The sequence below is a fragment of the Cyprinodon tularosa genome, unplaced genomic scaffold (genome assembly GCF_016077235.1).
Source record: "Cyprinodon tularosa strain WSP-4 unplaced genomic scaffold, ASM1607723v1 ctg525, whole genome shotgun sequence".
NCBI lineage: Eukaryota > Metazoa > Chordata > Actinopteri > Cyprinodontiformes > Cyprinodontidae > Cyprinodon > Cyprinodon tularosa.
The window spans coordinates 28,729-250,932 of NW_024039258.1; the positions used below are offsets into that span (position 1 = coordinate 28,729).

General features: G+C 42.9%; 3 protein-coding genes and 1 long non-coding RNA gene across 4 annotated transcripts; 1 reads left to right on the forward strand and 3 right to left on the reverse strand.

Annotated features, from left to right (window-relative positions):
* Nucleotides 1–23,590: 23,590 nt before the first annotated feature.
* Nucleotides 23,591–189,746, reverse strand: LOC119795836 (titin-like). The gene is given in 238 exon segments (XM_038304063.1): nucleotides 23,591–24,899; nucleotides 25,900–26,202; nucleotides 26,539–26,692; nucleotides 26,784–27,025; nucleotides 27,110–27,266; nucleotides 27,353–32,466; nucleotides 32,555–33,160; nucleotides 33,282–33,587; nucleotides 33,682–34,257; nucleotides 34,337–34,636; nucleotides 34,936–35,238; nucleotides 35,338–35,922; nucleotides 36,009–36,311; nucleotides 36,438–36,740; nucleotides 36,829–37,128; nucleotides 37,333–37,620; nucleotides 37,736–38,329; nucleotides 38,462–38,743; nucleotides 38,881–39,183; nucleotides 39,332–39,637; nucleotides 39,785–40,084; nucleotides 40,192–40,482; nucleotides 40,578–40,883; nucleotides 40,975–41,277; nucleotides 41,407–43,473; nucleotides 43,571–43,870; nucleotides 43,977–44,261; nucleotides 44,436–44,729; nucleotides 44,825–46,588; nucleotides 46,683–46,988; nucleotides 47,072–47,374; nucleotides 47,539–47,844; nucleotides 47,955–48,242; nucleotides 48,329–48,625; nucleotides 48,810–49,112; nucleotides 49,205–49,792; nucleotides 49,990–50,286; nucleotides 50,405–60,992; nucleotides 60,994–67,715; nucleotides 67,850–68,152; nucleotides 68,263–68,850; nucleotides 68,938–69,234; nucleotides 69,327–69,524; nucleotides 69,656–69,760; nucleotides 69,859–70,166; nucleotides 70,263–70,545; nucleotides 70,623–70,910; nucleotides 70,992–71,282; nucleotides 71,435–71,722; nucleotides 71,903–72,208; nucleotides 72,316–72,618; nucleotides 72,810–73,112; nucleotides 73,195–73,482; nucleotides 73,709–74,008; nucleotides 74,089–74,391; nucleotides 74,498–74,797; nucleotides 74,901–75,176; nucleotides 75,388–75,628; nucleotides 75,822–75,985; nucleotides 76,138–76,443; nucleotides 76,571–76,855; nucleotides 76,959–77,279; nucleotides 77,366–80,335; nucleotides 80,425–80,718; nucleotides 80,823–81,122; nucleotides 81,208–81,489; nucleotides 81,651–81,959; nucleotides 82,150–82,452; nucleotides 82,575–82,686; nucleotides 82,764–82,951; nucleotides 83,041–83,322; nucleotides 83,405–83,707; nucleotides 83,821–84,123; nucleotides 84,206–84,487; nucleotides 84,565–84,715; nucleotides 86,079–86,227; nucleotides 86,306–86,620; nucleotides 86,909–87,208; nucleotides 88,545–88,841; nucleotides 89,025–89,176; nucleotides 90,702–90,867; nucleotides 90,947–91,094; nucleotides 91,167–91,318; nucleotides 91,420–91,549; nucleotides 92,519–92,703; nucleotides 92,784–93,089; nucleotides 93,206–93,635; nucleotides 93,729–93,919; nucleotides 94,001–94,130; nucleotides 94,454–94,635; nucleotides 94,716–95,015; nucleotides 95,098–95,391; nucleotides 95,471–95,755; nucleotides 95,846–96,023; nucleotides 96,111–96,229; nucleotides 96,314–96,613; nucleotides 96,694–96,996; nucleotides 97,068–97,251; nucleotides 97,332–97,528; nucleotides 97,611–97,913; nucleotides 98,006–98,305; nucleotides 98,386–98,664; nucleotides 98,747–99,055; nucleotides 100,647–100,843; nucleotides 100,964–101,069; nucleotides 101,202–101,501; nucleotides 101,586–101,885; nucleotides 102,034–102,149; nucleotides 102,233–102,419; nucleotides 102,503–102,799; nucleotides 102,920–103,207; nucleotides 103,354–103,475; nucleotides 103,562–103,739; nucleotides 103,822–103,969; nucleotides 104,152–104,303; nucleotides 104,402–104,689; nucleotides 104,868–104,982; nucleotides 105,074–105,261; nucleotides 105,345–105,647; nucleotides 105,719–106,018; nucleotides 106,093–106,362; nucleotides 106,571–106,837; nucleotides 106,930–107,054; nucleotides 107,382–108,069; nucleotides 108,149–108,415; nucleotides 108,517–108,786; nucleotides 108,881–109,049; nucleotides 109,152–109,249; nucleotides 109,379–109,645; nucleotides 109,725–109,848; nucleotides 111,055–111,197; nucleotides 111,459–111,585; nucleotides 111,670–111,809; nucleotides 113,270–113,536; nucleotides 113,612–113,878; nucleotides 114,036–114,302; nucleotides 115,251–115,377; nucleotides 115,463–115,602; nucleotides 115,907–116,170; nucleotides 116,302–116,568; nucleotides 116,682–116,948; nucleotides 117,096–117,222; nucleotides 118,174–118,313; nucleotides 118,402–118,671; nucleotides 119,887–120,165; nucleotides 120,249–120,647; nucleotides 121,347–121,397; nucleotides 121,838–123,490; nucleotides 123,633–123,668; nucleotides 123,999–124,085; nucleotides 124,237–124,311; nucleotides 124,450–124,512; nucleotides 124,718–124,783; nucleotides 124,939–125,004; nucleotides 125,153–125,218; nucleotides 125,377–125,466; nucleotides 128,092–128,517; nucleotides 128,656–128,736; nucleotides 128,853–128,912; nucleotides 129,052–129,135; nucleotides 129,399–129,554; nucleotides 129,860–129,928; nucleotides 130,061–130,132; nucleotides 130,432–130,494; nucleotides 130,667–130,726; nucleotides 131,406–131,450; nucleotides 131,534–131,590; nucleotides 131,750–131,776; nucleotides 131,855–131,932; nucleotides 132,091–132,300; nucleotides 132,542–132,809; nucleotides 132,885–132,965; nucleotides 133,291–133,474; nucleotides 133,569–133,851; nucleotides 133,932–134,048; nucleotides 134,209–134,496; nucleotides 135,493–135,783; nucleotides 138,369–138,647; nucleotides 138,795–139,073; nucleotides 139,215–139,493; nucleotides 139,583–139,864; nucleotides 139,938–140,216; nucleotides 140,309–140,596; nucleotides 140,689–140,967; nucleotides 141,198–141,479; nucleotides 141,561–141,839; nucleotides 143,729–144,010; nucleotides 146,709–146,987; nucleotides 147,196–147,477; nucleotides 147,559–147,837; nucleotides 147,930–148,217; nucleotides 148,312–148,590; nucleotides 148,676–148,957; nucleotides 149,043–149,321; nucleotides 149,402–149,683; nucleotides 149,862–150,428; nucleotides 150,613–150,891; nucleotides 156,057–156,101; nucleotides 156,450–156,941; nucleotides 157,221–157,727; nucleotides 159,554–159,742; nucleotides 159,855–159,974; nucleotides 160,244–160,528; nucleotides 160,622–160,853; nucleotides 160,935–161,103; nucleotides 161,189–161,330; nucleotides 161,424–161,684; nucleotides 162,549–162,809; nucleotides 162,889–163,149; nucleotides 163,224–163,487; nucleotides 164,275–164,535; nucleotides 164,618–164,878; nucleotides 165,227–165,490; nucleotides 165,580–165,852; nucleotides 165,966–166,232; nucleotides 166,354–166,635; nucleotides 166,716–168,412; nucleotides 169,464–169,632; nucleotides 169,725–169,889; nucleotides 169,977–170,209; nucleotides 170,302–170,540; nucleotides 170,633–170,907; nucleotides 170,910–171,074; nucleotides 171,172–171,314; nucleotides 172,796–172,996; nucleotides 173,079–173,136; nucleotides 173,441–173,699; nucleotides 173,788–173,847; nucleotides 174,339–174,587; nucleotides 176,387–176,500; nucleotides 176,616–176,855; nucleotides 179,079–179,199; nucleotides 179,312–179,487; nucleotides 179,620–179,705; nucleotides 179,781–180,068; nucleotides 180,883–181,086; nucleotides 181,492–181,595; nucleotides 189,592–189,746. Coding segments are annotated over 237 exon segments (87,681 nt in total). The 5' UTR covers nucleotides 181,583–181,595; nucleotides 189,592–189,746; the 3' UTR covers nucleotides 23,591–24,606.
* Nucleotides 189,747–201,931: 12,185 nt separating this feature from the next.
* On the reverse strand, nucleotides 201,932–203,183 carry LOC119795853. Its single transcript, XM_038304085.1, has 6 exons — nucleotides 203,134–203,183; nucleotides 202,878–202,925; nucleotides 202,618–202,798; nucleotides 202,426–202,527; nucleotides 202,279–202,356; nucleotides 201,932–202,202 (listed from the first exon to the last, which is right to left on the reverse strand). The coding sequence occupies exons 1-6, from the start codon at nucleotides 203,157–203,159 to the stop codon at nucleotides 201,999–202,001; spliced, it is 639 nt and encodes a 212-aa protein (XP_038160013.1). The 5' UTR covers nucleotides 203,160–203,183; the 3' UTR covers nucleotides 201,932–201,998.
* A 129-nt stretch (nucleotides 203,184–203,312) lies between these two features.
* LOC119795834 lies at nucleotides 203,313–205,357 on the reverse strand. Its single transcript, XR_005282379.1, has 4 exons — nucleotides 205,308–205,357; nucleotides 205,018–205,062; nucleotides 204,170–204,220; nucleotides 203,313–203,387 (listed from the first exon to the last, which is right to left on the reverse strand). It is a non-coding gene; the product is annotated as an uncharacterized LOC119795834 (long non-coding RNA).
* Nucleotides 205,358–210,856: 5,499 nt separating this feature from the next.
* LOC119795831 (heat shock 70 kDa protein 12A-like) lies at nucleotides 210,857–218,691 on the forward strand. Its single transcript, XM_038304057.1, has 4 exons — nucleotides 210,857–211,197; nucleotides 216,900–217,124; nucleotides 217,223–217,394; nucleotides 217,487–218,691. The coding sequence occupies exons 1-4, from the start codon at nucleotides 210,916–210,918 to the stop codon at nucleotides 218,512–218,514; spliced, it is 1,707 nt and encodes a 568-aa protein (XP_038159985.1). The 5' UTR covers nucleotides 210,857–210,915; the 3' UTR covers nucleotides 218,515–218,691.
* The last annotated feature ends 3,513 nt before the right edge of the window (nucleotides 218,692–222,204 follow it).

A 222,204-nucleotide genomic window follows, 5' to 3' on the forward strand; every position in this document is an offset into this window, starting at 1 on the left:
GGTATCGGCTGTTGATCAAGTCCCAGTGCTGTATCTGGTGTTTGTCACAACGCGCTATTATCCAAGTCATCTTGAAAACATTCTTCTTCCAAATGTTGGCTACATATTACGGGTTTTTTTCTCTGGCCAGAAGTTCGATGGCAAATCCTCCCTCTTCAAGTTGGCGATCCAACGACCAACCCGTCCGTGGAGGATCAGGAATCAGAAAGGTGGAATAACTCTTTTTTTTTCACTTTTACCCGATGTATTCCAGCATCCAGCTGCCATGCACGTGGGCATTGTCAGTTTCACTATAGCTCTGGTGAATTTCAATGGTGAAGTCCTCTGGAAATCTTCAATAATTGTTGTTGATTGCAGATGTGTCTAGTAGTTCCCATTGATTTAGCTTGTAAAGCGGGGAGAATGGCGCTAGGCTTACCGCACCGTGACGTCACTGCTGGAAGATGGCAGGAGGGAAAATTATTGTTTTTATTTTTTACTGCTTAACACTAAATTCATTAAATTGCTGCGTACGTATTAGTTTTAGGTATAAATATTGATCCATTGATTATTCCTCACTGACCGGACTTTTCCTTTAAAGCATGTTTTCCTTCCACTAAACTTTCCATGGATCTACAGCTCCGAGCAGAGAACTGATCCCTCCTGCGGTTCTGATCCACACATTCTGAGAAGCTGAATTTTTATTCTCGCTGTAATAAAAGTTCTAACTTTAGAAAGTTAAATAGATCAGTGTGAGGAAGCCAAGCTTCACTTTGTTTATTCAGTTTCTGAAATAATTAAACTCTTTGATTATATTCTATGCTATTGAAAAACATTAATGGATCAAAGTAACATCTGGATGAAGTTTTTTTTTTATAACGTGTAAAAAAAAGATTTTAGTGCAGAAGTTTGTTTTTGCTATGAGCTGTTTGCTGCTGATTTTCCCTTTAAAGTTTCAGACTCTGTAGCTCATGTTTCTATTCAATCATTTATAGGAAGCATTCAGAGGGACATGATCCGCTCCGTCGCCTCGCATGAAGCATCAGCCCAGTCACCCACTCTGCTGTGGACCCAGTGGGTTTAAAGGGGGACGGTTCCTCTGATTGGTCGGGCGACCCGTGTTCATGATGGCTGTAACGTGTAGATAGACCCTGATGTGTCCTCGCTGTCCGTCCTCTGAAGGATGTTTCCTCTGTCCTTAAACGTGTTTCTGTGTTTTCTGTCCTCTGTTTCCCCTGGAGACCAGGTAGCTCTGCGCTAAACGGTTAGCCTTCCTCCCAGTAACCTGCTGTATGTGCTTCACTGCATGCTGCCCACCACGGTCCATCCCAGCATCTCATTACTTCATATAAAGATGAAAATAAAACGTTGGAGCTTTAAGAGTCTTTCTTTGGTTCTCTGAGGTGTTTCAGGTTCGTCCAGCTAGGAGCAGATCCAGGACCAGTTACAGACCAGCCCTGGAATCCAAACCAGTAGGCTGGACTGGTTATCATTCTCAGACTGGTGGGACCTTGAATCAACGATTTAATCAAACCTCTACATGTCTGAGATGATAAAAGCTGCTCTGATACGGGAAACTCTTCAACCTCAGACAGTCTGAGACGGAGCTTGTGTTGAATCATGGAGAAGATAAAGGCAATAGAGCACCCGGCCCTTTAAGAAGTTCCCATTAAAACCATCAATTACCAATTTATTTAATGTGTTTAATGCTCTCTTTCATTGTGATTGAAGCTTCTATTTCCCTTGTCCTCCATCCCATGAACAAAGCTCTGAATGTGGCTCTTATAGACCAATATCTATCTATCTATCTATCTATCTATCTATCTATCTATCTATCTATCTATCTATCTATCTATCTATCTATCTATCTATCTATCTCTGCGTCATTCATTAATAGATAGAGACACAATGTTGACACAGGGTGAAGCAGGTGATGCACATAAGATTTTTGTGGCTTTTTCAAGGTAACTGGCCAAGGATCTATTTAGGGCTCGACTCAATATAATTTAATGCCACACTAGGAAGCCACAAATGAAAACTTAAATCATTGTCCTTCATATGATGCACAACCAAATTTTGGGCAACAAATCAAATATCAGTAAAAGTCTAATGGATAGCGTAAGTTTTTACACAGGTTAAATAAATGTTTTCTGTCACATGAGTGCTGCCTATTGTAGAGATAGTTCTACTTATTGCAGCACTTAGACCACAGCGACTGAGGCACATCCTGATGGTACGTTGGTGTCATTCTTTATCAATGAAGGATGAAATGTTGTAGATTGTTGCTAAATGCTGTTTTCTCTGAAAATGAAACTGCTATTATCAATCCTTCATCAGAGATAAACTTTCATCTAAAGCTTTCTATCTATTGTTTGGACTTTCCTACCCTCCTGTACAGAATACTTGCCTTCCTTCATAGAAACATTTGCTCTGAGACTTTATTATCTGAATAAAAAATGTATGAAATTTATGTCCCCACAATGCATGAAACTGAACAATTAGCCCATTTTAACTGAAACATCACGTAAGAAAATAGAATCTGAACTCAGTTTTGGGGACTTACAGTATAAATGTGAATAGAAAAGAATCTCAAAAGTTAATATATTTTGAATATTGAAAGTAATAAAAAAGTAGAGGTAAACAATCTGATTATTTTCAATTTCAGGCCAACATTGTCTCCACTTGGTTTTCCTGTTTGCCATCATCCTATAAAAAGTGATGCACTATGTCTGCACTATTTCTATATCAGTCTTTAATAATTTATTATAAAATAATCAAATTAAATGTATAGTGAACTATAGGTGATATAACTATCAATCTATCTATCTGCGTCTTTCATTAATAGATATAAAATAAATAGACGCTATTCTGCCATTCTGAATATTCCAAAACTGGCTTTAAATTTTTAGGATTTAATTTTACAAAAGACATTCAGCAGCTTTCCATAAAAAATCTCTTTCTGCTTTTTGAAAAAAACTAAATCAGACCTAAAAACAAAAAAACAATAGAGACCTCTGAACCTCTCCTTAGCAGGAAAGTATTAAAATGAATTCCTTTGGTTATTCCAACGCTTTACTTCCCTAAATCATTCTAAAGACCAGAATATATTTAGAATTAACACAGAGGTCTAAACATCACAGATTTTCCAAATGTTTTACATTATAATAATAATAAGGCGGTGGCTCCATCGCTCTGATGCTGATTGGCGTCTCTAAAGCTCCATCTGCTCACTTCCAGCCCGCCCCAATTTGATAAGCACCTTTAATCCAATAGTCATAAATAACCTTCAGTAACTTTTCAAAATCATTTCTGTTTATTTCCCAAACACAATACACAGATTTACATCCTCGCCCCACAGAGATATGGAGGACCAACCCAGCCATAAGGAAAAATAAATACAGAAATAAATAAATGTTCCAAAAATAAATAAGCATACACTTAACTGCCCCCAGAAATACAATAAACAAATAAATGTAGGAAGAAATGAAATTATACAGTGACAATATATATATATATATATATATATATATATATATATATATATATATATATATATATATATATATATATTATATATATATATATTTTTTTTTTTTTTTTTTAATTAGCCTCTTTGTTTATTTGCATTTGTAATAATAACCTTATTTATTTATTTACCATTATATTCTTCAACTTTATTTATTACTTATTTCTAAGTATTTATTTATTTATTTATTTATTTATTTATTTATTGTTTACTGTGATTCAATCAAGAGGAGCATTTTGTCCTATGACCCAATCAATTGCCTTGTCAGAAGAACACTGTTCTGTAACCCAACCCATGTGTTATGATCTGCTAATAAAAGGCTTCTGCTGAGGAGACCCATGAGAGAGAGAGGGCAGATGTAGCTGAACGTGACTCTCTCCTCTTGCAGGAGCCAAAAAACCCTATTCTGTGTGGACTCAGTTTCCTTGTAATCATAAACCTACAATTTTGAACGCAACATTTTTGGTGCCGAAAACCCGGGAGTCAAGATCCAATTGTCCAGGACCGTGCAGGACCAAGGTCAAGAAACTGTCGACAGCCGTCCACCCTTTGCCGGACGGAGCCAATAGGTTGGTCCAGCCCTGCCCTGGACATCCTGGTGACGACTCAAGCTGAGGACTGATCTGCACAGAAAGGGTAGGCCTAAATCTTTTGATCAAAGCTTGGTCTGGGACCATGTAACAGCTGTAACTAGTTGTAGTCGCAAGAATATTTGACAAACAGGGTTTGTTGTGATAGATCTGGGATCTGTATCCTGTGCGTTTGGGTCTGGGACCCTCTGTGTTCAAGCTATAACTGGTTGTAGTTGCAAGAATATTTGATGAAACCAAGTTTTGTTTACAGATCTGGGATCTGGGTATTCTGTGCATTTGGGTCTGGGACCCTCTGTGTTCAAGCTATAACTGGTTGTAGTTGCAAGAATATTTGACGAAACCAAGTTTTGTTTACAGATCTGGGATCTGGGTATCCTGTGCATTTGGGTCTGGGACCCTCTGTATTGTAAAAAATAAAAAATATTAGGCCTTAGAATAGGTGTGTGTGACTGTGTGAAAGTGTGTGAGGAAACAATCGAACCGCTGTGTTCTGTTTTTTCATACTAAAACAGCAGGAATTAATACAGTATAACTATTGTGGATGCAGAGGCAAGAATTTCTCACCTGAAAAGGTAGAAGCAGAAATTACCACAACAGTGTTTGGTGGCTGTCCTGCTGAATAAACATCCAGTGCGTAGAATACCCTAGGTGTTTGTACTGGACTAAATTCTTTAAAAATGGGACAAGGTAGAAGTAAGAAGGAAATGCCAGGTGATGTTAGATGGATGGTGGCGTGTTGTGGTGACCCAAAGTTTGCCAGAAAGTGGTTTGAGAAGGAGGACTGGGATGGAAAGTTGAGAGTTGAGCCACTGACGAACATTCAGCAGAAGGTGGAGATGAAGTTGGTGTATAAATCAAAAAGAAAACAAGCTAAATACAGAAAAGAATTAGAAGAGTTAAATAAGTGGATTATGCAAGCAAAAAATAGGGAAAGCCAAATACAACAGAAGAAGGATAGAAAGAAAGCTACAATTGCTGCTGTAAAAGTTAAAGCTGATGAAGAAACTGTTGTATCCCGTATGCTTCCTCAATATCCTGACCCTAATCAAATTCAAGGGGGTGATGGGGTTCAAGCAGTGGCATCAGCTGTGCAGGAAGGTGGACATAAACCCCATCACGGTGAATATGAACACAGCCATGCCACTGTTCCTCCTCCAGTAGCCCCACCATCGTATAATGATATTGGAGGAGCAGGAGCAAGCCCCCTGTCCATATCGTCCTCTATGGATGGTATGGAACTCAGTGCCCCTGACCCTTGTGAGCATGAATTAAGAAAACAAGAACAGGACCAAGATCCCGGGGGTGGGGGGCGGGGGGGGGGGGGGGGGGGGGGGGGGGGTGTGCTTTTCCAATGTTAGAGGTGGCCAACCCTCTTTATGGTCAACGCACGGGACCCCAAGATAATGACCCACTAGATCATAGACCCACTATTCTTGTGTGTAGGCCAAGGACAGATGCAGAGATGCAGACTGCCTGTCAAGGTTTAACTCCAGCCAGACAGAACCCAGTTAAATGGTGCGAGGATGTTAAAAATAGATTGAGAAAATTCATGGCAGAAACAGGAAAGCCATGGCCAGAGTGTTTGCACTTGGTAAAATTACTCATGAGGATTATTCCAACATCTGATGGTTTGACCCCTTTTGAGATAGTGAATGGGAGACCTTTTGTTCTACCTCTATGGGAAGGACAGCCATGGGCAGAAAGAGAACAAGATGACATTGACCCGCTAACTAAGTGGATGCTGAAGCTTTTCAGCGACAAAGCTGTTCGGAAAACATGTAATCTGCCTAATGCTCCTTTTGTTTCCCCACAGGAAGGCCTGAAGCCTGGAGACCAAGTGCTGATTAAGATCATCAAAAGGAAAACTTGGAAAGCTCCGAGGTGGGAAGGACCCTACACAGTGCAACTAACAACCCCCACCGCCGTGAAAATCCAGGAAAGAAACACTTGGATCCACCAGAGTCATTGTAAGCTGATTAAAGATTTTCCCCAACAGAAAGTCCAGTCACCTGCACAGGAACCCCATAACTAAGGTACGGATCTGTGGTGTAGTCCAGCTTCAAAGGGGTTTGTTTTTTTTAGGACCACTCGTCTCAACGCTGGTGAAGAAAACAACCTAACCCAGTCCTTTAGAGTCCTAGTTAATGGTTGTTTCATTGGAAGAGCTGGTGAAGATGGGAAAACTAATGACGTTCTGCTGCCTGGTGGTGACCGTTGGACTGCTGTTCCCAGGGACTCAAACTGACTGTCTGAAACAAAGGAAGAGCAGGATGATTTTTGATGGATCCACAGAAAATCATCCAATATGTGGTGGCAACATGCAAAACATGTTGCTGAAGATTTGAACAAAACAGACTGTTATGTTTATACTAATATGCCTACTTCTATGAATACAATATGAATTGAAAGATGCTGATGTTTTTTATGTTTAACAGGGGGGAAATGTTAGAGTTATGATTATAAAATTATGCTACATGTGTGTGCAGTGACTCAATCAAGAGAGTTGTAGACTGTTGTGACCTGCATCCTGCTATCCTGTGATTCAATCATTAGGTCATGAGGCAAAGTCACATGGTTGCATCCTGCTGTGATTCAATCAAGAGGAGCATTTTGTCCTATGACCCAATCAATTGCCTTGTTAGAAGAACACTGTTCTGTAACCCAACCCATGTGTTATGATCTGCTAATAAAAGGCTTCTGCTGAGGAGACCCATGAGAGAGAGAGGGCAGATGTAGCTGAACGTGACTCTCTCCTCTCGCAGGAGCCAAAAAACCCTATTCTGTGTGGACTCAGTTTCCTTATAATCATAAATCTACAATTTTGAACGTAACAGCTACCTACCATGAAGCTGTCAGTGAGCTAAGTCATTTAGGAACTGTTTTTGAAAACAATCCTTTTTGGGGGGGGTTGGGATGCTGGGCCACTGACTGGACCAGACCGGGCATTCGAATCGAGCCATCAGCTCCTGGACCTGTTTTCAGAAACCCAAGCATTAGCATTGTTTTCAAAAACAGTTGCTAAATAATGCTGAGTGGTTCCTGTTGGGAGACAAAATAATTTGGCAGTAAACTTGCTTTTGACACTTCTTTTTCCTGCAATACTTTTCTCATATAGTCGGCTAAAGTTTCTTCTTCTGCTTTGTCTAGGTCTGCTTGGAATAGTGGGATTCTATAAGGTCTTCCATGAATGATTTCAAAACGAGTCACACCTTTTAGGTCTCATGTTGCCTTGTGGGTTATGTTTTATACATGTGATACATGCTTTACAAAAACTATTTGCATAAGAATGAAATCCATAGGTAGTTAAATGTTGTTGTATAACATTACACATCCCTGCTGTTGAAACATGGCATGGCCCATGGCTCAAAATAGCTGCAGTTCTGAACAAACTTTTTGGCAAGACAGGTTTGTCACAAACTTGGTAAATTCCACTGTCTGTTTTAGTAGCTCCTTGTTTGATCCAATAATTTTGTTCTGCTAGTGGGGCTTGCTCTTGTCTGCTCCTTAAAACGTCAGAATCAACGGGAGATTTATCATCCTCATCTTGTGAAACATATATATCAGACATACCAAACACCCCTGACGCTGCCTGTTTAGCGGTTTCATCTGCAAGTCTGTTACCACAGGAAACCGCATCCTTCCCTTTTTTGTGTGCTGCACATTTACACAAGGCTATGTTTTGCGGTAGTAATATAGCTTGGAGAAGCTGCTTCAGTAAACTGGCATGTATTATTGTTTTGCCTGTAGCAGTAATCATTCCTCTTCTGTCCCATTGTTCAGCAAAAAAGAAGATAGTGGAAAAGGCATACTGACTGTCTGTGTAGATGGTAACCTTTTGACTTTTAGCTAACGTACAAGCTCTAATCAGAGCAATAAGCTCAGCCGCCTGTGCTGAGTGAACAGACTGAATTTGGCTTGCTTCTATCACTTTACAAGGAGATTCAACAACAGCGTAACCAGTCAGGGTGTTACCCTTAACATCTTTGAAACAGGAGCCATCAACAAACCACACCTCTCCCTCAGTTAATGGGATATCTGAGATATCTGGTCTGGGTAACTGCAATTGTTCTGTTTTTTCCATGCAGCTTTGTGGTATTCCATCATGCTCAGTGGGTAAGAGTGTTGCAGGATTCAATGTTGTGCATCTCTTAATCTGGATGTGAGGTTGGGATAAGAGAATGGTTGTGTATGAGAGATGTCTAGCTGGTGACAGGAAATTCATCTTGTTCTTGCAATAACACAGAGGTCATAAAACCGTCTTTGCAGTCGATCATCTGATGGAAAGGTTTTTGGTAGTCAGGTAAAGACAAAACTGTAGATGACATAAGTTCCTTTTTAGGCTCCACAAACTTTTGCTCGGCCTCAAAGATCCATTGTATTTTGTCTGTTATTGCCATAGGGGAGGAGTAGATCAACTCTAGCAATGGCTGTGTTTTTTCAGCAAAGTGAGGGATCCAAGCTCGGCAATAATTACACAGCCTGAGAAAAGCCATCATCTGTTTTTTTATAACTGGTTTTGGATGATCAGCAATGGCCTTTTTTCTTGTTTCTTGAATACGTTTTCCATCAGCAGACAATGAATGACCTAAATAAAGAACTTCCTGTCTCACCCATTGCAACTTATCTTTAGAATCTTTATTTCCTGTTTGCAGAGGTGTTGCAGTAACTGGAGTGAGTCAGCTCTGCAACCATCCTCTGTTTCTGCTGCTACTAAAATGTCATCTACATAGACAAGAATATGGCTGTCACATTTGGGGACAAAATCATCCAGGCATGCCAGAATAGCTTGGGTAAAAATAGTAGGGCTGTCCGCAAAGCCTTGAGGAAGTCTGGTATATGTATACTTTCTACCCTCAAATGTAAATGCAAACCAATATTGAGAGTCAGGATGAATTGGTACTGAGAAAAAAGCATTACTTAAATCAGTAACTAAAAAATACTTGTTTTCAGGGCTTAAAGTGTTTAACAGAGTGTGCGGATCAGGAACATTAGGGGCTCTGGTCTGTACAGCTTGATTTACAGCTCACAGGTCCTGAATCATTCTCCAATCTTTTTTATTAGCCTTTTGGACTGGAAAGATGGGAGTATTGCATGGGGAATCAGGGCATGGTCTGATTATTCCTGCCATGAGTACATTTTTTACAACTGGTCTGATACCCTCATGTGCTTCCTTCTTTTGGGGGTTTCGGCTTTTTGCGATAGTTAAAATTTTAAAACCCCATGTGAATCTTTTAAAATTGGAAAATTTTGGGGGTGGGGGAAAAAAACTGTCCTCTTTTGGGCCCTTTCATGTTGCCCTTGGGGCTATGTTTTATACATGTGAAAACATGTTTTTCCCCAAAAAATTTCTTTCCCAAAAGAATGAAACCCATAGGTAGTAGAAAGGTTGTTTATAACTTTACACATCCCTGCTGTTGAAACAGGGCAGGGCCCCAGGGCCCTTAGAATGGGCTGAATTTTAAACCAAATTTTTTGGGAAAGACGGTTTTGTACAAATTTGGTAAATTCCACTGTCTTTTTATTGTGCTCCTTGTTTGATCCCAATAATTTTTTTTGGGGGTTAGGGGGGTTGCTTTTTGTCTGCCCAAAAAACGTCAAAATTTCAATGGGGGGGAATTTATTCTCATCTTGTGAACATATTTATCAGACTTTACCAAAAACCCCTGCGTGCCGGGTGTGGGGGTTTTAAATGGAAAAATTGTAAAAAAAATGGGGAAAAACCGCCAGTGATCTTCTGATTCCCCCAGGCGGGAAAGTTTGCATTTTTTTTTTAGATAAATATTAAATTTGCTGTCCTCAGTACCCTTTAAACAGGGGCCTTAAACCCCGAACGAATAACCCTGTTTTTTCTTTGAAATTTTTGACCCCTTTCCCAAATTCCCCAGAGCTTTTTATAGTCCCCTCCTGCCACTATGTGTATGCACTTGCCAAGGGGAATATTCCCGCATTTACGGGAAAATCCCGTGTGCGATTTGCGTAAAAGTCACTGCGACCCTAAAGGGAAAGGGGTTTTACTTGATTTCTCTCTTTTTCCCCAAACCCCTCAGGGCAGCCAGGAACCATGCTTTTAAATGGGCCCAAAAACTAAAATTTAAGTTCCGTAGCTAAGCCCAGTGTACCCCCCATGCAAAAAGTCTTTTAAAAGGGGCAAATACCCTGTTTCAATATTCCCCCCTGTAGTTCATTGCAGATGAAGTACTTTTTTTTTGTTGTTGCATGGTGTTTGTGTTATTTACGCGACAAAGTGCATTTCATGTGTGTAAAAATTTAAAATAAAAAACCCCAAATTTTAGTGAGACCGACACTGTGTGGGTGGGTGGGGAGTCGGTAAAATATAAAAAAAAAGAAAGTAAAAATGAGTGACTTTGTTAAAACCCCAAAAACTAAAGTGTAATAAAAAAAAAGTTAATTTTTACTAAACCTTCAAAAAAAGATCAAAATTTTTCCAAAGGCCCATGATTGATTAGTAGGGGGATCAAAAACCCCTTTTTCGCCCTGTGGGGCATTTTTCCTCTTTCATTTTATACTCATTTAAGGGGAAAAATTTTCCCATCGCCCCATGTTCCCCCCAAAAAACCCCAAGCTTCCCCCGGCGCGGCTGCAGCCACAAATCGCATCTTGCCATGTATCATGTGATCTGTAAAACCAAAAATGTTTGAAACCTTTTTCAACCCAATCTTGTTTTATTAATATGGAAGGATGACTATTCAAAACATTTAAAATTAACTAAAACTTTAGTTTAGTGTGTGTAGTTTTTAAAAGGTTTGGTAATTGAAAGAAAAAAAAAAAAATTTTTAATTTTGGGGTCGGGCAGTAGTAGTCTGAGTCCCCGTCCTTTTAAACACCCCCCCCATTTTTTTTTTTATGGTTTTTCCATGAAAAATTTTTGAAGACAGTTTTACATTTTTTTAATGCAAAATTTTTTTTGGGTTTTTTTTTAACGTTATTTTGCAGGAAAAAGGAAGGCAACACCTTGTTTTTCATCGGATTATTTTTCTGAATGAAAAAATGATTTATGCGGGGTGATTTTTCTTTTCTGTGAAATTTCAAAAATTTTGTTCTTTCATTTCCCGGGCCCTCGGTCCTTGGGCTTTTAAAGGCATGAAAAAAGGATCCCCGGTTCCCGCCTTTTTTTATTTTGCAGGTAAAAATTTTCGAAGGTTTGCTTTCTGATGCCTGGGGTCACCGGTCTCTACAACCCCTTCCCCTCAAAAGGGAGCAAGACAAAAAACCAAAATTTAGTGTTTTTCAGCAAATATAAAACAAAATTCATAGACAAAAATATCTTATTTTTCCCAATTTCCTATTGTAGTACGTAGTGTTTGACATCAAATTTCAAATGGGGGCCCCCTTTCCCCCCCTGTGATGCTTTCATAAACTTGGCCCTCTGGGTCACCCAATTGCGGGGTTTGGGCCCCCCTGTTGTTGCTTTCTTTCGACGTGCAGCTTAAGTTCGCTGGTCCCCCTTGTCCTTTCTTTACTCTTTGATTTTCCCCCCCTTTTAATTTTTGGGATTTAAAGGGTTCATTTTCTGCCCCTTTGGGTTTGTCGGGGGTCCCGGGGGGCCCCTCGCTATCGTTCAGGTGTCCAGGGCCCTTAGGGGGGATCCAGAGTGAGGGCGTCCTTGGTCCCGTGTCCCTTAAATCACCTATCAGATGTGATCCTGAGAGGAAAAAAAAAAAAAAAAAAAACTGAAAAGTTTCTTAAAAATAAATCTAGAGATGGAACACAAAAATGATTTTACTTTTCGAAATTTAATGTTCAATTTTTAAAAAAAGAAAAACCTTTTGATTGTTGCGAAAAGCCCCATTGTTTTGGGGGGGTTTTCCCCTCTCTTATTCCCTTTATTTTTTACCCAAATATTCCTACTAAACGGGGTTTTAAATTTCGGGTTTTTTAACCCCTTTCTGATTTTAAAAATAAATCTTGAAAAACGATTGTAGGACTTCAGATTGGACCTCAGGCCAAAACAAAAAAAAAAATTGTCTATCTTTTTTGGGAATTTCATCTTCCTTTTTAAAGAAAAATAAAATTTAAATTAAATTCATTTCCCTTTCCATAAGTTAACAAAAAACGGGGAAAAATTTTCTTTACTAAAAAGAAAATTTGGCTGTCCTATCCAAATGTGCAATGGGGTTGTTACAGCTTAAAAATCGCTCCCAATTATTTAAGGAAATTTGAAATTTTTAAAAAATTATTAACCCCCAAGCTAAGTGTGGGGTTTAAATAAAATTTGAAACTTCTTCCATTTTCTTTTCCCTCTGTAAGGTCCTTCTCATCCCCCGAGTTCCTGGGTCCTTTTCCTCAAAGTGAATAAATTTCCCCAATTATTGAAATTTTGACACAAGGAAAAAAAACAAAAAACATGAGTAAAAAAACATTTTTTGAATTTACAATGCGCCCCCTTAAAACGGGTTTCCTCTTACAGGGGAATTTTGATTATAAAAGGAAAGCCCAAGAATTAATATAGTAAAAACCGCTCTAAAGGGGGTTTTTAGGCCCCAAAAGCGTACCGAGGCCTCAGCCATTTTTTTCACAGGGTGGGGAAAGGAAATCATTGGGGGAAATTTGGTGCCCTTTTGTTTCAAAAAATTTTTTAAAAACAAAAAAAATATTGTTCCTTTTTATTTTTTGCCTTCTGTTCCAATTTTGTTAACCGGGTTTTCTTTGCACAAGATTTTAGTAAAAAAAGTATAAAGTTTTTAGCAGCCATAGAAATAATGAAAATTAAAACCCAAAAACCCTTTTTTTCCCTTTTTCAAAAGGCAAGTTGAGTCATCCACTTTATTTTAAATACAATTTGCATTCGGGCCCTTTCTGTGTTTTAAAACAAAAAATTTTTTAAAGACATTGGGAATCTAGGATTTTATTGGCAGTTTTTTTCATTGGATCACATAATCTCACATTTACATAATTTTCCAAATTAAAAATTTTTAAGGTGCTTTTCAGTTGAAAAACCCTGTTTTTATTCAGTATTTTTCTGTTAAAAATTGTGTTAAAAACATGTTGCAATTTTGGTTTGTATTGGGACAAAAATTTTGATTAATTTTTAAATTTTAATTTGTGTAAAGTCGGGTTTTTCTAAATTAAATAATCCTGATCTTGAAAACCCCTGCAGACTTTTTTTTTTTTTACTTTTACTTTTTTATAATTTTTTATTCTGTTAAAAAATTTTGGGTTGGCTGGGTTTGCGAAAACCCGGGAAATTGTAACCTTTTAAATTTTTGGTACGTTTCCCCTTGGGGATATCCATAAAAAAGTTAATGTGTCCACTTTAAACTTAATAAATTTTTGTAGTTCTATCCCAAGCTAGAAAAAAAAAAAAAGGTTTGTCTTGTCTTTGATTGAGTGTGTGCAGCACTGCACAAAATTTTTATTTTTTTAAGACGGGAATGCAAAGTAAATTTTTCCCTGTCTCTATGGAAAAAGAAAGAGGAGGCGGGACAAAAAAAAAAATTTTCTTTCGAAACACAAATTTATTTGAGAAAGGGTATTAACATATTTTATTTGTCTTTGAGATAGACTTTTTTTGTTTTTTTACCCTATAATACTTTTTAATTTTTTGGGGTCATCTGCATTTCCCGATTCTGATCTGTTTTTATATTAATCTTTAGTGAAGTAAAACATTTTTTATTTACGCTTCACGTGGGAAACCCATCTATTATAATCTAAAGCAAAAACAAACCTTTTAAAAATCTATTTTATCATGGGGTTCTTAAATTCTTGAACCAAAATCTGCTTTCTTTGTTTCTGCTTAAAGCGTTATTTGTTAGTTTCCTCAAAAGGTAACTTCCTCATTTTTGAAGTAAATAATGTTGCTTTTTACCTTTAGGATGAAAAGAGTTTTTTTTTAAAAACCCAAGTAACTTTTTTATACAAAAACTTTTCAAACATTATTCTCTATTTCGTTTCTTATTGAGTAAACAGTTTGCCCTAATGCTGGGGGAAGAGAAAACCCTTCACTTCAATAAATGTCCTGGATTTTTAAATTGGGGAACCCTAGTCTAAATGCTGATTTCAAAAGTTTTACTTATTTTTTTCAGAGGTACATCTAGTGCTTTATCAAAAGGATTCATAGAATCTTTAATTTAGGGAAAATTCATTGTTTTTAAAATCTGAAATAGGCCCCGGCTGATTTTATAATTTTATTTTTTATAACTATATTTACAGGAAAATATGTTAATTTTTTGTGTTTCTTTGTGCCTAGATATCACTGGGAAAGGTTTTTTGTTAAATGGTTTTCTTTTTAATTAATTTGAACCCCCTTGCCCTTTTTTAAAACATAGTCACAAAATTTTTCACTCGTCTCTATCTTCTGTTTTTGTTCTTTAAACTATGGGACTTTTTGTTTTAAATACTAAATTTTGGGAAAAAATTTCCCAAAAGTACAGAAAGCGGGAGCTCTATGTAAAAACCATTAATATTTTTCCCTTTCCTTCTATGTCATTTGGAAAAAACCGTGAGTTTTTCCTTCAGAAAAAGGTTTCAGGTTTAGCAGCGTCTGTAAAGAAAAATTTTTAAAAGCAGTTTTAATTTTAGTACGTTGTTAATGCAGAATGTGCGATTAAAACCCCGGGCCACATTGTGTCCTACATTAAGGAGGGGTGAGCCTTTGTACTTAAAATTAAAAAAAAGGTTTTGGGAAAAGTTTGATCTTTTCCCTTCAAACCTTTGATCAATTTTAAAAACCCTATATTTTTCCCAACCTTTAAAAAAAGAATATAAAAATTTAAAGTTGAAAACTGATTTGTAAAATTTGAAAAAAACCCTCTGTAGATTCAATGTTGGTGAATTCCCTTTTCAAATTTATAGCTGGTGGGGTTTTTTAACCCTTAAAATGTTCCAAAAAAAAACTTTTAAAAATAAAATAAGGTTCAAACAGCATCCCCTAGGATTCAGGGGTAAACCCTTGTAATGATTTAAAAATTTGGGCAATTTTTAACTTTTTCTGAACATTTTGAAGCTTTTTTAATTATGCTTTTTAAATTTTTCCCCCTTTCTAAATTTTTTCTTTGTAAAAAATAAAATCAGCAGGTTTTCACAGAATTTTCTGTGTGGTTCGTCCCCAAAGCTGGAAAACAAGCTTTTTAAGATGAACAGAAAAAAAAAAAAAGAAAAAAAAAAGGGGCAAAAACCCTTTTCTAAAATTTTTTTAACTTATCTAAATTTTCGTTGTTACTTTTTTTTTAAATGCTGAAAATGTTTAGCATGTTTTCTCTAAAATCCTAAACTTGTTCTGCTAAGTGTGTATGGGTTTCTTCCCCATGCTGGTTTAAGTCTATAATTTTGCTAAGCAAATTTCAAAATCACTCATATAAATGCTGACCATATTTTTTTTAAACGTTTGTTTTAAAAAAAGTATTTTGAACCGGAAAGTAATGCAAATTTTGTGTTACAAAAATAAATTTTGCTATAAAGGGAAAATCAGGGCATTCAAAAAGGGGGTTTTGGGAAGCAAGTTTTTTATTAAGATAAAAACAAAATGCTCTAAGGCGTTGGTTTTCAAATTTTGATTGTATTTTGTTTTTCAAAAGATGCTTTAGAATTGAAGTTCGTTTTAAACCCCTAGGTTGTTTTGTAAGGGCAGAATAGAAATTATTTTTTGACAAATAGTAAAAAGTTTTTCTGATCTTTCTGTTGGGACCTAAAAAAAACCATAATTCACTTACTCTGAGTAAGCCGTGTTTTTTTTGAAATTGATGTGGTTTTGCTTTTTGCAAGGGTTTTTTTCCGGGCCAGCATTCCCGCAAAAAGAAAAAATCTCCTATTTTGGGGGCTTTTAAATTTTAAATTTAAGGGTTTTTTTTATCTCACAGTGGCTGCCCTTTTTTGGGGCCCGAGAGCAAACGGGTTAAGGGTCTTGCTCAGAGCCCAGATTTGGCCCGTCTGTGGGAAAAGGGTTTCAAAAAACGGGAACCGGATTCCCAAGCTCTATGCCCCCAAACCCCAAGGCCGGGATTCCCTCCAAGCTTTTTTTTGTTTGCTGCGCACCTTTTTTAGTTCTGCCAGTGTTCTTTGTCGGAAACCGCTTTTGGCTAGGGGGAGTGATTCCTCCCCGTCTCCCCCTAATTCGGTCTCCCGGGGTGCACGGCTTCCAGTTCAAAACGGTCACCTCGGCATTTAGTGTAGTGGTCACAAAGCTGGAAGACCTCGTGCAGCTCCGACCCCCCTTTTGGGGTCAAGGCAACCCTATCCTTTTAAAAATTTTAGCCAAACCCCATTCAACTCCTAGGGCTGCATACCCCTTTTTTATTACTGTTAAATTTTTAATGGATGTTTTTATGACATTTTTTGTTTAAGACCAAAACCCCAAAACTGTTTTAGGTTTAATTAAATTTTCCATGTTAAAAAAATTTGCCTTGTTAATTGTTTTATAAAAGAACAATTAATAAAAACTTTAAATTTTCCCCCCTTGCAAAACCCTTTCCGCTTTTGCTTCAAAAGGGGTTTAAAAAGGGCTTCAAATTTTTTTTAATCTCTTTCCCCAAAAAATTGTTGGGGTTTTTTATTTTTTTCTATCAAGTTTCATCAAAAGTTAATTTCATTAAGAAATCTTAGCATAAATGTTTAAATTGCTCTTTTTGAAATTCACCTTTAAGTATTCTTAAATTTTGTGTTTACTTTTCACTTTGCTACAGTAAAATCAAAATAACTCAGGAGTAATCTAAAATTTTGTATTTATGTGCAAAGAAAAAGGGTTTGTCTAATAAAGTGGGGTTTTTCATAATTTAAAAATAAGCTGCCCAAAATTTGTCACTTTACCCTGGTTTCACAATTTTATTCTAGTGTAACAATCTGCTTTTTTTCGTTAAAAAAAGCTTTTAAATCCTCGGGCCCCTTTTTTTTTTGATCGGCCCCCGTGTGCACTCTGCTAACTTTGCTGTCCTCCCTTTTGCCCTTTAGCGAAAACAAGCAGCTGTGGGTGTTTCAGGCATAATGTTTTGTGTGTAGAAAAAGTGTGTGTTTGGTTTCCTTTGCCCCGGGGGCAGAAATTAAAAAACCATTTTTGGACCCTTTCGGGTTTGGGCGGGGGGTGGGAGGGGGGGGTTTACAAGGCCCTTTTTGTACAAATCGATTTTCTACCTTTAACATGTTAATTTTTAAGGCATGTAAGATGTTTTAAAAATATTAATCAAATATTTCTTATATAAATTTGACCCATAGTTTTTCCAATTTTTTTAAAAATTTGAAAAAAAGGATCCCAAAATTTGCCAAAAAATTTCAGCTCCTTCAAAGGTTTCACCTCCAGAAATTCCCGCAACAAACGATAGGATTTGCAAAAAAAAAAATAACAAATATAACTAAACCCAAACCCTTTATTTTAGAAGTTGTTAGACCAGAAACATATTTCTTTTGGGGACATTATTTTTATTTTCTTTTTCGGGAAAGTTTTTTTATTGTTTGTTTGTAGTATTTTCTGATGCTTTGGTCCCACTCATTACTGAATTTTTCAAAACGCATCCCCAAAAAAATGAAATCGTGCAGAAATTGACCCTTTTTTAGCAAAAAGGGTTTTTGGGATTTCCCTTTTTTTTATTTGTCCCGGCGTGGATGAAAAGGGGAGAATCCCGTTTTTTCATGGGATTTTATGTTTTTTTGCCATATTTAAAACTATGGGGGTTTTAAAATTACTGTAATTTAATTATCTGCTTTTTAATTCCTATTTATCTGTTTATACGAAACATAATTTGAATAAAATTTTTTTCACCCGAAAAACAGGTTGACATTGAAACCCAAAAAACTTTGAAAAGACAGACAGACAGAAAAAATAAAAAACAGACAGGAAAAAGACAGACACCCTTTCCGGGGGTTCTTAACATAGTTTTGTTTTTTTTTTAAATATTGTTTATTTAACAGATAAAAGTACATTTTTGGTTTTTTTTAAAATTTCCGCGTGTGTGTGGGGGTGTGTTTCAGCCCCACACCCCCGGGCAGGTCTTTGGGGGAGGGAGAAGAAAAGGGGGGGGTTTTGCTAAAAAAACTTGTTTTTAAGCTTTTAGATGTTGGGGCTTACAAATTTTTTAAAATTCCTTTTTTCCACTGTTTAGTAACAAATTTTTTCTGTAATAATTAACAACTTTTCGACCAAGTTTGTTTAAACGGGGGGCACAGTGAAAACCCCTTTTTTGTTAGAAAAAACAACGGGGCACCTTTTTTTTTTGCAGCTCTGCTATTGGAAAATGTGGGCGCAGGTTTCAATTAAAGTGAAAGCCCGACGTCTTTTACGAATAAAGTGAAAACACTTTTTTCTTTTGTTTAGTCTTTTATTTTTTTTAGACTTTTTTATATAAAATTTTTTGCCTTTTTTTGTTTTGTTTCCTTATTTTTGTTTTTTCCCCATTTTTTCCTCTTTTGGGGGTTGGGACATTAGGAGAGGTTATTAAACATCTTTTTACATTTTGTAGGGAAATAGGGTCTTACTTTACACTGTTTTCAGTCTGTTTTAAAAGGGGGGTTTAAGAGTTTGTTTTTCAGATTCTGGGGAGGTTTGGAAAATTTTTGGGGGAGGGTTTTTTGTGTTCACTTTGGATTTCAAACAAACCAAACATTTCAAATCACCCGGGCTGCAGAAAACAAAACGAGCCCCATGGGGGCCCGTTTCCCCCCTCCCATTTAATTTCCTTTGGAAAAAAATTATTTTTGCACATTTTTTCTTTAACTTCATAGACCCAAAAACAGCCAATAAAAAAATAATTTTTCATGCACTTTTAACTCTTTTTAACCCCCTTTTTTGGTTTTAAATTTATCAAAACAGAGCTTTAAGGGTCCCTGTTGCTTCTTTTTGGGGGGTTTAAAAAAAACAGAAAAATTCGTTGATCTCCCAAAACGCCCTCGGGTTAAAGGCCTATTTTTTAAACAACAACTCCCTTCAGGGGCCAAGTTGAAATTTCAAAACCCGGCGACTTTTTCAGGAATAATTTGATTTCCTTTTGAAAGTGTTTTTTGTTGAAATCCTTCCTTTGGTTCAATTATTTCCCGTGACCGCAGGGTTTCCCCTTTTTTTATAACGGGGTTTTGGGGCAATCTCGCTTTTAGAGATTTCTATTAATTTATCCAAAACAAAAAAAACCGAGCCCCGGTTTTGAAGCCCACTAATTTTTCCAAAAATGCCAAAATTTTTGCTGCAGCAAAAAAAACCCAGTGGCAAACGTAATTTTTCTTTATACGTTTAAATGTGGCCAGCTTCCAAAAAGACTTAAGGGATCTGTTTATTTCGTTCTTTAAAATAGGAGCCAAAAGGGTTTTTAAATTTACGCCGGTTTTTCCCGCGGGGGTTTTTTTCTCAGCAGGCCCTTTCATAAAAATTTTGGGGGGTTTTCAATGGTTTTAAAAGTCAAAAAAAATAAAGGGCACCGTCGTCGGTTTATCTGATTGCCCCCCGGCGGGGAAGAAGCATTTATTTTATAGTTTAAATTGCTTTCTGTCCCCAGGTCCCCGTAACACAGCGCTTAAAACACCTGAAAAAGAATATATCTGTCTTTTTCTCTTGCAAGTTCTGCTACCAAAACCCCTTTCCCGAGCCTTTTTTAGGGTTCCCCCTTGCATATGGGTTTGCACATGCCCAAAGGAAAATTGCGGGAAAATTTTCTGGAATTCCCCCGTGTGAAAATTTGCGTCCAAAGTCACTTTCGGGCCCCCAAAAGGAAAAAGTTTATTTCATGATTTTCTCTCTTTTTGCCCAAACCCCCCCCCTGCGCCCAGGAGAAAAGTGTTACTGAGACTCAAAACTGAACTTTAAGTTCCGTAGCTAAGACAGTGTACAGCCATGCAACAAGTCTATATAAGGCAAATAGCCTGCTTCAACACCTGCATCTCTTAATCTGAATGTGAGGTTGGGATAAGAGAATGGCTGTGTATGAGATATGTCTAGCTGGTGACAGGAATTTCATCTTAGCTTGTAATAGTAAAACATCCACTGCATGTGTGACATGTAATGTGAGCAGATGGTACAGGACAGCATCTGATGAGCATTCTACAGCTGTTGCAGCTGCAGACACAGCCTGTAGACATGCTGGGAGAGCTTGGGCTACAGGATCCAGCCGTTTAGAACAGAAAGCTATAGGCTTTTTCTTGCCACCTTGTTATTGCAATAACACAGAGGTCATAAAACCGTCTTTGCAGTCGATCATCTGATGGAAAGGTTTTTGGTAGTCAGGTAAAGACAAAACTGTAGATGACATAAGTTCCTTTTTAGGCTCCACAAACTTTTGCTTGGCCTCAAAGATCCATTGTATATTGTCTGTTATTGCCATAGGGGAGGAGTAGATCAAATCTAGCAATGGCTGTGTTTTTTCAGCAAAGTGAGGGATCCAAGCTCGGCAATAATTACACAGCCCGAGAAAAGCCATCATCTGTTTTTTTTATAACTGGTTTTGGATGATCAGCAATGGCCTTTTTTCTTGTTTCTTGAATACGTTTTCCATCAGCAGACAATGAATGACCTAAATAAAGAACTTCCTGTCTCACCCATTGCAACTTATCTTTAGAAACTTTATTTCCTGTTTGCAGAGTTGATGCAGTAACTGGAGTGAGTCAGCTCTGCAACCATCCTCTGTTTCTGCTGCTACTAAAATGTCATCTACATAGACAAGAATATGGCTGTCACATTTGGGGACAAAATCATCCAGGCATGCCAGAATAGCTTGGGTAAAAATAGCAGGGCTGTCCGCAAAGCCCTGAGGAAGTCTGGTATATGTATACTTTCTACCCTCAAATGTAAATGCAAACCAATATTGAGAGTCAGGATGAATTGGTACTGAGAAAAAAGCATTACTTAAATCAGTAACTGAAAAATACTTGTTTTCAGGGCTTAAAGTGTTTAACAGAGTGTCCGGATCAGGAACATTAGGGGCTCTTGTCTTTACAGCTTGATTTACAGCTCACAGGTCCTGAATCATTCTCCAATCTTTTTTATTAGCCTTTTGGACTGGAAAGATGGGAGTATTGCATGGGGAATCAGGGCATGGTCTGATTATTCCTGCCATGAGTAATTTTTTTACAACTGGTCTGATACCCTCACGTGCTTCCTTCTTTAGAGGGTACTGCTCTTGCGATAGTTCAATAAACTCCATATGCATCTTTTGAAATGGAAATTTGGGTGGAGGAAACTGTCCTCTTTTAGGTCTCAGGTCTCAAACTTTTTGGCAAGACAGGTTTGTCCCAAACTTGGTAAATTCCACTGTCTGTTTTATTAGCTCCTTGTTTGATCCAATAATTTTGTTCTGCTAGTGGGGCTTGCTCTTGTCTGCTCCTTAAATCTTCAGAATCAATGGGAGATTTATCATCCTCATCTTGTGAAACATATATATCAGACATACCAAACACCCCTGATGCTGCCTGTTTAGCGGTTTCATCTGCAAGTCTGTTACCACAGGAAACCGCATCCTTTACTTTTTTGTGTGCTGCACATTTACACAAGACCATGTTTTGTGGTAGTAATATAGCTTAGAGAAGCTGCTACAGTAAACTGGCATGTATTATTGTTTTACCTGTCTCATGGACATTTAGATTTAAAAGATAATTAATGGATAAATTTGGTATTGTGTGTAAACATTGGCAAGGGTTGCAAGTTAGTTTACAGTTTGACCTATTCAAGCAGAGATAATTATATTAACCTAGCTCCTATGGGGTGAAAGGGATACATTGTTAGTTTTATAAATTAAATTACATAAGTCCAGGACCTGGTACAGAGTATTTTTGTGGCTTTTGAGTTTTTGGGGTTTGGAAGGAGTGTTTTTCTTCGTTTTGATTTAGTCCAAAGGCTGACTTCTGGCTGTTAGCATGGCAACTTAAATCTGCACAAATCATTGCAGTGACCTTGCACAAACCTGCTACTGATTTTTATTTACTGCCATTGTTAGTGCTGAGCTAAGCCATGATGTTAAGAGCTGAAAGCTAGCCACTGGATTTACAGGCATAAAACCGAAATTTATCATGTTTTTCAATCATGTAAGCACATGTAAGCACATGTAATCAAGTGTTGTGCCTGAACGCGTTCAGGCACAACACTTGATTCAGGTCAGAGAGCTCCGCCTGTTTCAGGTCAGAGAGCTCCGCCTGTTTCAGATCAGAGAGCTCCGCCTGTTTCAGGTCAGAGAGCTCCGCCTGTTTCAGGTCAGAGAGCTCCGCCTGTTTCAGGTCAGAGAGCTCCGCCTGTTTCAGATCAGAGAGAGCTCCGCCTGATTCAGGTCAGAGAGCTCCGCCTGTTTCAGGTCAGAGAGCTCCGCCTGTTTCAGATCAGAGAGCTCCGCCTGTTTCAGGTCAGAGAGCTCCGCCTGTTTCAGATCAGAGAGCTCCGCCTGTTTCAGGTCAGAGAGCTCCGCCTGTTTCAGATCAGAGAGCTCCGCCTGTTTCAGGTCAGAGAGCTCCGCCTGTTTCAGATCAGAGAGCTCCGCCTGTTTCAGGTCAGAGAGCTCCGCCTGTTTCAGGTCAGAGAGCTCCGCCTGTTTCAGATCAGAGAGCTCCGCCTGTTTCAGGTCAGAGGGAGCTCCGCCTGTTTCAGGTCAGAGAGCTCCGCCTGTTTCAGGTCAGAGGAAGCTGGTGAACTCACCGATTTGCATGATTCAGGATTATCCTTCAAACTCCATCAGTGAAAACAATGCATTGTGGGGTTTTAGGAAACAGTCGCTCAGCAGAATTTTTTTGAAGCAGTCATGTTTTTTAATTCTCGATAGAATCTGATAAAGCGTTGAATGCTGGCTTCGTTTAATGAGCATCTGGGAGAACATTGCTTTCTCTGAGAATATTATTTCAAATCAATTTATTTCTCCTCAAAGTTGAGATTAATATTACAGTTTAGCTTCTTTTTTTTGCATGATTATTTATTATGAAACAGAGAAGTTTCCTAAATTATTCTATGTGATCAGATCATGAAGCATTTCAGCACCAGGGAAAGTGTCCCATCTCCACCTGTGGTGCTAACCATGCAGCACCGTATGGTCGATCATTTAGTGGCTAATTAACGTTTCTGTGATTGGCGGCCATCTTAGTGGTGGAAGTCGTGCTGCTTGAACCGTCTGACTCAGAGTTCTAACTTTCAGCTGTTTTGCTGCCGATTTTCAGATCTGAAATTCCACCTCAGAGTCCAAACCAAGCTTTTAACAGATTTAAACAGTGCCCCCTCCTGTTAACAATTCGTAATGGTTAAATAAAAAAAATGTGGTGGGGGCTAAGGTTTAAAGTCATATCTTTTAGAATATGATCCATGTTTACAATCAGTCTTTATAAATGATGCTCCTGCAGTAAAGGATCAAATGGAACAAACTTTTTAATATCTAGTAGCTTGACTATTTAATATCTAGTAGCTTGAGTGAAATGATTTAAAATATATGTTGAAATATCTCTGGAAATACCAAACGTCTGACAGGAGGGTGAAATTTCTTTTTACCATAACTACATTATTTTATTTTATTTTGCATCTTTGCTAAATCCTCTGTTCTCAATGCGATGGCTGGAAAACAAGTCAAAAAACACAGAAGAGGCAGAGACACTGTTTATAGTGCTGAAATCATGCTTTATTAAATCAGTAAAACTCAAGGAGGATGATATATAGGTTCTACATCAGCAGATCAATAAAGTCATCGTCCAGGGTAAAACCATAACCTCACCACAGATGAACTCAGGGATGCGGATAAAGGAAAATTAAAACCCTGACTACTGACAAGGCGAAACGACTACAAACTACAGACACTCACACTCAAAACAACAACACATCAGCTATGATCCTCCAAGAGGTGGCGCTGCTCCTGCACAGCAGGGCTGCTGTTGACTCCCCGTCTTCAGGCCAGGAGATGTTGCTTAGTGAAGCCAAACCAGCCGTCCTGTGCCAGAAGCAGCGCTCATGAACAAAATGAATCTAAATGCAGAGAGAGCAGGCCGCTCGCCCTCTCTGCCGCTCATCAAGTCGTGGTGGTGTGACACGTCCGTCTGAGCACAAGGCCGGTTCCTGCTGCTTACATGAGGGTGATGCAAACAGCACTCAGGGTCTTATGCTCATGGTACAACTCCCATAGAAGTGTAATATCACGCGCACAGATGCGTGTCCAAACCAGAAGTTTGTCTTTTTGTTTCTGCTTCTTAACATCAACAGGGAGCCTCTCTACCTGTTGAGGCAATCTTAAGACTTCAACTTATCGTTGAGGCACAGAGTTTAGTTTCCAGGTTTAACAGGGTATTCGTTCCAGCGGAGACTTTCTCCTGTTAACCAATTATAGCTTCTTTGAGTTTCAGTTAATATTATTGTCATAAATAACAATGCATACATTTCCCATAACCGGTAAACTCGGCTATATACATTATGTACATGTCACAGAAAAATGAAGTCAGAGTTATCCAATATGGCACATTTTACAACTTTAGACTTTAGTCTAGTTTGGCATAAATTAACGTCAAGTTTGGTACAAAAATAGTTCCTATTTACAAGAATATTCCAGATCTTTATCAAGTAAGATTATTGTAAATAAAAAGTTTAGGACTAGGGGAAGAGGGGAAATCATTTTTTTCTCTTTTTTACATGGACCGGACGTGAACGTTTACAGTTGCGGAATCAGAGCCAAGCTCGTTGGAGAGTCGGAGCGTGTATGCGCCGGCGTCGGCCTCCTTCACCGCAGAGATCATGAGGGTGGAGAGATCAGCCGCATTATCCACATGGAACCGCTGGTCTCCGTTGGGGAGGGTTCGACCTGAGCGGAGCCACTGGACCGAGGGAGCAGGATCCCCGGAGAACAGGCCGGCCACGGTCAGAGACTTCCCTGGCTCTGCGCTTACATCCTGTGGAAGCGCTTCGATCTTTGGTGGAGTGCCTGAAGACAGCAGCAGAACCAAATCAGTGAACATGTTTTAGACTTTTCACAACTTAGACTTTTACCTTCAAAATTTGAACTTTTGAGGCATTTTGAGGTTGTTTTTTTTTGCTGTTCCTTCATGCTGAGGTTGTAAATGAAACAAACATCCTTTAATTGATCTCTTTCACAGAAGCTGCACAGAAAAACACCCAAAGGTTTTTTCTTCAGCTGCTTGTAAATTTTGCACCAAATATCTCAAATATAACAAAGAGTGAGAAGAAATAAGTTTGGTTTGTCTTTACGCTCCCAACTTAGCAGAACAGAGGCATAGCAAGAAATTTTAATAGGGGTGGGCATAAGCAGATAGGCACCAGAACCTAAGGGTCAATCTACACTGTACAGACAGGAACGAGCACGACATCTATATAAAGACAAACTACACTTTCCTAGAGCCTTTGCTAACAAATAGACACATATATTTAAACATCCATGCTGTCTAAATAAAAGGTATAATGGTCAAAATTTCTGGGGTGAACACTACTTATCAAAAAATTGTTCTGCATAACATTATTTACATGTATTAAAATCTACATTAACTGGATTTTTAAATTATTATTAAAGTAGTTATTTATCTAAGATTTCACCCAAGACTCGTAATTAACTTGCAGAGACACATAACTTTCTCTTTACCCTATATAGCACAAAATTTAGCTCTGAAAAGAGCATAAATTCTGTATATATCAACTTTAATGTTAGTATTTTGATGTACATAATTAACCACAGTGTTTTAGTTGTCAACTAATTGTTAATATATGAAAAATTTAAATGTTTAATACTTTTAAATATTCCCCTTGAGAGTATTACTGCTCCCACCATCTGTATTGGAGGGAAAAATGGTAGGGGTGGCCAATCATTGGCTAAGGGTGGCCATGTCCACCTCTGGCCCCCCATCTAGCTCTGCCACTGGACGAGAAGGATGCCTAAACTTAGAGCAGGTCAGGAGAATGTAGGGTCTCACCTGTCTTAGGCCCAGCAGTGAGCGCCTTTACATGCGAGCGGGCAGACATTCCTACGCTTTGGCTGCTGGAGCTCATGGACACCACTGACTCGGTCGCCATGGCAGACATGCTGGCTGCAGACATGCTCTCAAAGGAAAACTGATCGACAGCAGAGTGGGAACTGCTGCTGTAGCTGCTGGCCTGCATCAAGGCAGCTTCCGTATAAACCGATGAGGCTAAGAAACTTTTCTGCATGCTCATAGCGGCCTCAGTAGAAGCTCTTTGCTCGACAGCGGCCATTTGTATTGGTTCCTCAACCAGAGCTGTAAAAATGCAAATAAGATGACAGTGACAGACTGTGTGCAGACTGCAAGCAAACATGCTGACATTCTTTGGGTTTCTGAGAACTAATTTATTCAGACAAACCAAAGCATAACAGGTCATCAACACACTTAAAAAAACAGTAAAAATAAATTATTTGTCATTCATATCTTGCAGGGGTGCTAAAAATCTCAGATTAAAAGCTTAAGTCTTAAACCTTGATATTTAAGTATTTTCAGGCATTGCATGAACATTTTAATGTCAATTTCGCATGCAGATAATTTAACCCTTTCAAACTCCAGTTAATTTGGTTTTGCTGAGTAAAAGAGGCGACCTACAGAAGACGTTGAGCGATGATGTCGCAGAGCACTGCCCAAACTGGTTCCTGGCTTTTATTGTGTATTTCCCGCTATCTGCAACCGTTGCCTCAGAAATCTCCAGAGTAAACTCGTTCTTAGAACGTCTTAGTTTGATATTTGGAGAGACGAATATCTGGAAAGACATGTTTGTTTTTACTTAAAATACAAACTTAAAAATGTTTTGTTGATTAGAAAGACTAATTTTGGAAAAGAAAACTACTCACCAATGCGTTGTCTTTCAACCACTCCACTTCAGGGGAAGGGTGGCCTGAAATTTCACAGGTAAACATAACGGTTTGTCCCTCATTCACGTTTTGGGACCTGGGTTGCAGCAGGAAGTAGGGCGCTTCTTCGACGGATTTCTGGATTTCTGAGGACTTCACCTCTGTTACAGAGGACGATGTTACCTCATGGATTCTTTCCTTTTTCAGGACTTCCTCCGATATTGTTTCAGAGCTCTTTAAATCTAAAAAAGGAAAAGCATTAATTGATTTATTGCAAAAAAAAAAAACATATCTGTAGATTGTTCAAACAGGTTGCCTCCACTTACCATGTACTGTAACTGTGCAGGTTGTTGACACTGCTCCAGAAGAGTTGGTGGCTGTGCACCTGTAGACCCCACTGTCAGAAACCTCTGACTTACAGATTTCTAGATGCGCTGAACATTGGTCCTCAAATAATTCATACTTTCCACCTTTAGATATTGTCTAAAAAAAAAAAAATCGTAAAATACTTAGAGTTGTTTAAAGTTCAGTGAAGACTTTTAAATCATTTGCTTATTTAAATCTGTTACCTGTCCATCCTTTGACCAAGAGACCGTAGGTTTAGGCTCTCCTTTCACCTTCACAGACAGCTTCACAATCGAGTCACAGGATGCAGTAACGTCACTGAGCCCCGCTGAAAAGACAGGCTTCTTTCCAAGAACTGGTGACAAGACTCTCTTAGGTGACTTGACTGGAGGAATTACTTGCTCCCTTTCAGAAGGAGGTGGGGACTTTGGAGTAGGAGACTTGGGAGTTGGTGACTTTGGAGTAGGAGACTTGGGAGTTGGCGACTTTGGTGAAACTGGAGACTTTACTCTTTGAGGTGATTTGAGTGGCTCGGGTGATTTGACTCTTTGGGGTGATTTGACTGGCTCGGGTGACTTTGGTAATGGAGATTTAGCCTCTGGAGAAGTGATTCTAGGAGAGGCGACTACTTTCTCCTTAGACTCAGACTTGTTGATCTTTAAAGTGAAATGGGCTTCCTGTTTTCCACCAGCATTCTCTACTAGCAATGTGTAGCTGCCTTCATCTGACATCTCGACAGCAGAAATTTCAAAGGTTGAGTTGTACTGAGTGGAAACAATGTGATGCCGGGCGCTGGGAGCAACAGTTATCCCTTCATGAAGCCAGGTGATTGAAGGTGATGGTTCACCATCCACATCACACTCAAATCTGGCGTTGTCTCCTTCCTCCACAGTCAAGGACTTTGGTTTGGTCAGGATTGTGGCAGGAACTCCAGGCTTCTCCCTTGGCTCCTCAATGACAGCAGAGGTCTCTTTTACGATTCCAGTGACAGTTTCCTCAACAGTTGTTTTGGAAGAAGAAACATGGTAGACCTCTGTTCGTGTCATCTCTGGCAGGTGGGCTGTTGGTGGCTCCTCCTCTTTGCGGAAAGATGAAAAAGCAGCATACTCTTCCCCTGCTACATCCAATGTAGCATAATCTGAGGTTTCTCCTTTAGCATTCTTGCAGATTACACGGTATGTCCCCGAATCTTCGGTCACGCAGTTGTTTATCTGGAGAGTTAAAACTCCACTGATGTTGGTCATGAAGTATTTGCTGCTCTGATGAATCTCCTTTCCATTGTGGAACCATTTGATCTCCGGTTCAGGTTTGGCTTGGATATTCAAAGTAAACTTTGTGTTTGAACCGTATGGCACACGATGAGATCGCATCCTGATGGTAATACGTGGGGCATGATCAAGGCTGAAGGGAGCCTGTGTTACAACTTCAACTGTCCTCTCAACAGACCTTCTCTCAGATCTAATTGCCTGTTTTCTCTCCTCATACCTAGACAAATAGTCCACTTTTGGATAAGTAGCATCTGTTTTTGAAGCTTTTTCTAAGGCAAAAGATTTTGCCACCTCTGGTTCAGGCAAGGGAACCTTTTTTATGGGTTTAGGAATATATTCTGTGGCAAAAGTTGTCAGATGCTCAGATTCAGTGGTCTCAGAGAAGGTTGAAACTGAAACAGCTTCCTTCTTAGAGGTCCGTGTCTTCTCCTCAAATTCCATGCGTTTAAGTTGACTTTTGTAAGAAGAAAGTCTCTCCGTGGTTGTATGTGGGCGTAGCAGTTCAAGATCTTCCCTCTCTTCGTACACTCGTTGCTTCTGTCTTGGAGGCCTGTGTGTGGCTTTGTCGTGACGCTGGCGAAGGTCAACAAAAGTAGGTCCGGCCTCATACTTAGAAGGAATTCTATAGCAATCATATCTTTTCACCTCTTCTCCTCCTTCCTCATCACTGTAGACTCTTCTGGGAGATGTTGGGCGCAAAGCAGACAGCTCAAATCGAACTGGGCTCAGGCTAGGTGGAGAAGCAGAATAACCAAGTTCCAGCTCTTCCTCTAAACGGAGTCTCTCTTCCTCTGTTCTTTTCATTGAGAGATATTCGCCTGCAGGTAGTAGCAGCTCCTCATCTGAGAGATCTCCCAGAGACCTCCTTCTGAGCCGGCGGTAGACCTCTGTCTCCGGAGAGGGAGTGCGATGCCTTGCGGGCCTCACTGTCTCTAAGTCATCCTGCGTCGTAGAGGAGATGCGCCACTTTGGCTTATAATCTTCCTTGATCCTGATGGGTACCTCATAGAACTGCTCCCACCGAGACAGACGGATACGTTTCATTCTCTTCTGTTTGATTTTATCCATTGGCTCAGGGAACTCATATTGATCCCGCAGCTTCTTGTACCATTTCATGTCAGAGAGGGGCTGGAAGTGTTTTATTTCTACATCCTCCTCTAGAACAGCTGGATTTATGACTCGAGGTGTAGGAACGACATAAGGCATGCGAAGCCTTTTCTCATCAGCACGCTTCTTCCTCTCCTCCTGTTCTTTCTTTATCTCAGCCTCAGTCTTCTCTCCTGTCTTGGTTTTGACAGCAGGTTTGAACATAGTAGCTGCCTCTCTGACAGCTTCTACTGCTGCAGGTGGGAGAGGTGTGACAACAGTGCCAGTCAATATCTGAGACAGCCTAACCTTTTTATCCAGTTCCACCTGTCCAGCTATCTTTTGCTTCTCCTTTTCGCTTGGCTCATACTCCTTCTTTACATGAGTTACTCTTTCCACTTTAAGAGTTGCCTGGCAGCTGGCAGATCCAGCAGAGTTCGTTGCAGTAACTCTGTATACTCCAGAGTCCTCAGGGAGTGTGTCTCTTACATGAAGGATGTAGTAATCCAAGCCCTCGTGAACAACTTCGATGGATGGTCCAAAGGCTAAGGGTGTGCCATCTTTCTCCCACTTCAGTGCTGGGTGGCCAGAAACTCTGATCTCAAATCGGATGTTTTGACCCTCTTTACACTCAATGTTTGCAAGCAACCGTTTAAACATGGGTCTCAAGGTGAGGTCTGCTGGTTTGGGGCGGGGAACAACAGTGAGGCGGGCCTTGCAGCTGTCATCACCATACCTGTTGCGGGCCACAACACTGTACTCAGCATCATCCTCTTTTTCTAAGTTGTGGATTATAAGCTGATACAAGCCTTTATCACTAATGAAGGTGTATTTTCTATCATCATGTCCAGGGATAAGTTTTTGTCCGGATTTGTGCCAGATGACACGAGGCTCAGGGTGAACGGTGATGGTTACGCCAAAGCGTATATCTTCACCAAGATAGGCTGTGCGGTTGACCAGGGGAAGAGTAAACTCTGGTGGCTTCTGAAGCATTCGGGCTGTGTCCACTCTTCGCTTTGTCCTTCTTATCACACGAGTAGTGAAGAAGTCACGGTAAGATCGAACCCCACTGACAAATAGCTCTGCATAAGCGCTATCCTCACCATACTCATTCACAACCTTGCATCTGTATGTACCGTCATCTGCTCTAACGATCTTGTTAATGGTTATTACAGCAACTCCGTCCTCATACTCAATTTCATACTTTTCTCCGGTCTCAAGTTGCCTCACACCACAATACCATGTAACTTCTGTGGTGCTGTCATAATTCTCAATGTTGCAGATGAACTTCACACTATCTCCTTCACTGACCATGGCATGGCTTAGCTGGCCCGCAACGGGGCCATGTTCAAATGGAGCAATGTTGACTTTAGACACAAAAACACCACGCTGGGGCCGGATGGAGCCACCGCTGGCAACACGGGCAGCAGAAACTACTGTGCTCCATTCCTTCTTGACAATTGCCTGGTAGTATCTCTTGTGTCTGCCTGTTGGAAGTGCCCTGGCACTGATCTCTTCTGCAGGTTTTGTCAGCCAAGGATGCACCAGAGCCTCAGCTGCAGTCATACGGTGCTTACGGTCCTTTGTCATCAGACGGTCAATGAAGTCTAAGGCTTCTACGCTGACTTGCTTGAAGGACTCATCATCATAGCCATAGGCTGCGTTTGAAATGTTATCAATCATTTGTTGGTTGGTTTCAGCTGTGAATGGATTAAGTCCACTTAGAAGCACATATGTAAGGACACCTACTGACCACATGTCAGTAACTGTGCTAACCATGTCACACTGGTGGATCTCGGGGGCAGCGTACTCTGCAGTAGTGTATTGAATTTTGATTTGTTCTCCTGGAGTCAGATGTCTAGACTGCCCCAATTCAATGATCTTGACAGTTGAGCTGGTTCTCGTTGTGTATACAATGTTCTCAGGTCTGATATCAAAGTGTCCATATCTCTCAGAATGCAGGTATTCCAGAGCTGAACAAATCTGCCTAATATAGTTAACAACCTCCCGTTCATTGAGCTCAAACTCTGCTGTATTAAGGTGCTCAAAGATGTCTTGGCCAGAGATGAAGTCATAGATCAGCACCAGCTCTTCTGGGCTTTCAAAGGACTCATGAAGGAGGAGGAAGTTAAAGTGCTTGGCCAAATTGATTGTTGCAATTTCTTTTTTAATTATTGCTTGATCAGCACCTCTAACTTTCACAAATTTGGCCATGTATGTCTTCTCAGAGCTGATGTCAACGCAGCGATGAACAATGCCAAATTGGCCTCTGCCCAGTTCCTCTGCAATGGAATATTTGTTGTGCAGATTCTTGGTGTCAGAGTGTGGGGCTTTGCCTTTGCGGACTCGGTCAGTGTCATCAACTTCCCTGTCATAAAGCAGAACTCTGGATTTGTCTTCTTTGGTCATAACGGGTCCACTGCTCTCAGATGGGGCACTCTGTCCAAACTTGTTCTCTGCAATAACTCTGAACTGATAGCTTGTACCACCAAACAAATTAATCACTGTGTAGTGGGTGTCACGGGACTGTGCAACACGTTCCCACCGCTCAGCAGTAGTTGGACATTTTTCAATGATATAACTTATAACCCTGCTGCCACCATCATTGGCTGGAGCCACCCAGTTGAGTGTGACAGAATCTCTTGACACATCACTGGCTTTGACACCACGAGGTGGATCGGGCACATCAGCAACATCCAACTCCACGGTTTGTTGATCAATGCCAAATCTGTTCTTGGCACAGACGATGTAAAAGCCAGCGTCTTTCTTTTCTACTCCATTGGCGAACACCAAAGAGGTGAAGGATCTAGTGACAATCACCTGGTAATGGCCATTGCTGTCAATAAGATCTTGTCCCTTTTGCCAAGTGATGACAGGATCTGGTTTACCACTGAAAGGAATCTTAATATTGACCACTTCCCCACGCAGAGCTGGGATTGCTTCCTTGTCCTTTAGGTTCTTTGGCAGATGAATCTTGGCAGGGACTAGAAATAAGAAAAAAAAAACGTTATATGATTTTAATGTTAAAATTCAATAGCCTTAATTGATCAAATGACATGTCTTTAAGCTTACTTTCAACATCTAGAGAGACTGTGGCACATATCGAGCCTCCTTGGTTGGTGGCTCTGATCTGATAAACAGTAGAGTCTTCCTCATCAGCCTCAGTGATAACCAGCTGGTGATATCCTCCCTTAAATTCCTGGATTTTGATCTTCTTGCCATCTGAATGGATCTCCTTTCCTCGTCTGAACCATTTAATTACAGGTTTAGGTTGTCCTGTGATCTTGCAGACCAGGGTAGCATTGCTCTTGTACTTGACACTCATGTTCCTCAGCTCCTCCTTGAAGGCAGGTGCGCGTACATCTACAGCAGTTGCTGGGATGATGGGAGCCGTCTCTTCGCTGTAGTCACTTTCTCCACCTAGGTTTTCACACTTGACACGGAAGACATATTCAACGCCTTCTGTCAGGCGCTTGACAGAGAACACTGTTTGTTTGATCTCATCTGTGGTAACTGGAGTCCAATCAGTCCATTCCTTTTTATCCTTCTTATGTTTCTTTTCAACACGGTAGCTTTTTATCTTAGATCCACCATCACTTACTGGAGGTTTCCAAGAAAGCACACATGAGTCCTTAGTGATACCAGACACGACTGGTGACAGTGGTGGTGATGGTTTCTCTGTGGATAAATAAAGAGAAAAAACTGTGAAGACTTTTGCATTGAAGCCTCGGTTGTACATTTTGCAATATTAAGCAAACCATATTTTCTAAAATAAATCCTGACATCATCTTCCCCTTACCCAGTTGGCTCTTAATCAAGATGGGGTTGGTGAGCTCTAGTGGCTCACTGTTGCCATATCGATTCTGAGCATAAACACGGAAAAAGTATCCAGCACTGTCAATCAGGTTGGGCACCCGACAGGATGTGCTGTTAATGGAGGAAGACACCAGTTCCCACTCGGTGCCCTCCTTGTCTTCTCTCTTTTCCACAATATAGTTGGTGATCATACAGCCTCCATCATCTTTGGGAGGTTTCCAGCTGATGATGACAGAATTCTTAAGGAGGGCCTCCAGGACAATGGGTCCCTGAGGTATATCAGGTTTGTCTGTGAAGAGAGGTATAGGATGTCATTGTATAAAAATCTGGCAATGCTTATCTTTCACTCACTGTATTAGGAAGAGTTAATTCAGTTAACTTACCATAAATTTCAACATTGAAGGCCGTGTCAGCCCTGCCAAAGTGGTTATGCAGTCTAATCCTATATTTGCCTCCATGGACTCTGCGCTGGACATTCTTTACAATCAGGTGTGTGTAATGCTCAGTGGTCTCAATGCTAATATCCTCTGTGTTTTCCAGCGTTTTAGCCCCAAGCAGCCACATAATCTTTGGCTGAGGACGGCCAATATAAACGGCATGGATGCGAAGAGTTGTTCCAAGTCCGGCATAATAGGTTTCTTTCAGTGGGTAATCTGGGTGGAAGGATGGAGCAGCCTCCAGCACTAGAACACCAGTAGTCTCAGCTTCTCCTGCTTCATTAATGGCCTTGCAGGTGTATTCCCCTTCGTCTTCCTGCTGGTCTGTCATGATAGACAGGGAGTGGTTGCGGCCATCAGAGCTCATCTCGTACTTGCGTGACTCTACGATCTCTTTGCCACAATGGTACCACTTTATATCAGGTACAGGTCGGCCAACAATCTGGCATTTCATAACAGCAGGCTGGCCAAGCTTGGTAGTGACCTCATCCATTTCCTTCCTGAGGCTTGGTTTACTTTCAGCTGTGGGTAAAAATTATAAATGTAATATATCTTATTAAATCCGTAGTATATAGTAAAAAATATATGAAGCTCGACTTACAGATCAGTTTAGTCTTGATGCATGTGGCAGTCCTACGAGGTCTACTCATTCCTGTCTCATTCTCAGCAAAGACTCTGAACTCGTATTCTGTGGCCTCAGCCAGTCCTGTCATGGTAAATTCCTGCTCCTTAATTCTCTGTTTATTGCACTTCTTCCAGGAACTCTCAATTGACTTTCTGTATTCCACCCAGTAGCCCAGGACTTCTTTCCCTCCGTCACATTCTGGAGGTTGCCAGCGAATGGTGATAAAATTGTTTGTCACATTTACTGTGTCGATCTCTCCTGGTTGGCTTGGTTTGTCTAAAATGAAATAAAACATTTAGGTCAGCTTTGTTTTCTCTTACATTGTGAAGTATAGATTCCTGTCAAATATTTAATGTAAAACTAAAGGTGGAACAACTTTTGCATTTACCGTTACTGAAGGTTATCTTTCTCAGGGAAAAAAGTTTAGTTTTAATCAGAAAAAATAACTATGAGTTAACACAAATAGTTAGATCTCAGTTCATTCATTCATTTACTTCAGTTACTGCAAACTTGTAGTAACTGCTGACTGCAAACATGTAGTATACCATATCATCTTCTCAGGACAGAATACTCACCAAATGGATCTTTGCAGGTGACGGGATCGGATGCTGATCCAGCCTCGCTTTCACCTATATCGTTGACTGCTACAATGCGGAATTGATAGTCTGTATCAGGGGTAAGTCCATGTAGCGTAAACATGGTGGAGCTGATCTTGGTCTCATGGCGGACCCAGGTCTCAGTGGACACCTCCTTTAACTCCACAAAATAGCCAGTGATTGCAGAACCTCCATCATCCTTTGGTCTGGACCAGGCCAGTGCCACTGAGCTTTTGGTGACATCCATGATCTCTGGAGGGACACTTGAAGGCTCAGGGGGACCTGGTTTTTTGACAAAAAAAGAATTCCAATCTATGCAGACACAAATGGATGACTTAATACTTTTCAGAGACAGCTGCTCAACAGAGATGTAAAACTTACAGAGAGGAGTCTTCGGTACCAGTGGTTGCTCAGATTTAAGAGATGCACTGATGCCAAAGGAGTTTTCAGCAGTGACTTTGAAGTGGTACTCTGTTCCCTCTTTTAAACCCTTAACGACCAGCTGAGTCTCTGTTACCCTAGAGTCCACCGTGTACCAGGCATTCCTGGCTGCTTCACGCCTCTCTACAATGTAACCAAGGATCTCTGAGCCACCATCATCGCTGGGTGGCTTCCAAGAGACCTTGACAGAATTGGCTTGGATTTCTTCAAACACCAATGGTCCCTCTGGAGCACTTGGGCGGCCAATGATCTTGACCTTAATTTGGGCTTTCTTCTTGCCTACTTTGTTCTCCAGCAGTAGCTCGTATAGACCAGAGTCACTCCTCTCTGCTCCCTTGATTACCAATTCACTGGAGTCCTCACTGGAGGCAATCATAGCCTTTGTGGAGATAGCTCCAGTATCCTTAGACCACTTGCAGGTTGGGAGGGGTTTGCCTTTTATCGGCACAGAGAGTCTAACCACTCCTCCATAACGGACAATGTACACATCTTTATATTTCAACTCCAGTTCATAGTCAGGAGATTCTGGAAAACATAATATTCGTAATTTTTAATTTTTTTAATCTCATAAACTTTGTTGTTGTGCAGACGCAGTAAAGTTTTCTTCTTACCAAGCCTTTCAGTCACTTTAACCGTTCCTGGTACTTCTGCAGGTTCTCCGGAACCTCCAGCGTTACAAGCCATTACACGGAACTTAAATTCCTCTCCTTGCGGCATGTTGGTCAGTGTGTACTCGCAGATCAGAGATGGAGTTGTGTTGCACTTGATCCAAGCGACAGAGCCGACCTTCTGCATCTCAATCAAATAACCATCCACCCTAGCATCTCCCTCCTCATCAGGTGGGCTCCAAGCAAGCGACACAGATGACTTGGTAGTGTCTGTGAGCCTTGGGTTTTGAGGACAGCCAGGAGGATCTGCATGAATAAAAAAATAGGCAAAATGTTGAAGATGCATCGTTACTCACTTTTACAAAGCTTTTCATGGAAATATTTGTAACTTTGCAGAGGTATATCCTCAGGCCTTGGTTTTATTACACTTACCAATGGGATCTGTTGCTACTGCTGGTTTAGATGGAAGACTAGGTTTGCTCAGGCCTCTTGCATTAATGGCTGTGACTCTATGTTCATACTCCAGGCCTTCAATCAGCCCAGTGGACCTGTACCTGGTCATAGTGACTGGGTTCTTATTTGCCCGCACCCACCGGTCAGCCCTGACCTCTTTGCGCTCAATGATGTAACCAGAAACCTCAAGACCACCATCTTCATCTGGTTGCTCCCAAGCCACAGTCATTCCATCACGAGACACATCAAAGGTGATTGGACGACCAGGAGGACCAGGCACATCTGTAAAGGAAGCAGATTTTAGCATTCTGCCTCTGTCATAATGCATGCATTGTATACAGAGTATAATCTATAAAAACAAAGATCTTACTCTTCAAGCTCTTGCAAGTGACAATCTCAGACTGCAGGAACTCCCCGGTTCCATAGCGATTAATGGCAGCTACGCGGAAGACGTACTCATCTCCTTCAATTAGGTTCTCAAACCTGAACAATGGTCTGCTTACAGAGTCAGAGACAGTCACCCAGCCTGGTCTGTGAGCATCACGCTGTTCTACTAAATAGCCACTGATAGGAGCTCCACCATCTCTGACTGGAGGCTCCCAGCTGCAGGTGACAGTGGTGGCATCAATCTCATCAAACCGTATGGGTCCATTTGGTTCATCGGGTTTGGCTGACAAAGCAGAGAAAGATACTCGGTTTTTATTTGTGCCCTCCAGATCATGATAATGCAAAAAGTACATTTAAATTCAAGTTGATCACATCATTATTCTGTTCATTAGCTACATCTTTAGAGATGGCTGGTTGGTATTGGTTTAAAAGTCTCTACAATAATAAGCGATTAATTAAAAATGAGGATTGTTAAACAGCTTCTTACAGAGAATGACGACCTTTATGACCTCTGTGACGACTCCAACAGCATTCTTGACTTCGAGTGTGTAGTCACCACTGTCATCAATTGTTGTGTTGGACACAGTCAGCTTGGAGAACTTGCCAGTGCTCTTGACCTTCACACGATCTGTTATCTTTATCTTGTTGTCCGCAAAATACCAGGAGGAGACAGGAGGAGGCCTGCCGATGATTGGAAGGTCCAGTTCCAACGTCTTACCCGCCAAAACATTGACAACTTTCTGGGGAATGCTGGACAAATCTACTTCAGGCATCACTGAGAGAAAAAAGGAAATCTTATATCACTATGACTAATGTTGCACTAAATCTTTAGGGTAAAATCAGTTTCTTATTAAAGTCAAAATACAGATAGCAGAGCTCTGTTTGGTTACCTCTTTGTTCCTGGACAGTGACCGCAGCAACAAGTTCTTGGGGCTCACTGGCTCCTCTGCTGTTGATAGCTTTAATCCTGAACAGGTATTGCTCTTTCTCATTTAACTTCTCTACGGTGTGCTCAAAGTCTGTTAGTTTCAGTGTTGCCACCTTCATCCATTTGTCAGTACCAAACTTGCAAGCTTCAATCATGTAACCAGTCAATCTGCTGCCACCATCGTGCTCCGGCTTCTCCCAGGACAGAGTGACTGTGCTCTTAGTGACGTCTATCACCTCGAATTTATGCGGTGGAAGAGGAACTTCACAGACCAGGATGACGTCTGGAGTCTCACAGGGCTCACCGATTCCATATATGTTTTCTGGGAGGACGCGGAAGTAGTAAAGCATGCCCTCCATGAGGTTATCAATCTTATAGGAGGTCTTACTGCACTTGGAGGTTACTGTTTTGTAGGCTCTCATGGAGGCTTCACGCCTCTCGATGATATAGTTATTAACAGGAGCACCACCATCAACAGATGGGGCCTCCCAGGAGATGATGGTGGAGTCTTTTGTGAGCTCATTGATCTTGATTGGCCCAGTTGGTCCAGGTGTATCTTAAAATATAAGAAATGCATTTTCATGTCAAATACAAAATAAAAGATCCCCTTTTCAAGCTTGTAAAATGAACATTAATTACAGTAGGCAGTTTAATTGTTGATCAGATACTCAGACAGTTTTTTACTCACCATAAACCTTGACAAGAATACTGACTTCCTGTTTTCCAGCAGAATTCTCAGCTACCAGTGTGTACTTCCCAGCATCATAGCGGTGCACCTTGTCAATGATGAGAGTGGTTGATTTTCTGGTGACTTCGATGAAGCCTCTGTTATGGAGGTCAACACCAGGTTTGCTCCATGTTACAGCTGGGGCAGGACGACCTGTTATGTTCACAAATAGACGAAGAGAGCCACCGGCACGCAGGCAGATTGTCTTTTTGAGGTCGTCGTGGAGCTCAAAATCAGGAGGTTCTATGAGAGACATAGATGATGTGATGCAAAATGTAGTAGAAGGGAATTTCATTAAATTCAGTAAAAAAAAAATATTTTTGGCTGAGAAAAATGAAAACAAATGAAAAAAAGTAATATAGGCCTTTAAAAGGTCTTACCAATTCGTTCCACAGGCTCAGTCTCAGCACATGGTTCACTGAAGTCTCCTGTTCCATTAATGTTGATTCCAGCCACTCTGAAAGAGTACTTCTTTCCTGAAGAAAGTCCGGTTACCACATGCTCTGTAGCATGCAGGGTCTTCTCATGGGCCTTTTTCCAGTCCTCTGCCCCAGCTTCTTGCATCTCTAGAATGTAGCCAATCACATCAGCGCCTCCATCCTCTACAGGTCTAGACCATGCCAGGCTGATGCTGTCAGCATGCGTGTCAGTGATTCGAGGAATGGAAGGCGGAGCAGGGGTACCTAAGAAGTAGGGATGCAAAAGTTAGTTTATCTCTGTCTTTAAATAGTTCACTGATAATAAATTGAATCACTCTTGTTATATTATTAATGAACAGAATATTCAAAGATTCTTATTGAATTGGACATTTAGGACTCTGATGCAACATACTTGTTGGAACTCTGCAGACGACGTAAAGAGAAACCTCGCTGGGCTCACTCTCTCCAGCTTTATTGATAGCCGTTACCCTGAACTGGTAGATGTTGCCTTCAGTCAAACCGGCCACCTTTAGCATGGTGTCCAGGTGAGCACCATCCCTGTTCACCTTTACCCAGCGGGCACTCTTCCTCTCACGTCTTTCCACCAGATAATGAGTTATCGGGCTGCCACCATCACTTTCTGGTTTTAGCCACTCAATTGTGGCAAAGTCCTTCCCTGATACAAGGATCTCTGGGGCCCCAGGAGGAGTGGGCACAGCTAAGGGACAGATAGGAAGATAAACAATCAGTTTAGTGAAATGGTGATTATGAAATAGAGCCTTGAGTAGGTCTCATTGGTATTTTTATATTTTCAACCCAAAGTTTTTCCATATTGATTCTCAAAGATTCCGCTTCTTGTACTTACTGAATGTGTTTCTGGCCACCATTGGCTCTGACTGGAGGTAAACCCCCGCACCATACTTGTTGACCCCCCGAACTCTGAACAAGTACTCTGTGTTCTTGAACAGACGGGTGATGTTGCATGTCAGGTCCTTGCACTCAGGATTCAAGATCACCCAGTTCAACCTGTTGGTGTCACGCCTCTCTACGATGTAGTGTGTGATGTTATCCCCACCATCCTCAAGAGGAGGCTTCCAGCTCAATGTGCATGACTCCTCTGTTATCTTGCTGATCTCAATGCTGCCTTCACATACTCCAGGTGTGTCTAGACAGGATCAAAACATACTTAAAGTAAATACCTTTGCAACAAATGCACTGAATATTGTCTGAGACTACAAGTGATTCAATTGGTGAAGAACAAAAGGCACTTACCAAGCACTTTGACATTGACCTCTGCAGTCTTGGTTCCACTCACATTTCTGGCAGTCAGGATGTATTTTCCAGTATCATCTCTGTCACAGAATTTGATAATTGCCATAGCTCTAGTGGGTGTGTACTGCAGGTGATATTTCTCACACATCTCCAATTCCCTGTTGCCTTTGGACCAGAAAGCCTTAGGATCAGGTCTACCCCCGACTGCAGCATCCAGAACCAGGTCTGAGCCGGCTCTGACCATTACAGTTTCAGAGAGCAGCTTGCTGTCCAAATGTGCTTTAGGAGGCTCTGTTCAGTGGATTAACAGATCTTAAAGTTAGGTCATGTCTTAAAACTTGCTACATATAGTATGGAAGATATTAGTGCAAGGAAAAAACTCTTACCAAAATCAGTCTTGCACTGCACTGAACCTGTGGATTCCGACGGTGTACTGAATACTTGGTTGGCATTTTTTGCAATCACCCTAAATTCATAGGCCTCTCCTTCTCCCAGGGCAGTGACGGTGTAGAAATTATCCGTCACGTTAGTGTAGTTGCACTTGAGCCAGCGGCCCTCACCCGTCAAAGTGTATGGCTTTCTTTCAATAATGTAGCCAACAATAGGACTGCCACCATCATTCAAAGGAGATGACCATTTCAAGGAGACAGTGCTTCTTGTGACATTGGTGACTTCTGGTTTACTTGGAGGATCTAAAGACAAGTCCCAAGATATTTTGTCAGATAAAAATTTCTAATTAAAAGAAACAGTATAGGTATTATGCAACTAAACAGCAAAACTTACCAACTGGGTTTTGAGCAACTGCTCCCTTAGAGGCCTCACTGGCTTTACTGAGCCCAGCACTGTTCATGGCATAAACCCTGAACTGGTATTCCAGGCCTTCAACCAGACCTTCTACCTTGTAGTAGCATTCAAAGCATGGGATATTATTCTCTCTAACCCATAATATATTGTTCCTCTCCTTCTTTTCAATCCAATAGCCTGTCACTTTGCTTCCACCATCGTGGTAGGGTTCCTCCCATTTCAGGGTCATTGTGTTTGCTGTGACGTTAAAGACTGAAGGTTTGGTTGGTGGGCCTGAAGGTGCTGTAATAAGAAATCAGGTTTGGTCATTAGATTTTATTTTAAAAAGACCATGCAATTAAGATGTTTTGATAATGTATTTAATGCATAATTTTAAAAGAAAGGAAAATATAACCTGAAGGTAACACTTACAGAAAGGATGTTCTGCAACAATCGTCTCGGATTCTGTGGGCTTGCTCACCCCAAATCTGTTCTCAGCTGAGACCCTGAATGTGTATTGCATATATTTGGTTAGGTGACTAACGTGAAGAGATGTTCGCTTCACACTGGAGTTGATCAGCTGCCAAGCTGTGGAGCCAGATTCACGCTTCTCTACGATGTAGTTGGTAATGTCAGTGCCACCATCATCCTCAGGTGGTTGCCAGTTAACAACACAGGACTCAGAGGTGATGGAAGAGATTTCAATTGGTCCAGTTGGAGGACTTGGTCTGCCAGTGACGTTAACTTCAACTGTAAATGTCTTCGTTGCTGTTACATTTTCAAGAGTGAGGTAGTATTTGCCTCCATCTCCTCTCATGGCCTCCTTGACTGAGATGCTGGCTCTGTCCTTTGTTACCTTGATGGTGACTCTGTCAGAGTTCTTCAGTCTCATTTCCTCCAACCTCCATGAGACTTTAGGAGCAGGTCTGCCACTAATAGGAACATCAATGGTGAAGGTGCTACCAGATCTGCATGTGACAAGTTGGTTGGGTATCTCACTCAGGTCAGCAGCAGGCTCAATATGAGGCTCTTTGACCAGCACAGGTGCTAGAGTTTTCTTTGGTTTGCTGTAGCCAGCCTCGTTTTTAGCCTTTACAAGGAAGTCATACTCATCACCCTTGTTAAGCTTTTCAATAACATAGGTAAGATTCTTGGTGCTTCCGACCACTACCCATTTGTCTCCACCTTTTGGTCTAGCTTCTATGACGTAACACTGAATGCGGCTGCCACCATCGTGGTCTGGCTTCAACCAGCCTAGTGACACAGAGGTATCCGTGGTATCAAGGACATCCAGCCTCTTTGGAGATGATGGCTCTGCTGTAGCAATAACCGGTTCAGTGAGCTCAAAGGCCTCCCCCAGACCATGTTGATTTTCAGCTGAGACTCTGAAGAAGTAAGGCACACCCTCGAGCAGGTCCTGGATCTTGAGGATACCCTGTGTGCATTTATCACCAGACTGCTGCCATGTGCGTCGACTAGCCTCACGCCTCTCAACAATATAGTGATGAATACGAGCACCTCCATCACTGACAGGTGGCTGCCAAACAAGTGTGACGGTGCCTCTGGAGACCTCCTTGAAAGCTACATTCTGTGGAGGCCCAGGTGTATCCAATACCTTTACTACAAAGGTAACAGCCTTACTACCGCTGGAATTCTCCAGGTTAACTGTGTATTTGCCTGTGTCATATCTAGAGCATTTTTCAATACTTAAAGAGCTGTAGCCATCAGTAGTAGTTATCTCTGACATCCCGCTCAAATCTCCTTCCTCTTTCACCCAGGTAGCAGCAGGGATGGGCTTTCCTCTGAAGTGAATGCCCAAACATACCGAGCCTCCAGCCTTGACAATGTGTGTTTGTTTAAATGTGGCATCAATGTCCACCTGTGGAGCCGTTAACCTCTCAACAGCCTGGGCAGGTTCTGGAAGTTCCTTGTCTTCACCTCTGCCTATATGATTAACAGCTGCAACACGGAACTTGTACTCAGCTCCTGTCTGCAGACCTGTCACCACATAGTTAGTTTCAGACACAAGTTCCTCATTTATCCTCTTCCACTCAGTTTCTTCTCCCTTCACCATTTCGATGATGTAGCCAAGGATATCCATGCCTCCATCATCAACTGGTTTTGTCCATTCCAAACTAATGGAGGTATTGGTAGAATCTGACACACAAACCACCGATGGAGCACATGGGATATCTCTAGGCTCAGAAGCCCTGATTGGTAAAGAGATGTTGCTTGGAGCCCCAACACCGGCATCATTAACAGCCATGACTCTGAACTCATATTCCACATCTTCTGCTAGGTTAAGCACCTTGTGAGCACATTCGATAATTGGCTTTTTGGTAATAACTTTATAGAACCGAGTAGTTTTCTTTTCTCGTTTCTCTAGAATGTAGTGCTGGATAGGGTTGCCTCCATCAGACGTTGGCGGGATCCAAGACAGTGTAATACTCTCCCCTGTCACCTCAGTGGCATCAGGGGTTCCTGGCGCATCAGGAGTTGCTAGGAGGAAACATTTTAATATTTTACAGCCAGTAACAACAAAGATCACAAACAATATATTCTTAAAAGCATTCTTTTTTATGACTTTTGCACTTACTGTATTGCAACTGTGCAATGATGGGACTGGATTCCAAAGGCCTGCCAACACCAAACTTGTTAACTGCAGACACTCTGAACTGGTACTCATTGGACTTGATGAGTTTGGTTGCATTAAATGTACACTCCTTGCATTCATCAGACACCAAAGCCCAAGATATCTTGGCTGTCTCCCGTTTCTCAATGATGTAATGTGAAATCTCAGAGCAGCCATCATTCTCTGGTGGGTTCCAAGACAGAGTGCACTTGCCCTCTGAAATATTTGTGAATGTGATCGGTCCTACCGGCTCCCCTGGTGTGTCTGCATTACAAAGATTCACATTAAAATAAATAAGTCACAGCTATCCAAAAATAAAAATACAAAAACAATACAATTGAAATGGAAAAAGAATGTCAGCAGTTCTTACCCTGGACTTGGATTATAATGCTCTCCTTTTTGGTTCCAGATCCATTGGTAGCTTCTACAGTATAGAGGCCACGATGTGAGCGGTCAGCATCTCGGACAAACAGGGTGCTGGATCCGGGAACATTAATAATGTCCATCAGCTTTTTGGTAATCTCCACATCATCTCTGTACCAGACAACTTTAGGAACTGGGCGTCCAGTGACGGTCACTTTTACTCGAATGTTATCTCCAGCCTTAACTGTCAAACCCTCGAAGTACTCCGGGCCAAACTCAATATTTGGAGCAGCTGTTTTAAGAAAGTTCATGTTAGTTTTATTGTTCATCAGTAAAAAAAAGGAAAGTTACATCCAGACTATTGGATCAATGGAAGTATTTCAGTGCCTGAATAACAGATTTTTAAAAATTTTATATCCATTAGCTTTAAACTGTAATATAAGATTCAAATTCTGTTGAAACTCACCATTTTCACTTCGTACAGCAATAAAGCCAGAGGAGTTGGATGGGGGACTGACAACACCAATAGCATTTCTGGCGATGACTCTAAACTCGTAACGTTCATTTGTCGTCAGTCCAGGGACAGTGTACTGACAGTCATGTACTTCAGTCAGATTGGCTTTGAACCAGCGACCATGTCCTTGACGCTTCTCGATGCTGTAGCTTGTAATCTTGCTACCGCCATCACGTTTTGGTGCATCCCATTTTAATGTGACTGAATCACTGGTCACATCAGTGTAATCAGGCTGGCCAGGGGGGTCTGAAAGAGAGGGAATTTAAAGAGGTAACATGGTAAACAAGTACTTCCCAAAACCTCAGATGTTTCAGAATGTTAACGTCTTAACTGGGACTTACCAACAGAGCTCACAGCCATTGTTGGCTTGCTTTCATCACTCATTCGGCTGAAGCCAGCATCATTCTGAGCGTAAACTCTAAAAGAGTACTCAAGACCTTCAATGAGCTCCAGAATCCTGTAGTCCAATTCTTTGATCAGGACTGTGTTCACCTTTTGCCACATGATGCTGTTCTTTTCCTTTTTCTCCACATGGTATCCCTGGATGGGGGTTCCACCATCATATATAGGTTTCTCCCACTGGATCGTCATGCCATCGTTAGTCACATTGTAAACAACTGGTTTTCCTGGTGGGCCTGGGGGCCTGAACTGGTGCTTGGCAATAACCATTTGTGAGATTAGAGGCTCACTGACACCATATCGATTTTCAGCACATACTCTAAACTGGTATTGAACGCCCTTGATCAAATTAGGGACCCGGAATTGTGTGTCTTCGACACGGGAGCAAGCCATCTTCCAGTTGGACTGGGTGGCATCACGTTTCTCCACTGTGTAGCAGGTAATTTCTCCTCCACCGTCATCATTTGGTTCATCCCAGGATATCATGATATTGTCAGCTCTGACTTCATCCAGGCGGATGGGTCCTACAGGCTTTGATGGTGGTCCAAGAGTATTGACAAAGATATGGAAGGACTTCCTGTTGACCTTGTTGTCAAGACTCAGAGTGTATTTACCCCCATTCTCCTTCTTCACATTCTTAATCATTAGAGTTGCCTTGCTTTGAGTTGTCTTGAAGCGAATTTGGTCACTCTCTTTCAGAGGCAGGCTGTCTTTTAACCACTGAACAGCAGGTCTTGGCTTGCCTTTGTATGGTAACTCAATATGTACATTATGACCAAGACGGATGTTAAGTCTACCACCTGGGTACTCTCTAAGGTCTGCCTCAGGAGTGATAATGTAGTCAATGACCTTAATAGGGCCATGCTCAACAAAGTCACCCTGCCCTTTCTCATTTCTGGCTGCAACTCTGAAGTACACATCTGAGTGCTCCTTGAGTTTCTTGACCTCAAATTCACACTGTCTGCTGACTCCTCCCAATGACCACTCCTCGTCCTTCAGCTTCTTCTCAATGATGTAGTCAGAGATGATGCTGCCTCCATCGTAATCAGGCTTAAGCCACTGGAGTGTCACAGAAGTCTTAGATGAATCTTTCATAGATATTTCTTTGACTGGTCCTGGAGTTTCTGTAGCCTTGACAGACTCATGTGTTTCACATGGATCACCAATACCATTCTCATTCTCTGCTAAGACACGGAAGGAGAAGGATGTTTTTTCTGACAGGTCTTCAATAGTGTATGTAGTGTCTACGCATTTGTTTGTTACTGCAGAGTAAGATCTCTTAGAGGAGTCCCTCTTCTCAACAATGTAATTTGTTATCTCAGCTCCACCATCAAGAAGTGGAGGATCCCAACAGAGTGTGACCTTTCCACGGGTAACTTCCTTGATGGCCAGGTTCCTGCACTGAGCTGGGGTGTCCTGTACCTTCACAGACAGAGTCAGCATTTTAGGTTCTCCAACACCATTCTCTATCTTGACTGTGTACTTTCCAGTGTCAAGTCGGGTCACTTCACGCATGATGAGCACTGTTGTTGTGTCTGAGTGGTGGAACTCATATTTGGGATTATGATCTATGCATTCTTCCCCTTTGCTCCAAGAAGCCATGGGAGCAGGTCTGCCCTTCAGTGGAACAGTCAGCTCAACGTCTTTTCCTGCCTTCAGAATGTAGTGAGTTCTCATGGCAACATCTGAGTCAATCTGGGCTTCCTCTGTAAAGGTTACAAACATTTTAAGGTTAAAAAGATTTAGATAAATCTACGTTAGATATATTTTTTGCCAATCTTAAATATATTTATATATTACCCAAAATATCTTTGGCCTGCACAGGCTCAGTCATCTCTAAAGGTTCTCCTCGGCCAGCACAGTTCAAAGCAGAAACTCTGAAAAAGTAGTTTGTATCTGGTTTTAGATCATGAACTGTGTACTCTGTAGTCTTAACCTCGCCCTTGGAAGTAATCATTGCCCAGTCTTCTTCGCCTTCAACAAGCTTCTCCAGCATATAGCTGGTAACCTCACTACCTCCATCCCATTCTGGTTTTGACCAACCCAGGGTGATTGATGTCTTTGTGGAGTCCACAACCTTTAGCTTGCAGGGCTCATCTGGTGGATCTGTGAATAAAAAAAGATGAGTTAGAGAAGTAGAGTAAAAAAATGGTTGGCATATAAATCTCAAAGTTTATCTTATCACGTACCAACTGGGTCAGCAGCCTTATAGTAGTCCGATACCTCAGAAAACGGCCCCTCACCAGCTTTGTTAATTGCACATACACGATACTGGTACTCATTTCCTTCTGTCAGGTGGTACACCATCTGTTTGGTGTCAGTGATGGGATCTTTATACACTCTAATCCAGCGTGAGCTCTTTTTATCACGTCTCTCTAAGTAGTAGCCAGTCACAGGGCTGCCACCATCCACTCCCGGTTTGTCCCATTCTACTAACATGGTGGACTTGGTAGTAGTGTTCACTTCTGGAGTCCGGGGTTGACCAGGAGTTACTTTGGAAAAAAAGGCAAAAATATATATTATTTTAGGGGAAACTATAAAAATATCAGTGTTTCGTAATAAAATGGTATAAGTAGTATAAAAAAACAAACAAAATCAAAATGAGTATTTAGTGTTACACAATAAGGAAATTATTAAACACTTAAAAACAACCTACCAAAGGCATTCTTAGCAATGACAGGGTCAGACTCAAGTGGCTCTCCAACTCCAAACTTGTTAACTCCCATTACTCGGAAGACATATTCATTTCCACGCACCAGCTTTGAAACTACAATGTGTGTTTTCTCATGTCTCTCTGAAACGGTTGACCAAACCACTCTGCTGGTCTCCCGCCTCTCGACAACATAGTGGGTAACTTTGGAACCTCCCTGGTCAGACTCTGGAACAGGCTCCCAGCTGAAGATTATCCGATCTGCTGTTATTGAGTTGAAATTAATCAGGCCAGCTGGGGGTCCAGGTTTGTCTTAAAGAGAAATGAAAGGCATGTGAACATTAAATATACACCCTTGTATTCATTTCTAATTTTATGAAATAGGATATGACATATAACAGAGAATTAAGTGCTTGAAGTACCAAGTATTTCAATCCTGATTGTAGAAGAGGCAGATCCCAGAGAATTTTTTATCTTAATCTCATATGAGCCAGTGTCAAAGCGAGTGGCATCCTTAATCAGAACAGCAGAAGAGTCTGTTGTACTTTCAACAGACACATTAGAAGAGGTTACCAGCTCCTTTCCATCCTTGAGCCACTCAATAGTTGGCAGAGGCTTCGCAATAATTCCTACGCTTAGTTTTACTGACACTCCGGCTTTATACTGGACCACGTCAAGGTACTCAGGAGGAAGATCAATTGCTGGGGCACCTGTGAGAAAAATATATTTTGAATATCAAACAAATAATAACAAAGCAAAGCATCATGAAAAAGATAAAAACAAATTCATAGCCTACCACATGCATCAACACAGGTGACTGGGCCAGCAATAAGAGATGGGTTACTGACAGACCCAACAGCATTTTTGGCATATACCCTGAACTCATAAGATTCATCTTGATTAAGTCCATATACAGTGAAGCCAAGCTCAATGATGTTTGTAAAGTTGGCCTTCACCCATCTGCCATTAGGGGCTTCCCTCCTCTCCACACTATAGCCAGTAATCTTGCTTCCTCCATCATATGGTGGGCGTTGCCAAGCAAGGGTGACAGAGCTCTTCGTGACTTCTGTGACACGAACATTTGCTGGGGGCTCTAGAGGATCAATGTGGAAAACATCCAAGTTAAGTGAAATAAAATAATTTGTTAAAAGGAGCTTTTCATATTGTATATATAATCAATCTTAAGGTAGTGATTTGAAATAAAAATATCAAAGATTAACATAGGTTTACATCAAACTATGCCTGTTTAGGGCAGTATTGTGAAATAAAAGACTTACCACAGGCATCAATAGCAAGCACTTCTTCAGATGTCTTGCTCATCTTTCCAATACCAGCAGCATTTTCAGCTGCTACCTTGAATTCGTAGATGAGACCCGGACAGATATTTGTAACCCGCCACTGGTTTATTGGTATGGCGGTTTTATTAACCTTCTGCCATAGGATGCTGCTTCTCTCTTTCATCTGGAGGTGATACCCAATTACAGGGCTTCCGCCATCACTGACTGGCTCATTCCAGCACACAGTCAGACTCTCTCTGGAAACAAAGCTAACCCACGGGGTGGACGGAGGACCCGGGATTACTGAAAGAGAACAGCATTTTGGAACAGTTGTTAAGAAAGGGCAATCAGTCATAAAACCACAGATAAAGAACATTTTTTTTAAAATGACTTACCGTAAGGCAGCTTGATCATGACTGGTTTAGTGTCTATGTGGCTGCTCACACCATAGCGATTCTCAGCCTTGATTCTGAACTGATACTCTTCTCCCTTGGTTAGCTTAGTCACCTTGATGGCACTTCTAGCAATGCTAGTTGACACCTCTACCCAAGCAGGAGTACTTGTTTCACGCTTTAGAACAATGTAGTTGGTAACAGGACTGCCACCATCATATTCTGGAGAATCCCACTTTAGACAAACAGAGGTCTCTCCGACCTCTCCTATCTGAACTGGACCAACTGGAGGTCCAGGTCTGTCCAGAACGATGAAAATAAGCGAGATCTTGGTTGTACCTCCTGCATTTGAGGCTGTGATTTCATATTTGCCTGCGTCACTTGAAACGCTTTCTTTTAGAGATACAATTAGGCTGTCAGGAGTTACTTCAGTCAGAAGTCTCTTGGATCCTTTGATGAGAACATTATTTTTGGACACTGTCACCTTTGGCAGGGGCTTGCCAGTGAGAGGAATCTCAAAAGTCAGGTCAGATCCCGCTTTTACATAAACTGTATTCTTGGGATAGTTCTTCAAGTCAAACTCTGGAGCCTCTGTTAAAGAAAATCAGGACAACAATATGAAACATGATCAAATACAACTTCAAATAAAATTTACAGCACACATAGTTGCTCAACTTTGAAAGTGTAGGCAATAATACATTTACCTTTAAGCTACATGCAGATCTGAAAGTTAAGTTATATTTTTATATTGAATAACAAAATCTTGTAGAAAATAAAATTAAAAATACCCTGTATTTCCTTGACGATAACTGGAACAATCATCTCCTTAGGTTCACTGAGTCCAGCATGGTTTTCAGCACGAACTCTGAAGAAGTACTCAGCTCCTTCCCTCAGATTCTTAATGGTATGAGTCAGGTTCCTTACAGTTGCACACTTCACCCACTTGGTCTGACCCTTTTCCACGGCATCGATCAGGTAACCAGTGATTCTGCTTCCACCATCATATTCTGGTCTTGTCCAGGCAAGTGTAACACTGTCTTTGGTAACATTTGCAACTCCAAGTTTCATGGGTGGACTTGGTACCTCTGAAACACACAGTTTTAATTTTTATTAGCTTATGCATGGACAAAGTCACACGTTTGTGATTGATTAATCTATCCTATATATGTATATACACCCATTTATATTTATATATATATATACCTGTAATCTTTGTTCCTCCCTTGGCCTCTTGAGGTACACCCACTCCATTTTCATTTTCTGCTATAACTCTGAAGTAATAGACAGCTCCCTCCTGCAAGTCTTCCACCTTGTAGGTCAAAGCATGACAGTTGCTGGTTACAGTCACCCAGGCCTTCTTACTTGCCTCACGTTTCTCAACATGGTAGGCTTTTACTGCATCACCACCATCGTTTTCTGGAGCCTCCCACATCAGTGTTGCAGAATCCCTGGTTACGGATGAAACTTTAACATTGACTGGGGGTCCAGGGGAGTCGAGCACTTTTACCACCATTGGCAAAGTTGCTTTACCCAGTGGTGATTCAATAGTGACACAGTACTCTCCAGAGTCATTCCTAGTTGACTTCTCAATAGTCAGTGATGTGCTGGATTCTGTTGATTCAATCATTCCTCTTGCTGTTAGATCTACACCTTCTCTGCTCCATTCAACCAATGGTGCTGGTTTCCCCTTGAATGGCACATTAAGGGTAAAAGATGTTCCGTGTTTTACTACAAGAACCTTACGCATCTCAATATCAGCATCGAAAGACGGTTCTGACGTTCTATCTGCTGCTGCAGCTGGATCTGAATAAGGGCTTCGCACACTGCTTCCAATTTTATTAATTGCCTTTACACAGAATTCATACTCTACATCTGTCTTTAGTCCCGTGACTGTGAATTCCAAGCTTTTGGTAAGAGGAATTGCCTCAACCCATCTGGCTAGTTCTTCAGGCGATTCAGGTGCCTCTTCCTCCTCATATTCCTCTTCATCTTCCTCCTCATCTTCTGGCTCTGGTTTAGGAATAAATTCTCTGTATTCCACACTATATCCTAAGATGGCTGTACCACCATCATTTGTTGGTGGTTTCCAAAGGATAGAGACAGTGTCTTTGGTTGAATCTATAATCTTTGGTTTGGTTGGACGAGAGGGAACAACCAGAGGATCTAGTGCTCTGAAGGTTGCAGATGGATCACTGGCAGGACTCAGGCCAGCTGCATTTTCAGCATAGACTCTGAAGTCATACTCACAACCCTTGCGAAGTTTTGTCACCACCAAGGTAACCTCCTCAACTAGAGCTCTGTTCACACGGACCCATCGCATGCCAGTCTTCTCACGCCGCTCAACTACATATCCAATGATGGGACTGCCTCCATCACTGGCTGGCTTACACCAGGTGAGGGTCATTGAATCTCCTGTTATGTAGGTCACATCAACACCAACTGGGGCAGCTGGAATTGTGTATGGATCAGTTATTTTTATAGCCTCACTTTCAAGAGCCTCGCCAACTCCATGCTTGTTAACCGCTAGAACTCTAAAGATATATTCATTGCCCTTAAGTAGACCTGTGACCTTAAAGTAGGTTTTTGTGACATCACCCTTAACTAATGTCCATGCCAAACGACTGGTCTCACGCTTCTCAACAACATAATGTGTGATATTAGCACCACCAGTTTCTTGAGAAGGACCCCATGACAAAGTGCACTCCTCAGCTGTAAGACCAGTGATCTGAAGAGGGCCTGCAGGGGGAGCTGGTTTATCAATTATCACACAGTTTATTGGCATAGTGACTATTCCACCAATGTTCTGTAGAGTTAGCAAATACTGTCCAGAATCTCTCCTGATACAGTCCTTTACAACGACAGAAGTGCTTGTATCTGTGGTAACAATCTGAATCCTTGCTCTTAACTCAATCTCTTTGCCATCTTTTGTCCAGCAGACGACAGGGGCAGGACGTCCAGCAAGGTCAGCATTGATCTTTAGAGTTTCTCCCGCCTTCACAAACACAGTCTCTCTAAACTTGACATCCATCATGATGCGTGGTGGATCTACGTCATCTTTAACAGTAATAGGGCCTGTGTTGTATGATGGCATACTGAACTGTCCAGCTGCATTCTTAGCAATGACACGGAAATCATATTGGCTGTTTTCTGTGAGGCCGGTAGCATTGTAGTGGGTCTCTGGCACATTGGTGAAGTTACACCTTGTCCATCTACCTTCAGGGAGGTCCCTTCGTTCAATAATGTATCCGGAAACCTTTGAGCCGCCATCATACTCTGGTTTTTCCCAAGACAAAGATACAGATGTTCTTGTAATAGCAGTAACCACGGGTGTGCCTGGAGGATCACAGGGATCTCTCGCTGCAACAGCCTCACAGGCCTTGCTGCATTTACCAATACCAGCAATATTTTCTGCATATACACGGTATTCATAGAGCATTCCCTCTTCAATACCATTGACTTTGTATTCTGTGTCTTTGATCATTCCTCTGTTCATCTTTGTCCAAAGAATGCTTGAACGTTCCTTCCTCTCCAAATGATAGCCTAGAACAGGACTTCCCCCATCAGTGACTGGCTCATTCCAGGTCACCAACATGTATGACTTGGTAGCCAGTTTTACAATAGGCGTTGAAGGAGGTCCAGGCTGTTTGAAGTTATATTGAGCAGTAATTCCAGGAGAATCAAGAGAGCTGCTCTTTCCATAACGGTTAACTGCATAGATGCGGAATTGATACTCTGCCCCTTGCGTTAGGCGACCAGCTTTGAATGATGTTCTAGCCACATTACTTGCTACCATTTGCCACTCTTGTGTGTTTGTATCTCTCTTCTCAACAATATAGTTGCTGATGGAGCAACCACCATCATATTCTGGTGGGGACCAGGATAGTGTAATACTATCTGAAGTAACGGCATCAACCTTAATACCTTTAGGTCGACCTGGCTTGTCTAGGACAACAACTCCAATACTAGCTGTTACAGTTCCAGCAGTGTTGGCCAAGGTGATTTCATATTTTCCAACATGTTCTTTGTTAGCTCCTTTAAAAATGATTTTAGATGAGGTTGCTGTATTAATGATTGTTACTGATGAAGTTTGCTTCAATGGAAGGGTATCCTTCTTCCATGATACAACAGGCTTTGGCCTGCCTCTTATGGGAACTTCAAGTGTGAGATCATCCCCAGCCTTGACACTATATGTTGTAAACAATAAATGTACTGATGGTTCTATTGCAATATCTTTTGCAACCACAGGCAGTCCAAGATCCTTTGGCTCACTTTTTCCCATCTCATTGATTGCAACAACTCTGAACAGATATGCTTCATTGGGATTCAGATTTGGAATAGTTGCTTCTGGTACTTTGACTGTGCATGCTGTGCCCCATTTGTCACCATGCTTAGGTTTGAATTCTACATTGTAGCACATGACTTTGCTTCCACCATCATGAGTAGGTTTCTCCCAGGCAAGGGATACACTGGTCTTTGTTACATCCACAAGAGAGATCTTGTTTGGTGGTTGAGGCACTTCAGATACTTTGATCTCTTTGGTTTCAACTGTCTGCCCCTGACCATACGCATTGACGGCACAGACTCTGAAGTAGAATTTTCCGCCCTCAGGCAGGTCTTCAATTTTGAATGAGTTTGCAATGCAGTTGCTAGTCACAGTTGTGTAGGCCTTCCTCACTGACTCCCTCTTTTCCACAATGTAATTTGTAATTTTTGCACCGCCATCGTTAACTGGTGTATCCCAGGCCAGAGTGACTGAATCCTTCTTGAGCTCCTTAACAGCAAAATTTTGTGGTGCACTTGGTGTGTCAAGCACTCGTACTGAAATGACAGCCGATTTTGTGCCACTGGTGTTCTCCAATGTTAACGAATATTTCCCACTGTCAAAGCGGTTTACATTGTCAATTACAAGCATGGTGTATGAAGAAGTAGTATCGATTGCAGCACGGTCTGTTAGAGTACTCTCAAGTTTCTCCCATTTCACAGATGGGTTAGGTCTCCCTCTAATGGGTACAAACAAACGTAGTGTTCCACCAGCCCGGACAGACACCACCTTTCTTAGGTCAGCATCCAACTCCATCTCTGGTGCATCTGCTCTGTCAGAGGTTACAACTGTGCCATAAACATTAGCTGCCTCCCCAACTCCTTCTGAGTTGATGGCACAGACACGGAACTGATATTCTCCACCCTCCTTAAGATCTGTGATGGTGATTTTAGTGACTTGTATACCTGTAGGTGGCGTACACATGGTCCATTCTTTTTCAACGGGTGCCTCTATTGCTGGTGCAACTTCTGCTTCCTCAGTTAATTCAGGTTGTGGTGTATACTCTCTCATTTCAACAATGTATCCCTTGATGTATGCTCCACCGTCAAAGTCAGGTTTTCCCCAGGAAAGACACACAGAAGACTTTGTGTAATCTGTCACTTTTGGGTGGCGTGGAGGTCCAGGCGGTGTTGTGGCATCACATGCTCTATAGAAAAGGGACAGTTCGCTCAGGTCCCCTATTCCAGTCTCATTCTCAGCAGCAACGCGGAACTCATAAAAGTGATCGGGCATAAGACCAGTGACCTTGAAGTGTGTGTCTTTCAAAATTTGCCTGTTGCATTTTGTCCATCTCACACTATCTTTGTCACGTTTTTCAAGGTGATAGCCTTGAATGTCAACTCCACCATTGTTTTCTGGAGCTGTCCAAGATAGAACCATGGAGTCCCTTGTGATTTGACTTGCTTCGGGGGTTCCAGGAGCACTTGGTGGTTTGTATGGATTGCGTGCAATAATAGGTTCACTCTGAAGATAATCACCAGCACCAAATTTGTTGACTGCCCTTACTCTGAAAATGTACTCATTTCCTGGAAGTAAATTTGTGACTTTATGGTACAGGCTTTTTACATTTTGTGCAGCTATGGTCCAGGACAACCTGCTCGTTTCTCTCTTCTCCAAAACATAGTGGCTGATACTAGCTCCACCATCCAGAGCTGGTTCAGACCAGGACAGAATGCATCTGTCAGCCATGACTCCAGTCACTTTAATGGGTCCAAAGGGTGGTCCTGGTTTGTCAAGGACTTTAACAGTGATGGGGAAGGTTTTTGTACCACCAAGATTTTTGAGAACAAGGTCATAATGACCACTATCCAGTTTAGTAACATCCTTTATGGTCATAGCCGAACGTTTCTGTGTAGTTTTAACTTCAATGCGCCTAGCTTTCTCCATTTCTTTGCCCTCTTTAAGCCAGACGACCTCAGGTTGTGGAGAGCCATAAATGTCTGCATCAAAAATCAAAGTCTCCCCAGCATTAACAACAATTATATCCTTGTATTTGGGGTCCATTGAGGCCCTTGGTGCTTCAATTTCATCAGTTACAGTTATAGGTCCAGAGCTGTCTGATGGTTCACTGAAGACTCCGGCAGCATTCCTTGCAATAACTCTGAATTCATACTGCGCATTCTCTGTCAGACCAGTAACTGTATACTCAGTCTCAATTATGTTAGTAAAGTTGGATCTTATCCAGCGATCCTCAGGTGAAGAGAGATCTTTAAACTCTACAATGTATCCATTAACTTTACTACCACCATCATACTGAGGTTTGGTCCACTGAATTTTTATTTGATTTTTACTAATAGATACAGCTTCTGGAGCACCAGGAGGATCACATGGATCACGGGCAACAAAGGACTCTGAGACCTTACTGCAGCGGCCAATACCAACAATATTTTCAGCATACACTCTGAATTCATAACCAATCCCCTCCTCAAGATTGCAGGTCTTGAACTGAGTATCTGTAATACGAGTCTTGTTTAGCTTGTTCCAGAGGATACTACTTCTCTCTTTACTTTCTAGATGGTAACCAATAATTGCACTTCCACCATCAGTGACTGGCTCATTCCATTCAATGATCATCATTTCCTTAGTTGCAGATTTAACACGTGGTGTTCCAGGAGGCCCTGGGGGTTTGTAAGGATACTGTACTACAATAGCCTTGGAGTCAAGTGCCGCACTCTTTCCATATCTGTTTTCAGCTATGATTCTAAACTGATATTCGGCACCAGTCTTTAACTTTGTTACCTTGAAAGCTGTTCTGGCTAGCTGTGTAACAACTGTCTGCCAGGTTTGGGTGGTGGTATCTCTCTTTTCCACAATATAGTTCTTAACTTGACAACCACCAGTGTAAACTGGGGGCTCCCATGACAGATGGACAAAAGTGTTGCTCACTTCCACCACTTTGACTGGACCCTTTGGTGGACCAGGCTTGTCCAGGATAATAATAGTTATATCTTCTGTGATGGTGCTGACAGTGCTTGTTGCAGTAAGAGAATATTTGCCAAAGTCATCTTTGCAGGCCTCCGTAATCTGAATTCCGGTTGTTAATGGAGTGTTAAAAACATTAACTCTTGATGTCACTTTTAAAGCCTGGCCATCCTTTGTCCAGCTGACTTTTGGTTTGGGCCTGCCGAGTACAGGGAACTCCAGTTTAAGATCTTTTCCAGCTAACACACTGTAAGTATTAAATTGCATCTTGATGCTTGGTTCTATGGTCATGTCATTTGCAATCACTGGAGCAGCAAGTGCCTTTGGCTCACTCTTTCCTTTCTCATTGTATGCAATGATCCTGAACAAGTATTCTGTTCCTGCCGTTAGGCCTACAACAGTTCCCTCACAAGTCTTTGGGTTTGCTGCAACTCCCCACTTATCTGTGCCTTTAGGCTGCATCTCAATGAGGTAGCCACCAATCCTGCTGCCACCATCATGTTCAGGTTTCTCCCAGGCCAGAGTGGCACTGTTTTTGGTGACATCTGTAAGGAAAACTTTTCCAACAGGGAGTGGTACTTCAGACGCCTTTGAAGCAGTTTTTGTTTCTACAGCCTGACCTATTCCATATTCATTCTCAGCCATGACTCTGAAGTAGTACATAGCTCCTTCAATTAAATTTTCAACCTTAAATGTTGTCTTGGTGCATTTTGTTGAAACATTTGCATATGCTTTCCTGGTCGATTCACGCTTATCAATGACATAATTCTTGATTTTTGAACCTCCATCAATCACTGGTGCGTCCCATACAAGAGTAACAGAATCCTTTCTGATATCTTTAACAACAAGGTTCTGTGGGGACCCAGGTGTGTCCAGCACTTTTACAGAAACAAATTCAGAGACACAGCCACTGCTATTGGTTAAGCTTAAGGTGTATTTTCCTGAGTCATGTCTGTCACAACAGTCAATAGAGAGTTGCGTGAAATTCACTGCTTTCTCAACCACAGCCTTCTCAGAAAGATCTCCATCATCCTTTGTCCATTTAATTTCTGGTATTGGCCTTCCCTTAAAAGGAACATAAATTCTTACAGATCCACCAGCTTTTATTGTGACGCCTTTTCTCAGCTCAGAATCAAGATGGATTTGTGGTGGATCTGTCCTTTCCTCTGGTTTCGCTGTTCCAGAAAGAACAACTGGTTCACCAACTCCCATTTTGTTCAATGCACAAACTTGAATTTTGTACTCCTGGCCCTCAGTAAGTTTGGGAATCTCATACTTGTTAACACGTAGGCCAGTAGGGGGGGTAACCATTGCCCATTCTTCCTTTTCAGCTTGGCATACTTCAACAATGTAGCCTTGAATGGCACTACCTCCATCAGTCAAAGGCTTTCCCCAAGAAACTGTAATGGAGGTTTTTGTGGAGTCAATTACATTAAGATATGTTGGAGCACCAGGTTTGTACTTCGGGTCAGATGCCTTGTAATATGAACTTGGAAGGCTTGGTTCTCCTATTCCTACAATATTTTCAGCAGATACCCTGAATTCGTACTCATGGCCTGTGGTTAGGCCTGTAACTCTGTATGATAGATCAGTAACTTTTTGTCTGTTACATCTGGTCCACTTGATTCCAGCTCTGTCCTTCTTTTCAATTATATAACTGATAATCTCACTGCCACCATCAGTTTCAGGAGCAGACCAAGTTATAGTCATGCCATCATGGGCAATGTTGGATACATCTTCAATGTGAGGTGAACCAGGTGGAATGAATGGATTCCTCATAGTAACTGCATCAGACTCAAGTGCCTCACTGACTCCATGATGGTTAACTGCCATTACCCGAAAGATATACTCATTGCTCTCCAGTAATTTGGTAACTTTGTAGCATGTGGTGTTACAAGTGTTAGAAACAAGAGTCCAAGCTAGACGACTTGTCTCTCTCCTCTCAATGATATAATGTGTAACAGCACTACCTCCATCATGTAATGGTGCCCGCCATGCCAGTGTGCATCTGTCCTCAGCTACTCCAGTGACATGGAGAGGTCCTTCACATGGACTAGGCTTATCCAGGACCAAAACCTTAAATGGAACAGTTTCACTGCCAGCTCCATTGGTCAGCAGAAGGGTGTAAGTTCCACCATCAACTCTAACACAGTCCTTGACCATGATCATTGAATGGTTTTCTGTGTTTTTGATCTCTAGCCTGATTGTATTCTCAATAGGCTTATCATCCTTAAACCACTGGATTGAAGGTAGTGGCTTACCATGGACATCTGCATCCAACTTGAATGTCTCTCCAGCATTTATTATAACAGTTTTGGTAAAGGCAGGATCGATTGAGTACTTAGGGGCCTCAACATTGTCACTTGCTATGATAGGTCCACTGTTGTATGATGGCTTGCTGACTGTCCCAACAGCATTTTTAGCAAAAACTCTAAAGTCATACTGTGCATTTTCAGTAAGACCAGTAGCAGTAAATTGGGTCTCTATCACATTTGTAAAGTTTGCCCTCACCCACCTGCCTTCTGGCAGATCTCGTTTTTCTATAAGGTAGCCGGTGATATTACTGCCTCCATCATATTCAGGTTTAGTCCACTGAATAACAATACTATCTTTGGTCACATGGATGGCCTCTGGTGTGCCAGGGGGATCACATGGGTCACGAGCAAAGCAGCCCTCTGAAATCTTACTGCTTCTGCCGATACCAACAATATTTTCAGCATAAACCCTATATTCATATTCGATACCCTCGTCCAAAGGATGACTCTTGAAAGTAGTTCCATGAATAAGTGTCTTGTTAATCTTGACCCAGAGAATACTATTTCTCTCCTTCCTTTCGAGATGGTAACCCAAAACAGGACTACCTCCATCTGTTATAGGCTCATGCCACTCAACAATTTGGTGGTCTCTGGAGAGAGAAGTGATAAAGGGAGTACCTGGTGGGCCTGGTTCTCTGTAAGGATATTGAGCCACTACTGCTGATGAATCTAGACCTTGACTCTTTCCATAGCGGTTCTGTGCAATAATCCTGAACTGGTACTCAGCTCCAGTCTTTAGTCTAGAAACTTTGATGGTTGTTCTAGCACAGTTACTGCTCACATTCTCCCATGTTGTTGCATTAGTATCTCTTTTTTGTACAATGTAGTTTGAGATTTTGCATCCACCAATGTATTTCGGTGGGTCCCATGAAATTGTTACACTTTGCGTTGTGATTTCATCAAATCTCACTGGACCAGATGGAGGACCAGGTTTGTCAAGTACAATTATTTCGATTGCACTTTCTTTCTTTCCTGCTGAGTTAGTGGCAGTTATGGTATACATACCAATATCATCACTTGCTGCCTCCTTAATGCTTAAAGTTGTATGTGTGGATGTATTGTGAATATTGACTCTGGTGGTAAACTTCAAAGGGGCTCCATCCTTGGTCCATACAATTGTTGGTTTAGGGCGTCCAAAGATGGGAATATCAATGTTCATGTCTTTACCAACATGAACACTGTAACTGCTGAATGCAGGACGGATATCTGGCTCAAAGACTAGATCCTTGGTCATCACTGGACCAGCAAGAACCCTTGGGTCACTCTTTCCTTTGTCGTTGATTGCAGTAACTTGAAAGAGATATTCATTTCCTGGGTTCAGTTTGGACACTGTAGTTTCCATTGTCTTAAATGTGTTTACAGCAGACCATTTATCCTGGCCCTTCAACTTTACTTCAAGCAGGTATTTTTGAACTCTGCTCCCACCATCATATTCTGGCCTCTCCCATGCCAAGGAGATGCTTGTTTTTGTCTGATCTGTAACAATCAAATTCCTTGGAGATTGGGGCACTTCTGAAACCTTAAGAGGGTCTACTGTTGATGCTGGTAGGCCAACACCAAAAGTATTTTCAGCAAGGACTCTGAAGTAGTAACTACAGCCTTCTTGGAGGGATTCAATCTTACAGGAAAGAGTATGACAATTTGTTACAGCAGCTGCATACGTTTTACGAGTGCTTTCTCTCTTTTCAATAATGTAATTCTTGATTTTGGACCCACCATCTAAAAGAGGTGGCTTCCATGCCAGTGTTACTGACTGGTTTGTAATCTCCTCTACTTTAAGATCAACAGGGGCACTGGGTGTATCTAGGACACGGACAACAACAAATGCAGACTTGGTTCCACTGGAGTTCTGAGCAGTAACTGTATATTTTCCACTGTCATTTCTGCTCATTTTATCAATAACAAGTGATGTATAACTGCTGGTTATTTCAACCTGAGCAGTCTCTTTGAGGGGTGCTTCATCTTTGTCCCACTTAATAGTAGGAGTGGGTCTTCCTTTAATGGGGATAAATAGTCTAAGGGAAGCACCAGCTTTGATGGTCACAATCTTTCTAAGTTCTGGGTCAATGTCAAGATCTGGTTCCTCTGTCCTATCCTGCGCAACCACAGCTCCAGAGACATCTGCATGTTCACCCACTCCTACCTTGTTTATGGCACACACTCTAAATTTGTATGCCTGGTTTTCCTTCAAATTTTTTACTTCAAATTTAGTTGTCTTTACACCTGTTGGGGGGAGTGCAAATTATCCATTCCTCAGCAGATACATCGGTGGCAGAGACTGATTCATCTGGGGCATCAGGTTGCACCACTGGCTCTGTAGCAATGCTACACTCAACAATGTATGACTGAATTTCACAGCCTCCATCACATACAGGCTTCCCCCATGACAGAAATACTGATGACTTTGTTGTGTCAGTGACCTTGGGGTTTTGTGGTGGGCCTGGTCGGAAGATGGGATCAAGAGCTTTGTAGAAAACAGTTGGGGTGCTTGGCTCACCAATGCCCACTGAATTTTCAGCAGCAACTCTGAATTCATAAATATGACTTTCCAAGAGTCCAGTTACTTTAAAAGTCAGATCTGTAACTGTTTGCCTGTTGCATCTTGTCCATCTCACTCCTTCTTTGTCATGCTTCTCAATTATGTATCCAGTAATTGGACATCCACCATCCTCAGAAGGAGCTTCCCAGCTGAGCACCATTGAATCCTTTTTAACATCTGAAACTTCCAGATTTTTTGGTGTTCCAGGTAGAACATATGGATCTTTAATTATAACAGGAGCAGACTCAAGTGGTGCACCCACTCCAAACTGATTAACGGCATGAACTCTGAAGATATATTCATCTCCTTCAAGAAGCTTATTTACTTTGAGACAAATATTTTGTACTTTTGGATCAACAACAGTCCAAACAAGCCGGCTTGTCTCTCTTCTCTCAACGATATAGTGAGATATTTTGCTACCACCATCTTGAATTGGTGGTTTCCATGCAAGAGAACAATGGTCTTTGGTTACTCCTGTAACAACAAGAGGCCCTTGTGGTTCCCCAGGTTTATCAAGAATGACAACATTGATTTGAGTAGCTTTCTCTCCTCCTGGATTTCTTAGCAACAGTGTGTATTGGCCTCCATCTGAAAGTTTAGATTCCTTTACAAACATGAAAGCTTTAGTCGGTGTGTTCTTAATTTCTCTATGAATAGTGTTGCTGAGTTCCTGTTCTCCCCTCAGCCAGTGAATAGAAGGCAACGGCTTTCCATGAACATCAGCATCAATTTTGAAGTTTTCTCCAGCATTAACCACAAGCGTCTGTGTGTATTCAGGATCAATGCTGATCCGTGGTGGTTCAATCTCATCCCTGGCGGTAATAGGGCCAGTGCTGTATGAAGGAAGACTAAAGACACCAGCCGCATTTCTGGCAATAACCCGAAACTCATATTCTTTATCCTGCACAAGTCCAGTTGCAACATATTCAGTCTCAATGACATTTGTGAAATTTGCCTTTAACCAACGACCCTCAGGAAGCTCCTTCTTTTCAACAATGTAACCAGTTACCTTTGCACCACCGTCATATTCAGGCTTTGTCCAAACAATGGTTATGGAGTCTTTAGTGATCTTTGTTGCTTCTGGAGTGCCTGGAGGATCACAAGGATCTCTTGCAATATGTCCTTCAGATACTTTGCTTGCTTTACCTATTCCTACAATGTTTTCAGCATAAACTCGGAATTCATACTCCATTCCTGGTTCCAGACCTGTGGTCTTGAAAGTTTGATCCGTTATGAGAGACTTGTTAAGTTTGACCCATAAGATGCTGTTTCTCTCTTTGCGTTCAAGATGGTAACCTAAGATATTACTTCCGCCATCATTTACAGGTTCATTCCAGATTACAACCATGCTGTCCTTAGAGCAGGCTGCAATTTTTGGTGTTCCTGGTGGTCCTGGGAGCTTGTACGGATACTGAGCAACAATACTTTCAGAGGAAAGAGCTGGGCTCTTTCCATACCTGTTTTCGGCAACAATCCTAAACTGATACTCAGAGCCAGTCTTCAACCTGCCAGCCTTAATTTGTGTTCTTGCAATGTTTTGAGATACTACCACCCAATTGGTTGTGGATGTGTCTCTTTTTTCCACAATGTAGTTTTTAATGGTACATCCACCGTCATACTCTGGTGGATTCCAGGAGATTGTAATACTATCAGAAGTGACCTCCTCCACTTTGACAGGCCCCCTTGGCTGGCCAGGTTTGTCCAGAACCACAATGCCAATATTTATTGTTGTCTCCCCTGCTGTATTGCTAAGAGTAATACTGTATCTGCCAACATCATCTTTAGCGGCCTCTTTAATGTTAAGGTTCAGCATTGTGTCTGTTGCCCCAAAGTTGACTCTGGTAGTTCTCTTCAGCCCCTGACCATCTTTCATCCAAGTAACGGCTGCTTTTGGACGTGCCACATATGGAACCTCCACTGTCAATTCTTCTCCTGCCAGCACACTGAATGTGTTGAACAGCATTTTAGCAACTGGTGCAATGATGAGATCTTTGACTATCACAGGGACACCTATTTGACGAGGTTCACTGGTTCCTTTCTCATTCTTCGCTGCTACACGGAACATATACTCTTCACCAGCATTAAGTCCACTGATAGTTGCTTCTGTGTCTTTAACTATCATAGCCTGTGTCCACTTATCCACACCTTTAGGCTGAATCTCAACAACATAACAGCCAATTCTGCTACCCCCATCATGTTCTGGCTTTTCCCAAGATAGGGTAACACTGTTTTTGGTGACATCTTTCAGTGTGATTTTACCAGGTGGCTGTGGCTTCTCTGACACTTTAACTGATTCAGTCATTTCAATTGGCAACCCAATACCATATTCATTTTCAGCCAGGACTCTAAAGTAATAATTGCACCCCTCTAGCAGCTGGTCAACTGTGAAGGAGGTAGTATGGCAGTTGGAGTTAACTGTGGCATATGCCTTTCTTGTTGACTCACGTTTTTCAACTATATAATTCTTAATCTTGACCCCTCCATCATTCACTGGGGGGTCCCATGTTAAAGAGACAGCTTCCTTTGTGACAGATGTAATTTTTAGATTCTGTGGGGCACTTGGTGTATCAAGAACCCTGACTTGAACTGTAACTGTTTTGGAGCCAGATGAGTTTTCAATGGTGAGGTTATATTTTCCACTGTCAAATCTATTGACATTTTCAATTACAAGTGATGTGTATGAAGATGTGCTGTCAATTGTTGCCCTCTCTACAGCTTCACCTTCACCTTTAGACCACATAGCCTGAGGTGCTGGTCTGCCTCTTATTGGGACAAACAGTCTAAGTGTGCAGCAAGCCCTCAGACTGACCACTTTGCGGAGCTCAGCATCTAAATCTATTTCAGGAGGTAGCAATCTGTCCTCAGCTTTGGGATTTCCTGGAACAGTTGCTGCCTCTCCAACTCCTTCACTATTAATGGCAGAAATATTAATCTTATATTCCTGGTTTTCTTTCAGATTAGTAATGGTAAATGAAGTTGCGAGGAGACCTTCCTTAGGTGTTGCTATGGTCCATTCCTCCTCTTCCTCTTTTTCAGATGGGATGCATGTCTCAACAATGTAACCAGTTATATCAGAGCCACCATTATATACGGGTTTGTTCCAGGCAACAGTAATTGAAGATTTGGTAGTATCCAAAATTCTGGGGTTGCATGGAGGGCCTGGCTTGTACAGCCCATCAGTAGCTCTGTAAAATAGAGTGGGCACACTTGCTATGCTCACTCCAGCAGCATTCTCAGCAAATATTCTAAATTCATATTCATGTCCTGGAGTAAGCCCAGTTGCCTTGAACTGCAGGTCTTTGACTTTTCTCATATTACATTTCACCCATCTGAGGCCAGCTCTGTCTTTCCTTTCAATACTGTAGTTGGTGATTGGAGTTCCACCATCACTCTTAGGTGCTTGCCACATTACAATCATTGAATCTTTAGTAATAGCTGTCACTTCAGGATTTTCTGGAGGGTCAGGTTTCACATATGGGTTGTCCGCAATAGTGGGTTCTGATTCCAGAGATTCCCCAAGGCCATATTTGTTTACAGCCATTACTCTAAATATGTATTCATTCCCTTTGAGAAGCTTGGTTACCTTGTGTTGTGTAACCTGCAGCCCTGAAATAACATTGGTCCAAACCAGTCTACTTGATTCACGTTTCTCAACTACATATCCTTCGATCTTTGCACCACCATCATCTGTTGGTGGGGCCCAGGTTAGTACACAGTTGTCTGCAGTTACATCAGACACTTTTAGGGGTCCAACTGGTGGTCCAGGTCTATCAAGCACTTTAACATTGAAGACATGTTTTGCAAATCCACCAACATTAGTGGCAGTCAAAACAAATTCACCTCCATCTGCTCTAACAGAGTCCTTGTTGGTCAGAACTGTTGCTAGTTCAGTAAACCTAACCTCTCGCTTCATTGTGTTCTCAACCTCCTTTCCATCCTTTGTCCAAGTCATAGATGGGATTGGCTGACCAGCAATATCAGCTTCAAGCTTAAAGGACTCTCCTGCCTTAAGAAGAACAGTGTCCTTGAAGATGGCATCAACCATAATGCGTGGCTCTATTATGTCATCTTTGCAAATAATTGAGTCAGATGGTTCAGATGGTATGCTTACTGCTCCTGCTGAGTTTCTAGCTATTACCCGGAACTCATATGAGGTGTCCTGAGTCAGTCCACTCACTGTGAATGCTGTCTCAATAATGTTGATAAAGTTTGCTCTCATCCAACGACCAGCAGGCAATTCTCTCTTTTCCACTGTGTAACCAGTAATCTTAAAGCCACCATCATAGGCAGGCTTTGTCCACTGAACAGTGATGGCATTGTTGTTCACAAAAATTGGAACAGGCTGACCTGGGGGATCCACAGGGTCCAAGGCCAGTATTGCCTCAGAGGCTTTACTGGGTTTACCAATTCCTGCCATGTTTTCAGCCAAGACACGGAATTCATAAGCAACTCCATCTTCAAGTCCTGTTGACTTAAAAACATTGCCTTTCACAAGACTATTGCTGATCTTATGCCATATTATGCTGCTCCTTTCCTTCCTTTCAACATGATATCCAATTATTTCATTTCCACCATCAGAGACAGGTTCATTCCAACCAATTGTTATTGAGTCTTTGGTGAATGCAACTACACTAGGAGTTCCTGGTGGTCCGGGTACTTTGAATGGATAGGCAGCCACTACAGCCTCTGATGTGATGGGAGGTCCAACACCATATCTGTTTTTAGCTTTTATTCTAAACTGGTACTCTGATCCAGTGGTTAACCTTATGGCTTTGAACACTGTACGAATGACAGTGGATGACAGTTCAGTCCATGTCTGGGAGGTGGTGTCTCTAATTTCAACAACATAGTTGGTAATTGGAATACCCCCATCATTATCAGGAGCTTCCCAAGAAAAGACACAATAGGTGCGAGCTATTTCCACAATCTTTACTGGTCCTTTTGGTGGTCCAGGTATATCGTGTACTTTGATGATTATGTTGTCTGTCGTAGTTCCAACAATATTCTTCCCTGTCATTGTGTAAACACCACTATCAGCTCTACTGCAGTCACTTATGCTGATGATAACAGTAGCTGGAGTAGATTCTACATTGATTCTCTGTGTGAGTTTTAGGGCTGCTCCATTCTTCTGCCAAGAAACTGTTGGCCTTGGACGTCCCATGACTGGGATTTCAACCTTAATGTCATCCCCTGCTTTTGCAATAACAGTTTTCTGACAAACACCACGTAAGTCAAACTCAGGTAGAGATGTTGAATCTTTGATAACAATGGGTTTGCTCTCACGAGGAGCACTTCTGCCAGATTGATTAACAGCCATGACATGGAAAATATACTCCTCATTTTCATTGAGATTCTTCACAGTGAAGTCCAAGGTTTTCACTGTTGAAACATGTGCCCACTGGTCTGTTCCCTTCTTTTTGGCTTCTAGAACATATCCAGAAATTCTGCTTCCACCATCATGTTTGGGTTTGGTCCATACTAGGCTTACTGAGTTCTTTGTGATGTCAGTAGAAATAATGCTTTCTGGAGGAGTAGGCGCTTGGGATGCACGAATTGGATCAGAGGTTTCAACTGCCTCCCCAATGCCAAACTCATTCTCAGCAGAAACTCTGAAGTAGTATTCGCAGCCCTCACCCAAGTCGCTAATTCTAACTGATGTTGTTGGGCACTTTGTAATTGCAGTAGCAAACGCCTTGCGTGTTGACTCCCTTTTCTCAATTATGTAATTTGTGATTTTGGCTCCTCCATCAATTAGAGGCATATCCCATTGAAGCGTGATACTGTCTTTGTCAATCTTTACTGGTTTGAGGTTAAGAGGAGGTCCAGGTGAATCCAAAACTCTAACATGAATATCAGCACTTTTCTTACCAGCTGAGTTTTCAAGGGTAATCTCATATTTGCCAGCATCGATTCGTGAACTCTCTGGAATAAGTAGCATTGAGAAAGATTCAGTGCTATCAATGACTGCACGTGGAACAGGGCCACCCTCTTTACTCCAATTGACTGTAGGAGCAGGACGACCCTTGATAGGCACAAAGAGACGAATCGAACAACCAGCTCTGACAACAAGGGTCCTTCTCAGCTCAACATCCAATTCTAGATCAGGTTCAGCAGCATGTTCTACAATTGCAACCAATTCCTGCGTTTCAGCGGGTTCACCTGATCCCTTGGCATTTACAGCACTAATTCTGAAATGGTACTTAGCACCAGTTTCCAAGCCCGGAACAACAAACTCTGTGATTCGGAGAGGAGACGACGGGGTATCCTTAATCCATTCTTCTATTCCATCCTTTCTGTGCTCAATTACATATCCAGTGACTTCAAGTCCACCATTGTCCAGAGGTTTCCCCCAGTTCAGCGTAGCAGTAGTTTTAGTTGTGTCGGTAACTCTTGGATTGACTGGCGGTCCTGGAACAACTAAAAGGAATATGATAAGCAGTTAGATTTCAGCAAGAAATACATATTTTTGTATAGATTAACATAATATTAAAAGCAACAATTATGCAGTTGTGCGTGCTCCAAAGACAAAATTGTTTGATTTCTTTACTTACAGGCTGCAACTATTGTTTTGATAGCCATAGATGCTTCACTTGGCTCTCCAAAACCAGCTTTGTTCTCAGCCAGAACACGAAACTCATACTCAACACCCTCAGTGAGACCCGTGACTTCATAACTGAGCTCTGCAATCGACTTCTTGGATGCTCTAACCCAACGCATCGCTTTCTTTTCCTTCTTCTCAATACTATAACCAATAATGTCACTTCCTCCATCTTCAGCTGGTCTTCTCCAGGTCAAAGTAACTGAATGTCCATCAACTTTCTCTACTTCTGGTCTAGATGGTGGACCAGGGGGACCTACAATAAAAACTTAGTTACTTCCAAATGCACGCAAAAGTATACATATAACCAGACAGTCCAGCTTGTTAATGGTATACTGCTTGGTTAGATAATCTAACTATACATACCAAATCTGTCGACCATCTTGACAGCTTCAGAGTGAGATGGCTCACTTGCACCGTACTGGTTTACGGCAGAGACTCTGAAGAAATACTCATTACCCTGGATGAGTTTGTTAGCCACATAGTGGCAGTCAATGACCTTCTCTTCGAGGACTGTCCAGAGCAAACGACTAGTTTCCCTCTTCTCCAGGGTGTAATATTTGATAGATGACCCTCCATCTTCAGCAGGGGCTGTCCAGGTAAGAGTCACCTTTTCAGAGGATACACCACTGCATTCAATGGGTCCAGGAGCACTAGGGACATCTAGAACTTTGACCTTGACGGTTTCCTCCTTTACACCAAATGGATTGGTGGCTGTGATGATATATTCTCCAGAATCCTTTCTGCTGGCATATTTTACAGACAAAGTTGATGATGTTTGAGTGGTTTCAATTTGAACAAGGTCAGAGGGTTTGAAGTATTTCCCTCCCTTTGACCAGCAGGATGTTGGTGCAGGTTTTCCTATAATGCTTGTTGCAGTGACAACAATCGTATCACCAGCCCTGACAGTCAGACCTTCCTTTACGTGAGCATCAATAGTAATGGTTGGTGCAGCTGTTGGATGAAATGAGAAACATTTAACCTACAATGACCTTATCTATAGCTCTTTATGTGTGGTGTGGTTATTCATTTTTAACTTACCATATTCGTCTGTACACAAAATGGTATCTGTCTGCTCAGATGGTGGACTGAGGGCACCAGCAGCATTTTTAGCCCTGATCCTGAACTCATACTTGCAGCCCTCTTGGAGATCAGCAACAGTAAATGCAGGTTCCACAACATTCACATTGTTGGCTTTTACCCAGATCTTTGAAGGCAAATCCCGTTTCTCTACAATGTATCCTGTCAACCTGTGTCCACCGTCAAATTGAGGTTCAGTCCATTGGAGGGTCACACTGCTCCTAGTAATGCTGATTACATCCGGTTTACCAGGTGCATCTGTTTACACATTGGGTAAAACAACAATGAATGCTTTGGTATAACTGTGTTTAGCGTTTACGTTATTGGTACTATGCTTCTTTTAAATTTACCTATGGGATCTAGGGCCACTTGCGGATCAGTTGGAGCACTCGGCCTGCCGATTCCAGCCAGGTTGATAGCCATTACTCTAAACTCATACTCCAATCCTTCAGTTAGTCCAGTGACCTTGTGTTCCTTCATCTTTAAGGCAGACGGACTTGCCCTTTTCCATAACATACTGTTCCTCTCCTTGAACTCAACATGGTAGCCTGAACATTGCATGAACGTTTTAGGAAAAACAGAGATTAAGATTTATGAAAAAATTTTTTTTTTCATTTTTAGATGATATACGAAGCTAACAGTTAAAAAGAATTCAGATTAAGTCCTACATGGACCGCACCTGTAATGGGAGATCCTCCTGTCTTTCTGGGGTCAGACCAGGCTAGATATGCAGAATCATGCCGCATACTCATGATCTGAGGAGGAGGTGGTGCATCAGGTACATCTGTAGAAAAAAAAATTCAAAGTGTCAAACAGTTAGCATAAGTTAAATGTTGGATATTATAACTTATAATTTTGTTTACATAAATAAAAAGCACTTACTGAAAGGATGTTTTGCAACCACAGGCTCAGACTTTAGTCCCTCTCCAACACCATATTTGTTCTCTGCACTGACTCTAAATATGTATTCCGTGCCCTCATGGAGGCCTGTCACTCTCATTGAATTGGTCTCCACTGTGGAAGAAACGTTCACCCACATGTTGGTGACGGAGTCCCTTTTTTCAAGGATGTAGTTGGTAATCTCTGAGCCACCATCATCCTTAGGAACACCCCACTTAAGTGTAGCACCATCAGCGGTAACATCTTTGAATTTTATTGGTCCAACAGGGATGCCAGGTTTACCAACCACCCTAAAACAACAAAGAATAATCATTTGCATCTTTATTATATGTAGCCAATGATTAATTATGACTAGAATCTCTACATGATTTAGGTTTTACTCTTACCTGATGAAGATCGTGGACTCTTTGGTGCCACCACTATTTCTCAAGGTGATGGTGTACTTGGAGGCATCCGTTCTCTGGCAGTCCCTGATTAGGAGGGTGGTGTTGACTGCAGATGACTCAGCACAGACTCTGCCAGTGTCTGTCAAATCTTCATCATCTCCCTTTTTCCAGGAGACCTTGGGAGTCGGCTTGCCACCTACTGGAATCTTCAGACGTACTGTGCTGCCTTCTTTGGCAATGTAGCACATGTTGGGTAACTCTCTTAAATCACAACTTGGAGGAACTTAAAAAAAAAGACAAGTATTTTAAAAGCCCAAATTCATTTTACAATAACGTTTTATTCTAAATATGGACACTTACTAATTTGGTCCTTAGCAATAACAGTGAGCTCCTTGGCAGAACTTTCTCCTGAATCATTGACTGCTTTGACCCGATATGTATACTCTCTACCCTCCACAAGGTCCTTGGCACTGTACTGCATGTTCTTGGACCTCATAAGCTCCTTGTATTTGTCATCGCCATTAAGAACCTCAAGTACATAGCAGATGATGCGACTGCCACCGTCAGTGAGGGGCTTTTTCCAGCTGAGAGTACACGAGTCTTTGGTCACCAGTAATGTTTTGAAGTCCATTACAGGTCCAGGCTCCTCTGAAGGAATACAAATAAAATACTGTTAAAATTTTGTCTTATAACTACTACAAAAAGTTCATCAATTAAGGTTCGACTCACCTGTTGCTCTGACAGCATCGGCTGTTTCACACGTTTCTCCGGTACCGAGCTGGTTGACGGCTGATACTCTGAAGCAGTAGGACCGCCCGGCATCCAGGTCTGGGACCTTAAAGGAAGTCTTGGTGCAGTTGTTGGAGACAACAGACCAGGCCTTTCTTTCAGTGTCCCGTTTCTCCACTATGTAGTGGGTAATATCAAAACCGCCATCAATGAGAGGGGCATCCCAGAGGATGTAAGCGCTGTCTTTGGATGTCTCTTTCACTATCAAGTTGACTGGTGGTCCGGGCGTATCTGAAAGAGGAAAAACCTTTTTTAAATTTGACCCAATTCTAAAAGATGACTCACATTGTATCTATGATGTTATAACAAAAGTATGTGCATAAGTATGTACTGTAAGTATGTATGAATGGATGGATGCATGCAGGAATAACTCCTGTACTGACCAAAAACTTTGACAACAATGGTGTACATCTTCATGCCAGCCAGGCTGTCTAGAGACAGAATGTATTTTCCAGCATCATATCTGTTGACCTTCTCCACCATAACCATTGTGTCAGTGCTGCTAGATTTAATGACGATGCCCTGACGGTCCTTAATGTTGGTGTTCATCTTTGCCCAGGTGACCTTGGGAGTAGGGCGGCCCTTGATGGTAGCATACAGCCTCATGTTTGTGCCAGCATTTAGCTCCAGGACCTCCTTCAGCTCAGCACTCAGCTCAGCTTCAGGAGCAACTGAATAAAAAAGCAAGTAAGAAATAACTGTAAGAAATATCATTTTATTAACTGACTTATGCTTTCTGTGTAATTAAAATCCTGTTAGCTAAATATGCTAGATTATTGTAAGGGTTCGGCATTTCCTTACGGCACTTCCTTCTATACCTAATTTGAAGAGTGACATAATAAAGTACATACCTATAATATCCTTTGCAACGTGTTTGCCTGGGATTTCTGCTGGCTCACCAAATCCTACTTTATTAACAGCAGTTATGCGACATTGGTATTCTGCTTTGTCAATAAGGTTCTGAATGATGTAGCTGGTGTCCTGCAGGTTCCTGGGGACATTGCAGCGGATCCAGTCAGAGGTGTTGCTTCTCTTGCATTCCACCAAGTATCCGATAATGGGACTTCCACCATCATTAGCTGGCGCAGACCAGGTTAGACTGATTGTGCTGTTGGAGGTATCTGTGACATTGGGGTTTATGACAGGTCCGGGAGGAGCTGGAGAGAACAAAGGTATTTAGTTTCATAAAGCTGGCAGAAGTTTGATTTTTGAGATAACCTAAAAATTGTTTATGTTATCATGTGTACGGACGTTTGGGACTTACTGATAGGGTTCTGTGCAGTGGTGCTTGCAGAGGGTTCACTTGGTTTCCCTAGCCCAGCTATGTTCACCGCAGTAACTCTGAAGTCATACTCAACACCCTCTGTCAGACCTGTTACTTCTAGAGTCCGCTCTGTTAGCGGTTTTCTGTTCACCTTGTTCCATTTCATCTCCTTAGTCTCCTTCTTTTCTAACACATAGCCCAGAATAGGGGACTTTCCATCATCCGCAGGTTCCTTCCAGCTCACAGTCATGCCGTCTTTGGTAACATTGGTGATCACAGGGGCTTCACATGGACCAGGCACATCTGAAAGTTAACAGCTTTCATTAGTCTAAACCTTTGCTAAGAGTCAATGATGAATTGTTCAATTTAAACCCAGCTTGTCAAGAAACTTGTGTTTGACAGATAGCTGAATGAATTCAGCATAAGGAAAACAAGACTCCCCATCTAATAAAAGACCAGAATATGAATCTGAAAGAAAGGAGATGATGACTCACTGAAAGGGTTCTTGGCAATGACTGGATTGGTGATAAATGGGTCTCCGACTCCCCACGCATTTTCACCGCGAATTCGGAACTGATATTCACGACCCTCAATTAATTTCTCCACAGTAAATTCCAGTATGTCCCCCTTTATCTTCGCTGAAACTTGGGCCCAGTTGGTTCTGCTAGTTTCACGCTTGTCCACGATGTAGTTGCTGATAGGAGAGCCGCCATCCTTTAGAGGAGGCTGCCAAGACAGCTTAATGCTGGAGGCTAACACCTCTTCATATTTAGCACAGGCAGGGGGCCCGGGCACGTCTGAAATAACACAAGTCATATTATGAGTAGAAAAAAACTTAATGTGAATTGAACCTTGAGTTAAGAAATAATAAATCCTTACCCAGTACATTGACCATGATCTCTGCAGTCTTAGAGCCACTTGCATTCTCTGCCAGCACTGTATAGGTTCCTGTGTGCTCTTTGGTGCAGTCAGGTATCTCTACCTGGAAGTGATGTCTCTGCTGTTTAATGACCTGGCCTTCCCCTGACTTCAGGGTATGATCACCTATTTTCCAAGTGACTCTTGGCATTGGTTTACCAAACACCTCTGCTTCCAACAGGATTGTGGCTCCAGCCTTGACCATTAGAGCTTTTTGCATCTTGGCATTAAGTTCAATCCTTGGTGGAACTGAAAGGTATTGAACATGTCATTAGTAATTAAATGGCTTAAAATCATCAAATTAGTTCAATTATATATTAGACCTAGAGTGTATAGAAAATGAAATTTTGTTTTGTACAGCTCTCATGACATTTCCATTTCTTAAAGTGCAGCAATGATCAACTGATCGAGCCATATACTGCATGTATCACTGTTTTATTAGCTTGGCTGTGTGTGTTGAGTAAAAATGTCTCACCATTCTCAGCACAGACCAGGATTGGGTCAGTAGGTTCTGAGGGCTTGCTCATGTTCACTGCAGTTTTAGCTGTGACTCTGAACTGGTACTGAAGGTCTCTTTCCAGTCCTGTCACGGTGTACTCCTCCCTGGGGACGTTCTGACTGCTGGTATTGCAACGTATCCAGGTGTCTCCTGGCACGCGCATAGCCTCAACATAATAACCTATGATCTTGCTTCCTCCATCATTTTTAGGACGGGTCCAAACCAAACTGACAGAGTTCTTGGTTACATCTAGTACTTCAGGTTTACCTGGAGTGTCTATGAGAGAGAAATAGACGATTAAAGTTATCTAGCTAACAAAAAATCCCTTTGTGTACAAGGATTGTCTATCAACTCACCAACGGGTGTTCTTGCAGTGACAAAGTCTGTCTTCTTGCTCGGTTTGCCCTGACCAGCACGGTTAATGGCTGAAACTCTGAAGGTATACTCCAGGCCTTCAATGAGACCCGCACAGGGGTATTCAGTGGTCCGGACCACCGTGTCATTTGCCTTCACCCAAAGAAGGCTGTTCCTCTCTTTACGTTCGATGTAGTACCCTGTGATGGGACTGCCCCCATCTGTCTCTGGTTTATCCCACGCAACAAACATACAGTCTTTGTTGGTCTTGTTAACACGACAGTTTAGTGGCTCGCTTGGTACATCTAGTAAAACCAAAAGAAATGTGTCAGTCCTTAGATGCATGTCTCAGTAATTTACTACTAAGTTCAATGAAACTTCAGCCTTGGAGCATGTTTCACTGACACTCACCAAAGGGGAACTTTGCAACCATCCTTTCTGACTGAAGAGGGTCTGACACACCGAACCGGTTTTCAGCACGGATGCGGAAAACAAATTCCTTTCCAGGAATAAGTTTCCCAAGTCTGCAACTAGTCTTAGCGCATGAGGAGAGCGCTGTCACCCAGTCGCCTCTGGTCACGTCACACTTCTCAATAACATAGTTTGTAATATTGCTGCCACCATCCTCGAGAGGTTTGTTCCAGGACAGGGAACAAGCATCAGAGTCAATGTCACTGATTTCCACAGGGCCTTCAGGAGGACCAGGGATGTCTGCAATGTAAAAGTTTACCAAGTAATTTTTACTCTCTTTTGCTCAGACAAAAGAAGTATCACCTTTTTATTTCAGATAGTTAAAAAAAAAAGTGTTACGCACCTCGAATTACAATCTTTATTCCTTGGGAAACTTGTCCAGTACTGTTTTCCGCAATAAGACTGTATTCTCCACTGTCATTCCTTGTAACATCTTTGATGATAAGGACGCATAGGTTGCCAGATTGGTGCACAGCTAAACGGCTGGATGGGACCACTGCTTTCTCACCACGTGTCCACTTGCATGTGGGAACAGGTTTTCCTGAAACTAGCGCCTCCACTCTGAGCTTGGCTCCAGCTCTAGCACTAGCGGTTTCTGGCATAACAATCTTTGGCTCCACTGTGGTTTGAAAAAAAAACAACAAAAAAACTGGTTGTTGATGATTTTGGTACATAGTTCATGTTAGTAAACAGATTTACAGATTTCAAACATTAACCCACAAAATCCTTTGCTGTTTAATATCTTATCTCAGTATAACCAGGTTGTAACACGCAGTGTTAAACAATAATAATACAAACAGTTTTTCTTCTTTTCATGCATTAAAACATACCCATCTGTTCCTTGATTTCAGTTGGCTCTCTTGTTTCAGTGAATGAACTCATGCCCATGATGTTCTTGGCAGCCACTCTGAACTTGTACCTCTTGCCCTCCTTCAGACCACTGATGCTGACTGTTAAACCTTTAACTGTGGTGTAAGCGTTCCAGACTTCTTTTTCACCTTCATCTTCCTCTTCTTCCTCCACAACTGGGGGTGGCGGAGGCAGTGGAAGAGCTTCCTCACCTTCGGCTAACTGTAGTAAAGTAATACAGATGTTATCTAAGCAGAAATGATTTTTAAATGTCTCAAAAGAAATCAAAACTCCAGCAACATCAATGAATGTTTATATGTGTAAAATATCAGCATAATTGGGTACGTTGGTCATGATTGCAATGTAATTGTTGTTTCGGTCCACTATAACTGAATGACGTGGTAGGAGGACGAACCTTAACAGGGGCTGGTGGCTCTGGTGGAGGTTTCACTTCAATATATTCAATAACATAACCATCAATTTTGGCTCCTCCATCTCTTTCAGGCTTCGTCCAGCCAATCATCGCACTGTTCTTGGTTATTTCTAACACTTCAATCTTCTGACAAGGGTCTGGCTTGCCTGAAAAATAATTCAATATTTGAATATGTTGTCATTTCGGCTAAAAACACCCAAAGCAGAACTAAAAAAAAAGAACTAAAAACAGCTCAACTTTGATTCTGGGATAAAACATCATCTGTATTTTGTTGTTCTGAGTAATTAGTGACACTTACTGACAGGATCAGATGCCAGGTAGGAAGTAGGCGTGACTTTAGGAACACCAGAGCCGTACTCATTGACAGCAGTGACTCTGAAGTAATATTCAGTGCCAGGTGTCAGACCGCTGACTTTGACAGGAATCTTATCCGGCTGAAGTTCAGTCTTAACAGTTGCCCATGTCTTGCGGTCGATCTCTCGCTTTTCAACGATGTAGTGTATCACCTCACTGCCGCCGTTGTTTTCTGGAGGATTCCAGGTTAACATGACTGAAGTCTGCTTAATGTCTGTAGCTTCAAGATTCATTACAGGTCCAGGGGTATCTGTAGGGGAAAATGGCATTACTATTTATTTATTCTTAAACTTGGGCTAATTTTTTTATGGAACTATAAAATATTGAGGTTTTTGTCAGTAAAAAAATCTTAACTGAATTTGAAAGTATGGGCTTACCTAGAACCCTGACGTTGACAAACACAGCCTTTTCTCCTGCAGGGCTCTGTAGAGTCAGGCAGTATTTTCCAGAGTCATCACGGGTGCTATCAGGAATGACCAGGAAGGTCATTGTGTCTATGATGTCCACTTTGCCCTTCCTAACCACATTATCGATACCCATTCTCCTCCAAGTGACTGTAGGATGTGGTCTGCCTCTAATAGTGGCACAAAGTCTAATGGGACAACCAGCGCGAACTGTCAGGCCCTGCTTCAGGTTGGCATCCAAGTCGATCTCTGGTGCCTCTGTTGGGTAAAGAAAATATTTATGTTGGCAATGAATCAAGAAAAACATATTTATTGATTTCCTTGTGTAAACTTGTTATATACAGTGAACATATTTAATCACCTAGAATCTCCCTTGGAATCACGGCGCCCTCTAGGTCACAGGGCAGGCTCATGCCCACCTGGTTTTGGGCTGACACTCTGAATTCATACACTAGATTATGATCAAGGCTTGTGACTGTAAACTCGCACACAATAAGTTGTGCCGCTACATTGCATCTCCTCCAGCCATCATCTCCTTTCTTTGCACTGCCCTGTGCTCTCATCTCCACAACATATCCAATGAGAGGAGCTCCCCCGTCAGACACAGGCTTGGTCCAACCCAGGGTAACTGTTGATTTTGTACTGTCCACAACCTTTAGGTTGGTAGGTGGTGCAGGAGGCTCTGTCAATAGATTACAAAATGTGAGGTGCCGGACTTAATTATGGTTAACGCATTAACTAGAAAACAAGCTGTTATAATAAACTCACCCACTGCATCCTTTGCAGTGATTGCACGAGAAGCCTTGCTCGGAGCACCAACGCCGATTTCATTGACAGCCTTAACTCTGTACTGGTAATCATGGAGAGGCAACAGTCCAGTGACTGTGAAACGAGTTGCAGGGATTGGATCTTTGTTGACAGGCGACCACCTAACAGCATGCTCTTCTCTCTTTTCCAAAAGATAACCCAAGATTGGTTTCCCACCATCCTTCTCAGGCTCTGACCATTGTACTGTCATCTCCTCTTTGCTGATCTTTGTTACTTCTGGTGATTCGGGGGCATCAGGGACATTGAACTGGGTGCCGGCAACTATAGACTCAGTTTGAACTGCTGGTCCAGGACCCATTTTATTCTCTGCACGAACCCTGAAGATGTACTCATTACCCTCAATTAGTCGGGTTACTTTCGCCTTATTGGTGATAACGGCATTAGAATGAACAGACCAGACCCCTCTCTTGGTCTCACATTTTTCAATAATGTAGTTGTATATATCACAACCACCATCATCTTCAGGAACATCCCAGTGTAGACTGCACCTGTCTGTTGTTATATCGGACGGTTTGAGGTTCCTTACGGGACCAGGCCTGTCCAGCACATTCACAGTGCCTGTAGCGGAGCTGGTTCCTGCACTATTGGAGGCAGTGATGATGTATTTGCCACTGTCTGTTCGTCTAGCACCTGTAATCAGCAATTTAGAAAAGTCTACACCAGTTTCGAGTTGAAGTCTTGGGCCTTTCTTGATTTCGTCTGTGCTTTCATCCTTCGTCCATTTGACATCCGGCTGAGGCTTGCCCTTCACTGCTGCTTCTATTGCAATTGAATCTCCTGCCCTCACAACAAGGGTTGCCTCGAGTTTAACCTTTACTTCCGGCTCTACCAGCTGTTCCTTAACAAGTACTTCTCCTGTGGTCACCCAATTACTTTCACCTCCCTCATTCTTAGTCTGGACTCTGAACTGGTAGATTTGATTTTCGATACACCTATCGGCCATAAAGTAGGTCTCCTTGATTGCACCCTTATGAATTCTCTCCCACTCTTCAGCTTCCTTTGGTTTCTTTTCAATATGATAACCTATATTTCGACTACCACCATCATAATCAGGTTTCTTCCATTTTAAGAAGCAGAAAGTCTTTCCAATCTCAGATATATGGAAATCAATGGGTTCCCCGGGTTTTTCAATAGGATCGACGGCCAAAACTGGTGACTTTGTCTCTATGGATGGCCCAACTCCTATCTTATTTTCAGCACTCACACGGAAGAAGTATTCGCACCCCTCAGTAAGAGGAGCTTTTATCAAACGCTTGGTCCAGTCATTGGAGACTACTGTCCACCCTCTTTGGCTTGGCTGACGGCATTCAACGGTATACTGAGTAATCTCAGTGCCTCCGTTGTCCTCAGGGTTTTCCCAGGAGACCATGCAAGATTTCTTTGTCACATATGCCACTTTTAAGTTTTGGCAAGGTCCTGGTGTGTCTAAGACATTGACCAAAATAGTAGCCTGAGCCTGTCCACTGCTGTTCTTGGCAACAATGGAATACTTTCCATAATCTGACCTGACTGAATCATTAATAATCAGCTCACAGACGGGGTGGATGCTATTGATTTCAGTGCGCTTATCTCGCGACACAGCTCTGGCATCCTTTGTCCACGTGATCTCGGGATCTGGTCTGCCTTTTACTCTAGTAATCAAACTGATTGTCTGGCCTGCTCTGACTGTCACAGAGTCACGGCAAGAGACATCAACCACAACTTCAGGAGGCACCAGGATGTCTTTTGCCAAAACGGCCTCAGGCAGTTCCCTGGGTTCACTGTCTCCCACTATGTTTGTAGCTCTGACACGTAGTCTGTACTCCATTCCTTCAACGAGACCAGGGACTCTGTAGGCACAGATCTTGATTAGGTCTTTGTTGATTCGATCCCACTGGGCAGATCCTGACTTCTGAGCCTCAACAACATAGCCTAGGATTGGGCTGCCTCCGTCTCTCGTGGGTTTGGTCCAGCAGATGTCTGCATAGGATTTACTCCAGTCTTTAAGTTTGGGGTTGCCGGGAGGACCGGGTTTGGTGATGGCACGTGTAGCTTTGACCGGGTCAGATGTAAGTGAAGGCTCACTGATACCAGCAACATTCTCAGCAAACACTCGGAATTCATAGCTGTTGCCTTCAAACAGACCAGAGACTCTGTATCGTAGGTCCAGCACAGGAGTTTTGTTGACACGAATCCATTTTCCTGTCATCTCTCTGCGTTCAATCACATACCCACTGATAGGGCTTCCTCCATCATAGTCAGGAAGGGCCCATTCCACTGTAACTGCATTTTCTGTGATATCAGAGCACTCGGGGAACCCTGGAGGACCAGGAGGGTTAAACAAGTGCTTTGCAATCGTTGGGGGACTTTCAAGCCCAGCTCCAATGCCAATCTTGTTTTCTGCTCGGACCCTGACGATGTACTCGCGGCCTTTCTCCAACCGTGTCACCTTGGCCTTTGTGCTGATGCCACTTGAGCTAACAACGGACCAGGGTTCCCATGGCTTCTTGACATCTTTCTTTTCAACCACATAATTGGTGATGGGTGTACCACCGTCGTCTTTAGGTGCCCGCCATTGTATCATCATGTGATCGGGGGTAACCTCCAAAATATTGATGGGTCCAACTGGTGGTCCTGGTAGATCCAACACAGTGACGTGTAGAGCAACGGTTTTACTGCCCGCAGAATTTGACACAGTGAGCATGTACTCTCCGGTGTCTCCTCTCTGGCTCTCTACGATACTGAGGGTGGTTGAAGTTTCAGCAGATTCAATTTTGAATCGACCTTCAGATGTCAACTCCTTGCCGTCACTGATCCACTTGGCTGTGGGAAGAGGGATTCCTGTCATCTTAGCTGGTAGAACAATGGTAGTGCCAGCTTTGACCACAAGACCCTCAATAAGTTTCACATCAACTTCTATAGTAGGTGGCACTACAAAAAGAAGAAAACAGCAATCATGAATGTTCAAGATCCAAACAAGCACATGAAACAGAGTAGTTATGAGAACTGGTATGCCTTACATGTCTTCTCCTGGCAAGTAATGGGGACACTGGTCTCAGGGCGGCTGATACCAATGGCATTCTGAGCCTTAACTCTAAAGCGGTAAGTCTTGCCTTCTTCCAGACCTGTCACATGACTGTGGTTGTTGGTCATGGTCTTAAAGGTAACCCAATCAGTTTGGCCCTCTTCTTGGTGTTCAACAATAAAACCGGTAATTTCACTGCCTCCATTGCGATCAGGCCACTCCCAGGCCAACCACACCTCTGTCTTGTCTGCATCGGTATGGTGGAGATTTTTGGGTGGGCCGGGAGGATCTTAAAGGTGTCAAAAGAGGGACAATAAGTATCATCTATATATTTAGATTAAATATATCCTACTGATCATATTATTAGACCGCAATAACATAAGGTTTACTTACATAGAGGATCTGTAGCCTTAATGGGTACCTTGGTCACAACAAAGTCACTCCTGCCAAACTGGTTCTCAGCAGCCACCCTGAATAGATACTGAATTCCCTCCATAAGGTACATGGCCATAAGACTAAGCTTCTTATTGGCTGGAGCAACCGGTACCCACTGGTCTGCAGCCACATCCTTCTTTTGCACAACATAATGAGAGATGACTGCACCACCATTGTCCTCTGGAGCCTTCCATGTTAGGTAGGCTGACTCGCTAGTCACCTCGGACACCACAAGATCTCTTGGAGGAGAAGGCTTATCTGAAGGAACCAACGTGTTAAGTAAGATAAACAATTATAATTTAAAAAAGTTCAACTTGTTCGTTTTGGTATCCATTTTACTCACTCAGCACAAGCACGGCAACGGTTGCTGATTTCTTTCCAGCAGCATTCTCAACCGTAATAGTATAGTTGCCTGAATCTGCACGGACACACTTGGGGATGAAGACTTTGCTGCCGCTGGCAGTAACAGCCACGGTGATGTGAGAAGGAACATCTCCATCATTTTTCTTCCAGGTAATTGTCGGCATTGGAACCCCCTTAACTTTGGCACTAAGAGTGATGTCGGTACCCAGCATTGCTAAGTGGTCACGTGCCATGTTGGCATCCAAGAGTAATTCTGGTTCCTCTGTGAAAACAGACGCGTAAAAAGATTAATCGCTTGTTTAGAAGAAAAATGTTAAAAGAGAATCAACAAATAACCATGCCTATATTGGGAATCCATTTTGGATTTTTAATTGAAAACATAATACAGGGTTTTATTTTTTTGTTCTTCAGTTATTCCCTTACCAAGCCTGTCATGGACTTTGATGGTCTGTTTAACGTAGGCAGGGTCAGATTTGCCGGCTGCATTGACAGTAAAGATCCTGAAGGTATACTCCTGTCCATCAGTCAGGCCTGTCACCACGTAGTGAAGGTCAGGACACTCCTCTGGAGTTTTGTTGGCCTGAGTCCACTCTACGGAACCAGGCTTCTGATATTCAACGAGGTAGCCAAAGATTCGTCCTTTTCCATCGTGGCGAGGCATCTGCCACTTCAGACTCACTGAATCTTTGGTCTTATCGTAAGCTTCTGGTGTTACCGGAGGACTGGGGCACACTGTGATGAGACAGTATTCAGTTTTAGCAGCAATAAGCCAGACACAGAAGACATTATCAGAAATATAAAAAGTTGGATTATTTAAACTTTAAAACCTAAATAGCAAAGAGAATTAATGAAAGAGCTCATTCTATTTCTGAATAACTGATGATATTTAAAATAGATATAAGGAAAGAAATGTTGCACTGACCAATGGGATCCTTGGCAAGGATCGGTTTGGATGGGGGACTGGGATCTCCAGTGCCCAACTCGTTCTCAGCCATCACCCTGAATTCATACTCGCAGCCCTCTATCAAGTCCTGGACTCGGTACTGGGTCGCTGGATATAGAGGGTCTCTGGTGACTCTGGACCACCTCTTCGCTCCAGGCTCCTTCTTCTCCAGGATGTAGTTGGTAATAGGTTTGCCTCCATCACGGGGACGGTTCCACAACACCAGGGCATTGGTAGCATAAACCTCTCTGACTGTTGGCATCTCTGGAGCTTCAGGGACTCCTTTAATTTGGAAATATCAGGACATGGATTAAGATAATTTGACAGTCGTTTTTAATCAAAGCATGCAAGTCAAGCTTAGAAAAGTTTGAAATGATCTATTGCATGTAACCGGAAGAACTTACTGAACAGATCTTTAGCCTTCATCTCCTCGGACTCCAGAGGGTCGCTGATACCATACATGTTCTCTGCAGATATCCTCATGATATACTCTCTGCCTTCAGTTAGCTTCGGGATCTGGAAAGAAGAGAACATATGAATCATTTCTAATCTCCAGAGATCTCCTCTTGCTGGAAAACGTGAACCAGATCTACCTTGCATGTGGTCTTTGTTGTTGCAGATGTTACTGTGGTCCAGATTTCTCTGTTGACATCTCGCTTCTCAATTATGTAGTTGGACACCTCAACACCTCCACTATCCAATGGAGGTTTCCAGGAGATCACCATAAATTCTCTGTGGACCTCGTCAAACACCACAGGACCAACAGGAGGAGTTGGACGATCTGAAGGAATAAATAAAATGACAGTCGGTCGCTATGCTGATTGTTTTTGATCGTATATCTTACGTTTTTTCCTCCACTTTTCACCATACCTACAACTGTGACGTTACAAACGCCCTTTCTGGACCCCGTGCTGTTTTCCACAACCACCACATATCTGCCACTGTGCTCACGCTTCGCCTTTACCAGGCCCAGAGACATCATGGTGGGTGTGCTCTTTAAAATGATGTGTTTATCAGCTTTTAGTTCTTCGTCATCTCGGTACCAGACGATAGATGGAGCTGGTTTGCCCGTGTAGCGTCCCTGAAGCAGACAGCTTTCTCCCACACGTATGATGATCTTATCACGGAAGTCCAGCTCGATGGTTGGGGGCTCTGTAAGGAGAGACATTTTTCTTTATGTTCTCCATGGACTTCATTCATTTGCAGCTGAATTAAAACTTGGAAAGTGACTCACCCAGTTCGTCCTTGCAAGTGATCGGTTTGGTGCAGAACGATGGTTTGCTCTGTCCGACTTCATTCACTGCGATCACCCTGAACTCGTAGGTGTCTCCTTCTCTCAGGCCATCATAGGTAAACTTTCTGTCCATCAACTTCTCTTTGGTAAGCCTGGTAAACTTGTCCTTTCCAATCATACGTGCTTCCAGAATGTACATGGTGATTTCAGACCCTCCATCAAACTTGGGGGCTTTCCAGGTGATGCCAATCAAATGTTTGGTAACCTTGGTGACCTCCAGATCTTCAGGACGGTCTGGTACACCTAAAAAAAAGTAAAAAAAAAGTCTCTTATGGAAAGTTTTGGTATTTACAGTAACTTTATTCACATCTACATATTTCTTTATTGTATGAAATCTTGAAAGAGACTGTACTCACTGATTGGCTCCTTGATTATAACTTCCGCTGCTGTCTCCACAAACGGTCCAATACCGATGGCATTCTCAGCAGCCACTCTGAAGAAGTAGGCCTTTCCAAGGGTCAGGCCGCGAGCGATCGCATTCTGTCTGCTGGCGCTGTAGGACACAGCTGTCCAGGCTTTGCGCTCAGCTTCTCGCTTTTCGATTATGTAGTTGCTGATGGGAGAGCCTCCGTCGTTCTCGGGGAAGAACCAGCTGAGCTTGCAGGAGTCTATGCTCAGGTTTTCAGCCACAAATGGAATGCCGACAGGTCCAGGAACATCTAATCAGACGGAAGGGATTTTAAAAAGATAGTGTAACGGGCCGTTTAGATAAACTACTCCGATCATTTAACTATCACTCACCCAGGACTTCCACCGTGACGTTCTTTGTCTTCTCCCCACTGGCGTTCTTGGCAGTCACAGTATAAACGCCGAGATGTTTTCTGGCACAGGGTTTGATGACCAGTGAGGAGCTGATGGCAGTGCTCTCTACTTTAGCCTCTGGGGGCAGTCCTGCACCGTCTCTGGTCCAGGTAACGTCGGGCGTCGGCTGGCCCGACACGTAGGCAATGAGACGGATCACGCCGCCGGCGTGGACCACCATCTTCTCCTTCATTGATGCATCCAGGTCCACCTCAGGAGCAACTGGAAAGAAGAACCTTTGTATTACTGTCGTTTCCAAACAGTTAAAAAAAAGTTAAGGTGAATAACATTTAACTTACTGCTTCTGTCGTTGACCTCCAGCACCTCTGGGACTTCACCTGGCTCGCCGTTACCCGCTGCATTAAAGGCAATCACCCTGAATCTGTACTGACCTCCTGTCTTTAGACCACTGAACACAAACCGTGTGCCTCGGATTTCAGTTTCCTTCGCCTTGGAAAAAAAAAATACAATTTTCACTATAATTTAATGGAGTAATTATTATTTTTTACAACTTTTTACTTCTAATCATTAAATTTTTCTGCAATTATCTCTACTTTCTGTTGTTTCATTTAAGCTAATTTTTGTTATGGCCTGTAAATATATATATAAAAAAATAAAAACCAACAAAATAATTAGCTTCATCCAGACAATTAATTTCTTCATGGTTGGACCTGGTGCTGCCCCCACTTGTTGTTCACCACATACCAAAATAAATAGTTTTTCAAAATGATGGAAGTTAAATTATTCACAGTTACAATTACTTATAAAACTAAGAAAATGTAAGGAAGCTATCCAGAATTTCAAAAAAATGTTCCATTAATTGGGTAGTGCAGTAAAGTCATATCCACCTGATGACCACAGATCTCAGCACACATCTTAGACTGTCTCTCTGACATCAAAATGGATGAAAGCCCATCACCTCCAACTGAATCTCTCAAAAACTGAACAGCCAAACCAACCATACACCACAATTTTCACATCCCGACTGGATCTCTGTCTCCGACTCCATCAAAGGCAGGAAGAAACTTGGGTGTCATGATTGATGACCAGCTGACGTTTAAAGATCATGTTACCTCTGTCTCTCGATCTTGTCGCTTAACTCTACTAAACATAAGAAAGATCCGGCCATACCCAACCCAACATGCAACGCAACTCCTGGTGCATTCTACAGTTATCTCTCGCCTTGAATATTATAAAGCACTCAACAGGTCTCCCAGCCTGTATGTTAAACCGCTAGCAACGATCCAGAACCCGGTGGCCCGTCCGGTCTTCAATCTGCCCAAAAAGTCTCACGTTAACCCTCTGTTGAAATTCACCGGTTACCCCTGGCTGCCCACATAAAATTGCTAGCCTAGGGAGTGCTTAAGGGTGTAGCTCCCGTCTACTTGGACCCTCTTGCAAAGGCAAATGTCACAACTCAGTCACTCCGGTCACCAATGGATTGTCATCTAGCAGTACCTATGCCATGCCTAAAATAATCCAGACAGTTTTTATGGGTTGTTCCAAGTCGTTGGACTTATTCATGATAACGGTAAAATAGTGTCTACTTTGTAAGTGCTTTGGATAAAAGCATCTGCTAAATGCATAAACATAAAGCCTCTGTCCTAAACGTTTTTCCTGCATTACTTTTACCCATACTTTAAGTAGTTTTAAAAATGGTACTTTTACACTTTGACTTGGGTAAAAAGCTTCAGTTGATCCTACAAAAGTGTTTTTAAACAGTAGGATTTACACTTCTACTGGAGTGATAAACATTAATACTTCAGACACATCTGCTAACACAGCAATTAGGCTCAGATAAGTGTTGTCCCACCTTCACCCAGGCCTCAGTGCCCTCCTCCTTGTATTCCACCCAGTAGCCGATGATCTTGGACCCTCCATCTTTCAGGGGCGGAATCCACTCCAGGTCAACCGTGGACCGTGTCCAGTCAGAGACCCTCGGGGTTGGAGGCGATGGGGGAGCTTGACAGGGCAACAGACGAGAGGTTAGTATCCGGCCCTGTGTGCTTCAAGTGTCTCATGAATATTAACGACACTTACTAATGGCGTCCCGAGCGAAGACCGGGTCTGTTGGAGGACTGGCGAGTCCTGGGCCTGCGGCGTTGATGGCAGAAACCCTGAATAAATACTCAGACCCCTCAATGAGTCCGGTCACTACAAAGGACTCGCCCAGGCCCATGGGACGGATGGGGTCCCTAGTGACACGAGCCCAGCGTTTTCCTGTGGTCTCCTTGCGCTCCAACCAGTAGCCAGTGATGGGAGTGCCGCCGTCATCCTCAGGCTCCTCCCAGTTGACCGTCATGGAATCCATGCTGACGTTGGTTACTGTTGGCTTCTCAACTTGCCCGGGAACAGCTGGAAAACAGCAGAAAAGGGGAAGCAAAATTATTATTAGTTTAAGTAACAGACAGCGGCAAAGACCGTATCTGTTCTTCCTCCAAAGGTCAAAAAATGCTTTTTGAATGAAGATAAGTCATCTTATTTCTTGTTAAATAATACTTAGGCTTTTTGTTTTTTAACTATGAAGTAGAAAAAGAAGTACCCAGTGAACAGATATATACCGGCATCCTCTGTCTGGTGAGCTAAAGCTAAATGTCTACCTATTTTTTTACGTTAAAATCTTTACCAGAAGTTGCAACTTACTGTAACGGTTCCGGGCGACCTCAGGCTCACTGTCCAGAGGCTCACCGACCCCATACTTGTTCTGCGCCATGATGCGGAACACGTATTCATGTCCCTCCATGAGATTCTCCACGGTCCAGATGCGGTCTTTGGGCTCGTTGGTGACCGGCACCCAGGTTTTTCTGTTGGCCACGCGTCTCCAGATCACATAGTTGGTGATTTTAGAGCCGCCGTCATCCTTTGGTGGAAGCCAAGACAGTGTGATCTTTTCAGCGCCGACTTCTTCAAACTTAATAGGAGCAGATGGGGGGCCAGGACGACCTGCAAAAAAACGGCAATTAACAATTTAAGTGGCTTTTTATGGCTACAGAAATCTGTCATCGAAAGCTTATTTAATTTCTAGATTTTTGTTTGGTATGAGTTATTTTAGCAATAACTCACTAAAGCTGGATAATGTAGACGTTAAATAATTATTCCTCCATTATAAAACGAAACAGAGGGGCCTCCAACACTGTTAGACAATCCTGTATCTCATTCTGTCCGTCACCCAATGAAGGATAGTGTTTTCCTGTCTCATGGTTATTTAATACACATACGTTATAAAGTGTACATTACGTAAAGAGTTCCCTCACTGGTTCGTTTCCTGAGAACAGATCACTCGTGACAAACTCTTTAAATAACACTCCATAATGTGTATGTCTTAAATAACTGCAACACATGAGGACAGATTTTGACAGAAATTGTTACTCAGACCAGAGAAGTTGCTTAGGGTTGGAAGAAGCTGGTGCTGAACTGGAGAGCTCCTTCAGTGACAGACTGCTGCATCCTAAATGCACCAGGGAGCGTTATCACAGATCCTTCCTCTCAGCAGCTGTTAGACTCTAGAACCACCACTGTTCCCAACAACCTGAATAAGTTGTTCCATTCATGCTGATTTTGCACAGTTTTTGTCCTAGTCATTTAAATAACATGCTGCTGTCATTTTGCACATCTCTGGTGTTGCTGCCATTTTCACATATCAACTGCTTTAAAAATGTCCACGGCTGTATATTTGGTTATTTACTCTCCAGGTGCACAGCATTTATATTGTAAAAACACTTTACAGTAAGGTACTTTATTTATTTTTTTAACTCTGCCACTTATTCCGATATTTTTTATACACTTTTAAGGAGTACATTGGTGTGACTACTCTTGCTGTTATGCTTTTTACTGCTGTAAAACCACAATTTTAGGTGAGGAGACAACCAGTTCAGATAATTGTTGAATATTTTTTATTGGGACAAAATCCTATCATTTACTTTTAATGAACTTTTCTAACTGAATGGAAATCATTAGAAGTTTCATTTCTAGCTTTAAAAAGGCTTTATGATGCCTTCTGCCGGTTCTGTTTATCTATTTTTGTAGTCATCAAAGTATCACTAGTTTCTTAATAAAAGTAATACGTTTATATTCTGTTACCTAAAAATGATTGTTTTATACTTTAGTTACTTTAGTTATTTAGCATTTACCAAGTTTTTTCATAAATTTTACTTTTTATTGTGGATTAAATTCAGGAAGGCAAATATTCCAAAATGAGTTTGAGCTTCTTTAGGTTTGTTTTAGATAACCGTTAATATTTTTTGCTCTCGGTTAACTAATTGATTGTTTCGAGGCGTACCGAGCACATTGAGCCTCATTTCCTTGGAGGCCTTGCCAAGGCTGTTGGAGGCCACCACAGTGTACAGGCCCGTGTCGTGACGTTTGCCCTGCTGGATGAGGAGCGTGCAGCTGTCGTCGGTCACCATCTTGTTGATGTGCTCATCGTACTGGACCTCTGCCTTGTCGTCAGACTTGTGGGGAGGCGCCTTGTACCAAGTGAGTGTGGGGAAGGGGCAGCCACGAAGCTTGGCCACAATGCTGATGTCGGCGCCCTGCTCCACCTCCATGAACTCCTCCAGCTCAATGGATGGAGCACCTGGAGCGAAATGGGAAGACTGTCACTCATTTACCTTCGCAGCATCGACTCAAACCCCAATAAAAAAAAAAAATGTGATAAATACAAAACCACAATTTGAATGGATAAACCTTCATATTTAAAATTGGTTATCTATTATAGAAACCAAAAATGGAAACCCCTGCATCAAAGCTGCGGGCTTACATGTCTGGTCCTGGATGATGACGGGTCCGGCGGTGGATGACGGTCTGCTGGGTCCGGCTTCATTGTAAGCCGTCACTCTGAACTCGTATTCGTCTCCTTCTGTCAGGTCCTCCACCTTAAAGCTGGTGGTGTCCACGTCTCTCCTGTTGCACCTGAGATTCAACAGTGACCCTTTAGCAGCCGCTAACAAAAGCATCACGCTAACGCACAGAGATCCAACCTTACAGAAGAGCTCATCCCACATCAATTCAAGTTACTTTCTGAAGACAAGTTTCATTTTAAAAAAACACTTTTTATTGTATTTTAAAGAGGGCTGAAACAATTAATGAGAATAATCAATTATTGAAATAAACGTCAATGTGACGGGGTTCTTTGTTCACCAAGAATTCATGCCTCAGTCAGGTTACCGGTGTTGGTGGTTTACTGTGCTCAAAAACTCAAAGCAGGGTGCAAAAGAAATTATACATTTACAAGATCCTCTGGGCCTCAGCCTCCCTCCAGTTACCATCAATGTAACAAAGAAACTGAAAAACAAAATGGCCGCTCTTCTTCCCACAGCCCTCAATAAATAGCTTAAGCCCCTCCCCTCAGGCTCTCATCTTTCTGATTGCCTCACATAAATCAGTTTTAATCCATATAGGCCTATTATTGCCTCAACAAACAATTAAAATTGATATACAAAAACAAAAAAATTGTACAATTTAATTCCTTTTAACAGATTCATGGACTTATTAAAATACACCCAACTTTTAAACAGGACCAGCCGAGAACCATCCAAGGTCCCATCAAGGAAAGTGGGGACATTTTAAATGGCTAATACTGTATGTTAGTTGGGAGAAGATACACAGTTGTTGGGCAGGTCATGTGACCTGGAAGAACGTATCGCTTCACGGCCACAGGCTCCTATATAGTCATGGAGCTAAGGCTTTAGCTGTACTATTTTTTTACGTACTCGGCTACTGGTCATGGCTGAGGCAAGGAAAAAGTTCAAAACATCTGAGGAGGCTAGAAACAGAAAACGTGAAAGGAATCGAGGGAAAACAAGTCAATCATGGAAAGTAGTTTATTCGTTGGCGCAGGCTGAAAGAAGCAGCCGGATATAAAACTGATTCGCTTTTCTCAACTTTATCATTAGACTGGTAAATTATCGACAGACTTATTTGCAAAATAATCGTTAGTTGCAGCCCTAATTTTAATTCTTTAGGCACCAAAACTCTGTAAACTAGAATCTCAAAGTTGGTGTCTGATCTTTGCTGGGTTGGGTTCACGCTGGGGCTGAAACAATTAATCGGATTAATTGATTTTTAAAATAATTGTCGAATTATTTATTAATCTATTTACCGTTAACTGGAGTATAGAGATTGTAAAATAAGCTTTTAGCTGACAGAGTGACACACTTAGAGCAGTAATTGTACCAAGAATGCAAAACAAATATAAACATTTTGCATTTAAGATAGAAAAAATGTTTTCATCTGTCAGTATTCTCTATCCAGAACTCCTAAAGTGGAAAAGTTTTAGTTTCCCCTGCTTTAATTTGGTAAGAAATCTTCTTTAAGGAACCGTTGGCAATCCGATTATTAATAAATTCATCAAAAGAATAATCAACAGATTCATCGATTTGCAGAAAAATGATTAGTTGCAGCGATTGTTCACATGGAGAGCCTCCAGAAGACTCACCTCCTCCAGGACTCTTTCTGGGCTCCACTGGAATCCCAGCACAGAAGGTCAACGCTGTAGTGGGTAACGGGTGACCCTCCGTCGTTCTTCGGAGCCTTCCAGGTCAGCGAGACTGTGCCCTTCCTGACGTTCTGGATCTTCAGCCGTGTTGGAGGATCCGGGGGATCTGCATACAGACGATTATCAGGTGAGCCATGAAAAAAAGCTCATACTGTGGAGGTTAACTAAAGTGAGTTCAGACGTACGGATTGGATCTCTGGCTTTGGTACTTTCAGTAGTCTCAACATATGGGCCAAACCCGAAGCTGTTCTCAGCTCGGACACGGAACAGGTACTCCTCACCCACAATGAGGTCTGGAACCACCAGAGACTGAGTGGCACAGGTTGGGTTCACCTGAAAGAGCAAGATCAGAGTGAAATCTTTGCCCACAGTGTTTGTTATGAGTCAGAGGTCAGAGGTCATTACCTTGGTCCAGGCTTTGCCTTCCACGGTTTTCTTCTCAATAAAGTAGCTCTTCACCCGCTCTCCTCCGTCGCTCTCTGGAGGTTTCCAGGAGAGTCTGCAGGTTCCTCTGGTCACATCACTCACCTTCAGATTCCTGACAGGTCCAGGCAGGTCTGCAGAGCCACAAAAAAAGGTCGCAGTTATCGCTGGACCTTATCCACCCTGACAGACAGCAGTTCTGTGTAAATTGTAATTGATAAATGCTTCTACGTACCGAGCACGTTGACCCTGACTTTGACGATTTTGTGTCCGGCCGGACTCTCTGCGTTGATGATATATCGACCCGTGTGACCGATCTTGCTCTCTGGGATCACCACCACGGAGATGGTGTCAGTAGAGTGGATCTAGAAGAAAAGAAAAAAATGAAGAACACCTCAAACTGATTCCAGTGCAGACCAGTTTCTCTGATTTACTCCAAGCAGGTTTGTGTTTTATGCAACGTTCACACCGCACGCAATTTCAGCAGCAAAAAAAGCTTCTGCTGCTTCATTTTTGTCCCCATTAAGGTCAGGCATCCAGTAAAGTGAGTCCAGATGCGTCTGATGCCTCTGCTGCTCCTATGTTCAATGCCATAGTGCGGCTTTGCTATATTTGCTGTAAACAGTTGGTAAAAGTAATTTTAATATATTTTTTAGTGAGAAAGTCCTCCTGAAAACACGGTCTGTGCAGTCAGTTCATCCAGATTACCATCCTGCCTTCAAAGATTATTTCTCTGTGGGAGCCGCTCAGACCCCCACATACCGGCGCTGCGCTGTCACTGGGATTCCCCAGCAGCAGCTGCCTCAGGCCCGGGAGCCTCTTGGGGGTTTTCCCCTCCTGTTGGTGGCGGCTGGAAGTAGATGTTAGCGTATTTCAGGTCTGTGCTACAAACTGCAGGCACCAGGATAATAAAAGCCAACATATTCTGCCGGCAGGTTTCTACCTTTGAAGTTAATTTAGGCGTTAATAAACTGTTTCAGAGGAGTGATCATAGTCTTTCTTCCTGCAAGCTCCCAGATCAGCTTCTCTGATTGGTTAATGTGCACGTCGCACAGCAAAACTTACATTTTTCCAACTCCAGCATCTCCTGCTATTTAAGCGTATCACGCACCTCAGATGTGTCAAGTTGCGCTGCTCCTTCTGATTGAGATGCGCTGCAGGACCTTTAGATGCACCTCGATGCGCATCAGACATAGACTTTGTATGTAAAGTTACTGCTGCTCAAATCGCGTTAGGTCTGAACGTAGCATTAGTTTCTGCCTATAATGTATTTTATTATGCAAAAGCGGTTTTCATTTAGAAAAGCAACAATGTGACTCCAGAACGTCCCTAACCTCGGAGTCGACGGGCAGCGTGTGAAGGTCGTTCTTCTTCTCCGTCTCAGCTGTCCCGTCCACAAAGGTCCAGGTGACTTTGGGAACGGGTCGTCCAGTTATGGTGGCAGGAATCCTTATGGTGGTTCCTGCTCTGCAGTACAGCAGGTCGTGAGCGTTCACGTCCAGAGACACAGCTGGTTCGACTGGAGAGCAGAACATTAGAAGATGTTACCAGAACAGAGAGATGCATCCTATCAGTGTGACCGCTGAGGTCTGCTCTTACTCAGGATGTCCTGGACCACGATGTCTCCGGTCCTAGCGGGCTCTGACTTCCCGGCGGCGTTCACTGCATAGATCCTGAACTTGCATTTCTTGCCCTCTTTTAGGTCAGGGACGGTGATTTCTGTGGAGGGGTGGAGCTTGTCGGCAGGGTTCACCCTCCTCCAGTCCGGGGAGCCCTCCTCGTGAACCTCAACGATGTAACCCTTGATCGGGCTGCCGCCGTCTCTCTCTGGAGGAGCCCAGGCGAGGGTGATGCTGCTCTTGGTCTTGTCTTTAACCTCGGGGGTTCCAGGTGGGCTTGGGGGGTCTGAGAAAGAAGAGCAGTGATAAAAAGATTGAATCAGTTTAATTACTTGTCTTCTAGACCTCCACGTCGGGTGTTTAGTGGAGCTCCAAATAAATTAGGATGTAAGAGAGACTCACTGCATGGGTCGGTGGCGAAGCGGCACTCCGTGGCCTCGCTGTGGGGGCCGACTCCTGCCGCATTGCAGGCTGCAATCCTGAACTGGTATTCTGTTCCTTCTATGAGCCTCAGCACCGTGTACTGCAGCCCCTTCACTGCTGGCTTGGTCACCGGCGCCCGGTTAACGCGGCCCCAGTAGACGGCACCGCGTTCCCTCTTCTCCAGCCAGTAGCCCTGGATGGTGGAGCCCCCGTTGTCCAGCGGAGGGTCCCAGGTCACCGTCATGGTGGTTGCAGTTGCAGCTATGATTTTGGGGTTACGTGGAGGTCCAGGAAGTCCGAACGGATCTCTCAGCTGGACTTTCTCTGAATCGCAGCCATCGCTGACTCCATACTTGTTCTCAGCTTTGATCCTGAACTGATAGACTCCATTCAGGTTCAGTTTGTAGACCTGAGGAATCAGATCATGACATAAAATAAATATAAGAACATATACTTAGAGAACTCTAAATGATGAATTTAAAAATTAGTGGCACAAGCGAACCCCATATCTTCTATCGATCAGGTTGATGGTCAGAACATCAAAGTCTGACTTCTTCTTGCTGGCATCTCTGCGCTCCACAATGTAGTTAGTGATTTCACTGCCTCCGTTGTCCTCCGGAGCGTCCCAGGTCAGGTAGCAGGAGTCCGCCTTGATGTCGGACACAGTGATGTTCCTCGGAGGAAGGGGGCGGTCTGAAAGAGCAAGGTCACATGAATTGGTAAGGAAACCAAAACCAGAGGCTTCCCCCACCAGGTGAAGGTTCTGGTCCTTACCCAGGACCTCCACTCGGACCACATGCTGAGCTTTGCCGTAGCAGTTCTCAGCAACAAGGTTGTAGTTTCCTTTGTCTTGTCGGACAGTTTCTGGGATAGAAATCTTCGTCCTCAGTGTTGTTCTGTTTACCTGGAAATAAGAACCAACAGCTTGATACAGCAGAGCCTCTTTAGAAATCAATCTGATTGCTCCATTTTAGCCAAACATTTGAGCTGCTGTAACTGTGGAATATCACATCTGAAAATAAGTTAGGTCCCTGAGTTTTGATTCAGTTTGATCTGGTTAACCAAAAAAAATAATAAAAAATAGACTTAGAATTAACAAAAAGTGATTATATTTTTTTATTTATTTTGGTTTGTTAATCCATTGGAAATTAGTAGATCTTTCCAACTCCCTGTTTAATTTTTACCATGAAGAGATAATAAAGACTTTAAGATAAAAGCTGGTCAAACCTCCTCTGTTTCTAAGGTCATCTTCTCCTCATCAGGCTTCTCCATCACCACATCGTCCTTTATCCACTGGAGTGTCGGCAGAGGAAGGCCAGTCACCTCTGCTGGGATGTCTATGGCGGCTCCTTTCCTCACAATGATGGCGTTGCTCTTGAAAAACTTCAGGATTGTGATAACTGGAGCGACTGCAGACGAAAAAAAGAAACTCATCAGAGGTCATCTGAATCAGAGTGTTTATCCATCGTCAGTAGGTTCTGCTGCGTACTTTGGTCGTCCTGGATCCTGGCGGTGATTGGTTTGGATGGTTCTCCGTCTCCAACCTCATTCACAGCTTTCACGCGAAACTTGTACTCCTGGTTCTCAGAGAGGTTCTCGATAGTTCCGCAGCACTCAGTGAAGATCTTCCTGTTGGCCACGTCAAACTCTGTGCTATCTGACCTCATCTTCTCCACGTAGTATCCTCTGATGGGGCTGCCGCCATCAGTGCGTGGGGGCTCCCAAGCCAGAGTGATGGTGGTCTTGCTTCGGTCTGTGTAGTGCAGCTTCTCTGGAGCAGATGGAGTACCTGGAACATTTTAAAGGACGTTACTCCAAACGTCTTTGAATGTGAGGTCAGACTTGCTGCAGGTCATCTTTAAGTATTCTACCTTTAGGATCCTCAGCCAGGATGGGGCCCAGGTCTGCTGGAGCTCCATCGCCGTACTTATTCCTGGCAATGACTCTGAAGTCGTACTCCTCCCCAGCTAGCAGGCCCTGAATGTCGCACCTGCAGGATGCCATCTCCATGGGCTGCCGGAACAGCCTCATCTTGGCGTCCTTCCTCAGCACCTCGTAGCCGATGATGTCGCTACCGCCGTTGTCCAGAGGATCTGACCAGGTCAGGACGATGTTCTTCTTTGTCACCAGGACAGTCTTCAGGTCCACCACTGGTCCAGGGACATCTTTAGGAAGAGAGCAGGGGTTAGTGTTACCTTCAGCCTGGCATTCAACGCTATCCTGACACACTTCTGAAAAACTGACCCATAACATCCACTTTGGTTTCTGCCGTCTTGGTGCCGCTGCTGTTGGTGCCGGTAATCTGGTATTTCCCGCTATCGGTCCTCACGGCCTTCTTGATGAACAGGCTGCTCCTCTTGCCCTCTGTCTCCACAATCATCCTCTCTTTGTCGATCTCTGCTTCGTCTTTGGCCCATTTCACCTCTGGCTGAGGTCTACCAGTCACCACAGCCGGAAGCCTCAGCGATTCGCCGGCTTTTATCATGACGCCATTCTTCACGGAGGCATCGAATTCCACGACAGGTGTTTCTGAGGGACACATTGGTCGGATGAAACAGCAATGTTTTTAACATCTTTAAAAGACGTTAACCACTATATTAATGAGGAAACTCTTCATACCTTGTGGCTCTTTGACCGTTACAGGTTCGGTGAGACCAGGAGCTCCAGGGCCGGCGTCATTAACAGCAAGGATCCGGAAATAGTAGTCTGCTCCTTCCGTGAGGCCGGTCACCGTGAACGTCAGCTCTTTACACCTGAACTCTGTGCAGCGGCTCCATTCCTTCTCTCCAGCCAACACCTGTAAAGCAGAGTACAGCCAGTAAGATCTTGGTGTTCCCTCCAGAACTGCAGATTTAGAATGTTTACATCATATTCTGTCCAGGACCTTTTCAATGTGGTATCCCAAAATGTCCCCTCCACCATTGTACAGCGGGGGCTTCCAGGCCAAGATGACAGAATCTTTGCCAGTATCCACGACCCTGGGGATGGGGGGTCCAGGAGGAACTGGGGGTAACACAGTTTAGATTCATACTTTGTTCATTAAACGATAATAATGAAGCGCATAAAATTCTCAAAAACTTAACTTACGAATTGCATCCATGGCTACGATGCGGTCAGTGGGCTCACTGAAGGGTCCAGGGCCCGCCAGATTCTCCGCACACACTCTGAAGATGTAGGTTAGGCCCTCCATTAGACCAGTGACCTTCACGTCCAGGGAGTTGAGGAGGGCCCGGTTCACTCTGGTCCAGTGTTTGCTGTTCACCTCCTTGCGCTCGATCCAGTAACCAAGGATGGGGCTGCCGTTGTCCTTTGGCTCATGCCAAGAGATGTGGGCTGAACTTGCTGTCACCTCATGAACTCTAGGGATGTTGGGAGCATCGGGGGGATCTGATTTGAAAGGAAGAGTTCAGTGATTTATTCTGAACAATATGTGGAAAGATTTAATCTGATTTTGCGGCTCTTCTCACTGAATTGATTTTTGGCCACGAGCGGCTCAGAGATGCACGGTGGACCACAGCCATATTTGTTCTCAGCTGTGACTCTGAAGATGTATTCCTTCCCCTCGATGAGTTTGATGACGGGTAAGCTGGTTCCCTTCAAGGTGGAGGTGATGGTGATCCAGCCAATCTCGTCGCTCTTGTTGTCTTTCTTCTCCAAGATGTAGTTTAAGATCTCGCTCCCACCGTCGTCCTCAGGAGGCTCCCAGTTACAGATGACCGAGGTGTTCCTGATCTCATCGAAGGTGAAGTTTATCGGGGGTCCAGGTTTATCTGCAGAATAATAGAATTAGACTCTTCTCTAACCTCCAGAGGCAAGAGGAAAAAAAAAAGCTCCTTCTTACCCAGAACATTGACGAAACAGGTGGCAGAAGCGACGCCGTGAGTGTTCTCCACCTTGATTGTGAAGGTCCCATGGTCGACCCTGACGGCGTCACGGATCATCAGGGCAGACTGGCCTTTTGTGGTCTTATCCAGACCAAGACGCTCCCTTAGAGGAGTCACAAACTCCTCCTCTGGTTCTGGAACCTGAACAAAGTAAAGTCCAGATTAATTTAACACTTTCAGGTCAAGCTTTTAACCAGCAAGGTTTCTGAGAGAAAACCAACATGGGCTTTGGTCTTCTTCTTCTTCAGCACTGGAATTATCTTTTTAGCGGGCTCTTTGGTCACATCCTCCTCGTTCCTCAGCCAGGTGACTTTGGGGTATGGAGAGCCAGAGATAAAAGCATCGATGCGGATCTCCTCGCCCTTCTTTACGCAGAGGCCGGACTGCACGCGTGCATGCAGGGTGACCTTTGGTTTCTCTGAAAGTAGAAGCACAGAGATCCAGTATTGATTAGAATCAGTTCTTCATGAATAAGAGCAGATTGCGGCAGACATACTCACCAACAGGATCGGCAGCCTTTATCAGCGGCGTGCTGCGCGACGGCTCGCTGACTCCGGCCGCGTTCTCTGCTCGGACTCTGAACTGATACTCCATGTCTTCTTTCAGATCCGTCACCACATAGGAGAAACCGGCAACCAGGCTGGGGGTGACCCTCTCATAGCGGTCGCCATCCTTCTCAATCTTCTCTATAATGTAGCCCTGGATGGGGCAACCACCATCGTAGTCTGGAGCCTTCCAGGTGACGGTGATGGACTTGGATGTGGGGTCATGGCCCTCGACCTGGATGGGAGGGTCTGGTTTTTCTGTGTTGAACCAGGAAACACAGGAAATGAATGCAGGTATACATTTAAAATGTCCTCTAGATGTTAGAGAATGAGTCTAAACCAGAGCTTACGTTTGATTTCCTCCATGATGACAGGGCTGCGCAGCTCCAGATATTCTCCGGCTCCGACTGTGTTGACAGCCTTCACTCTGAAGTAGTACTCGCAGTTGATGTAAAGGTCTTTGACGTTGAAGGTTAGGATATTCTGGCCCGACATGACAGGAATGTAGGTTTTCTTAGAGGCTTCCCGACGCTCCAATGTGTAACTGACAATGGGGGTGCCACCGTCATCTTCCGGAGCTTCCCAGCTGATCACACAAGAGTTCTTGGTGACGTCGCTGGAGGTGATGTCTTTACACTGACCGGGAAGCCCTGTGAGGTTTCAGACATTCAGTTAGCTTCCTAAACCTGTATACATTCAGCAGTTTGCAATATCAGGTGAACTATCCTACCGATAACTTTGACGTTGATGTTTCCTGTGGCACTTCCCAGACTGTTCTCCAGGGTGATGGTGTAGGCACCGGCATCGGAACGTTGGGACCTCAGCAGCTCCAGATGGGCGCTGTTCATCTCAACCGTCATGGAGAGCCTGTCGTCCGCTTTGCACTCCACGCTGTCTTTCTGCCAAACCATCTTGGGGGTAGGGATTCCTTTGTAGGGGATGTTCAGGTGCAGCTTCTCTCCTTCAACGACGATCACATCCTGTGCGTCCAGATCCATGGATGGTGCACCTGCAGGTCAGAAGACATGATAGTCATTCAGGATTCCCTCTGGCCTCTGAAACCTGGAGAAAGAAGAAATCTAGATCCTTACAGTCTGGATCTTTGGTGGCAACTTTGTCAGAGATATCAGAGGGATCGCTAACTCCAATAGAGTTTATGGCCCGAACTCTGATTACGTATTTCTTCTCTGGTTTGATCCCATCGTCGATCCTAAAGTTCAGCTCCTTAATGGGGCGGGCGTTGACCCGTAGCCACTTGAGTTCTGGACGAGCCTCTGCCACCTCAACGTGGTATCCCGTGATGGGACAGCCGCCGTCCTTGGCTGGTGGTTTCCAGGTGACATTGATGTGTTCCCTGCTGGTGTCAACAATGGCCACATCCAGAGGAGGAGATGGAACACCTGGGCAGAGGTAAGGCCATTGCTTAAAACAGAACTGAACATTTAATTGCCATTTTTATTGATAGAAACATAGCGTGGGGGATTTTATTTCAATTTTGAGCCAAACATTTTCAACCATAAATCTCTGTTCACTGTTCCCTGAATGAATAGTGTTCATTGAATCATTTACACACCTGCAGATTTGAATTTAAATAATTTTCTTTCATTGAAAAACTTTTTTTATAGAAGACAACAGAACAGTTAAAACAAGAATAATTTAATTTTGAAGAATTTAAAATCCTCACATATAAAGCCTTATTTGGCCAAGCTCTCAATATGCAGGTTTACTAGTGGTTCCTAGAATTTCTAAAACTGGAATGGGAGGCAGATCTTTTAGTTCTCAGGCTCCTCTCCTGTGGAACCAACTACCAGTTTTAGTCCGTGAGGCAAACACCCTGTCTACTTTTAAGGCTAGGCTTAAAACTTTCCTTTTTGATAAAGCTTCTAGTTAGAGTTGCTGAGGTTATCCTGAGCTATCTCTATTGTTCTGCTGCTATAGGCTTAGACTGCTGGAGGACATAGGGACCCCTTTTTCATCATTTTGCTTCATTCTATCTCTATTCTCCCACTCTGCAGAATCTGTTAGTTGAATCTCTAACGTTCTGCTCTCTCTGCTTTTTCTCATAGTAGCTTCATCTGGTCTGTTCCTGTTTGGCTGTGACTCCATCCTGGAGAGAAATATCAGCTGTGCTGCTGCCATCAACACCTTTGTTTCTAGATGTTGGAGCTTGGCCTGTTTTCCAGTGCAGTCCTGTTTCTCTGACTGTGACTAACTGGATGTGCTCTCTTCATCCTCTGACATGGGAGCTGGCTCGGAGCTCGTCTGCCTGGCTGTGTGTTTCCTGGACGGGGCCGCCTGTGGAGCTGGTTGACAGTTGCCTTTTGTATCTATGCTTCTTTTTCTATGTCTGCTTCTGTCTCCTTGAACCCCAGTCGGCCTCAGCAGATGGCCGCTCACACTGCGCCTGGTTCTGCTGGAGGTTTCTTCCTGTTAAAAGGGAGTTTTTCCTCTCCACTGTCACTAAAATCATGCTTAGTGTGCGTGAATGTTACAGAGTCAATAAGATGATGCAATCAACTGGTTTACCTTAAATTAAAAACTTTGAAACAATCTTGGTGATCTGGTTGAATTGTCACACTATTGCTGCTATAGAAATATGTTGAACTGAAGATTCTACAGACGAGTATAATAAAATATTAAAGATTAGAAAATGGGATGTTGAAAAAGATTCATGCGTTTCCCATTTTTGCCTTCTTAGCATGACAGCAATCAAATCTTTCCTTGGTTGCCAACCATCTTTCATTGATGTTTCTGGTGATGAGCTCCATGTCTTTGGGGCTGGAAGGCCTCCCCGCCATCATCCTAATTACTGCCCTACTCATAGATGTTTTATTAAAGGTCTGGACTCTTCTAGACACTAATTTTGCTTCCAGTAGAAAGAAAGATATTGCTCAAATCAAACCATCACTAAAATTTTAATCCCCTCAATGTAGCAACAAGCTTGGGCCTAAAGGTGTCTTTCTTAATGAAGAAAACATAACAGTTTCTTACTGGTTGGATCCTCTATGGTGAGGATGACGGTAGGCTCACTAGGATCTCCTACTCCAGCCTCATTTTCCGCTCTGACCTGGAACTGAACCTCTGATCCTTCGTCCACGTCAGTCACCTTGAACTGAGTCTGTTTATCTGGAGTCTTGCAGCACTTCAACCAACGTGTTCCGACTTTTTCTTTCTTTTCAATCACATATCTGTGCAGAGAAAATCCACTCATCACATTTCATCTTGGGTTTTAGTTTCACCACAGAAATAAAAAGCTAGAAAGTATTCTTAGGTCAAACTGAAAGCCTCGTCGCTGACGCTCCTCTTACTTAGTAATGGGTCTTCCACCGTTGCTCTTGGGAGGCTCCCACTTCAACTCCACGTGTCTCTTAGTGACCTCCACCACTGTCAGGGCGTATGGAGGACCAGGAGTAGCTGTAAAAAGGCAATAAATCCAGATCTAGATTGAATTTTCCTTCGGTTTCAGCCCTACTGTAGAACAGTTTAAATCAAAGTATTAATGACTGGAGCTTTCTGTGTGATCAGATTGGCAGCAGTGGAACATACTGAACGTGTCCTTGGCGAGCACTGCATCCTCCAGCTCACAGAACTCTCCCGTTCCAACGGCGTTCTCTGCAGCCACTCTGAACACATACAGCGATCCCTCGTTCAGAGGCGTCACCGTGTATTTCAGCTCCTTGACGGTGGTGTCGACAGTCTGCCAGGCCTTCCGCCTCACATCCCTCTTCTCCACCACGTAGTTGGTGATGGGAGACCCACCATCGCTGCTGGGAGCCTGCCATTTCAGGTCAGCATTGATCTTGGTGATGTTGGTGACCTCCAGCCACTGAGGAGCGGATGGAGGATCTGCAGGAGGGAAAAAAAGTTATTTCAGTGAGACGTTCTTTCCTACGGAGATTTCCCTGCTGCCAGTTTTTAAGCAGGACTTACAGAGTCTCTCCTTGCAGACCACTGGGTCACTGGGCTCGCTGGGTTCGCTCTCACCAGCCTTATTGACGGCCTTCACCCTAAACGAGTACTCCTGCTTCTCCATCAGACCCTTCAGCTGGTGCTCTGTCTGAGGAACGTCCTCTGCAATGCGGATCCACTCCTCGCTACCTGTCTTCTGGAACTCAATGATGTAGCCTTCGATCTTGGCCCCGCCGTCGTGCTCTGGCCGCGTCCATGCTAGCAATGCAGTGGTCTTTCCAACCTCCCTGACAACCGGTTTCCCAGGTGCCCATGGAGGATCTGCGAGAAACCCAGTGTTTGTATCATTTCTTTGAGGTGCACAACAGTTACATCAAACAACCAATAATCGAATGCTGATACAACATCATGACACAATTCAGCGGTCACCTCCCTGTAGACCAATGTCGTGGATAAACTGGTGACCTACCGATGGGGTCTTTGATCAGCACAGGATCTGTCTCCACGCTCGGTTTTCCAGGTCCAGCCAGATTTTCCGCCAAAACACGGAAGCGGAACTTCTTCTTGGTGGGGAGTCCTTTTACCCTGCAGCCAAACAGACACTGTATGAAAAACTCTCCAGATCAACAATTCTGGAACTTTATAAACCTCAAAGCTGGGCTCATTACCTGAAGGTTGTGTCTTTAATGGGCAATTTGTTGCATCGGATCCACTTGTCGCTCTCTTGATCAAACTTCTCGATCCAGTACCCAGTGATGGGGCTGCCACCGTCCTCGTCTGGCTCAAACCAGGTCAGGGTCACTGCATCCTTCGCAATGTCAGATGGAGTGACTCTGGTCGGAGGACCAGGAGGATCTGAAGCGGAGGGAAGGAAACTTGATTAATTCTGTGACCGAAACTCTCGAAATTTGGATGAATTGATCCGTGTGACAGCATACCAAAGGAGTACTTTGCAATGATGGGTGTATGCTCAGTGGGAACGCCAATGCCGTACTGGTTCTCAGCGCTGATTCTGAAGATGTACTCCTTCAGGGCGGTCAGCTTGCAGGCCTTGAAGGTGGTGTCTTTCACCGTGGCGGACAGCTTCACCCACTCCTCTTTGTCCGTTTGCCGACCTTCAACAATGTAGTTGGTTATGGGCGAGCCCCCGTCATCTCTGGGAGGGTTCCAGGCCAGAACGCACGACTCGTTGGTGATCTCTGAGATGTCGAAGGCGGCTGGAGGACCCGGTTTATCTGAGAAGACATGGAAAATCCACTGTCATGAGTTTTTCCTTTTTATCATTAAGCTTTTCCAGAATTTTACGGAGGAAAAACCCGAATAAAAGCCAGTGGGTAAAGTTTGAAGGATCATACCCAGAATGCTGACATCAATGGTGGCCGTGGCACGTCCACAGATGTTAACCGCCTCAATGATGTAAGTGGCTGTGTCTTCTCTGGTGGTGTTGCTAATGGAAAGCTTGGAGTGACCTGGCTGGGAGTCGATGGAGATGCGGTCATCGGCCCGCAGGACCAGGTCGGCCTTGGTCCATTTGACACGAGGATCAGGCTTTCCTTTGACGTCTGCAGGAAGCTCGATTTTGGTGCCGGCTCTGGCCGTCAGACCCGCCAGCAGCTTTGCATCCAGCTCAATCTCTGGAGGTTCTGTAGTAGAAATTGGACAAATATTTCTACAAATTCTATTTCAAATAGAATCCCTGTTTGTATCACTGAAAACAAAAAGCATAAAATGTTAAAAAAAGTCCATCCTTATTGTTACGTAAGAGCTCCTGACGAACAGAAAAGCCTACCTCTAGCATCTACAGCCTGGATCTCATCTGTGGCCCTGCAGGGTCGGCTGGCCCCCAACCTGTTCACTGCTCTGATTCTGTAGGCGTACCACTGCCCCTCAGTTAGCCCCGTCACCTGGAACCTGTCATCACAAGAATCATCTCAAAACACAATCTAAACAAACCCAGAGCAGACGGATGAAGCTTTCTGTGAGACGGCAGATCTTACTTGAGTTCAGGGATCGGGTCGCAGCAGGGCTCCCACTTATCTGTCCCACGCTGACACTTATCCACCACGTAACCTTTGATTGGAGAACCACCATCGTACTTTGGAGGTTCCCACATAAGGAAGATGCTCTTTCCACTCTTATCGCGCCATTTAAGGTTCTCAGGAGGATCAGGAATAGCTAGAAATAAAGAATTAGATCAAACTTTAAGATCTTTTCAAATTGGCTGCCAAGTTGTTTCAGAGAGAGGAATAATACTGACTCGCAGGAGACGAGACGTTTACTGGTTCGTCTATGTATGCTGGTTCTCCAGGTCCACACTTGTTGCAGGCGATGACGCTGAACAGGTACTCTTTTCCTTCAATGACATCCGTCACTGTATGCTCCAGATCCATGACTCCAGCAGCAACCTGAGGAAAGAATCCAGGAGAAGTTTTCAAACATGGAGGACGTTCTGCAGAGCTCTAACAAAATACACCAAACTGATTTAATTCTCTAATGAGGGAGCTTTATTCGATCGGCCATATTTGCTCAGTTCTCCATTCATTGGTTCTTCCCGTAGCTCCCTCACTGCGATCAGTCTCAGATGTACCTTGGCCCAAGTCTTGCGTGAAACTTCTCTCTTCTCAATCTGATAATGGGTGACCGGGCTTCCTCCATCGTGTTCTGGAGGCTCCCACATTAGGTGGACGTGGTTTCGAGTCACCTCAGCCACCTTGAAGTCTTTGGGCGCACTTGGACACGCTGTGAAAGTCGCAGAAAGAGGATTTCAGAAACAAATATTTGTAATGGTACCAAAATTTGTTTTTAAATCCACATAAACGTCAAAAGGTTTAGCTCACCGATGACGTTGACTTCGATCTCGCCAGAGACAGACGACACGTCGTTCTCCAGGTGCAGGGTGTAGCAGCCCTTATCGGGACGGACGCTCGGTGAGATTGTCAGCTCTGTGAAAGTAGGCTTGGTCACCATGGAGACGCGTTCGTCCGCTGTGGTCAGTTGTTTCTCTCCAAAGCTCCACTTGGCTGTGGGTGTAGGGTAACCGGTGATGGGAACCCTGATGGTGAGTGGCTGGGGGGCAATGACCTCCAGGCCGTTCCTAAAGCCGCTCAGGTCAAACGTTGGACCAACTGGGGGGAAGAAACAAAAAGTTTTCCTCTCCTTTAAAACCACTTTAGTTTGAACCATAAGCAGTGAGCAGTTTGGTGTGGAATTATAATGAATAATAAATTCATTTCTCCTGAGTTAAGCCAGACTACAGAATATTTTCTTATGATTTTGAGTAAAACTTTTCTGAATGAGTCAAACCATGTGGGTCGTCAGCAAGCAGAGGTCCGAGCTGCTCGGTCGGATCTGAGACACCAGCTGCGTTCTCGGCACAAACTCTGTACAGGTACTTCTGACCAGGCTTCAGTCCAGACACCTAAGTGAAACCGCAGAGGTAATTAAACATTGAATATGAGACCCATTTGGAGATAAACAGGATGACTCTGTAACACAGAGAAGCTATGTACCCGGTAGGACAAGTCAGGACAGAGTCTGGCGTTGCAGCGCAGCCACTTGTCGGAGCCCTCGTCGCATTTCTCAATGATGTACCCGGTGATCATGCTGCCACCGTTGCTTAGTGGGGTTTCCCAGGTCAGAGTGACGGCCGTCTTAATTTGGTCACTGTAGTTCAGGTTCAGAGGTGGACTCGGCCTCTCTGCGGGACATTAAACGGTTTCCTTAAGTGAACACATCCTGCCACATTTAAATGGACCATCTGAGTGGCCAGGTCCCACTCACCGATGGGATCCATGATCTTGACGGGGTTGGTGGCAGCGCTGGGTCTTCCGATTCCAGCCTTGTTCTCAGCTCGCACCCTGAAGATGTACTCCTTGTGTTCCACCACATCGTTGAGCGTGGCTGAGCGTTCGGCCGCTCCGCACACCAGGGCCGCCTCCCACTTCACAGAAGTCCTGTCTCGGAGCTCAATCACGTACGCTGTGATCTCTGACCCGCCATCAAACTTGGGGGGCTCCCAGCTGACGGTGGCTCCAAACCGGTTCACCAAACCGACAGCAACATTTTCTGGAGCATCTGGGACATCTGAATTGGGAGAATATTGGTTAGAAGTGGGAAGATTTAAAGAAGCAGAAGGAGCTGTTGGTGCTTCCTACCAAATTTGTTCTTGGCCTGAACGGCATCATCTGTGGCAACAAGAGGTCCGGGTCCGACTCTGTTACGGGCGCAGACTCTGAACAGATACAGCGAGTCCTTCTGGAGTCCACTGACGCAGTACTCTGGAGTATCAGCCCGGTCTGTAGCCAGAGTCCAGGTCTTCCGCTTTACATCACGTCGTTCCACCACGTAGGCGATGATCTTGCTTCCACCATCGCTCTCTGGCTCCTCCCAGGCTAAGCTGACCTCCCCATCCGCAGTGTCGACCACTCTTAGGTTCTTGATTGGTCCAGGGACATCTGAAGACCACAAAGAGGAGAATCAGAAATCCTCTAAACAAATCAACACCTCACCTTTACCCCCTTAGACCTACCGATCACATCCAGGTTGATAAAAGCCTCCCCCTCCCCGTGCTTGTTTTTGATCACCACTCGGTACCGGCCCTGGTCCTCCTTGGTGGGGCTCTTAAGCCGGTACTCTGTCTTCTCATTTGAAGTATCGATGTTCTGAACAGGTAAACTGTTTCCACCAAAGAACCACTCAGCATCAGCGCGGGGGTAGGCGTCATAGGGGACTGCCATGACAAATGGTTTACCAGCATCCGTCACCAGGTTCTGGTCGGTGGTCTTGATCTTAGGAATTGCTGCAGAGGAGATTGTAGATTTTTAGATATTTCTCGTTTCATTCTTTAATCGAACTTTGAACATGTTCAGAGTAATTCTTAACACTGGTCTACAGCCTAGTATAAAGAAACCTGATTGGTTAACAGTAAGATCTGTGATTGTAGAGCAGGATATGCATCTTAAAACATTGAAAGGTCAGGCTTTTCTTTAAATGTCTACCGGACCCACCTGCCAGCTCCAACTTGGCCCGGGCATCCTTGTCTTTGGCCACGATGCGGTACTCTCCTTGATCTCTGGGTCTGATCTCGCAGACCTGCAGCCTGTGGATCTTACCGTCGCTGATCATCTGGTACTTATCTCCCTGCACTATAATCATGTTATTTCTCATCCACTTGACCTCCACTCGGTCCTTGTTGAGCTCCACCTCAAACACAACATCCGAGCCCGGAGGCTCAAACATGTCCTGGGGCGGCCTGACGATCTCCACTGGGGTTTCTGGAGGGAAAAAAAAGGCCAGAACCTTTGTTAATGTTTGAAGACACATTTGCCTCAATTTCTCAGAGCAGACATGGAATCAGAAAGCTGACCTTCAACAAAAAGCCGGGCTCTGGTCCTTCTCTCATCCACACCACAGGCGTATTCACACTCATCATCTGGTCTGCACACCTTGATTATCAGTCTGCACGTCTTGCCTTCTTTTTCCATGTGATATCTGCACAGTTGTGTAGGTTTGCATTAGTCTGAACCATTAATCAAATTAATCAATTATTTAAAGAATTGTCAACTAATTTAGTAATCGATTTAATGTTAACTGGAGTGTAGAGACACTAAATCATCCCTTTAGCTGACAGCGACCCACTTAGAGCATTAATTATACCATATTGTAAAAAATAAATATATCGAAACATTTTGCATTTAAGATAAACTTTTTCATCTCCAAATGTTTTCCATCCAGAAGTTTGCATGACTGGATATCCAAAGAGCGATCTATAAATAGTGTGTAATCTCAAAGTTGGCCTCTGGTAGCTCTGGTAGATACCTGGGTCCTTCTCGGATCTCGCGTCCGTTCCTGTACCACTTGACTGCAGCCTTCTCCTTGCTTAGCTTGCAGGTAAACTCTGCATCCTCAAACTCTGTGATGGTCTGATCCCTGAGCTGTCCTGTGAAGTCTGTTGGCGCCTCGCTGATGATCAGCTCAGCGGCACACTTGTCGTCTCCGACCACGGCGGTGTACTCCCCCTCATCTTCCATGACGCAGTCCTTGATCGTCAAAGTGTGTTTCAGGCCATCCGCCCTGTAGACGATGCGTTTGCTGAACGTCACCTCCTCGCCGGCCTTCATCCATTTCACCGTCACCTCAGGCCGGTTCACCTTACAAACAAAACTGATGGTCTTCTTCTCCTGGGTCTCTATGTCTTCGATGGGTTCCAGGAATCTAAGTTTTTCTGCTGAAACTTTAGCACTAGCAGAGCACTTAGCATGTTCTCCTCTGTGGTTAGTCAGAGAGACCGTGTAGGCGGCCTCGTCCGCCTTCTGAGCATCTTTGATCCTCAGTGAGAAGACGTTGTCTCTCTGCATCATCATGTATTTACTGCTTTCAAATATGGTCTCTTCGTTCTTCAGCCACTTGGCCTTGGCTCCCTCAGTGTTGGTCTCACAGTTAAAGACAATCTCACTTCCTTCCTTCACCTCCGTGTCCCTAATTGGTGTGACGATCCTTAGTTTCTCTGTAGCGGAGCAGAAAACAGTTCATACCAGCAGGAGAAATACCAAAACAAGCTGCAAAGAGGAAGGCAAAGGTCTCACCTATCACACAGAGATCAGCGGAAGCTTTAACGCTGCCGATGTGAGCAACGTAGCCACCTTCATCCTTCAGGTCACAGTTTTTCACCACCAGGGCTCTTCTCTTTCCTTCACTGATTATTGTGTACTTGTCTCCATCCTGGATCTCCTGATCACCTCTAAACCACTTCACCTCATAGGTGTCCTTGGAGACAGTGCAGGAGAACTCCACCTTCTCCCCCTCCACCACCTCCTGGTTCTGAGGACGAGAGGTGAACTCCGCTTCCAGTTCTGCAGAGCAGAAGCAACAAAGAACAGGATGAGGATACGCAGGCTAACTGAAAACACTTGTAAATGTCAATTGATCAAATCTCTTCTTTCTGAGGCTTTACCGTTGATTTTTAGGGAGGCGGATGTCCTGACTGTTGGACTCAGCCTACAGTTGTATTCTCCAGCATCTTCCATCCTCAGGTCCTGTATGATCAGGATCCTCCTGCGACCGTCCATGATCTGATCGTAGCGTCCGCCCTCTGGCAGCTCCTCATCTCCTCGGTACCAGCTGACCTCAGCATCGGCTTTGGAAACCTCACAGATCATCTTTATGCTGTCTGTTTCTGTTCCCTCCACGTTGGACAGGTTCTTAGTAAATGTGGCTGCTTCCTCTGAAGAAACACAGAGCAACATATTTGAGGAGTCATATTTTAATGAACATCCAACCTTAGATCATCACCTGACAAAGTCCACAAAACCCCTTACCGATGACTGTGAGAATGCCGGACGTCTTGGAGGTTCTGGCATCGCATTCATACTCGGCCTCATCGTCAAACACCGACCTGTGGATGACGAGGATCCTCTGCACTCCCTTAGCAATGATCTCGTACTTCTTTCCTTTTCTGATCTCGCCGCCGTCCTTGAACCAGCGGACCTTAGGAAAAAAGGAGGATGAGTGCGTCAATATGAATGTGATTCATAGGTTCTCTTGGGCCGGTCTTGAACGGACAGACTGGCCATTTTCTCAGGGCCTTACCTTGGCGGACTCGCGGGACACTTCACATTCAAACCTGGCTGAATCCTTCTCTCTAACTTCTACATCCTGCAGAGGTTTTGTGAACTCTACATAAGGAGCTGTGGACACAGAGATAAACCTTTTATTCCATCATTCTGCCTCCAGTCTTGTTGATCTCACTGTATTTTATCTTTGCTGTCGATGATGTGCTCCTTTTATGCCTAAAAACACAAAAAACTCCTCCTTACGTGTGACCTCCAGGAAGCAGGAAGTCTTGAAGTCTTTAGCGTCACATGTGTACATCTTAGCATCGTCTGGGGAGCATTCATGAATGACAAGGGCTCTCTTGCGCCCGTCTGCGACAATGTCGTACTTCTTGGTCTTCCTGATCTCCTGTCCCTCCCTCAGCCAGTGCACCTCTGCGTTCTCTCTTGAGACTTCGCACTCGAGCGTGGCGGTGGCCTCCTCCTCCACCGTCTGGTCCTCAAGAGGCTTGATGAACTCCACCGGCGGCTCTGTACCCAGACATTTTGATTAGATGCTGACTGAACCCCGTCTGATGCGTTCAATGCCCTTGGTTTATTGGAGTTTTACCTTTGACAATGAGCTGAGCCTGAGTCAGGAAATCCTTGGCTGTCAATTTGACCTCACCGGCCTCGGAGAGATTCACGTCACGGATGGTCAAGGTGTGAACTCTACCCGTCACCCGAGGCTTCACCTGCAGACACAGAGAGCTCTGCTTGATGGGCAGCTCCTCCTGCTGCAGCTCTTTATCACCCTGCTTGTTTTAATAGTTTTTATTCAATCTCAAAATCTTTCATTTGTCTCAAAGGGCCAACTTGCCTGAATTTATTTAAAAAATTTACAAAAGTGCTTCTATAAGAAATTCATGAAAGACACTGAGAGTGAAAGAAACACATTTTTTGGTCCAACATAACCTTAGAGGCATTAATGCTGATATTGACACTGACATCTTTTTGTTTATAAACACTAATATAATTGTTAACTAGACTTATTAACTTTTGAACTTTACTTTTCAACTTTTCACCTTTTTTACTTGACTTGTTAACTTTTTTTTCATACTTAATTTCCAGTAGGTAATATATCTTTCAAGGGCTCATCTAATTGGTCAAATGCCAAAACAAGATGCACAGCCATGTAGGAGTGTCTTGGCTGAATTGCTGGATATAGATATAGTGCTTCTAGACTTCACTGAGGGACGGGGGGACATTTCTTTCTTTTCTTCCTCCTGTTCACCCAGTGAGGTTTCTGCCATAGATAGAGACCTGCTCCCTCACAGATTACTTCCTGTAGTGGCGTCTGTGCGCTGTGATTGGACCAGGCCTCGGTGCAGATAAAGGACGGTTGAAGGAATGCAGATAAAAGCTGCTGCTCTCACATCTGATGTTATTTTTACCTCGGCCTTAACGGTGTTAAACATTTGATCAGGACAGAGGGTCTGGCTGTTGTTTTTACCCGTTAGTTTTTAAAGGTTTAACTTTACACTCTTATCCAAGATCAAAAAAGTAGAAAAAAAAGATTAAATGAAGGGAATCTCTAGTCAAAACCAGAAAAACATATGATGTTATAAATGTTTTTCTTCATAAAGTGAAAAGATTCAGATCTTTAGCCTTTATAGCAGCTGGTTACCGAAGAAATTTTTTTTTTTCTGTTTTTAATGTCTGTCTTTTTATATTAAATGTAGTTCTCTTCTAAAATTGGAAAAAAAAAAAAATTAACTTTTATTTTCTAAAACTGGAAACCTTTCTCCTGTTGTTCCTGCGGAAACTTTTATTCTACATCCAGTTGTTTGGACTCCTGGTTATTTTGTGTCCCAATGTCTCTGCATGTAGAGCTGCTGTAGTTTTCTCTCTAGGCTCTGGTTGTGTTTGTAGTCGGTTTGTAGTGAGGTGCTGTAAATTACCCGATCGCTGGCTTCCATCTTCTGTCCTCCAACAAACCACTCCACTTCGATTCCGTCGTATGACAGCTCACACTCGAAGGTGGCCGTCTCTCCCGCCGTCACCGTAACGTCCTTCAGAGGACGCATCAGTGTGATGGAGCGAGCTGAAAGAGAAGCAGGACAAAATTGGGAACCTGTTGGAGAGTCGGGAAGCTGCTCTCATGATGAAGCAGAAGGCTTCACTGAGCAGATAAACCAGTGGCTGAAAATAACCGCAGGCTCTGATTGGCTGAGGACTAACTGACAATAAGTTCCAAGCGGTTGATAACAAAGATCCTTCAGCATGTTTAACTCAAAGGAAGGAAGTAAAGGTTTGCAATCATTAGGTTCACTGAAGGAGCTGCTGTAGAGGAAGACTGTCTGACCTTTGACCCTGAGCTGAGCGTTGGATTTGGCATTGGCTGCAGAGAAGTCCACAGCTCCAGCCATGTCCATACGGACGTTATAGAGAATCAGCAGATGTTTGGTTCCTTCCTCTTTAATCTCCACATCCTGAAGGAAAACAATTCAGACAACAGAGTGAGATTTTTAACGGCCTTCATTCAGAAAAATAGTCTTTGTTCTGTGGAGACGTACAGCTGACTGGTGCAGAGCTTCTCCCTTCAGCTTCCAGTTTCCATGGACATCCTCCTCAGAGATCTCCGTCTCAAACCTGGCGGTCTCCGTCTCGGTGACCTCCACGCTGTACAGCGGACGGACAACCTTGATGTCACGCTCTGTGAAGAAAACATGAAGCTGTTAGCAGGTTTGAGCTAATGGGGAAACGCTGCAGTATGCTGATGATACTGTCGTTTATATGAGTTCATAAGCACCATTGATCCTTTAGACTTTGACCTTAATCTGTCCTTAAATATAGAAAATCTTAGCAGTCTGCACTGTCAGAGTTGTTGGAGTTCAACTTAGCATATGTAGCCGGGTAATAAAGATGATTGGTTGATAGTGATGAGCTTATTTGTTTTCGTGATTTATGGTCTGTTTTATGTTATGGCAACCTTTGGATGATGTTTTTCTGGAGGGATTTTTTTTAAATGTCAATAAAGAACAGAAAAGCATAATTCTGTAAAATAATCTGCTAAACTGTTTTCATACAAACTCTAATGCTGCGTTCACACCCTAGTCGGACCCTGGATGAAACTGTGGTCCAGTTGCTTTTCCACTTCAACACTCTGGTCGTTTATCTGCTCTGTTCTGTAGCTTCAAGCTGGAAAGCAACTTGGCTTTATTTACTTTATGAGTTAGAAAAATAGTTTTAACACATTTTTAAGCATGAAAGTCCACCTCCAAACATCCTCTGTTCATTGTTTCATCAGGATTATAATCCCACTATAATCTGCAGTTCTTGTTGGGAGCTCCAGACCTCCAGCATACCGCCAGGTGGCAGCGCTGGAAATCCCCGCTGAAAGCTCTGTGCTGCTGCAGCCTGAGGGGGATTTCCTGCTGCCGATCGTTGCGGCAGGATGTGAATAGAAAGTGTTTTTAAGGCTTGTGGTAAAAACTGTACCAGAATATATAATCCAATATTTTTCTTCTGCAGGTTTGAACATTTCTAGTTAATTTGGGTATTTATAAACTGTTTCTTCATTGTTCATAAAAAGGTTTTAGTGCAGCAATAATGATCAGAGCTGCTTTCTGTTCCTTCTACTACGGAAGCCCAGAGCGGTCGTGTCCCCCAGGTACTTTTTCACAATCTTGAGAAGAAAAGTTAATTTTCTCATTATCTAAAGATAACGAAAACCGTTTATGGTTGAACCGTGATAACGAGATAGTAACAGTATTTATTTCATTATCTTGAGAATAAGTTGAGTATGGCCGCTCTCGGCTTCAGTACTTCTACATAACAATCCATTCTTCCAGCTTTTTTTTAAACCATTTGAGTTTAACTCCTTGATATGTTTTCATTTTTCATATGCATAATGTCTGCAGAAGTGATGACAGCTTGCAGGTAGAGTGTGTTTCCTAAAGAAACTTTGGGATAAGAATCAGCTTTTCTGATTGGTTGATACTCTGGCATCCAGTGGCAAGGTTCATTTTACTGAACCTCAGCTCCCGACGCGCATCTGGACCTCTGGACGCCGCCCCCCCATAGACTTTGCATGTAAACAATACGCTTTGATGCAGGAAACGCGTCCGGTTTCTGTTAAACGGCTTCTGTTAAAGTAAATAAACTGGGTCGAACCTTCGATTTTCAGGTTGGCTGTGGTTTTGTCTGAACCGCAGTCGCAGGTGTATTCTCCGATGTTAGCCTTCTCCGCCTTACGGACCATCAGGATTCTCTTCTTCCCATCGGCGCTGATGGCGATGTTCTTGGACGGGGTGATCTCCTGCCCATCCTTGAACCATTTCACGTCGGCGGCGGCCTTGCTGAGTTCGCAGACCAGCTTCACCTCGTCCTTCTCCACGGCAGTGTAGTTCTGCAGCTTGGTGGTGAAGTAGATGTCGCCCTCTGGAACCACAGCAGATTTTCACGTGAGCCAGAAAGCCAACCGTAAACGGAGAACCGATTCGACGCAACACTCACCAATGACGGTGAGCATGGCCGTCATGCTCTTGTCCATGGCCTCCACCTTGATCAAAGACGTGTCGTCGATGGTCACCTCCTTGAAGGCCAGAGTGTGGACCTTTCCGTGATCCGACATGTGGATGACCTTACTGGGAAGCAGCCGGACGTCGTTTTTGTACCAAATCACCGAGATGTTTTCGTGAGAGAGCTCAATGCTGAACTCTGCGGTTTCCCGCTCTTTTACCGTCACATCTTTAATGGGTTTGACAAACTCCAGGCGAATACCTGCCAACGGAAAACAAGCCCATTGTTAGCAGGAGAACGTCAGAAGAAAACTAACAGAACTCTTATAAAGTCGTACAAAAACAAATTATTTTATGTATTTAATAACAGCAGAGAAGCGCGGCGCCTCAGATTGAAGCGCTCAGCGCGAATCTGTTACCCTGAATGATGAGTTTGCCGGTCGTCCTCTTGTCCTCTGCCTCAAACATGTACTTGGCCTCGTCGTCAAAGGCCGCCGATCGGATCAGCAGGACGTACATTTTCCCCTCTTGGATCATTTCATACTTGTCGTCGCTCGTCAGTTCCTGAGAGCCTTTGAGCCAGCGGAAGCTCTTGGGAGGTCTGGACACCTCCACCTCAAAGCGGGCTTCATCCTTCTCATAAACCTGGACGTCGCTCAGAGGCGTGAGGAAGTTCAGAGGAAGTTCTGCAGCAAAGGATAAGAAAATAAAACAACTTAGTCTGGAGCTTTAAGATGATGTGTTAAAATAAGAAAAGTGGAATAAAAAAACTGTTTAATGAGCTGCTAAATGACACTTCCTTTTGCTTTTTGGATGATGGCCAGGTTAGAAGTGACAAACATTCAATGGATGTTGCATTGATTTATATTTATTCAGCATATTTAGTTCTATTAGAGAGATAAAGTAAAAAGAACATTTTGTTTATTACTTATAACCTGATCCTTTTAGTCAAGGGCGTGTTGACCTGCGCTCCTCTTAACTCTGTGGTCTCCAACCCTGGTCCTCAAGCCCTCAAACCCTCTACCTTCCTGCAGGAATTAGATGCATCCCTGCTCCAAAACAGCTGAATCAAATGAATGGCTTTTTAGGGAAGCCTTTACCAAACTTGATGGCATGCTGAAAAAGGTAATCAGTCATTTTATTCAGCTGTGTTGAAGCATGGATGCATCTAAAACCTGCAGGACAGTAGATCTTAAGGACCAGTGGGGTAGGAGACCACTGCTCTAACTCTTTATTGCACCTTTATTAAGGCCGTCTGCTTTAAGGGCCTAAAGCTGATGGCGTTCACTTCCTACAGGAGGCTTCCTGTTTTATTCGGTCGTCAGGCCGCCATGAAAGGCAGCGCAGCATCGATCTCTGATTGGTTCCAGTTTAAAAGCAACAGAAGTGACTGATTCACAATATGTATCAGACATGCATGCCTGAACCGGAACAGATTTTTATTCATTGTCTGGTAAAGCAAACACGGTAAACACGTTAATTAAGAGGCGTTTATCATCGTGGCAATGGTAAAGATGCTGCAAACAGAACGCTAGATTCTACCTCACCGGCAGAGGTTATGGTTCCTGTCCTCCTGTTTGTAAAAACTTGATATGATATCAAAAGTGTTTGTTGGTGAAGGGAGCCTGTTTCACCTTTGACCTTCAGGTTGGCAGAACATTTGGCGTTGGCAGCAGAGTAGGCCACCTCCCCGGTCATGGACACCTTACAGTTGTAGAGAATCAGAGTGTGCTTTCCTCCCTCCTCGATGATGTCCACATCCTGTCAAATGAGAAGTTAAACCAAGGTCATGTCAAGGTCAGGACCAGATGGAGCCATGTGGAAGGGGGGGGGGGGGGTTACACACAGAGGATGGACTGAGCACTTCTCCGTTCAGCTTCCACTGGCCGTGGACGTCGTCCTCAGAGATCTCCACCTCGAACCGAGCCGTCTCTCCGTCAAACAGCTCCACGCCGTAAATCGGTCTGACTACCTTCACGTCGCGTGCTGGAGGACAGGAAGTGACAGTGAAATATTATAAGCATGTAAAACTAATATCTGATTCATAGAATCACTAATAAACAGTTATGTTGATGCAAACTTCAAAAAGAGCTAAAAATAAAAACAGAAAGAATAATTTTAGATGGTTTCCATCATTTATTCTCACTGGTCACATTTCTGCATCTCAGTGACTGTCTGCTGAACCATCAGGGACTATTTAGATGTTACTGGTTCTACTGGTTCTGGGTTCTCCTGAACATCCGATCAGGAACCTTCCCTGTCGGAATCCAGAGCAGATCCGCCCTCTTACCCTCTATCAGGATGCTGGCGGAGGTTTTGTCCGTCCCACAGTCACAGACGTATTTTCCTTGATCGTTCTGCGCGACCTTCTTCAGGACCAGAGACCTGCGCGTGCCCTCTGACCTCATCACCACCAGTTTGGAGGCTATGACCTCCTTCTCCTCATGATACCAGACCACGGGGACATCCTTGCTCAGCTCGCAGTCCAGCGTCACCTCGTCTTTCTCGGTGGCGGTGTAATCCTGCAGCTTCACCAGGAAGACGGCGTCTCCCTCTGAGGAGCAGATTGAACAATTCGTTTAATCTCTGATTTCCTCATTAATCCAGATTGTGCTATATCATCTGTAACTATGGTGGAGATACCAAACTGGTAAATAAACCCAGAGAAAGAGGACATGCTGTTACCTATAACTGTCAGCTTGGCTGAGGAGTAAATTCCTTTGGCTTCTGCCTTTATCTGGCAGGTATCCTCTAAACTCAGCGACCTCATTTCTAAGGTGTGCCGCCGTCCTTCCGTGTGCATGAGCACGGTTCGGCTCACGTGGAGCTTCACCTCGTTTCGGTACCAAACTACAGGCACGTTCTCGTGCGTCAGCTCCAGATCAAAGCGCACCGTGTTACCTTCTTTGATCGTTTGATCCTGCAGGTACTGCACAAATTTCAGCCTCATGCCTGGAACACAGCAGGTGAGCGCAAACAGACAGGAGCGTTTGATGCCGTCCGACACGTAGACACCACAGACACAATGAGCACGCAGAGGGGACGGGAAGCGGGACAGATCTTACCTTCCACCGTCAGCTGAGCGGTGGATCTTCGGTCCAACACCTCTACGGTGTACTGAGACTCATCGTCAAACTCACAGCTGTTTATAATCAGCATGTGTTTCTTCCCATCGTCAATTAGCTCATATTTGGGGCTTGGGGTGATGATCTCAACCCCTTTAAACCACATGACCTTAGGCACATCCTTGGTGATGGTGCATTCAAACTTAGCCTGTTTCTTTTCAGGCACAGACACATCCTTCAGCTCGTCAACAAAGCCCATTTCGATCTCTGGGAGATGCGAAGAATTTAGCAATTATTGACAAAAGCAGAAAAAAAACAGGCGGGTTTTTCAGGACGCCAACGTTCCACAGGACAGACGGATGCAGCAGCTAGAAACGGACGGAGGAGAGCGGTTGGGGTGAGACAGATGTATACCTTTAACGGTGAGCATGGCGCTGGTGTTGGCGTTCAGAGCCTGGAAGGAAACTTCTCCGGCCTGATCCAGCTGTACGTTCTTCAGCGTCAGGAAGCGCTTTGGACCCTCAGCTTTAATGTCGCACGTCTGAAAGACACAAAACATGACGTTCAACCAAATGCGTCAACTACCAGAGTATAAATACTTTGTTACTTCAGTAGAAATGTTGGCTGGCTATACAACAACTATTTACTTTCTGCTCCTTACATTTTAAAATAGACTTGTTAGTTTTGTTTCATTTAAGCTCATTTTCGTTAAATCAAAATAATTAGTTAGTTAATTTCTTTGTGTTTGGACTCGGTGCTGCACACAGCAATATAAATAGTTTTTCAAGATGATGCAAAGTTAGGGTTAATGTCTTTAATTTCTTTTCCTGCAAACTTTAACTTTTATACTTCAGTAAGTAGTTTTAAAAATGGTACCTCAATGCAGAAGGAAAGGAGAGCTCTTGGCGCTGCTCTGGGCGCCCTGAGATGACAGGAAGTGTTATTTGCTCACCACCTCCCGCCACAGTGCGGATATTTTGCGGGTGATTGGCAGGTTGAGTAGCGATAGAGAAATGGCGCAAGAAACGTCCGTTTCCAAGACCTGGTTTAGTAACAAGGCTAGGCTAACAGCATGCAGTGAGGCTAAGGCTTTATCCTGCTTTCTCTGCCTCCTTTTTCAAACCTCATGATCTCACCCAAGGACAGTAAACCTGTCCTTGAAATTATGTTTTGCTTTTATAAAGTCATTTTATAGTTTTTTTTTTGTTAGCATTCATATAAATATACGGCTGTGATGACTTAGCATACGTTTGATTGGTTTTTGCTATACGTCAATTTTGAATTTATTTAACCCCCCTGGAGAAAACTCCATCAGCCGCCACTGGCCCTAATACTCTGTTGTATTTTTACACTTTTACTTTAATAAAAAGCTTAAGTTGATCCTCTAACTTCTACAAAAGAGTTTTTAAACAGTAAGATTTATACTTCTAATGGAGGAATAAACATTAATAATCTTATTAGTGAGATAGGTGATCTTTTTTGTTGAACTTACCGGCGATCTGGTTAGAACCTGGCCTCTGAGTTTCCATTCGCCGGGAACGTCATCCTCAGATATCTCAGTGTCAAAGTGAGCCTCCTCCTTCTCAACCACCTCGACGCTGGCGAGAGGTTTCAGGATCTCAGCTTCACGCTCTAAAAAAAATCACAAGACGTTTTTATGCTTTGGCAGAAACCCCTGGACTTTAGGAGGCTTAAGGGTTGGTTTGCTCCATGAACGGACCTCCCAGTGTGAGCTTGGCCGTGTATCTCCGGTCCTCCACCTCGATGGTGTAGTCCGACACGTCGTCAGGTTGGCAGTTGTTGATTGTCAGGCTCACATCTTTTCCGTCTTTCTTAATTTCCACCTTGTCAGAAGGGGCGACTTCATTCTCCCCTTTGTACCATTTCCAGTTGGGTGTGTCTTTGAAGAGCTCGCATTTAAACGTTGCCTTGTTCTTTGGTTTCACATGCTGGTCCCTCAGAGGCTTTACCAGCCAGTCTTTGATGATTTCTACAGAAACAAGAAGAAGAATGCAGCAGATCAGGTCTGATCTCAAACATATCGAATGTTAAAGGGCTTGGATGGCATCAATTGCAGACATGAACATACAAGATGTCAGAAAACCAAGTAGAGAAGTTGGTTTGTCTTGTATAGACAGAACCGTCTTTTTTCTTGGTTTTCCTTTTTAAATCCTGAACTGTTTGTTGATGCCGACCACAGCAGGAAAATGCAGTCTTTCCATCTGGATGATGTCACCAGTGTCCATGGCGGCCTTGTTACTGGCTATTCTCCCTTAAATCGTTGCTTTTAAAATCATGCAAACTTTAGAGATAATGCACTGCAAAAAATCCAAGTGGTTTTCTCTTAAAATAAGTGCATGTTTTCTTGAATTTAGGAGGTACGTAAGTGAGACACTTTGCCAATGGAAGAAGAGAATTTACATATAAAACAAGAGAACACAACTGCATCATCTTATTTCAAGTGCATGTTATCAAATTATCTTATAAATACTAATCTAATTGAAAGATCATCATATTTACCGGCTTTAAGTAAGTTGTAAGTCGGAAAAAGAGGTGAACATATCAAGAAAAACAAGGTAAAAAGTTAATTGAAAAGTTAATAAGCCTAGTTAACAATTTTATTTAGGTTTTATAAACTAAAAAATGTAAGTGCCAGTATTAGCATTAATGCCTCTAAGGTTATGTTGGACCAAAAAAATGTGTTTCTTTCACTCTGAGTGATTTTTATGAAATTCTTATAGAAACACTTTTGGAAACGTCATGATGAAACGCTTTTTCTTTATATATTTGGGCAAGTTGGCGTTTCTTGTTATTACATTGATTTTAAGTTTTAGCATCAAAATATCAATATTCTTTGAATTGTACAAAGGTAATAAGGCCTTGGCCTTGATTCCAATAACACTACTGGCTTGAAAAAAATGTTTCTAAGTATTTCACTGAGTGCCCTATAAAGGGTTAATGCATGTAATTTAAGTAATGTTTACTTATTCCTAGATTGTTTTTGCAGCGTGTTTCTTGTTTTGTCTCTTTACAATCTGTCCTCAATGATAGAAACCTTTTTGATTTTTGCATTCTTTGTCATTTCTTTAACCAACGACTCTCTTTAATAAGTGATACATACTCTTTGACGGCTTTTATCGGACCTGCAGACAAAAACGTCTGGATAAGTTCTGTACCAAACCGTCTGCAGCTGCTCTTAGCTCACCAATCACTTTGACGTTGGTCGTCGTCTTAACATCCTCCTGACCGTCGACCTCGCAGGTGTAGACGCCAGAGTCCTCGTCGGTGGAGTTCTGGATGGTCACGGCGTGCTGCATCCCGATCACGTTGATGGCCACTTTCCCGGCCTTCTTCTTCAGCAGCTCTCCGTTACGCTTCCACACCACGTCTCTCTCTTTGTTCAGCTCACAGGTCAGGTACATGGGCTGACCTTTCATGCATGACGTCTCAGGCTCCAGCTCCTTCAGCCATTTCACAGGCAGCTCTGTTTGAGGATAGACGGTTTTAAAAAACAGTGAAGGCAGCTTGAAATACCAAACTCCCAAGGCCTCCTATTTTTTTCTTTACCTTCAACGATGAGCTTAGCAGTGCAGGAAATCTCCTTCCCAGCATTCTTGGCTACGCAGGTGTATTCTCCAGTGTCCGACAGCTGGACATCGATGATGTGCAGCTTCCGGTCTTTGCCGTCAGAGATGAACTTGTGCTTCGGACCTTCACGCAGGTTACCGCCATCTTTCATCCAGGAGGTGATGGCTGTGGAGGGCGTGACCTCACATTCGAACACGGCAGATGAACCGATGGACTCGGCCTCCTGCAGAACGATGTCCTGGATCTTCTTGACAAACTTCAGAGCCACTGGTTTGAGCTTGAAGCCTGCAAACGGTTCCTCTGGTGGCGATGGACCTTTGCCACCTGGCTTCAAGCCCCGACCCTTGCCGCCATCACCTGGAGACGGAGTCTGCCTCGCTGCAGAATCACAAACGAAAGCTTTCCACATTAGATCCAGATATTAGAGGTTAGAAGAAGAAAATGCATTGCACAAAGAGGGTTAAAGGTCGTAGTGTTAGAAGAACACAGAAACATCTCTGTTAAGACCAAAGATATAAGATATAGATAAGTTATTTCACACAAGAGACAGAATGACTAACAGAACAGAGAAAATAGACAGAAGACAAAGAAGTCACTAAATATAAAAGCATGTTCACTGGGCCGCTGATTTACCTCAAAATAAATGTGAAAAATGTCTTCTGAACTCTAATCAAAAACTTTAACTATCTGGCATATAAGAATCAGCTTTGCCAATGAAACAAGAAAATTTACTTTTAAAATAAGAAAAAAACAATTGCATTGTCTTATTTTAAGCGCATATTATCCAATTATCATATAAATATTCATTCCATTGCAAATCTTATCATATACCGTTTCAAATTAAGCATAAATGCACTTGAAAAAAAGTGAAAGACAAAAAGTGAAAGTAACGAGGTTGTTACTTATTTCTAGATTGTTTTTGCAGTGCTGTTGTCTCCCTATCTAACAAGTCTGTAACTATCAGTTGGTCAAAAAGATCCGATATGATGAGACGAGACGAGACACCATAAACAGGTAGACCAACATAGGAGGGTATTCTCATGCAGATTTGACAGTGATGGGGTTTTTCTTCCTCACCCCCAAATCCTCTGCCTCTGCCCTTCGATGGTTCCTCGCTTGGTTTCCCATCTGAACAAGAAACATCAGACCAGTTTTAGGCACAGCTCCTCCATCTTTGTTTGGAAAGTAAAGCTCCAGCAAGAAAAAAACGCAAGCATTTCAACATTTGTAAAAACATGGGATGATGAGGAGTCACAAATGAACAGAGACCGGAAAGACCTGGAAAATGGAATGGAGACAAAATGAAGTGATGAATGAGGACATTCGCTTTGACAACGAGGACGAAGAAGTTTACAGCAGCAAAGACAAACAGACAACTGAGGACATGGATGATGGATGAGAAGACGAGAACAGATGGGATGATGAAACAAACACAACGGACCGATGATGTCATCACAATGGGATTAAAAGATGGAGAGGATGGTGGAAGATGTTATGAGGATTAGATGGGAATTCTGGGATGGGATGAGGAGAGTCCAGGATCAGCTGGAAGGGGGGGCCGGCCTCACCTCGTCTGCCACCAGGCATACCCGGCGTTTGGACGGCTCCGTCTGTCTCTTCACCTTCCCAGTCTTTAGAGGGAACCAGGTCCCAGCCCCAGGACTCCTCTTCAACCTCTTCTTCAGGCTCCTGTTCATGAACCTCCTCCTCGGGGTGAGTCGTCACTCTTGTCATCTCGACGGCTCCAGGAGAGATGGCCTTCAGCAGGGGGACCCCGCCTTTATGTGGCTGCTCTGGTTCTGGGGCTTCATCTGTCGACGGCTTCATGGGGACCTTTTTGAGTGTGACGGCTCCGGTGGGGGAAACGGGTTTGGAGGCCTTTCCCTGAGCTGGAACTTTCTCTGCCTCCTTCTGCTCGTCCACCTTTGGTGACAGAGTCTTCAACTCAACCTTCTGCAGCTCCTCAACAGGCTTTTCTGCTTTATCTGCAATGACCCTGGGAGAAGGAGTCGTTTTGGGTCCAACGCCTTTCTTTAGGACATCGTCTGGTTTTTCTGGGAGCTTCTGCGCCTTAGTAGACGAGATCTTCTCTTTAAGAGGAGGAGGACTTGGCTTCTTGGCCGGAATGGCAGGTTCTTCCTTCTTCACAGGAGTCTCTTTCTCCACGTCCTTCATGTCTTTGACTGTTTGGTCCCTCGGACGTTGAGACAGCTCCTTTATCTGCTGCCCATCTTCTGGCTTGGGGACTTTAGTCTTCATTGTGATTTGCTTCTCCTTCCCCTCTGGTTGGGGACTTACTTTAGGCTTATCAGCTGTCTTGGAAACCTTAACATCTGGTGTTTGATCAACCGCTGCAGGTTTTTGAAAAGGCTTTAACGTCACAACCTCTTGTTCTTCGTCTTTCTTGGGTAATTTCTTAATCTTCTTCTTGGATAAATCTGGCTGAGGTTCTTCGCTTTTTGCCTTTGTGGTTCTGATCAGTAGGGTTTTGTCTTCCTCCTGTGGTGGTTTGGGTTCTGCTGTTGGAACGCCTTCAGACGGCTCTTCAGCAAGGGGAGCCACTCTATCAGGTCTTCCAGGTGGGTTTATCTCTCCATCTTCTCTCTCCTTAGGCCTCTGTACTCTGACTTCTGGGTCTTTTGTCATTTCGGTACCAGTAACCGGTTTCGATTTGACCGGCTCTTGTTCGAACTTCTCAGACCTTTCGACTGGTTTTAGTTTTACAGATTCCTTTGGCTCATCTGTCTTTGGCAATTTCTTGATTTTCTTCTTCTCTACATCTGGAACTTTGGCTTCTTCTTCTTTCTTGGGTTTTGCGGTTCTTGTCCAAACCTCTTTCTCCGCCGCTTTGATTATCTGAAGAGTTTCCATCTCCTCACTTTGGCTCAGCTGAATTGTTTCCTGTTGTGCTGTGAAGACTCGTTCGGTTCTTCCGAAGGTTATTATCTCTCGGTCTTCTCTGTCATGAAGTCCTCGCACTGATAGTTCCGAGGTTTGATGTTTCATCACTTCTGTCTGATGGGTTATGACCTCCTTCTCGGGCTCTGGAGGTTTTACTGGAACCTTCTTCAGCTGGACGGTCTCCCTCTCTGGCTCCTTTACTTTTGGTATTTTGGTGACTTTAGGTTTTGGTTTAGGAACCTCAGTGTTTTCCTCCTGAATAGGAATTTTATCCTTTTGTCTAAGAGTAGGGGCTGTGTTTGAGGGAGCAGAGACATATTCTGTAACATTCAGACATGTGAAAAACATCCATTGGGGGTGAGCACACAGGTCAGACATTACACCAACACTGAAACAAGTATTCTCAAAGGTTTGTGGGTAAACCCTTAAAAAAAACAAGAAAACAGTTCATCGGTTTTATACCTTTGGTTGGTCCAGGAGCTGAAACTGGTTCCTTGTCTGTAAAAATGTAAATAAGACCAATTATAAGCACAGACGATACAAACAGAGCCAGACTAAAGCAACATTCAACGCTAAAGACAAAACCGTCCCCTTTGCTCTGCTTGAACATCCATTTATTCCTGCAAAACATGTAGAAACTATTTCTAAGATCATTGGAGTCAGAAAATGGATGCAGCTAATGTGAAATACTGGATTAGTAGAAGGAAAACAACTGAGAAGTCAAACATGAAAGATTCATAGAGAAAAGATTGCAAAGGTAATTAAGAGAATAAAGTTTTGAGAATAAAAAGACGACAAATAGGCAAAGAAAGAAGGAAGAAACGTTACCTTCAGGAGGAGAGATTCTCTCAGAGACGCTGATAGGTTCAGCCTTTCCAGCTGGCTCTGGTTTCTTCTCCACTGGTGCAACTGGAGCTACAAGAATCAGTTCAGTTTAGATCAGTTCAAGAAACAAACCACAGCTAAATAAAACCAGACACTGAAAGATTGCACTGCTGCTGTGAACAACAGATTTGACAGAAGACCAACAGACATGGAGGGAAGGATAAGAGACAGAAGAAACTACCTGCTGGAAGAACAAGTTTCTCCGCTGCCGGTTCTTTGGATACTGGAGAAGGCTTCTTTTCTTCCGGAGGAGACGCTTGAGAGTACAAGATAAGAGGAAAGCATAATGAACAACGTAACGAAAGATGTCAATGTGACCAAGCGTTATGACAAATGACAGACAAATACATCAGAAGAAGGAAACCAGATCAGAGACACCAGACTGAAAAACTACCTGCAGGAGGAGCAACTTTGGGCGTAGGAGCTGGTGGTGCTGCTACTGATTGTTTCTTCTCCTCTGCAGGAAATAATAAATAAGATGCAAGATAAGGACGAGACAACGGGACGGTCTGCGGACTTTTACAGATGTGATGGACAGAACCACAGGAACAACAAACAGCTCACAGAATAACAACAAAGAGAAACTCTGGACTTTTCTCCAAATAAGAAGCAAAGCAAACATCGAAAGTTTGCAAGATAAGATATTAAAGAAAGCAAACTACCTGTGGGAGGAGCAACCCTCTGAGAAGGAGGAGGTGGTGAAGGTTTTTGTTCTGGCTTCTTCTCCTCTGGAGGAGATAATTTGTGATTACACAAGAGGAACATTAAAAAAACACTAAGGTAACCAAGAACATACCAACACAGCAAAAACCACCAAGAAAATAAAACAAAACCAAACATGGCTGACACGGAAGTTCGGAGAAGAAGGAAACCAGCAGAGTACCTGCAGGGGGGGTGACTTTCTGAGGAGGAGGAGGGGGTGAAGGCTTTGGTTCTGCTTTCTTCTCCTCTGGAGGAGATAATTTTGGGATTACACCCAGGTAGTAAAGAGCATAACGACACACCAGCAACAGTTGACATATGAAGAGGTGCCAATGTACACAGAGACAAACATGGCTGACCCTGAAGGCTTAAGAAGGAAACAGAAACCAGGGTACCTGCTGGAGGAGAAATCTTCTGAGGAGGAGGTGAAGGCTTTGGTTCTGGGGCTGGTTTCTTTTCCTCTGGAGGAGATAATTTGGGATCAAGATCAAGATAATACTACGCTTGGAAAACACACACTGGTACAGTTTATGACACAACAATCGGTGGACATGAGGACAAACATGGCTGACTGATGATGCCAGCAAGAGAACAAAAACATATGACCCCATTATGATACCTGCAGGTGGAGCAACCTTCTGAGGAGGAGGAGGCGGAGGTGAAGGCTTTGGTTCTGGTGCAGAAGATTTCTTCTCCTTAGGCGGAGACACTTTAGGAATAAAAGATACAAAGATCACAACAAGACAAAGCTAAGCTTCACAAAGGACTGAGAGAAAAAAACAGCGAGTGGACATTAAATCGTCCATCGAAGAAGGGCTGGAGGTGAATGGTCAGAGGATGATAAAAGGATGATAAAAAACTTGGAAATGAAAGAGCTAACCCTTTTTTTAAGAAGTAATTTGACAAAACAAAAGCAGGGAAGACTGGTACCCAACAGCATGTTGGGAGATGTTAGTGAGCCACATGTAAAAGATTAGCTTTAAGAGGTTGATCTGTAGCGATCAAGTTCATAAGAATACCTGTCTCCACAGTCTTCCGAGTTTTCTGAGTCTTCTGAGTCTCCAGAGTCTTCTGAGTCTCTAGAGTCTTCTTAGTCTCCAGAGTCTTTTCAGTCTCCAGAGTCTTCTGAGTGTCCGGAGTCTCCAGAGTCTTCTGCTTCTCCAGAGTCTTCCGAGTCTCCAGAGTCATCCGAGTCTCCAGAGTTTTCTGAGTTTCCAGAGACTTCTGAGTGTCCAGAGTCTCCATAGTATCCTTAGTCTCTGGAGTCTTCTGAGTTTCTGGGGTCTTCTGAGTTTCCACAGTCTTCTGAGTGTGCAGAATCTTTTCAGTGTCCTGAGTCTTCATAATCTTCTGGTTCTTCAGAGTCTCCAGAGTCTTCTGAGTGTCCAGAGTCTCCTGAGTCTCTGGAGTCTTTTGAGTTTCTGGGGTCTTCTGAGTCTCCAGAGTCTTCTGCTTCTCCAGAGTCTTCCGAGTCTCCAGAGTCATCTGAGTTTCCAGAGTCTTCTGAGTGTCCGGAGTCTCTTGAGTTTCTGGGGTCTTCCGAGTCTCCAGAGTCTTCTGAGTTTCCAGAGTCTTCTGAGTGTCCAGAGTCTCCAGAGTATCCTGAGTCTCTGGAGTCCTCAGAGTTTCTGGGGTCTTCTGAGTCTCCACAGTCTTCTGAGCGTGCAGAATCTTTTCAGTGTCCAGAGTCTTCATAATCTTCTGGGTCTTCAGAGTCTCCAGAGTCTTCTGAGTGTCTGGAGTCTCCTGAGTCTCCAGAGTCTTCTGAGTTTCCAGAGTCTTCTGAGTGTCCAGAGTCTTCCGAGTCTCCAGAGTCTTCTGAGTTTCCAGAGTCTTCTGAGTGTCCAGAGTCTCCTTAGTCTCCAGAGTCTTCTGAGCTTCTGGGGTCTTCTGAGTCTCCACAGTCTTCTGAGCGTGCAGAATCTTTTCAGTGTCCAGAGTCTTCATAATCTTCTGGGTCTTCAGAGTCTCCAGAGTCTTCTGAGCTTCTGGGGTCTTTTGAGTCTCCACAGTCTTCTGAGTACCCAGTTTCGTCTGAGTGTGCAGAATCTTTTCAGTGTCCAGAGTCTTCATAATCTTCTGGGTCTTCAGAGTCTTCTGAGACTCCAGAGTCTCCACAGTCATCTGAGCCATCTGACTCTCCAGAGTCTTCTGAGTTACGTTTCTCTCTTTCACATCTTCTTCTTTTTGTGGTTTTCTTTCCTTGGCTGTAAACTGTAAATCAGAGAGTGTTGTAGATGAAAGAGGTGGTCGAGGTGTTTCCACTGGTCCAGCTTCAGGTTTCTCAGGTTGGATCATAGTTTTTGTTTGTAGCTTCTCTGCAGATCCAGCAGATTCCTTGAAAGAAGAAAGTTCTGCACTCAGGCTGACTGTCTCCTCAAATGACGACACACTGCTAGGAGGAGCTTTCTTCAGGTCTGCTCCAATAATATCCGCAATGTGCAGATTGGTGGATCTTTGAAATGAGAAATGTTCACATTCAATAGATTTCTTTTCCGCTTCCCTCGTCTCCTCTCTGGTTTCCAGATGCTGTGCTGAAACAAAAGCATCTTCTTTAAGCTCCTCAGCTGAAAAAGTAAAAAACTTCTGTTCTTTTCTTCTCTCCAATAAAACAACATCTTTAACCGGAGTAACCTTTATGTTCTCTGGAGTTGTTTCAGTCAAACCTCTGGCATCTTTTGATGGAAGCTGAGTTACAGTTAGATGTGGAGGAGAGGTGACCACAGACTCTTTTTTGGTTTTTCCCAGAGATCCGTCCTCATTTGGTCGGATGATTTCCAGCTTTTCATGCTCTGGACACTCGAACTCTTCTTCTGTTTTCTCCCTACCTTCTTTCCACACATTTAAAGGCCTCTCATCTCTACCATCTAACTCTTTGGGTTTTAATCTTCTCTCAAATATCTGAACATCTTCATGCTTCTCTTCATTTGCTGCAGAGAAACTTTCTTCGAGCACCGACTTCCAAACATCTTCATCCTCATCTGTCTGTAGCTTCAGGTCTTTTGTTAGATGAACTGAGATTTTTTCTTTTTAAGATTTTACCAAGATGGAGGAAAGGCCCCATGAAGCGGTGGCCAAGAGGAACCCGACATAAAAGAGATAACAAAAACGCAGCAACGTTAGCATCAACATCAAACCCATCAAACAGGTCATTGCAGATTAAACAGATTCAGCTTTGGTTCAGACTTTTAGGCAACAAACAGGACAGCTGACAGATGCTACAGAAATTTAGACCAATGTGAGATAAGAGAGTCTGAAGATCAAACATTAGAAGATTGAGTTAAGTAAAGAGGATTCAAAAAGATCTCTGGGACCATCACATGGACGTGTCTACCTGGTTTGTCTTTGGGTGGAGGTCCTCTGGGACCTGGCAGAGCCTTCTCCAGGTCCAGCTTTGGAGCTTCTGTTTTACTCTGGAGCTCGGCTGCTGGTTCCATAACCTCTGCTTCTTCTGGAACCTTCTTTGGTGTTTCAGGAACCTTTATGGGAGGCTCTGGATCCCTATTTTTCTCTTTGGATTTTTCTGCAACCTTGGTTGGAGCTTCAGTTATCTTTTCTGGAAACCTTGTCTTGGTTTCTGGAACTTTCTTCTCAGTTTCTCTCGTTGTTTTGGAATCTTCAACTTTTTCAGGAAACCTGATAACCTTCGTTTTCTCTGCAAGCTCCGGTTCTTCTGCCTTCTTTGGAACCTCTGGTTCACGTTTAGGAACCAGTGGCAGTGATTTCCCAGGAACCTCAAGCTTCTTGGGCTCTGAGGAAGCTTAGAATAACAGTAGTTATAAGATTTATGCTAAAAAGGTGGAAGTCACACTCTCGTGTAGCTTGTTGAAAGACTTGAAAACGTCTTAACATGTCGGAGTGCAGACAACAGAATCCCATAGGATAACCTCTGCACTACCTGGAACTGGAGCATCCTCCGTCCGCATCTCTGGCTCAGATCTTTGGACCACAGCTTCCTCCCCTCTACGTACATCTTGCACTTAAAATAACATTTTGTTCTCATTTAGCCCAGAGGTAAAAAACAAAGCAATGAAAGAGTCCACTCTAAGCGAGTGAATTCAGCTGAAACCCAAAAGGAGAGGAAGAGACAGATACCTTCAGCTGTTGGACGCTCTGGCGCTGATGGGGCTGCCGCTGCCGCAGCCTTTTCTGGTGCTTTAAAGAACATTTAAACATTTTTTAAGAACATTTACTGCATTGAGCAGAGACACAAACAGGACAGGCAGCTCATAACAACAGGATTCACATCACAGCACATGTATAAGAAGATGAGAGCAAAGAAAAGACTGGGTACCTCTTGGTAGGATCACCTCAGTCTTTGGAGGAGGGACCCTCTCAGCCACCAGGTGGACTTTCGTTTCCACGGCTACAGCTGGGACTTCAGAGGACATGGAGAAGATGCTGGTTTTTACACAGATCTCATCAGAAAGAGTTTTATTATTTTATTGGAGGTAAATGGAGGAGTTAGGCGTAGAAGAGAGTTTACCATTGGGAAGGAGGTTAATAGTGACATATTTACATCAAGAGGTTAGTAGCAAAGAACGTCTGTCACTAAAGGAGCTTTTCATGTTGGTCAGAACAACATGATGGAGGAAAGGAACCGATTATCGAGTCTTTCTGCTCCAACTTTCAGTACTTTACCTCTGGGTTGTGGAACTGCAGCGGCTTTTGGTTTAACTTCTGGTACTTCAGTCACTTTGGGCTCTTCTGCTTTCTGAGGCAGTGGTTCTGGTTCTGGAGGAACCGTTTCAACTTCTCTCGGCTCAGGTTTGGGTTTGGGTTTGGGTTCAGTTCGAACTTCAGATTTAAAGGAAAATAAAAACACTTAAGTCACAAAAAAGGGTTTGATTTCAAGAGTTTAAGGAGCGCAGGAGGTAAAAGACGACAATCACAGACATGAAAACCAGACAATGATTTAAGTGAAGAACACAACGTTTCTCAAACACATTTCAAGTAAAAAAATCACTAAAAATATTTCAATCCTGATGCTTTTGGTACTTAAGATCCTGAACTATGTTTACCAGAAAGATGAAGAAGTAAAGCTGATAAAGACTCGTTCTGACAGCAAAGAAACGTCAGTCAAACTCTGTCATGAACGTTACCTTGTGGAGCTGCAGGCTCTTCTCGCCGAGGAGGAGTCACTTCAGGTTCCCGCTTCTTTTTCTCCGGTTCTTGAAAACATTATCATGAAGTTCAGTTTTTAGACCACAGCTAACACCATGATGAGGTGTTTTTCATTTACACACAACAAGTACGATAAAACAGCATCGGGACAACACAACAGGGGTCAGACACGAAGATACCTGGGGCTGCAGGTGGGGGAGGAGCTTCATGCTTAGAGGGTTTCTCCTCTGCTTTCCTGTAAACCTCAGGAACTTTAAAAGATCAAGAAGGTTTGCATTAAGATTCACACAGTTAAGCAATAAGGTCTACATTTCAGTCTGCGTTAAAAGGAGCGTAAGAGAAGAAGAGCAAAAGATTAAGAAGAGGAGACAAAAACAGACAAAAGATCTACCAAGTGTTAAATCTACTGGAGGAGGAGAGACTCTAACAAGCAGAAGCTGAGTTTAATGCAGAGGTGAAGAGGCAAACATGGGAGCTGAGCGGGTTGGTGGGTCTGTTCAGCCAAAGCTCTGAGAGCAGCATGAAGCCTCGGTACCAAATAGCTTTGTACCTGCAGGGATCTCCTCTCTGACTTGAGTCCGCTCTACAATTTCTTCCACAGCTTTTTTCTCTTCTGGTGGAGGAGAAAAGGGAACTTAGACACAAACAAAGGAATGGCGTCAGGAGATATTAATGATCAGGAATCAGTTTGATCAACACAACCAGGAGACATTAAGACCAGAACGGAGTTAAAAGACACAGACTGACAAAAGATCTGAGGAGAAAGGAGGGAAGAACGCTGATACCTGAGACGGAGGAGAACTGAACCAGAAGCGCTTCTTCTTCAACCGTCACACTCTTAAATTCTAAAGGAAACGATTAAGGGATAAGAGGCGGGTTCAAATCATCTTTATTCACCGAGAGGTTGAATCATGGTAAAGTTCTAAGGGATCATCTCAATATTCTCACAGCCAAGGATCTGAATGTCTCTGCTTCTGTCTCCTTGAACCCCAGTGGGCCTCAGCAGATGGCCGCTCACACTGAGCCTGGTTCTGCTGGAGGTTTCTTCCTGTTCAAAGGGAGTTTTTCCTCTCCACTGTCGCTACAAGCATGCTTAGTGTGAGGGATTGCTGAAGAGTCAATGAGTTGATGCAATTTACTGGTTTTCTGATTTGATGTTTAAAGAGGGATCTTAGGGGACCAGCCAGGGGCCCGCCAAGGAACCATCAAGGAAAGTGGGAAAATTTTGAAAGGCTACCACTGTAAGTTGTAAGGACTTTGTTTTAATGAGACTGAATTGAAAATCAATCATCTCTGTGGAAATATTGAGATTTTTTGGATCAATCATAATTCTCCTCTGACGAATCTGATTTACTCTAAGGCACGTCAGACATGAAGGTGTTGGAGTTACAGAGTTAATGATCTGTGGGTTTATCGGGGTCACACTGTTATTTTGGTTGAAGGATGGTGATGATGGTTAAAGGTAAAGATGATTAAGATGTTTGATTAAAAACGGGCTCATTCGCAGCTCCGTGACGACCGTACCTTTGGCATCACTTTGTTCCTGGTACCGATAAAACTCGGAGGATTCTTTCGACATAAAAAAGAAAAGTTAAATGAAGGAAACGCAGCGGAGTGAAAATGAAACATCTTCCCATCTGTCCCAGACTCACCTGCGCTAATGACCATGTAAGCTGTGTCTGGGAGCTGAACAGAACAGTCTGGGATGTCTGAGGATTCATCCACAAAACATTTAATCACTTTTCAATTTAACCAGGATATAAAATTATACAGTAGCAAGAGTTTTTTCTAATGATCCTAGATCCGCAGCTTCGTGTATAATTATCGTTAGCAGCTGAGTTTGGTTTCTCTGGTTTGTCGTTACTCACCCTGAGGAACCTTTCCTAACCCAACATCTGTGAAAGGAACAGGTGTGGTTAGACCTGGACGGACTCTAAAGTCTCTGACAGCTGCTGTGGCTCTAAGGTACCGACCTTTGCCTGAGAGGTAGAGCTCGGCGGTGCTTCGAGCTTCTCCCATGGGCTCCAGGCGAGCAATAACGGAGTAAACGCCTGGCAGGTGGAGACACCATTCTGTTTTACTCCACATTTAAGGCTCAACAACTGATTCCAACGCTAATATAACGCTGCTCACAGACTGGGGAGCGTTAATAAGAACGTACTATTTCTGTGGGAAATGTTCCCATAGAGGTAAACTTGCTCTAACCAACCTTCATCCTCTGCCATCACGTTCCGGATCGTCATAAAGTGCCGCCGGCCCTCGCTCCGGAAGCTATATTTGGGGCTTTCTCTGAGCTCCCATGAGTCTTTGTACCATATGACTGTGGCATTGTCGAAGGACAACTCGCACTCGAAGGTGGCAGAGTGGCGCTCGCTGACCTCTATGTTTCGGATGCATTTTGTAAACTGAATTTGGTCGGCTAAAATCAGACAATCACAGATTACACTTCTTTTAGTGTTCCGCTTTATCCAAAGTTAGAAAAGAGTCCAAAATGACTCAAACCAAATCAAGACAAAACACATAAAGAGGATCTGCAGGAGTCTTGGCAGATTTAAAGACGTTAGTCCGGTTGTGTTTGACTTACCTGTCAGCTCCTGGTTAGGAGGAAAAGGATTGATGAAGCATTAAAAGGAGTAAGAGTAGCAGGGAAACGGTCTTACCCGATACGGTGAGTTTGGCGTTGGAGATGTGCGGACCGCACACCACGCGGTAGTTGCCCTGATCTTTGACCTGGCAGTTCTTGATCATTAGACGGTGGCGGTTGCCCTCGCTGCTGATCTCGTATTTGTCGCTGTTTTCCAGTTTCTGCGTGCCCTTGTACCACGTCAGAGAGATCTCCGGGTAGTTGATCTGAATCTGGCACTCAAATGTCGCCGATTGGTTCTCCGTGATAGTCTGGTCAGAGATATCTTCCATCACAGAGACCGGCTGGGGACAAAAACAGCCATGAAGGTCGTCCAGGTTTATGTAGACAGCAGTCTGCTCTGGGGGGAGCTTAGTTACCTGCGTGTCGACACGTCCCTCCAGCTGCTGGATGAGGATGGCCATGTCCTCCTCCTCAACCTGACCGCCATGCTCCACCTCCTGCCACCAAAAAGACGGCTCTGAACATGTAGCAACATCTTTACCATTGTTTATTTAATAATATCAACCCAAACTGATCGACTCTGCTGCTGTATGTGATGCCTGACCAGCATGGACACCCTGAACGGTGCAGACATAACGTCCCACCCTCCTACCACTGCCACAAGAAACAGATAACCCATGACATCATATTCTGCCTGAATAGTCTAAAGGTAGTTAATAGGCCTCAGAGACGAGGAAAACTGAACCTTAGACGAAGCAGCTTCCCTTAAATCTACCCAAATCCGAGCTAGAACCAACTGATCTAATCGGCCTCCCCTCGTACCGCCTTTCCAGTCTCCATCTCCTTCTCCCTCTTCAGGATCTCCACCGCCTGCAGGATGGCTCTGTAGTCATAGATTTCATGCTCCCGCAGGATCCTCTCATAGTCTTTAGGGTCATGACCTCTGAGCAGGTCAACGATGCTGAGGTTCTCCAGCTTCTTTGGGCTTTTTTGCTTGGAAGGAGTCCTGGGAAATGGCAGACATATAAGAATTGAGTAGGTAGAAGCTTTGGGTCTTTTGACTAACAGACTTCAGCCAGATTTAGAAATTAAGCAGTTACTTCTTCAGTCTTGTTCTGATATCTCCAAGTCCTTCCCCTTCTTCCTTTTTGGTGACCTCCATTTCGGCGCCGCACTCAATCTCTCCGTGTTTGTTAGTGGCCACGCACCTATAGAGGCCAGAGTCTGACTTGGTCACCTCCCTGATCTCCAGTTTGGCATCCTGGCCCTTGTGTTCAACGGAGATACGACCCCCAGGGGTGATTTGTCTCCACTTCCCCTTCATCCACTTCACGCTGGGGATAGGATCCCCACCGATCTTTGCGATAAACGTAGCGGTTCCCTCTGGAAGTGATGAGAGGAAGTAAAAAATTACAAAATGTATCTCTTCCTGTGGAACATTATTAGAGGATTGCTCTCCTTACTCTCTGTGACTGAAATGTTTTTGGGTTCTTCGATGAAGAAGAGGCTGTCAAGCCTCTTGACCGGAGCAGCTGGAGCAGGTGCTGGTGCCTCGGTGGGGGCAGCTTTGGTTCCTTTGTCTACGTAAAAAAAACATTGGCATGTGATTAAGTAATGCCTTAGAAAAACAGTTAATAATACTGCAGCTATAAAAAAAAAACTGAACCAGATTTTGACCTTTAGGATTTGACCCCTTTTAGTTAATTTTCCATAAAGCCCCAAATCCCCTTAGCTGCTTACCCTTCACAGTGACCTTGGACTTGCAGAAGTCACTACCGGTGGCATTGCTGGCCTTGCAGAGGTAATCCCCTGCATCGGCCTTCAATGCAGAGCTGATCTCTAAGCAGGCTGTTCCGCCAACAAAGCTGATCTTGGTTGAATCGCTGGCCTTTATCTCCCTCCTGTCCTTCATCCACTGGACGGTGAGTGGAGAAGAGCCTCTAACGTGACATTTTAGGCTCAGCTTCTCCCCCTCGTTCACCACAACTGGCTCCAGAGGGACGTCAAATTTAGGGGGCTGGCCAGTTTCTGAAGGAAATGTGGAAAAAACTTTTCAGATCACTTCTAGAAATAAATGCTTGACATTAAACCAGGGTTGAGTTTTTTTCAAGAAGAAATCCGTTTCTTCCAGACAAGTGGAAGAAACTGGAAGAAAGTCCTGGTTATACATCATATTTTGGAGACCTGGAATAGCTCAATGGAAAAGTCAACTCACTAAGTCCTCCTGGGTAGATAAGGAGAAATCTACATGAGAATACACATAGTGACACAAATTAAGAATGTATATAATTCATTAAGTCTATGTAATACAAATCTAGATGAATGAATAACTTTTTGTCACAAAACTTGCCAAGGGAAACGCCCTTGGTTGAAAAACTACTATAGAAAACTCATCAGGTTTGATTAGCTGTGATAGTTTACTAATAGCCTTTAAATGTAGGAAAACAACTTCTTGTATACTCAGATTAAACCAGCTGGCTTTCTTTTTCTTAAATATCATCTGCCCCCAAACCACCCTGGTTTATAGATATTGAACCCCACCTCAGGGTTATTGGGGCGCGCATACACTGTACAAGTTTTTGCCCTTGTCAGGAAGATTCTCCAGTCATGCAAGAACTTTTTCGATCGACAAAATCAGACCGACCGAACACAGCACAATTTTCAACAATGATTTTTGGACTAAATCAAGACGGACCAAACAGATTTAGCCCCCAAAAAATTTCTAAATGACGTCTGGCATTTGGGGGAACAAAAACTTCTAGTAAATTTGACCTTTCAAGTGTTTTTCAGAAGAAACTGGATGAAAGGGCTTCCGCCGGACAGAAAACAAAACATGGAAAAATCCTGGAAAAAAAATGCTATCAAGAAGAAACTTCCAACACTGAAATGTATGACTTTATAGCTTTCACATAGATTATGAACTCTTCAGAGACATTCTGAATAGTTAAGAACAATCTCTGGGAAGTTACTAAAGATTAAAGCCTAAATTTTAGTAAACCTCCAATGAACAAATGGATTCCCTACCTGACACTGTGAGGGACACCTGACATGAAGCTTTGCCTGCTTCATTGGAGGCCTCACAGGTGTAGACGCCACCATCAGAGACAGCGGAGTCTCTGATACACAGCACGGCCATGTTGTTCTTGAAGCTGATGTCGTATTTCTCAGAGGGATGGATCTCCTGGTCGGCCTTGTACCAGACGATGGCCAGAGGCTGAGAGCCAGACACCCGGCCCTCCATCTTTATGACCTTTCCCTCTGAATCAACCATGGACTCAGATGGCCTCTTGGTGAAGTTAGGAGGGACTTTACGCTCTGTGGGGCAGAGAGTGAGAACAACAGGTAAATTTGTGACAATGCGGAGGTGGTTTAATGTTTACTCTCCGTAAGGCCAGTGGGCCTTCACCACAGAACCACCAGATAAAAACCCAGTGATCAGGACAACCGAGTCACAAACCGAGACACAAAGGTAACAGAACATGATCCCGCCCTCCCGTGATCAAAAACCGAACCTTTATTTTTCCACAGGAAGTGATATGTCTCTGTGAGACCATGTCTGAAACGGACCCTCCAATCATGGAACATAACCGGCCCACACTCCAACCAAATCCAGGACCTCTGTGTGAACCAAAGTTCAACTAGACTGTCGGGTAGATGCAAAATCAAGCCTGTTGGTTAGTGGGGCTATTTTAGATGTTTCCCTGCAGTAGTAACTATTGATACAGAGGACTTCCAGAATGGTTAGAGGTCCAGATAAGCACGTCTCCTCCTCTGGTTTCCAGGGTAGAAGCCCTTCAGCCCAGCAGATGAGGAGACCATCTGATTTCTTGGTCACTTATAGAGGTTATTAGAGAAGCAATATTACAATCATTCAAACGCACCGTAAAGACTATAGCGTGTCCACATCTGGATGTTTGGATTGGTGAAACCTACTGTACCTTTAAATGTACCTCAGCATTAGCATCATTATTCACTACCAGGAGCTGTTTAGTTCATGCAATTATAAAATGAAGGATCCATTGATGGTTATGTTTGTCTAGTCGGATAGATCTGAACCCGTTAGAACACGTGTTTCTCCTTCTCTCTGGAAGTAGAGCTGCAGTCTGTGGTTCTGACATTAATCAGATAAGAGGCCAAGACAAGCTGGCATCTTTTCTCAATCCTCACTCACTGAGTACCAGTGGAGGCAGGTCTTAGTGTCAATGGTCGGCCCAGTTTGAATGTGGTGTTATCCAACTTTTCCAGCAGCTTCTATGAAAGGTGGTGATGATGGCGACCAAGCTGTAGAGCTAGATATAAGCATTTAATCTGAATTATTGAGCCCTAGATTAAATTAATTGCTGATTGAAGGCAAACCACCACTCTAGACAAGCTGCAGCCCAGTCACTTCCTGTCAAGCAACCTGAAAACGTATTACCTGGATTTGTTTCAGGATAGAGATTCAATCATTTTGGTTTGATCCTCATTTCTCCAAATGAAACAAAAAATCCAATCCAGACTATCATAAAAAAAGAAACGTCTTTAAACATCTGAGGACACAAATCTTAATGTGAGCAGATCAAACTTTGGTTAAATCCCTAATATAATTTGAAACAGTAGCTTTTGACACTTAACACCATGTTACCGACAGTATTTAAGTTCCTAAAATCCTTTAATACAGATTTTCCTGTCATAACCATAGTGAAGGTGGGGCCGCTATCATCAGCCTCAGTCATATACATATTAGGTATAATATAAACATGAAAAAGGTTTGGGTCAAAATTAGCTGAGCTATGAAGTGGACGTCCAGTGTCCTGTAATCTCAGCATACCATGTCAGGCCAGCATACCATAAATCAGTCCCATTGAATGGCTTCAGATTGTACCAGTAGCTCGGTATGCTTTTATCACTGAGTGAATCTTAATCCTAACACTAAAGTAATCCCACCCATGAAATCTGAAAATAATTTCAGTAGTTCTTAATGTGCTGTAAAAATAAAAATGATCCGTATGTTGATCTCGATAAACAAACCAAATAAATCTCATATCCTGTCACCTGAGTTGTAGAACCCTCTCCCTATAAAGATTTAATTATCTGTGAAAAAATCCAGAACTTCGTCAAACGGACTTGCAAACTTTTTTTTTTTTTAAGTTAATGTGTGAAGTGCACCCCATTAAGGACTTTTTTTATTGTTTTATGCACAAAACAGCATCAAAAACCTGACTAAATCTGGAAATTAAACAGCCTGATTGGCTGTATGGAGAGCGGAGACAGAGGACACTTTCTGTCATGCGTATTACTGAGGGTATACTGCCCTGACGCGGTATGCTGAGCTGACAGGACACCAAACTAAAGCGCAGAGTGAGGTCATTACTTTCCTGCCTCTAAATGCTGCTGACTGTTAAACAATCCAAACTAGACTTCAGGCCATTTCTGGATTATCAGCGATTCTTTTGTTCAGGTTCAAATTTCCAGACCTTCAAATATTTTCCTGAGGGAGATGAAGACTGACTGGAATAATGAGAAACTGATGGGTGCAAAGCATGATGGTTGATATATCAATAAGGTTAACAGAAAACAGAATGAGCCCCAGGCACATCCACCATTAAAACCAGTCATTAAAACCAGTATGCAATTAAACCAACTATTCACACCTCTTAAAACATTGTAGTTCAAAAACTGCTTATCTGTGGGTTTTACTAAGTCCCTCATCTGGGAAATAAATCCTCTGGTTTGCAGTAAATTTTAGTCCAGTGTCAGATGTTATAGATTTTATGTCCCTCAGCTTTTTCTCAAACCAAACAGTTCCTGATAAATGAGTTAGCAATAGCAGCATTAAAGCAAGCATGGCGAATCATGGAAATGATTTGATGTTTTTCCTGTAATGAAATGAATGCATATGAGTGAGTTAGTGCTTTTACCTAGTTTTACATTAGCTTGGCTAATGTCACTTCCTGCAGAGTTAGAAATTTCACAGCTGTATGTTCCTGCAGCTTGTTTTCGGTCCCTGCAGAGGACTTCCAGGATGCAGGTATCGCCTGTGGTCTTCATGTCGTACTGATCTGAGGGTCGGATTACTTCCCCGTCTTTTTTCCAGGCCACAGTTATTCTTGGGCCCCCAGTGTAGGTACACTTCAGGGTCAAAGACTCCTGGAGTCTGATATATGCGTCTTCAAGCTTGTTGACAAAGCGAGGCGGTTCTGAGAGGGGCAATGTTCCAGTTAGTTGTGTGGAGCATGTAAGCAAGAAGGTTTAATTAGATGCATTAAATGAGCATGAAGAGCTGCTGCGCTCCTGCAGGTGACAGTTAGTGTGATTAAGTAAAAGCAGATGTGTTAAGGCTTTACCCGGGCTGACAAGAGCGTGGCAAACATCCTTTCCTACGGCATTAGAAATCTCACAGGTGTAATTTCCTGCTGCATCAGGCCTGCTAGTGTTCAGGACCACCAGGATGCAGGAAGAGTCTGTGGTTTTCACATCGTACTGGTCAGAGGACATGATCGGCTCATCGTCCTTTCTCCATGCCACAAACACCGTCTGGCTCCCGGTGTATGTGCAGACTAGTTTCAGAGGCTGACCGACCACAATAGCTGTGTTTTCCAACTTCTTGATAAAGCGCACAGGCTCTAAGAGAGGCAACCATCATGTAAGACATTTAGTGTTAGCATGCATTATGTCTGAATGTCAGGATTTAGTAAGATGTATTTTTTCCCAAAAGGTCTTGGTCACATTGTCAATAAAGAAGAAGAACAGAAGATGAGTGTCACCTCTGACTGTCACGGTGCAGCTGGCGGACGCGGATCCGGCACGGTTCTCAGCCTGGCAGCTGTATTCGCCTTCGTCAGACTTAGCTGCCTTCAACAGTTTCAAAGTGGCAATGCCGTCTGAGAAATCCATGGAGCAAGTGGGCGACTTTCGCAGCTTTTCACCTGCCTTGAACCAAGCTACTGAGATATCAGGAGTTCCGGTAATGCTGCATTTCAGGGTGACTGCGTCACCCACAGTCACGTCCACCGGCTCCAGCGGATCGACAAAGCACGGTCGCTCTGAGGTGGAACATCAGGGTGGAGGTTCAGTACAAAGAGAAACTTTTTCTTTTGAAAAAGAAGCATAAACATGCAATTTCTTTTTTCACCTAGAATCGAAATCAGCGCTTGACACCTGTCGCTTCCTACTCCATTGTCTACTTCACAAGAGTATTTCCCTGCTGCCGCCATTCTGTGGGAGTTAAGAACCTCGAGGACAGAGGAGGTGTCTGTGGTGATGATGTTGTAATCCTCTGCGCTCACGACGGCGCTCCCATCCTTCTTCCAGGTCACGTCTACGGTGGGCGTTCCGGAGAACGTCACCTCAAGCTTCAGAGGCTTTCCCTTCTCAGAGGAAATATCCCTCAGCTTTTTGACGAAGTGGACCGGTTCTAATGGGGAAAGTCATTTGAACCATCAGTAGATCTGTCACCTTTAGGAACAAAGAGTTTCATGCACACAAACCTTTAACAAAGAGATGAAGGGAACGGCTTTCCTTCCCCGCATTGTTAGACACTTGGCAGGTGTACTCTCCTGCATGAGTCTTATCGACTCTGTGGAGAACCAGAGAGGCCACATCTGCCTTCATTAAGATCTCACAGCCTCTTCCGTGCTGCATTTCTTTGGCTCCCCTGAACCATTTGACCTGCAGCGGCAAGCTGCCTGTCACTCTCGCTGAGATCGTTACGTTTTTCCCAGGCACGGTTTCTTCGGCTTCGGAGGTCTCCACAAATGAGGGAGGTTCTGATTGCAGAAAGAAAAGATTGGTTTTGGGACGGGTGGCTTGTTTCCATGGTGATCTGATCCCAGACCAGAGAGCGCTGGTCCATACTAACCTGTCACATCAGCCGAGGCGCTGGTCTCACAGGCTCCTGCAGCATTGGCTGCTTTACAGGAGTATTTCCCAGAATCAGACTGACTGACAGTTAAAACCAGCAGCCTGCAATTATGATCCGTGGAGCTGATGTCATAATAGGGACCGCTTTGGATCTCCTGGCCATTATGGAACCAGGAAATGGTTAAAGGAGAAGATCCAGTAGCTTTGCACTCCAGCTCAGCAGGCTTACCCACAACAATGTGGGCGTCCTTCAGCTTCTTTATGAAACTCGGAGGAATCAACTTATCTGCAGTCAAAGAGGATGTTGTGAGACAACTTTGTTAGCTGCCTGATAAAAAAATATAAACGACATTAAGAGTAGCCTCAAAGTACCCCGACCTGAGACTGAGAGCTTGGTTACACAAGAGTCAGCACCAATATGATTAGTAAGCTCTAGTTTATATTCTCCAGCATCTGCTTTGTCAGCAGAACGGATCTTCAGAATAGCAACCTTCTTGGCAAAGGACATCTGATATTTTGCACCAGAATTCAGGGCTTGGTTGTCCTTCAACCATTTGGTTTTCAGTTCTGGTGAACCAGACACTGTAACTTCGATGGAAGCGTTTTCTCCTGCGGTGACGCTCATGGATTCTGGGCTCTCTACGATGGCAGCAGGTTCTGAAGTTGTTGGAAAAAAACACTGAGCTCAGAGAAGAGTTCTGGGTTCTTCTACACCAGGTGTCCTGCATCTTTTAGATGTGTCTATGCTTCATCTGGTCATTAGCAGGACTCTGGAGAACCTGACTGCAGACTGAGGTATATCATTCGAGGAATGTTTGATGAAGCACATAAACATCTAAGAGGTGTAGGACACTCAGTAGCAGCATTATGCCTGATGCTCCACAGACCTAAAACTGTAACCTGGGAGACTGACTCCACCACTCCCGCGTCGTTCCTCAGGTGGCAGGTGTATCTGCCCGCCGTCGCCGAGTCAGCCTTGGAAACCACCAGAGTGGCCTGGTTGTTCTCAAAGCTGATCTTCCTGTTATCACTGTCTCTGAGGACGTGATCTTTGTCCCGGATCCAAGACACGATCAGAGGCTCTGAGCCTTTTACCGCAGCTGTCAGCGTCAGCTGCTGGCCGAGTCTTACAGACTGGTCCAGCAGGTGGTTGACAAAGGTTGGTGGTTCTGAACGGTCGGGGAGAAATGAAGTGAGAAAAAAAAAAAGATCCGGCTCTTGAAGGAAGAGTCCACTGATTCAGAACTTACCCTTCAGTGTGATGGAAGTCTGGCAGATCTCACTGCCTACACTGTTGGAGACCTGGCACTCATAGAGGCCAACATCATTCTGCTCCAGTTTCATGACATGGAGAGCAGCCGAGTTGCCCAAAATAACCATCTTATACTTCCTACTCTCTTTTAGGGCTCTTCTGTCTTTGAACCACATAACTTTGAAAGGTTGAGTTCCTTCCATCTCACAGTGAAGACTGGTATCTTTGCCTTGAATGCCTTCCACTGGGAGTGGAGTTTTAAGAAAAGATGGGGACTCTGGAAAATATGTTTGGATATATGAAGAGAGTTCAAACCACTGACAGAAAGTTAATCTGACGTTGAAGTTTATATCAAAGTTCACTTCATAGTAAAGCTCATTTTACTGAAAGATGACAGAAATAAATAATGTCGATGTCGTTGCACCAACACTTAGAGACGTCTTAGACTCATGCTATTATAGAGGGTCAGACAAGGTGCCAATCGCCCCAATAACACACTAGAGCAGGGACCGGCAAGCTGCGGCTCTTTTTTTTTTTATTTATCCTCTTACACCCTCAGGGGGTTTAAATACATTTCTGCCTGACAAAAACACACAAAAGTAAATCACTTATAGCCTCACAGCTATTAGATTTAAGAAGAAACTTTTGGTACGTCTGTAAAGGTAAGATGTCATAGAATGGTTTTCTGGTGTCAGCACCATTGTAGCTTTGACCCTGCCTGAAATATTAGGGACAAAATACAAAATATTTTTGCATTTTTTGAACCTCGCCAAAATTTTCTTTGAAATAAACATTGCGAAACACTACCAAAATATTATTTATAGCACAAAAAAGTAGTACAGACTTTTAAATCTAAATGTTGTGTAAAAATATACCAAATTTGGACTCAATCAGATGAATCATATTTATTTTAGAATGGTATTAGTGAGAAATTTCTTAGGCGGAGAGGCCATTTTGGCACATTTATCCAAAAATGTCACCAAACTGTGCCAAATGTGTTTTTTACATCAATACTGGGGGTTTGTTAAAATTACGAGGTCACGTGGCAGCTGGACCCACCGGTGGGTCCGTAGGGTTCTAGGGGTTAAAGATTAGCGTTGAGTTCCAGGCTTTATACAGTAGCCTAAATAGCCCAACAAAGCCTTGTTTTGGCTTAAAAAACATTCAAAATAAAACGGATGAACAGGTCCACCCCTTTGGGAGTTGATTCCTTGCCGCTATCATGGCAATCCCCACCCCCTTAAAGGGGAACAGAAGACCTCGCCTTTCAGCCAGGGCAACATTTCCCTTTAACATCCCCTTTCAGAGACATAGACAGGTACGGCATATTACAGACTAACAGGGTTCCAAACGACGCCCATTCCAAAGGTGTGGACCCGTTCGTCCGTTTCATTTTGCATGTTTTCTAAACTAAAACAACGCTTTGTTGGGCTACTATATAAAACCTCAAACTCAACGCTATTTCTGACATTTTGAAATGAAAAGGTTTCCTGGATGGGAAGAGAAATTTCTTCAAACTTGGAAACAGTCCAGTGGAATGTTTTTTACTTTTTTAGATTGACTCCACATTTGCTTTGGAATGAGAAGCTGTCAAATAATAAAAAGAGTAAATTGATAGAGCTAAACATGCAGCCGACCACAAAGTGATTGCAGAACTTCTGGATGAATTAGAGGAGAGCAAAGATAGATTTAAGAAATGGATTGCATCTCCAGACTCCACTACTGCTGCTAGTCTGGTTACAAGCATAGAATCCAACAGGTAGCGCTCTGATGCAGGGATGGGAATTTTCTTCCATTTTTTATCCCAAATCCTCAAAATAAAAAATCACACCAAAAATATGATTTCTTCATTGTGTTTCTATAATTACAACAATGCAAAACCAAATAGATTAATATTGTAATGGAATTCAACCTTAAAGCACCAAATATCGTACAGCAGAGTCACATGATGTGACATTTGCTTCAGGATAAACATTTAATCATCAATGTTTATTATATATTTCAGCCCTCATAGTCCTTTTTTATGGTGTGCTAATAGACTTGCCATATCAGGCTTATAGAAGACTTTACAGTTTGGGTTGCCGACCCCTGGACTAGAGTTAATATGCATGAGAAGGAGAAATCTACCTGCTAACATGTGATCAGTATATCTGCCTAGTATCTGACCTTGGACGGTAAGAGTGGTGCTGCAGCTCGCACTGCCCGCATCATTGTGAACCTCACAGGTGTAGACCCCATCATCCTCAAAGCTCGCAGAGCTGAGCTGCAGGGATGCAGCCGACTCCAAGAGCGTGGCTCTATAGTTTCCACCGTCGCTTATCTTCTGGTCATTTTTATACCAGCACATTTTTAAAGAGCGTGCACTGTTGGTCGTGCACTCCAAGATGATTCCCTCACCGTGCTTCACAAAGGTGGTGGGAGGAAGTTTCAGCGTAAACTGAGGAGGCTCTGCAAAGTCAAAAAAAAGAGATTAGGTTATAAAACGAAGCAACACTGGGTGGGATGAGCGGTGGAGAATGTGATGCTGTGATGGGAGGAAGCAGAATTTCAAAGAAAATGAAGACAGAGAAGCTGTAAAAATGAAGAAAAAAGATGGCGTTAAATGAGCGCGTGATGGCGCTGGACAGAAAAAGAAAGTCCAACCTTTCACCATCAGCTCTGCTCTCTCTGCCGCCTCGCCGGCTTCGTTTGTAACGCGGGCAGCAATAAACCCCGCCGTGCCGGGCTTCGACAGAGCTCAGCTCTAGCGTGGAGGAATATTTCTCCAACCTGATCATGCACCCTGCTCCAGCAACCAGTCTGGTGTTATCCTTAAACCATTCAACCTCAAACGGGTCGGTGCCTTCAAAGACTCCTCTGAAGGTCACCTTTGACTTTGGAAGAACTGACAGAGACTCGAGCTCCGCCAGAAATCTGGGCGGCACTGCAACCCACAGGGAGAAGAGATTATGACCCCGAATAAAGATTTCCTGCCTAATAAGTCTGGAATAAATCAGAAGAGCAACCTTTGGCCGTCAGGATGGCGCTGCAGAGACAGCTGCCTGCTTCGTTGGTGACTTTGCAGGAGTACGCTCCTGTGTCACTGCTCCCGCTCAGCCTTAACTCCAAAGAAACCGTGCTTCCAGAATGGAAGAGTTTATACTTTGAACCCTGCCTTAATCTTTGCTTCCCTTTGAACCATTCAACAGAAAGTGGCAAAGAGCCGACCAGTCTGCACTCCATGGTAACCACTGAACCCATCACCGCTTGGAGGTTGGATAATTCCTTCAGAAATGTGGGAGGAGCCACCGCATCTGTTTCAAACAACATCAAGCTTTTATTAGTCATTTGTTCCTGGAAATTTGGGAGATTTTTTCCAATCCCAAAACTTGTATGAACTTTGCTGGAGAGTTTATTTATGGGTGGTGGGAGGAGTGATGCTAATCCTAACCCTAACAATGCTTTTCAATGGTGTTTATGCTAAAACTAAAGCACTTGTGCAACGTTAGTGTGAAAGCAGGTTTATATCTAAGAACCAATAATTATATCTGTAACATAGAGTTACTCATAGTGTGGTAGATGTTGTTTTCCAGATGATAAAACAGCTTCCAAACTCATCAACCATCATCATAATGGACTCCTTTATGAGACATCAGTTAACTATAAAACTAGGCTACAAAAGTCAAATATCAGTTATTTTTCTGGTAAAAGCGTTAAAACATCAAAACAAGCTGTTATATCTGAGACTGATAAACCAGCTAAAAACCTTCTACCCAACCAGAGGTGTAAGATAAAGCACAAATACTTTAAAAATAGACTCAGTTTAGTTTCATTTAAGCTCATTTTCATTATGGCCTGTTGTTATTCAAGAAGAACCATCAAAAATAATTAGTTTTATCCAGACAATTAATGTCTTTGTGGTTGGACTCGGTGCTGCCCCAACCTGTTGCTCACCACAAACCAAAATAAATAGTTTTTCAAGATGATGCAAAGTTAAATGTGACGCTGTTAGCATTAGTTATAAAACTAAGGAAATAAAGTCTAAGGAAGTTATCATCCAGAATTGTAGAAAAATGTTCCTTTAATTGGGTAGAGCAGTAAAGCTTCTGGCCTTAACAGTTTTTCTTGCATTACTTTTATACTTTAAGTAGTTTTAAAAAGGGTAGGTTTATACTTTTACTTGAGTAAAAAGCTGAAGTTGATCCTCTAACTTCTACAAAAGTGTTTCTAAACAGTAAGAGTTAAACTACTGGAGCTATAAAAATTAATTCTTTGGACACCTCTGCTGACAACTATACGTATTTGAGTTAAACTAATGATGTATATCAAACCAATAGAAACAGAGTGAAAACCCAGGAAAAATAGTCATATTTTCCACAAAAAGCAAAACGATTCTACATTTCAGTTCTGCAGTAAAACATAAAACATCCAGCTTCATAGTAAAGCCATAAATATATCTAAAACATTAAATGAAAACCATTAAAAACAGGGAAACAATTTCAGCTTGAATGTATAAAATCTACAAAGAATCAAAAGCATTGAGGAAGATTTCTTATCTGGTTTAGACGTTAAAACCTGAACTACTTTGAATAATCTTCACTTCTGATAAGTGGTGACGTCCATCCAAGCCTGACCTCCCTACCAGCGGGCACTGAGTTAATGAAGCTTTCAGACGGACATGAGAACCACAGAGTTCAGATTTCCCAACAGACATGACGAAGCCGTCACCGTGATCTTTGAGCTCCACCTGTATTCTGCACCTCCCACTGTGGGACACCTGAGCGTTTTTCAAAGTCAACTCAGCATGGTCGGCTTCTCAGGACATCTGAACATGCTCGTCTTCCCTTAGGTCCTGACTGTCCCACTCCATTGGAACACCATAGGGAAGGCGGGCCGGAATGCATGCACTTCATAGATACTTAGAGGCCAACATGCAGCACTCCTGCAGCATCTGAATAAATGATGGTGGTTCTAGTGGAAAAAAAGAAAACTACATGATCTGAACTCAGGCTAAACCTGCAAATCCCTGATCCAAACATTGACAAAGCATGAAGAAAAATTATTTCTGGAAACCTGGAAAATGAGGAATAAATCAGCCGACATTAAATTATTAACAGGTGCAATGACCGGCATGCAGCAGCAAACGAGAGATAACAGCAGTACTAACCTTTCAAAGAAACCTGGCAAGAACAAGATGTCTCCCCAACATCATTTGCAACCGTGCAGCGGTAAGTCCCATCATCCCTGCTGTCACAGTCAGATATCTGAAGAGTCACTGTGTCTCTTTCAACATGGATCTGATGCTTATTATTGCCTCTTATCAGCTTATCGTTCAGGAAGCAGCTTATTTCAAATGGAGGGGAACCTGAGACGGTTCCTTTCAGAATAATATCAGATCCCTTCACAAACTCAGCCGATTCAAAAGGCTTTACAAACTCTGGAGGCTCTATGAGAGAGATGATAGAGGTCACATTTAACCAGGAGGCCTGAAAGGAAAGTTTAGTCTAAAGAGGCAGATCTGCTCCACATTTACTTACAGAACTTACCGTTAACCTACTGTCTATATAATAATTCAGACAAATATCCCTAAGTTAAGAAAGATGGAAGGGTGTGGAGCAGAAAACAGGAACAGATTGTCTTCAGACAGCACTGACCTTTGACATTTACCGAGCAGCTGCACTGCTCTCTGCCGGCGTCGCTAGAAGCGACACACATATACTCTCCGCTATCTTCCACACTGCAGGACTCCACCTCCAGAGAGGCTACCGAGCTCTCAAAAGACACAGAGTATCTTTGGCCAGAAATGATTTCTGAGCCATTTTTCATCCATGTGATAGAGATCACAGGAGTTCCTGAGACTTTGCAAGACAGTCTGAGAGGCTGTCCGGCTTTTAGGAGCCGAGAAGGCTCAAGCTTCATCGTGAACGTGGGAGCCTCTGTAAATTCACAAGAGCAATGACAGTGAGCATGGGGAAGGGGTTAGTGGAAGGTTGGCTGAGACAGGATGGAAGCAGAACCTTTGACGAAGAGGATGGCGCTGCAGTCCACTTTGCCCGCATCGTTAGACACCTGGCAGGTGTACTTAGCCGATTCACTGGCTTTTATAGAATGAAGCTCCAAGGAACTGGAGGAGTTATCCTTCTTAATGATACATTTCCCAGCGGAGAAGATCTCTTTCTCCTCTTTGAACCATTTAACCACAAGTGGAGCAGACCCAGTGAATTCTGCTCTCATGACAACATTGCTTCCTGGTGCAACATCTCGGGACTCTGGTTTTACTGTGAAGGCTGGAGGTTCTGGAAAACAACACGCATGTTCAAAGCCTGTCAACACGCTTTGCCTGGCTCTATGTTTTGGTTTAGATCTCAGGCATTGAGTCTTCTCTGACCTTTGATTGCCAGCGTTCCGCTGGTTTCTGTATCTCCGGCCTCGTTTGAGGCGCGGCATGTATAAACTCCTCTGTCACTCTGCTCTGAATGCATTATCGCCAACGTGGCGGCGCCATCGCTGAAATCAAGCTTGTATTTATCGTTGCTGTGAATTTTTTTGTCGTCTTTGAGCCAAGAAACAGTCATGGGCTGCGATCCAGCAACTCTGCATTCCAACGTTATGTTACTACCAATACTTCCATCTAAGTTCTTTAGAGTTTTTGTAAAAGATGGTGGAACGGCACGATCTGTATGGGGAACAAGCCAAAGACATTACGGTGACTGAAAGAACGCAAGATTTTTTTAAGGCATCGTGATTCGGTCATGTCAGCCAACACCAACCTATAACGGTGACCGAGCACATGCACTCGTCTCTGCCGACTTTATTGGAAACCTCCACCTTGTACTCTGAGGTGTCTCCTTTGTCTGCTGAAAGGATCTTTAGAGCGGCGGTGCTCTCCTTCACCGTTGTCTTATATTTACGACCACTTATTATCTCCTTTCCGTCTTTGAACCATCGGACTTTAAGCTCCGGGCTTCCGGAGATGCTGCACTGGAGCGTGGCCGAGTCTCCGGCCGTAACACTGATGGATGCCGCTTTCTCTACGATCTTTGCTGGTTCTAAAACACAACACAAGCTTCAAGCTTCGTAGACCAACCCAGGTTACCTTTAGGAAGAGCTAGCTGGATGGAGGTGGGTCCTGACCTTGGATGGTGAGTATAGCCTCACACTTCTGCTGACCCGCCTCATTCTCTGCGATGCAGGTATACTTGCCGCCGTGCTTTATATCCACAGAGGCAAAGGAAATGCTGGGAATATTGTTCTCGAATGTTGTGGTGACGCTGGAATCGTCATCTATTAGTGACTTTGAGTCTTTCATCCATTTGATGGAGATAGGAGCTGAGCCTTTCACTACTCCTTGGAGCTTTGCCACATTTCCCAGCACCACCGTAGAACTCTCAATCCTCTTTGAGAAGATAGGAGGCTCTGAAACAATATCGGTTTTAGTAAATGTTAGCGGCTATCAGGGAAGCTAGCTCCATAGTCACACTGAGTTCTCTCTTTGACTGACCTTTCTGTTTAACCACTGATTTAGAGGTCACCGAGCCAACCGCGTTAGAAACAACGCATTCATATTCACCGATGTCGGCCGACTCGAATGCATGGATCTCCAAAGAGGTCAGAGACTCCTGTGACACTACTCTGTACTTTTTATCTGAGGACAAACGTTTCTTGTTCTTTTTCCAGGTCACTTCAAAAGGTGCAGAGCCTGCAATCTCACACTCCAACGCCGCTACAGATCCCCTGACTGCCTCTAAGTAGGGCACATCCTTAAGGAATGACGGCGGTTCTAATGGGGAACCAACAGCTCGGTTAGGACAGATTTTAAATGCCAAACTTTGTTTTTCTAGTACTTGTGACTCTTCACACCTTTAACAGTCACTTTGGTGCTACAGCTCTCACAGCCTGACTCGTTCAGAACCTCACAGCTGTAGTTTCCGCTGTCGCTCGACGCAACATTGCTTATCTCAACGGCAGAAACGCCATCCTTAAAACTGGTGGCATACCTGCCGCCGACCGGCAGCTCGCTGTTATTGAAGAACCAGGTGGTGTGGAGCTCAGGGGATCCTTTGACAGAGCACTGGAGCCGAGCCGTGCTGCCCTGCTTCCAGACTGTGGTGGCCTCCAGCCTCTTTACAAAGACTGGGGGCTCTGCAGGCAGGAGGTTAGTCAGAACCATTGCAAGGGAAGAAGATGTTATTTAAAAACATAGCAGCATTGGTGAAAAAAAGAGCAACTGAGTATAGATCAGAAAAAAAACACAAAAATATTGATTGTTGAGTTTTTGAAGGGTAAAACACTAAAACACTGGAGTATAGTCAGACCTTACCTTGTACTTTCACAGAGGTGGAGCAAGAGCTACTTCCAGCTTCATTTGCCACCGTACACACATAATTTCCACAATCTTTCAATGTGGTTTTTAGGATGTCAAGATTTACCGTCTTGTTCTCAAAAGACAGTTTACAGTCTGGAGACTGGTGGACTTTTCTACCATCTCTGGTCCAGGTGACAGTCACGCCTGTGTCCTCGTCCACCTGACACTCCAGGTGAAGAGGAGCTCCAACCACTGCTGCGACTGGACCCAGTGGCTTTACAAAGCTGGGCTTATCGACAACCAGCAGCTCTGTGCTGCACTCAGCCACTCCGGCATCATTAGATGCCCTGCACACATACAGCCCTCCGTCTGCCGCTTCAAGCATGGCAATCTCAAGAGTGTGCTTATTCTTTTCACAAGAGGTACGGTAGTGTTCAGGCACTGAGGACACAGCCTGGTGGTCTTTAAACCACTCAACATTCAGAGGAGCGGATCCCGCTATAACACACTGTATCAGTGCCTTCTTTCCAACAAACACTGTTTGGTTTTCAGGCTTATTTTGAAAAAATGGAGGAAATTTCTCTATAAAGATTAGGAAAGACAAAATGTTAGTGGTAAAATGTTATACTGGGTAGAAGCACCGGCATAAAGAAGAGTGATTCAAAAGCATCGAATCAAACTATGAAGCTGTTCACAGATACTTAAAACTCCCTAAACATACCCAAAGTCAAGCAGCTATGAAGGAGTAAAAATGCATTGCTCCTACCTGTCACACTGAGAAGGGCGGAGCATTCATCACCGCCATGGTGATTGGATGCTTTGCAGCTGTACTCTCCACTGTCCTCCTTGGCTGCGCTCAGAACCTCCAGTGAGGAGGAGGTGAAGCGGCTGATTATCCGGTACTTATCACCCTCTTTCAGTGGGTGTCCATCTTTAAACCACTTGAAGTTCACATTCGGAGCATCCTCTGTGTCACATTCAAATCTGGCATTGTTGCCCACGTTGACCTCCAGTGGTACGACTCTGTGCTTGAACACGGGTTTCACTGCATTTGGGGAGGAGAAGGAGAAAGAAAATAAAGTGAGCAGAAAGATATATATTTTAAATAGATTCAAAGCAGACTCTATTGTTTAGCCCTGAAATGAAAGAAATGAATCCAGGGATGACTGTGGAGGAAGAAGCTTGTGGTTAGGTAGAGGAAAGAAGCTATGCATGCAAGAAATGGACCAAGGATGAGGAAAGACAGGCGCTGAGAGATATGACTCCAAAGAGGACAGTGATGGACGTGAGGATGGTTCGTTTAAAGAAAGTGCAAATGTGAGGGAAGAAAAGTGAGGATGGCTCTGCTGCATTTAACTGTAAAAGCTTTCTCTGAGGACTAGAGGCAAAACATGACATGAACTCCTGAGTGACGTTAGTTGATGATGATATCAAAGAACCGCCCATCATCAAACCTTTTGAGACCACAGTGAGCCTCGAAGACGTCGTGGTCCTGCCAGCTGCGTTCTCAGCCTCACAGACATATTCTCCTTGATGCCTCTCCTTCAACACTTTGTGGATAACTAATGTGTATGTGTCATGGTCCTCAGAACACCTGAACTCTTCACCAGATTCCACCAGCTGACCATTGAAGAACCAGTTCACCTCGGTTGCATTGTTGATAGTCGTAGTAAGTACCCCGCGTCGCCGTTTATTTCTGCACAGGTTTCCTCCAGAGGCTGAACAACAACAGGGCGATCCATCGGGCGGTCAGAGAACTCGCTGATCAGGAAAGCCTCTGAGAGGTACTCCTCTCTGGTGTCCATCTGCACCATAGCAACCTGCTCTACGTCTTTCAATGTGGTTTCTGTGTTAATGCCACTCGCTTGCTGAAAGCCGTAGCTCTGAATTGTTGCACTTTGGAAAGAACCCATTGACTCCATTCTTAAATCTGCATTAAAGGATGCATCTGGAGGGAACAAAGCAACGCTCTCTGCCACCATCACTGTATCAGTCACGGTGGACATCATCTCTTTGGAGGTTGCTGAGCTGTTGTGGACTATCTGAGGTCTGTCGATCTGCAGGGTGCCGTGCTGCTCTGAAGTAAGACTCTGCTGTTCTTGGAACAACATGGCTCGTAGCGCCACCTCCAGTTCTGTCTTGAGATCTGCCACCTGAGGATATTCCCCTTCAAAGGACAGCGTGATCTCCAATGGGACACCGGGCGATGTGATCAGATATGTAAATGTTTTCCTTCTGGGTTCTCGTTGAACTTTGACTTCCTGTATCTCAACCGCTTCTAACTGTCCCACAGCCTCTGCCAGTAGGACTGCCTGATTGGTGGCCACAGCCGACTGAAGAGCGTCTTTCAGCTGATGTCTAATGGTCATACTGGTTGGTTTGGGGATGTTTAGAACAAAGCTGAGCTCTTTGGGTAGAGGAACAGAGTCCTGAGACTCATGGAGAAAAACGACTCCTTTAGGTTGGGTCTGAACCGTGACAGTGGAAGCCTGGGTTTGATGTATCTCACTAGACTGTTCCTTCAAGATGACCTGCCTCTCTTCCAGCTGCACAGACTGTTGGACTGACTGCCCCTCCTTAATCGCAACTGCCGAATCTCGTTCTGCAGCCTCTAAGATTGTGCATCTCTCCGTTGCCGCCGCCTTTTCTTCTATGAACACGGGCCTCTTTGGGATCTTTGGTTCGACTCTAACTACAGGCTTGAATTCCTCATCCGTGTGCAGGCTGGTGGTGTGGCCCTCCTCTAAAGTGGGGGTGTCTGTGATGTTCAAGGACTTCAGGATGTCCCACTGCTCCTCTCTCTGAATTAGTACTCGCTGCTCTCTAACGGTGTCAGTGAAAGGGGTCTCCTTCGGGAGTAGTAGTGACTGGGAAGACACACCAAGAATGTTCGGAGGTCTGGATTCAGTTTTATGCTTGGCCTTCATTCCATCCACAGACACACTAAGATCTTTGTGGCTATCTGCTATGATCTCTCTGTGCATTTCTGAGGACGCGGCATGGCTTCGAGCTCTTTCCTGCTTGGCTGTGGCTGCCTGCTGTTCAGGTTTGGTAAAGACAATGATCCCTTCCTTTGGTAGTTGTGGAACAGACTGGATAGACTGGAGGTACTTCTGCTGTTGCTGCTCTTTTCTTGGCTGAGCTGAGGCATAGTCAGTCTGCACTCTGACCTCTGAGGTCGACTCACACACCAAGGCCCTCTGCTCTTCGTGAATTTCAGAGTGCAGCAAAGTTGGACTCTTCCTTACATCTGCCTGCTCTGTGGGAGGCTGTTCACTGCTGAACCGCCCCTCGGACTCTAAACCACACTGATCACTGATGACCTGCAGATTTAAAACTTGTTTCTCCTCCCCCATCACCTGCAGACACATCGGACTCTCTAGTGGGGCCACTTGTACCGTCTGTTCAGCCTGAATCGGATATTTTTCTTCATTAGTCATGGCTGATTTATAAAGCTTTTCTTTGCTTGTCTGGATGGTTTGCTGCTCTGGATTATGTATTTCAAACCTGCGCTCTTTAGTGAGAGTCCCTCTGGTTTCACTCATCGGTGCATGCACTGGATTAGGTTGTTCTTTTTTAACCTGTGGCATTAAGGGTGGGTTCAGAGCTAGCAGAGGCTCAGAATGGGTTTCTGTGAGCAGCAGCTGCTCAGCAGATTGAGCAGAGTAAGAAACCTTCATCCCCTCTTGGACTCTAAAACTTCTCTCCTCATCTGGTCGCTCCAAAGCACCAGACACATCAGCAAGGATGGGGAGAGCGGATTCTACTTGGTAGCTGCTGAGCGGCTGCCTGGGTTCAGCCGTGGTCTCCATGTGTTCCTGAGTCTGGTCTGCCAGAGGCTCAGCTCTAACTGTGCTCAGGGACAGGACCTCCTCACAGGTAGCCGACATAATCTCAGACGGCTTCTCCTCTGAGGATTTAAGGTCAACAAGCTCAGGGCTCAGAATCCTCTCTGAATGCTGCTCTGTGATCCTCTGGCTCTCCTGGACTGAAGACAGGAATGAAGCCATGTGAAGCTGCTTTGTAGATACAGCTAAGACCTCAGCGGGGTGTTCTAGAGCTAAAGAAACGCTCTCATGAACTTCATGTGACTGTAGAAGAGCGGCCTGCTGGGTCATCTGCTCTCTATGCAGAGTAGCAGCAGAGACGTTGATCTCCTGGAGGGTTTCCACCTCCTCACTGGGGATAATCTGCCGGTCTTCGGTGCTGATGGTGTAAATCAACTGATCTGACCGGCTTCTTTCCTGGCTCAGCCGGGACTCTGTGCTTTGCTCAGTCAGGGAAATCTTCAAGCCTTTTGTTTTCTGAATCAACTGCCTCTCCTGCTGTGCTTTTTGGCCAATGACCACCAGTTCAGCACTGCAGGCGGCCTCACCAAACAGATTGCAAGCTTTGCATGTGTAGGTACCACTGTTCTCTTCTTTGACACTCTCAATGCTGAAAAAGCCGGATCCGTCCGGACTGTTCGCCATGACGACGAACCCGGCCGGCTGGATAATGGTGCTTCCTTTGAACCACTGAACATCAGGGAGCGGATCTCCACTCAGCGTATATCTGAAGAAACACTGGCCACCCTCCGATAACTGAACCGACTCTATCGCTTTCAGAAACTTTGGAGGATGGCCAACGGACTTCGGCATTTCCTCGCCAACCCTTCTCTCCTCTTCGGGTTCTTTCACCTGAACGTGAAGAAACGAGGAGCATGTCGACTGCCCGAACCTGTTGCTGACCGTGCAAGAGTACTCCCCATCATATTCTCTACGAACTTCGTTAATAACTAAACTGTACTTGTCTTGTCTGTGAATGAACGTATAGACCGATGAACTGGTTATGGTCTGCCCGTTGTGAAACCAGTGGACAGTGGGTGCTGGGAAACCCAACACTTTGACCGTAAAGGCAAAGCTTTCCCCGACAGCTGCTACTGCTGCTGGGGGAAGCTCGCTGAGGAAAACTGGTTTTTCTTTTTTCCTCTCCAAAGAGCTGGAGAAGCGTTTGGTCTCTGGTTTGAGTTCAAGTGTTCTGGTTTTATCAGGTAATTTTAAGCCAGTGCTGAATGACTCCTGGATCTCCTCTTCCACTGTGATGGTTGAGCTAGAAAAGGCTGAGTGGAACAATGAGAATTGAAAGTAAATCACACATCCCAGTAGGGCTGAAACAATCAGATTAATTGATTATTGAAATAATCATCAACTAATTTAGTAATCGATTAATCATAAATTAGTGTTGAAACTCTAAAACAGGCATCTCCAAAGTCGGTCCTGCAGGTTTTTGAGGTTTTCCTGCTCCAGCGCAGCTGATTTACATTGATAGTTGATGAACAGGCTTTTGCTGAACTGCAATTATCAGAATCAGCTGTGTTAAAGCAGAGAAACCTTTAAAACCTGCAGGACAGCAGCCCTCCAGGACCCACTTTGCTCTAAAACATGCCTGTAGCTGAGAGGGACCCACTTAGAGCATTAATTATATCAAAATTGTAAAACATTCTCTACAGTTTTTGCCTTTTCATCTGTCAGTATGCTCTATACAGATCTTTATTTAGCGGAAAAGTTTTAGTTTCACCTGGTTTATTTCATAAAACCTCTTCTTTAAGCAACCTTTGGTTAACTAATTATTAATTTGCAAAAAAATGGTTAGGTGCATCCCTACATCCCAGCATCATCCAGCTCAAGTGAAAACAGGAAGTATATGACTAACATTTGATTGTACACTGGAAATAAATCTAAATAAGAGCATTTTTGTCTTGAACTGAGGAGGTAAATGACACTTTTTGAATAAGACAATTTACACTTAAAATAAGAAAAAACAATTCATTGTCTAATTTCAAATGCATATTATATAAGAGTAAAAATACTCATTCATACTCATTGGCAAATTAAGGGTAAATACACTTAATTTAAGAAATGTTTACTTATTTCTAGATTGTTTTTCCAGTGTGAAACCTTGAACATGTTTTACCATCAACTCAAGATTTAGTCAAACACTCACAAACATTGGAATGTCGGAATCTAAACACATTTTATGCAAGAAGGAAACTCATAAACGGATGAAAGACATTAAGAATAAATTAAGATTCAGCATTGGTTTCATTTAAAAACACAAAACTAAACTGATTCAAAGCTGAATTTTATTTCATGACACTTATGACACAACACATTTCAGATATAACGAAGTTAATTCAGCCCCTCCCCTCCCTGTTGGATCAGTATCTACCTTTTACGTCTTCCTTAACCTGTGGCTCCTTCTCCGCCTCCGTCACTGTAAGACACAGAATGGCTCCAATTAAAAAAAACATTTCTATAACTGTCTTCAAAGCACACGGCGGTTAGAATCTGAGAAGTGGTGCAGCCGTTTGATCCACAGGGGCGTGTCTTTGAGCTCATCCTCTCTTCATGCCTCCATTCGCTCTTTTACTGAGCAGCAGATATGTCTTCTCCTTAAAGTTTTGTGATATAAATGACTCTCCCTTCATAGCTCTAATGTTTTTAGTCAAGAGTGCAAGACACAACGAGTTGGAGACGCTGCCTGGTGCTAAAAGTGGTGGTGGAGGAAACAAAGTGCATGGGTGTGGGGCACAGAAAGGACCAAAAGCATGCAAATGCCAACCTTTCATCCCTGTGCTGCACTCAGCATCTCCAGCTGAGCTCAGAGTTTTCAAACAGTAAGAGCCCCCCCGTCCGGCTCCCTCATTATTAGCATCTACACAGCACAGAGCGCTGTCCTGTTTCAGAGAGTACCAAACAGAGTCCTTCACATTCAAACGGCTGTAAAGCCAAATGACAAATGAAGCAGGAAGCCCCTTCATGATGCAGAGCGGAGACTTCCTGTCTTTGCTTCTGAGCAGCAGTTCAGGGGGGAGTTTTATCAGGAGCTCCGGGCGGTCAAAGAGCCGGCGACTCCGCTCGTCATGAGGCATCACGTCCGGGAAATATAACTGGAAAGGTCTTTGGGAAGATTCAGGCAAAGATCGAAGCTTCTTCTTTGACTCCTGCTTCTCCTGCTCAGAGAGATCTCTAGAACTCTCTCTGTCTGCTTGAGACGCTTTACGGACAGAACCGGTAGGGATGGGGGTCTCTGCTTTGAGGTTCGCTTCTTTAGCTGAGTGAGAATAAAGTTAGGGAGAGTAATTAGGGGTCAGAGTCAAAAGCTACGGCTATAACCATGAAAGGGTTAGTAGGATGGAGATGAGATTAGCGAGGGGAAGCTGGCGTCAGGGAGGGAGCAAAGCTACGCTAACAGAGGCTGTTATTCCATTATTCTAACAGATTATCAACTAGGAGGAGATATTAAGTCATGATGAGGGGGTCCGAAGCAGGAGGAGCGGATGGAGAAGTGAAATGGACCAGTTGGAAATGAAAAAGAAGAAAGATTAACCACCTTCAACAGTAAGCCTGGCAGAGGAACTGTTCTGACCGTGCGGGTTGGTGGCTGTGCAGCGGTAGGTTCCCTGATCGTCCGTGTCCACGCTCTGGATGAGCAGGGACAACAGGCCCCCGCCCTCAGAGCGCCTTACCCGCTCCGTGTCCACCAAGTTCTGACCGTTATGATCCCACACCACTGAGGTGAAAGGCTGCCCGTCGAAAGAGCAGCTGAACTCGGCCACCTCGCCGCTTCTCACTCTGATGTCGCTCATTTCCGTCAGCAGCTGGGGGCTGGCTGAGAGGCTGAAAGCAACGCTGCTGTGAGAGCTCGTCTCCACTGAGGTCACGCTCTCCATCTGAACCTCCACCGTCCTCCACGACACGGAGGACGCTTCAGAGACGAGCTCAGAAAACTCAACAGTGTGGGCGGTTTGACCCGCCGACAGAGAGCTGAAGCTCTCCGTCTGAGCTTCCCGTCTCTGAGTCACTTTAGTCTCAGACACACTAGCTAAGGCTTTACCATCTGGGCAGTAAGAAAGGATAGAAGAATAAGGTCAGAACAGCAACACAGCGGCCATTTTCCAGGTTATTTGTTTTCCAAAGTGCAGTCAGGTTGGAGTGTGTGCAGTGAGGGCCGGACGGCAGCTCGTTTCCACAGATCAACCATGCAAACTCCATGAAAGGCAGAAGTCATGAAAAAAGATGTGGGTTATGACCATGAGTGGAAGGGATCCACAAAGCTGTACGTCCACAGCGACCATGCTGATTCACTCTGAAACAAAGAAGGTCTCAACCAACCAGGTTAGACGCTGCAGGTGAAGCAGGAGAGGAAATCATGCAGCACAGCAGGGAAGTTATAGCTTCAAGCGAAGGCGTCTGATTCCTCTACATGCAGCGGAAACATCAAATAAAAACTGATTTTCAGATGAAAACATGCGATGAGGTGAAATGTTTCCTTTCCAGTTCCCTGTGAAACCAGTTCCCTTATTTTTTAACATGCAACTGAAGGCTGGAAGAGTAAAACACTGCAAAAAATTGAAAACTAAATAAGTCTTTTTTTTCTTAAAATAGGTGCATTAAGTGAGACACTTTGCCAATGGAACACTATTTACATCTCTTATTTCAAGTGCATATCATCTAATAATCTTATTTTAAGAGTGAAAAAAAAACTTTTTATTGGCAAATCATCTTATTTACCTACTCAAGTTAAAGTTGAATACACTTAATTTAAGATATTTTTTACTTATTTTTTAAAAGAGAAACAACTGTAGTCTCTTATTTCAAGTAAATATTTTATTTTAAAGGTAAAACCAGTCATTCCAATCATTCCAGGGTAAATACACCTATTTTAAAAAAAATTGTTACTTGTTCTTAGATCGTTTTTGCAGTGTTCGGTCTTTTCTAGCAAGATCTGAAGCAAAACCGTGTTTTCATCTTATAGGAAGGAAAGAAGAAGCTGAAACTTTAACATCCCAGAAGCTGGACTCAGTGTCGCCAGGCAGAAATACTTTTCCGTTCTGGATCTAAAGGCTGATGCTTGATGGAAACTAGAGCTGAGAAATATAACAATACTCAATATATTAGGATCATCAATATTTTTTCATCCTGTTTAAATCTAATGAATTTGCTATTGGCTCTATTTCCTGCACTATCAATGTTTTCTGCAAAACAAAATCTAGAAATAAGTAAAAATTTCTTAAATTTGGCATATTTACCTATAATTTCAGTATTTTTGGAATGATTATTTTTTCATTAAATAATAATATGCATTTAAAATACAGTAGTAGCCATTAAAAATTTTCATTTCGATGGCTGAAAAGATTCCTTTTTTAAACATCAATCTTTGTACTAGTTAAAAGTGAAACTGTCAAAGAGCGACTGGCTTTCAATGTGCAAAACACAACATTCCTCCACAAGCTCTAGAGGCTGGAGGGAATTTGGATGGAAAAACTTAATATGCTACTTCATAACACCTCAATTCAACAACAATGTTGTAAAGAAATATGCAAGAGGGGGGTCACTGCAGTGGCTGCCATTTGGCTGCCATTCTATTGGGAAGGGCTTTTCTGAATGGCTGCTACTGTAAGACAATACAATAGTTTTTTTCTTACTATAAATGTAAATTGTCTTGTTCCACTGGCAAAGTGTCTCACTTACCTCCTCAATTCAAGAACAAATGCAATTATTTAGATTTCCATTTCTTGCTGCGGGGGCATTGGTTTGTTCACAACTCAAACCAAAAAAGGCATCATGCTTCCTGGGATTTAACGTCTGAGTGCCATGCAGTGGTTCTGGACTCGTCCAACCAAACCCTTTAATGAGAAGAAGCATCTGCATGCAGGAACTCACCATCCAGGTTCAGAGTGGCAGAACATGTGACCATCCCTGCTGAGTTAGTGGCAATGCAGGAATACTCTCCCTCATGAGAGGGGAGGACTCTGGAAATCTCCAGCAGGCAGGTTTCATCCATATGAGACATCCTGAAGATGTCGGACTGTTGGATCTCCTTGTCTTTACGGAACCAAGAAACCTGCAGATCTGGAGACACATTGTTCACGGAAGTCAGCGTCACCCGAGCGGCGGCAAGCAACAGGTTCGCTAATGAAAGGAAAGTTAAGCAGCAACACAAAAGCCGAGCAGAAGGGAATACCTTCCCCTGAGATGGTACACTTCAGCTGAGCGGGGCTTCCCTGTGGGACCAGAACATCCCGCATGGGGCTGATCAGAACCGGAGGGGAGATCGGAGCGGCGGTCTCAACCACCTCAGGAACTGAAAGATAACATGTTTGCTGTTAAAGACGAGTCCTTCCAGCTCCTTCTCAGATATTTAAACGCAATTCACCTGAATAGTTTCAAAAATATTCACTGGAAAACCAAATGATTCATTTGAAAGTGCTAGTGCTAGCTAGTAAGTTAGCTAAAGAATCAAGGTAGTAAGCTAGCTGCTAAAAGTTAAAGAGCAGGAAATAAAATGTTACGCAAGAAGAAGGAAAAACATAATTCCAGGACTTTGACGCTCCAAAATAAAAGATGTCGAACCTTCTACGGTCAGGGGGGCGGAGCTTGTGGCTGCTCCAAAGTCATTCTTGGCCTCACAGCTGTAGACGGCGGCGTCCTCAGGGAAGACCTCTAGCAGGAGCAGCGTGTGCTCGTCTCCGTCATGGAGGAACTTGCATTTGTAGCTGCTGGTCAGCAGCTGGGAGTCTTTGTACCAGAGCATCTGAGGCGCAGGGAGGCCGCTGACATGAGCCGAGAAACGCACCATCCGACCCGACATCACTGTCTGGGGCTGCATGTGGCGCACGATCTGTGGCGGCTCTGGCACTGAGCAGAGAAGCAGACAGTCAGTGAAAACTAGCAGAGATGCAGAAGAAGGTCCATCCTGGATAATAGCTGCTGCTGGCTAGAGGAGCTTACGTCTAACGTGGAGGTTCATGCTGCTGCGGTTCTTGCCGGCGACGAAGGTGTATTCTCCAGCGTCACTCCTAAAGGTCTCAGAGATGGTGAGGCGGTGCAGCCTCCTGATGGCGGCGTAGTTGAAGCGCTCTTCCTCAGAGAAATGGATTTCCGCTCCGTTCCTCAACCAGTGTCCCTCCACTTCGTCCTCATTCACCTCAAACTCAAAGGTCGCCCTTTGCTTCTCCACCACCTGTGCAGAAAGATGGTTATTTTGATCCGAAGAACTGGACCAGCTCAGATCTGGTCGAAGCTCCACAGAGCAGGAACTCACCGTGACATCTCTGCTTTCAGGCTCTGAGATTTTCACATCTCGTCCTTCGACTGCCAGGTGTCCCACAGACATGCTGGAGCCAGCGACAGCCGTGTACTCGCCAGCATCGGACAAGCGGACTGACGGCAGAACCAGCCGGTGGAGGAAGTTGTCTGAGGACATTTTGAACCTTTGCAGAAGGAAAGGCAGACTCGTTAATGATGTCGGGAAAAGACTTAAAAGGTCGCAGCATCTGAAGAAGAGCGTCTCCTCACCTGTCGGACATCTCCAGCTCCTGTCCGTCCTTCATCCACATCACCTGCACGTTGGGCTCAGAAACCTCACACTCAAAGGTGGCCCGCTTCTTCTCTGTGATCTTCAGGTCTTTTAGGTGTTTAGTGAATTCGATAACGCGAGCTGCAGAGACATAAACGTTTCATTTGATCCAAGTTCTTTGGTTTTTTATTTTGGTGGTTGTGATAGTAGGACGAATATGAAGCCGGATCTTACCCTCCACGTAGAGCTTAGCTGTAGTGGCAGCAGAGCCCGCCATGAAGGTGTAATCGGCGCTGTCTCCAAAGTGGACGTTCCTGATGCTCAGAGTGTGAGTGAGCTGCTTGCAGCGAGCCTGGCACCTGTCCGTGGATTTGATCTCCACGCCGTTTTTCAGCCACTTGTAGGTGATTCCCTCGTAGTTGATGTTCACCTCAAATGTGACAGTGTCTTTCTCCTGAGCGTTCAGGTCCTCCAACATCGTTGTGATCAGAATCGCTGGGAGGAAACAGACCAGACCAGAGGTTAATTTGAGGTGTTCTTTCACCTTCAGGGGAGGAATTGTTAATTAATTTTAAAGTAAGCGGCTGTTCCAACTGTTGCAAATCCGAATTCTCCAGAGTGGTGCCCGACTTTACACGAGTGAATAAAGTGAATGTGATTGGTCGATTAGCAAAGGGGCGGGATTGTTGTGGCGGAAGGTTCGCAAGCAAGTTTGGTTGTTGCCGGTTTGTCGGAAGCATCTTGCTAACCAGTTAGCAACTTAATACTAGTAGGTTCCCAATGTGAAATTCCATTGGGACCAAGTAGCACTAAATTGGTGACTTAGAAACGACGCTGTCAAGGAACGCTATGGACAGCGGAACCATGCAAGAGGAGGAGAGTTTTGCCTCGCAACGCTGCCAGTTCTGTTAGCTCTACGCCTGCCGAAGACACAGACGTCCATCCCCATGAACACTGGGACGGAACTCAATGGGAAAGGAAAGGATTCTGATTTCAATGGTTGCCTAAATTAGCTGCGACATATGAATCAAGATGCTAAGACCGAAAAAATTTACATAGATAGATGACCGTTGATATATGATTGGCCGAATTTAAGTTGTTCAGGCTGACGTATAACTAACTGGCCTGCAGAAGATAACGAAAAAGAAAAAAACAGACTTTAAGACAAGATTTTTTTTTTTTTTAATAGAAATTTTCTAAATTTTGGGACAATATAGTCTGATAAAGAGTACATGTTTAAGCCACAACGATTTCACATTTAAATATGAATTGCCTACACTTTTAAAGAAGCTCTAATTCAGAAAATTCAAGTTTTTTTTCTTTAAATAATGCTTCAGAAATGGTTGTTCGATTTCTTACGGTTGACGGTGAGTGTCGCAGACACACGGTCGTTCCCGCAGACGAAGGTGTACTCCGCGGAGTCTTCCCTGCTGGTGTTCATGATCTTCAGCTGGTGGAGTCTCCCCTGAACCACGATGCGGAACTTCTCGCTCATTTCGATCTCCACACCGTCCTTCAGCCAGGTGGAAGGCACGTTGAAGTGGGATACTTCGCACTCAAATGTGGCCACCTGGGTCTCTGGGACCTCCACGTTCTTTATGGGTTTGGTTACCCGCAGAGCTGCAGAAAAATGTTCAGATGGTTTGGTTCCCCTTCGATTTTACGACTAGCAGAGGAAAACACTGAATTCACGGCTTACATTCCACAGTCAGGTGAGCGCTGCACTGCAGATGGCCGACCAGCACGGTGTACTCTCCCTCCTTGCTGCTGTCGACGTCCTGGATGATGAGTTTATGACTCCTTTTCTCAGACAGCAGGGTGTAGTGCTCGTTTGGCTTCAGCTCCGCGTTCTTGAACATCCATTTCACTGGGATGTTGTCTTCAGAGATTCCCACCTCAAATGTAGCTGTTGCTCCCAGCAGTGATGTCACATCCTTTGGCTTCTTAAGAATCTTAATGGCTGGGGGAACAAAAATAAAAATGATTTTGACATTTTTCTCAAACCAAAGACGGCGAGGCGAATGTCCTTCTTACTTTCAACGTTAAGTCTGGCGCTTGCAGACAGCTTTCCCAGTTTGAAGGAGTAAACAGACTCGTCGTGGGTGGAGCAGTTGTTGATCTTTAAGGTGTGAACCATGCCCTCCATGCTGATCTCAAACTTCTCACTGGGCTGGATCTCAACACCGTTCTTGATCCACTGCACCCCCCTGACGTTCTCATGGGTCAGTTCCAGGCTAAACACGGCCTCCTGAGTCTCAACGACGTTCAGGTTCTTCAGCGTCTTCTTGATCTTTACAGCTGAGGGGGACAAACATCAGCATCAGTTAAAGATTTATGGATTCAATATTTATATACATACTAAGGCAGCACTTGCTACTAAAGTTAACTTCTTCAATTCTAAAGGTTCCTTTCAGATGTTTCAACTGAGGTCTCCAAAGTATTAATGTTTATTACTCCATTACAAATATGAATTCTGCTGTTTAAAAACACTTTTATAGAAGTTAAAGGATCAAATTCAGCTTTTTACTCCAGTAAAAGTCTAAAAGTAAATTTTTTAAAACTACTTAAAGTATAAAAGTAAAAGTAATGCAGGTAAAACTGTTAAGGCCAGAAGCTTTACTGCACTACCCTGTCAAAGGAACATCTTTCTACAATTCTGGATGATAACTTCCTTAGATTTCATTTTCTACATTAGCTTGCTAGCTCGCAGCGGTAAGAGCTTCTACTGAAAGATGGGGCTTCATCAGCTCTTTATTTCAGCTCTGCAGGAATAGAGCTCATTGGTTCAGCAGCTTCAATGTAGCAAATAAATGTCAAAATGTGTGAATTCAGGACATTAGTTCTCCGTCATTCCTGCTGCTAGCATGTTTTGGACTAAATGAAAATTAGCACCTCATTCTTTCATTTCCATCTTTGACTTCCCCCTCTGGAGGTTAGGACAAATAGGCAGAATAGCCGCATATTCTTATTAGCCATATAGTTCAAGGCATAGGAATATACAGTATTTATACTTTGTTACTTGAAGCCTCTGGTCATCGGATAGATTTGATAAACCAACACAAGTTTTTAAATTCTGTCCGTTTACCTTCGACCTTTAGATTGGCCGTGGTCTTGGAGGTGGCCACCTGGTACGTGTACTCTCCAATGTCGGTGGCTTTCGTGATAACAATAACCAGACGTCTGACGGCGCCGTCCACCTCGCTCAGCACGTTGTCGCTAAAGTCCACGGGCTGTCCGTCCTTCAGCCACTTTCCCTCTGCAGATGGGTTTGCTACTTGACACTCCAGCACTGCAGTCTGGGAGTCCGCTACTACCAGGTCGCGCAAAGGCTTCTTGATAGCGCCGCCTGGTGACACAGGGCGGTCATATCGTCATTGTAAAGAGCATTACGGATGATATCAGGTTGACAGAAGTCTTATCCTGCTTACCTGTCACGGTGAGCAAAGCTCTGCACGTCTTCTCACCCGCAGCGAACATGTACTCGCCTTCCTCATCCTTCATGGCGTTGATGACTGTCAGGGTGTGGTGCTTATTCTTGGTCTCCATCTTGTGCTTGGCGCTGGCTTTCAGCGGCTGGTCCTTGAAGGTCCAATAAGGGTCGATACCGGGGTGGGAAACCTCGACTTCGAAGGTGACATTCTCAGACTCGGAGCACTCCGTGTCGTTCATCGGCTTCAGGATCTGCACAGCTGTTCAAGCAGGATGCAGGAAAGGAACCCGTTAGTGAGCAAGAAGATATTCAGATTAAATAAGAACTTTAGCAATTTATTTTGTGATTTTAGGAGCTTCTCATCATGTCTGAGCTAAAATTCCCATTCTTTCTTATCTAACCCATCTTTTCTTGATAAATATTGAGCAAATTTATTCTGTGGTGAATATTTTTCTTTTATTGTTCCAATCAAAAGATGCTGAGGTTCTTAATCACTGCTAATACCTTTTCAGATTTATTTTTCTGAACCTAAATAACTTTTCAGCTTTGACCTGTTAGATGTTTAGCCAATGAAAAGAGACTTGGAAAGTCCAGGTGGGTAACTTACGCTCTACAGAGAACTTGCAGCTGGTGTCCACTCTGCCAACAACCATTTTGTAGCGGCCCTCGTCAGACGCGTAGGTCCTGCTGAAAACCAGACGCTGCTTGGCTCCCTTTGCCACCACACTGACTCGGTCGCTGGGAACCAACAGTTTGTCATCGTGGTACCATTTGACCGAGCTAATGTCCTGAGCAGAGATCTTGGCCTCTAGGACAGCCTTGGTGCCTTCAATGGCAGAGATGTCCTTCAAAGGAACGAGGATGCCGATGCCTGCAACAAAAAGAGGTTTGGTTTTCAGAGATTTTTTTTTCAGAAACAGAATGTAGTTTTATTTCAATAAATGAGTTTAGGGCACGTACTCCGAACATTCAGCTTTGCAGAGGTTTTAATATCGTGGTCAGGAACCTCGAAAGAATATGATCCAAAGTCGTCCTTGGTGGCGTCTTCAATCAGGAGTTTGTAGACTAGTTTGTCGATCACAATGTGCACACGGTCAGACGCCGTGACCGGCTGTCCGTTCTTTTTCCAGCTGCCTTCAACGTTTTCCTGCGAGAACTTAACCTCAAGCTGAGCGATGTCACCTTCACAAACAGTTAGGTCCGTCAGAGGCTGAACCAGGGTCACTGGACGCACTGAAAATAAAGATAAAAGTGTTCAGGAATGGACCTTCAGCGCATCTACAGAGCATTTATTATTAGGAATGGACAAGATATATTCCTGAATCAAAACAGATTCTTAGACTTACGCTTCATCTTCAGCGAGGCGGATGTGGTGAATTCTCCCACTTTGAAGGTGTATTTGCCCTGGTCTTCCTTCTTGACGTCTCTCACAGACAGACTGTGTCTTCCACGACGAGACATCATGACGTATTTACTACTGGGAGAGAGCAGCTTGCCTTCAAAGAACCAGCTGCCTTCAGCGTCTTCACGCGTCACAACGCATTCAAACTCTCCAGAGTATGTTTCTGGCACCTCAGCGTCCTCCAGCTGCTTCACCATCTCCAGAGGGGCTCCTGTTCACATCAGGATGCAGAAAGAAATTCAGACACGACGGCTTTCATGACTAATTTACAACTAAATATAAGAAGAGTTCAATGATCAAACAACATTAATAAAGTTCTCATTTTTACCCACCTTCAACGTTAAGGTTGGCGCTGGTTCGGACGCTCTCGTCATCTATAACCACGCAGGAGTATTCTGCATTGTCCTTCACCTCGAGCATCAGCACAGACAGGAAGTGGACCTTTCTGTCAGAGTGCATCCTGTATTTGTCTCCTGAGAAGATCTCCATGTTGTTCTTGAGCCATTTGACCTTAACGAATGGCTCATTGGTCTCACACTCAAAGGTGGCCATAGTGTCCTTCTCCTTGGCATTGATCTCCTCCAGCTTCTGGGTAAAAGTGATGACTTGTTTGGCTGCAAAAATGTGAGATTTTATTAGAAACATGATTTCAAAGGAGTTATGTGTTGTAGGGTTCAGGGTTCTGGTTGTGTACCTTGAACCAGCAGGAAAGCGTGGCTTGATGTCTCTCCAGCAGTGCTGCTTGCTTTAACCATGATGCTAGCCGAGTCCTCGGCAGTGACATTCCTGATTACCAGTTCACACACATGGTCTTCAGGCCAGAACCAGTAGATCCGTTCGGACTTCTCCAGCTGGACGCCGTTCTTGAACCACTGGCACTCCGGGTCTGGTCTACCCACCACTCTGACTCTGAATTTCACTTCATCTCCCAGAGCGACGGTCTGGCTGCTGATCCGCTCCAGGATCTTCGGAGCCTCCATGCTGGCCGAGAGTTTGATCCTTTCTGGTTTCAGAGGTTTAGCTGTAACTTTCAGCCGCTCTTCCTCCTTCCTCCTCTCAGCCTCCTCCTTCTGTTTTGCGTGGTGTAGTAGCTCCTCTTTCGTCTTTCTTAGCAGATCTTCATAAGAATCATCTCTCTTGCGAGACTTGAGCTCCACAGCGGTGATGGACTCATAGTAGCCTTCCTCTGTCCTACGCTTGAATTTGCTCCTCAGCTCCTCAGACTCCTCCACAGCTTTTTCATGGACAATTCTGTGGGCCTTCTTAAGCTTAACCACCTCCTTTTGTTGGGAGTCCTCGGATGATAGCTCGGTCTTCACCACCTCAAATGAGACTCGTCCTGCCTCGGACGGAGCTTCACCCGCTTTAGCCTCAGCAGCGTGGCGCAGATGGGTTCTGAAGTCCTCCTTCTGCTGGATCTCCAGCTTCACAGTGTGTTCAGCTGAACCCAGGTTGTTATCCGCTATAACCTTCACCTCTCCTGAATCATAGGATTTGATTTCTGTGATCTCCAGGTAGTAGATACCGTCATAACGAAGACGGTATCTTTTGCTTTTGCGGATGAGTTGTCCATTGAGGTACCAGTTGACCTTCGGAGCTGGATATCCAGTGACTCGGCAGCGGAATCGGGCTATGTCGCCCTCCATGACCCTTACAGGTTCAGGGAGAAGGACGATCTCTGGTTTCATTTTCTCTGTTTCCTCCTCAGCAGTTACTCCATAAGGGCCACCTTCATGAGCTTGCCTTTCCATTTCATCCATGCGCTGAATTCCCCTCCTGCCCTCAGGGAGCTGGGATTCCTCCACGAGGCCCTTCTCGTCCTTGACAATCAGGGTAGCCGAGGTCTGGTCGACTCCAAACTTGTTGGTGGCTCTACAGGTGATCACGCCGCTGTCTCTGGCGTAAGCGACCTCGTAGTCCAGGCTGCAGTAGCCAAACTCGTTGACCATCCGCAGCCTGTTAGCAGCAGCCAGAGGCTTCCCGTCATGCAGCCACTCCACCACCATGTTGGGGTCTCCGATAGGAGTGAGCCTGCACTCAAAATGCGCCGGACCAAAACGCTTCATGCGGACTGATGTGAGCTTCTTCTTGAATGCCGGTTTCTGTTGCTTCTCCTTGTCGTAGAGGTCGCCTTCCTCCCACTGCTCTTGACCATACCGCAGGTGAAGAGGCTCCAGCTCTGGAGGTGTGATCTCTTTGGCTTTGTAGGTCCCTTTGGGAATTATGAGCTTCCTCTCTGGCTCAGGCTCCACGTATTCCACCTCCACATTGACTCTGCAGCGGGTGGTGTCTCTTCCAGCCTTGTTGATGGCTGTGGCAGTGTACCAGGCACTGTCTGACCCGGCAGCTGATGGGATCTGGAATTTGGCTTCTCCTTTGGTTCCTTCAATCCTAAAACATGACAGTTTTGCAGTTAAAGATTTCCGGCAGCTAAAAGTCCCAATTCTATACATAATACAGAACAAAATGCACTATTAATAATAATAATACATTTTATTTAAAGTGCCTTTCAAAAACACTTAAGGACACTGTACAGGTAAAAGCAACATTGTCATAGTTAAAGGAAACAACACAAACTGCACACAGGACAGTAACAAAAAAAATCATGTGAAAATGCAATCTTGAAAAGGTGGGTTTTTAGTTTTGATTTGAACAAGGATAAAGACTTGGTATTGCAGATGTCAGAGAAAAAGCTCTGATCCCCATGGTGCTGGACAGTTGGAAGGAACAACAAGGCAAGAGTTATGAGAGAGGGAGTAGAAATTTGAAGTAAATCAGAAGGATAGGGAGGGGACAGATTGTGAATAACTTTAAAAGTAAGTAAGAGGATTTTGAATTGAATTCTGAAATTGACAGGGAGCCAGTGGATGTGCTGTAGGACAGGGGTGCTGTGATAGAAAAAAAGGGTTCTAGAGATAATGCGATATGCTGAGTTTTGGACGCCGTGAAGCTTGTTTAGTGATTTTTGCTGTAGACCACAAAGAAGAGAGTTACAGTAATCGATGCAGGAAGTGACAAGACTATGGACAAGAGTAATTTCTATCAAGGATGACATCTTGACTTGTGGTGAGGGGTGGATTATGGAGTTATCAAGTGAAAGGGAGAAACTGTCAGCTTTGGATAGTGTAGGTTTGGTTTCCACTAGGAGGTTTTCTGTCTTCTCAGTATTTAAGAAAGTGGAGGTGAGCCAGGATTTTATTTCCTCTAATCAGGAGGTTAATGAAGGCTATGCTTAGATAAAGAAGAATGAGGATGAAAATTAGACCAGAGTCTGGTGCTATTAGAAGATCATTGCTTATTTTTAAGGGGGCGGTTTCAGTACTATGACAGGGACAAAAAAACAGACAGGAACTGTTCATAAAGGTGTATTAATACAACAATATCCACATACCGCTGTGGATTTCCGAGAACCTCGTGTGATTTACTTTTTAAAGGGACTTACTTAACGTTTGGATGCTTGTGTGGGGTGATGATGTCACTGTTTTTCAGCCAGACAATGTCAGGCAGTGGGTTTCCAATGGCTTTAACAGCCAGTTCAACCAGAGTTCCTTCCTTCACACTGATGTTCCTCAGTTTCTCTGTAAACTGTGGACGCTCCAGGGTTTCCTTAGCTGAACAGGACAGAAAGCTTAGATCAGCATGTTTCCTAAAGCATGGTGACATAGGAGGCATCTAGCAGAGATACACAGGAGTTAAACCCTACCATCCACAGTGAGATTGACAGAGATCGATGAGCGCCCGGCTCTGTTCTGAGCCACCACTGTCCATTCTCCAGAGTCGTGAGGCATGGCCGGGACAATGATCAGCGACAGAGTCCCATCCTCTTTAACCACGATCTTATGGGTGTGGTCACTGATGATCTGTTGTCCTGAGAAGTAAAAAAAACAGAATCTGTTTAGCAGCAGAGAAAGTTTGTTCGATAACGCCTTTCATGGAGATTCGATGTGAGACTTACCATTGTGGAACCAGTAGGTGTCGGGCATAGGTCGCCCAACAACTTTGAGGTCGAATCTGGCAGTTTGACCCTCTGAACATTTACAAGCAGAAGGTTTCATGACAAATACTGGTTTGTAAAGTCTTTCCAGCTGTGCCTCGTCGGTCTCATCGAGTCGACGAGCAGGAGAGCGTCCGGGTGAACGGCTGGGCGAACGCCCAGGAGAGCGGCTCAGAGAGCGAGGAGATGTGGATCTGAGGAACAGGTTTGGAATGATTAGCATTAGTAATCTTTTAGACGTAGACTTAGACAACATTTGAATCACATCCTTTAAGTGAATCCGTACCTGATTCTCTGTACTGCAGGCTGCGGCGTGTATCTCTGAGGAGCAGCCGCGGATGACTCCACATAAAGTTTCCCTGAGCAGACAGCGTTTCCTTTCATGTTGGTGGCGAAGGCAGTATACACGCCTTCGTCTTCTGGTCGCACCATCGACAGGCGCAGGCTAGCTCGCCCATCCTGGAGAACCTCCATCTGGTAGTGATCCCCAGGTCTGATGCGCTGGCCGTTTTTAAACCAGGCAATCTGCCAGGAGGTTCAGAAGTCAGTGACTTATCATTGGAAGTGTACATTATACCTTTATTTTTCATTGCTAACACCAAAATACGACGCATCACCTTGGGGAGCGGCATTCCAGACATCTTGCAGTGGAAGGTGACGCTCATTCCCTCCATGATTCTGTAGTTTTTGACGGGCGTGTCGAAGGCTGGCTGTGCCGCCTCAGTGGCAGCAGCGGTCACCATCAGCTCCCCGTCCTCGGTTACAATCTCTCTATAGGTGATCTTCATGATGGTGAGCTCGATCTCCTGAATTATTCTCAGCTCCATGGCTGACAAATGGAATTCCTGCAAGATTATCAGAAAATATAGGATAACTTTAGCTTGAGTGCGATCATTAGCTGTAGCTAACGTTTATCCTAGCTGCTGAAAGGTGTGGCTTCTACCTGTCCAGAGATAACAGTGGTCATTGTGTCCACTGTGATAGAGGGAATGTCTCCAGGTTTGGGCTCCGGCACCGGAGCGGCCACTTCCTGGGTCTTCATGTAGGCTTCATATTCCTCTGCAAGCAAAAACATCATAACATTAAAACCCAAGCCCAGCGTCCTTTTCTCAGTCCGTCTGCTTGTCTCACTCTTTAGACGTGATGATGGACATACCTTCCTCCAGGAGGCTGGTGGAGGCCGAGACTTCTCCAAGCTGATTCTTAGCAAACACTGAATACTCTCCAGCATCGTCTGCAAAGGTCATGGAGATCTCCAGCCTGCACTCCCCGGTCTCCTTCTTGTATGCAACTTTGTACCTATAATGAACACAAACATGGACAGTGGCTCCAAATAACTTTACATCATTAAAGGAGGTTTCAAAATTATAAATATTTATTACTCAAGTAATCCTACTGTTTAAAAACACTTTTATAGAATTTAGAGGATCAACTTAAGCTTTGTACTCCAGAAAAAGTGCAAAAGTGCATTTTTAAAACCACTTAAAGTATAAAAGTAAAAAGGTGTGAAGATTCTCAGTCATCCAAGTCATACTCATTCCAAAAAAAGAATATTAATAACAATCGACTGAGCTTTTTCAATACAATGGATTTCCATTCCAAAGGGGTGGACCTGTTAGTTTCAATTTGCATGTTTTCTAAGCAAAAACAAGGCTTTGTTGTGCTACTGTATAAAATGTATAGTTTAAATTTATAATGAAAAACTGCAGTTAGAGTGTAATCTCATTTATTTATATCTTTTATCTTGTAATTGTTTGACAAAGTTGGTTCTAGTCATATTTTAGAGTAACAGCTTACTTTTGGTCTTGGGTTATATCCCAAAAAACATAGAAATGGTGGAAAAAGTTCTTAAATTCTTATTTAAAACTCTCAGTTCCTACCTTCTTTTAAAAAAAAATATAAATCAGATCATTTTAAAATGTTTTTCGAGTCATTTAAGCTCCTTAAATTGGAAATAAGATTTTCTCTTTGCTTCTTTTTGTCTTTGCTTTTGAAGGAAAATAAAACAGAAATATAAATAAAGTATTTTCTGCTCCTGCTTCTGGGTTAATTTGAGGGTAAAGGTTTTTATCCTGTAGTTAGGGCAATTCTAGCTATAATCAGGGGCGGAGCTAGATGGGGGGCCAGGTGTGGCCATGGCCACCCTTAGCCAATCATTGGCCCCCCCTACCGTTTTTTTCCCTCTAATACAGACGGTGGCAGCAGTAATACTCTCAAGTGAAATATTCAAAACATTAAAATTTTTTCATATAATAACAATTACTTAACAAAAACAACGTGGTTAAGGTATCTAGGAGTCTTCAATTAAATTATAGATAACAATTTTAATAAAAACGTATTAAATAATCAATTTATGTAGATATTAGTACTGTAAATATCAATTTTATGCAGAATAATTATTGATAAAAGTAGGTTAGTAATGACAATGGAAAAGATGTTCGCCCAAAACTGAAATAATTTTATCCATTATAGCTTTTATCTAGACAGCAATGATGTTTAAATATATGTGTCTATTTGTTAACAAAGGCTGTAGGAAAGTATAGTTTGTTTTATGTTTTGCTTGTTAATTTTCCTGTTGGAACAGTGTAGATTGACTGTGAGGTTCTGGTGTCTATCTACTTTCCGCCCCCCCTCAGTCTACATTGGTTATTGCCTGGACACCCTTATAAAAAGGTTCAGACTCCGCCTCTGGTTATAATGTCGGCGGTTCAGGCCTGTCATACCTGAGGGTTTAACTAGATCTTAGCCTCAGTGGTTGAAGGTTGGCTTTTTTTCAGTACCTGTATCCGGTGGTGAGCGGCACGCCATTCTTCTTCCACACGATTTGAGGTTTGGGGTTTCCGCCCACCTGACAAATAAACACGATGCTTCCTCCTTCCACCAGCTTTTGAACACCTGGTGTCTTAATGAAGAAGGGAGCAGCAGCAGGAGCGTCTGGCTCTGCCTCCATCATGGTCTCTTCTTTAACTTCTTCTGTGACTCTGTGGATCACAATCAGAATGACTTCAGCCTAAAGAACCACCGCTTCATTCCCTGAAACTCTAGAAAATATCCCCTACTTACTGTGTCTGGGAAATGTCAACGGAAACCGTCTCCTGCCTGCTCTCGATGTCCTCAGACACTGCAGGAAGAACAGAAGAGCAGCTTTCAACCCACAAAATGAGAAACATTTTTCTCAAATGCAGCTTTATTGATATTTTACTTGCTTAAAAGTTGTGATTTATTCCAATAATCGCTGACTAAACAGGTTTAGCAGCTTTCTGCTGCTGTTCGGACAAAGTTGGAGGGCCTCTATTCATCACCCTAATCCCTAACTCCCCAAAGAGACTCTTGTAGTTTGGAGACTTGGTAACCCATTTAAAACCCTGACATCCCCACCAGTAAGCACACTTATGTCCTCCTAAGGTGCCACAGCGTGAACTGACCCTGGACCAGCAGGTAGCAGGAGGTGCTGACGGTTCCAGCCTCGTTGGTGGCGGTGCACGTGAAGCGCCCGCTGTCTTCTGCAAAGGCTTCACGGATCACCAGCCGAGCCAATCCGCCGGTGTAGCTGATCTGGAAGTCAATGGAGCTCTCAATCTTGTAGTCCTCCCTGAACCACATGATGACGGGGGCGGGCTGACCGCTGATCTGGCATTCCAGGGTCACCGACTCGCCCTCTGTCACGTTCGTGTTCTTCAAGCCCTGCAGGAAAAAACACAGCACCTTTAGGAGACGCCCCGTTCACTGGCAAGCTGCTCATACGGGGAACGATCTGAACGGAGGCACTCACAGAGACCAGCGTGGGCGGGACGACAGCGTCACCTGCAGGTACAGCTGCTGCCTCTTGCACCTGTCACAGAGTCAGATCTATTAGACCTCAGCGGCTCTCATTCCTATTTCTAAAACATAAACAAGACAAAGCAGCACGCAGGACACGAAGTGGGATGTTCCCACCCAAGAGGTGATGAAGAGAAGAAGAAAGATGAGGAAGCTGCTGGATGGGCTGGAGCTGTGAGGATGAGGTTGTCAATAGAGCTGAGAAAGACGCTTGTTAAGGTTTTTATTAGAAGAACATTTATTGTTGGATTTTTCACAGAAATCAAGAAAACCAGACTGCTAAGAGGAGGACCGGCTCCGTTGGCTGTGGTGGCTCCTTCCCTCCCCGCTAACTGGAAACCAAACCACTTTGTCTCCGGAGGAGTGACAGAACGGGACAGATTACAGCAAAGATCTAAAGCTTCCTTTAAAGCTGCTGTCTGGTACCAAACTGCTGATTCTTTCTTTTACACATCAGGTTTTCTTGATCTGCTCAGATCCATCTCACTGAGCGGCAGGACCAACCTTGGCTCTCCAGTCCTCATACTCCCTCTCCATGCCCAACATGTATGCCACCCCCGTCTGTATGAGGCTGCCGGAGAGGGATTTCTCAGTGGAGTCTTTGAACGGAGGTGGGATGGACCCCAGCGTCTCGCTGGTCTTAACCGCTTTAAGAGACGGACTGGGAGACTTGACTGGTTTGATGATCTTTCTAGAAGAGGAGGAGGAGAACTCTTTCTGCAGAGACGCGATAGCCGAGCCGGCGATGGACACCTGACCAATCCAGAGAGGAGGAAAGGCCACACCGTCATCAGACTAGACTGCATCAAGAAGCTGATGAAGAATCTCAGTCATCCAGGTCACAGTCATTCCAAAAAAGTTAAAAAACAATCCACTAGACTTTGTTTCCAAGTTTGAAGACTTTTCTCTTCCATCCAGGAAGCTTTTTCAATTCAAAATGTCGTAAATAGCGTTTAGTTCCAGGTTTTATCCAGCAGCTCAACAAAGCCTGGTTTTTGTTTAGAAAACATGCAAATAGAAACAGATGAACGGGTCTGCCCCTTTGGAATGGGGGTCATTCGGCTTCTTTTGTTAGACTGCAATGCCCATACCTGTCTATGTCTCTGAAAGGAAAGTCGTTAAAGGGAATTCTTGGCCTGGCTGACTAGGTAAGACTGGAGTCTCTGGAAAAACTGTAGAGGATTTTCTCCAAACACAAAATCCCAGAACATTTCAAACCAAACAGACCCTTAAACAGAGACTAGTTCATCCTAAGGATAAAACCTCCAGATCCAATCTGAGCAGAGTGGTGTCTGCAGGTCAATGCAGTGAGGAATGCTCTGATGTTTATATTGGAGAAACCAAACAACCTCTACACAGACGCATGGCAGAATGTTCACATTTTGGACAAAGAAGACAGGAGGTTTAAGAGGGGAGTGAAGGAAGCCATCTATGTTAAGAAAGAAAAACCAACCTTAAACATGGGGGGGGGACTCAGATTTCAGCTTCCAAAAACTTACAATGCCTGTTCAGCCAGACCAACAATTCCCTCTAACGACCCCCTTTTCAGAGACACAGTCAGGTATGGGGCATTGCAGGCTAACAAAGAAGCCAAACGACCCCCATTCCAAAGGGGGGGACCCGTTCATCTGTTTCTATTTGCATGTTTTCTAAAGGCTTTGTTGGTCTTCTCTATAAAGCCTGAAACTAAACGCTATTTCTGATTTTTGGAATTGAAAAATCTTCCTGGATGGAAGAGAAACGTCTTCAAACTTGGAAACAAAGTGGATTGTTTTTTAACTTCATTGAAATTACTGCATAAAGACCTGTTCACACAGCACAGTTTGGGACGTTAGTTTGATTAGAGCAACAACCGAATAAAATCAGGGGAGTTTTAGGTAAAGCAGAATTAATTATGGGTAAAAAGGAAATCTGGTCTCCGATTAATGAATTAGGTGAGGAGCAGAATGAAGGAGAAGGTTAACGGAGGTTTCGTTGGTTAAAGACACCTCTAGAACCAGCTTAAAAACAGCTTTGCATCTCAGGCAAGCAGTAAAAACTAAACGCCTGTCAACATGGTTTCAGGGCACTAAGTCTGCTTGGTCTATTTTAGTCTGCCTCACCATACAGGGATGGGGGGAGAAAAGCAGGGGTGGGCAATTCCAGTTCCTGCAACTTTTAGATTTGCCTTTGTGTCGATACACATGAATCAAGTAATTAGATGATGGAGAGGACTCTGGAGGAACTGACTGCATGCTGAGGAGGTAACTCAGCCATTTGATTCAGATATGTTGGACCAAGGATGGATCTAAACGTTGCAGAATACCGGCCCTCAGGATATGGAACTGCCCACCCCCCCTGCTTTAGAGGGAAACCAACACCTGTTTGCTAAAACGTTGACTGAAGCATAAAGTGTTCAGGTCGAAAATAACTGGATCCTCCCCAAAGAACCAGGATAAGAATTCAAATCTGAACCCACTAACTCTTCTGAATTTGAATGATCCACCTTTCAGTTATGGTTGTGACCAATGTGTTTAAGTGTCCTACTGCTTGCCTGATGCTGCCTCTCTTACCTCCCCAACAGACTCTGGTTTGGGGACAGAAACTTTAGAAACCATGAACTGTGGAACTGGAGATGGAGCGAGTCCAGTGTCCACCCCAGAGACCATTTCTGTTCCTCTCTGAATCTGAAGCGATCAACACATCAGCGTTAACGTCTGTCGTAGCTCAGCTTATTGTTCCGTATCACATTGTTTACGAATTCATTTATTTTGGTGAATCTCTGGCTGATCTTTTCCTTACGAGCAGGTGGGACTCCTGAGCAGCAGTGAGCATTTGACCAGCCTGCGCTCTGGTTGACATCCACCCCATCTGATAGTGTTGATCTGCAGTCACAGCGCCCGCCTGCTGCCTCATTTCTGCCTCTACAGCCTCCGACTCTTCAGCTCGGCCGCCCTCCACATGCACGGGGCGACGGATACGAGCCAGGTCGACGGCGGCCACCACCTTGGCCACCGCCCCAGCTTTTACCCCTCCCTCTGCCTGGAGAGGGAACCAGCAGAACTCAGAAAATGGCAGAAACGGACTGACATGAAGTCCAACTCCTATCACTAGGTAACTATAGTTAACTAGTTAACTACTACTACTACTTAACCATCACATTAACCATTACATTAACCATCACTACTACTAGTGATGGTTAATGAGGCATCTTGTAGCCAAACTTTATGATTCTGCGTTGATACTGTCTCACAGAATACTGACACCTGCTGGACATTTAAAGGCACTACAGGCAACTTATTCGACAGACTGAACTGAATTTATTTGACGACCTAATACAATGATATCATTATTATTATTATAGGTTATATTGCATTATTTCATATCTGTGTTTAAATTGAAAATATTTTTGTTTTTTTAGATGCAACCAATAACAAATATAAACAAATATCATAACATGAAACTTTAGGGGAAAATGTGAATGAGGATGCTGCTGGATTAGGATTTTAAATCATATAAAAAAAAATAAAGAGTACATTTGATATTAACTTTAAAGATAAAATGAGTGTGCTGATGAAGGTTCTCAGTCATCCAGGTCATAGCCAGACATTTGAATTGAGAAAGCTTCCTGGAGAGGTGGCGAAACGTCTTCAAATCTTGAAAACCAAGTCCAGTGGATATTTTTTGAATTTTTACGGAAGGATAAAATGAGTGATAACTGAGAGGAAAAGGATGACACAACGAGAAAATTAAAATAAAAAGACAACGGCTGAAACGGTCCTTTTCCTTTTAGGCTCCAAAATCAAAATTCTGGATCCTTTTAATGATAAACTGCAAAAGATGAGACATTTTTTTTAGCAGATGCATTATGTTGACAGATACGATTTTAAACACAGTTTAATGCATCAGTAAGTTTTAAATAACTCCTGTATTGGTCACATGACTTTCTAGAAACGACACGCGCACCGATGCAGCGTTTGGCTCTATAGGCTCAATGCATGCTCCCACGCTGCAAGGAATACATTTGAAAGCTGCTAATTAATAGTGAGGCTTGTTTCTTTAGCTATGCTAATTATAAAAAAAAATCCCAAAGTTTTCTTCTTTCATCTCCAGTTTGATCTTGAGTAAGTCTGCAAACACTACTAAATAACAAATGGTCCAAACTAAACGAGAGTTAGGGTTTCCAGAAACACAAAGATCGACTAACCATCATGACGTGAAAGCAGACGTTCAGAAACTGATAAAAAAAATATAAAGTAAAAAAGCCGACGAACCAGAGAAAAAAGAAAGCACAGATGAGATAAACAAAATAAAGCCGTTTTGACAGAAGCTTCATGGGACAGATGTAGGTCAGAAAATACAAAACAAAGAATTATAGAATATTAGGCATAAGATATAAAAAAATAGCTGCCTTCAAAATAAATTAGAAACGACAAAACAGGACACAATAAAGATATACTAAAAACGGCTTAAATCACCAAGCCAATACTAGGCAGTTGCCTAGGGCCCCAAATTTCCTAAATCCGCCCCTGCAGGAGGTTCATTTTTAGTTCAGCTTGTTTCACAGCAGCTGCAGTTTAACATCAGACAAGCTGGTCGTCATAAATTAGAAAGTAGGTGCTCTTCAGCAGTAAGAACCAACGTTTCATCATCTCATGGCTCTAAATTTCTGCTTCTAATTTTTTAGCATTTTCTCTTATTGTTATATAAACTGTGTCCCACTTTCATCAAAACCTTAAAAACCTGTTATTCCAGAAAACACATTAGCCTTTTCTATAGACGTACAGATACAGAATCTCAGACGAGAAACATCAGGAATTAAACCACTCCCAGGTTTGGATATTATGTGGATAGAAACCAAAATATGGAAAAAGTTTCAAAGAGGGAGGTTTTTATGTAACAATAGGAGGTTTCTTCCTGTTCAAAGGGAGTTTTTCCTCTCCACTGTCGCTACAAGCATGCTTAGTGTGAGGGATTGCTGAAGAGTCAATGAGTCGATGCAATCAGCTGGTTTTCCTTAGATAGAAAACTTTGAATCAATCTGACTGGATGATCTGGTGAACTGGAAAGTGACCTGAGATGACATGATGTGAATTGGAGCTATAGAAATAAACTGAATAGAATTGTAGTGTTGTTGGTTTAATGGCTGCGTTCTGATATGAAGGAATCCAGGCAGCAGGAGAGGAATCCTGGCATAAATTCAGCTAAAAAAGGTTTCATACTTTAACCATCTGGTTGAAACACCAATAAACACGTAATTCTCACCTCTTTAATCTCTGTGAATGTCTGATACACTGCTTTCCCATCGTCTCCCCTCTTCCATGGCGGGGGGACCTCAGCGATGGTGGCAGGCTGTTTCCTCGTGGTGACGGGAGATTTTACCGGCCTGGAGAGGAAGACCAAGAGGGGAGGAGCTTCACTAATGGAGCTCCATGGTTGTTCCTAACAGTTAGCAGAGCTACTTCAGGTAGACATCACAGACTGGAGGCTCCACCCACCTGACGGGTGAGGGCGTTGGCGCCTTCACGTGTCTGACTGGCGACGGCGACTGTTGGCGCCCTGCGGTCACCTTGGAGACCAACGAGGGCTGGGTGGGAGACTTTGACGAAGGTTTGGGTGGAACTCTGGGTGGGGTCTTGTGACCAAGAGTCTGAGTCAGTTCAAATTCCATCTTCTGAGGAGAAACACACCAAACCCAGGGCAGATTAGACCAGAATAACAGAGATTAGATGTGGATTAATTAAGGAGGAATGAGATGAAACCCCCGGTTCAGACCACATAACCTTATTGCCGTAGACTGACTTACCTTTTCAACTCTTGTGATTCTTGTCTGGGAAATCTGAGAGGCTGAAATCACTGTCTTAGTTTTCTTAGCTGGAACCGGTTCTTCACCTGAACACAAACATTCGGTTTAGGTTCTGATCACATCAGCAGCAGTTGGAACCCGTAGAAGCGAACAGAGCTCACCTTGGACCAGCAGTTCACAGGTGGACGTGGCCCGTCCACTGCTGTTGGTGGCTGTCGCAGAGTACGTCCCAGAATCCTCTGGGAAGGCCTCGGCGATCAGCAGACTGTAAAGGTCTCCGTCCTGCAGGATCTGGAAGTCTGCAGAGCTCTGGATTTCGGCTCCCTCCCTGTAGAACTTCACTACAGGAGTGGGGATCCCTGTGACTCTGACGTTCAGTCTCACCTGGCTGCCCTGCCTCACGGTGGAGGTCTGCAGCCTTTGAAGGAAGGTGGGAGGTGCTGTCTCCGCTGCAGCAAAACAAAAAAAAACACTGTGAAAACACTGAGAGAGGCCAGCTTTACACTTCACTTACAGCAGCATCCATTCAAAATGACCCTTCCCAGTCAAATGCCAGCCAAACGGCAGCCCCCTCCCCTGCAACTCCAAGCAAAATCCCCTCAAACTTCCAGCCACTGGCCTTCTCCTGGGCGTGCATATTTCTTTACTCTGACTCCACCCTTTCACTGAATTACAAGGTCTGACCAGGAGATGGCGCTTCTCTTTCTTAATGTCCACAAATCATGACAGAATATTTTTTAGTGCAAAGATTGATGTTTAAAAAGGAATTGTAGGGGGCCAGTCAAGGACCGGCCAAGGACTAGTCAAGGGCCAACCAAGGACCAACCAGGGAACCAGCCAAGGGCCAGCCAGGTACTAGTCAAGGGCCAGCCAATTTGCAGCCAAGGCTCAGCCAGTGAACCCGCCAAGGACCAATCAAGGATTAGTCAGGGAACCAGCCAAGGACCAGTCAAGGATTAGTCAGGGAACCAGCCAAGGACCAGTCAAAGGCCAGCCAAGGACTAATCAAGGGCCAACCAAGGACCAGTCAAGGACCAACCAGGGAACCAGCCAAGGACCAACAATGGACCAGTAATGGACCAGCCAAGGACCCATTAGGGAAAGTGGGGAATTTTGGAATGGCTAAACTGTTCAAATGTAAAATGCGTTCCTTAGATTTTGCTGAAAATTAACAAGCTTTATTTTGCTGCAGATCATTCTGAAGATGCTAAATGGTGGATTTATAAGAAATAGTGCTGGAGCAGATTTTCCTTCCAGTCCCACCTGTAACCAGTAGCTCAGCGGTGCTGGTTGCTTGCCCGGCGCCATTGGTAGCTCTGACAGAGAAGCGTCCGCTGTGTGCGGCGGTCACCGCGGGGATCCTCAGAACAGCGCGGCCATCGCTGAACGAGATCTGGACGCCGGGTAGAGCTGCGGCGGAAAGAACCTGGCCATCACGGAACCAGCTCACCTCAGGAACTGGAGAACCTGCAGAGGAGAAGGACCAAGAGTCAGCAGCAGAAACTTTACTGAATAAATTCTCATGTTTTATTAGAGATCAAACTGGAATGAACTTTCAAAAATTTGGAAATTTTATCTTTATTTAGTTGAACTTAAATAAAAGTAAAGTCTAAGTAGCAGGTATATCGATGATGAATTTGAATCAGTAGCTAAACTGGCTTATTTTTTAGAAAGTAAAAACATTTCCAAATATTTCAGATTTTATTAACTATTGATGAGAAAATATTCACACTTTAAGACATTATCACTTTATTGTTTTTGATCACTCTGTTAGCTTTATTTTTCAACATATTTAGCTTGTAGCTTTTAAGAATGACCAGTGGAACCTGGGGCCCATCAGTCTGGGACCTGCGCCATGATGATGCTTCTTACCACTGATCTGAGCCTCGAACGTGGCGGCACTACCCTCCAGTGCCACGACGCTCTTTAGCGGCTGTGTGAACGTTGGTGCTTGTGTTGACATGTTGGTCGGCACCCTGGAACAGAGAGGAAGACATTTAGAGAGCGTCATCAGGAGAAAAACATCCAGAGAAAACAGGAAATAATAATAACACCTTTAACATCTTTAGTTATCGTTACCATAGGCAACCAGCAGATGCCGCCAGATCTCCCTCATACTTTAGCAAATGGAAAGAAGCTGATTTTAAAGTGAAATCCTTAAAGGGATAGTTCGGGATTTTTGACATGAATCTGTATGGCATCCCCATCACCAGTGTCATGCAATCACACTGACTTACCCCTGGCAGCATCCTGTGAGCAGAGTTCTCGTCCAGCTTTGGTCAAGCCGAAAGTAGTCCGGCAGGTTTGCTAGACCCAGCGAAATAAAACGTTTCTCTTCCCAAAACATTATGTGTTCAAAAGAGCGATATTTTTGCATCCCAAAAACATTGTAGTGGAAAAAGTCGCACGTCGTTATCACTTGGTCCTATTTTCTCTCTGTTCGTATCAGTGCGCGCGACACCATGACCTGACAGCTAGGGCCTACTAACCTGACAACAGCCAGATGCATGTCTCGCTCCGCCTAGCTCCTAGCTAGGAGCTAGGCGGAGCGAGACATGCATCTGGCTGTTGTTGAGCTCGCTGTCAGAATGACGGCGCGCACTGATACGAACAGAGAGAAAATAGGACCAAGTGATAACGACGTGTGACTTTTTCCACTACAATGTTTTTGGGATGCAAAAATATCGCTCTTTTGAACACATAATGTTTTGGGAAGAGAAACGTTTTATTTCGCTGGGTCTAGCAAACCTGCCGGACTACTTTCGGCTTGACCAAAGCTGGACGATAACTCTGCTCACAGGATGCTGCCAGGGGTAAGTCAGTGTGATTGCATGACACTGGTGATGGGGATGCCATACAGATTCATGTCAAAAATCCCGAACTATCCCTTTAAGGAGGCCAAATGTTGTTGTGTATATATTTAATTTTTTTGCATCTGGAGCGTGTAACAAAAGTTATTTACCTCTGGGATTATTAAAGTATTTCTGAATCTGATGTTTCTGTTCTTTAGATGCAGAAATATCAGATTCTCCTGTTAATGTAGATCATCCTCTATAGAATATCTTATTTTTCACAGTTTGCTACATTTGATTATTAAACTATGATTGGAAAATATTTCCCTCCTTTGTTTCCTAAATTCCCTTCAGTTGTTGGTCATGTTTGCTGTTGATTTAAATACTAATGGGGGAATATGTGCAGCAATAGGAAGGATTCACTTTAAATTTCCATTCTCTGCGTTTTCCTTTGAATACACACAAGCTTTAGCTTCAGAAACAGATGAGATAAACTGAAGAAATCCATGTGTCACATCAGCTCAATAGTCAAAAAGAAGGTGCCAAAAGGAGCAAAAAGTGGTTGGGGTGTAAACAGTGTGTTACCATATATATATATATATATATATATATATATATAAACAATAGAAACACAATACGAATCCACATTGTGGATTGGAACCAATCTATCTTCAAGCATCACATGGCAACCATCACCTAGACTTCTAGAATGCAGTCGGTTCCCAGATGTCGCTGACTCATGTTTTCCTGCCCACAAAATGTTCATAAACCGCCTGAATATACGAAATCTCACCACATTTGAACCAAAGTCTATTGATCTCTTAGGCTACAAATCTAAAGAAAAACATTTTTTACCCATAGACGGACATCCTAAACTGCCAGATTGGGAAACATCCCAACCTGGCAACAATGGACGTAAGATGGGAAACGTTAGCCTTTAAATGAAAAACCCCATCATGCACCGCAACATATTTTGGAAAAATGTTTTTATCTGAATTTGAAAATAAAATCCGTACTGATTTATATCCTCAGTAATCAGTAGCCTGACAGCCATCAAATCCTAATATTTGCTGACTGGCTTGCTGCCTGTTTTCACTGAGTTTCTGCTGAATTGTTAAAGCTTCAAAAGTCTTTGAGCCTCCATGCCATCACCCTAATCCTCATCCTGTTCTTAATCTGCGTCACAACAACCATATTCCTTCCAGTCAGAAGAAACAACTTCATCAAATCATAAGATCAACTAAAACCTAAAATAGGTGGAAAGATTCAATGAAATATCTACTTTTCTTAGAAACAATGATGAGTCCTCAGACTCTGCAGGGGAAAATATTAGATTTATTGCATAGAAATAGAATTAATAGCTGCTGATTAACTTGCTGGTTTGATCTGATCCTGTTTGAATGATGTAGAGTCAACTAAATATTCAAAAAATATCCACTGGACTTGGTTTTCAAGATTTGAAGAATGACATTTCTCAATTCAAATGACATTTGAATTGAGAAAGCTTCCTGGAGAGGTGGCGAAACGTCTTCAAATCTTGAAAACCAAGTCCAGTGGATATTTTTTGAATTTTTACGGAATGACTATGACCTGGATGACTGAGAACCTTCATCAGCAATCAACTAAATAACAACAAAAGTTCCTTAAACTGAAGGCAGCTTCCAGTCCTGTAACGTCCAAATCCATGAGATGAAGGTAAGAGCATAGATCTAGAAAAACTAGATGGTTAAACTTATAGGATACATTTTCATTCATAAAACAGCAAAAACAGAGATGATGAAGCTGCAGCTGCTGCTCATGATATGTGAGCATCAGGTGCTTCACGTACCACAGCTCAATTACTGCCTAAGTACTACAGCTACTGCCTCAGTACTACAGCTACTGCCTCAGTACTACAACTACTCCCTCAGTACTACAGCTACTGCCTCAGTACTACAGTTACTGCCTCAGTACTACAGCTACTGCCTCAGTACTACAGCTACTGCCTCAGTACTACAATCACTGCCTCATTACTACAGTTACTGCCTCAGTACTACAATTACTGCCTCAGTACTACAGCTACTGCCTCAGTACTACAATTACTGCCTCAGTACTACAGTTACTGCCTCAGTACTACAGCTACTGCCTCAGTACTACAGCTACTGCCTCAGTACTACAGTTACTGCCTCATTACTACAGTTACTGCCTCAGTACTACAGTTACTGCCTCAGTACTACAGTTACTGCCTCAGTACTACAGCTACTGCCTCAGTACTACAGCTACTGCCTCAGTACTACAATTACTGCCTCAGTACTACAGCTACTGCCTCAGTACTACAGTTACTGCCTCAGTACTACAGTTACTGCCTCAGTACTACAGCTACTGCCTCAGTACTACAGCTACTGCCTCAGTACTACAATCACTGCCTCATTACTACAGTTACTGCCTCAGTACTACAGCTACTGCCTCAGTACTACAGCTACTGCCTCAGTACTACAATCACTGCCTCATTACTACAGTTACTGCCTCAGTACTACAATCACTGCCTCATTACTACAGTTACTGCCTCAGTACTACAATCACTGCCTCATTACTACAGTTACTGCCTCAGTACTACAGCTACTGCCTCAGTACTACAGTTACTGCCTCAGTACTACAGTTACTGCCTCAGTACTACAGCTACTGCCTCAGTACTACAGTTACTGCCTCAGTACTACAGCTACTGCCTCAGTACTACAGTTACTGCCTCAGTACTACAGTTACTGCCTCAGTACTACAGTTACTGCCTCAGTACTACAGCTACTGCCTCAGTACTACAGTTACTGCCTCATTACTACAGTTACTGCCTCAGTACTACAGCTACTGCCTCAGTACTACAGCTACTGCCTCAGTACTACAGTTACTGCCTCATTACTACAGTTACTGCCTCAGTACTACAGCTACTGCCTCAGTACTACAGCTACTGCCTCAGTACTACAATTACTGCCTCAATACTACAGTTACTGCCTCAGTACTACAGCTACTGCCTCAGTACTACAATTACTGCCTCAGTACCACAGTTACTGCTTCAGTACTACGGCTACTGCCTCAGTACTACAATCACTGCCTCAGAGTAGCTTTGCCTCGTCTGTTCCTGTTTGGCTGTGACTCCATCCTGGAAAGAAACATCAGATGTGCTGCTGCCATCAACACCTTTGTTTCTAGATGTTGGAGATCGGCCTGTTTTCCAGTGTAGTCCTGTTTCTCTGACTGTGACTAACTGGATGTGCTCTCTTCGTCCTCTGGCATGGGAGCTGGCTCGGAGCTCGTCTGCCTGGCTGTGTGTTTCCTGGACGGGGCCGCCTTTTACTGCTGCTTTTTGTGTCTCTGCGTCCGTCTCCTTGAACGCCAGTCGGCCTCAGCAGATGGCCGCTCACACTGAGCCTGGTTCTGCTGGAGGTGTCTTCCTGTTCAAAGGGAGTTTTTCCTCTCCACTGTCGCTACAAGGATGCTTAGTGTGAGGGATTGTATTTGAGTCAATGAGTCGATGCAATCAACTGGTTTTCCTTAGATAGAAAACTGTATCAATTTGACTGTATGATCTGGTGAACTGGAAAGTGCCTTGAGATGACATGTGTTGTGAATTTGGCGCTATATAAATAAACTGAATTGAATTGAATTGAATTATTACAGTTACTGCCTCAGTACTACAGCTACTGCCTCAGTACTACAACTACTGCCTCAGTACTAAAATTACTGCCTCAGTACTACAATCACTGCCTCATTATTACAGCTACTGCCTCATTATTACAACTACTGCCTCATTACTACAATCACAGCCTCAGTACTACAATCACTGCCTCATTATTATGGTTACTGCCTCATTACTACAGCTACTGCCTCAGTACTACAATTACTGCCTCATTACTACAATCACTGCCTCATTATTACGGTTACTGCCTCATTACTACAGCTACTGCCTCAGTACTACAGTTACTGCCTCATTACTACAGCTACTGCCTCATTACTACAGCTACTGCCTCATTACTACAACTACTGCCTCATTACTAAAATTACTGCCTCATTACTACAATTTCTGCCTCATTATTACAGTTACTGCCTCAGTACTACAATTACTGCCTCAGTACTACAACTACTGCCTCATTACTAAAATTACTGCCTCAGTACTACAATCACTGCCTCATTATTACAGCTACTGCCTCATTATTACAACTACTGCCTCATTACTACAATCACAGCCTCAGTACTACAATCACTGCCTCATTATTACGGTTACTGCCTCATTACTACAGCTACTGCCTCAGTACTACAATTACTGCCTCATTACTACAATCACTGCCTCATTATTACGGTTACTGCCTCATTACTACAGCTACTGCCTCAGTACTACAGTTACTGCCTCATTACTACAGCTACTGCCTCATTACTACAGCTACTGCCTCATTATTACAACTACTGCCTCATTACTACAACTACTGCCTCATTACTAAAATTACTGCCTCATTACTACAATTTCTGCCTCATTATTACAGTTACTGCCTCAGTACTACAATTACTGCCTCAGTACTACAACTACTGCCTCATTACTAAAATTACTGCCTCAGTACTACAATCACTGCCTCATTATTACAGCTACTGCCTCATTATTACAACTACTGCCTCATTACTATAATCACAGCCTCAGTACTACAATCACTGCCTCATTATTACGGTTACTGCCTCATTACTACAGCTACAGCCTCAGTACTACAGTTACTGCCTCATTACTACAGCTACTGCCTTAGTACTACAGTTACTGCCTCAGTACTACAATTTCTGCCTCATTATTACAGTTACTGCCTCATTACTACAGCTACTGCCTCAGTACTACAACTACTGCCTCATTACTACAATTTCTGCCTCATTATTACAGTTACTGCCTCATTACTACAGCTACTGCCTCAGTACTACAGCTACTGCCTTAGTACTACAACTACTGCCTCAGTACTACAGCTACTGCCTCAGTACTACAATTACTGCCTCATTACTACAGCTACTGCCTCATTACTACAATTACTGCCTCAGTACTACAGTTACTGCCTCAGTACTACAGCTACTGCCTCAGTACTACAGCTACTGCCTTAGTACTACAACTACTGCCTCAGTACTACAGCTACTGCCTCAGTACTACAATTACTGCCTCATTATTACAGCTACTGCCTCATTATTACAGCTACTGCCTCAGTACTACAACTACTGCCTCATTACTACAGCTACTGCCTCATTACTACAATTACTGCCTCAGTACTACAGTTACTGCCTCAGTACTACAGCTACTGCCTCAGTACTACAACTACTGCCTCATTACTACAATTACTGCCTCATTATTACAGTTACTGCCTCAGTAGTTTAAAATATAAAAAAAATTTTCCCTTTAATCTCTATTTATTTCAATTAGAATAAAAAAACAACTATTGTAGTTAAACTTAAAAAATAAAATAAAAACAGAAATAAACCGACAGCAGTATTTTATTACAGTTACGATAAATGAAAGTCCAGGATCTTCTGACTTTCTGTTCCTCTAGAAATAAAACCTCAAAGTTTCCTTTAATATGAAACTTTAAACAATTAACCCTTTAATGCCAAATGTATCATATTTGATACATACGGTTTCTGAAATGTTTTGCGTCTGACACCTTTTGCATAATTTAATGGTAAAAACTTTGCTCTAAATCCTATTGTACACAATCAGATATACCTGATAACAGAGGGCAGAAGACTACACAAAAAATAATCTTGACTCATCACATAGTAATAAAATATTAATATCAAAAATTTATTTCTGTTTTTTCTTTTTACATATTTTGTTAAAAGGCCAAATAAGGACTTCAAACCAAAAAAAGTAATTTTTTGTTTTGGTTTATTCTTGGATCGGGCTTTAAAGGGTTAAACAGAAATACATAGAAAAACAGTTTTTATCAAATTCATATCTTAAAAAAGTTTCCTCATTAATAAAAGCGAGATGCAGCCTGTCGGCATCAGGACCAAAGCTCTGTTTACTAAAATAACCTCATGCGGCTCTGGGTGACATATTTCTATCTTTGTGTGGGACCGAAATCCCAGAAGGTTCCTCTTCATCTGATCTCCAAACATTAGAGGCACAGAATCAGTATCTCCTATAAACCTGCAGAAAGTTCAGGTTCAGTTCTGGACCTGCTGCTGATACCAGAACCAGTCTGAGTTCTTCCAGGTCTCCAGGTGAGGTTAACCATCAGAACCTGGATCAGAGGAGCAGTTGACTTATTCATTTTTAATTATGAAAAATTAAATCCCTTTATTTTCTCCCAGTGGAGAAATGAACCCTCCGTGTTTAATCCTTTAAAGCCCAGGGCAGCACATTGGATCCATGAGTTTTTGAGACTTTGCCTCATCAGTGTGATGCTTTTGTTGTTGAAACACTGACTTAAATATTTACACAGTGAACAGAAAATGTATAAAAGATTATACAGAATTGTGTAATGTCTCCAATTTGATGCAAATAAATGATCTAATTAAACTCAATGACATTCTCCTATTGAAAAATGTGAATGTTCTGTCAATCATTTCATGGTTCAGACTTTAAAGGGTTAAGGGTCTTGCTCAGGGACTGTCTAATCACTAAGGCCAACGATCCCCATGAGGACTATCAGACTAAAAGTTGTGACTCAGCTCCTCCACCTTCATCAGGACGCCTGCTGCTTCGCTGATCTGGGCTCAGATCGATCGCAGCCTCGGTTCTGATCCAATAACAACATGGATCAATGAGGGGAACCCTGCTTCAGAACCGGACCTGCCCTGCTGGTATTTACAGACCAACATCTGAGCGACAGATATGGCAGTGACCAAAAATACTCCTGCACCCCCGCCCTGACCCGCCGCGCTTTGATTGACAGCCACCATGTGGCACATTGCTGGAGCTGCAACTGATACGCCTGCTGCTGATTCCCTTAAAAAGCCATGGCCCCAGCTGACAGGCCTCTCTGATGCTCTCAGCAGCTATTCTTGGCTTTCCTCAGATCGCTTCACACTCTGCTGCAGGAGGCCCTTCTTCTGCAGCCAAAAATACATCAAAACCTCAGCAAACCTCTGAAAATCAGGAGTCCGACCCCCGAACTGATCCCAACTTCCCCCAAAAACCCAGAGTCCGTCTTCCTGATCAAACCACACAGTCACATCTACTTACTTGTTTCCACAAGAGTGCCTGGAAGAGAAGGGACGAAGCCCGAGTGACTAACGAGAGAACCCCCCTTTATCCAGAACGGTTTGTGTAGAAAGATCCAAGATGAACGGGATGAGCCTCGAAATATTCCCCGACAAAAACAAAACTACACAGAGAGAGGCGTGTATTGTAGTTTGCTTTCCCTCGCAATCCCTCCACCCGAGGCGAGGCTGGGAATGCTCCAACTGCTCAGGAGGGCCCAGATGGAGCTGGAGGGTTTTATACCAGGGGGGCAACCTGCATCACCACCCCACGGAGCCTCCCCATTGCTGGCGGGGGACCGGGCTGTATGGAGATGGCAGCCATTTCATAAACCCCCTACTGCCAGTCTGTGTTGATAGCTTCGATCGGGAATGTTAAATCATCGACTCAGTTAACTATGATATGTCAGTTTCCTCGTGAGAAGACTGCCAGAGCATTAGCCAGTTTAACAACCGTCTGCCAGTCTTTAAGTTGACGAGCTACATATGCAATGAATCAGACTTAGCGTCTGTCATACTGTACTCGTCAGGACCGCGACCCAGCACCAATGCTCGACCAGTTATGCCCAACTACCTTACTGCCATACTAAAATTCTGCTAAAATTATGCTTAACCCTCTTCTCATAATACAAGTTACTGCCTCAGTATACGTTACTGCCTCGTACTAAGTATGCCTCATACTACTACTCTTTCTCCCAGACTACAGTTAAGCCTCAGTATACAGTTACGCCTCATTTCTACCTTACATCCTCCCCTACTACAGCTACTGCCCCATATCAGTTACTTTCCTATACTACAGACTGCCTCAGACTACATTTACCCGGCCCCCCAAACCCCCAGTACTCACAGCACTGCTCAGTACTAATAAACTACTACAGCCTCTTTAAAAGTTAAGCCTCATACTACGTTACTGCTCATACTACAGCTACTGCCTCAGTACTACAGTATGGGCCCCATACTACATCTACTGCTCAGTACTACAGTTCTGCCAGTACTACAGCAACTGGGCCCCACACTAAAAGCTACTGCCTCAGTACTACAAGCTTCCATCTTTCAACGCTCAACCTCAACACAGCTACTAATTTAACCCGTTTAAAGGGACGCTTTAAGGAAAATTTTGAAATCCAAATTTTTAAAACTTTAAAGTTTAAAAATAAAAAGGGGGGAATATAAAATATTTTTAATTTCATTTTTTAATAAAAACCAACAGTAAAACCCAAAAATAAAAAAAAACAGATAAACCGCAGCAGTTTATTACGTTAGGTAAAATCATATTTCTGAATTTCCCCTTTCTCTGGAATAACCTCAAGTTCCTTATTGCCCAAAAAAATTTTTTTAACAATTAAATTACATGAAAAACGGTTTAACAATATATCTTAAAATATTTTCCCCTAAAAAACTGCGCAGACATCAACGAAAAAGCGTTACTTTAATCCTAGCGTCCGGAACAATTTTATGTTGGGGGGGCAAAACCCGAAGGTCCCTTCTCACTCAAACATAGAGGCAATGTAATACCCTTAAACTGCGAAATTAGACATTTCTGGGCCTGCTGCTAACAGAACCAGCAGTCTTAGTTCTGAGGTAGGTTACGAACCGGAGTAGAGGAAAAACATTTTAAATTATAATTGATTAAAAACTTAATCTCCCCTGGGGGAAATAACCCTCGTTTTAAACCCTTTTTAAACCACTAGCACATTGGACCAAATTTAACTTTTCCCCATCACCAACTTTTTTAGTTGAAACACTTACTTTAAATATTAACACGTTAACTAAAAATTTTTTTTATACAATTGCCTAATCTCCATTTTGATTTCATAAAATTTTAATTTAAAATTAATACTTCTCCTATGAAAATGAAATTTCTTCCCAAGTATTTTTGTTCCTTTAATAAATTTCTCACTTCCCAATCCTAGCACATTCCCTAGACTTCCTAAAATTTGACTACCCCCTCACCCTTTACAGCACGCCTGCTGCTCGTATCTGCTCAATACCCTTCTAATAACAACCAGTCAATTGGGGGAACCCGCTCAGAACCAAACCCCCCTCTGAAATTTTCAGACCAAACGCAGTAATGCGAACCAAAAATTTCTTGCACCGCCTTGAACCCGCGGCTTATTAAAACTTCACATGCTGGAGCTCAATCTACGCCTGCCTAATCCTTAAAGCCATGGCCCCGTACGGCCTGAGTTTTGCATATTACTTGCTTTCCAAAGGATGCTTTAACCCCGCTGCAGGGGCCTTTTCGCAGCCAAAATTTTAAAATCGCAAATTTTTAAATGGGGTCCGGGACCCCGAACCATTCCTGGTTTTCAAACCGGGCTTCTGATCATAACACACGTCATCTACTTACTTTCAAAAAGTAAATGCCTAAAAAGGGAAACCCCCGATTTACTAACGAGAGAACCCCCCTTTATCCAGAACGGTTTGTGTAGAAAGATCCAAGATGAACGGGATGAGCCTCGAAATATTCCCCGACAAAAACAAAACTACACAGAGAGAGGCCTTGTAGTTTTGCTTTCCCTCGCAATCCCTCCACCCGAGGCGAGGCTGGGAATGCTCCAACTGCTCAGGAGGGCCCAGATGGAGCTGGAGGGTTTTATACCAGGGGGGCAACCTGCATCACCACCCCACGGAGCCTCCCCATTGGCTGGCAGGGGCACCCAGGGGGGCATGATGGGAGATGGCAGCCATTTATGAAACCCCCCAGTCTGCCAGTCATGGTGTTGATCGAGCTTCGATGGGAATCGATCTGAAATCATCCGACTGCAGAACTTTAACGTTTTGATGAAAGCGTCTCTTCCTGATGGAGACGCAGAGGATTTAAACAGTTTGAAAACCTCTGCAGGCCGTTAAATAACTGCTGACAAAAAAAAGGAAGCAGAGTCAGAGGCTGTCCCTGTCAATCAACCCCCCCGCCCCCGCCTCCATCCACCATGGCTGCTGCTTACAACACACCACCACACTCTTCCTCTTCATCCTCAGCTCCACTGATGCTGCTTCACATCCAGCTTTAAAGGCTCTGCATCCAAAAACTACAAACCGGACCCAGAACCGGGCCGGCGACCCAGAACCGTCCTGCAGGTCCTGGACCTTCTGGCCCAGCATGGAGGTTTGGTAACGCTGTTTGGTAACTCATCTGTCAATCATCCATCTGTGTCGCTCCATGGAACCTGAGAAGCTCCAGCAGGAGCGGCGAACATGTGGCTCAGCAGCTGAAACCGGCGCTGACCCACATCCATCAGAACCTCGGATGAGCTCCTGTTCATCCAGGGGAGAAGATGGAACTTCTACATGTTCTAGTTCTACAGCAGAGACCAATCCAATCAATGGGAACCCTATTTAGAATAACTGGAGACAGGTCATAGTTGATATTTTCCTGATTGAACCTGGAAAGTTTAAGAAGCACTAAAAAAACAATATTTTTTTTATAGAGGGTTTGACTTATTTTACATGATGTTAATAAAAAAGTGACCTTACTTTTAGATGTTACTGAGGAGATTTTAATATATTTGGGTCAGAAGATGAAGGTTAAAAAGACCCCTTAAAGTCACAGAGAAATCATATTTAAATGTCAAATCATTCTGGCTGAAACATGTATATAAATGTTCTCTTTATCAGACCATATTGTCCCAAAAGTTAGAAAATTGATATTTAAAACCCTGTCTTTTAAATTTTTTTTTTCCGTTATCTTCTGCAGGCCAGTTAGTTCTACGTCAGCCTGAACACCTAAACTCATCCAATCATATATCAACGGTCATCTGTGGGTCAAATTTCTTTCGGTCATAGCATCTTGATTCATATGTCGCAGCTAATATACGCAACGGTTGAAATCAGGATCTTCGCAGAGTAGTGGTGACCATTACAGGTGTATAGCTGGGGAGCAAATTGTTGGCCGTTTCTCTATTCACACAGCCTGAAAAAACAGACTATAAATATGAGATTAAATGTGTAATCTAGTCTGGCCTTGATAAATGAGACATTGGAAGATTGTTGATGAGAGCAACCCGTTGTTTTTCAAATCATGTCTGTGACAATTGGCCACGCTCTGACCAATGAGAGCCACTGTAGCTGGTGGGGGAGTGTAAACAAACAGCCTGTCGGTAAAACGGCAAATTAATGAGCGTAGAGCCTCTTCCTGCTCACGTTTCAACGAAAACCCCAAAGTCTGATCCTTCCAGAACTGATTCCAAAGCTGAGTCAAACCAGAACCTCAAAGCCCCGCCCGCTTTGCATCTAAAAATTCAAAACACATCTCTGCGTTGTGATTGGCCCGCCAGTTCTAGAGCCTGGGGCATTGATGGAGGCTAGACCATGCGCAGGCAAAAATGTGAAATTTTGGCCACTGGTGGGTGGAACTAGTTTACTAGGCTACAATTCACTAGAACACGAGTACGGACTTGTTTCCTCGCCAAGTATGTTCTTGAGAACCCAGGAAAGTCTGGACTCTGGGAGAACGGGAGCATGCAGAATAAATCTGGATCAACTGGAACAGACGCGTACTGATGACATCACCACATTCAAAGCTAGTCTGGAGCTGCATTTCACCTCCTGATATTAATAGTCTCTAGACCGGAGGTCTTCAACAGGGGTCTGCAACCCCTAGGGGTCCACGGAGGTACTGCATTGGGGTCACAAAAGTTATGGTTGATAAGATTTTTTTTTTATATTCCTCTCTGCGATTTTTTCCACTAATTGAAATATCTTTAAATCCACATGAACATGAATCCAACAGACTGCAGTAAACAGATAAATGGAGACAGAAGATGTCTTTCAGTCATCAATGCTCACATTCAGAGACACACAGGAGCTCTTTCAAGCTGGACACCATTTCATTCACAACACCTGTCCCATCAACCAGGAATCAGAAATACTTTAATAATCCCAGGGAGGGATTACTTTAGTTACATTACTCCATCTGTAATAGAGTGACTATAGGACCAGTTTGATAGAACACTATTTCATACAATAATTAGAGGGTCCCCGCTCCATCTCACTAACACTTTGGGGGTCCTTGGCCTGGAAAACGTTTAAGACCTCTGCTCTAGATAATAATAAATTCTGACTTTTTGTCATTTAGTGGGGGAATAATAATGAACACAGTCAGATAAACACAAATCAAATGAACATTTACCAAACAAAAAGAAAATGTTAGCCTTGGTTGCTGCAGAAGGGCTGAACTTCAGAACATTGTTTTTAAATAATGCATTAAATCAGTAAATGGGCCATAAAGCAACGTTTAAAAGTATAATGTTCTCGCCTCAAATGATCTTAAAACATACTTTTATTTAACAACAGCAACAGAAAAGAGAACTTTTAACTCAATACTCTGAGCTCTGTGAGCGCTACACTGAAAGGAGACGGAGGAGACTCATCCACGACCTCCGACACTAAACTCTCCTCCTCTTGCATGTTTCCGCTGTCCATAGCGTTCCTTGACAGCGTCATTTCTAACTCACCAATTTAGTGCTACTTGGTCCCAATGGAATTTCCCATTGGGAACCTGCTAGCACTAAGATGCTAACTGGTTAGCAAGATGCTTCCAAAAAACACGCCACAGTCAAACATGCTTGTGAACCTTCCTCTACAACAATCCCGCCCCCTTGATAATCAATCAATCACATTCATTTTATGTAAAGTCGGGCACCACTCGGGAGAATTCAGAAATGCAACCGTTTGAACAGCTGCTTCCTTATGACTTTAAGGGGCTTAAATTCTGCCTGAAATGTGAATTAAAGCAAATTCAGCTCCCAAACTATAAATCGTAAACACAACTGTTTGTATTCATGTGACAGAAAGGCATTGATAATTCTTTTTCAGGTGGAACCACTATTTTTAAAATGTCACCATGTCTGATTTATTGGTGATTAAACAAAGAAAAAAAAAAAAGAAAATATTTAGTCTCTCCAAAAACATTTTCCCAAAATAAACACTGCAGAACCCCATGAAAGCCCATTTGAAGCTCTGGATTAAAATCTTTATAGATCCACATCTGGACTAGAACTGAAGCAAATCTGGACTTAAGGTGAAGCATTAAGGTATTTTTCTACTTATAAAAGGGAATCTTGTCAGACTAATATGCTGATTTATATTATTGCATAAGACAAAGCCTTTGCTCCTAAGATTTAGTCGTTTCATTGAAATTTACCAATAATATCACCAAACTGAATAGAAATAAGAATAGCAGAGCAGCTTATCAAACGCATGCCGCTTACATCACCTGAAATGGTCGCACAATGACCCATAGAAATACTGCATTTATTGGAAGTGATGCTTAAACAGCCTCATGTTTGACGGCAGCAGATATCTGAAAGAGTATGATGACATCATAGAAACCAGGGGGGGATTTACCATTAGGCAATACTAGGCAGCTGCCAGGGGCCCCAAGTTCCTGGGGGCCCCATAAAACTCTGTTTCCATGTTTGGTTAATACAACTATTCCTTATTTCTGCACATTAATTATGTTTTTGATAAAAATCCTTTGGCTAAAATGCCATCAGAACGCTGATAATATTAAGTGTGTCTCAGCCCCCCCCCTTCAGTGTCCGCCATATTGGATCAGTCCATTTGCTGCACATGTTCAGAAAGGTCCAAACAGACAGCAGCAAACCATTTGAAAACAAACCATGCAAAGAGCAGTGTTGCCAACTTAGCGCTTTAGTCGCTATATTTAGCCACTTTTCAGACCCCTCTAGCACTTTGATTTCTAAAAAGCTCCTAGCGCCAAATCTAGAGACTTTTTTCTGCTACTGGAGACTTTGGAGACAACATCTAAAAGCAGCGAACTCTGCTCTCCAGAGCGAGTAGATTGGTAACCCCGCCTCCTGCTCTCCTCTATCTTGTCTGCTGTCATGATTCATGCAGCTATTATTTCATCCAAATGAAAAATGGAGAACAGATAAGCAGATCATGGCTTGTCTACAGTGAAAAGAAGGACTGGGTTATTTACTTTGGCCTTTTTGGAAACACAGGAAGGAGCAATCAGCTAAGTGAGCTTAGTGCTTGGAAAAAATCTTTCATTCCTTTAGAGACAGCATGAAAAGTCAGCTGAGTACAAAACATAGAGAGGAAAACAAGAAGAAAAGGGACAAGAAGAGAGGGACACAACCTAGAACAGATAATGGATGTCTATTCTATTAACATTTCTCTATCTGGAGAATGGGGCTGTTTATATGGTGTTTCTCTATTCAGAGGGGCCCCTGCCTGTCTTTGCCTAGGGCCCCACATTTCCTAAATCCGCCCCTGATAGAGACGAGCAGGAACAGGAATCGGTCTTCCAGCTGAACTGGAACTACTGGCAGCTGCTCCTGGGAGGTTTTTCACCCTTTAGTCTGATGAGATCTGATTAATATGGTGGATCTCAGAAGAATCTGTGAACAGGATTTGGCTTCATCTGTCATCAGAGCCTGTCTGTTTGAACACTGCACACATTGAATGTTTTTATTATCATCAACTCAAGCAGGAACATTTCTGCTAAGAGTCAGGTTAGAATTATTTACTTTTCTAATGAAGAGAAGCTGCCGGTTTTATTTAAAGATAAAGCTGCAGAACCTCTATTGATAGATCAGAATATAAAGCAGCACTGAGCGAGAACCAGAGAGACTGAGCCTGGAGGGACATGGACAAGAGAAGAGACATGGACAGAAGGGACATGGACAAGAGAAGAAACATGGACAGAAGGGACATGGACAAGAGAAGAGACATGGACAGAAGGGACATGGACAAGAGAAGAGACACGGACAGGAGGGACATGGACAAGAGAAGAGACATGGACAGAAGGGACATGGACAAGAGAAGAGACACGGACAGGAGGGACATGGACAAGAGAAGAAACACGGACAGGAGGGACATGGACAAGAGAAGAGACATGGACAGAAGGGACATGGACAAGAGAAGAGACACGGACAGGAGGGACATGGACAAGAGAAGAGACATGGACAGAAGGGACATGGACAAGAGAAGAAACACGGACAGAAGGGACATGGACAAGAGAAGAAACACGGACAGGAGGGACATGGACAAGAGAAGAGACATGGACAAGAGAAGAGACATGGACAGGAGGGACATGGACAAGAGAAGAGAAGAGACATGGACAGGAGGGACATGGACAAGAGAAGAAACACGGACAGGAGGGACATGGACAAGAGAAGAAACATGGACAGGAGGGACATGGACAAGAGAAGAAACATGGACAGAAGGGACATGGACAAGAGAAGAAACATGGACAGAAGGGACATGGACAAGAGAAGAAACATGGACAGAAGGGACATGGACAAGAGAAGAGACATGGACAGAAGGGACATGGACAAGAGAAGAAACATGGACAGAAGGGACATGGACAAGAGAAGAAACACGGACAGGAGGGACATGGACAAGAGAAGAAACATGGACAGAAGGGACATGGACAAGAGAAGAAACACGGACAGGAGGGACATGGACAAGAGAAGAAACATGGACAGGAGGGACATGGACAAGAGAAGAAACATGGACAGAAGGGACATGGATAAGAGAAGAAACATGGACAGAAGGGACATGGACAAGAGAAGAGACATGGACAAGAGAAGAAACATGGACAGAAGGGACATGGACAAGAGAAGAAACACGGACAGGAGGGACATGGACAAGAGAAGAAACATGGACAGAAGGGACATGGACAAGAGAAGAAACACGGACAGAAGGGACATGGACAAGAGAAGAAACACGGACAGGAGGGACATGGACAAGAGAAGAAACACAGACAGGAGGGACATGGACAAGAGAAGAAACATGGACAGAAGGGAAATGGACAAGAGAAGAGACATGGACAGGAGGGACATGGACAAGAGAAGAAACATGGACAGGAGGGACATGGACAAGAGAAGAAACATGGACAGAAGGGACATGGACAAGAGAAGAGACATGGACAAGAGAAGAGACATGGACAGGAGGGACATGGACAAGAGAAGAAACATGGACAGGAGGGACATGGACAAGAGAAGAGACATGGACAGGAGGGACATGGACAAGAGAAGAAACATTGACAGGAGGGACATGGACAAGGGAAGAGACATGGACTGGAGGAAGATCCATTTTGGTCTCAGTGGTTCAGAGGTTTTGCAACAGGTCCAGCTGGTGGGTTCAGGTGTCAACAGTGAACAGCTGCAGTTTACTATATCTGGACTGGGCTCTCCTTCTTCTGACAGGGGAAAGCCTGAATACAACAGCACCCCCTGCAGCTGATCTCTGGTACAACCACAACTCTTACACAAGCCAAAAAAATGAAAAGCTCTTCTTACCTCAAAAACACACAAATTGACGTTTTAAAAGTATTAATTTTTATTACTCCAGTAGAAGTTCATCTTTAGCTTTTTATTCCATTAAAAGCGTAAAAATACAATTTTTAAAACTACTTAAAATGTAAAAGTAAAAGTAATGCAGGAAAACAAACATGTTAAGGCCAGAAGCAGTTTTATTGCTCTACCCTTTTAATGAAAGATTTTTCTACAATTCTGGATGATAACTTCCTCAGACTTCATTTTCTTATTTTCATAACTGAAGTTAACAGAGTCACATTTAACTTTGCAGCATCTTGAAAAGCGATTTATTTTGGTTTGTGGTTAGCAACAAGTTGGGGCACCAATGAGTCCAAACACAAAGACTCTTATTTCATATATTAATTTATCCTATTTACTCACTATAGAAGTTTTCACTCAGCCTGTTTCACTTTCAAGGCCAAACAATTCTCCTGTGTGATGCTGTTTGTAGACCAGACATTGCTTCTTCCATAACAAACCAGATTCTTCCTCCAGGTTTATTCATAACATGTTACTGTTTAACCAAAGTGTCTGTAATTAGTTTTGACTCTGACTACTTTCTATTGTTGTCAGTAAGAAGGAACGAACGCTGCTCAGGCAGAACAGGGCTGATTACCATGAAATAATTTATGATGAACTGTTCTCTCTTTGCAAAGATAAAAATAAAGTGCCGACTGAGTGAAATCCATCGATCTCCGTTTATTTAATTGGAGCAAATAGTTGAACACTTTTTTCCCACTACACTGGATAAAACTAATTATTTTAATGTTATTGGGGGGTTTAAATACCAACAGGTTAGAACAAAAACAAGCTTAAATGAAACAAAACTAACGAGTCTATTTTTAAAATGTAAGGAGTAGAAAGTAAAAAGTTGTTCAAAAAATATTTAAAAAATTAGTCCAGTAAAGTATAGATGGACAACATTTCTATTGAAGTAAGGAAACAAAGTATTTTTACTTTGCTACTTGAAACTTCTGCTAAAGATATCAATAAAGCAATGATTTGACTTTAACTTATTAACTAGATGCAATCAGCTGGTTTTCCAGCTGCAGTAATATTGCATCTCTGATGGTTCTGAGTTGGTTTCTCAGAGGTTTGAACCATTTAAAGTTGCTCTGATTTAAATCCACAGATCGGTTTCAAACAGTCAGTGATTCTGAATCTTAGCTAAAAACAGTGTCTTCAAAAGCTTAAGTAGTTTCTCCATTTAAAGAAAAAAGATCTGCCTCTAATGTGAATGAATCAAAATGTTCAGGAAAAGTCTTACATTCATATCAATGCTGCACAGATCATCACACTTCCAGGTCTGCTTTCTCAGTTAAAATTCATCACAGCAAATAAATCACATCTGTGCACAAGAGATGAGCGACGGAAAGAAAAGCTGAGTAGCTCCTCCAGAGGCGGGTCTGTCAACGCTGCACAGAAAGTATGCTGGGAAACACAGGAACAGCTAGTATGGCAAACCACAAAGGCCAAAAATAGCAGAGTATGGCAAGACAAATAGATCATATTCAAGGAGAAGTCACTCATATTCAGAATTCAAACTTCTGAAAGTTCTTTAAATATGAAATGATTCCATCCTGTTCAATAAATGATCAGTGTTTTTAATTCACAGTAATTTTCATGTGAATGTGCTTTACTGGAGGCATCCATGTTTGTCAAAGAACACTACTGCCACCTACTGGTTAGTGACGTCACGGTGCGGTATCGGCTGTTGATCAAGTCCCAGTGCTGTATCTGGTGTTTGTCACAACGCGCTATTATCCAAGTCATCTTGAAAACATTCTTCTTCTTCTTTTGCTACACTGCAAAAACGATCTAGAAATAAGTTAAAATTTACCCTTAAATTGAGTAGATAGTTTAATATTTCTACTCTTAAAATAAGATAATTAGTTAATATGCACTTGAAATAAGACAATGCAATTCTTTTTTTCTGATTTTAAAAGTAAATCGTCTTGTTCCGTTGGCAAAGTTTCACACTTACCTCATCAATTCAAGAAGAAATGCACTTATTTTAATAAAAAATGACTAATTGAGCTTTCAGTTTTTTTTCCAGTGTACATATTACGTGCACTGCAAAAACAATCTAGAAACAAGTAAAAAAAATAGTGTCTTAAATGAAGAGTATTTACCCTTCATTTAAGCAGGTAAATAAGATGATTTGCCAACGGAATTAGTATTTTTACTCTTAGAATAAGATAATTAGATGCACTTGAAATAAGACAATGCTATTGTGTTTTATTTTAAATGCAAATTGTCTTATTCCGTTGGCAAAGTGTCTCACTTACCTCCTCAATTAAAGAAAAAGTGAAAAAAAAAACGTAATTTTGCTGTTTTTTCTCAAACCCGTCCGTGGAGGATCAGGAATCAGAAAGGTGGAATAACTCTTTTTTTTCACTTTTACCCGATGTATTCCAGCATCCAGCTGCCATGCACGTGGGCATTGTCAGTTTCACTATAGCTCTGGTGCATTTCAACACTGCAAAAAATGGAAATCTATATGTCTTTTTTTTCTTAAACTAAGTGCATTTGTTCTTGAATTGAGGAGGTAAAAGAGACTTTTTGCCAATGGATCAAGACAATTTACATTTAAAATAAGAAAACACAATTGGATTGTCTTATTTCAAATGCATAACATCTAATAATTTTATTTTAAGAGTAAAAATACTCATTCCTTTGGCAAATCGTCCCATTTACCTACTAAAATTAAGGGAAAATACACTTGATTTAAGACATTTTTACTTATTTCTAGATCATTTTTGCAGTGAATGGTGAAGTCCTCTGGAAATCTTCAATAATTGTTGTTGATTGCAGATGTGTCTAGTAGTTCCCATTGATTTAGCTTGTAAAGCGGGGAGAATGGCGCTAGGCTTACCGCACCGTGACGTCACTGCCGGAAGATGGCAGGAGGGAGGGGTTACTATATTTGGGTAAAGATGGCCGCTATATATTTTTTACTAATTAACACTAAATTCATTAAATCACTGGGAACGGATTAGTTTTAGGTATAAATAAAGATCCACTGATTATTCCTGCTGACTGAACTTTTCCTTTAATGAGGCTGAACATAAAATAAAACGCATAAAACTGATTATATTCCCTAAACAACACAGGATGTGGTTTTGTTGCTGGAGGATTTTTCACTTGCTACAACATTTCTGGGCAGAATGTCCCATTTATCCATTGAAGGAGGATGGTGGTCCCAGTCCGGCTGAATGGGGGGGTCGCTCAGCGCCATCAGGCAGCCCAGCCAGTAGCACCGGGAGCCCAAACCATCCATCATCTCCTTGGGCTCCTTCACTTCCTGTGCAGACGACAAATAAAAACTTTATCCAGAAGCTTCTAACATCTCATTCATCAGCGTCTGGTGTGGAACCAACCTGCAGGGTGGGGCCATGTTTCTGATAGTAGAGCGCCATCTGCAGGTTCTGAACAGTTAGCAGCATGAACTCTTTAATCTGAAGGAAACAGGTGTTTTAATGAGGTCAGCAGCAGAAAGTTTAACCTTCCTGTTCCTCGTGGTTCACCTTTGGGTGTTCGGTTCCATGTTTGGATTTATCCAGGTCAAAAACTTTGGAGATCATCGCCTTCTTCTCCTCCATCTGAGTTTTAGCTTTCAAAAATGATTCCTGTTACCAGCAGAAAAAAAAGGATCAACTGTTTAATCAATAAATGAATGAAGCACAAAGTTATTAGAATCTTTCTAAAGCAGATTTGACCTTAATCAGCTTTCTGACAGCGTCTGGTTTCTTGCCATTAGATTTCAGGTTAACTTTAATGTCCAGCCAATCACATCGCAGAGTTTCATACATCTCAGTTAATCGACTCTTACTGACTGGGCTGTTCAGACTCATCATCCGATCTCCAGTTTTTATAGAGGGAGTAATGTCTGCAGCCACTCTGCAGAAAACAAAAGCAAAACAAACTTTAATCATATTAAATAAAGACAACAGACACATCCTGGGAGGGGGGGGGTTACCTGTCTTTGAAAGATTGAAGTTCTTCCTCTTTGTGTTTTAGAGCAGCCCTGAAACATCAAACCAACCTCATGAAGAGCAGAATAAATTTAAACTGTTTCAGATTTAGCAGGAAAAATGTTTTATCTTTATTTCCCATTTAACTATTTATGAATGAATGAATAAATAAATGAAGGGATTAATTTTAAAAATGAATTAAAGATTTGAATGGGTGGCAGAATGAATGGATAAATAGATGAATTAGTGATTTTTTTTTACCTTGTGTTTTTAAGTTCTTCAGTCATTTCTCTGTTTGGAAAAGAAATCAATCTTGTTAAATGACGTCAGATTTACACTGAAGGAAAGTTTCTCAGGTTTTATGTTAATAAAAACGTTTTTTTTTTTAGATGTGAACTTTCTAGAAGCTCAAACATAAAATAAGACGTGTGACGTTTAACTTTTCAAACATATGGATGCAGGAGCAGCACCTTAGCTGGAGAGGAGTCACATCTTCTTCCTGCTCAGCAGCAGATCTATGAAGTAAAACATGAAATCAGAGAACTGATCCCAGATGAACTGATGATCTGATCCCAGGTCAGTTGGAGGAAAACGGTTTTGTTTCCTCAGTTGTTGCTGTGATGATGTCATCCTGGTTCAGCACAGGGAGACCCAGTTCCTTTTCCAAACTTGACTCTGATCTTTTAAATGCTGATCAGAGCTGCAGCCGCCTGCTGTTAGCTGACACTCATCATTCCTCCAGGATAACTTTCTGTTTCCAATAACCAACAGCTGTTTGTTATCAATCCTGCAGATCTGGCATCTTCAAGCAATGCATGCATTTCTACACATGCAGGACTTTGATGGTCAGAAAGTCGACGCATCATGAAGGTGATTTAGTGTCTGATCTGGAAACCAGTCGGGTTAAAGATGGACGCTTTAAAACTAAAATATTTTAGGGCCGTTTGGTTGATTTCTGTAGATCTCTGCTTCCTTCCAATGGCAGCAGATCAATACACTGGAAAACCATCTAGAAATAAGTATTTAACCTTAATTTGAGCAGCTAAATGAGATGATTTGCCAATGGAATTAGTATTTCTACTCTTAAAATAAGAGATTTAGATAAAATGCACTTGAAATAAGACAATATAATTGCGTTTTCTTATTTTAAATGTAAATTGTCTTTTTCCATTGGCAAAATTTTTATTTTAACTTCTCAATTCAAGAACAAATGCACTATTTTAAGAAAAAATGACTTGTGTAGATTTAGATTTTTTCCAGTGTAAATCTACCTTTTCATAGCATCAGAGTTCAGTACCTTTGCAGCTTTTCTTTCATCTCTTCTTCTTTGCTTTGCTTCTCAGCTGAGCTGTAGAGTCAAACATAAGGAATCAATTCCAGCTCACTTTTCTGAAATTTTTTCACATTGATCAGCTAGAAATGTGTTGACAGTTGATGGAAAATCTATTTTCTCATTTCCATCATATTTCTGTATCTAACAGGAAGTTTGCAGGTTAAAGTTAAAACCTCTGATTTGTATTTATTAAAAAGTCACAGCTATGGAAGCAAATCGTACCATATTTAAAATGAAAAAGCATTTCTGAAAATGCTTTTTCATTTCCAAATTTTACATTTTAAATAGAATTTTGGTATGTATTTGTTGGGGTACATTTTGAAAAAAATAAATCTCAAATGTCTTTTTCTTTTTAATTAAGTAAAAGGATGAGCGGTGTTAAAGAAGAAAATGAAAATGCAAACAGGATGATTGATTACTAAATATATTTATGAGTCAAATAATGCAGCCACATTCTTATTTTTCTGAAAATGCTTTGTCATTTGAAATATGATAACGATTTGCTTCCATACACAGCTGCTGAATCTTTCCTTCAGGCTCAAAGTTCTTCAGACTGGGAGGAAAACGGTAAAACTAATCAAGCTTTAAGTTCTTCTTATGTATGAAAGTTTCTGCCTTTAAAGCACTGATGGAACAGGAGAGATTAAGACGAGCCAGCGAATCCAAGCAGGTCCCGTTTATTAGCTAAACAGTTTAATTAGAGAAGTTATTTCATGTTTTATATCCGATCAGATGCATATATTGTCCATAGATGTTAAAAACCACCCAGAATGAAGAGGGAAAGACTTCAGACCAAAAAGATGATTATTTACCTGATTTCATGCTGATTCCTTTGAGTAATTTCAATCTGTTGGATTCTAGATAAAAAGATGAAATATTATCAACTTTGTGTTCAGTTTGTGACGTTAACTATTTATCTCCTTTTGTTTATGTTTTAGTTTCTCATTTTCACACAGTGAACAGAAAAAGCTGAATAAATTAGATGGAAATGTTCAGAAATTAGAGGAAACATTTTTTATCTTAAGGGTCCATAATCAAACATAATCTGTGATTGCACATTATTAGAACGTCTGGTCGTTCAGAAATGTTAAACAGACGGTACCTAAATTCAACGTCTCTATAATCTTTTTCCACATCTTTCCAATCAGATCTGTAAAGAAATGGCAGCAGTGAAAATGTTTCCTTCCGTCAGACGCTCTGACCTCAGAGGAAACACGGAGGAATCATCCTAATCTAACGTTAATCTGGTTCAGCTGAACATCAACCTGAAGAAGAACATTTAACGCTGCTGTTTGTGAATTAAAACAGGTTTACCTCATTTTTTGATGTTCCTGGTTTTGTTTTTCTTTCATCTCATCGATTCTGTTAAAACATGAAATGTTAGTAAAGTAAAAACAAACTTAAACCAGTTATTTATAATTTAACCAACGAAAGGCAGGAGCTGCTTTAAAATAGCTTGTTGTCATAAAACTGCAGCAAATATCCAGGAAACTAATTTATTACTGTTTATATGACCATTTAACACATCATCCTGTTCTTTGGTTAGAAAACTATGAATAGATTGTACCTTCGCTGGGAGGAAATCATCTCCTTGTTTAGATCAGATCTGTGGAAAACATTAAAAATTAAAAGCATCGAGTTTATTTGGAATTTGGTTTCCCTTCGCTCACATCATGATAAAGAGTTTAAACATAAATCAGAATAGAAGAACAATTAAAGGTTAAAGGTTGTAGCGTTGCCATGGCGACCAGCAGCTGCTGCAGGTTAGCGGATATCTGCTGGACCTTCTTCTGAACAGTCTGTGGATTCTCCTCCGGTTCCACTTTGTTTCCTTTGCAGCTGTTGTCAGTAAACATCTACCTGCTTTATGTCTGATATGGTTTCTGTTCAAAGGGAGTTTTTCCTCTCCACTGTCGCTACAAGCATGCTTAGTGTGAGGGATTGCTGAAGAGTCAATGAGTCGATGCAATCAGCTGGTTTTCCTTAGATAGAAAACTTTGAATCAATCTGACTGGATGATCTGGTGAACTGGAAAGTGACCTGAGATGACATGATGTGGATTGGAGCTATAGAAATAAACTGATTAGAATTTAATTGACTTATCATTTTAAGATGATCATAGATACGATCAAATTTAAAGCAGCTGATTGATACGTTATTTAAATATGCCGTTAATTATGAGAATCAGTTTAAGGTAAAATAGTTTCTCATAGATTTCAGTTCTATAATCATAACCTGATGTTAGATATTAGTATATCAATAGTTTCAGACAAGCTGCTCCAAACATGATGTTTGAAAATGTTTCTAGTATTTTTCAGTAAAGTACCTTTGTTGAAGTGATTTCAGCTTTTCCTTCTCTTGCTGGAGATTAAAGCTGCAAAGCAAAAATACAAACCGGCATTAGCTCAGGATACCTAAACAAAATAAAAGCTGTCCTTCTGCACAGGTGGGTCAGGTTAGGGCTGATGGCTGCTTTTAATCTGAAGGACCGTGAGGAAGAAATTGGATTTCAGCAAAAAATCCTGCAGTGTGAATGTAATCCAGGTTTGATTAGAGGTTTGATTAGTGGGCGGGGTTTAGTGGTAATAGGTCGGGGGTCATAGTTAGTGGGCGGGGTTTAGTGGTCAGATAGTGCTGATGAAGATTCTCAGTCATCCAGGTCATAGTCATTCATTAAAAGTTTAAAAACATTGGACTTGGTTTCCACGGTTTGAAGACGTTTCGCTTCCCCTCCAGGAAGCTTTCTCAATTTAAATGTCTGGATCCGCAGTGAGTTTGAGTCTTTATATAAACAAAGCCTGGTATTGCTTGGAAACATGCAAATGAAAACCGATGAACGGGTCGTTTGGTTCCATTGTTAGCCTGAAATATCTGAAACCTGTCTGTGATTCTGAAACCAAGTCCAGTGGATTGTTTTTAAACTTTTACGGAATGGTCAGATAATGAGACTTCACATATATGGGCGGGGCTTAAATATAAGAAGGAGGGGCTTGATGGTTAGGGTTTAGGTAGTTAGAGGGGGGGGTGAGCTAAATAGAAACCTATGAGAGTAACTTTGATCCTTTTTAAAGCCCGTAGTTTAAAAGCAGAGAATTAAATCAACTATTGAAGCATCAAATAAAGGCGATTATTCTTAAATCAAAGCTGAAAATGGACGAATGCTTACATGAAATCTTCATGTTGACTCTGATGAAAACTGAAAATCTGTTCGAATCTAATGGAAAAGGTTAACGTTGATTTGACAAATAAAATCCAGTAAATAGTTGATCAATAAAGTGTATTTCTGACACAGCGGACATCAGGACTTTAAGGACACGTAGATCTGCTGCTTTTTGAAATATAATCAGTGACTAGATAAGAAAAACAAACATGAAACCTTAAACATGTAAAGCTGCTTATACTTTACCTTCGATTTAGCATGTTAAACTTTTCCTCTGCAGGTCCCAAATCGGGGCTGTGAGTTAGAAACTACAGATTAATGAAGTTAATCAAGACTCATAAATGGATCAAACGCTGAGCTCAGCAGGAAATGATGAAGCAGCGTCCTGCTGAACCCTTACCTGTCCTACAAAATACTTGCTTTAAGAGTGTCGAGTTAGCTGAGGCTTAAAACGTCCATAATGTTCTATAGATACTGCATTTTCCTCTGTGGCTCATCTGTTCTTCCTTCATCCGTTTTTACCAATGACTGTCTCATCAGCTAAACACAACATCAGCATTAAAAAATGCAGTTTCCTAATACGTGGAAACATTAGCAAGCATCTATGGCAAACATTCCTCTCTGATAATGTTGCACACACTGGTTTGGTGATAATGAAATCAGGGTTCAGGTCTACAAACTAACCGATCAGAAGGAGCAGAAAAAAAAGAAAAGCAGGTTTTTATTTACCTTCTTTTATGCTGCTGGGAATCTTTCAGCTCATTAATTCTAAACAAAACACAGAAGAAAAGTTGCTTTAAACTGTTAATATCAGATCATCCATCTTTAGGAACGATACGCTCATTTTATAGAAACAGACAGACAAATAGTTCACCTCAATTCATTGTTTTTTGTCTTACTTATTAGATTAATTTAATCCAAAAAAGGCTAGATAAACAATTGGATGGTAATAAATTAATTGAAGAAATTAGCAATTTTTGAGAGTTTACTATTTTTTGAATAATTCAGTGGATCGAGAGAAAACTTATATTCTGTGATGCATTAAAATATTATTTTATAATTTACATACTGTTATGATCTTGGCACTGATGACTGGATTATTGGTTTAATTCCTCCACCTGCTTAGCTCCGCCCAGTTTTCGTTATCACTCATCAGATCCACCTGTTCCAGTTCATATTTAAACTGCTTGGTCCCAGCCATCAGTGCCAGATTATATGAACCTCTGAGGGACCAAACTTAAATAAGGACAAAAGGTGTTCAAAATTTTTACTTTCATTTAATTGTGTCAAAAATTGTTAAAAAAGGCTCCAAAGCAACACAAAATAACTTAAATAATAAATAACATGAATCTGAGGTCAACTGAGGAACCAACTCCAACAAAAACTGACCTGCAAACAAAGAACTAAAGGTTGCTTAAATAGGGATGGAGTAACCCAAGTCTACCACATGAGGGAGACATAACATAACAAAAGAAACAATAAAAACAAAACCATTCTGAAACAAATAAAGCAAAACTAACTTTTACTTAATAATGAGTATTTAAGTGACAAAATTAACTAATTAAAAACAACTTGAAACAAGTCTCCCCCCGTCAATCAAATGGTACGCTCCAGGTTTCCTCCTCCAGCTGGTTTGCATCAGCAGCACCTCAAACTAAACAAAAGTGTAAATAAACTATTCAGACAGACATTAACTAAAGTGTTTGCCCATTAGAAAATACCTGTCTAAAAGAAATAACCAACTTAAACATAAACTGTAATATAATATAAAGCAAGAAAAAAAAACTAACAGGATGTGGTGGGCGGATCATCCACCACAGAGCCGTAGGTGAGTTCTCTAGCGTACCCCAGTGTGTTTATTCTGATGGCCTGATCCTGACTAGTTTCTCCTCATGGACTTCTGAGCCTCCCTGCCCCTGTTCTGATCTTTTTGCCTGACCTGCCTTCAGACTTCCTTTGGATTCTACCTGCTAACGACCTCTGATCTGTCTCCTAACCCCGGCTCGGATTTCCCTTCGGTACATCTTCGGGTCTTTCATCTAATGGCCTGGACTTCTGATCCTCATCGACTCCGGCTTTAGATTCATTTTCCGGAAACTTCTGCTCTTCCTCGTCTGCTGGCTTCTGCCTGTCGCTCTGCTTGCAGCATCTTTGGCTTCAACTCCTGGAACTCTCTGGGCAGCTCCCCCCACATGCAGTGGGAAATCATCCTGCTGGATTCAACTCCTTCCTCTGGGCTTGGACGGAACTTAATAACCAGGTTAGTGACTCACATGCTGTTATGTGGTCACTAACCTGAGTTGTATGTATATATATATATATATATATATATATATATATATATATATATATATATATATATATATATAAAACTTGTGAGAAAGAGAAACTTATGTTTTTCTTTGGAGTCAAATTATGCTGCTACTAAATAAAATATTAATGTTTTTCACCTATTTTATGAAAAAAGTAATCTTACCTTTGATTCAGAAATTCCAGGTCCTCTCTTGCTTTTAAGAAAGAAGTTCTAAGGAATAAAAGAACAATATAATTTGGACAGATTCAGGTCAAAGGTCAGACTTTCATTAGCTGTGATGTCAGAGCTGGACCGAACCATTTGCTGACTAAAACAGGCTGATTACAGCACAGACAGAGGAAGAGCTGGACTGGGTGGAAGAGCCAGAATAACTCTGATAAAGACGTAGAAACATGGACACGATGCACCATGTTAGATGATGAGGTGTTTACCTCATCTTATCGTATTCCTCCTGCTGAATGGTTTCCAATTCTCCAATCCTTTAAAACAAAACACACATTTTATTTACGAATAACTGAATCTCATAATTATGATTTCAAAAAATGAATCTTTCATTTCAATAATCAAAACTTCAGTTTCAAACATTTGATGATAAAATATCTAACATATTATCAGGTATTATGTTTTATAAACTGATATTCAGCATCTTTAGTGCATTTTAAAGTCATTTTATAGGTGAATTACCTCCGAAGGAGCTCATTGGTTTGCTGCGCTGCATTAAATCTATAAAGACAAAAACGGAGCATCAATAAAAGCTGAAATAATCTAAACTTGACGGATTAAGGAAATAGATTTTTACTTTGACTGTTTCTGTGAAGCAGACATTCTCTGCGATCCTTGAAGGAGAAACAGAAATCATTCAATCCATCAATGAAGCCATGCTGGGGTTTTTCCTCAGATCATCTTCTTAAAGTTCTGATACAGTTCCCATATGAATTTAGATGATAGAAGATTTTAATATTTAAATGACTCTTAAATCCATATCCTTAGATCAGTTTGCTCATGCAGCTTACCTGCAGCTGTCTTTCAGTCCTTTCACTTTCCTCTACTCTTTCCTTTTCTATGCAAAGTCAATATGCTGTGTGGAAGCAACTCATGTCCTAAAATAAATGTCCTCTGACTACTGGGTAAAGGGGCAGAGAGTCTAACTTTAGCTCCATCCACAGATTATTAACATCTCCCCACCATCTGCCTCTCAGTACTTTGTGCAGATCCTGAACTGAACCCCTTCCTACGATGGGAGACTCTTTCATTATAGCTATAGACTTCGGCACTGCATACAGCGGATATGCATTCAGTATAACATCCAGGGGGGAAAAAACGGATCCATATTTGAAGATCTGGGGGGAAGAGGTCGGACTGGCAACCCCAAAGACTCCTACCTGCATCCTGTTTGATGAAAACCAAGACTTTATCAGCTTTGGTTACGAGGCTAGAGAAGATTATCTTTCAATAAAAGGACAAGAAGCCAGAGACAAGTTATTCTTCGACTGCTTCAAGATGGCCCTCTATGGGAAAGTAAGTACAACTCAACGGATCATCAGAGGCTGAGCGGGTTTTTGTAAAGCAGTTGAAATTATTTACTTTATTGGACCTAAAGGCAGGGAACTAATTTCATTAAACCCTGCTGCTGGTTTGGTTTTTACTTTAAAGGCACAGAGTTTAAAACAGCAAATACATGTTGTTAGGATAATTATCATTGATGTAAAAATTAGCCTTTTTGCTCGTTTTCTATTGTAATAAAAGTAATAAAAACCAGACACCTCACCTTATGTCTGCTAATCAAAACACCTGCCAGTATACTTTGTCCTAAATAAAAGAAACAATAGAAAAATAAATAAATACATTGATTATCAGTAGCTCTTTTTTTAATTAAATCATCCAGCTATGTTTAATCCCATAACCTATGTTTTGTTAATGATCAGTTTTAAAGTGTCTTGCCCACGACCAAAATCTAATAAATTAGCAAAGATTCCCAAAGGAGTAAATCATGATAATCTAATTAAAATCAAAATAACTCCAATTGGGGAAAAAGTTAAAACAATTAAATGCGGTCTGTTTAACATAAGATCGCTTTCCTCTAAAAGTCTACTAGTTAATGACTTGATTTGTGATAATCACATTGACTTGTTTTGCCTTACAGAAACCTGGCTGCAGCAAGAGGATTATGTGAGCATAAATGAGGCAACTCCTTCAAGCTATTTAAATTTTCACATCCCCAGAAGTTCTGGGCGAGGAGGAGGAGTAGCAACAATCTTCGAGTCTGACTTACTGATTACTCCCAAAACAATTAATTCCTACAACTCTTTTGAACATTTAACCCTTAATTTCCCTGATCCAAATTTCAAGGCAAGAAAACCTCTTCTTTTTGTAACTTTGTATCGTCCACCAGGTCCTTACTCTGAATTTTTAGATGAGTTTTCAGAGTTCCTTTCTGATTTGGTATTAAATACTGACAGGGTCATCATAGTGGGAGATTTTAACATCCATGCTGACATTGAAGGCGATAGCTTAAGAGCAGCCTTTAATGCTATCTTAGACACTATTGGCTTTGTTCAAAATGTGAATAGTCCCACGCATTCTCATCTTCATACTTTGGATCTTGTGCTGACATACGGCATAGAATGTGAAGAAATAACAGTATTTCCTCACAACCCTGTCCTCTCTGACCACTTTCTAATAACCTTCAGGATTACTTTAACAGAGTTCTCCTCCCCCAAAAGAAGGTTCAATTTTAGTAGATCTTTATCAGATAGTGCAGTTATAAATTTTAAAGAATCTGCTTCACTTTCTCTCTGCTCTGTGTCACTGAGCAGTGCTGCAGAGTGCAAAAGCTTAGCTTATTCCCCTTCACAGGTTGATGATTTTGTTGAGGGGGTTGCTAGTTCTCTGCGTATTGCCTTAGACAACGCAGCTCCTTTGAAAATGAAAACCATTAAAAATAGAAAGCTTGCTCCTTGGTTTAATGCAGAGCTGCGTACTTTGAAGCAAAATGCTAGGAAACTGGAGAGAAAATATCGCTCCACAGGCCTGCGAGAGTCCTTCCTAGTCTGGAAAAATGGTTTACTGCTGTATAAGAGGACTCTTTGTAAAGCAAGAGCAGCATACTTCTCCTCATTAATAGAGGAGAATAAGAATAATCCTAGATTCCTTTTTAATACAGTTGCCAAACTCACCCAGAGCCATAGCTCTGTTGAACCGTCCATTCCACCTGCTCTTAGCAGCAATGATTTTATGGGATTCTTTATAAATAAGATTGATCTTATTAAAAATAAGATCATAAGCACTCCTCTATCCGCGATTGTACCTGAGGTAGTCATGGAATCTGAACCGGGTTTAGACTGCTTTGATCCAGTTGAACTCTCTGAATTAGCAAAATTATTGTCTTCATCTAAGCCTTCAACTTGGATGTTAGATCCAGTTCCAACCAGGTTATTTAAGGAGGTATTCCCTTTGATCTCCTCCTCCATTTTAGATGTGATTAATCTATCTCTGTTACAGGGATATGTACCTAAAGCTTTTAAGATTGCTGTAATTAAACCTCTGCTTAAGAAACCGTCTCTTGACCCAGATGACTTGGTCAATTATAGACCTATATCCAATCTTCCTTTCTTTTTCCAAAATTCTTGAAAATTTAGTTCCCAAAAACAATTTGCGATCATTTCCCACCTTTAATAAACTTTTTGAAGAGTTTCGTCTGGTTTTAGAGCTAAACCCATAGAACTGAAACAGCTCGGTGAAATTTCACAAATGTTTATTCTCATGGCCTCAAAAAGGGCCCCTTGTATCTGTGCTGCCCCTGTTGGATCTTGGGTGCTGCTTTGATACAGTTGCCCAATAATTTTTTTTTAGAAAGACTTAAATATTTTTTAAAAATTTAAAAACACCCCTAGACGGGTTTTAAAATTTTTTTCAAATTGTTTCGAATTCATTTGTTCATGTTAATGATAATCTTAAACCACGCTAAAAGGTTTTTTTACCTGTGGGTACCACAGGGATCAGTGTTTAGGCCCAATTTTCTCTTTACTTTTCATGCCCCCAAATTTGGGTTTAGTTTTTATTGGGCCCAGCATGGGAATTAAATTTTCCCAAACTTTTTTATGCGATGTTTCCCAGCTAAATCTGTCTTTTAAAACCAATAAAAGCAACCCTTTACTAGATTACGGGCATGTCTTGAAGACAAAAAAACCTGGGACTTTTAATTTTTGCTTCTAAATGCGAAAAAACCAAATTTTATAGTTTTTGGGCCCAGAGTCTTGAAAAGAAACTGATTAGCCAGTCACTTCTTTTGGGAGGGGATTAAACTGATTTCAGTTTAAAGTAAAAAATCTTGGGTTTTTTGGGGGATCAGGCCCGGGTCATTTTAAACCCCAAATCAAAAGGTTTCTAAAATTTTCCCTTTTCTTCATCTGAGGAACATTGAAAAAATTTAAAAATACCTTCCGGGGGTGATGCTGAAAAACTATCATGCATTGTTACTTCAAGGCGGGACTTTTGGGTAATTCTTTACTTCGGGAAGCCCACAAACTTAGTTAAAAGCCTTCGCTGATCCAAAATGCTGCAGCCGATTCTAATGAAAATGAAAAAGAGAGATCATATCTCTCCTACCCTGGTTTCCCTCTTCATTGGTTTCCTTTTAAAAATCAAGAATAAAATTTTAAAAAAATCCTCCTTCTAAAAAAAAGGGCCCTTAAAGGGCCCAAGCTCCATTTTATACAAATCTGTTTGTTCCTTATTCCTAACAAGCATTTTCGCTCTCAATCGCGGGTTTTTAACTAGGGGTTTCCCCTAGAATTTCAAAAAGTAAAATGGGAGGAGATTTTTTTTAGTTATCAGGCTCCTCCCCTGGGGAACCCAACTCCCATTTAGTCCGTGGGGCAGACACCCTTCTACTTTTAAGGGCTGGGCCCTTAAAACTTTAATTTTTGATAAAGTTTTATATTTTAGGGGGGTTTCCAGTTTTCCTGACTACTCTTTATTATGCGGCTATAGGCTTAACTTTTGGGGACTTTGGGCCCCCCATTTCATCATTCTGCTTCTTTCTCTCTCTTTCTCCATTCGGGCAAAATTTCTTTTTTTTCCAATTTTCAAACCTTCTGCTCTCTTGCTTTTCCTCAAGAAAGCTTTCCCTCTTTTGTTCCTTTTGGCTGTGAGTCATCCGGGAAAAAAAAACATCAGCTGGGGCTGCTTCTATCAACCCCCCTTTTTTAATAGATTTTGGGAGATGGGCCTTTTTTTCCAGGGGTGGCCCTTTTTCCTTGACCGTGATGAGGGGATGTGCTCTCTTCCCCCGGGGCAGGGGAGTGCCTTGGGCTCGTCGCCTGGCTGTGTGTTTTCCTGGAGGGGGGCCCCCTTTTTAACAGCTGCTTTTGTATCTCTGTTTTCTGTCTCCTTGAACCCCAGTGGGCCTCGGCGATGGGCTCACACGGACCTGGTTTCTGGGGGTTTTCTTCCTTTTAAAAAGGGAGTTTTTCCTCTCCACTGTCGAAACAAGCATCTTAGTGTGGGGGTTTTTGTTTTTGATAAATGAGTCAATGCAACAATGGTTTCCTTAGATAGAAAATTTTTGTATCAATTTGACGGATGTTTCGGGTTGAACTTTTTAAATTTGCCTTGAGATGCATGTTTTGTAATTTGGCGCTATAAAAATTAACTAATTGAATTAAATTTGAAATGGACCTTTTAAATGTTTTTTTTTGAACATTTTTTGATACATTTCTTGAAGACACGTTAATTTATCACCATAGCTTTTTACAATGTTGGGGCATTATTTTATGTTAAATATGCCCAAAATTTCCTTTCCCACACAAAAAACCCTTTTCTTTTTTTTACTTTTTGAAATTTTTTAAAAGTCAAATGCAATAATTTCTATGGTCAGAAAGGAGGTTCAGTGACAGAGATGGAGACTATATGACCATATTTGGACGGTCAGAAATAAAAGTAGTAAAATAATATTATCAGAAAACAAGATGTCTGCCCAGCCCGGCTTAGATTAACACTGCGGGAAACATGTCTATAAGCAACTAACGATTATTTTACAAAGTCGTTAATCTGACGAAATTTTTTTCGAGTAATAATCTGATATATTATTAAAAAACGATTTTTTACGAAATTAAACCAGGTAAAACTAAAATGTTTCCACTTGAGGAGTTCTTGAGAGCCTTTCCAGGTTATATAAATTATAGATTTAACTTTGTTTTAGTTTCTGTCATGACCTAGAAGCTGATGACTGGCTTGATTGTTCGTTCTATTCACCCGCCCAGCTCTGCCTAGTTTCTCATCACCGTTGGTTTTTGTCACCTGCTCCGGTCTCTATTTATCTTCCCTGCTTCCAGTCATCAGTTCCAGATTATTAAAACCTTTAGTCAGAGTTTTCTAGTGTGCCTGATTGTGTTCTTATTGCCTGATCCTGACCCGCTTTGCCTTTGGACCTCTGAGCCTGCCTGTCTCTGTTCTGATCCGTTTGCCTGACCTGTCTTCGGACTCCTGCTGCATTCTGCCTTTTGCTGACCCTGGATCTGCTTCCTGACACCGACCTGGATTATCCTTCGGTGCCTCTTCTGGCCCGTACTCCTGTGAAAATTCAAATCCGGCTCTGGCTTCGTCTTCTTGGATCTGATCTTTTGGTTCTGCTCCTTCAAGGCTTCAGCCTCTGGGACACTCTGGGCGGCGTTCGGCGCGTCGTGTTTGCCGCCGTGCGGCTGGAATCCACCTCTTCCTCCGGACACGGACTGAACTATAAGACTCGGGTAGTTTTAGGGATTACGTCTAGGGGATGTTGGCATAACATCCCCCACATTCCCACATCCCCCAAATTGATTGATTGATTGAGGATTTTCCGTTACTGTTGTGTGTGTAGTTTGAGTTGTTTCTTTTAATTTTGACAATATTGTTTTTTTTATCTCCTATTGTTTTTACCTGTATAATGTCCTTGAATGTTTTGAAAAGCGCTTGAAATAAAATGTATTGTTTTAAATATTAAGTTGAATAAATCTGTTTTCATGTCTTATTTATGCAGCAGTTTTTAAATATAATTCAGTTAAATTCAGTTGAATCGTTGTAGATTACATACATTAAACCCCATTACTACACAGATGATTATCTTTTATGTTTGTACCCATTATTAGAGTATATAAAATCAAAAAAATATATATATTTTGGTACTCTTATTTGAAATCTTTGAAGATCAGGCCCTAAAATAAGAATCTCCATTTTTACAGAAAATCAACAGAGACCTGAAGATTGAAGCAGCCAACGGACGGTCAATGAAGGCGCTGCGGGTTTTTGCAGAAGCTCTGAGATTCCTGAAAGTCAACGCTCTGACAACGGTCAACTCAAACGCCAAAGGTAAAATGTTTATCCCTTCTGACTTCAACTGGGTGCTCACTGTTCCTGCCATCTGGGATCCTTCAGCTAAACAGTTCATGAGAGAAGCTGCAATGCAGGTAAAACTAGATTGACTCACATTTATTAATGGATGCAAATCAGGCATCTAGAGTAAGATGTCTATGTTATAACGCAATGAGCATGGTATCGTTTGTAGGCAGGTATTGTGAAAGAGGGAAATGAAGATAAACTGCTGATTGCTTTGGAGCCTGAAGCAGCTTCAGTCTGGTGTAAGAAGCTTCCAGCTGACGGCTTCATCACACAGAACATCAGCAGGAGATCACTGGACCAGTCTCCAGGAACTCAGTACATTGTTGTCGACTGTGGAGGTTATGTCCTTTGCATTGACTTCAGTAGTTAAGGTTTTTTTTTAGATGCAAACAATTATAAAATTTCTCTTCTTCGCTATCTTCTCCTGCAGGTGGAACCATTGACATCACCGTTCATGAAGTCCTGGAAGGAGGAACCCTGAAGGAGCTGCACAAGGCCTCTGGGAACGATCTGGGAGGACAAACTGTGGACAGGAAGTTTAGGGAGTTCCTAAGACAAATATTCTGTGATGGAGTCTGGGATAAATACGAACTAACCTATCCTGTCGAGGTTCAGAAAATAATGTATGACTTTACCCTTTTCAAAAAAGGGGACAAGGATATGGAAATCACCTGCTCACTAAACCTCGGTATATTGGCTGCAGCTAACAAAAGCATTGAGAAGTTCCTGGAAGGAGTGGAAGGTGCTACCTGGGATGAAGGATCCATCAGAATCTCCAAACAGAAGCTGAGGTCTTTCTTTGCAGAGAGTTTGCAGGGGATCACTCAGAGTCTGGAGCGTATTTTACAGGGCGATTACAGAATAAAATACATTCTGTTAGTCGGAGGCTACGCCGACAGCCAGATTCTGCAGAGGCATATTACTGAAGAGTTCATCGATCAATGCGACGTTCTGTGTCCATTTAGGCCGCAGGAAGCCATCCTGAAAGGAGCCGTTGAGTTCGGGAGAAAACCATCAGTGGTGGCATCCAGAAAATGTGCCTTTACTTACGGTATTGCTGTCGCTAATAGGTTTGATGTTTCAAAGCACAGGGCAGAAAAGAAGTACACAAACACAGATGGTGAATGGTGTAGCGATATTTTCATGAAACTGGCAGAAATCAATGAGGATATTGGTTGGAACCAAGTCAAAAAATTTAGCTTGAGTCCAACTGCCTCTGATCAAACTGAGATGAAATATACTTTTTATAGAAGGAAAATTAAAAGTCCAAAGTACGTGGATGAGGAGGGAATAGAGAGAATAGGCAGTTTTGTTCTTGACTCACCAAACACTGCAGGTGCCCTGAACCGTGAAGCCATAATGAACGTACAGTTTGGCTCCACAGAAATGAAAGCAACTGCAACCGACATCGATTCTGGTTCAACTAAATCAATCAAGCTTGAATTTATGAGGGGATGAAAACCTGCAGACGCCATGAAGATTTCATGGTCTCTTACTTCTGCCGCTTTTCTCCTTTCTCTGCTTTTTCTCATAGTAGCTTCATCTGGTCTGTTCCTGTTTGGCTGTGACTCCATCCTGGAGAGAAATATCAGCTGTGCTGCTGCCATCAACACCTTTGTTTCTAGATGTTGGAGCTTGGCCTGTTTTCCAGTGTAGTCCTGTTTCTCTGACTGTGACTAACTGGATGTGCTCTCTTCATCCTCTGACATGGGAGCTGGCTCGGAGCTCGTCTGCCTGGCTGTGTGTTTCCTGGACGGGGCCGCCTGTGGAGCTGGTTGACAGTTGCCTTTTGTATCTATGCTTCTTTTTCTATGTCTGCTTCTGTCTCCTTGAACCCCAGTGGGCCTCAGCAGATGGCCGCTCACACTGAGCCTGGTTCTGCTGGAGGTTTCTTCTTGTTCAAAGGGAGTTTTTCCTCTCCACTGTCGCTACAAGCATGCTTAGTGTGAGGGATTGCTGAAGAGTCAATGAGTCGATGCAATCAGCTGGTTTTCCTTAGATAGAAAACTTTGAATCAATCTGACTGGATGATCTGGTGAACTGGAAAGTGACCTGAGATGACATGATGTGAATTGGAGCTATAGAAATACACTGAATAGAATTGTTGTGGGCTAGAAATAAAAAAAATACATCTGTGATCTGTTCTGTGTTATGAAGATCTGTAATTTAATTCAAGTCTATGTTGACCTTCTGTCATTCATGGCCAAAAAATGTGATTTTGTTTTCCTCAGAGTTAAGAGTGTAAGCAGATGAATAAAATAATATAATCCCTTAAGCTTTTATCATGTGTTTATCTTATTTTCTTCTTCTAAGAGCTAAAAATACTTCATTAGCAGATTATTTCATTTACCTACTCAAATTATTTGAATCCTTTTTTTAACCTATTTTTAGATCCGTTTTTGCAGTGTATTGATTTAGGATTAGAATTAACCTTGAGGGACCATGAATTATTTTTTAAACCAATTTGCTCTTTTAACTTCTTTCAGTCAGTAAGTCGCCTCACTAAATTCCACCAGTTTCCCCATTATGGGACAATACGGAGATTTTTCTATTCTAAACGGTAAATGACCGGTACTGACATTCAGTCAGTCACCCATTGATGGCAGTAAACTGAATAGTAGCCACAGCTGCCCTGGGGCGCGCTCAGCGAGGCTGTGGGGCACCATTTGTTAAGCAGTCAGAGAATTAGGAGCAATAATAATGCTTATTTAGCTTCTTTTAAGAGAAAAATAAGGGGATTATTTTTTTCCAAGTAATTTTTTCACTATGTCATTCATTCATTTATAAAGATTTTACTTTGTTAGTTAAATATTTAGTTTGCAAATTGAATAAATATTTATCTCCAAATAGAATGTAGTAATTTAATTTAAGCTAAATATTGAGCTAGCTCGGTGCTAGTTTTTTTGCAAGCATAGAAAACCGTTCATAGATCCAACAGGTAGCTCTCTGATGCACGGATGGGAACTTTCTTCCATTTTTCCCCCAAATCCTCATAATAAAAATAACTGTCAGAGTCTTGGTCTGTTTGTTCCTGTTTTTCTTGGTTATCCATTTGTTGTCCTCTGCTGCCCTCTTGTGTCCTCCCTTGCTCTGTTTCTCTCTCCTGCCTGCACCTGTTGTCAGTTCCCTTGTCAGCCCTCTCTTTGTCTCTGCCCCCTTTAAAAGCCCTCCCTCTTCAGTTGCTGGATCCTCGTCTTACTTCCCGTCTATCATCTGCCAGCCTTGTCTCGTCTCTGCCTGGCTCCTAGTTTTGGTTTACCCCTGATGTCTCCTTGGTTCTGGTACGTTGTTGTTTTCAGTTGGACTCTGATTCCTGCTTCTGGATCTGTGAACCAAAATAAACAGACTTTAATTCACCTCTGCCTACTGGTCTCTGCGTTTGGGTCCCCCAAACAAACACCGCCTCATGACAATAACATAAAATTCTGGTTTCTTTATTTTGTTTTTATAATTTAATCAATGCAACCAAACCTAATAAATTAATGCTGTAATGGAAAATAACCTTAAAGCATGAAATATGGTACAGCAGAGTCACATGATGTGACATCTGCTCCAGGATGAACATTTAATTATCAATGCTTTTTATATATTTAAGCCCACATAGTCCTTTTTTTTTATAGTGGGCTAATACATTAATGCTACTTTTCACTCTCAAATCTTCGTTACTCCAAAAAAAAGCAAAGAATAAAAACATTCTTCTTTCTACTTTGGCAATTTTGGCTTTATTTCTGAGAATTTACCCCTTGGTTACTGTTGCTCAGGGGTCTAAGTAGATTTAAATCAAAAAGGGATCTGATATTTAAAAAAAAACTACACAGAAAATCTATATAAATGTCTTATAATGCCATGGCAATCTGGAACTAAATTTCAATATGTTAACTAAAATGTTGAAATATTCAAATAGATACAAACAAGAACTATGAGGGATAAATATCATAGTTCTTTGTACCTTTTAATCTGGGTCCTTATCCAAAAATAAATAGAATGCAATAAAATATTTGCTTTGTATATAATTTAGGGATTCCTTTTGGTAGAAAGAAAGAATGTTTAATATCACATGTTGTGAGCTGGAAGAAATAAAATCTTGATAGTAAAACAAAGGGTTTTTTAACGCTTGGCAGAGGATGATCAGCCACATATAGTTTATTAAGAAGCGAGAGCAGGAAGAGCCGTACTGCTGAGAGCAAACCATCAGACTGGAGAGACGCATTTCTGAACAAGCACAGCTTGTCGAGCAGTTTTTCAGAGTTGAGCGCGCAGTACCGGACTATTCTGGATCATTTCACCCCTGCTGCCATGGTCCATCTGTGGTCATGCACAAATAGCACCGCTGCACGCAAGGTGGGCGGCGTGACCAAACAGGACGCAGTAGCACTGCTGATACCGCTTAGCAGATACAGAACAATGATGTCTTTTAAACGTCTGTCCGACCACCCGCTAATATTTTGATTTAGTCTCGTCAATGAAAACTCACATAAGTTGTCATGTTTTCGTCATCAAAGATCCATGTTTAGCTCATCAACTCTCGTTATTGTCATGACAAAAAGGAGTGTCAACAAAATAATTTTGCATTGTTGACGAAAGTAACACTGGTTCCAGCCGAGTGTGTCCACCCAGAACTAGAACCAACACAGAGGACCAGCATCTAGTTTCTATGCTCCACTGATCGGCAACAAAGTCCCAGAAGGCTGGAGAAGTCTTGTTTAGCTAGCAGACCAGGAGCAGTATTGGTCACATTCTCTTTTCATCAGCGGTCTGATGTTAGCCAACCCTTTTACCCCAGAATGATGGGTCCTCCACCATGCTTCAGAGTGAGGACTGTTCTTGGGGGCCCACTGGACACTATATGGGTTTCTCATGAGAAGAACCAAACAGGAGCCTCAATGCAACCAAAAGAAAGACAACTTTATTGTAAATGTAATAAATTACACAAATATCAGTCTCTAGACAGATTTCATACTCTGTAAAGACTCTGTAATGACGACATCATCACGCCCCTCCTGCGGACGGCGTCGTTGTAAAATACATTCAGGAAACAATCATCGTTTTGACGTCGGAGAAGAAACAAAGAACTGCATCAGAGCAGCGGAGACACAACTCACACCAAGATTCATCACAGTCACAAACTCACAGCAGGTCCGTTCAAGG

Bases quoted from the DNA above. Each gene is read 5' to 3' on its own strand.
- LOC119795853 (XM_038304085.1), bottom strand. From the start codon at position 203,159: ATGACTGAAGAACTTAAAAACACAAG. The intron at 202,799-202,877 runs GTAACCCCCCCC...TGTTTTCTGCAG, and splicing joins CTTCAATCTTTCAAAGACAG to AGTGGCTGCAGACATTACTC. The intron at 202,357-202,425 runs GTGAACCACGAG...TGTTTCCTTCAG, and splicing joins ATGGAACCGAACACCCAAAG to ATTAAAGAGTTCATGCTGCT.
- LOC119795831 (XM_038304057.1), top strand. From the start codon at position 210,916: ATGGGAGACTCTTTCATTATAGCTATAGACTTCGGCACTGCATACAGC. The intron at 211,198-216,899 runs GTAAGTACAACT...CCATTTTTACAG, and splicing joins AGATGGCCCTCTATGGGAAA to AAAATCAACAGAGACCTGAA. The intron at 217,125-217,222 runs GTAAAACTAGAT...TATCGTTTGTAG, and splicing joins TGAGAGAAGCTGCAATGCAG to GCAGGTATTGTGAAAGAGGG.